This window comes from Castor canadensis, chromosome 12, assembly GCF_047511655.1.
Source record: "Castor canadensis chromosome 12, mCasCan1.hap1v2, whole genome shotgun sequence".
Taxonomy (NCBI): domain Eukaryota; kingdom Metazoa; phylum Chordata; class Mammalia; order Rodentia; family Castoridae; genus Castor; species Castor canadensis.
Window position 1 is genome coordinate 94,211,137 of NC_133397.1, and position 288,358 is coordinate 94,499,494.

At 38.8% G+C, this 288,358-nt stretch overlaps 2 protein-coding genes and 2 long non-coding RNA genes across 31 annotated transcripts; 3 read left to right on the forward strand and 1 right to left on the reverse strand.

Moving 5' to 3' along the window:
* Positions 1 to 20,255: 20,255 nt before the first annotated feature.
* LOC141415071 (uncharacterized) lies at positions 20,256 to 25,659 on the reverse strand. Its single transcript, XR_012440098.1, has 3 exons — positions 25,438 to 25,659; positions 24,398 to 24,468; positions 20,256 to 20,517 (listed from the first exon to the last, which is right to left on the reverse strand). It is a non-coding gene; the product is annotated as an uncharacterized lncRNA (long non-coding RNA).
* A 48,751-nt stretch (positions 25,660 to 74,410) lies between these two features.
* Positions 74,411 to 218,407, forward strand: LOC109683296 (NBPF family member NBPF6-like protein). Of its 28 annotated transcripts, XM_074050506.1 has the most exons (24): positions 76,065 to 76,668; positions 77,646 to 77,673; positions 106,983 to 107,057; positions 131,437 to 131,669; positions 137,813 to 137,933; positions 141,289 to 141,313; positions 143,470 to 143,587; positions 145,438 to 145,491; positions 171,988 to 172,044; positions 175,596 to 175,792; positions 181,869 to 181,990; positions 182,220 to 182,250; positions 193,415 to 193,482; positions 194,633 to 194,785; positions 197,606 to 197,882; positions 200,504 to 200,716; positions 202,268 to 202,367; positions 202,813 to 203,027; positions 205,066 to 205,117; positions 205,836 to 206,005; positions 206,888 to 206,939; positions 214,861 to 215,030; positions 216,004 to 216,055; positions 216,796 to 217,581. In XM_074050506.1, the coding sequence occupies exons 15-24, from the start codon at positions 197,855 to 197,857 to the stop codon at positions 216,908 to 216,910; spliced, it is 1,167 nt and encodes a 388-aa protein (XP_073906607.1). In that variant the 5' UTR covers positions 76,065 to 76,668; positions 77,646 to 77,673; positions 106,983 to 107,057; positions 131,437 to 131,669; positions 137,813 to 137,933; positions 141,289 to 141,313; positions 143,470 to 143,587; positions 145,438 to 145,491; positions 171,988 to 172,044; positions 175,596 to 175,792; positions 181,869 to 181,990; positions 182,220 to 182,250; positions 193,415 to 193,482; positions 194,633 to 194,785; positions 197,606 to 197,854; the 3' UTR covers positions 216,911 to 217,581. The 28 variants fall into 28 exon arrangements, with proteins under 28 accessions (XP_073906587.1, XP_073906593.1, XP_073906606.1 ...); XM_074050486.1 differs by lacking the exons at positions 171,988 to 172,044; positions 175,596 to 175,792; positions 182,220 to 182,250 and adding exons at positions 74,411 to 74,424; positions 75,632 to 75,753 and having other exon boundaries at positions 76,560 to 76,668; XM_074050487.1 differs by lacking the exon at positions 182,220 to 182,250 and having other exon boundaries at positions 175,582 to 175,792.
* Positions 218,408 to 257,372: 38,965 nt separating this feature from the next.
* LOC141415072 (uncharacterized) lies at positions 257,373 to 259,411 on the forward strand. Its single transcript, XR_012440099.1, has 2 exons — positions 257,373 to 257,909; positions 258,887 to 259,411. It is a non-coding gene; the product is annotated as an uncharacterized lncRNA (long non-coding RNA).
* Positions 259,412 to 261,456: 2,045 nt separating this feature from the next.
* LOC141414895 (uncharacterized) lies at positions 261,457 to 276,553 on the forward strand. The gene is made up of 13 exons (XM_074050514.1): positions 261,457 to 261,638; positions 263,056 to 263,107; positions 263,773 to 263,942; positions 265,420 to 265,471; positions 266,157 to 266,323; positions 267,332 to 267,383; positions 267,750 to 267,958; positions 269,742 to 269,793; positions 270,552 to 270,724; positions 271,850 to 271,924; positions 272,268 to 272,474; positions 272,570 to 272,726; positions 275,396 to 276,553. The coding sequence occupies exons 1-12, from the start codon at positions 261,632 to 261,634 to the stop codon at positions 272,689 to 272,691; spliced, it is 1,338 nt and encodes a 445-aa protein (XP_073906615.1). The 5' UTR covers positions 261,457 to 261,631; the 3' UTR covers positions 272,692 to 272,726; positions 275,396 to 276,553.
* The last annotated feature ends 11,805 nt before the right edge of the window (positions 276,554 to 288,358 follow it).

The following is a 288,358-nucleotide window of genomic DNA, read 5'->3' on the forward strand; positions in this document are numbered from 1 at the left end:
CTGTGAGAAATAAAAACTGCTTCTATTTTAAGCAAAATGAAGGAGGGGCAGCAGGATGTGTTTGGAAGGATATAAGGCTCACAGGATTGGCAAGAGACTGAGAGATCTAGCTTTGAAAGTGATTCAGATGCAAGGCAGTGCCAGGAGACAGAGCACACTAAAGCATTAGCCACAGAAAAACCCAGAAGGTGGTGGTGCACTTGCCTTGTTCGTCCAGCTTGCTGACTGCAGAATAGACTATCACTGGGATATAATGGAGCTCACTTTATAGGACTTACTGTTAGACACTAGAGATTACCCAACAAACATAGTTATTTTATGTAAGGGCATTGAGGCTGACCATCCAGTTTTCAGTAACTAACCAAAAGCCAGTGAAATTCTCCATCATACTGAGGATATTTTACTTGACTTGTCTCCTAGATCTCAGATAGGCAAGAAGCAAATTACATCAACTACATCCAATGATTTTATATAGATTTGAATACTGGTTCTTAATCCTGACTGTATTTTAGAATCACCTGGGAAACTTTCAAAACTTATTAATGCACTCTCTTAAAGGTTAAGTCAATATCTCTGGGAATTGGGCCTGACTTTTGGCATATTTTACAGCCCTTCTCCTCCACACAGTCATGACAATAAGCAGACAGGGCTGAGAGATGGTGAGCTAAAAGCAAACAATTGTGCTGCACAAATTATAAGTGAGATTGCCTGCATTCAGTCTGTTCCTTCATCTTTGATTTGCACCATGGTACCATCATGTTGATTCAAAAGAAGTGTTGAAAGATTGGAATCTATTTCAAAATTCCATAGTTTATTATTGGAAGCAAAAGATGGTAGAAATCAACATGTTCTTCAGACACATTTACATATGCTTGATGAAATGTAGAAGGATATAGTAGTGTTTGAGTGAAACTTTGAGTGAAATGATGGCATGTCTTCTCTCTTGGGCATTTGATTGGAAAAAAAGTCCTTCACATACTTGGGGGGTAAAAACACATGTTGAAAAGAGTTCTTATTGGCTCACAGACATGGAACTTAAAGGAGATAAGAAACTCTTTTTTCAGTGATGTAATATACTAGGGTTTATTTTCATCAGGAGAAAACCATGCTGATAGTCTTAATTACAGTAAACAGCTTGGCAATCAAGATTTAGCACTTCAGAACACCATTTGAGTAACTCTAATGGCAAGAAAACTCCTCTTGAGGTGTATTTTTCTTCTTTAAATTTGAGTGAGTTAATTCTTTAAATTGGGAGTTCCTGGCTCCTGGAAGAGGGAATGAATGGAACCTTTCTTGCTGAGGTCTTTGCATGACTTTAGGGTGAATTAGTTTCACCATATGTGAAGATCTGTGCTTCCATGATCTTTTCCCAAAAGCCATAGCTTTCTCAACACCTGGATATGCATATGTGTAAATGAAGGGGTAGTGGAACTCTAGCCCCTCTCCTATCCTTCTTTTTCACTTCCTGGCCATCATGAGGTGAACAGATCTCCTGTGACAACTGCTTTTCCATGATGTACTGTGCTGCCACAGTTCCAAAGTGACAGGGCCAAGTGACCATAAACCAAAACCTCTGGAAAAGAGAGCTAAAATAAAGTTAAATTGTTTATCTTAGGTATTAATCACAGCAACAGAAAACTAACACAGTGGTGGACTGTAGATGTCTTGTAACCAGCTCTCTGTGGGGAGACAACCTGGTTTGTGGTGTTTGCTACTTCCATAGTATCAACACTCTCACTGTGGCCAATGAGATTTCAAGCTACCAAATGGAGGTTACATGACACAGAGTCAGGAAGAGTTGCATAGGGGTGCTTCTGCATTAGCCTTTATCTGAAGAAGGATTTCTTTGAGTGTAAACACTTACAAACCACTGCCATGGAACTCCAATGTTAACAGATAAATTACATTGCACCTCACACCTGTGCTCCCCAAGACATCATTTTGTCAGAAGTATGCTTCCTGCTAACCTTGACAGAAGTTGCTCTGAGGATCTGAAATTAATTAAAAGGAAGATGCTTCTGGATGGTCTAATGTGTCCATCTTGATATGATGATAAGAAATGGAGGGAGTTATTGCATAGACAAAGGTGCTCCCCATTTTGTTACAGCAACGTGTGGAATTATTTTAGATTCATCCGTGCATCTACCAGTTAACCTGTGAAACTGAAAGAAACAGGAATGATCAATTTTTATTTTTCTTCCACTCAGTCAGTTCTTCCTGGACAGAAGACCCACTGAGATACAGCTTTGTAATCAAGACTTCCCATAATCAATTATGATGGAATGCTTGCCAGCCCTGTGGCAAGACACTCCACAAGTTGTCACTAAGTACAGAATTTCTTACTGCCGTATTCAGTGGTTTATCACATTGATTCCAGGCACTCTGTATTTTACTCATATACACTCAGGCATCCCTTAATGACAGGAATATATTCTGAGAAACGCATTGTTAGGTGGTTTTGTCACTGTGAGAACATCACAATGTTCCTACACAAACCCATATGGGTATCACTGCACATGTAGGCTACGAGCCTGCACAGCATGGGGCATTTCTGAACACTGTGGGGCAACTGTAACACAGTGGTATTTGTGTTCTGAAGCATATTTAAACCTAGAAATGGCGCAGTAAAAATACTAGCAACAGGAACGTTTCAGCTTCATAGTGTTACAGGACCACCGTCATATATGTATCTGTCATTGAATGACATGTCATTACAGGCACATGGCTCTATACCTAAGTAATTCGTGCGTGTATCATAAAGTCACCACTGGAAGCTGAGGTAGGATTGAGAGATGTAAGTGCATAAAGCATTGACCTTGATATCCTGCCACTGACTATGATCAAACTACCTATTTTCAACATAAAGAGACAGAGATGTGACAAATGTTTTACATCTCTGCTTGGACAGGGAGTTCCCATTTGTTCAAGTCTGTTTCAGGGGTGAGGTAGAGGAAAGTTCTCTTAGGTACTTTAGCCCTCTTGCAAGTAACCTCCAGACAGGTGTGTAATCTTCTTGCTTTGCTTTTATTCCTTTTTTTTCTTATTGTTCATGGAGGGATTGCAGCTTGGTCTCTCCCTAAATATAGATTAGAATCTGCTATATCTTTGTATTTCATATTGGCCTGAGTAGAAGACTTGTAAAGATTGTAAAAGTTATGTAAATTGTATTACATAATGTCAGGTGTTACTCTATAGACTTTGGGTTTTTTGAATGGAAGGAACATGTTCTAGCTTTTTTCAGTACATTTGGGGACTGATTTTGTTGTTTAGAAATGATCAGTGATCTGAAATCATTGATTCTCAATATCTTGAGATAAAAAATGTCAAAACTTTATGTTAATTAAGATGAGCCAGGCACAGAAAAACAAATACTGCATGATGTCACTCTTGTGGAATCTAAAAGAATTGATATCATAGAAGTTGAGAGTAGAATGGTGGTTACCAGAGGCTGGGGAGACCAAAGGAGAGGAAGGGATGAGAAGTTGATCAATGGGTATGAAATTATAGTTAGATAGAAGGAATAAGTTCTGGTGTTCTAGTATACAGCCAGGAAAGGATTTTGAATGTTCTCAACAAAAAGAGATGGTAAATGCTTGAGGAGATAGATGCTCTTCCTGATTTGAAGATTACCCAATGTATGCAGGTGTCGAAACATCACGTTACTGCATAAATATGCACAATTATTATGCATCAAAAATACATATTGGTTGGCAGAATGGCTGAAGCAGTAAGAGTGCCTAGCAAGAGTGAGGCCCTAAGTTCAAACCCCAGGGCCACTAAAAAAAATAAACAAATAAAAATAAAATGTCAAAAGTTGAGGAAATTTTAGAATGCATCTGGGTGAATTTGTCATTTTAATTTATTTTATTTTGTATTTTATAACTTATTTATTTTTGGTACTTTAAGGTGGCTCCACCTGAGCCTGCCACATTCTCACCTAAGATAGCAAGATCCACCTGCAGATGCCTGGGCTTTGTAAATGCAGCAAGTAACATACAGCCCTTCCCTGGCTTGCTGACAGGTTCACATCTGAAAATGGTAATGCAGGGCTGGCTGTAGGCAAAATTGCAGGTGATTCTGCTCCAGCACATTCACCCCGTGACAGCTGTCCCCAGGTCCTAAGCACCATGTGTCCACTATGCTGGCTACAGATTTAGGCCTTTCCTTTCCTCCTCTCATCAACAGCTTCAGTTCCTGGCACTGCTGCCATACCAGGCGTGGCCCCTCTGATGAACTGACCCAGGACTGCTCATTGGTGGCTGTAGGTGACTTCATCCATCTCTTCTCAGGCAGTGTACTCACATTTTAATACTGGCCAACTAGAGCTGGCTTAGTGAGATTATCAGATGGAAGAAATTTCCAGTGAGGTAGCTTTTATCTCTGAATGGCAGAGTGACTTGTCACTCAATCTGGCTCTTTCTAAGGGCCCCAAGGATGGAAGAGACAACGTGTCACCATGAAGGGGCTTTTCCTTGGTGTGGGTAGTTAATGAAACACTCCCCACAGATCTGCTTTCTTTACATTCCTAAATCACAAAATAAATGCTAACAATGACCAAGTTCAACTACATCCTAAGAGGTTTGTGTACCCCATGACCCTCATAGTTCACAAAGGCCATAAGTAAAGCTCAGGTTAAGCTCTCAGTCTCTCCTAGCTGTGTGATGCTGAATGAGAAGGGATTCTGTGCTGCTCTTAGAACTTTTTCTCTTACATTTCTTTCTCAGTTCCCAATTTTTGGGTGTAGGTGGTACCATTATTGAGAGTCAGAAGTTTATCTTTACTGTTTTGTTTCATTTTTGTTTTCACCAATTCTCACTGTGTTTCTACATTGTGGTTTTCAATGACTATGATACGGGTTAAAGTAATATCCTGGGAGGAGGGGTCAGCTGTTGGTGTTGGTGTCTAGCCTGCCTCTGACATTCTTTAACAACCAGGGAGGCTTCACATCACAACGTTTTGCATACTGGCTTAGCCAAAGCATCCTGGAAATGTTCTTCTCTATATAACTACTCATGTGTGCACACCCACCCTCTCCACCTGCTCACACCTGCATCACTCCTGAAAAGGATGGCTGCCTTTGCACATGACCAGCCTTATATGTGGTCTGAGGTCACAGAGAAGTGCCCTAAATGGGCTGGGCCCTATTAGATCCAGTTGGTGGCACTTGTAAGTGTGCTCCAGAACAACGACCCAGTGCCAAGGTTTGGATGTGCTTTTTCCCCTAGAGGTTCATGTGTTGGAGGGATGGTTCTTAGAGTGGCAGTGAAACCTTTAAAAAGAGGGCCTAGTGGAAGATGGTTAAGTCAATGAGTGCATTGCCATTAGAAAGGATTAATTCAGGCTTCATGGGATCCTAGTTACTTCCTTCAAGAGTTGTTACAAAAGAGTAAACCTACCCCCCTGAATTTCTTTGGTTCCTCTATTGACATGTGGTCTCTCCCTCTGGCTGGCACTCCCACCATGGTGTCATCTGTGTTAATGTGATGCAGCCAAGAGGGCCCTCACCAGCCACTGCACATATGGGGACATCCATTCTTGGACTTGTTGCTTTAGGTATTTTGTTATTATATTAGAAGACAGACGAATACAAGATGATGCTAGCAGCAGCTCAAAGAGCTCAAGTTCAAGAAGCTGCTTCCCAAAGGCCTAAGATGTCTTTGGAGGTATGTCATCTATGTCATTTCCTCTCCAAGGATGGCAACATAAAGTCTGGGCTCCATGGAGGCTGATGTAAGCTGGATGGTAACCCCAGGATTTGCACCTGGTGCACCCAAACAGTCTCTACTCCTTATCCTCAAGTATTCTCTCAGTGCATCAGGAAAGAACATTTTCTTTTCTGCTGAGTTCTGTAATTTTCTCCAGACAAACCAACTCTGCAAGAACAAGACAAACATCCTTGAAGACTACCTACATACATCCCTAAAATAATCACCAGACTTTATTTGAGAAGCAACTAAAATAATAGACTCCAGAACAGTTCAAAGGAGTCTCTGTGGGTGGTAATTAAATGCAGCTACCTCACACACCAAGGACAGCTTTCCTTCACAGTGACAATATCCATTGCAGTGTTGGCTACTATGCAGTCTGTGACTTCTGAAATGCCAACAAGACCTGAGGAATTTTCAGTACTATGCACCAAGATCCTGAAAATTGACTTTCATAGAAGTAGTCAAATTTGCCTCAGCCTGTTCCCCATAAGAGAAAGGGGTTTCCAGACTTCCATGACGAAGTCTTTGGTATGCGTTATCCCTAGGATGCACAGACCCTGTAGAAATAACATTCGGCATTGAAACTGCCACCACCTGGAACCAAAAAGTCTGACCCATTTCTCAAGATTATTTTTATAATAAATCTGTGCTTTTAGGATCTTGAAAGGGAGGTGTTTGAGGATTTTTATTTTGTTCTTTTCAAGTCTTCCCTTTTGTTTGCCTGTGTATGGGACCAGACTTGAGGCAAACATGGAAACTTGGGAGTTCATATCCTGGTTTGATATGGCAGACCATCAAACTTCAAAGGGTGTCCTTAAAGGTCCCAAGCAATTCAGTTGAGGGCCCTCTGTATTTTAGGGATATTCCCAAACCTGAGGAAGGAATATGGAGCAGGAGTACAGCATCAGCTCACACAGCTTTGGGTACTGGCTTGCAAAGCTCACAGCACAAAATGATTTGGGTCAACAAGTTACAAACATTTAATGAGCCCAGTGACAAGCCCAGCTGTGAGCATCAGGAGAGGACTGACCATGGCCACAACACAGACCTAACCCCATGCAGCCCAAACTGCCCATCCTGTCTTTTCATGGACCTAAACTATATTTTTAGCTAATTGTTAAAAATGGAAATTCATTCACATAGTTCAATAATCACTTAGAAAAGGATGTTTGCAAAATGCTTTGTAGATTTTCCTTCCCTGGAGATGATCTTTGTTATTATCTTCATTGGCTCAGAGACTCCGTGAACATGAGGCATATACAATTCATCTGCAAAATGCTTTCTCCACTTAATTCTGCATCTTGGAGGTAGTCTCATATTAGTAAAACTGTGCCATTTTTAACAGCTGCAACCCAATCTTTTGTGTGGACATATCAACACTTATGGTCTCCAGTGGATGACCATTGGGTTATTTCACACATGTTCTAGGATAAATTCCTAGAATTCTAAATTCCTAACTGCTGAGTGTAAGGACATCTGTATTTAATATCTGCATTACCAGCACCTCATCATCTCCATGCTGCCTTATCTGATGGTTATTCTCCCCTTTGCATTACCTGCCTGACTGCAACAGCACTGAGATAAAAAAAATTCCAACGTTTGTGAGCTGGATGACCTGGGGTCAAGTTCCACCTTTGTTCCATGCATTTTCCATCAGAAAGACAGACATCATCAGATGAAACTTGTCCAGGTGTTTCTGACAGAATTAAATAGGACAAGGTACATAAGAGCAGTGTGAAATGGGAGAGGGTCTGTGAGTGCTCGTGATGGGGTTATTGACCTAAAGCTTCAGAAGGGAGAGGGAGAGCTGCAGAGAAGGGCTCTCTGAATTATCCCCATCAGCACTAGGTGTTAAGCCAACAAAGCACAGAGTGGATAAGAAAGCTCCTGATCCCAGGGATCTCTGCTGTTCAATTTGCTCTCATATCCCAATGCTTGGAGCACCTCCAAGGCTCTCCGGAAATATTTGTTGAGTGACTGTGGGAGTTTGGCTTTGCCCTGCCTTTTCCATGCACTTGCTGACTACACAAAAGGCAAGCAGTCTGTTCTGACAGTGAACTCAGATTCTTTCAAGTTCTGAGTTACTCAGACCTCACTACTGAGTTGGACAGTATCCCCTACCCCAGATTCATGTCCCCCAGTGCTATGGTTTGGATGTGGTTTGTTCCCCAAAGAGTCATGTTTTGGCAGTTTGAGCCCCAATGTAACTGTCTTGAAAGGTGGTCAGATCTTTAAGAGGTGGGTCCCAGTAGGGGTGACTGGGTCATGGCTGCCTCATGAAGAGATTAATGCTGATCTCCTGGGGTGGGTTAGGTGTCACAGTGGATTAGCTCAGGACAGAGCAGGTTGTTATAAAAGAACAAGCAAGCTCCCTTGCTACCTTTCTCACCATGTGAGCTCTCTCACACTTGCTCCTGCCATGAGATGCCCTCTGCCATGGTGTGACACAGCCAGGATCCTCTCCAGACATTGACGCCATACTATTTGGACATTCCAATCACTAGAATCACTAGCAAAATAAACCTGTTTTCTTTATATATTACCCAGCTTCAAGTAATCTGTTAGAGCAACACAAAATGGAACCTCAGAATGCTTGGAAATAGGAGTCCTTCAGATATAATTAGTTCAGTTAAGATAAGGTAATACTAGATTAGCTAGGTTCTAGACCCAGCAATTGGTGTTCTTACAAGAGGATGAGACATAGAAAAAGGAGAGGTCATGTGAAGACAGAGACTGAGATTGGAGCAATGCCTCTATAATCAGAGGAACACAAAAGATTGTGGGAAACCCACAAAAGCTGGGAGAGAGGCTGGAACAGGCTCCCAGAGCCCTCAGAAAGAACCGATCTTGCTGATGCCTTGATTTGGGAATTCTGGCCTTCAAAACTGAGAGAGGACAGATTTCTGTTTTTGAGCTACCTGGTTTGATAATTTGTTACAACAGCCCTAGGAAATGAATACAATTGCCCCTTACCCTGTGACTCTGTTTCATAACTTTGATTGAAAGCCACACAGTCATGAACCATCCACTCTCTGTGAGGACAAGGTGGTGGTGATGGTAAAAAATCATGAGTTGGCTGGGCACGGTGGCTCACACCTCTTTTTAAAAAAATTTTATTTTATTCATATGTGCATACAATGGTTGGGTCATTTCTATCCCCTTTCCCTATTCCCTCCCTTATACTCCCTTCTCCTTCCCTCTTCCCCGCTACTCCCTCACTTCCTGGCAGAAACTATTTTGCTCTTATCTCTAATTTTGTTGAAGTGAGAGTATAAGCAATAATAGGAAGGACCAAGGGTTTTTGCTAGTTGTGGCTCACACCTCTAATTCCAAGTATTCATGCAGGAGGCAGAGATTGGGAGGATGGTGGAATGAAGCCAGCCTGGGAAAAACTTAGTTAGACCCCTCATCTCTACTAAGAGGCTGGGCATGGTGGCATGCACCTGCCATCCCAGCTTCATGGGAGGTGAGATAGGGGAATGGCAATTCAGGCTGGATTAGCAAAGACACAAAGACCATACTTGAAAAATAAAGCCAAAAATGCTGGAGACATGGCTCAAGTGATAGAGTGAGGTCTAGCAAGTGTGAGGTCCTGAGTTCAAACCTCAGTACAATGAGGACAATTTTTTTAGTTATGAGTAAATCTGATTTGAAATCTGTACTGAATCACTAATGTGTAAGCTTTCTCAAGCATTGGGACCCTTGCTGTATAAGGACAGCAACACACACACACATGGACATACACATTCACACCATACAGAATAAACATGCCACACACACTACACACACAGCACCACATACACAGCCATACCACAAATACACACACACACACACCACGTATGTACACATTTCATGCACACAGATGCACACACACATACTACAGAGCACATACACTGCATACACCATACAAACACACACTACACACATAACACCACTTTTACAACTCATCTCACACACACACAGCACATGTGCATACACACAACCACACATCACGCAAGGCTCTATGAGAATCCATGTGGTGGTATGCGGGAATGTGTAGAACCAGAGAGATGTTCTACCTCAGATGCAAAGCATTGAGAAATGTTTGTTCTCTCTTATAAAGACAAAAAAAGAATGATTTTCTCTAATTAAAAGAGAAGAATAGTGCCTTACCCAAAATGATATTATACCATAAAATGATATATATAGTGGCTTATAAAATGTTGTTATAAGATTTAATCTGCACACAACTTTTATTGATTAAGCAACATTTTTGGCAAAAGAAGACTTACAGCAGAATTGCTGACAAACATTAACATTTTTGGCATGCCAAAAGTTGCTATTATAAAATGTGGGTAAATTTAATAAACCATGAAAATACAGCTAAGAAGAAGGTGAGAGTAATGTGGAGCACAAAGGTGCATGTGTATTTTTAGTGCTCGTGACAGCTTTCATATGTGCATCTCATAAATATTTGCTTGTGAGCTGCATTTTTCTCTGAGACAGCTGTAGTACCAATATTTTCTTCTTGTAGAAATGATGGCCTGATGTCACCACAGTCTCTGCCCCTGGAGTTTCACATAAATTGATCCACATGAAGAATGGACATAAGCACACCTCACAAGTGTCTTTCTCACTTGAGCACAGGTGCCACCCTCAGGGGCTCTGATATCTTTCTCTTCTTGGTGTTTAGTTTATGTTGCTAGAACTGCTGGTTGTTTATCCACCAGTGTATCATCCATCTCTCCTTCCTCTCTGGTCATCTACATCTGCCTGGGCTGCTGTAAAAAAATAGCATAGATTTAAACAACAAACATTTGTTTCTCACATTTGTAGAGGCTGGAAGTCCAAGATGAAGGTGATGGCAGATTCAGTGTCTGGTGGAGCTCACTTCCTAGTTTATTGTATGGTGAAGACCAGAGAGATAGAGCAAGCTCTTGTGTCTCTTCTTGTAAGGGCACTAATACCATTGACAAGGGTGCTAGCCTCATGACTGAGTTCCTGCCCCTACGCCCCATCTCTTAATGCCATTATCTTAGATGGTGGGACTTCAATATATAAATTTAGGAGAGAAGTACATGAACGTAGAGTCCATGATACAGGTAAGGATTACTTCCCATTGTAGAAGTTGAAAGCACCAGGCATTTTGTTTCCCAGTCTGTCATGTATCTAAGTAAAGACAGAGAGAGAGAGAGAGAGAGAGAGAGAGAGAGAGAGAGAGAGAGAGAGAGAGAGAGAAAGAGACAGAGAGAGACAGAGAGGAAGAGAGAAGCAGAAAGAACCTCCTGTTCTTTTGGTAGACTTGTGTCAATATATTGATATATTGCCTGGAACAGAAGCTGTATCTTGTGGCCTTGCTGGGAATGATGGGGAGGGGTGATTAGAGACAAGGCCTTCTTCAGAGAAGAAAGTCCATGAACATCCAGAATAGTTATATGAGAGAATAATGGTCCTTATTTTTAAACCTATGGAAATGGAATCTACTGTTTTGGCCAGAAGCATCTGGAAATGTTAGATGTGGTGTCTAAACTCATCCCTCATTTCATGCCTCTGAGGTTCCACTTAGACTTTTATGGGACAGTTTCTGAGAATGTTGGTTTAGAGACCTCTCATCTTGACATTTATGTGGGGTGAGAAAAGAGGGCTTGACCTAAACAATTTTTGTCTGCAAACCACAGACTGTACTCAATGTTCCTGTCCTAAATTTTAAAATCTCCACTTATTGGTCTCTTTGTTGGGATGTGTTGACTTCAACTTTTACCTAACCTAACAGGGTGCTTAGGTCACAGGGTGCTGGCTTCAGAAGGGATTCAGACAGTTCTCTTGGGATTCAAATTAGTTCCCACAATAATAGTTGTTTCAAAAGAGTGAGCCTAGCCTGACTCTCTCTGGCTTCCTGTCTTACCATGTGGTCTTTCTCTCTTGCACATGCTCCCACCTTCCTCCATGCCATTCACCATGACGTGATGCATTAAGAGTCCCTCCCAGAACCACTGCCATGAGTTTTGGACTTTCAACCTCCAAAATTGTGATCAAAACAGACTACTTTTCTTTGTATTTTTCCCAGGGGTATTTTGTTATATTTGGAAAGTGGAGCAAAGCATTACCTTTAGTTCTGAGTGAGAAGAGAGAGGGAGCAGTGTTACTGGAGCTCATAGCAATATAAAGTGGCACTGTGACAGAAATGCAGTCACTGCCCACCTTCTTCCTTCCCCAGTGAACACAAACCTCTAGTCAGAACTCAAAGACTCCAGGAGTCCAACTGAAGCAGCCAATGAGGTGTAGATTCCTGGGGACCAAGAGGCAAGAAAACCAGAAGACATGGGGAAGGGGTAAATGGGAAGAAGCAGCAGGGCAGTAAAAATTGGTTTTGTTTTGTAGTGCTTCTCTGTCAATGTTGACTATGATCATTGACTGTTCTGAGTCCTGTAAGTGAGCACTCTTCAGCACTCACATTTTTCAGACTGCTTTCTTTCAGCCTTCTTGGAAAACACCATTGAAACAGGAGCAGAAAAGTAATTTGAATGTTAGAGAATGTGAGTGTGTATACATCATCTGCTCTGGGCTGATTAAAGCTTCACAGCACTCGGGGTGTGCAGCAAGCCCTGGGGAAAGTGTAAGGATTAAAGTATTTCCTTACCCCCATGTGCTTCCTATTTTTTCCCTTTTTTATTAGCTGATATTAATCACACAAAATAATGGGTTTCATTATGACATTTGCATCTTACTTTTTTAAAGCAATAAAGCAGTAGCATGATTGGAGAGTAGTTGTTTTACAACAGGAGCACTGAGGTCTCAAAAGCCTGGCCTCTTCATGTCACTGGAAGGAGAAGGCTGTCATTGAACACTCCCTTCTCCCTGTGGGCACTGCATGTGTGGAATGGCTCATGTCTGATCTCCCTGCCTGATCTCGTGGTCCTGTCACAGCTCTGTGAACTGCTCTCAGGGCTCTATTTTCCCTTGCTTTTCTAATTTAGCTCTTTTTTCCTGCCTAAATAATATATACACATATTTTAAAGTCAAAATGTTCTACAAGACCTTTAATGAAAAACATCAGCATCTCTTAGCACCCCCTAAACAGTCCCACAATTGCAATCATATTATCTATTTATGTGTATGTACATATGCAGATATATTTTAGATCTAGATTGATCTAGATTGTGCACATGAGAGAAAGCATATGACATTTGCCCTTCTGAACCTGGCTGATTTTGCTTAACATGATGATCTCTACTTCCATTCATTTCACTATGTGCTATCTGCTTATTACCTGAAAACTGGTTTTTCCTCCTATATTTCATTCATCTTTCTTTTTACTTGTTTATAGAAACAAGGGAATTCAGACCTGTTACTATCTCTTATCTGGATAATAATTGCTTTAAAGTCCTTGTCTTCTAATTCTGTCATTTCTGTAATTTTTTTTCTTGCATCTGTTTACAATGACTAAGTTTTATTCTGGTCATGGGTCACATTTTTCTACAGCTTAACAGGTCTGGCATCTCTTAAAATTGGATGCTGACATTGTGAATCCTTGTTGAAATCTAGATTTGCTGACTTCTTACTTGCAGATCAACTGCTTCTTTTAAGCTCTGACAGAGCAGGTTTACAGTAGTCTTTTCTGTAGGATCATTTTAGCCCTACAACTAAGGTGTGCCTCTTGGAGCACCTACAAACTGAACACCCAACCCAAGCTGTTCATTAAGGATGCTTCATTCTGGAAGATGAAACTGATGCTTCTCCAACTGTGTATCAGCTCTGGGATTGTTTATTTTAGTGTGCCCTGGTTGTTCTTAGCTCAGTCTTCTGCAGTGTTGCTTTACACATTCATGACTTAGTGTTCAGCAAAGGACTCAAGGCAAATTAGGCAAATTTCTGGAGCTCTTGTTTTGTGTGTGTGTGTAGAGCTCTTTTTTATGAAACTCCTCCAACAAATTTCAAATGCTTATCTCTGTGTCCTCAACTCAGCAAAGCCATTATACTCTGATTGGAATTTCCCTCCCTGAACCACAGTCTGGAAAGTTTTCCCAGAGAGAAAGCTGGGTGCTCACAGGGCTTATTTTGGTTCTTTTCTTTCTCTGGGAGATCACAGCTGCTTGTTGTCCAGTGTCTGAAAGCAACTGTTTCTTTTTTTTTTTTAAAGTTTTACAGTTTTTTTTTCTTTCTCTTTTTCTTTTTTTGTTGTGAGAGGATATGTTCCATCCCAGCTATGCTATTGTAGAAACAGAAGCATGGTTTATCTTTTTTTGGTTTTAAACACTTTCACATTCACATGTTTATTACTAATAAACATCGTATAAATATAACTTGATTTTTAAAAAGAAAACCTCCAAATCTGAGAATATCTATTAATTGATAAGTTTAATCAATTGTATTTATTTGTATAACTGGCACACTTTTGTTACTGCTTGTTTCATGCTTCCTACTTATCATACTTATGTTTCTTTTAACTTTTCTCTCTTATATGTTTGTTGTTCTCATTCTCTGTCTGGAAGTAACTTTGTTTTTCCCTCAGCTTTGAGAATTAGTTTAGCTAAATAGAGAATTCTAGGTTAAGAATATTTCTTCGCTGTAACTTTAAAATAACTTTGTCTTCTTGTTGAAAAGTCTGATTCATTCCTGTTATAATTCTTTATAAACCTGTCTTTTGTCACCAGTTCACACTAAGATCTTACACTTCCTCTTCCTCCTCTTTTTGTGGTACTGGGGATTGAACTCAGGACTTTAAAGCTGAACCTGCAAGGCAAGAGCTCTACCCCTTAAGCTACACTGGAACCACCCCTAGCCCCCTGTCTTTTTGTTTTTAGTTTATTTTTCAGATAGAGTGTTATGCCCAAGTCTTTCTCTATGTTTTAGTTTCACTGGTATATGTCTCGATATGGATATTTTTTCTTAATGTGATTATCTTGCTCTTTCAGTCACTGTTTCTTCAGTACAACAATAATTTAAAAAAATTAAGCTCTCCATCATTCTCCTTTGTTCCCCCAGCCCTTCATTCTTAGACTAGTTTCTACAGGTCCGTTTTCCATTTTCATACATGAGTACAATTTTAAACCTGTTAAAATCACTGTAAGAAGAGGACTAAGGTAGAAAGGAGAAAAATGGAGCAGATGAACCTTTTTGGAATACAACACATGTATGATAAATAGGAAGCATGAAACAGGCAGTAATAATATGAAAATGTCATAATGAAATTCTCTGTATAGATATTGTAAACAAACAAAAATGGAGGATAGGAAGGACAAATGGGTCCTGTCTGGGGGTTGGTTCTAGTGGGACGGGGGAGGATATAAGGAAAGGGTTTAGGTGGATGAATATGGTGGAAATTTTATGTACACAGGTATGAAGATGGAAAATCAGACCTGTTCTCACTGTTGAAACTATTCTGAAAAACTTTCAGATGTTCATTCTTTGAACCTTACTGCTTCCTAAATTTACTATCTCCTTCAACTTTTATAATATGCTTTTTGAATCTTTTCTTTTAGTCTCAATGTTTATCAATTTTTATCATAGTTTCCATAAGTTCATTTGCTATGATCTCTTATTCTTCCCTTTTCATTTGTGTTACTTTGTTCTTTGATGTAGTCATTACCTTTTTTCATTTCAGATACAGCTTTTCTTTTCTTTCTGAAAAGTTTTGTTTGATTCCTTTTCAAATCTTATTCTTTTAAAAAATCCTTCCTTAATATCTTTAGTACTTTTAAGCATGTTTTTCCATGCCTAATAAAATATTTAATAACTCAAAGTTCTGAAAGTGTGATCCTGCTCTATGAGTTTGACTTTCTTTCATGGTATGTTGTGTATTTGATTTAAACTTCTCTGGAGCAGAACTACCCCTGCCAGACCAACTGTGGTATCTTGTGCAGCCTGAGTGTGGTCATGTCCCTTCAGGAGGCTGGGTATGCCTCTACAAAGTGCTCTGGGTTATTGCTGGCATAGGATAAACTTTATTTTAAGTTTAGGATCAGAGATGGTTAGTATAAAGTAAGACATAAGACTCCAAAACTGACTTAAAGTGGCATTAAAATTTCTCTTTCATACAGAAGTTTTTCCTCCCTGAGACAGGGTCATAATAAACTTTGTGTGGTGTTTCTGTGAGGCTGAGTAGATTTTCTTTTTCTTAGAGCTTCCTTTCATTTACAGTACAGTAATTCTGTTCTGTTTTGTCATGTTTTGTGGTGCCAGGGGATCCAACCTAGGGCTTCATGCATTCTAGGTAAGTGCTGTACCACTGAGCTACACCCTCCAGCCCTAGATTCTCAGTTCTAACTCTACCTTAGTCCTAAATCCTTATCTCCTATCCTGTCATGGGAAGTGTAAGCCATTCTCTGTTCTTGGGTCTTCCCATCCTTAAACTTAGCTTCATGCTTGCTCAAAGCTCTCTCTGCCTTTGTTTCCTTTGTTTGGGGCACTGAAAATTTATTTTTCTTCTCTGTAAGCTCAACTGTGAGTTGAAAAACAAAATGTTATTGTTTGAATTTACCCAGAGTTTTCCTTCTTGGCTTGACTAACCATCTTACTAGAACCTAAAACATTCAGAATGATTGTTTCAAAACACATACCTGATTACATCACCTGACTATTTAAGATCAATTTTTGAATGAGACACCAAAGCCTGAATTGCATTTCGTACCCCTTTTCAACTGCATCTGTTATCACTGTTCTCTTTGGACTCTGAGCTGCAGTCACACCAGCTCTCTTCCAACAGAAAGCACATGTAGCCTCCAGAGTGCTGTGGCACTTAGCATTCCTGCAGTTTGAGGAGCTGCCCTCCCCAGTACCTGTTTGCCTACTCACTGCTCAGCTGGAGTCACTTTCTCATGGAAACCTTTCCTGACTTACTGGACTCTCGCAGTCTAGGTCAGTTTCCTTTGTTACAAGCTGTTTCTCCAGAAATATTTTCTTAATATGTATTCACATATTTGTCTGTATCATTTTCCTTCCTGTTGATTATGAATCTAGTCACATAGAACACACTGCATAAAGGTGGAGTGGATGGATGGATGCATGCATGCATGGATGGAAGGAAGGAAGGACGAGTACAAAAAAGAAGAGACATGGAGAGAAGTGGCAATGCATCGTAGCCAAATAACAAGCCAGGAGCAGTTTTTAGAGCATCATATTTGCAAAAGCACATAAATTTCTTCACATCTTAGTTCTGTTACCTTCACATAATAGGAAACAACTGCTCCTCGCAGTGCCCTTATGTAAGGCATTATTCTGAAAAAAAGTTGGGGGAGTGTAATTATTTTGAGCATCTGAAAGCATTTATATAACTTGAATCTCATGTTACATTTTTTTGTTTTTGTTTTGTCTTTTTTTGTAGTACTTGGATTGGAACTCAGTGCCTTGCACTTACTAGGCAGGTACTCTACACCTTCAGCCACACATCCCTAGCCCTTTTTCCTGTAGTTTGTTTTTCAAAATGGGTCTTGCTTTTTGCCTACAGCCAACCTCAGACTTCAATCATCCTATCTACAGCCTCCCAGTTAGCTGGGATTATACATGTGAACCACTATACCCAGCTTGATTGTTGAGAAGGGCTCTCACTAATTTTTTGCCCAGACTGGTTTCCAGCTATGATCTTCCTGATCTCTGCTTCCCAAGTAACTGGGATTATACAAGTGGGTTACCATGCTTGGTTCTATTGTGGAATTAAAAACATGTTCTTATTTCCTATAATTTGATGTATGCTTAGTATATACTTGCCAGAATCTTTTTCCCTCAGAGGTATTATTGACAAGTGCTGGAGAATTATCAGTCCTCATTTCATGATGTTGTGATTGATCTCAATATACCAGTCAAAAACAGCTGCTGTGAATGAAGCAGTGGCTAATATTCTATGTTTAACAATAGCAATATTTATATTACAGACCTACAAACCAAACATATACACTTCTATAAATGGAACTATGGTTTCCTAAGAACATCTTTAATATCCTAAGTGTTCATTCTGCTCATGGATTTGATTTAAGGAAATCTGAGTGTTTTGTACATGTCATCACCACCTATATGGCTAAGCTTGTTAGGATCCAAGTGTGTTAGTATTAAAAGACTTGCCCCACTTTGTTTTCATGTTGTAGTTTTTCTTCCAGTTTTTAAAATAATATAATCATACATGTATAAAATAATATTGTCCTGACAGCACTTAAATGCAGAAAGATCTTACAAGTCCTAGATTTCAACCTTACACAAACCTGTTGTGAAGATGGAAGAGGAGCTTCAGAAGGTTCAGTTTGGAAAAGTATTTGCACTTGCAGATCTCTCTTCCACAAGGGAACTCTGTATTAAACTTCCCTCAAGAAAAGAACTTCTAAATCGGCAGCTGGTTGCTAAAAATCAAGAAATAGAAATGGTATGTAATACATTTTTAAAGGCTTCTTTAATATTGCTATTGCTGTAGCATTCCTGCAATTTCACAAAACAGTTATTTTACTTTTCATAGGACATTATATAAAGACATGTCTTTCAACTTTAGTTTTTTTTGGATTTTTATATTTAAAGGGATTAATATATGTCTACTATTTTCTAAGCAGTTCAAGAACATAACAGAAAATCTTCCTTGAATATGTGCTTTGAATTACTTCTAGGCAGAATTATAAAACACATTGGCATAGTAATCAGCTAAGAACAAAGAAGCTGAGGTTTACTCTGCTAAATTATAACCTTAGAAATATTCTTTTAAGCCCTCTTTATTTACTAATTGGATGGGTTCTATTCAACTGTTATTCAGTTGATTATGCCTGACATTGCACCTGCTGCTGACAATATAATGTTCAAAATATACAGGCTCCTGCCTTCAAAAACTTCCCAGTGTTGGCACATAAGTAATTTGGGATGAATGTTCTATCAAGGCTTTATAGAGGGAAATCTTATTCAGCCTAGGGTTGTCAGGGAGGAGTTCACAGGGAAGACTATTGAACTCAGAGTGAGGAGGCCTCCCACTCAGAGGAAGCAACCATGTAGGCCGTGGTACACACATGTATACTGATCTTACAGAAAAGAGGAGGAGAGAGTAAAGGAGGGTGAATATGGATGAGGAACTTTGTACACATGTATGAAGATGGAACATTGAAACCTGTCAAAGTCATTGCAAGAAGGGGGGTGCGGGAAGAGGGAGAATAACGGAGGGGATGGACCCCCTCCAATAACAGAGGGATGAACCTAGAGCATAATATATGTATATATGGAAATGTCACAATGACACCCCTTGTGTAACTAGCATATCTACTAAAAACATTTTTAAAAAGAAAATGTTATGAACAACTGAAAGCCAAACATTAGGTAACTTAGATGAAATCAATAAATTCCCAGAAAAACAAAAACTACTGAAACCAAGTTGAGGAAAAATGGAAAGACTGAATAAACCTATTATCAATAAAGAGATTGAACAGAAATGTGAGAACTTTGAAGCAAAATTGAGGCCTAGATTACGTTAGCTGTGAATTCTTTCAAATGTTTCCAGACGAATTGGTGCAAAATGTTCACCAATTCTCCTAAAGATAGAAGGGGAGTGATCACTACCCTGTGCATTTCACATGACACCAGTGTCACCACACTACCGGAAGAAACAGAATACATCCCAAGAAAGTAAAACTATGGCCCAACATCTCTCATGACTGTAGATTGTTTAAGTCTCAAGAAAATACTATAAATCTGAATCTAACAAACATAAAATGGATTTTACACCATGATCAAATGGGGTTTATCCCATGAATGTAGGATTGGTTGAACACCTGAGAATCAATTCATGTAATGTGTCCTATCAATATTATCATGAACAAAAACCACACTGTCTTCTCGAGTAGATGCAGGAAAGCATTTCACAAATCCAATCCCCTTGCATGGCAAAAAGCACTCTATAAACTAAGAACAGAAGGAAACTTCCAAACCTTACAAAGAGCGTGTAGGAAAAAGCTACAGCACACTGTACTTAATGGTAAAAGACTTAATACTCTTTCTCTGATGTAAATAACAAGACAAGAATGCCTAGGAGGCCTTTGCAGTTCAGGATTTGATGGAGCTTCTAGCCAGGGAAATTAGGCAAGAAAAAGAAATGAAAAGCATCCAGACTGAAGAAAGAGGTAAAAACTCTCAATGTTTGTGGGCACTATGATCTAGGACATAGACAAACCTAAGGAATCCATGAAAAAACTATGAGAACTAATGAGTTCAGTAAAATTCTAGGACACAAGACCAATAAATACACAACCTGATGTATTCCTTATTTATATACATTAGCAATGATTAGTCAGAAAATGAAAATGATTCTATCAAATCCAATTATATCAAAAAGTTGAACATCAGAGGAGGACAAAATAGCTGTGCACCTGTGGCTCACGCCTGTAATTCTAGCTACTCAGGAGGCAGAGATCAGGAGGATTGTGGTTCAAAGTCAGCCTGGGCAAATAGTTTGTGAGACCCTATCTTGAAAAAAACCCTTCACAAAAAAAGGGCTGGTGGAGTGGTTCAAGGTGTAAGCCCTGAGTTCAAATCCCAGTACCAACAAAAAAAAAAAAAAGGAAAAGGACAAAATAGTTAGGAAAATATTTAGCAAATAAGTGCAAAGCTTGTACTTTACAAAACTACAAAATGTTGTCAAAAGAAAGTCAAGTCCAAGTAAATATATAAAGGCATCTTATGTTCATGGATCAAAGCAGCAGTGTTAAAATGGCAGTAGCCTCTGCATTGATGTACAAATGCAACACAGTGTCTCTCAGAATCCCAGGTGTCCTCTCTGTAGAAATCCACCCATAGGATTACTGGCGAGAAGAGTACTGGTCTTGCTTCTTCTGCTCAACATTGTAGCGAAGGTTCTAGCCAGGGAGTTAAGCTAGAAAAAGAAATAAAAGAAAAACAAGTTGATCTAAAACTCATATGGAAGTGCTAGTGACCCAGAATAGCCCAAAAAATCTTGAAAAAGAACCAAGTTGGGGAATTCATACATCACGATTTCAGAACCATAAAGCTACAGAAATGATGACAGTGCTGTGGTGGCTTAAGGAAAGACTCAGTAGCCAATGGAAAGGAACTGGGACTGCAAAAATAGTCCTTGACAGTTGAGACCAGATGATTTTCAAAAATCTGGTGCCAAGATAATTTGAGGATGAAAAAATAGTATTTTCAACAAATGATGTTAGAGTAACTGAACATATACATATGAAAGAATGAACTTAGATTTCTACCACACACCACAGAAGAGAGTAACTTAAAATGAATCATAGACCTGTATGTAAGAGCTAAAACACACCATAATACTCTAAAGAAGAAAGCTTAGAAGTAAGTCTGTGGCCATTGGTTAGGCAGCTACTTTCTTTGATACATTAATAAAAAACTAGCAAAAAAGAAAGAAAATTGATTAAATAGACTTCATTTGAATAATTTTTTGTTGATATCATAAAATGATATCACAAAATGAGAGAAAACATTTGCAAACCATTTATCTGATAAGAGGTTTGTATCTGAAATGAATAAAGAACACTTACAACTTAATAACCAAACTAAAATTGAGCAAAGGATATCAATGGAAATGTAAGCTCATGAAAAGGTGCTCAGTATCATTGATAATCAGAGAAATGCACATCAGAACCACACATTTCACAATCACTATGGGGGCTGCAGTTAAAAATACCATGAGAAGTGTTGACAAAGATGTGGAGAAAGTGGAACCCCCCATCTGTTGATGGTGGGAATGTAAAATAACAAGGCCACCTCAGAGAACACTCGAGCAGTTACTCAGAATGTGAAAGCTAGAATCACCACACAGCCCAGAAATCCTACTCCTAACTTTCCAAGAGGAATGAAAACATATGTCCATATAAAACTGTGCACAGTGCTCATGGCAGCATTCTGTAAAGTATAACAACAAACATGTCCCCAACTCATGAATGGTTATTCGTGGTGCATTGTGCACTGGAATATCACTAGATAACACAAGTAGCAAAGCACTGGTACCTGGTAAAACATTGATACTCTTGATAATTTATTCTAAGTGAAGAATGGCAGTCACAAAAGACCACACGCACACTGCATGATTCCATTTTATGAAATATCCAGAATACGGTGATCATAGAGACAGAAAGTAAATTAGGGATTGCTTAGGGTTATGGGGGAAGGACAGGGTGACCACTAATTGGCACTGAGTTCCTTTTCTTAAGTGATGAAAAAGTTCTCATGTTAGATTTGGCAATGGTTTCCTGGCTCTATTAATATGTTAAAAGTCATTGAGTTTGATACTTGAAGGGCATGAGTTATATGGTATGTGAATTGTAATCCAGTACAGCCATTGCCAAAAAAGTAATGCTCCATTTTGTATTCCTGCCAGCAAAATATATGAGATTGTCATTGCCACTTTTAATGTTTGTTAACATGAACTAACAAACTTACCAATTTGACAGACTGGAACAATGTGTTTGATAGACTTCTCAATTGAACTGAAAAGTATTTAGCAACATCTAGATACATTTTGATGGTCATGACCAGAGTGGGGAATAATGGTGGCACCTAGTGTCTAAAGGTCAGGGATATTGCTGAATATTTTACAGTTCATAGAGCAGTCCCCCACACCAAATAACTGTTCATCCCAAAAGATTTGTAGTGTCAAGAAACTTTGCACTATAAATAACATTATTTGCATTTATATCTATTTGACTACTAGCAAGTGTACATTCTGACATATCATTAGTTCATGTTCAGTGGCACTTTGTACAAATTCTTTATATTAGTAAATGTATTAACTTTAATTTTCTGAATTTATTTTCTTATGGCTATTTTCAGATTTTAGTTTACATTGAATATCAAAATATTTCTTTTTATGTAGTTAAATTTATTGTGCATTGCATCTAGGAAAATTTTCCACAGATCGATGTCAAGGGACTATACATCTATAACTTATGTTCCTTAATTATGGAGCACAATGATGTTCCATCCAGAAGTTAGGTGTGTGTAACTCACCTAACTCATGATGAGCAGGAGTCACTCAGTTGTATATGAATGACATGTCAGAGAATATAAAGAAATAACCAAAAAAGAAAAAGAGAGAACCAAAACTGAAGATAGAAATTGGTTTCATTTTGGGAATGATAAGATCACTTAACTGGATGAATTTCTGATCAGAGAGATGAGGAAAGCAGCACTATATGCGTATGTATTGTGTATGTACTGTTAAGGAGGACACTATTTTAAATCAAGAAATTAAAAGTGATTCTCTGTATAACATATGGCAAAAATTTCTGAGTCTCTGATATGTCAGCAAAGTGAATGAATGGGAATAAGTGTAACTCTCTTCCTATCATTATACAGATGGAGAATGAGTTAGATTTTGCTCTTTCTGAAATAGAACTCCTCAGAAGTCAGATGACAAATGAGAGAATCTCCATGCAGAATCTGGAAGCTCACTGGTGGTCAATCGAGACAAAGAATATCAGTCTCAGATAGCACTTCAAGAAAAAGAATCTGAAATTCACCTTCTTAAAGAATGCTTATGTTTGGCAGAAAATAAAATGTGAATTTGCTAACAATATAATAACATAAAAATGTATTTCTGAAGTTTTATACTTTATAGATTATTAGAATTTAAAACTGGAATGTAGAAAATATAGTTCCCATAATTTCCATTAATTAAAGTGAGGAGCAGAAGTATTGAGATTTGCCTAAGATTTAATAGCATTATCTATTATGTTTTGCCTTATCTAAGATATTTAATTCTAACCATCCCTGCTGATTGTTTCTGGCAAGGGATAGGGTATGTATGATAGAATGTCTGATCTAAAATGCTGCCATTAAGAAATAAATATGAGCAGAGTAGAAAAATTAATCACCCTGAAATCAGAAGAATTTTTATTTTTATGGATTGTGTGGTATCGCTACCTAGTCTTTACTGTACACATGGAAGAACTCCTGAATTCACGAAATACTGAACACTAACAAGAGTATTCATCCTGGCATTTTTTTTTTGCTCTTTTACTTCTAAGAATCCCTAGCAATACTAGGATTTTATTAGAAGACCCCTAGCAAGCTGGGCACAGTGGCTCACTCCTGTAATCCCAGCTAGGTGGGAGGCAGAGAGCAGGAGGATGGTAGTTTGAGGCAAACTGGGAGAGTGGCTCAAGTGGCAAAGCACTTGCCTAGCAATCATGAGGCCCTGAGTTCAAACTCCGGTACCAAAAGACCCCTGGCTGGAGATCTGTACGGAAATATCTGACTGGATAGTGAATGTTTATTATTTACTAAACTGGTGCCTCTAACACAGCTAATGGCTTTCCTTAGGCTCTGTTCTTATCTGTCCCAACTAGAACACTTTCTCTTTCAGCCTCTACTGTGCCCTCTCCTCTGAGCCTGGACCTGGGGAAGCATAGGAATCATGGTCTCAGCAACCAGCCAATCCTAGGAGCCCCTGGCATGCAAAGGCCATAGAGCCAGGGCCTGTCTCCTTCAGACACACTCCCAGGTCCTGGCAGAGGTCACTGAGTCATAGCTGGGCTATTGTGATACCTTCAACTGGGTCTACAGGATCCTTTCCTCACGCTGGTGGGAGCACATCTCCAACCATAAGTCTAATACACTGTATTACACTAGCTGGTTTGTGCTCACTTAGAACTAGCTAGCATGATAAAATTCCGTGTTCTTACTCTTGCATTTAGATTTCAGCAGTCTGCACTGCCATCCTGAAAGCAAGCAGAAAGGACAGAATGTTCAACGAAAGCCACACTCACCCGTTACTGTCTTCATGATGGTGTGCTCTAGCCACAGGGTTTTGAAGCATGGTTTAGCCTTAAGGAACATCCTGTTAAATTGAAGAATTTTTAGGTGTGTAACACTATGCATATTAAATTTCACTTTAAGTACCTGTACAGTACTTATATTAACATATATAAAACAGACCATATTAACTTGGTGCTTGTAAATTCTGGTGTTAATTTGATCAAAGTACTTTTATAAAAAGTATTTGCAGTAAATGGATAATACAGATTAATATCATGTACATTGTCCCATCTATACATAGCAAGACTAAGAAGAAACTTAATTAATTGAATGAGACTGAGGCTGTTTAGGCTTTTCAAATAAATTTGTTTGTACACTGAATACATCTAAAGTATGCTCATTTTAGACATACTATAAATTTGTCCATAAAAGTCACAGTGTGACTTGGATTCAGCTGAGAACCATTGCCAACATGGTTGAATCCATTCTAGGAGTCACAGTCACATTAAGTTGAATCAACTGCCACTCTTATTCTCACTTACACAGGGCTGTGCAGAGTAGAGATGTAGCCCAGTTCAGAAATGTCCTGACATGACTAGAAGCGGATGTAGACATTAGGAAAAGACAACTAGGGACAGAGCCCTTTGGAAGGTAAGCTTATCTCTATTCAGCCTGGAAGGTTATCTCTTAGGTAAAAATAGATCTTGTTTGGTTTTTTGGTTTGTTTGTTTTGTTTTTTGAGACAGCTCTATAGACCAGGCTGGCCTCAAATCTGCAATTGCCTGTGTCAGCCTTCAGAGTGCTGCTAATACAGGCATGAACACCACATCCCGCTCAACAGTAGGTTTTAGTTATTTCATGATGGTTAGATTTGAAAGCATGAATTGAGCTGCATTGTTGTGACAGTTTTCGTAATGTCACAGAATATAAAATTTAAAGACATCACTATTTTGCTTTAGGGAGAGGGCTGTCCAACAACATTGCCACCAAAATCGCTCAAGTAATGCTTATCATTTGAGCTCAATGAAACCGAGTTCAAAATGTCACTCACCAGAACGTGCTCACCATCGATCTCCTGACCGAGGCCTTGATCGATCCCTAGAAGAGTAAGTCCACTAAGGATCTGTTCTGGGAGTGCCTAGCAATGTTTGCAGTGAATATCTGAGGGAGGAAGGAAATGGATATGTAAGCATGACTACCAGGATATGCTGCCATAAAAATAAAAGGTTTTCATACTTCAATTAGTTTTATGCAAATGTACACTTAAGTACAAGATCTCTAATATTTTACCTAATATGTTATATTTTCAAATCTTGATTTTTACTTCTGTAACATTGTTCATGCACTTTTATTAACAATGTTGGTTAATCATAGCAGCACTGTAAAATACATATACTCTAGGAAATAATAAACTAATTTTTCAGAGGAAAATATTTTTGGTGTATTGCTATAGGTCGTGAACTTTATAAAATAATCTTTTTATTTGGAACTAACTTAAAATGTGCTGAAGTTACAAAAATAAAAATAAGACCCTCCACTCAGACTCACTGTTGCTTTATCATATTCACAGTGCTGGTCCATGCAACCTCTTGGACAACCTCCCCCTGGACACTGCACATAGACACACAAACATCCAAAAGCAGCCAGCACCTCTGATTCCAAAGCATCCTCAAAGGTCTGTTTGCCTTGTTCCATTCCGTGTTTGTTTGTTCTTTCTTCTCCTGCACGAACCCTGGCTCGATCAACATATTTACTCCACATTAGTGTAGATTTTCATTCGCTCAGTCCAAGAACGCATCTAAAATAGTTTCATAATTTCCTTACCAATGTCACTTCATAAACACTCTGACTTAATAGAAATTCAGTATGTATTTGCAGTCCTTCCTTCCTGTCTCCATACACCATCTTGCCAAGTACTGAGGGCATTCAGTCAAATACTGAGTTCATAAATAACCTAGATTAATTCACTTATTTCTCCTTTTCACTGTGGTAATGAATAATTTGAAATAGCATTAGACTCACTTGTTTCAATTCATTTCAATTTTCCTCTTTCTAATTTCTTCCTTCATTTGAGCTTTTTCGAATGTGTATATCATTATGGTTTTAAAGGTCGAAACTCCACAAGAGAAGTGTCACTTTCTCTTGTATCCCTTGCATCCAATGGCCCATCCTTCCACCCTGTTCCTTTGTAGCCACGTTTGCAGTAAATATATGCAAGTATGTTTTTTTCTTATTTGTCCGTTGCTATGAAAAAAGTAGCATACTATATATGATTCTTTTCCTCTTGCTTTTCTCACTTAATAGTATCTGCTGAACGTCCCTCCATGGTGATTCATAGAGATTCCTTTTATTCCTTTTGGGGCTGCTTAATACTTCATTTTGTGGATGTACTGTAGCTCTCCAACCAGTCTCCTGTACTTGGACATCTGGGTAGTTTACAATAATTTGTACTTAGAAACAAAGCTGTAATGAATAATCTTGTGCATATGTATTTTCATAATTGTTGGAGAAGTATCTTCAGAGGACATTTCTAGAAGTGGGATTGCTGGGCCATGGGGTGAATACATATGTGGTTTTGTTACACAGGGTCAACTTCCCCTCCATGAGTGCTGGAGCAGTTTGCCTTCCCTCCCGTGTGTGAGTGCCTATTGCCCACAGCTGCACCAGCAGAGTGTACTGTCAGACCTTGGACAGTGTGAGGGATGTAGGATGGTATTTCACTGTAGTTTTAATTTGTGTTTCTCCTAATATGAGTGAGGTGGAGTTTCTTGCATAGGGTTATGGGCTATGTTGTATATTTTTTCTGAATTCACATTTTTCTAATAGATTTTCTGGTCTTGTTAACATTTAAAAAATTAATTTGGGAGATTAGCCCCTTCTCAGTGATCTATGCTACAAATGCTCTCTCCCATGTTTGCCATTTGTCTTTTAATTATACTTTCACTAGGTATTTTTTCCCATGTAAAGATTTTTAGTTTTATGCAGTGAAATTTTAAAACACTTTCCTTTAAATGTCTGGGTGACTCTTCACAGTTAGAAAATCTTTCTGCATGCCCAGATGATAGAGTTAGGTATTTTCCAATGTTTTCTTCTGGCACTTCCATAGTTTTACCTTTTATGTGCAAATTTCTGATACATTTGGAATTTATTTTGTGTATGGTTTGAGGAATAGCTCTATTTTTATTTTTTCCAAAGGATTATCCAATTATTCCAGGATCATTTATTAAAAAGCCTTTTTGTCCCAGTGATTCAAGTCTCTTTCTGGACTTTCTATTTGCATTCGCTTGTCCTGCTAGATCATGTGCCTGTCCCACACTGTTTTAACTTAAAGACTTTGTGGCATTGTTGTTTTGTAGGAATGGAGTCCGATGATGTGCTGGTAAACTGGCTCTCCAAAACAGACGAGGAAAAAGCCTTGATCTGTAGCACTTGCTAATTTCTGTGCTGTAAATATTTCTGCAATGTCCAGTTGTAAACTAGCAATGGTTAAACCATCAGATCACAAAATTCTTAAATACGTACAAACAATTGCAAGCCAGCTCTAGGACAGCAATGGATCGGTGTCACTTGAGAGCTCTTCCTTTTAAGTGTTTACTTATATTTTCATGATTTTGTTTTTCCATATAAATTTCAGGGTCAACTTATTTAGCACTATGTTTTATAGGCCCTTTGGAATTTTTCTTAGGATCACATTGAGTTTATGAATATTATCAAGGAGAAGTGGTATCTTGATAATGTTGAGACACCCTAATTGAGAAGAGATACCTTTCCAAGTTCACTTTTGTGAATTGCTTGTAGTTTTCTTAATATAGGTTTTGAATATTCTCTGTTAAGGTTATTCCTAAGTAGTTTAGCTTTCTATGTTGCTATTATAAATGTCTGTTTCATTCATTATATCTTCAAGAATACTATTGATTATCCAGGGTTAATTTTCTATCCTGCTTCCTTGCTAAATTCTTCTATTGTGTCATTAAGTTTTGGTTTTGATTTTCTAGGTGTACTGACATGTCATCTGTAAAAGACACTTTTTAATTTCCCTTTTCCCAATTTTTATGTCTTCAGCTATATTTTCTATGCTTTTAAAGCAATTTATGTTACACTACAGGTTTCATTGATTTCCCCTGGGAAATCACATAGCCTTGGTTCTCTTTTGGTGCAGTATTGCCCTGATAACTTTATATCTGTCCTTTGGAAATTTTTCTTTTAAGCTGTCTCTACTCTTATTTCATCCTAGGGTTCAATCCTAAGCCAATGACAAGTGACATCTTAGGGATTTAAAATTTTCTCCCATATCAGTGATCAAAGGTAATTTCTTATTTGGCTATGTATGCTTTCCCATACATGATTTACATGATTTTTATCCTTGATTACATTAGCTGGTGGTTTGTTCACTTGACTGTTCACTGCTTCAAAATTCCAGAATGTACCAGAATGTAGTAGCTTCAATCTATTTTTTCTGCCATTGATTTGTTTTCTTTGTATCATTTTCTTCCAGTTCTATCTTTTCATTTGTTGTGTTTTTTCTCCTAGTTTTTTGAGTTGGGAATTTAATTCATTTATTGCTATTTTTTTTTCATTTTCTTGATATACATGTTTAGGGCTGTAAATTTTCCTCTAATCACTGTTTTATGTCCCATAGATTCTGACATACATTGTTTTTCTCATCATTTTTGTGAGATTCTGTGATTTCTGTTTATATTTTCCCTTTTACTAAAGAGTTAATTGATGGGAAATCATTTAATTTTGATTAATTAATCATTTAATTTTAGTTTTATTTTAAATGTCTGGTATTTCTGCATAGTGCTTCTGTTGTAGGAAACTGATGATATTCTTTACTACATGACAAATTTTTGGAACAGTTCATGTGCACTTGAGAAGGTATGCTCTTCATTATCAGGTTTTTAGTATCATGTATCTAAAATTGCTTTTTGATTTTATGTACATCTTTATATCATCATTTAGTTTTTTACACTTGACCTGTTTTGCACTAAGAATTGTTTCTTAACGTCTTGTGTTGGGAGACTTCTTGCATGTCCTATAAAATTTTTATATGGGATTTTTACTGTTGTGTTTATTGCATAGATATTCTTTCTGAACTGTCATTTTTCATTATGAGATGCATTCTTTTCTCATGCATTTAGACTTTTGTTTGGCCTGATGTCTGATACTATGATATTAGGGTTGCAACTCCTGTTTCCTTATAGTCTTGTTTGCCTGGTAAATGTCTTTGTTTGAGTTTTTTTTTGAATCCCTGCAGTTTAAAATCTCTCTCTTATTAAATAAAAAGAAAGAAAGAGAAAAAACTTTCACATCAGTTTCAGATGTGACTGCTACCTATCATCTAGACAAGTCAGTGCATGTAACTTACTTTCTCCAGCCACTATCCTGTTCCCTGTCTTTCTAGGATTGTCTTTCCCAGATTGTCAAAGAAATGGTATTGCATAATTTGTAGCCTCTCGTGACCAACTTCTACTCAGAAGTATCTATGTGAGATTTACCTGGTTGTTGCATGGTTAGTAATTGTTGCATGTTCCCTTTAACTGCTGAGTTGTATTTAACATCCACTGTATGAATGTAGATAGGTATTCTGTAAATGATTATAATCTTAGGGGTAGTTACAAAAATGCACAGACAGCTGGACACTGGTGACTCAGTAATCTTAGCTACTCAACAGACAGACATCAGGAGGATTGCGGTTTGAGGCCATCCTGGGCAAAAAGTACATGAGATCATGTCTCAAAAATATTCAACATAAAAAAGGGCTTGCAGAGTGGCTCAAGTGGTAGAGAAATGGTAGCGTGCCTGCCTAGGAAGTGTGAGGCCCCTAGTTCAATCCCTAGTACCACAAAAAAAGACCCAAAAAACACTGAGAGTTCCAAATACCCTTCCCCCAGTTTCTACATGGTAATAGCTTATGAATCAGGAAATTTCCATAGGTGTAATATGATTACACCAGTACAGTGCTTATTCAGATTTCACTACTTTCTTTCCACATGCGTTCATTTGTGTGTGTGTGTGTGTGTGTGTAGTCGTTTTACACACTATACATACACCACTAATCAAGATACTGAATTGTTTAATCAGCACCAAAAAACTTATTCCCTTTTATTTTATTTTGCAAGTAAAGAGGGAAAGTTTATTGAGATAGAAAAGTAGCAAAGCCTAGAGCTTCCAGAGCTGGAAGGGGTCACCAAATTTACTGCCTTGTGGATACCCACTACAGTTTCTGCCTTACCCCCTCCATCACTATGACCAGACAAACTAATTTCTTCTCCAATATATAATTCTGACATTTTCAGGGTGTTTTATAAATGGAACCACACACAATCTGAGCCTTTTCAGTTTGGCATTTTTCATTCAACAAATTCTCATTATGTCCATCCAACTTTTTGTACATAACAACTGTCCATTTCTTTTTATGTCAAAAAGGATTCCATGGTTTGAATGTACAGCAATTTGTGAGAAAGAAGTGGAGGAAATATCTTTTTGTTTGTTTGTTTGACATTTTGTTGAGACAATTCTCCCTGTGTAACTCAGGTTGGCCTTGAACTTGCTATGTAACCTAGGCTGACTTCCAATTCACAGTCCAGCTCTCCTGTCTTTACCTGCCAAGTGCCAAGATTTCAGATGTGCACCACAGCACCCAGCTGTAAAACTCAAGTTTTGTTAAAGTAATTCTGGAATACATTTTTTTAGACATGCTGAAATAATCAACTCAAAACTACTAATCTGCATTATTTTTTCTCTTATAAGTATCTTTGTTATAGAGATTTCTGACACAGATTCTTCACATCCTTGGAAAGATCAAATATATAAATGGAATTTGTGCTATCTGATTGCATTTATCTTTTGAATGCTTAATGGTGTTGAGTGTTTTTATTAATTTTGTGCCCCTGAATATGTTCTTGTGTGTATGTAAGTCTGAGATGACTTAAACCAAAATGTATGTGGCTATTTCAATCCGTACAGTAACAGTGAGTGTAAAATCTGCTTACTTCACTATTGAACACTGTTTTGTTAACTATCACAGTAAATAAGAAGCTTAAAAAAGAGGGAAAAGTGTTCATACAAAACTGATTTCTTTTTATTTCTTGGTATCTCAAATAATTGGTTGGTTAAATTTTTTCCTTGATTTGTGTTTCCATGGCTGGAGAAATTGTGCCAAAATAGACACAGTTTATCAGCACTGGCCTGGGACCCAATATTGCATTCTGGAACCAGCCTGACATAAATTCCATGCCACAATCTGACTTCAAAGCAGCAGAAATTAGTAGTCTGTTGGGGTTTTAAATCCATGCTATTGTACCACTCAGAGACTACTTAGCATGCATTTTCTACAATCGTGTTGGCTACACTATTTTTAGAAAAGCAGGTGATGACATATCTGTCAAAAATGTAAGATTTTTAGAAATCTGTATCTTAATAAATTTTATTTAAAACATTAAAGTACTGCAATCAAGTTAATTGCCATTTTATTTTATGTTTTGCTTGTGGGAGCTGTGTGTAATCTAGAGTAGCAGTTGGTTGATGTTTCCTTTTTTTCACCCTTAAAATCTCCTAAATCTCTTTTCTGTCCATAGACTTTGATTTAATGCTGATTGCAGAGCCTGATTACTACTGTATTTCACTGGTGTAAGCTATTTGTATTCTTGCATTTCAGTAAACCAAAACAAGTCCCATCATTAATGGTATTCATATAATGCAGACAATTTGTCATTGTATGTAGTCAGCATTCAATATGACAACAGTGGTGTATGATAGTATCCTGATTTAGATCTTGTTTAATGATGAGCCCTCTGAATTTCACTGTAAATTCATGATATATATTTACCTTCACTCAATTTAAAAGAAAACTCATCTAAAAGACAGTCATTAAGGATGGGTTAGAATAGATAATTAAAAATAAGGTCCCCTTTATAAACATTCTACAGAATGAGATGCAAAAAATAATTGTTCTCTCTAGTATTAAATAATGTACTTAAATTGTACAAAATTAAGCTTTGCTGGGTAACCCAGTGACCTTAGTGGTACATTATCTAAACATCAATTTTATCTATTGACCTAGAAGAACTAACAAAGAACTGAGTGTCACCTATGACATGCATTTAACATGTCTTGTGTAGAAGGCAGTAGTGAGGTGAGGGGCATGAGAGGATCAGGAATGGACTGACATATGTAAGAAAATACTTCAATATTTGATTAAAAGTTTACTTACTTGTGCCATCAATTACAAAATATTTAAATGGAAATTTATATGGTAGGTAAAAAGGGATCAGCACTAGCTAAAGTTAGAAGAAACCTCAAATGTGCTCTTACTAAAACGTAAAATATTTTGTTGTTAAGGTAATATTTAAGAACATTTGTTTTTTTAATGAAATTCTAAATACTTAACATAAATATTTCACAGTCTGTCAATCTTTTCTGGTAGTCCTATTGATATGGTAGATATAGCCTGATGCACATCAAATACCAAAACTATAACAAACATATTCTTTCTTGGATGACCAAAAAATTCTCCTGAAGAAGAGTTCTCAGTTCTCAAGTTACGTTCAATGCACAGCATCTACTCCTGTGAAGTAAGGGTATTGTGAAAGAGAATTATTAACCTCTGAGTAATTTAAGTAAAGGATTTGTTGCATAAAAGCCTATTTTGAAATTTTATGCACCTTTAGAATTTTTACCCCCTTTGATTAATAAAAGTCATTATCCAAGTTCTTTTGGATGTAGAAGCAAGTCATTTGTATGATGATCCATTGTGAAATGCATAAATTATAGTTTGGAAAGGAACAAGTGTTACCTTTTTAATCTTTAGAATATTATTATCGGAGTGCATCCCCTTATTATAATTTTGGAACAATGGGTGTAGTAAATTAATTAACTATGTTTGATAATAACATCAACTACATCAAACTTAGATTGGAATCAACTAAATATATTAATGATGTAAAGAAAACTTCAAGCAGACACTTTTAAGGGCATTGGCCACAGATTCACCCTGGGGAAATAAAACAAGAAGCAAGAATATAAGTAGGAGCTGCTGGATTTATGCTCAATTATGATTCCTAAGCAGTAATTGCTTCAAGAATTACTTGAAATTATGAATCCAAGTATTTATGATATATTTTAAAATGTCACTCTCATAAGAGTCACTGTTTTTCTTTCCTGTCTTCCAACACATTTCCCATAAATCCTTGCTGTGGCCTTTTGCAGTCTCCACAGTGCCCTAAATGCTGTGCTCAAAGTTGCATTTCTTGCATAATGAGAAGTAGTTTACAACTTAGTTTATAGGCCTGTTCACTTTCAGTAAGGTAGAGCAAGAGCTACAAATTGGAAAAAGAACCTTCAAAGCCCATAATGTTGTGGGAAGTTGCTAGCTGAGATATGGGACACTGAGGCAGCTTAGCAGGAAGTGACATTTTATTATGCCAGCACAGATGCAGTGGATTCGTGTCCAAAGGCTGAGCCCCGAGAACAAAGGGGTCTCCCCTTATATACTCTTGCAAGCAGGTTAGAGAGGCAATAAAATTAAAGCACAAGGTTTAACCCATATATGGTTACATGTAATTCTATAGGCTACTTCAGCCTAGTTGTTTAGTATCCTTCTACCTCTAGTTCTATGAGACCTTCTCTACCTTTGAATTCTTTAGGTTTTATCTCTCTGCTATGCCATCCCCTCCCCCCTGCTGCTTTATCAGAACTCAGGTCTAGTTTATTTTCTTCCAATCCTCCTCCCTGCTACATTAATAAATCTGTAATCTTCTTAATAGTACTCATAATCAACCATATGTCATCTGTGGCACAAACTGTTATTCAAAACTGAATCATAAACTATCATAATGTAACTTTTTAAATATTGTGTTAGCTGTGAACTTTACAAATAAAGACTATTTAGCCTCATACTTAATAACAAACTCAGGATAATTGGACCATTTGCTCAAGCCCCTAGACATGTTCGTTCTTTGTCTGTTAATATGCTTCTAGAAAACCAGAGAGCTAGACTACTCATCTTTAAATTGTCTGTAATTGCCCAATTACATTTAAGACTATTTAATGTATTTTATAAAAAGAGACTCATATTCAAAGAAATTCCAAAGCAAATTATCTCAAGATTTTATGATCTCCACAAAGTATTCAACTTCACTGTCATCATCAATTGCATTATAGTTTAGAAAGGATATTTTGTTATCATTCAATTATAGAACCAAAAGATATTTTCGGATATATAAGACCAATTTTCCAATAGTTCATAGAAGTAAACAACATTTATAATCACACACATGCAATTAAACATATAAAAGTATACAAATTATAACTGGCCACCTTCTATTAGGCAAGAACTGTGGAAGATGTTCATAAGCAATAGTTCTTATTGCAAGTACTGCTGTCATTTCATTGGCTGAATTAAGTGGAAATAGCAGTAACAGCAAGAAGATGGTCACAGTAATGTCAGATGTTACAGTTGGATCCTTAAGGTACAGACTGGAATGTGATGCAGACAACAAGAAAATATCATTTGTTCATGTCAGATCACTGCAGTCATTTCTAATCCTAGCTTCCCTTTCTATAGTGACTTGTGAACAATTATTTTAAAATGCAGTGACATTAAATGACCTAGAGGCACCAATGTGCCTAAATCAGACTATAACTTTACAACACAGTTTCAAAGAATTTAAGCAGCTGTTCTTGAGTTTCTCAGACAGGAAATAAGTGATCATTAAGTTTACAATACATATTGTAACTATATCCTACAACATATACTGTACTCCTCTTTCTTAAATTGTATTTTTTTTCTTGTAGAGACAGCACAATGTTACAAAGCTGCTTCCTTTGCATCTGTAGCATCATAGGTGTGTTCTGTAGTAGACAGTACTGGTCTCTTTTCTGGATTTGCATCTTGCCCCTAAGCTTTTTTCATATTACAGTAACTGGCCTTTTCTGTCCTGTGGCTGAAATGAATGATGGAGCTTTGTGTGTTATAGTGGTAACTTCAGAACCAAATTAAGTGAGACTTAATTTGCTTTGTTATAACTATGTTCTTTAATGGACATAGTCTTGTCCTCAGAGAGTACACCTGAAGGGAGTTAGGTCAGTCATACAGCAGACTTGAGCTGTGTGTTGATTGGTGTGCCTTTGTGGAGCTGACAGTATCTGTGACTTCATTTAGAGAAATAGTTATTTATGCAACTTCATATGCACCCAACCCAATTTGAAGTGTATTTTGCTAATTTGCATAACAGATTTATGCAACTGCTTTCAACTTTTGTTTTTAATGTTGAGTATTTAAATTATGTAATGGTATCAAATTTTTAGAATGTTTGTAGCTCCTAAACCCAAGAAAGGTGCCAAGTACATAGTAAATTTTCAACAAACATGTACTGTTGTTATAGTACATAATTCACTTATCCCATAGAGAATTTGGAAAGGACACAGAGAAGATCCATATTGCCTTTCTTTAGTACTCACTGGTGGTAAAACCATCTACAATACTTACAGGATTGAATGTACCAAAGGTTCTAAGCATGGCAGGGCCGTGACTCTCTACTAGGAAAGCTAGTGTATCTTAAATAGCATTTTGTAAGCAATTTTAAGTCTTTATGTATGCTAAAATATGATAAATATTTAGCGGAGAAATAACTACCAGGTAAAACACCTCAAATCACTTGTAATAGAAAAGCCAATGATTTTAAGTAAGAATGTTGTATACTAGTACTCTTTCTTTACCATGCCTTCCCAGATTTCTTGGCTCAATTCCACAGTATTACTCAAATGAAGGAGATTTAGCCAGACTAATACTTGTAAGCACAGCATTTGAAATATTATTTCCTGAAATAGCATTATTAAGTGACACAATGCTGAGTTATGCTGAGTTGTAGTTTAGTTGTAGTGTTTTGATGCAGAGTGTTCAAGGCCAGACCAGCCAAAAACTTCACAAGACCGCATCTCAACCAACAAGCCAGGTGTGGTGATACATGTTTGTCATCCCAGATATAGGGAGGCATCCAAGTCTAGCCCTGACAAAAAAAATTCTTATCTGTAAACTAAATCAAAAAGGGCTAGGGGCATGGCTTAAGTGGTAGAGTGTTTGCCTAACAAGTGCATGACCCTAAATTCAAACTCCAGTACCACCACAAAAAATTACTTGTCAAGGTACTAGTCTGATTAGGTCAGGTTCTCCTGTAAAAGCATGGATAACTCCTCCTTTGAGGTTTTATCACAGGTATTAATCATTCATGTAATTATTTGTCTTTCTATACTCTATGATATGTTTTTCTTTCTATCCCCTAAGACTATCAGGACAAGAAAAATATTCTGTCTTTACAATATTATCTCCTCAGATTTCGTACAATACTTAATATGTAGACTAGGAGTTCTGTAAAGAGGAAATGGTAGAGAAATGACTATGCAAGTCTATCTTTCTAAATATCTTCAAAATAAATTTACTTCTGTATTCCCACTTTCATGTAGTCCATAGGAACATTTTAATCTAAAATGATGCAACAGCCTCCTTTTTCTCTCTCTGCCTTTAGCCATACTGAAACAGATGGTAAGGAGCCACCTCTCCTGAGGCACTGAGGCAGAAAGCTAAGCATTGTTACAAATGCTATGAAGTACTGTGAAAGCACTGTTACTGAGGAGGCTTTGTTGTAAGCACCCTGATGAAAGTTTATTTTTTTCCTTTAAATATACTTAACTGTTGGCCTGGGGAGATTAACTTTACAATCACAACTTTAGGCCCTTCCCCAAACCTGCCTGTCTTGGACAAGGACTTTCGGCCAGGCTGTCAGGCTGGACTCATGTACGCACCAGCTGCTTTGAATCCAAAACATGACTCCAGCTCCTGAAGGCACTGTCCCAGAAAACAGCTTGCACTGGACTTTTTGCCACCACAAACCTTGCTGACCTTCAGATGACCCTGCATTCACTTGTAAGCAGGCCAGAGGAGGAGCACTTCCTGGTGGCCCAACAGAAAACTTGTGACTGGTGCAAAAACAATCTTTCATTTGCCAAAGGGACTACCATGGGCAGCCTCATGCTTCACCCCTCCTACCTTCCAACTACATGTTATTGTTGCAGGAATCTCAAGCTGAGGTAGAAGACACTGAGGCAGTTTAGCAGGAAGCAATGTTTACTATGTCAACTCAGACCCAGTGGACTCGTGTCCAAAGGCTGAGCCCCAAGAACAGAGGTCTCCCTTATGTACCTTCGCAAGCAGGTTACAGAAGCAAAAAACAAAGCACAACCCCCACGTGGCTGCATGTGACTTCATTGGCTATTTCATTTCCCAGGGGTTATGTGACCTTCTTTATGTTTCAATTCTTTAAGTTTTATCTCTCTGCTTTGCCATCCCCTCCCCCTGCCTCATTATCAGAACACAGCCTGTCTGTTTCTCTTCTGGTCCTCCTCCCTGCTACATTATAGTTATTTTGAATTTCTTTCAGTACCCTGGACAGTACATACACTTTTGTCCCTTGATCTTTGCATATTCTTCTTGCTTTCTGGGCCATTAAAAAAGCACCTAAGCTTTCTAAACTTTATTTTCATCATCTGTGTAAGTGTAAGAGTATGTCACTGATCATAGTATCCTGTGGGTTAGCTGAGATAATGTCTAAAGTGCTCAGGCATTTAGTAGGTGGCTAGTGGGTGATAACTTTTATTATTTGCTGAGTGACATGTAGTTGTTTGTAGCTTTGAAATTCAAGAGAAATCTGGCCTGGAGAAAAACATTTGGTAGTTCTTGGCAGGTATGATAGAGAAGACCAAACATGTCAAAAACAAGGTAGGGCAAACAAAAAGCAGTTCCAGGAAGGGAAACATAACCATAGCTTACCGTATGGCTCAATCGTAAATAGTGTTTTACTCTTGTAATAATGTAAACACTGAATATAAATCCAAGCAAAATCATAACTTAGTGAGGGATGGAAGGAATGTGAAGAGAACATGTATATGGAGAGAGCTTGAAAGAAAAGAAAGTTACATTCTTTCAACAGACATTGCCTAAAACTGAAATACCAAGAAATAGCAACTTAAGTATGTCAATTAGAGACAAGACTGCCAAAGTGATTATCTATAAATGCTAAAACTGGTTGGGGGAAATGCAAGAGTGTAAATGATGCAGGCTGAGGACTGTTGCCTTAACCTGTTTGAATCTTTTGTAACTTTGATAAAAGTTCAAACACATAAATATTTTGTTTTCAATTGTTTTAAAAGAAGAGGTGAGAGATGAATAACTAGAATACTTTTGAATTTTTCTCTAATCTATAAGTTCCAAATTATCTTATCCTTCTCTGACCCTCTCACTAGGTTAAAATACATATGAAATATACATGAAAAGAAAGTTTATGTGTTTTTACTTAATCTCATCAGACATAAAATAGGGACCCAGTTTTAAAGTTTCTCTATCTCTCACAACACTAATGTTTTAGGTAAAAGCAAAGTCAATGTTAGGATGATTGACAAGCATAGTGTCAGAGCACTACACTTTAAACAAGATGACCAGTTTTATATGCCATGTGCATGTGTATTACCTTCTCTAGTTCCTGGTCCCCTTTTCCTATTGGCCTCAGTTGCTTTTAAGGTATCTGCGTTAAGGGCAACAAATGCTAGCTAATTTTTTAGGTGTCTTACCTATCCTCACCCCTCCCTTGTGTGCTCTCACTTTTATCATGTGCTCAAAGTCCAATCCCATTGTTGTGTTTGCCCTTGATCTAATGTCCGCATATGAGGGAGAACATATGATTTTTTGGTCTTTTGGGCCAGGCTAACTTCACTCAGAATGATGTTCTCCAATTCCATCCATTTACCAGCGAATGATAACATTTCATTCTGTAGTGGGGCATCTTGGCTGTTTCCATAACTTGGCTATTGTGAATAGTGCCACAATAAACATGGGTGTGCAGGTGCCTCTGTAGTAACCTGTGTCACAGTATTTTGGGTATATCCCCAAGAGTGGTATTGCTGGATCAAATGGTAGATCATTGTTTAGGTTTTTAAGTAGCCTCCAAATTTTTTTCCAGAGTGGTTGTACTAGTTTACATTCCCACCAACAGTGTAAGAGGGTTCCTTTTTCCCCGCATCCTCGCCAACACCTGTTGTTGGTGGTGTTGCTGATGATGGCTATTCTAACAGGGGTGAGGTGGAATCTTAGTGTGGTTTTAATTTGCATTTCCTTTATTGCTAGGGATGGTGAGCATTTTTTCATGTGGTTTTTGGCCATTTGAATGTCTTCTTTTGAGAAAGTTCTGTTTAGTTCACTTGCCCATTTCTTTATTGGTTCATTAGTTTTGGAAGAATTTAGTTTTTTAAGTTCCCTATATATTCTGGTTATCAGTCCTTTGTCTGATGTATAGTTGGCAAATATTTTCTCCCACTCTGTGGGTATTCTCTTCAGTTTAGAGACCATTTCTTTTGATGAACAGAAGCTTTTTAGCTTTATGAGGTCCTATTTATCTATGCTATCTCTTAGTTGCTGTGCTGCTGGGTTTCGTTGAGAAAGTTCTTACCTATACCTACTAACTCCAGAGTATTTCCTACTCTTTCCTGTATCAACTTTAGAGTTTGTGGTCTGATATTAGATCCTTGATCCATTTTGAGTTAATCTTGGTATAGGGTGATATTCATGGATCTAGTTTCAGTTTTTTGCAGACTGCTAACCAGTTTTCCCAGCAGTTTTTGTTGAAGAAGCTGCTATTTCTACATTGTATATTTTTAGCTCCTTCGTCAAAGATGAGTTGGTTATAGTTGTGTGGCTTCATATCTGGGTCCTCTATTCTGTTCCACTGGACTTCATGTCTGTTTTTGTGCCAGTACCATGCTGTTTTTATTGTTATTGCTTTGTAATATAGTTTGAAGTCAGGTATTGTGATACCTCCTGCATTGATCTTTTGACTGAGTATTACCTTGGCTATTTGTGACCTCTTGTGTTTCCATATAAATTTAACAGTAGATTCTTCAATCTCTTTAATGAATGTCATTGGAATTTTGATGGGAATTGCATTAAGCATGTAGATTACTTTTGGGAATGTCCTTTTTTATCTCATTTGATCAATGTAGGTTTGAAGTCTACTTTGTCAGAGATAAGTATTGCTACTCCTGCCTGTTTTCGGGGGCCATTGTCTTGGTGAATCTTCTTCCAGCCTTTCATCCTAAGCCTATGCTTATTTCTGTCAGTGAGATGGGTCTCCTGTAAGCAAAAAATTGTTGGATCTTCCTTTTTAATCCATTTCATCAAGCGGTGCCTTTTGATGGGTGAATTAAGTCTGTTAACATTAAGCATTAGTACTGATAGGTATGTGGTGATTCCTGTCATTTAGTTGTCCTAGTTGTTTGAAGGTTTGATTGTGTGTACCTAAGTTGAGGTTACTCTCTACTGTCTTGCTTTTTCTTTTCCTGTGGTTTGGTGCTGCCTGTCTTTTCATTGTTAAGTTGGGTTTCACTTTCTGTGTGCAGAATCCCTTGCAGAATCTTTTGTAATGGTGGCTTTGTGGTCACATATTGTTTTATTTTCTGCTTATCAGGAAGACTTTTATTGCTCCATCTATTTTGAATGATAGTTTTGCTCGGTAGAGTATCCTGTGGTTGAAGTTATTTTCATTCAGTGCCTGGAAGATCTCACTCCACGCTCTTCTTGCTTTTAATGTTTCTGTTGAGAAGTCTGTTGTGATTTTGATGGGTTTGCCTTTGTATGTTACTTGTTTTTTCTCTCTTACAGCCTTCAATAGTCTTTCCTTAGTTTCTGAACTTGTTGTTTTAATGATGATATGTCGTGGAGTAGTTCTATTTTGATCTGGTCTGTTTGGTGTCCTGGAGGCCTCTTGCATCTGTATGAGAATATCTTTCTCTAGATTTGGGAAATTTTCCGTTATTATTTTGTTGAATAGATTACGCATTCCCTTCGCTTGCACCTCTTCTCCTTCTTCGATGCCCACGATTCTCAGATTTGGTCTTTTGATGGAGTCAGTGAATTCTTGCATTTTCTTTTCACAGGTCTTGAGTTGTTTAATTAATAGTTCTTCAGTTTTTCCTTTAATTACCATTTCATCTTCAAGTTCTGAGATTCTGTCTTCTGTTTGTTCTATTCTGCTGGATTGGCCTTCCGTTTTGTTTTGCAGTTCTGTTTCGTTCTTTTTTCTGAGGTTTTCCATATCCTGGCAGTTTTCCTCTTTAATGTTGTCTATTTTTGTCCTGAGTTCATTTATCCATTTATTCATTGTGTTGTCTGTTTCACTTTGGTGTTTATACAGTGCTTCTATGGTTTCCTTTATTTCTTCTTTTGCTTTTTCAAATTCTCTATTTTTGTTGTCTTGGAATTTCTTGAGTGTCTCCTGTACATTTTGGTTGACCCTATCCAGTATCATCTCTATAAAATTCTCATTGAGTACTTGTAGTATGTCTTCTTTTAAATTATTCTTGTAGGCTTCATTGGGTCCTTTGGCATAGTTTATCTTCATTTTGTTGGAGTCTGGCTCTGAGTTTCTGTTTTCTTCATTCCCCTCTGGTTCCTGTACTAATTTTTTGCTGTGGGGAAACTGGTTTCCCTGTTTTCTCTGTCTTCCCGTCATTGTCTTTCGTGTTGTTACTGTCCCTGTACTGTGTGCAATTAAGTATTTTCTAGCTTGTAATAATAACAATGGTAATATTTAGAATGTAAGGGTGAGCTGAGATGGAAAGCAAGAAGTTAAAGAAAAGGGGAAAGCAAATACACAGACAAGAGGGAGAAAGCAGAACATGGTTTCAGACAAGAAAGTTTCAAAGGTATAAACAGGGAGCATTAGTGTACTAATTGACAGTAAGCTGAACAGACATTAGAGGGACAGAGATAGGATTGAAAATCAAAAATAAAAAAAATTAAGATAGGAATAAAAATAAAAAATAAGTAAATGAAAGAAATATCTATATATTAAAAATGAATTCAAATAAAATGGAAAATAGAAAATTAAAAAAAAAAAAACCAAAAAACCCTCCAAGTTCAAATGCAATGAAATTTCTGTCTTAATAATTTGGGTGTCTGTCTCAGTCTCCAGTCCTGGAGATGGTGCCTCAGATGTTGTTTTGTAGTTGTCTTATCAAAGGGGATGCATAAAGTAGAACAAAACTACACACACACACACACACACACACAAAACAACAACAAAAAACCCACCTAGTGTTCCAAGCTCAAAAGCAATACAGTTTCAGAAAGTTTTTCCAATTGAAGGTGTAATTTGGTTGTTTTCTCATCAAAGGTAGGTAGAAAAAGAAAAAAAAGTGTCCAGAGACAGTTCTGAGAATGGTATCTACAGCTGTGGCTTGCCTGCCCGCTGCTGTCAGCCTGCTGTTGCTGGAGGCGTTGTTTATGCAGATCTCTGGGGTGAGCTTAGCACTCACCTGGCCCCACAGGCTTTGTTTGTTCAGAGTTCTCCTGTGCGGGAGCCTCTGGTACAGGCTTTCCCCTTTCCAAGCACTGGGAAAGGTGACACTGCACCCGTGTTGTCAGGCATGCGTGTTTATTTTCAGTTCATGTGGGAGATGAGTCTTCCCCACTCTCCTGTGAAGTTTTCCTCCCACTGCCACTTTCACAAGCTTTCCTGCTCCTGCTTACTGGGCAGTGCTGCTGCTCCTGCCAGCTGCCATATTTGTTTACAGTTCACGTGGGAAGTGAGTCCTCCCTTCTCTCCTGTGGAGTTTTCCTCCCTCCACCACTCTCACAAGCTTCCCTGCTCCTGGTTGCTGAGTGTGTGCTCCGCCCCCGCTCCTGCCAGAGCCTCTCCAGCCCGCCTGGCTTGTTTATTTATAGTTTATTTACAGTCCCGGGAAGGGTTCCCTTCCCCCAATCTTCAGCGCTCAGGGTGCCCCACCCTCTTTCCAGCATGTCTTTATTGTTCTTATGGCTTATTAGTCAGTTTCTCTTTTTTCCCCTGGTGGAGGTCAGTCTGTCCAGGGGGCTATGCTGCACTGGCCCAGGCTTGTCTGTGGGAGTACCACAGTACTGTGAAGCTCACCTGGTCAGTGTCTTCCCAAGCCGTCTGGGTGCTGGCGACTGGCGGCCCGGGGGCCCTCCTTGTTTCTCCGTTTAACGTGAAGTGGAGATTCTCTGCGCTGGCTGGAGGTGTGGAGGGGTCAAAGTTATGCCTTTTCTCAGTGATTATGCCTGCAAAGTGTGTCTCTGGCGTCTCTCCAAGGTTTCACTATAGGAGGCTCACTTTCTGCTTCCTTCCTCTAGCCGCCATCTTGGAATCCTGGATTTTTTTTCTTACCTGTCTTGAATTCACAAGTCCTTTCTTACATTGAGTCTAATCTTATATTAAGGCCATTCATTTAACTATAGCACATGCATCATAGTTATTTAAACCTCTGATAATTAAATATCTAAATTACTTGTGAGATCTTTTGTTTCTAATTTTTCCCTAAGTTTTTAGTCATTTGGTCTTAATTTTAGTATGGCTTATGATTTATTTGGATTCTGGACATCATGTATGAAAACTAACAGAGGCTCTGGAAGATGTCATCATCATGCAAGCTGGGTTATTTGTTCATCTGGTAGTTAGAGAGCATGCCCACTGGTCCTTAGGACCCTGTTCCTGACAGTTTTACTCCCCTGGAAATTGTCTATATAAGTTTTTCCTTTCATTTGGAGTATGGCTATTATTCCTAAGATACTCTATGAATTCCCTTCTTATACTGCACTTTTACAAAATTGAGTTTCTTGGCCATGCTGTATGGCATTTAGACTTGAAAAAATAGCAGATCTGAAGTTGTATAAAAGTGGGCAGAAAAATAATGGCTGAGGAATTGGGCTCCAGGAGAACACAGGACCTGAACTAGCCTAGAACTAGAACTGGTTGCTTGTACAGAGCATGGGAAGTGTGCTCCTCTACCTCCCCAAAATAATAAAAGGGAGAGAAAGTATGTTCCATTATTCCAGGAGCTTACAATACTTGAGCAAGCTGACAATTAAATGGCTTCATTTAAATAATTCCCAAAGCTAATTAATGACAACAAAGGAAGGGAGAGCTGCTATGGCTTCCCAGACAAGATCTACAGGGAGCAACTTGTCACTGGGCTACTCAACAGGCATGTGGTGTCAATTTGATGCAGTATGACCTGGTCTTGAAGATCTATTTGAAATTAAATAAATGGTGATGACTTTTAAACCCCAAGGACATCATATACACTGATAGTCCTCCAAGTTAGTGGGACAAATGCCCTGTGTGGTGTTGTCTGACTTGAGACCATTGCACTCATGTTCAGGGACAAAATTGGGGCACAGATCTTCCAGATCTAGGGCAGGGAAGGAGTTGGCTTGGTTCCAGGATGGGTCAGGTATATCCGACTTCACTTACTATACAAGGCCAACCCAAGAAAACAAGACTCAGTGCCAGGGTGTGGTCCTGTGCCACCTTCCCAGTTACTTTATCTCTCTGAGCATCAGTGCCTCTTTTGTGTCATAAGATTACTTACCCACCTCATGATCAGTGCTAGAGGTGAGGGTACTCTCCCATGGGTGGCTACTGCTCTTCTTTCTGGGAACTTGGGAGGGGTGAGGGTGAGTTGGGAAGTCATGAACTCTATGCCACGGCCCCATGAATACCTGTCCTTTGGAGACTATCCTGCAGCTCCTGATATAGTTAAGACACTGTTTACCTGCAAATAAGTAGGTTTAATAGAGTGTAAGTGGTATTCCCTGGAGTAGTGCCCCTAAAAGGAGGAGGGCAGACTCCATTTCCAAGGAATGCTGAGAAAGAGGGCACTCACTTCATCTTGGGATGTGAAAACCCAAATATCAGAATCCACCATGAACCTGATGATGGGATTATCTGGGAAGTTTCTTATAGGACCACATGAAGCCAAGTGTACAGATCACTAAGTAACTTATGAGTCAATCAACTTGGGTATTTAATTTTTTCTCTTCCTAACTGTGTTTCTCTCTTCCTTTTTCACCTACTCAGTTTTGTTCCCTTTTGTGTTGTTTATAAAATATGTTTATAAAGCTCTGTGACTTGATCTGGAAAAATGTTTCAGAACTGAGGTAAAACTTTCAGACATGTTTGCTACATATCCTGAGTTGAACTTCTTTTTAAGCCAGAAATGGGGAGAAAATTATTCATAGTCATTAGAATGGGGCTGCTATGGCTTATATGTGCTTTATCCCCCCAGAATTCAGGTACTGGAAGGTTGGTGCCCAGTGTGGTGATGTTGAGATGATGGTACCTCTAAAAGGATGGGCCTAGTGGGAATTGATTTAAGTCCCTGAGGGTGCTGCCCGGAGAAGAGATTAAGGTAGTTCCTGTGGGACCCCAGAAAAAGTTGTTGCAAAAAGAGTAAGAGGGGCCTCTCTCATCACTTATCCTTCCTGTCTTGTCTGTGAGGTAAAAGAAGTTGTCTTATTAAGGTTTTTTATTAAAGTATTTCATTATCACAACTAATTAACTAATACAATGGCAAGTATCAAAGATTAAAAATTACAGGTGTTGGCACAGATGCAGGGAAACTGGAACACTGTGCTGTGCTGGCATGGGTGTTAAATGGTGTTGACAGTGTTGAAAACAATATATCAGTTCCTCAAAAATGTAAACATTGACCCAACCCAATGATTCCACATTGAGTCATAGGCCCAAGAAGAAAGCAGATACTTTCAAACAGATACTTGTCTACATGTTCACAGCACCATTACTCATAAAAGTCAAACATACAGGGGAATATTACTCAGCCTTGAAAAGAAGGAAGTTCCAACACGTCTACAACATGGATGAGCCTCAAGGACATTGTGCTGAGTATAAGCACTCCAATCACAAAAGCACAAGTCTGCTGTGATTGCACTGACACAAGGCTGTGAGAGTAATCAGACACAGAGACAGAAAAAGATGGCTGCTGCCAGGGGCTGGGAGGGACGAGGGGACTTGGTATTCTGCGGGAACATTGCTTCAGTTTGGGAAGATGAAAAGAGTTTTGAAGACAGAGGATGATATAGTGTTGTTAATGCCACTGAATTGTACACTAAAAACAGTTAAAAGAATAAACGTTATGTTGTGTGTATTTTACCACAATTTTTAAAAAGACACAGTGGGAAATGGACTGAAGTTTCCCACTTCCTGAGTCTGTCTGAGCAGAGTCTTGGTGCTAACGTGATGTCAGTGTAAATCTTGCAGGTGGTCAATGGGTGCAGAGGAGAGAGGACAACACAAATGTGTCTAAAGAAAGATATATTTCTCAAAAAATACTCTTTACATCAATCAGGTAATATATAGCCACACCAGGCCATCTATTTTTCTCCCAGTTAATTAAAAATAGTGACGTGAACTCAGGCCAATGTTCAGATAGTTCTGCTTGCTTTCCATATCAAAGAATTCCTTCCTGTTCAGGGAAAACTGAGGAACATTTGTGCATGCATGTCCATGTTTCCTGAGCTGAGGAACAGGACTGATGATGGCCAGAGTTTAAATTGCCAACAAATTATTAGGAAAGGTATGTTTTAAAATTACACACCACAACCTAAAGTCCTTTTGCTCATGTACTACAATGCCCAAGCTTAGCTACAAAGATCTAGGGCATCATGTTTAGCTTTGAGATACTTCTCACCCTACCCCAAGTCATGATTGCTAGATCCACACTCTTCAATGACAGGGTATCGAGAATGACTTGACTAAAGCATGTCTTGACAAAATTAAAATCTCTGAAACACTTCAATGAAACTGAAATCAGATGTTCTACCCCAGGGATTTGGAAAAAGGTTTTGTGACTAAATATTTTACATGATTTTATAGTCCAAATTTAACCCACATATCTTAGAAACTGTTTTCATCTTATTACATTGATTAAGTGTGAGCTTCAGGTGGCCAGTGTGAAGCAAGGACTGAGTGTGAGCTGCTGCAGTTTTTCCCACAGTGAAGGCCAGAGGAAATTTCTGAACATGGGGAATGCCCTTAGCTAGATATCCACATGTAGAAGAGTGAAACTAGTACCCTACTTCTCACCCTACACAAAAGTTAGTTCAAAGTGGATCAAAGATCTTAATGTAAAATCTGAAACTTTGAAAGTGCTAGAGAAAATCCCTTGAATATATAGGCACAAGTAATGCTTTTCTGAATAGAACCTCAGTTGCTTGGGAAATAGGAAAAAGAATTGACAAATGGGATTGCATCAAACTAAAAAGCTTCTACAAAAGAAAGGGAACAATTACCAGAATCAAAAGAAAACCTACAGAATTGAGAAAATCTTTGCCAGTGATTCATTGGATAAAGGACCAATATCCAGAATATATAAAGACCTCAAGAAGTTAAATGACAAAAAAACCCCTCAAAGAATCCAACTAATAAATGGGCAAATGACTTGCATAGTTTTCAAAAGAAGTACACATGGTTAATAAATACAAGAAGAAATGTTCAACACCCTTAGCCATAAAGGAAATGCAAATCAAAATGATAATGAGGTTCTATATCATCCAAGTCACATTGCCTGTCATTGAGAAAACAAACAGGAACAAATGCTGGCAAGGATGCTGGGGAACAGGGGAAAAGGGAGAGGACCCTTATACACTATTGGTGGGAATGTAAATTAGTGCAGCAACTATGGAAATCATGGTGAAGGTTCTTATAAGCACTAAAAATAGAACTACTGTGTGATTCTGCTGTATCATTCCTAGGCATATATCAAAAGGAGTACAAGCCAACATATGATAGGGATACCTGCACACCCATGTTTAAAGCAGCACTTTAAATGGTCAAAATATGGAATCAGTCTAATCAACTGAGAGAGTATAGGAAACATGGCATATATACATTTTAGAGTATAATTCAGCCATAAAGAAGAATAAAATTATGCCATATTCAAGAAAATGGATGGAACTGGAGGTCATCATGTTAGGTGAAATAAGCCAGACTGAGAAAGCCAAATGTCTCATGTTCTGTCCCATACAGAAATCTAGTCCTTAAAAATGAATGATAGGAATGTAAAACAGGGACATTTGGGAAGTGGATCCCAGTGGGAGGGTGGAGAGGATGAAATGCAGCATGAATATGGTCTAAGTGCTTTATATGCATGTATGACAATAAAACAATGAAACCCTTTCTAATTAATTTTATAGTGGGAGAGGAGAATAAAATAGAGGACATGGATTTGATCTAAGTACATTGTGTGCAAGTATGGAAATATCACAATGAAACCTCTTGGTACAACTAATATATGCTAATAAAAATTCTTTTGAAAAGAATGAAAAAGAAAAAAAGAGAAGCAAAAATTAAAAAACAGAGTGGAAATCTTAAAATTGATAATTTTTTTCTTATATTGCTTTCATGATATCCCTTAAAATCTAGTTTAGTAGATTTTCTTTTATTTGACAATAAAACAGTGATTTTTCTTTAAGAAAAAACACAAAAGAACAATAATCAGAGTGAACTTAAGGCAACCATGACACAAACGTGGAAAAGATCGGTAACAATAAGACACAGAAGGAATCAGGATTAGGGAGCAACTCTGAGAACCTGAGTGACTCCAAAACATACACACCACATTCTAGAATCAGCAGAGTTCAGTTAAATTCTTGTTCTGGCACTTACTAAATTTCCTTATCTGTGAAATGGGAATAATCTTTATTTTTTTAATCATCTGTTTAAAAGAATATTTGCCATCTATCAACATGAGTTTCTCTTTCTTCCTTTAGAGACTAAAGCAGTGGACAAGAAGACTTTAATACAAAAACCTAGTATGTAAAACATATACTCATGTATGAAAGGATGTTTGCATTCATACTTAAAATGTACTGTGTTCTATGACATTGTCATACTATATCATATATTTTGTACCACTTTAAAATTCATTCTGTTGTTCACTTTTGTCTTATAATCTATGAGACTCTATGAAGCAAGTAGGGCAGCTATTCTTGTCCCTTGTTAAAGAAACTGGCACACGCCAAGGTTAAGGAACCCATCCTCAGGAGCCCAGCCTTAGGTGCAAAAGGTGCAGCCTGGATTGCATCAGTCCCTGGAGTTCAGTGCTTTTTTAGGAGCCTGTAATATGCAGATAGAAATTCACTGCAGTATCAGTATCATCAAGACCAACAGTAAGTAGGAAATTGTTTTGTTGCTCTTGAATTGTCAGAAACAAATATGGTACATCAGTGTAGGTTTCCTTCAACTGAATTTCATCTCATTATCTCCACAATGACTCATTAACTGGAATTGCATCCTCCTTGCTCTGAGTCTGGCCAGGTACTAGGCTTTACAGTTAAGGAGAGCTGGGAGCAGAGGGGTTTGGTCCTGACCCCAGTGAGTGGGCAAAAAAAACCCAAAATACAAAACAAAACAAACAAACAAACAAAACCCCAAAGAACACATCTAAGTGTGACACAGCAGCAGAGAAAAAAGCTTGGGCACAACGTCCAGGAGAGAGTCTCTGGCAAAATGGAACTGCAAAAGAAGACAGATACGAACTCAAACCAAAATACTTTTATCACTACTCCCAGTAACAACAGTACAATGGAAAATTCAACTACACTATATACCACAAAAAAAGAGGAAATTTGGTAACTAATTTAAATGAAATTTGATAATTAATTAAATTTGTCATAACAAACTACCACAGACTGACTGGCTTAAAATCAGATATTGATTTTCTCACAGTTCTGGAGATGGGAAGTCTCTGTGGAAGAGTGAGCAGATTCTCTTTCTGGTAGGGGGCCTTCCTCTTTGCATGGCCACATTCTTGCCATGTCCTCACATAGCTTTTCCTCTATGCTTGGAGGACAGAGAACTCTCTGTTGTCTCTTCCTCTTCTTATAAGGACACCAGTCTTCTAAGATTATGGCCTCCACTGTCATCTCATTCAAACTTCATTACCATCTCCAAATATCATCACATTTGTAGGCTTCAACATGTGACCACATTGGGCCACAATGCTGTCCATAAGAGGAACTAAAATCTGTGATTTTCACACTTCCATTCCCTCTCCTAAAATAAATAAATACTATCCAAATGAATAACCTGGGAGTTAAAAGGAAGATAGTACTAAAACAAAAAGAAGAAGGAAAAAATTACAAATGACTAGAAATTATGAGAGAAAATATGACACCATGCAGACAGATCCAGAAGACATAATATGAGAATGACAGAAGTTGCAGGGGAGAAAAATTGAAGCTTGAGGAAAGCCAATAATTATGCATATAAAAGAAAAATAACAGGGCAGGGCATAGTAATACAGGCCTGTAATCCCAGCAACCCCTGAGGTAGAGGCAAGAGGATTGATGTTCAAGGTCAGCCCAAGCAAAATGCACAAGAACCACTCTGAAAAACAAACTAAAGCTGGGCATAGTGGCTCACATCTGTAATCCCAGCTACTCATGAACAGAGATCAAGAGGGTTGCAGTTACAGGCCAAGTTGGCAAAAAAAAAAAAAAAAAAAAAGGGAGCACCTATCCCACAAACAACTAAAGCAAAAAAGGGCTGGAGGCATGGCTCAGGTTGTATAGTACTTGCCTAGCAAGCACAAAGCCCTGAGTCCAAGCCCTAGTGCCACCAAAAAATAAAAGCAAAAGACTGGGGATGTTATTGAAGTGGTAGAGCACTTGCCTAGCAATGCCCCTAGCTCAATATACAGTACCACAAAAAAAGAAAGAAAGAAAGAAAGAAAGAAAGAAAGAAAGAAAGAAAACATCCCTGAGTTGATGGAAGAGAATAGATTCAAAGTGCTCACTGAGATTCATGCTGGACATACAGGTAGCACGTCCAGGCAAAATTCTTAAACTCTAAGGAAAACAGAATTAAACTCTTACAATATTCCAAAAAAAAGAACAAATGAAAATAAAAATGGAGCAAAGAAAATATTGAAAATTCCTGGCTTCATTTATATACCAAGAAAACCATAGAATACCAATGACTGACATAGGGAGAAAAGGAAAGCCCTCCAGGAATCCTAAAACATCCAAGATACACATCCAAAGGAAATGAAATCAGCATATCAAAGAAATAGCTGCACACATGTTTTCTGCCCTATTCACAGTAGCTAAGATATGGAATCAACCTAGGTGTCCATCAGCAGATAAATGGATAAAGAAAATGTGCTGTACATATAAAATGGAAGATTATTTGGGCATCACAAAAAAATGAAGTCCCGTCATTTGCAGCAAAATGGATGGTACTGGAAGATAGTATGTTAAGTGAAATATCTAGACACACGAGGAGAAATACCACATTCTCTCTTATATTTGGAAGTTAGGAAAAAGTTAACCTGAACATCAAATAGTGATTACTAGAGGTTGGACAGGTATGGGAGTTAGGGAAGTGTTGGATTAAAAGAGGCTGGAGTTGGTCAGAGTATGCTATTTGCATGTCTTGAAGTGTCACATCGAATCCCATTAATATGCTACCTAAAAATAATTTTTAAAAATCCAATCTGCCATTTACTTGCCAGGTTAAAGATATTTGCCAAAAAGCAGAACTTCAAGAACTTCCATTGAGAAGACTATTGCAAAATAACTACAACCAGAGAGCAAATTAATAAGAACAGGAAAGATAAATCCAAAAGGAAACTATGATGAGTATTTAACTTGCAATGTGCACATTTAAATTTAAATGGATGATAACCAGTAATCTGTAAAGTATGTCTTGAACAAGGATTCTTGCAATGAAGTAGCTATGATGTAAGAAAAAGTTTATCAAAATAAATCAGACTCAGGAAGACAAATATTATGTATTTTCTTTCATATGTGAAATTTAGAAAAAAGATATGAAAGTAGAAGGGGGAATATTAGGCAAGGGGATCAGGGAGGGGGGAGGAGGGATAAAAAAGAATAATAAAGAGGCTAAAATGATCAAAGTACATTATTTGCATGTTTGTCATAATTAACCCATATTTTACACAATTCAAATACACTAATAAAAAACAAAAAATGAATAAAAATTTTTAAAAACTTTAGAGTATTTTGGAAAGTAAAAATTACCTCAATAAAAAGGTAGCTTCTAAAAACTGATGAAAATACAAATTGCCATGGTATCTGGGAAAGCAATTGGCAGGTCAATTAAAATTTAAAATATACATTTCTTAGACCTAGGAACAATACTCTTAGGAAACAAAAATTCTCAGTATATATTAGAATATGACATTTTTGCAGTATTGTTTTAGTGACAAATATGGAAACAAAGAATGAACATCCCTTCATGAATGATTCAGCAAGTTATGGCATATCAACAATGTGAATTGAATCTGTGCAAACTGATTCAGAGAGATTTCCATGACGTATAGCTAAATGAGAAAGGTAAGATGAACTACATATAACAGGATAACATTTCTCAAACATTGTATTGCTTTGTGTGTGTGTGTGTGTGTGTGTGTGTGTGTGTGTGTGTGTGTATTCTTACAGTTTCTCTAGGCTTTTTCATATCATGTACTCTGCCTGGAGATACTCTTCCCTCTAAATCTACTCTTATACCTAGAAAAGTTGTAATTCTTCTTATAACTTCCTACTCCATTCTCAGGAATGCATTCTCCCATCCTTTACCTGAAGTTAGGACCCCTTATTTGCTTCCTTAAAATAGCTTCTCCCTCTATTTCAGTGCTCATGACATGTTATGGTAATGATTTTAATTGAACATCTTTCCCACAAAAGTATGGTTGGTATAAATAGGGACTATCTCATTGGCCTCCTAGTTCTTGCATCGTTCTTATCATTAAGTGGGTGTTCTGAGCTCAAATAATGTTGAGTGAATGATTCCCTTGAAAGGATCTAAATGACCCTGGTACATCACTTATTTCACAGGTATCCTCCTTCACTCCAAAGTAGTATAGTCTAGAGTCTCAGGACTCAGCAGGAACTTACTGAATGCATACACGAGTACATGGCAGGAAGTATCATAGCCATGACACATGAAAGATGTAACCATGTCCTACAATGGGCCTAAATGTCATTAAAGGTCATTTTATACCACCAAGGTTTGGTGGTATTTTAAGGAAATGGGAGGAGTGAATAGGATCTTTAGAGAATGGAACATATATTATTAACATAAATCTGATTTGACACAGATTGAGTCTATCACTTTTCCTGTGTAGATCACTGAGTGGCAAGTAATAAATACATTTATAAGTACAGAACTTACTAAAGAGCTGGGTTTCTACAGCCCAATATAAATTGTGACAGTGCAGGCCTATCTCCATCTGTACTCACATAGATAAGGCTTGGAAACCTGAACCAAAATGTGTCTAATTTTACTGTTTATCAATTTGAAATTGGGGAACGGAGAGGCTGTAGAGCTAAAAAAATATACAAACTCAGAGCTGAGTCCATAGTAGGTCTGGACAAAGCCAAGGACAAGCTGGAGAGAATAGAGATGCCAATGCATAACCGAGAGAAGCAGATGAATGGAGAAGGCCTGCCAGCATGACAGACTGTCTAGTACCATGACAAAGGAAGAGAGCAGCCCCAATTACCTATCCATTCACTCATCCATTCAAACATTTGCTGAGCCTACTTGGATCCCTACATTGCTACAGGTGCTGGGGACTCAACTGTCAATATGGGCAATCAAAGTCAATGCCTTCATAGGGCTTGAAGTCCTATAAAAAGGACTGGCAGCAACCAGTTATGAGGAAGAGTCACAAATATTATGACAGGAAAGTTCAGGATGCTATGAGAACAGGAAACAGGAGAGCTCAACCTGGACAATCCTTCCTGCAGACTACTCAGAGCCAATCCTATATGGCTCCATTGTATCTCATTCCCATCTTTCAATACCTCCTTTATCCCTTCTACAGGCAGCCCTTTTTTCACTGACATTGGCATATTAGATATCTGATACATTTTATCTGCCCAGCACATTTTGGGGAGCTGTCTTGTTAGAAACTGTCCTCTTTCTGGTGGGGCTATTGATCAGGCCATTTCCTGCCCCTTAGTCTGGTTAATCAAACCCCTCCATGTTCCAGCTATAGCAATTGGTTCAGATGTTGGCACACCACCTACTTTAGGTCTCTCAGCATCCTTTTGTGGGGACTGATGGAAATTGAGAGGAGTGTCACTGTCCTTCTGAGATCTCAAGCAAAAAGGTCTTTATAAGATTAGAGCTGTTGGACCATTATTGTTGTGTTAGTTTTGTAAATGTGACAAAATACCTGAGCAAAACCTTAAAGGAGGAGAGATTTATTCTGGCTTGCAGTTTCAATTTTTAATTAATTTATTTTGCTTTTTATTTTTTGCCAGTACTGGTGTTTGAACTTGGGGCATTGCTTTTGCTAAGTAAGTACTCTGCCACTTGAGCCACACCTCCAGCTCTTTGGTTCACGGTCTTAGAGGTTTCAGTCTATCAAGGTGAGGAGGGCATGGTATAGCAGAGTAGCTCACACTATGGCAGCCAGAAGGTGGAGGGAGAGAATGCCTGCATTATCTAGCTCAGTTTCCTCCTTTTATTCCATCCACACCCCAGCTTAAGGAACGGTGCTGCCCACACTGAGGTTACTATATTCAGCCTCCAGCTCCATTTCTACTCCCTTGGTGTGCAAACTGAAAAATGTCCATTGGAACATTATGAACTTACTTAATTATTTCTTGATGAATTAAAATCATAACATAAACTTCATTATCCAGCTATAGTTTAATTTTCATAAGCAAATTTTAATACATTAATATAGTCAGAATTTTCAGGAAACTTAAATCATACCAAGTTATTTTTCTTTAATACAGAAATAAAGTTTTTGAAGTCTGGGAAACATGTCTGGAAATAGTCACAGCAACAATAAGACATAGGTATTCATCAGATGATCAAAAGTTCATTTTTACCCTGATTCCCTCTTCCCTTGAACATACAGCAGCCCTGAGCTAAAAATAAAATACAGAAAAGTGTGACTATTTTTAATGAAAATTCCCTGTACTGCTGAGGTCAGTCCCTAAAGATATAGGATTTGGAGGACAGAAATAATTTTTTTGCTTAGTACCCTAAAAGCATTCCAAACAAATATTACATTTGGATTTAAAACTATTTTTAAATTTCACTAATGACTAAATTAGTATTAAACTAAATCACTGCACTTTATTTTCTTGACAACCTAATAAGACAAAACTCTGTCTTTCAAACTTCACTATACTTTTAGTACTTAAGAATCCCATTTAGACATATCTTGCTACTTGTGTATCAACCTTTGAAGAACAACACTAACAGTTATGCACTAGCAGCCCTATCATTAAGCCATCTGCTAAATAAACCAGAGGTCATCATCACTCAATACATTTTAATTTTTGTTGAACTACTAATTAGAGCTTTATTTAAAATATAAATACTGCTATTTTTACACAAGAACATTGGCTGAGATCATTTATTAAATATTAAATATCCATGTTTGTGTTCATGAATCATAAATTCTTAGTTAAATATTTCCTTATTTAATACAGTAAGCAAAAAGAAAGATGAAGAATTCTTTCCCAAGTCCATTTGAAGACCCTCTCTTGGTTGTGATAATATATTTAAGAATTTGTCTGAACTTACTTCTGTCTCGCCTTCATAAAGATTAAGCATAGGACTGGTGGAGTGGCTCATGTAGCAGAGCGCCTACCTAACAAAATGAAGCATGGAACAGTAGAGATATGCAGTAACTCAATTCTGTGTGCAGGCTAAATAACTTTCTAGGTGATATAACTGTGAAGATTCTCCATCTTTCAAAATTGACATCCTTGAATACTATCCGAGAGCAGGGACCTTTGGAACTTCTGCACTGTTAATGATCAACAAATTAACAAATCACATTTCCTATTAGCATGATATTCTAAAAGAACAGAAAAGAGAGTCAAAGAGTTTTGCAGAAGAGTAGAAAGGAGGCAAAGAAGAAAGGTCCAGAATGATTTCATGGAGCTCTGGGCAGCCGGGGAGCATCAGAAAAGCCTTGGGCCACTAGACTGCTGGGAATGTGAAAGGCACTCTATAAAACGTAGAAGATGTTAAAGAACCCATACATTTCATTGTCGTCTCATTTTTAGATAGCATTAGTTTTACTTAATAACATTTGCAAAATACACTATCAGCATCATGGCAATGAAAACAGACTGAAATGCAGGGAGGAAATTTTTTCCCTTAATTAAATTTACAGGGATAGTTGGCTGACCTTGGTAATAAAATCTAATTTATTCTTTTTTCCATTTCCTGATATGCACACTATGCTACACCTTACTGAATAGGCTGAAAATTCAATAAATAAATGCATTCATTAACTGTTTGGCAGAAACCAAAAGGAAAGGAATGCTTCCTGAGCCAACCCTCAGATCTTCCACTTTGCTAAAATGATTACAGTGATGTCAGGACTGGTGGTGTGACACCAGCCTGGGGGGGGGCAGTGATGCTGGGGATGCTTCTGCTTTTGCAGCTGTTGCTGTTGGAGCAGTGCTGAAGTTGCTGCCCCTCTGGCCTTAGAATCTGAGCACCTACTGTGACTGAGAAAGGGGAAGTTCGAACATGTCATGTAAATGGTTCTTTCTTTTGGTCTGCATCAAAGGGTCTCTGAGTAAAATTCAAGTCATCAGCTGAGAATATGTTAATGATTATAAATTATGTTGCTCACAGAAGATGATCAATTTTTGATGTTTACACTCAAGATGTTCTTTTTAATTAACTCTTAGCTACATTTGTAGTCTCTGTTCAGTGCAGAAAATAATCTGAACTTACAGAGAACTACAGTGAGTTGTAACATATCAAACTGCAATGATTTTCAAAATTGTATCTTTTAACTAAAGAAAAAAAACGTTGATTCAGAGGGTTGACATCATAATAAAGAGACTAAGTTTCTCTAAGGACATAGTAGGAAGTTACTCTGTATACACAGATTTTTTGGAAAGTTATTTATCTTGTTAATATGGAGGTTGAAATTATCCATCCAAAATGTTTGTGATGTACTCTTGAGACATGTGAAATTAAAAATGTTTTCCTAGCATAAGCAAAGTTCATTAATTTAGAATCCATTGTTTTTTAATTCATGTTACTTCTTAATTATGTAGAACTAGAAAAAAACTGGACTGTTTACTAGCTGTTACCTTGAGAAACTGACTTAACTCCTCAAAGTAAAAACCATATAATAGTTTTATGAGTATTAAATAGCATATGTGAAGTGTTTATTAGAGCTTCATGTATATTGGATATTGAATAAATGTTAGTTCTTTCTGGTGCATTTTACCTTGTGGACTTCCATCGTGCTTTTTCGTACTTTCTTTCTAAACAATCGAAATGAGTTTGTCTAAAAAAATGTATATATCTTACTGTGGAGAATGCTGCTTCTGGTATAGCCTAACAATTAGTTTGTTTTTAATCTAGATATTTGTTGAGGAAACACTTATACTTTATAAATAAAAAATTCAGACTCCTATCAGCAAGAATTCTATTGACCTGGAACTTTGAGAGAGCTCATTCAGTCAGAATTAACAGCCACTATTCCTTGAAACTTTTTATTTTCATTTTGTTAGACTTTTTAAAATATTGTGTTTCTATATTGAGTCACTCACTGTAAGTCAAGCTTTGTAGTTGTGCCATCAAACCTCTAGAAGAGAAAGTAACTCAGTGTAAGATAACAGCCCTGCTCAGTGTTTTTATATCCTGATACACACTAGACTTGGCCGAATTGCTTTCAAAAACATACAACACCCAGGTCCCATGCAGGTTGTGCCCCAGTATTAGTAATTTTAAACACTCTACCTGGTTGAATTTAGTGTACAGATAGAGCTAAAAAAACCACTGTTTCTGGTAAAGCTGTTCTCCCCCCCTGCTTCTCCTCTTCCCCCTTCATTTTCTTGTTCTTCTTCTTCAGATAGAAAAGAACCCTTCAAAAGACTCTATCTATCACAACTCCCTGAATATGGAGAATGATCCACAAATATGAGATCCTTTAGCATTCAAATCCATCAGGATTCAATAAGCTTTTTCTGTTATAGGTCATAATGTAAATATAGTAAGTACTGCATGTCATAAGTTCTCTGTTACAACTACTCTACTCCTCTGGTCTCTGTTACAACTACTTGGTCTTATTATCATGCACAAAAGCAGCCATAAACAATGAACTAAACAAATCTGGCTGTATTCCAACAAAACATACATAAGCAGGTAAGGGGTTCAATGTGGCTTGCTGGCCAAGTTTGTCATCCCCTGCAGTACATCACCTCTCATTTGAGACTCCTTCAACCTTTTGCAGTTTTAGCACTACAACTTTATTTTATAGTTTAAAAATATTATTTATTTCAAAATTATTTCCATAGATTAAACAACTAAGTAGTTATTGCACATGGTTATTGAAGACATTTCACAAATAAGAATGATCAAAATAATAAACTATGCATTTTTGAAGAGATTATACTTCTAAAGTGAAAGTGCTGGCTATTAGTGAATTTCATTAAATGTTATCTAGCCTAGCTAATGTAACCTTTACAATTATCTCTACTGAGTATGATGTGATTAAATAGAAGTTCCCTAGTGGTACCACAGCTAAAGGACAGGAGCTGTTTAATTGTTTCACAAGAAGTACCATGTTCAACAGTATGATGCACTGGGTATATGCAAGCCTCCTTTCCACCCCAGGAAAAGCATTGCCAATCAATTATAACTGAGCCTGGATATGAATTCACAGTATTTCTTAATATTGCCTCAGGCAGTCACTACAAATAAGAGTTAGTTGCAAAATGAAATCTAGGTAATCTTAGCACAATAAGGAATGTGTATCCAGTTTGGACAAGCAGAAAATGACTCCTCTCTCCAAGCTTTTGAAAGACCTCTTCCCCACCACACTGATGAGTATGCTGATCTTACACAGACCCACTGAGTCATGTTAGAAATGTCAAGAACTGCAGCAAGCCATGTCTTCTCCAAAATAGGTAGTCAGCATTTTACATATCATATTTAGAAGAAAGCAGACTCCCAAAAAATCAATTGACACAAAAAATCTGTAGCTAAAGTCTCTAATTTAAACTTATGCAAAAGGAATGAGCCAAAACTTCTATCATTTATATGAAACAAACCCTGAAGCAGAGGTTTTAGGGAAGCTGGTCTGGGAATAGAGAGATATGGGATACACAGATGATCCAAATTAAACCAGATCTTTTTCCTTAACAACATTCTTTATGACTGCTGGTTGGCAATGGCCCTCACCTATGCAACCTCCATTTTCCTCTACATAGCTTCTCACACCCCAGTCTACTGAACTTACTCCCTTGAATGGTGGTGGTCTTAGGGAAAGGCCAAAGCCTCTGAGGCCTCAGTTCCAGAACTTATGCATTACTACTTTAACTATATTCTGTAGGTCAAAGCAAGGTTCAAGGTGTAGAAAAAGAGACTACATTTCTTGGTAGGAGGTGCTACAAAATGTTGGAGCTGTGCTTTTCAATTTATAACTCATGGTGGAGGTGGAGCTATAGTCTCATTTAATATATTCTCTCTTTCTACATGAAATCCTGAGCTGAACCCTTCTAATTATTATGGATGGTTAGCAGGGCCAGAAGGCACCTCTGTGACTCTAAAGATTCTGATGCTCTGACTGGCCACAGTGGATAAGCAGTTGATCTAATAAAATTCCATCAGAATGAAGCTTATTTCTCTCTACTCAGGCTATAACTTCCATATTCACCCCCACTTTGTTTTGATTTCATGGAGTTAGAAGAAAGGGACTTAAAAATCATCTCAATCAACAACAAGCAGGAATTAAGAAAAAAATATAATTTTTATTTTTTTATAATAGCAGATGGAGGCCAATGGAGGATTATATTTTTCTATAAATAGGATAACTTCATTATTGAATATTACAATGGAGATTTTTTTAGTCACCAAAGGTCTAATATCTGGCTATAATTATGACTAGATTGGCAGCATGACTACTTTTCTGATTTTCTAGATGGGCAATAGAGATAGAGGAGCTAAGAATCTTGCTCAAGGTCATAGAGCTGCCTAACGACAAAACCGATGCCACAGGATAAACTCCCAGTTGCCAAAACAATGTTTTTCCATTGCTCCATTAAACTAGATTGGATTCAGAGTGGCTTAGAATCCACTAGATTCAGGATACATGAGAGTCTTTATTCTACAGGCATCACTGGACAGTTGTGGTGAGATCAGGGTTCAGCAGACTATGTCCTGTAATGGGCCAGATAATTTTGACTTTGCTGTTACACAGTCTCTTGTTGCCACTATGCAAGTCTGCCATATAGCACAAAAGCAGACATAGAGAGCACAATAAGAAATGACCACATCTGTAGGCTAACAAAACTTTATTAAAACAGGCCAGATTTGGCATAGAGGTCAAAAATTATTAAAAACCAGCCTTATTTTTCATCCTTTCCTGCATCCATATCTTCATTATCCTCACCATATCTTCATTATGGTACAGTTTATAGCCCTTTCATTTGGAGCTTGACCATGAGTGATGGCTTGCATTGTGTCTCCCTGGAAGTAATAAGTCTTAACCTGAGAATATGAAATTATTTGAATATAGGGTCTTCACAGAAATGAAAAATTAAAATAAGGTCACTAGGATAGACCCTAATCCCATATGATGGGTGTCCTTATAAAAAAGAGAAATGTGAAAATTGACACACATGGGAGAATGCCCCATGAACATGCAGAGAGCCAATAAGGGACCCTGGAACAAATCCTGCTCTCATGGCCATCAGCAAGAACCAAATGAATACCTTGATCTTCAGTTTCTAGTGTCCAGGACCATAAAGCAATAAATTTCTTTTATGGCACCCAGTGTGTGGAACTTGGTTATGACAAGCCCAAGATACTTATACACCATGTGACTTGCTTTGTCCGATGACACATGAATGGAAGTGGCAATATGCCAGCCCCCAGTCTGGACTTTAAGAAATCTTGAACTTGTCCACTTGCTCTTTAATAAATCTTCTATCACTATGGGGAAAATATACCCTAGTGCTATCCTGACGGTCTAATAAGCATGAGACGAACCTGAAGCAGATCACTCCACCCAAGCCCAGCCACCAGATGACAGGCATATACACAAGCAATAATAAATTATTTTTGTAAAACTACTGAGTTGTGGAATATATCTTACCTATCAATAGCTAATTGATTCAAAAACTAAGTTTAACAATAAATAAGCAAAATAGAGTTGCTTATATTTAAAACAGAGCTATGCCTTTCTTTTCCGCATATGCTTTGCTTTCTCAACTGCAAATTTAAATCAGCTACTAAAAACATTGTTTGCCTTCCTGACCACAATTCTTTTCTTCTCCCAGTGAAAATAGTAATGAATGAACACATGCATAGATTAAGAGTCAGCTTCTCCGTCTGTTTTTAATCCAAGCCAGCAAAATTGTTACATATTCCACTCCACTTCCAGTTGAAAACATTTCACTGCTTCTAACAGTCTGACTTTATTAGCCAGGCTATTTCTTAAGTGTAGTGCCTAGAGAGACATATTTTGCTCTTAGTGTTGTTAACTAGATAATGCTATCTGTTGGAAATACACTGGATGGTAAAATGCTCTTTAAACAGACACACAGTAGACTCTTAAACTCTTTTTGCTCCTAAACTTTTTTTTTTTTGTCAGTTCTGGGATTTGAACTTCTGGCTTCATGCTTGATAGGTAGGCACTCCAAACTTGAGCCATTTCACCAGTCTTTTTTGTGTTGAATATTTTCGACATAGAGTATCACAAAGTGTTTGCCCAGGCTGGCTTTAACGATGATCCTCCTGATCTCTCCCACCCAAGAAGCTAAGATTACAGACGTGAGCACCAGCACCTGGTGGTCTTAGTTTTTATTTCTTTTATTCATATGTGTATACAATGTTTGGGTTTTTTCTCCTCCCTCCCCCCTGACCCTGCCCTTTCCCCTGCCACTTCCTTCTCCTCGCTACCCCCTTGCTACCAGGCAGAAACTATTTTGCCCTTATCTCTAATCTTGTTGAAGAGAGAGTATATGCAATAATAGGGAAGACAAGGGTTTTTGCTAGTTGAGATAAGGATAGCTATATAGGGAGTTTACTCGCATTGCTTTCCTGTACATATGTGTTACATTCTAAACTAATTCTTCTCCAACTAACCTTTTCTCTAGTTCCTGGTCCCCTTCTCCTATTGGTCTCTGTCACTTTAAAATTTCTGCATTAGTTCCTTTGCATTGAGGACATCAAATGCTATCTTGGTTTTTATTTTGGGTTTCTTGCCTATCCTCATATCTCCCTGTGTGCTCTCGCCTCATCTTGTAATCAAAGTCCAATCCCCTTCTTGTGTTTGCCCTTGATCTAAAGTCTGTATATGAGGCAGAACATATGAATTTTGGTTTTCTGGGCCTGGCTAACCTCACTCAGGATTATGTTCTTCAGTTCCATCCATTTACCTGCAAATGATAAGATTTCATTCTTCTTCGTGGCTGAGTAATATTCCATTGTGTATAAATACCACATTTTCTTAATCCATTCATCGATAGTGGGGCATCTTGGCTGTTTCCATAACTTGGCTATTGTGAATAGTGCTGCAATAAACATGGGTGTGCAAGTGCCTTTGGAGTAACCTGTGTCACATTCCTCTGGGTATATCCCCAAGAGTGGTATTGCTGGATCATATGGCTGATCTATGTTTAGGTTTTTAAGAAGCCTCCAAAATTTTTTCCAGAGTGGTTGTACTAGTTTGCATTCCCACCAGCAGTGTATAAGGGTTCCTTTTTCCCCACATCCTCACCAACACCTGTTGTTGGTGGTGTTTTTGATAATGGCTATTCTAACAGGGGTGAGGTGGAATGTTAGCATGGTTTTGATTTGCATTCCTTTATGGCTAGAGATGGTGAGCATTTTTTCATGTGTTTTTTGGCCATTTGAATTTCTTCTTTTGAGAAAGTTCTGTTTAGTTCACTTGCCCATTTTTTATTGGTTCATTAATTTGGGGCAAGTTTAGTTTTTTAAGTTCCCTATATATTCTGGTTATCAGTCCTTTGTCTGATGTGTAGTTGGCAAATATTTTTCTCCCACTCTGTGGGTGGTTTCTTCAGTTTAGAGACAATTTCTTTTGTTGAGCAGAAGCCTTTTAGTTTTATGAAGTCCCATTTGTCTATGCTGTCTTTTAGTTGCTGAGCTGCTGGGGTTCCATTGAGAAAGTCCTTGCCTATACCTATTAGTTCCAAAGTATTTCCTATTCTTTCTTGTACCAACTTTAGAGTTTGGGGTCTGATATTAAGGTCCTTGATCCATTTGGAGTTGACACTAGTACAGGGTGATAGACATAGATCTAGTTTCAGTTTTTTGCAGGCTGGTATCCAGTGTTCCCAGCAGTTTTTGTTGAAGAGGCTGTCTTTTCTCCATTGTATATTTTTAGTGCCTTTGTCAAAGATAAGTTGGTTATAGTTGTGTGGCTTCACATCCGGGTCCTCTATTCTGTTCCACTGGTCTTCATGTCTGTTTTTGTGCCAGTACCATGCTGTTTTTATTGTTATTGCTTTATAATATAGTTTGAAGTCGGGTATCGTGATACCTCCAGCATTGTTCCTTTTGCTGAATATTGCCTTGGCTATTCGCAGTCTCTTATGTTTCCAAATAAATTTAATGGTAGATTTTTCAATCTCTGTGATGAATGTCATTGGGATTTTGATGGGAATTGCATTAAACATGTAGATTGCTTTTGGGAGTATAGCCTTTTGATGGAGGAGTTAAGTCCATTAACATTAAGTTTTAAGACTGATAGGTATGTGGTGATTCCTGTCCTTTAGTTGTCTTAGTTGTTTGAGGGTTTGATTGTGTGTGGCTAAATCGATGTTACTCTCTACTTTCTTGCTGTTTCTTTTCCTGTGATTTGGAGTTTTGCCTGTTCTTGGTGGTTTTTCCTGCCAGGTGTATCTCCAGCATCTCTCCAAGAGTTTACTTTAGGAAGCATGTTTTCTGCTTCCTCCCTCTGTTGTCTGCCATCTTGGAATCTTGGTCTTAGTTTTTAATTGGCAGAATGAGACTAGGCTAATTGGTAATTGCAGTGAACTATGGTGGAGGCCTTGTGCCATTTGGTATCACTTTGACCTTGAGAAGGACTGAGGACAGGGTAACTAAGGTCTTACATTCATGTATTCCAAACCTATGGTGACCAATCCCCAATAAAACCCTGAACACCAAGGTGTGGGTAAACTTCTGTGATTGGTAATAGGATGTGCATGGTGTCATCCATTGTTGCTGCAAAACTTAAATACTGCTCATGTGCACCATACAGAAAGGACAACCAGAGGTTTGTGCCTGGTCGCTCCTGGACTCTCCCCTATGAGCCTCTTGCCTTTGCTGATTTTAATCTTTATCTTTTTGCTCTAATAAGTCATAGTTGTTAGTACAAGAGTTTTTCTGAGTTTTGTGAGAACACTATTCTCAAATCATTGAAACTGAAGGCAGCTTTGGGAACCCTCAAATATGGAAGTGTTTTTGTATATTTACATGAATGAAAGATATAAAGTTGTGATTAATGACTTCTCACCTGACTGTATGTGTGGTAACTATACCTTCCTCTCCTGTCCATTGCATTAGTCTAAGGATAAAATGTATGAGAAATTCTCCAAAGTCCATGTGTAAATTAGGAAGTTACTGAAATTGGTGAGAACCTGAGTTAGGTCCTACCATTTTGATAAAAGAATATCAGAGTTACCATTTGCTCATCTGATCTTCAGAGGACATGATTTTCCCTTATGCACTCACATAGAAATCTTACCCTCCAGACTGAAAGACCAAGGTTCACAATGTCAGCTGAGCCATTTGCTATCTGTGAGACACTGAACAAATTCCATAAACTGACACAGAAATAACTGAACAAAATATAAAACATTTTTTTCAATAAACACTTAATCAAAATAGGTAGTTAATTTTCTCAGGGTTTAAAATTGTGGGAGACATTGTGCAAGAATTAATTCTCAAAATTTTAGATGGGCTCAGATTTGCATACTTTCATGAGGTGTAGTCAGGGAAGTGAATGGTAATAATGCAGAATGGCTCTTACCCCTTCACTTATTAGCTCCTCTCTGGGAGATTTAACATATGAAGTCATTGCATTTCATTTTGTTTTTCAAGTGTCCTCTCCCCAAATTTGTCACCATTTAAAATTCAGCAAAAGCTATAATTTAGATTATTGCTTTATTCCTTTTGCTACTAACTATGAAATCCCTCAGAAACACATTTCCTGAGACAAGACTAAATTCAGCATTAGGGGAAAGTTTAGTGTGAATTTTCAGCCATGGCAAAAGTTCATCGCAGAGCAATTTAGGGTCATTTGCCTCAAGGAAGCAGGCTCTGAGCCCAGCCCAGCACTGCCACCACCCAAATAATCCCAGAGCTAATTTAGCGCTCTGTGCTATTTTCATCCCTATTCTTTGACCACTTTTTGTACAGCATCACTTTAAGGACTTATGTCATTTTCATGTACATTCACACACTCCCCCCCTCAACATGAACTAGAAACCTGTATGTAACTATACTTTCATGTTGTTTTATGCTTCTGGTTATTTTTGTCCTACATATATGTTTTAAAGTATAAACTATTTTTTTACCAATTTTATTATACATTAATTTGTAATAGCAGTTAGTGATGTATATATTCTGATAAACACTCACTGCTTCTTTTTACTGGTGTCAAAAGCTGCACTCAGTGATTTTCAGACTGTGGGAAATAATATTTTATGGATATTTTGAAAGAGTTCTGCCTTAACCTTTTTCTCTCCTCCTACCTTGGATTTCTGGTAAATTCTTACAGAAAAAGGGAACGTGCCACGTTACCCTGTAGCAAATCAAGATTCTAAAATCTCTCTTCCCTCTTAATCATTCCTCACTTGGGTTCTGGGTTTTCACAGTATCACATGTAAAATTGACAGACATTACTTTATTAAAATAATAAGTTTTTATCAATTATGTTAAAACATAGTCTGTAATGAACATATTTTCAGATACTCTTACTATTCTACTTTTTTTTTGTCTTACTGGGGTTTGAACTCAGGGCTTACACCTTGAGCCACTCCATCAGCCCTTTTTTAATGATGGGCTTTTTTTTTGAGATAGGGTCTCAAGAACTAATTATTCAGACTGGCTTCGAACTGTAATGCTCCTGGTCTCTGCCTCCTGAGTAGCTAGGATTACAGGCTCCAGGTTTCTAGTATTTATTGTATTATATTTCAGTAAATGCTACCAAGTAGTTCTTTGTTGTTCTTAATGCTGTTCCCCCCTGGGCCTGGGGACTGAACCCCAGGCCCTGTGCATGCCAGGCAAGCCCCCTACCACTGAGCTACATCCCCAGCCCTCCTTTGATGTTATTTTTAGTAGATCCAAGCACTCTTGATGAGATGTGCTTAAATTCTTCTGCAAATGAGACTTCCTACATCACTGAATTTAGAAGATTATCTTCTCACTTTCCCATAACATTTGTTAAATACATTTGCTTTATTATTTTCTGGTTCTCATTTGTTTCATGATTTTGTAATTAGCGAATGGTTTTTCCCATGACAAGACATGTTGGGTCTGTTCAGCTTTTGTCAGTTATTTCTTTACTTCACAGCTTATAGAAGCTTATAGGAGCATCTTTAGCTCACCTGCAGTATTAACAGGTTTAGAATTGGGTTTCTTCTCCAGGTTAATGGTTCGGTTTTCCCCTTTACTATTGGCAATACTTGCTCTATGGGCCATGGAGGGTTAAATGGTGTACTCGGTGTGGGAGCTTAATTTATGGGATTCTACTGTTTTCCTTTTCTAGGAGACACTATTTCTCATTGTATATAGAAACAAGGGAGAGCCTGATGCTATGATGTTTATCCACTGTGCCATCTTTCTAGAATGTCAGACTCATAATATCCAATGCAACCATTTCTCTATATAAACATGCTTTTTTTTTCTTGTTAACCTCCTATGATGATTACCACACAGTGCATTAAAAGAGATGAACATATCATTTTTAAATTGTTTTTCAATCCTCCAACAGACTGTCTGCTGCTTAAGGTTTGGAAACTAAATGCTAATGACCTATAAGATACAGTAATTCATGTTCATAGTTCTAAGTAGGATTTCTGAATCAATTATAGACAGTCTTTTTCAATCTAGCAACTTTCCTACCTCGAGTACAGGACAGCTCCATTCTTTGGCTGGATGCTGGGAGCTGCAGTTACTGAAGGAAAATATGGTTCTGAACAAGTTTGAACTCAGCCTTTAACCTACCAGTGGGGACTCTTCAACCCCAGCTACCTGTCTTGTAAGCAGGAAGATTAAGTATCTTTGTTAGTTCTCCTCTCCATTAAGACTACAGAGAAATTATAAAATATAGACCCCATTCCCAAGGCTACAATGGACCCTCCCCATGTTATGATGTGTTTTTGTAATATTTCATTTGTCTTTTACAAAAAAAGGCCTCCTGCTTCTTTTTCCTTCAAGCAGTAAACAGGGCAACTCTGTCTTGGCTTTCCCTTTCTCTTCTTAAAAGCCCTGTTGACTTGGTACTCTATTTTAAGTGGCCTTTTCTTTACATTTGCATAAATTAGAGGTGCTTAGTTCCATAATAAGGAAAACATTTGCCCAGAAGGTACATTGGAGTTTCCACCTTTTGTTTAATAAAACCTTTTTCAGCTTTTAAATAATGAAAAGTGAGGGATGGAGATTGCTCTATCATCTCTGCTCCTACCTTTTTACAAAATTCCTGGGGAATGGAGAGGGTGATCAGTGAAAGGAGACATATCATCTTTTCATCTGTGAGACCTGGTCCTATGTATTCACTGTGTTCAAATAGTTTCCACCCTATTCAAGAAAATGTTTCCTATGTACCTGGTTCTGTATGGGATACATTAAAGAAAACAGAAACTTTCTTTATCCAGCCAATGGAATGTCCAATCTGAAAAATATGAGGAAATTTAATATATATTAAATTAAATTGCTATAAGCACTATGAGGAAAAGAAGATGGGGAGTTAGGGGTAGAGATAGCTCTGAATCCACCCAGGAAAATCCCCAAAGGAAAGGTTTGTCTAGTGCAAACAGAACTGCAAGGAGGGGCTGGAGTTGTGAGTCATGTGATACGGAGCCTGCCAGTACCCCCCTCAAACCCCACAAAACAACAAACCTTTAAATTATTCAATAGCAGGAAGAGAACAGCAAGGAGGACAAAGATAAGAACCCAGCAACTATAGCACTTAGATCTCCCATGACTGATAATCCCTGAAATCAAGGAAACTGTGGTATAAGATTAAAGGATAGTGCTTCTCATTTTTCTAACCTTTCTTGACCCTACTGCACCTGAGATCTCTGAGCTGTCACAAGAGCACCTTTGCACACACAGGGCTTTAGACGTTTTCTCCCATGTTTCCTGAAGCTTATGCTATTTTACTCTAAGCATGATCATTTCCCATGTTACTTCTAAGCCAATAGACCCTAATAAAATACTGGTGATCGATTTTGGAATTTCTTACCCCAGCTGTGTTCTTAATTGCTTAGCAATGGCATGTCATTGACAGATGCTGTGCTGTTGACACCATGCCAGTCTACTGAAATGAAATGGTCTGGCACCTGTAGGGATCCTACCTTCTGGGCTCTCCATTCCTCACTTCATTCTTATCTGTGCCCTACTTTGAGGATGAGCCCTAGGGGAAGACACTAACTTACAAAAATTCCTGCTGTTTTCATTACTTACCTCTGATGCTGTGTTAGTACAACAATTCCAGCCCCCATAATCCCAATCCTCACAATTCTTTAAGGTCAGACAGAGTGAACTTGCCATAGAGATTTCAAGATCAAGGAGTTGTTGTGTGTTCAAATGCCTACATGCCATTCCCGTCATGTAAAGAACACAGTTGAATGAGAGATTCACAGTAAATTCTGGTGCCTTGAAGGGGGAAAATGGCGAAGATATGGAGAGAAGAGGACACTTATAAACTATTGGTGGGAATATAAATTAGTACAGCCATGCCTGATGTCCTGGGTTCAATCCCCAGCACAACACACACAAAACAAGTTAAGGATAGAATTACTGTTTGATCAGCTATACTGTTACTGGGTATATATTCAAAGGAAATGAAATGTGTATAGAAGAAACATCTGAACTCCCATGTTCCTTGCATCACTATTCACAATAGACAAGAGATAGAAACAACTAAGTGTCCATTAACTGATGAATGGGAAAAGAAAATGTGGTTTTAGAACTATTTCATCATAAAAAATTAAAATCTTATCATTTGCTGCATCACACATGGAATTGGAGATTATGTTAAGTGAAATAAGCCAGGCACAGAAAGACAAGTACCAGATGATCTCATTTATATGTGGAGTTTTCTTAAAAAGATGATTTCACAGAAATGAAAGTAAAATACAGGATACCAGAAGCTGAGGAGAGCAGAGGGGAGAAGTGACAGGAAAAGGTTAGTCAACTGGAGCTAAATTAGGTAGATTGTAGTAAGAAGTTCTGGTGTGCTATTGTACAGCAGGATGACTACAGATAGCAATTATGTACTGTATTTCAAAAAGCTAGGAGAAAGGAATTTGAATGTTTGTACCATAAAGAAATGATAAATGTTTGAGGAATAGAACTATTTAACCTGATTTAAACATCACACAATTCATACATGTATTAAAAGATCACATGTATGCCATTAATATACACAACTTTATGTTTCACGTATCAGTTAAAAAGAAATTACATTAATAAAAAAGAAAAAACACAAATCCAAATATTTATTATTTGTTTATTTAATTTTTTATTGTTGTGCTAGGTGGGGGTACATTGTAGCATTTGCAAAAGTTCTTACAATATATCATACCTGAATTCACCCCTTCCAGTATGTTTTAATGATGGCAAATTAGTTTTTTCAAACGGCAACCACACAAAGACACTACTGAATTGATCCTAAAGACCTTGCTGCAGCTGGTGGAGTGGCTCAAGTGGTAGAGTGCCTGCCTAGCAAGTATGAGATCCTGAGTTCAAACCCCAGTACCACCAAAAGAAAACAAACAACAAAGACAGAGCTGCAGCCTAGGTGCTGACTGGTGGCTCCCAATTCTTATCATTCCATTTAGCTGGATATGTCTTTGCTTGTTCCATGGTGTTCACAAAAGACTAAAATTAAAGAACAAGAGGTGGAGCAAGTATGGCCAATTCTTTCTAAATTGCATGACATCTGTGACTTAGTAGTGGCTGCCCTTATGTTTAGGATTCTGAAGCAATTGCTGGGTCAGCAGGAAAAGAAGTGATAAGTCATCAGTGCGGAATAATAGTACACAAAGCATATATTTGCCATTCCTTAGCAAATTATCACTGTGGTAGTTAGCATTGGGAATAAAATAAATGTTCTCAGTTGTTCCTATTGCTTTAGTTTTTTAATTCAAGTGCATTTCTCTCAAGTTCCTGGAGCTTGGAAAATGGAGCATTGCCTTTCAGTGAGCACAGTCCTCTGTTAATCCTCAGCTGCCTTTGCTTCTAAAACTCATGATGCACAACTCCAACAGACACTGAAAGCACTAATGGAGAAGGGCAAACAATCTCACCTATCACCAGGCACCTCAGATATAATTCACTCAATTTCTTGTGATGGTAAATATTAGGGCAAATTTCACCACTCTATCCCAATCAGACTTCAGACTATTAAATATTTTAATCTGGGTTGATTTTCTAGCTGATTTTAATTTACCAAAATGAGTTTTACTTTAGAATAAGAATAATCTTTAATACAAAGTCCATGTATTTTATTTTAAAGAGAAATGATGAAAAACAGAACTGGAAAGCAACGTAAAAGATTTAATTATTTTTAATGTTTTAATTCTTGATAGGGAGACTAAACCCAGAAGATAATTGGAAAATGTTATCCTCAGCAAGAATATCTTATAGATAAGAACATTTGATGTGTACAGATTTCATTAATAGCTTTATTCAGATAGAATTTACATGCCATGAAATTACCACACCTTAAAATGCATCTATTTTAAATGCAATTCAGTGATTTTAGTGTATTTATGGAATTGTACAATGATGAGCATCACAATATAATTTTAGAACATGACCATGATCCCCCAAAAATCTTTCAGCTTACATACAGCCAGTCCATGTTCCCATACTGACCCCTCCACAACCACAAACCACGTTATATATCTATAGATTTGCTTATTCCAATGACTGGAATAACAAATAATATGGTCTTTTGTCTCTGGTTTCTTTCCTTTCGCATAAAGTTTTCAAGGTTCACTTATGTTCTGGCATGAATCAGTGTTTGAGTTTTCTTTATTGCCAAATAATATGCCATTGTAGAGACATGCCACATTTTATGTATCCATTCTCCACTTGATGGACACTTGGGATGCCTCCATGTTTTGGCTACTTTGAATGCTATGAACCTTTATAAGTTTCACTGTATAAAAGTGTTTTAATTTGCAGAGAGGGGGCAGTAAATAGCTAGATCATAGGATGATTTATGCTAAAATGCTGAGGAACTGCTAAACTGTTTTCTAAATTGTCTGTTACCATTTTATTTTACTATCAACAAATATGGAAGGTCCACTATTTTTCTCATTCTCAACAGCACTTTTTATTACCTGTCTTTTTTATTATAACTATTCTAGTGGATGAAAATGTATGCCATTGTGCTTTTAATTTCATAGAAATATTTTTGGACATCTGTTCATGTTGAACTCCAGAAGAAACTTCTTTGTAGAAAAACAGCAGCAAATACGCAGGTTCTTACCCAAAAATTCATCTTGTTTTGTGTCTAATAACTCCTCTGCCAAAACTCTACTCAAAATAAGAAGGTCTACAAATTCCTTGTTTCCAATAAGTGCTAACTTAGTAGTAAAATAATTGACTTGAATGATGCCAATAGGTGATATATGGATTCTAAGTGCCTTACATACAAGATTTGGTAAGAAAAAGTCTCTTCTCACAATCTCAAGTCAACTCCCATCAATACAATGTTTATGCCTGAAACTCACCAGTTAGACTTTTTCTGAACATATTTGAACAATTCAGCATTGCAATACCTGTTCAGCAATGTCAACATTGCAGTGTCTTTAGACTATAAGGAAAACTGTGCTTCAATAGAAAACTATACATGCCTATAGCACACTGTTCCATTTATTTGAGTGTGATTTAGAAATTTCTTCCAATTCTATAACTTGTAAGTAGCTTGCAACACTGCAAAATAAATTTTTTATGCACATGCAACTGAATTCTATCTGATGGAGGGACCATCCTCCCCTATAGAAAAAACAATTTTGTCTGTATTTGTGTATTCATTTCATTAGTCCTGATTTAGAAATGCATCTTGCATTTGTCTTTGGATTCTCTTTGAATCATTTTCAATATCTGCCTGAGTTAATTTTTTAAATTAAAAGACTTTTAAAAATCTGTATCTATGCAGACATCAAGACTCTACTCTTCTAACAGAATAAGGTTGACAGCGAGGATCGCCCCTATTTTCATATAATCTCAAAAATCCTCTGCCCCGTTCACACTTATGAAAAGGGGAGGCATCACTAATTGACATCATACCTGAGGATCGCTAGGGATTTTTAAAAGTGTGTGATTTGTTGCTCCCATCAAACTACTGCACGGTGTCACAGAGGGCCGCCTTTAGACTGGGAGGCGAGTTGGGATCACGGTTTGACAAGTTCTATTTCAGGTCGCGCTGTGTGCAGGTGCCAGCCTCTTTCATGACTGTAGAAAAAGCAAAAAACAAGCAACAAACACACAAAAAACATTGCTGTCCATCTGTTTCCTTCTGGACAATGCAGGATCGTCAGCCCTCCCGGGGCGTCTGTTTCTACTTTGCCAGCCACTTTTCCTTTGCCACAGGCACTTTTCGTGTGTGTGTGTGTGTGTGTGTGTGTGTGTGTGTGTGTGTGTGTGTGTGTGTGTGTGTGTGTGTGTTTGTGGTGAGGGGGAAGGGGGGGGTAACAGGCGGACTGAATGCGAGGAAGGGGAAAGAACAGCAGAGAGAAGTCTTCTGCCATTCCCTTACCTTAAGGGGCACTTGGCAGTAGAGGCAGCTGGCTGCAATAAGGAGGATGGAGGATGAACCTCCTCCCAGTGAGAGGATCTAGAAGACAGGAGGAGGTGGCGGCAGTGAGGAAAAGACACGCACTCAGGGTCCTTCCCCTCAGGGAGAATCCACCCTCAAGGGGGCACCCACAAGGAAGCCACCACCCACAGGGTCTGGCAGCGGTCCCCTTGCACCTGCTCCCTGTCAAACCTTTCTGGGTGGCCTGGGGGAGGGACACAGGTGCGGGGTGGGTGGGGAAGAGAAGGTGGGCAGGGCGAAGAGAAGCGGAGAAGCCAGGACTCCGCCCCGTACGCTCTGCGCAGGCGCAGTGGCCGCTAGCGCAGGAGGGGGCGGTGCCACGGCGGCGTGAGCGGCGTAGTCCGGGCTTCGCAACGGCTGTGGGGCCCAGAGCAGCGTCGACGGCAGCCTGCGTTTCCGCACGGGCCAGCAGCCGTGGCCAGCTGCTCGTCCCTAGGGCTTTTCAGCTCCGGGGCAGCATCTCTGCCGGGCGGACAGACCTGGAGGTGGAGAGCAAGAGAGAGAAGAGACGGAATACAGAGGAGACAGCGGCTCAGCTGAGCGGACACCGCCTCCCGTCAGGAAGAAGGCTGCGAATTCCCCGCCGCCGCCTCTGCCACCAACACCAGCGCCGCCACCGCTGCCGCCGACCTCACCGCCGCCACTGCCGCCGCCGCCTCCACCACCAGCGAGCCTGGGCCGGGCAGGGCGCCGAGCGGGCCGTCTGAGGCGCAGGCCGGAGCGGGCCCGGCACCGCAGCGCTGGTGGAGGCCGGGTCTCCGAGGCGACGGCCGAGGCAGGTACAACGGTACCGGAGGAGGCGGCGCCGCCGCTCGTCCCTTGTCCTCAGGAGGGGGCCCATGGCGAGCGACAAGCCGGTCCGGCCCGGGGCTCGAGCCTCAGCCCGTGGAGCCCATCGCCGTCCGGGCCGGCAGCGGAGGCGGTGGTGAAGGCGGCGGCGGCAGCGGGATGGCGAGGCTGATGGGGCGTCCGGCTCCGACTCCGGCTCCGGTTCCGCTCCCCGCGGGGACGAGTTACCTTTCAGTGCCGATCAGCACCATCCAGATGAAATTCGCAGTTTGGACTCCTGCAGGTCGGACAGGTCAGCAGCAGGGACATCGTGGAAATGGTGCTCAACCTGGTAAGGGAAAAGCCGTCCCCAGTGTCCCCCACCCCATCCTCGGTCCCCAGCGCCCCCTGCACCCGGGGTCACCCGGGGTCAGCCACGCTGCGCGTCCCCGGGAGCACGGCTCGCCCCGAGGGTGCTGCCCAGCGGGTGACCTGCCCGCGCTGCAAAGCCAGGCCACCGTGCGACCTCTGCTCGGTCCTCTCCTGCACCTGAGCAGTGCCCAGCTCCACAGCGCTGCTCATCCCTTCTCCTCCTCCTTGGCTTGTAGAACCTGAAGAAGTTTAATCTTTATACTATACGCAGAGGATTGGGGATTTTTGGCGGTATTGGGATTTGAACTTAGGGCCTGTGCTTGCTAGGCAGGTCCTCTACACTTGAGCTACACCCCAGCACTGCAGAGGATTTCTGTTACGTAAGCTACTTGTTCAATTTTGGAAAGGTAATTATTAACGATAAACGAAGGATGAGTTTGGAGAAAGGTCAATCATACAATCATACTGGGAATCTTATGTGAAGGAGTTTAGATTTGTTCTAGGAAGATAAATAAAGCAAGTCAAGTAATCGATCATTTTTCTCATACCTTAGAATGGCTAGATTTCATTTTACTATTAATACGAGTTAAGTCCTGTATTGTTGCTTTTCTATCTGTAAATGGATCTCAGTACTTTTTTTTAGTCATAAATTTCAATGGTTAAGTTTCTGAAGAACAAATCCCATGCTTTCCCCTCCTTGTTTCAGTGATGTGAGCATAAGGAATGTTATCAATTACGTTTGTATTCCAATACTGATTCCATTAACATTCTCTGGCATAGTTGTTCTGGGCTGCAAAGATTCAACCTCCTTTAATGAAATATTTCTGAAAACTAGCATAAAACATAGAAAACTGAAATTCTGAGGCATATGTGTAAGGGACTGTGTGTTGGTGAAGTTAGAGGGGAATTTTTGTTTTCTTTCTTTTCTGTCTGCCCCTAGAGGGGAAGTTAGAATAGTCTAAAACTCACTGTAATGTAGATATGAAATTTAATTCACTATTTGAAAATATAATCGTGGTATAGACAACAAACAGTATGTATTAGATTATTTAAGTAACATAATTGTTTCTGTTTTTATAGCTGTTCATGATTTTATGATTTTTTTTTAATCTGTAAGGCCAGGTTTCTCCTTTAGTGACTCAATATTTTCTTTAGCTGATACTTTACTTTTTCTCATTGCCTTGTAGGCAATTTCATTGCCTCCTTTTGCAAATTGTCCTTATCACATTGGCTTCACCCTGAACACTTGGCTTCGTGTGGATCCATTAATAACATTAATGTTGAAAAGGATAAAGCCTCATTTTTATTGGTGAGTAATTTGCTTTACTTTAGGATTTTTTTCCTTTAAGTTATTAAAATTTGTACTTATATAATATAGTATAAGTCTATTTTAGAGTATATATATGTTAAAACTAAACATTCAGATAAATAAATTTTATTTACTTATCATTTTACTATTATGTCTAGGTGACTTTTTTTTAACTTACTTTTCTCCACAGTTGAAGACTCAGTGGTTCAGTCCTTCCTGCCCATCAGTTGTGAGGGTGCTTCATGTTGCTGGTGCCTCATCCAGGAGAGGGAAAAAAAAAAGCCAGATTCCGTCTAGATTTTATTTGCTTTGACTTTTTACTTATTTTATTTATGAACATAATTGCTACATGATTAAAAAATAATAACCATGTATGATATCATAATTAGAGTCCCTTTATACTCTTTGTTAATCAGCTCTATTATTAATCAAAATTGGCATTTTTAAAATTTGTAAGCTATTTTCTAATGTATATGTGACTTAGAGAGCAAGTTGTTTTGTTTGCTAATTGCAGATGGTCCTTAAAGGTAGATGAAGTCTACTTGGTAGACTTTGTTGACTGTTAGTTCTTATGTATCCTGATATTTTAAACTGAAATATTAAAAGCTGCAGTAGTCCTTTATTTCCTAGGTTGAATTCCTTGTGTTTTAGTTACTATAACTCTCTTATGTTTTAGTTTTTATTTGATCTATGTTAAACTACTTTTCAAGGAATTAAGTTTTATTTTTATATAAAATCATATTTAATGGGCATTAGGTATATGTTTCCTTTTATCTGATTACTATATCATTGCACATTCATTACAGTTTTGTATGCAAAGAAGTTGGCTATTTTGCTGGCTCAGTAGATACATCAGGAAACTCCAAAGGAAAAGATTTTCAGCACTGTGTGAAATATGATCTGCAACCATGCAAGGTAGGTAAAAAGTAAGTATTTTGTCAGTTGAGTCTTACAAAGTCACCGTTTTCTTTGTCATGAGACTTACCCACTGTGACTTCTATAATAGTCTCTTTCTCTGGTTTTCCTATGATTATTAATGCTGTTCTCATATTCTTGTCTGAATTCCCTTTGTACTTTTATGTTTGACCTTTGTCGTTTATAAGATCAGTCTTTTGAACCCTTGTATTGTATTGACAAGAAAGAACTCTTGTGTCAGATTCTTTCATTCTCTCTCAGTTTGGTTGGTTCTGTGGCATTCTTTGAGGAAATACTGAATATATGTTGAGTACCAGACACTCTTGTAGCACTTGGGATATGACAGTGAACAAAGCAGAAAACATCTCTGCTTTCATAGCATTTACATTTTATTAGGGATTTTTACTCAATTTCATGAAAGTCTTCTCTTCTCATTCTTATATCCTTAGCTGCTAAGAGATAATTGTCATACGGAGGTCTTTTTGTTCCCTGAACCTCAGAATATATAACACTGAATTACTGTCTCCAGTCCCATAGCCTCCAGTGTTCTGAAGTCTTCTGATTAAGAGGGCTACCGTCTTCATAATAATTGGGACTTACATTAGCTGCACTGTTCACTCTGTTTGATCATTTTAATAGTTCAGTTTTTGAGTCCCACATATGGTATTGCAGAAATATGTCTATGTGCTTTAAATATTTCCTTACTTACTGATTTAATTAGTTATATTGCTGTCTCGTCTCAGATGAATTATCTCTTCCTCCATACTGTTTTTGCATACTAATATTGGACTTAGTTTTCTGATCATATTTTACCACTCAAACTAAAGATTTACTTATCACTAGCTACAGAATAAATTGAAAGTTTTAGTCAAGTAGTTTATGACTTGTATGTTCTGTTTTTATTTTTTACCTTTCCCTTTTTCAGTTTGCATAAAGTGCCTACCATGAATGTTTATACTTGTTTCTCTCCTCCACAGCTGTTGGTATTCAAATCCCATCACATTGGTATGTCTCCTTTTTTATAACAGTATTTCCATGGAATCCTTCCTTGATTTATAATGTTATCACATGTAATTAATCCTCACAGAGCATTTATTTTAGTATTTCTAATGTCAGTTATGAATGTGGAAATTACAGTCATGCATGTGGAAATTACTTAGGACTGCTAGACTAAAATCTGTGTTGGATTCATCTTCGTTTCTGTCAAATATGTGGCAGAAAGCATTGAACTTGTTAGACTGTCAAGAGGATATATTAGATAAATAAATAAAATATGACTTTGACAACAAAAATCTCCTTTGCTTCCTAAAGGAATAAGTAACATTTATTTGGAACAGTTATTTCTCAGTAGCATGAGATTAATAGGGTGTTAGATGTTAATAAAGTGAAGGAAGGAGGCCTGGGCTTTACTGTGGTCGGTGCTTTTTTTGCTAGGGAATGATACTAAGAACCTTTTCCACACAGCAAAAAGAAGAAAAGTAGTCAGGGCAATAAAGACCAAATGGTTGAGGTTGTAGCCTTTTTTTTCTTGGTACGATAATGTATATTGCAAAAATAAGTTAATTTTTGGTATTATAATAGAAAATTAGAGTTTTACCTATGAATGTTAAAGGGGATTTTATGCTTTTGTATAGTTTTGATGGTGAATACAGTTACTTAGAATGTCAAGAGATGGTAGATTCTTTATTATCTTCATTCTGATCCTAGTTTTGATTGATAGTGTATATTATTTATTGATAATATAACTGTGTTTAATATTGTATAATTTGTAAGTTTGATATGTATTAGAAATTTTAGTGTCTTTCTTAATTTTTCACCTATTAAAATAATAGAAAAGTGTTTTAGGAATTATATATTCAAAGATCTTCTTTCTTAAAGGTAAACTTTTAATGTGAAATATATGTCTTACTTTGTAGTTCCAAACTTGTAATGTTCTTTGAACAAATGTTATTTGCATTACAATTTTTATTACAGTTCTGCTTTCTTATGCCTTCTCTCTGTCCATTATTTTCTCCTCCTTTCTTTGCCTCTTTCTTCTCCTCCTATCTATTTTTCCATCTCATTTCTTGCTCTTTTCTTCTCCTTCTGCCCCATTCATTTTCTTACACTTCTCCATCATCCTTTACTTAATAAAACTACTTTTTAGACCAGCTTGTCTCTCTCTCTCTCTCTCACACACACACACACACACACACACAGATACCCACACCTACCTACCCCTCCCCATTCCCCTCAGATTTCTACCTCTCTCTGATGTGGAATTATGAATAATTAGCTCTTTTGTAGAAGTTAAAATTAAAATTGGGAGAAATTAATCTAATTCTATTAGTTCTGAATACTGTTTCCTGAGATTGAAGGTTTTGCCAATTTCTGGTTCTTCAGTAATCCTGGCTTTAAAGAGACAAATGTTTACTGTTAATGTTTTGTCCCATGAAATATATCCTTATTTAATAGCCAATTTTGGTAGAGGAGAGGTTGAAACATAGTTGAAAAAGTGCTATAAAGCTGCTGTAAAGCTAAATGATAAAAAGAAAAACACAAAGAAATGTGCAACTGTATTAATTGTATATATATACACACACACGCATATATATATATATATATGATATAATTCATTCACCATCAGCTGGGGTTTCTGGAGAGATGTTTCTGCCTATTCACCATACTGCATCTCAGTGTCAGAGTAACCAACCACTGGAAAGGCCAAACGAGAATAGAAGTATAGGAGTTCATCTTCCCACATGTCTAAGGACTGGTCCCCCTTCTAGGTTCAAGCTTTGTTTTTATATATATGATAGTGTGATTGTCAACCTTTACCAGAGCAGTTTACCCTCTTCCTACGTATTGCCTTACCCTTGTGACAGTAAAACAACCATGATAGAGATGATGATCCAATGTGGTGGGAGGGGTGTCTTTCTTTTACTTTTTTGTTTGATTTCTTTCATGATATCCTTTGTATGCATTGTCACATAGTGAAAAATTATTTTCCTTTGTATTCTAAAATATTTTAGAAAATTTACATGATGGTAGCAAAAACTTTATTTCATATTTAAGAAGTAACATTTTTTCTATTAAGAATATCAATTTAACAATCAGTCATTAATACATGCTCAGAAAATTGTTTAAAAAACATTGATTCTGAACAAATATATTTGTTCATTAGAATAGTGGGTTTTCATGTGGGGGGAAGGACAGTTCAGATCTTAATTATTAGCATGAAAATCTGACTGCCTGTTTGCCAGGAATTTTGATTTGTTACAATTGAGGTGAGATGCAAATAGAGTTTGCTAAATGTGCAAAAATTATTTAGAATTTTAGTGGAGCTCATTATAAATACAGATTCTCGGAATTATTTTCATGTTAGGAATATGCATTCTTTTTTAAAAAATTTTATTATTCATATGTGCATACAAGGCTTGGGTCATTTCTCCCCTCTGCCCCCACCCCCTCCTTTCCCACCCACTGTGCCCCCTCCCTCTTCCCCCTACCCCCTCAATACCCAGCAGAAACTATTTTGCCCTTATCTCTGATTTTGTTGTAGAGAGAGTATAAGCCATAATAGGAAGGAAAAAGGGTTTTTGCTGGTTGAGATAAGGATACCTGTACAGGGCATTGATTCACATTGATTTCCTGTGCGTGTGTATTACCTTCTAGGTTAATTCTTTTTGATCTCACCTTTTCTCTAGTTCCTGGTCCCCTTTTCCTATTGGCCTCAGTTGCTTTTAAGGTATCTGCTTTAGTTTCTCTGCGTTAAGGGCAACAAATGCTAACTAATTTTTTAGGTGTCTTACCTATCCTCACCCCTCCCTTGTGTGCTCTCGCTTTTATCATGTGCTCAAAGTCCAATCCCATTGTTGTGTTTGCCCTTGATCTAAAGTCCACATATGAGGGAGAACATACAATTTATGGTCTTTTGGGCCAGGCTAACCTCACTCAGAATCATGTTCTCCAATTCCACCCATTTACCAGCGAATGATAACATTTTGTTCTTCTTCATGGCTGCATAAAATTCCGTTGTGTATAGATACCACATTTTCTTAATCCATTTGTCAGTGGTGGGGCATCTTGGCTGTTTCCATAACTTGGCTATTGTGAATAGTGCCACAATAAACATGGGTGTGCAGGTGCCTCTGGAGTAACCTGTGTCACAGTCTTTTGGTTATATCCCCAAGAGTGGTATTGCTGGATCAAATGGTAGATCAATGTCTAGCTTTTTAAGTAGCCTCTAAATTTTTTTCCAGAGTGGTTGGTTGACTAGTTTACATTCCCACCAACAGTGTAAGAGGGTTCCCTTTTCCCCACATCCTCGCCAACACCTGTTGTTGGTGTTGTTGCTGATGATGGCTATTCTAACAGGGGTGAGGTGGAATCTTAGTGTGGTTTTAATTTGCATTTCCTTTATTGCTAGAGATGGTGAGCATTTTTTCATGTGTTTTTTGGCCATTTGAATTTCTTCTTTTGAGAAAGTTCTGTTTAGTTCACTTGCCCATTTCTTTATTGATTCATTAGTTTTGGGAGAATTAGGAATATGTATTCTTAACCAATATTATGGATAAATAGATCTCATTTGTAAAGTTTAAGAAAGTTGCCTAAAGTACATAAAAAATTAGAATTTAAAAACCAAATGAAATTGTTGTTAACCAAGAAGAACAGTTTAAACCAGATATTCTCATTCATTTTGTCCTTTTACTCTTTTCTTATGAAAAACACATTCCCATTGGTAAGAGCTCTCTTTAAATACAACAATTTGAAGAAGTCTTGGTAGGGACAGGATGTAGGGTATGATTCATGTTCAAAAAAAGCTTTCAGAAAAGATTCTCATAAACTTTGAAAATCATAGTTATTTGCTTTTACTGTTTTTCGCTAATCAAGATAAAATTCACATAATTAAAAATTCATTCATTCCTTTAATTTTCTAGGACATGCCCAAGTTACATTGGTACTGTCTTCCAAGTAGGGATAATTAACCACAATAAAGGAGTTAGACATTTTGATAACAAATGAATCTGTAAAGTAAAACTTTTGCTTTCCCAGCTGCACCCGCTTTCTGTCTCAAATGAATGTACACAATGAATACATAACCTAGTTTGTAGAAAGTGTTCAATACATGTTTGCTACTATTGATATTTGTGTATCATGTTGTATTTTTATTGTCTTCAATGTACTTACTTTAAAGTTGCAATCTGTACCTCATGAATTCATAATTCAATATTTTTTTCTAATATCTGGCTGGTTGTGTATAACATCAAGTTTTGGATCAACTAAATGTATGTAGACTTTAGGACATCTATTTATTGTTAGTATGCCTGCTTAGTCTCCAGATTTATTCTTATTTTTTTAATCAAAATATCTTATCAAAAGTTGGAGTCTTTTGAAACTTTGAAAAACTTATTGTAACTCTTCTCTGTAGCATATATTTTGGTGTTACAGGATAAGAGAACAGAAAAATAAATTTTCATATAAATAAACACTGTGACCTTCACTGAGATTAATTCCTTCATCAATCTATGCATTCATTTATTCACACTTTTATCTTAAAAGTAGTTATACCTAAATGACAATTTTGTGTTTTTTGGTCATCTTTTATTAACTCTCATAGGTTAATCCTAGCAGCTCATTTAAGTGAAAAATTGCAGACCATCAGAGACTCCCCTTTTCTATAGGAAGGTTTCCAATCAGTTCCATTAGGTTCTCCTCCCACCCTCCCTTAACTTACCAAGGTCTTTGTGCTGGCTGTTATGGCTTCTTTCTTGAAGCTTTGCAGTACATTTTGTTTTTCCTTATCTATATTTGACTAATATAGCACTTCAACCTTGCCACCAATTCTGTACTATGATGATGATCATTTCACTTTTCTGCTCAAAATTCTTTAGTGATATCACATTATGCAAAAGACACAGGTCAGATTCCTAAATGTGTCCTAAAAGCCTGTTTGCAATCTGATATTTACCTTTGTTTCCTGGAACCGAGATGAATTTCATCAAGTCTTTGCTGAACCTCAAGATTCCTCTGCCTGGAATGTTTGTTTCACCTTTATTCACTTAACAGTTCCCTTTCATCCTGCAAGATTAATGTCAAGTTTCACTTTATTCATAGTGAATTCTTCTGTAATAGTCTTCCTATGCTATTTGACTTTCCCTGTTACCATATTTTAGTCATTATGTCTTTTGTTCCATGTTGTATCCAAAGATAATCTCCATTGCTTCCATGTTTGTTTCTCCACTGAAACCTTCTTGAGGATGTACATGTTGTCTTTCTTTTTGTACCTATACATAAACCATGTATGTGAGAGGGGAGTAGGGGGTAGAAATTTGACATGAAATAAGCTCTCAGTAAATATTTTGAATGAAGTAATGAATGAAGGTCAATGTTAATTTTAGCAGAGACAAATCTCATGAAGACATAGTTGATAAAAAGTAATTGGAAGTTTATTTCATGATGATTTATTTATAGGTGCTTAATATGTTTTAGAAACTGTTCTCCATCGTTTTTATACAGTAGGCATTATTCCCCCATTTGCAGAGATGGTAATAGATTTAAAGATGCTATATAATTTGCCAAAAGTCATAGAAGTAGTTAACCTGGGAATCCAAGTGTCTGTGTGAATTTAAAATTCATCATGCTTAGTACAATAAACTTTCTGTAGTAGTAAGAACCTAGTAAATATGTTTGAATGAGTACTTTTTTTGTACTAGGTACATCAGCTAATATAAGAATATGTCTGGTATTGTATCATAACACTGCCTTTGGGTAGGAAATTTTTGCCTATATATAGGCATTTTTTATGCATCTTCTACTTAGAAATGAAAAGGTTTTTACTCTAAAATATAAAGATTGTGTGTTCTGTATTACCTCGATAGCATTCTGCTCAAATTTTTTAAACTCAATGAAGATGATATAGGTAAATGTTGATTCTTACATATGTAGAAGTCTATAAGAATGCTGTCAATTTATTTGAAGCTAAGTTTTTATGGTTTCTTCTTGATAACTTTGTCATATTTACACAGTTGTGAAGTTACACCTTTAGATATTTTTCTTCTGATTTTAATTAGAATCAGCATATCATTTTCTGATCAGTAAATGAAAGAATGATAACTTTACAAAGGAGATGTGTTTCAGGCTTTTTAATAGTTAAATGTGACTTTTTAATGCTTGAGGACCACGGTTGTTTTCTATTGCTGTCTTCTCTGAGCTGTATGATGCATTATTATTATTTTCTAAATAGAAATGAATGTGATACTTTTAAAAAAAATTTCAGATACCTTGAAATAACTAATATTTTAGAAATATGCCCATGATTTGTAGGGTTTGGTTTTTAATAATACCCCAGATTTCTTAGATGTTCCATGCATAGTTTTTCCCTTTTTCTTTGTATGACCGTTACCAGACATGTAACTTGTCACTGAGCCCTGATTTTTGATCCACTCCATTGATTTTTATTGTAGTTTATTTATTGTGCTTTTCTTTTCCTTAGTTTCAGTTTGAGTCTTTTTCAGGATTTCTACATCTTTCCTCTTTCATATCCTGTACTATTTTCTTAATTTCTTTGGTCAATTTGGTAGTATATTCTTTGAGTTCTTTCAAGCTGTTTATTTGTATTTCCTTTAAATTTATTCAGCATTTTTTTTACATGTCCTCTTTCACTTTGCTGATTATTCTTGTAATCATGCTTTTACATTCTTTGTCTGGACTTTTCTTCCTTTTCACTGTCCTTCATGTCTGTTACTGTAGGGTTGTTGGCCTATGGAGATGTTGTATTGCCTTGGTCTTTTCATATCTCTTGTGTTTCTGCATTGAGGTTTACATGTGTAAGGTCGAATTCTTTCTTTGGAAGTTTTAATTATAAGTGGCCTTTCAGTTGAAGCATTCTTAGTGTTCAGGCAGGACAATGTAGTGGTAGTGTTGCAGTATAGTTTCTCACCACCAGACTGTGGAATAGCTCTGTAAGAAAACTTTTGTCCACATGACCAATGCACCTGTCCTGGTCCCAGCACCACTCCCATAGAGTCTCTTGTGTATAGGTTGGTGTTATATGTGGGTTGAGGGCAGGGCTTGTAAAGGGTTAGTTGTCCACTTCCATGCTGTTTCCACCTTAGAAGCTTCTCTTCTTTCTATATTGGCAGCCACTTCTGGCCACATGGTGCTTTTCATTCTATGGGCCAGGAAAGTTCCCACTTGCTACTCTAGTCATTCCCAGTTGTGTCCTATGGGTAAACACATGTGTAAACCCTAGTGTTCCTGTATTGAGGGGAACAAATAGCACACTGAACACTGCACTGGTGGTGGAGAACTGAGGGACTCAGGTGCTCTGTCTGTAGGTCTTAGTTTTTTCAGAGGCTACCCACCAGTTCGCCACTCTTGTGGAGGGCTTAGCTTCCCCTCCTTCCAGGAGTTTTGGGACTGGAGCTGCAAATTATTTCTTAATTTGCCCTATTACCTTTCTGTTTCATGATATTTTTCACCATCCTGATCCTCTTTATATTTCTTGGTACTCTTTGTTTCTTTTGCTCTTCTGAATGTTGTCTCTCCTTTGCTACCAAGGACTCTTCTCATTCATGGAATCTGATAGTGAAAGCATCTACTCCTCTGCCATCTTTCAGAGCTCTATGAGTTAGTTTTTAATACGCAGCACACTCAACTAGGGAAATATGTATGGATTTTATTTAAATCACATTGGGAATTGTGGCATTCTGAAATATTTGGAGGTGTAAGAGAATTATAAATTATAAGTTATTAAAGTGTTTGTAAATTTTAAGAAGTACATGTCATGGGTTGCAATGCTGTTGTTACTTTTTAAAGTTAGTGCCTTAAATTGGGAAGATTTATACTAAACATTAAAATATTCTTTCTTTTGCCTTTATGTTTTCACATTAGTGTTTCCGCTTTTAGTGTTATGTTTTATGTTAGCTGTAAGCAACAATTTGAAATTACCCTCCTTAAAAGATCTTTTTATTCCCAGTCATTTTTAATAACCAAAGTAATAATAGTAATAGTCCTATCATTTTTATGTCAGAGTGATATTGCTTACAACTGTCTTTTAGCCATTTAGTTTTTATTTCACTAGCCCTAGAAATGAAATTGCAATAGTGTAGCCATTTTTTCCCTACATGGGTCCATTGGTTAGGTTTGAGTTCTGATTCTGCCATATGTTGACACTGGATGGAAATCATTTTATACTTCATATGTCATTTTAATGTGCAGGCAGCTTTCCTTTTTAAGATATTTACTTTGTCCATATAAAATATTTGAAGTAGTTTTTTTCCCAAGCACTAAAAGAACATACTAAGTGAAAAACAGATAGTAGTATGAGAAATAACAATATAAATAAAGGTAAAAAGTCAAGAAATAGAGATATGGGAAGTAAACATCCAATGTTATTACTCTCCTTAAATTTCAGATGTGATCCCATCCTTTGTTTCAAATCATAGGTAACACATATTCAGTTGCAAGGAGGAACAAAATAAATACAGTTAATTAGTTGGGATAAGGTAAAGTAAAAATGAATGTGAAGCTTGTACTGCTTCATCCAATCACTCTTTTAGTAGTATTACTGTTTATTATTTAAGTTGGATACTTGTCATACGTGTAGGTATGCAACACTAAACAAAATGGACAAACATTCTTGTATTTATTAGGGGTGACTGTAAATCAGAGTCTGTACTACCATGGGAGAAGATGTATAATAAACAAAAGGATAAAGAAAAGCATAGGAGGTAAAGTTGATGCTAGTCAAGTTGGGTATCTGGGGAAGAGTTTTCCAGGTAAGTGGGAGAGGAAAGGTACAGGGTGTTATCTCCAGCTTGCTTGGTAGATTGAATAACACAGAGACTGTGTTTTCCTGTGATTTAGATAAAGGAAGCAATGTGGAGAGTATTATGAGATGAATTCAGAGAGTAACTGATGACTGGTAGTGACTTTGATTTTTATTCCTGAATTAGAGGGAAAGTCATTGCATAGTCTGGAGTGCCCTGGCCTGATATCGAAAGGATCACTCTGGCTGCTGTGTTAAATAGGTGACAAAGTTGGCAAGTTAGAGGTTATTGCAACTGTTTTGATGAAACATGATTATAGCCTAGCCATGGATGATAATAGTGGAAAGTGTTGCGACTTAATTATAGTTTTGATAAATTATGTCTATATAAACCAAGACCTGCTCCTGGGAACATTTTGCAGGTAGGATATTATATCACTGGCAATATGGGATAAGGGCTCAGAGGCTATTTAGAGGACTAAGACTTGTATCTTCTGTATTATAAAGCACTTATTCTTTTGAGATGTTCAAATAATTTGTTTTCATATCCCTTAAATCCAGAGTCTTTCTAGATATGACTTGGTGTTGGTCATTCTGACTTAATTTCTCAGATATGTGGTGTGCAATTTTGTAACTTTTTAGATTTCAGGAAAGTGGGTTTTTTACACTATTTAGAATTTTATTTTTTTGCTTTGCTTTTCTTTAGAGACTTGACTATACATTTCTGATCTACTTGTCTTCTTTTTCCTACTTGTTACTTTTTCTTAAATCTTTATCTCCATTTCTCTCTTAAACCTTACTCTAGATCCAGGTCCGTCATCTGCCACTCCCTTGGGAAGATGGCCTCCTCATCCTGATGGGGCTTTGAGTCTCAGTATACAGAAGGTCTCTATTGTGGGAACCCTCCTTAACTTTCATGTATTTAGAAACTTTATAGATAACAACCCACATCCCTAGTTCTTGCCCTTTCAGATGGATGTATTATCACTTAGAATTCTGATTTTTCTGAACTGGTTAGGTTTCCCTTAGAAGGATGCCAGATTCTTCTTATTGTGCTCATGCTGTGACATATTGTAGGAAGCTGCCTTGTTCTCTGTCCCTTTTCCTAATGCTGGTGTGATTATCTTCAACTTCCTATTCATCTTTGGCATGTCAGGCAAAGGAGCTGTCTTACGTGGATACCTTTTGCTTGGGCTGCCTCTTCTTTGCAGAGATCTGATTTTCCTGGCTTTTAGACCTTGTTGGGGGTCCCTGTGTGGATATAGTTCTCAGTTAGCTCAGGGATTTGCCATTCCTACTGGCCTCCCACACCCTTAGTGTGGGCTTCTACCTTGCTTAGTCCTGTCAGGTAGCTTTGTGAATTGTTATAAAGGGACTAGGAATAGAAAGAGAAAGAAGGCTTCATTTACTTGTTTACAAATTAATAGCTTTATTGAGATGTAACCTACTTACATACAATTGATGTGTTTAAAGTGTATGAAAATAAAAATATCTGGATTTTTATAGATCGTGCTGAATCTATAGATCACTGAACAATGTGAAGTCTTCCAGTTCATGTGTATTGAATGCCGTCACTGGGGTTTTGTAATTTTGTAGTTTTTTTTATTATAATTCCTAGGCTTTTGTTAAATTGATTTCTTAGTACTTTATTACTTTTGTTGCTGATGTAAATGTAATTTTTATTATCATATACTAAAATATTATGCGAGGGGTTTCACTGTGATATTTCCATTCATGCAAGTATTGTCCTTAGATCATATTCACCCCCTCTATTACTCTTTCATATCTTACTTTTGAAATTTCCTAAAAATTTTTATGTGGTTTTATATATGTCCTTTTTGGGGGGTATATTACTGGTGTTTGAACTCAGTACATTGCATTCGAAGACAGAAATCCTTCTGCTTGAGCCATACCTCCAGCTCTGCTTTTTTGGACTTATGGTCTTGCTTTTTGCTCAAGCCAGCATGGGCCATGATCCTTCTGTTTTACCTTTCCCACAACCAGGTGGAAAATACCACCTGATGTGACAGGTGCGTACCACCACGTCCAGCTTTTTCTTTTGAGATGAGATCTTGCAAACATTTTTGCCTGGGCTGATCTGGAACCAGGATCCTCCTAACGTGAGCCTCCCATGTAATTAGGATTACAGGTATGAGCCACTGTTTTCTGGCTTCATTATGATCATTTCATTCCTATATACATACACAGGATGTATTTTGATCATATTCTTTCTCCCCACCCTCTCTTTTCACCCTCCTAACTCTTGCTGGTTCCTCACTCCAAATATTCTACTGTATATGTTTATATCCTTCATTTATTTATTTATTTATTTACATTTAGATTCTGCAAGAGAGAAATCAGGTAATTGTCCTTAAGAGTCTGGCTTGTTTTGCTTAACATGATATTATCTAGTTCCTGCAAATGATGTAATTTCATTCTTTTTGACTGGATAATCCTCAAGTGTGTATATATACCACATTTTCTTTATGTAGTTATCTGTTGATGGGTACCTAGGCTGATGCCTTAACTTGGCTATTGTGAATAATTTTGTAATAAACATGAGTGTGAAGGTATATGCATTGTATGCTGACTTATTTTCTTTTGTGTAATATGCCCAAGAGTGGTATAAAGAATCATATGGTTGTTTTATTTGTAGTTTTTTGAGGAACTTCCATGTTACTTTCCATAGTGGATGCTTTAATACACATTCTCACCAACAGTATGTAAGGGTTCATTTTCTCCAACATCCTGCACAATGTTTGTTCTTTTCTTAATGATTGCCCCTCTTGACTCAGGGGAGATAGACTCTCAATGTTGTTGCTTTAAAAAAAATAATTAGCATATATTAATTGTACATAGGGTTTTCCTTGTGATATTTCCAGACATGTATATGCAGTACTTTGGTCAGATTCACCCCCTCTACTACTCTTTCTTATCTCCCCCACCCCCATTTTAATACAATTTTAACAGTTTTCATTATTCTGCTTTCATACATGTGTATGAAGCATTTCAATCATAGTCACCTCTTCCCATCCTGTCTCTTCACCTTCTTCCTCCCCCTACTGGTACCCACTTCAAAATGGTCCCCATTTTTTAAAAAAGTTCTAGATTCCACACTTGAAAGAAAACATGTGACAGTGGTATTTTTCAGTCTCACTTATTTCACTTAACATCATGACCTCTAGTTCAATTCATGTTCCTGCATATGATATAATTTTATTCTTCTTTATGACTGAATAATAATACTCCATTATGTACCCATAATACATTTTCTTTTTTTTTTTGATGGTTCAAGTTTTATTTCTTACAGTATATAGAACAGTGTTCATTTCTCAGTAAATCAATTTTAATGGGTACCTAGACTGATTCTGTAATTTGGCTATTTTGAATTGTGACATACACATGCATATATGCAGCTTTTTGTATGCTGCCTTACATTTCTTTGGATATATGCCCAGGAGTGGTACAGCAGAATTATATATAGTTCTGTTTTTAGTATTTTGAGGAACCTGCATACTGATTGACATAGTGTCCTCACTAATTCACATTTCCATCAGCAGCATATAAGTGCCTTCCCCCCCATTCTTATCTGCATTTGATGTTGTTTGTCTTCTTGATGATGGCCATTCTGACTGGGGTGAAATGGAATCCTACTGTCCTCAGGATTTACATTTCCTTTATGGCTGGGGTTGCTGACAGTTCTTCATGTTATTTATTGGCCATTTGTGCCTCTTCTTTTGAGAACTGTCTCTCAAATTCATTTCCACACTTACTAATTGTACTGTTTGTTCTTTTGATGTTTAATTTTTATGTATTTTTGCTGTTAATCCTGGTCAGCTGAATTGAAAAGATTTTCTCTCTTTCTGTTGTCTGTGTCTTTACTCTGATCATTATCTCCTTTGATGTGCAGAAGTCTTTAATCTGATGCAATCCCATTTGTCAGTTCTTGTTCTTATTTCTTCACTGTCTACGCCTGTATCTTGAAATGTTTCCCTTAGGTGTTTCACAGTTTTAGATCTTATATTAAATTAAAGTGTTTGATCCATTTTCACATGATTGCTGCACAGGGGAGAGATAAGGGTGTAGTTTCAGCCTTCTACATGTGTGAATATCCAGTTTTTCCAAAACCATTTGTTAAAAAGGCTGTCTTTTTTCTCCAGTGGTATCTTATCCTTTTCCAAAATTAGATGGCCACAGCTGTGTGGGTTTATTACCAGATTTACTATTCTGTTCCATTCATCTTCATGTCTGTTTTTGTACCAGTACCATGCTGTTTTTGTTATTGTGGCTCTGTAGTATAATTTGACGTCTGCCATTTCATCCTTGAGCATTGTAAGTTCAGAATTCCTTTGGCTATTTGGAGATCTTTTATGTTTCCAAATGAATTTTAGGATTGTTTGTTTTCCATTTCTGTGAGGAATGACATAATTTTGATGGGAATTACCTTGAATCTGTAGAATGCTTTTTGTAATATAACCATTTTCATAGTATTAGTTTTGCTTGTCATGATCAATGGAAGGGCCTTCCATCTTTAGGTCTCGTTTCTTTTTAGTGTGTTCATTGTTAGTATACAGAAATGCTACTGATTTTTGTACAGTGAATTTGCATCCTATTTTCTGAAAATACTTACCAGGTCTGAGTTTTCTGAATATATGTGTGTATATATATAAATTTTTTTTAAGTATTGGTGATTGAACCCAGGGCCTTACAGTTGCTAGGCAAGTGCTCTGTCACTTGAGCTATGCCACCAGTACATATTGAATATGTGTGGAGAAAGTGGACACCCTTGTCCTGTTCCTGATTTTAGAGGAAATGCTTTCAGTTTTATGTAAATGAAGTTCGATGTTCAGAGTTTTCTTTGCTAGTGAATAGAAATACAGGTGATTTTTAAAAAGTTATTGTTTGCTCATTTTTACCTTTTGCAAATATATTTGAACAAATACCTAAAACCATAAAAAGTATGCACATACTAATGGGGTGATGTGTAGACTTTGATGTATGTATGCATTGCTTAATGCTTATATCAGTTTAAACATTTATCTCCTCGAACATTTATCATTTCTTTATGTTGAAAACTTTCAAAATTCTTCCTTGTAGATTTTTGAAATGTACAGTATCTTATTTTCATCTATAGTCTCTGTACTATGCAATAGCACACCTGAGAATCTTGTTCCTGTGTTACTGTGACTTAGTACCCAAATTTTATATAGAGTTTTAAAAAATTGCTTTGAAATCAATCAAGAGACTAAAAAATGTTTTAATTCCATCTTTACAGTTGCATAATTCACTTTAAGCATGCTCTTTGGCTTTCATGTGGATTTACATTATTTTCTGAAGTGACTTGCTCTTGTCATGAAGGAATTCTTTTTTTTCCCTTTAAAGTGGGTGAGGCACTAAGATTCCACCTCACCTCTGTTAGAATAGCCATCATCAAAAACACCACTAACAACAGGTATTGGCAAGGATGTGGGGAAAAAGGAACCGTCGTACACTGGTGGTGGAAATGAATGCTAGTGCAACCACTGTGGAAAAAATTTGGAGGCTTCTTAAAAATCTAAACTTAGATCTGCCATATCATGTGGCAGTCCCATTCCTGGGGATATATCCAAAGGAATGCGACACTTGCTACTCCAGAGGCACCTGCACACCCATGTTTATTGCAGTGCTATTCACAATAGCCAAGTTATGGAAACAACAAAGATGCCCCACTACTGACAAATGGGTCAAGAAAATGTGTGTTTATACACAATGAAATTTTACTCAGTCATGGAGAAGAATGAAATGTTATCATTTGCAAGTAAATGGATGAAACTGGAGAACATCATTCTGAGCGAGGTTAGCCAGATGGAGAAGACAAAAAATTGTATGTTCTCCCTCATATGTGGACTTTAGATATAGGGCAAATACAGCAATGTTGTTGGACTTGGGTCACATGACCAGGGGAGAGCACATATGGGAGGTATGGGGATGAGTAGAAAACCCAAAACATGAAAGCATTTGATGTTCCCACTGCAGAGGAACTAATACAGAAACCTTAAAGCGACAGAGGTCAGCACGAAAAGGGGATCAGGAACCAGTGCAAAGATCAGTTAGAGATGAATCAACTTGAGATGTAACACATTTGTACATGGAAGCAATGTTAGGAATCTCTCTGTATAGCTACCCTTAACTCAGCAAAATTGCTTCGTCTTTCTTATTTTCCTTATGTTTTCTCTTCAACAAAATTAAGAGATAAGGGCAGAACAGATTCTGCCTGGAAGCGATGGGGGAGTGGGGGGGAAAATGACCCAAATAGTGCATGCACATGTGAATAAATAAATTTAAAAAAATGTTGCAAAAAAAGTGGGTGAGGTACCATCTGATTATTTCATAATCAGTTTATTTACGAAGGAGTTTTATAATCCTTTTGGATTTGAAGCATAACTTTTATGAATAGAAGCTTTTGGTTGAATTGTTTTTTTTTTTTTTTAGCAATACTGGGGATTGAGCTCAGTTTGTACTTGCTAGGTAAGTGGTATTGATTGAATTTTTCAGCACTTTCTTTTTTAAAAACATTTTTATTAGTATATGATGGGTATACAAGGGATTTCATTGTGACTTTTCCACATATCCATGTTTTATACCCCAATTTGGTTCATCCAAATGAATAATGGAGGATTAATCTCCCTGCTACCACATTCCCCTTCTTAAAGTGACTTGATAGTTTTCAGTGTCCATTATTCATACCTGTGTAGAAAGCACATCAAAAATATTCACCTGCCTTTACCTTCTTCATTTATCCTTCCCTTCTCACTCTCCTTTCCTCTTAACGTGACCTATTTTATATTCCTGTCCTTCATTGTTTGCTTGTTCCTTATTCAGTGGGGGTTTTCCCTTAGTGTTTTGACTGTAAGTATATGGTGTTTAAGGCAGTCTAACCCCCTCCACTACTGTTATTGCCTATGCCAATATGTTCCAGTGTATTTACTACTCTTTCTTGCAATTGTTTCAAAGTTTCAGGCCTTATATTAAGGTGTTTGATCCATTTTGGACTGATATTTTTATGGGGTGAAAGACATGAAACCAGTTTCAGTCTTCTACTTACATATATCCAGTTTCCTCAGCAACATTCACTGACGAGATTGTGTTTTCTCCATTGTATTTGGTCACCTTTGTCAAAAATCAAGTGGTAATAGCTGCTTGGATTTATATCTGGGTGTTCTATATGGTTCCACTGGTCTTCATGTCTGTTTTTGTGCTGGTATTATGCTGTTTTTAATGCTGTTCTTCTGTAGTATAGTTTAAAGTTGGGTATTGTGATACCCCCAGAATTTGTTCTTTTTGCTCAGTATTGCCTTCCTATTTACAGTCTTTTGTGTTTCTTTATGAACTTTAGGGTTGATTTTTCAATCCCTGTGATTAATGTCATTGGAATTTTGATGTGGATTGCATTGAATATGTAGATTTTGTTTGGTAGTGTAGCCATTTTCACAGTATTAATTTTGCTGGTCCATGAACATGGGAGATCTTTCCATCTTCTGATGTCTTCAATTTCTTTCTAAAATGGTTTAAAGTTTCCATTGAAGAGGTCTTTCACATCCTTTGTTAAGTTTATTCGTAGGTTTTTTTTATTTTCTGAGGCTATTGTAAGTTGAGTTGTCTTCATAAATTGTTTTTCAGTCTGTTCATTGATGATATATAGAAAAGGGTCTGATGTTTGTTTATTGACTTTTTTATCCTGCTACTTTGCTGAAGTTTTCTGCATATTTTTTGGTGCAGTTTTTTGGATCTTTTAGGTATAAGATCATGTCATTTGCAAATAGGGATAAATTGACTTCTTTTCTAATTTGAATGCCTTTTATTTGTTCTTCCTATCTTATTGCTCTAGCTGGGAATTTGAAAACTGTGTTAAATGGTGAGAGTGTTCAAAGAACACACACTTGTCTCAGTGCTCATTTTAGAGGAAATGGTTTCAGTTTTTCCTTACCTAATATGCTGTTGGCTATTGGTGTCCTAATTAGCCCTTATTATGTTGAAGTAAATTCCTCCTATACCTAGTTTTGTCACAGCTTTTATCAAGAAAGGATATTGAATTTTGTCAAAGACTTTTTCTGTATCTATTGAGATACAGATTTTTGTCATTGCTTCTGTTTATATGCTGTATTACATTTGTTGACTTGGATATGTTGAGCCATTCCTGCATCTCTGGAATGAATCTGACTTGATCATGGTATATGACCTTTCTGATTTGCTGTTCAATTCTGTTTGCCAATATTTTATGAAGAATTTTTGCATCTACGTTCATTAAAGAGATTGGTCTATAATTCTCTTTTCTTTTTTTTGATGGTTCTTTTTCTGGTTTTGGGATGAGTGTAATACTGTCTTCACAGATTGAGTGTGATAGTGTTCTTTCCCTTTCTGTTTCATGGAAATATTTGAGAAATGTTGGTAGTCATTCTTCTTTAAAGGTCTGGTAGAATTCTGGAGTGAATCCAAGAGGTCCTGTGATTCTCATTTTTAGGGGACTCTTAGTTGCTGTTTCAATTTTATTACTTGCAATTTATAAACCTCTTGGTTCAATTAAGTTGATTGTGTGTGTCTAGAAATATATCTACTTCTAGATTTTCAAATTTGAATCTAGATTTTTGAAGTATTCTAATTGATGCTCTAGTTTTCATTGGTGTTGGTTGTGATATCCCCCTTTTCATTTCTAATTTTATTAATTTGGATTTTTTTCTTTCTCATTGTAGTCAGGTTTGCTAAGGATTTATCAATCTGGCTTATCTTTTCAAAGAACCAACCTTTTGTTTCATTGATTCTTTGATTTTTTTTTTTGGTCTTTATTTCATTGATTTCAGTCCTTACTTGTATTTTTTCTCTTTTTTCTTCTGCTTTTGGATTTAGTTTGATGTTTTTATTCTAGGAGTTTGAGATGCAGTAGTAGGTCATTTTTACATAGGCATTCATAGCTATAAACTTTCCCCCTAGCACTGCCTTTGCTGTATCCCATAGTTTCTGTTAGGTTGCATTTTCAGTTTTAGATTCCAGGAATGTTTTGATTTAATTCCTTGTTCTTCAGTAACCCACTGGTCATTCAACCCTGTGTTGTTAAGTCTCCAGGTGTTTGTGTATTTCTGCTGTTTCTTTTATTGTTGTGTTCTATTTTTATTCTATTGTGGTCAGACAGTATTCCAGGGTTTCATTTCAATTTTCTTGTATTTGTCTGGTTTTACTTTGTGTCCAAAAATGTGATCTATTTTGGAGAAGGTTCCATGGGCTGCTGAGAGAAATGTGTGTTATACTGTTACTGGGTAAAATACTACATAGATATGTGTTATCATATGCTCTATGATGTCATTTAATTCTGAAGTTGATTTTTTGTCTGGATGACCTGTCTATTGGTGACAGTGGAGTATTGTTGTCCCCACTATCACTGTGTTGGGGGTCTATCTGTGCTATTAAGTCCAGTAGTGTTTGATTAATGAAGATGGGTGTAACTCCATTGAGTGCATAGAAGTTAATAATTGTCATTTCCTCTTGATATTATTCCTTTCATACTATGAAATGACCTTCTTTGTCTCTTCTAATGAAGAGATGGTTTGAAGTCTACTTTCTCTGATATATGTACAGTTACTTCTGCCTGTTTTCTGAGGCCATTTACTTGGAAAATATTTTTGAACCCTTTCACCCTAAGCCAATGTTTGTTTCTGTCTGTGAGATGAGTTTCTTTTGAACAATGACTCCTTAGGTCTTCCTTTGTAATGCAGCTTGCTGATCTATGTTTATTGATGGGGGAGTTCAGACCATTAACATTCAGTCTTTATTGAGAGGTATGTGGTAATTCCTGCCACTTTGTTTTCTTTGGTGTGTTTCTGTGTGGGTGCACAATTACTTATGTACTCATCTCCAAGATTTAATTATTGCCATCATTCATGTCTGTGTTTATTTTTATCTTCCTTGTCTAAGATTCCTTTGAGTGATTATCTTCTGGATGCTGGTTTAGAAGTTATGTATTACTTTAGTTTCTATTTAACATGAAAGGTTATTGATTTCCATTTCAATTATGAGTGAAAGCTTTGCTGGGTATTCTCATTTTGAAATTGTTTTCTTTCAGTGACTGAAATACCTGATTTCATGCCCTTCTTTCTTTTAAGTTTCAAGAAACCTGCTGTTATTTTGATGGATTTCCCTTTATAGGTTATTGGCAGTTCTCCCTTATAGCCATCAGTATTCTTTTTTTTGTTCTCTGTGCTTGTTGTTTTAACTATAATACTCCATGGTGGTTCTGTTTTTGTTATGTCCGTTTGGTGTCCTATACCTGAATGGGTGTCTCTTTCTTAAGATTTGAGATCTGTTTTTTGGCTGTTATTTTGTTGAATACAGTTCTTATTTATCTTGTACTTCTTTTACTTCTTTAATGCTCATGATTTGTAGGCTTGATCTTTTAATGGAGTTGCAGAGTTCTTGCATATTTCTTTCATAATTCTTCATGTTTTCTTTATGTATATGTCTCTATTTACTGTTGTATCTTTTTTGTCTTCAACTTCAGAAATTTTGTCACTGACCCGGGGGTGTAACTTAGCAATAACAAATCCATGGATTAAATGCCCAACCAGTTATTTACATGAATATAAAGCCCTTGGCAGTATTACGTATATATAGAGGGTTATTGTGGGAATAAAAGCTGCTTGCATAGATTAATACTTAGGTAGTTAAAATAATGGCTGTAAAAGAGGTTAGGAATAACAGGAATAGGGAAGAGTGAGAAGAAGTGTAAGGTATGGAGGCTACAGGTTAATAACACTAGTGTGTGTAAAGGTATAGTTCAGTTGTTTTGGTGGGGTTTCTATTGTCAGGGCTTGTAGCAGAATAGAAAGCACTGCAGTAATATATAAAGATGATAGAATAAGTACTTGTTGAGTGATTTGTAAGGAGGAGATAGGGAAAGTGGGGGAAACGGGAGAAGGACAAGGAAAAGAAAAAAAAGTTAGAATAAAAAGTTAGCCAAAATGAAAACTCAAGAAAATGAAAAAGAAAAAAATTTGTCAGAATTTCTTCCTCCTTGTGGAGAGTAGATTTCCTCTGTATTCAGTGAGTACACTGGAAGCTTCCCTCTAATTTCTGTGCTTTTAGGTATTCCCTCTGGGTGCTTTTCCTGTGCTACTGTATAAGCCTGCATCCCTTTAGAAAGGGGCTTTTTCTGGTGTCCTGCCCCTCTTGAGGATAATTATGCAGGACTGGGTAGCAATTCATGGTGCTCTCCCTACCAGGCTGGTTTGAGGTTGCTCCACTCAGGCTATTTAGCCACAGGTTCCTCTTTGGTGAGGCAGTCAGGTTCAGCTTGCTTGGGTAGTCGGGTTCTCCAAGGTGGTTGTAGTAGCTGAGTATCAAGCAGTGGCCAGGATGTCTCACTGGATAAACCTGGGAGTCATAAATCGGTTTGTTCAGGTGAAAGCTCTTCTCTGGAAAGGCCTTCAGTTTCAGTTGACTACTAGGCTTCCCGGAGGTGGTTTACTGAGGTATTATTTCCCAAAAGCTGGACTTAGGCTTGGCTAACATGTATCCATGCTGTCTTTTCTTTGTATAGAGAAGTACAGGGACTGAGCCACTAGTCACAATACCTGTCCCCTACCATGTAGGGTAGGAGATTTCACTCTGTTTATTAGGTCATAAAACTTTCTCCTGGAGGGGTGCAATCAGATGCCCACAAGCTGATCTGGATTATGCAGTATCCTCCAGGACTGAAAGTAGCAAACTCACCTGAATGGATTGGAGGCACCTCTCTCTGGTATCTATGGGACTTAGGTTGGCAAACAGCCAGGGATTCAGTGCCAGGGTGGCGAACATTCTCTTTCTGGGTAGTCCTGGACTTCCCAGACTCTTGCAGTCCTTGTGTTGATTTTTAGAACTACAGATGGTCTTGGACTGATGGCTACTTTAGTTCAAAAACAAACAAACAAAACAAAACAAAAAGGAGAAGCCATGCAGTGGCTTAGAGTGTTGCTGGCTGTGTCTGTGTGTCTGGAGCAGGTGTTCCTTTTAAAAGGTTTATTTAAAGTTTGGTTGTTATAGATATGGTTTGCCTAAATCTCTATACACCTATGTATTAAATTTAGCAAAGTAGCCAGACTACCTACCCTTGCCGCCATGATGCTAAAGTTAGCTTCCAGAATTGAGGGACATCAGTGTTCTGGGATCTATCAGAAATCTGCTTTCTTGGTCTCTGTTTAGAAGTCTTAAGCTATCAAGAATTCCCAGGTCAAACTGACCAGAAATACAGCCACAGTTGTGCCAGACTTCCTCACTGTAACAGTCTAAGGGCACAGCTAGTGCCAATCAACAAACCATTTGAGTCTGTGGATTAATCTGAAAGTAATGTCTTATCAAATGTATTCTGTATGCTTATTATAGATAATGTTCTAGATGATAATGGAGTAGTCTATGTTAAAAAAATCTGTGTTCTACTACTCTTCTAAGTATAATTATGACAGAATATATCTTTACCTTGTTTTGTCTTTCAAAATAATTGGAATAACTTTATTGAAGTATAATTTCCATACCATAGGATTAGTTTTTTTCAATGTACCATTTATTTTTGGTGAATTTACAAGTTATTCAAAGATAGCTATAATCCAGTGTTAGAACACTTCTGTCACCACAGAAAGATCTTTCATGCTTAATTGTAATTCCTCATGATTCTCATCCCATTCCTGTTTATCTATTTTATGTAGCAATTTGTCTTCTGAAAAATCCAAGAGATACAATCAAATGAATATGGAAATTTATGTACAGACATGCTTATTTTTATCTTTATTATAATTTTAAAGTCTTAGAAATACCTAAGTACCACAAGCAGGAAAGTGATAAGAAATTATTACATTTATTCAATGGATTATATGGTTATGGTCCTCTAATTACATTGTAAATTTTTTTAACCTAGAAGTGCTAGAATACGTCTGCAAACCAAAGAAAGGCATTATAGCTTTTGAATCATCAACTCAAAATTAATACCAGTTTTTCTCTGCAAAATGTTTTATTATATTATATTCCCATAAAATGAGAATATTAAATTTCATCATTCCAATGTAAGCATTCTGAAGAAAGTGAAAACAGAGGTTTTGCTCCAGACAGTGGAATGCACAAGCATGTCAGGAGTGATAAAATGAATATATAGAAAAGCTACGTTTGTTGTGGTTTTTAGCCCATTTTGTAGTATTTCATTTTAGTGCCTATTTTTAGAAATGAGGTACCCAGAGTTCTTAAACATAAGAGTACTAACACTGTCTTCCCCATTCAAAGGAAAGAATGAAAGAAAGGATGAGAGAGGAGAGAGAGAGGAAGGGAGGAAGGAAATTAATTAATTTAGACATTTAGACTAATTGGGGCAAAGGATAGTAACCAGCTGCCAAAGTGGAGAGACACATGCAGTGTTTTACAGAGTACTGTCTATGTATAGAAAGCAATAATTTTCTTTTTTCATTTTTATTAGCATATATTCATTGCACAGTGGGGATTCATTGTGGCAGTTTCCAATAGCATTACATTGTACATTGATTAGATTGCCCCATACACCCCACTGAATGCAAAGGCAAGAGGTTTCATTGTTCTATTTCATGTATGTATATGAAGCTCATTAACTACATTCCTTCACCTGCATCTCGTTTATCCCCCTTCCCTCTCCCACAAGTACCTCCCATTACTGTACCTATTTTACAGTCCTCTTTTATTTTTAGTTCAAAGTCAGTGGCCAAAGAGGTTTCTCAGTGTATCCCAGCTGTGAATATATTTAACTTGTCAGCTCAGTCCCCTCTGTTGGTTTCCCTTACCACTTCCCTCTCACACCCTATTGTTCAGCAGATTTCAGTACATGTTGTTATGTCCTGTACCCGCAAAGATGTAATGCATTTCAATATTTTTTACTGTTTTTCTTTTTTCAATTCCCTCCTCGCCAAAGTGCTATAGAGTACTTCTTCTGTTACAAATATGTTCTACATATAAGTATGTATATGATCATGTTTATTTTTGTGTATACGTGAATCTTTTGGATCTGTCTTCCACATATGAGAGAAAACACAGCCTTTTTCTTTCTGAACCTCTCTTATGTCACTTAACATGATGTTCTCAAATTCCATCCATTTACCTTCAAACCACATAGTTTCATTCTTTCTTCTGGCTGAATAATACTCCATTATGTCTATCTATATCTATATCTATATCACATTTTCTTCATCCATTTTGAGTTGAAGAGCATTTGGGTTTTTTCCATAGCTTAGCAATAAACATCTGTGTTCAAGTGTCTCCATTGTATCCTCACTTATATTCCTTTGGATGTATGCCTAAGAGTGGTATCACTGAATCAGATGGCATTTCTATTTTTAGTTTTTTGAAGAATCTCCATACTGATTTCCATACTGGTTGTGCTAATTTACATTCCCAGTAACAGTATATAAGGGTTCCTGTTTTGCCACATCCTGGACAATATTTGTTGGGTGTGCTTGATGATAATCATTCTAACTGGAGTGAGATGAAATGTTAGTGTAGTTTTGATTTGTATTTCTTTTATTCTCAGGGTAATTGAGCACTTCTTCATGTATTTATTAGCCATCTGTACCTGTTCCTTTGAAAAGTACCTATTCAATTCATGTGCCCATTTCTTTACTGGGTTGTTCATTGTTAGGGAGTTGAGGTTTTTGAGCTCTCTTTAGATTCTGGATTGTCCCTTGTCAGAAGAGTAGTTGGCAAACCCATCCTGTGGGCAGTCCCTTGAGTCTAGTGACTGTTTCTTTTGCAGAAGCATTTTAGTTTGTTGCAGTCCCATTTGTTCATCTTTTCTCTTATTTGCTAAGCCATTGGAGTTCTATTTAGGAAGTTATTGCCTGTGTCTGTATGTTCCCGTGTATTTCCTACTACTTTCAGTAGTTGTTTCAAAGTTTCAGACCTTATATTAAGGTCCTTAATCCACTTTGAATTGATATTTGAATAGGGTGAGAGACATGGATCTAGTTTCAGTTCTCTGCTTGTAGATATGCAGTTTTCGTAGCAACATTTGTTGATGAAGTATCTTTTCCCCATCATGTGCTTTGGGTGCCTTTGTCAAAAATCAGGTGGGCCTAGCTTCATGGATTCATATCTGGTTCTTCTGTTCCATTGCTCCTCATGTCTGTTTTTGTGCCAGAACCATGCTATTTTTATTGCTATAGCTCTGTAGTAAAATTTGAAGTCAGCATTGCTCCTTTTTACTTATTATTGCCTTGGCTATTTGAGGTCTTTTGTTCTTCCATATGAATTTTAGGACTTATTTTTCAATCTCTGTAATTAATGCCATTGGAATTTTGATGGGGATTGCATTGAACATGTAGATTGCTTTTGGTGACATAGCCATTTTCACAATATTGGTTCTTTTAATTTAAGACCACTGGAGATCTTTCCATCTTCTGCAATCTTCCTCAATTTCTTTCTTCAGTGGTTTATAGTTTTCATTGTAGAGGTCTTTCGCTTCCTTTGTAAAGTTTATCCTCAGGGTTTCTTTTTTGGTGGGGGCGTCATCATAAATGGAATTGCTTTCCTATACTCTTTCTCAGTCTGTTCATTGTTCATGCATAGAAAAGCTACTGATTTTTGTATATTGTCTTTGTATCCTGCTACTTTAATGAAGATATTTATATCTGTGGGTTTTTGGTGCAGGTTATTGGGTATTTTAGTTTTACTATCATGTCATGTGCAAATAGATATAATTCAACTTGTTCTTTTCTTGTTTGAATTCCTTGTATTTCTTCTTCCTGTCTTACTGCTCTGGGTTGGAATCTCAAAACCATGTTGAATAAGAGTGGTGAGAGTGGACACCCTTGTGTCATTGCTGACTTACAAGGAAATAGTTTCAATTTTTCCCCATTTACAGTCCACTCAAAATAATAAAAGTATTTTGGTAATCATTAGTACAAGACTTTCAGTTCCAAATTGATTCTGTTGTTAGTTCAGTATGAGGCAAAGTCTATTTTTATTTACATGTTCATACTTAATGGTTGCTGAGTTTCTCAAGACAGCCTTATATTTGCAATGAATAAAGAGCTCAGCCTCGCTGAACAAATACAAAGAAAAATATTTCAGGAGGCAAAGACTGTAAAGCAGGAGATTTTACCAGTAGTAGAAAAAAAGAGTTTTATCATTATACTGAGTCCACAGGGAGACAAAAATCAAGGAAAGTGAGACAGAGTAGTATATTTTAATCTTAGGATTGATTAGGATTATATTGTTATGAATTCTGAATTTTCCTTCAGTAAGGAGAAGTAGTTTAAAATGACTAGAGGAAAAACCAAAGTGATTCTGTTAGGATTAATTTTCTCATACAGTTTTATAATTCTGAGAACACTTATTGGATCATTTCTGTGCTTAGAAGGCTGTTGTAAACATTATGAAAGATGCAAGACTGTAAATTACCTGTAATGAATTTATACCCATGAAAAGACAAAACCTATATGAAACCTGAACAAAGTGAAATTAACTGATCTTTTAATACTGATATAATCCATAATTACTAAATTTGGTGGGATCATGGTGGGGGTGGGAGTGGGGTGGGGTAAGTATTGTCATTGTAGTAATGCACCAGGAAATGCTTCATAGAGAAGATAGTGTTACAGCAAGGCTCATTTAGTTTTTAATTTTATTTTGGAAGTCTTTATATGATATTTTTCCCTTCATTGGATAAGAATCTGGTTTCCTCAGTTACCTCTCATGAATTCATATAAGTGATAGTAATGTGCTTTTTAAAATTGATTCATTGGTGCCCTTTAATTGATTTCTTTTTCCTTAGGGGATGGTAACTAGAATTTGCAAAAAAACCCTCTTTTAAAATCCACTATTCACTCACAGACTTTCTGCTTGGTTCAGTTTAGAAGCACTTTCTATGACTTCTGAATTTGGCAATTGATGGAGTAACTGATATCGGCTATATGCCTACCCTTATAAATAATTATAAACCTGGGGAAAATGTGTAAAACAGCATTGATCAGTGCAGTTAGTACAGGTCTGAGATTCTTGAGAGCAAGAAAACATTTAAGATGAGCCCATGTTTATCTGGCTCTCTGACTGGAACCAGTATTTTTACTGAGGTACCAGGAGTTGACCTGACACAGCAGGGTAATCTTGCTGAGTTCAGGAGCTTGAGGTCAGAATTCAGTATTACTGAAACAGCAAGAACTTGTGGACATGGTATTTTGGAGGAGCGAGCTATTGGGGAAGGAGAGGTCTTTGTGAGGGTTCGCTGTGTGTCCTTGTCAAGGAACTGTAGATGTACAGGGTGAAAATCTATGAGTCCTAGGAGAGAACATCTACTGTCAACATCAATTGTGAACTTTCAGCCCAGTGAGAATAGTTTTATGGCCACATTCACAAGCATTGTGTAGTTATTGTAAAAATGAATGACAGTAGTGGGGCAGAATTTGCAGGATATTCCTTTACAGCTAAGTCACTTTGTCTAATCAAATTCTTTCAATAAATTACATCTTTTATCTCTATAATATTGGTTGATCTTATAATTTAATTTTTATGAGCTCCAAACTTCTAATTTTGTAGATATGGTGATTTAGAATTGGCATGTGTGTTAACTCAAGTGTGGAAATCAGCAACAAGTCAGAGAAACTTGAAGGGTTTAAGACAATTTCTCTTTGGGTGGTTATTGGACTTGATTTCCCCTACAGAATTTAAATCTCCAGGAGTAATGCTGTTTATTGCTTTAAAAAACAAAAACAAAAACCATAGTTAGCCTTTATCATGACACAAAATTAGTAAGCAACAAATTATTAAGTAAATACTGCTGAGGTGAGTGAAATACCTGTGGCAACACATACAGTATTTTTTAAGTGATCTGTTTTTCAATAAGTAAAGGCCAAAGTGTAGTATGGTTGGAATCCCATCCTATTTATAATTACTCTCGGTCATCTTTAGTAATTCTCTGAAATGATTCAGTGTATTTAGATGCTCTATTGTTCTTTGGGATCCAATATTATTTTATATTACATTGATTCATCCTACTCAGTCCCGTGAATATTGATAGCAAACATAAACTAGACATTTGATAGTTAATGACTAAAAATGAAGTAATTAATTAACTTATTCGAGAAGCTTAAATTCAATCCTAAAGTGACAATTTCTTTTATATTTTTATCTGGGAATGACACCATAAGTTAAATAGAAACTTCATTTTCCATTGAATTGGACAAACATATATATTGTTTGCAAGTAACATAACCTTTTTACCTTGAACTTTTTTTTTTAAAGAACATATGCAGTTAAATTTGGTAGGCAATATCAAAAAAAACAAGCGTTCCTCATTGTGTGTCTTAGGAAAACAAATTCTCTGGAGTAGTATAGAAATTGTTTTCTGTATATCAAGCAAAAGTATACTGAGAGATGTTATCAGAAACAGTGTGGTGCAGTAGGTAAGTGGTCTTTTAATTCAAACACTGTCCCATTGTGAAATACCTGATCTTAGATGTTGGGGATGTAGAAGTAGTACATGAATGCCCAGTGCCATGGCTCATGCCTGTAATAGTAGCTACTTGGGAGAGTAGCAGAGATTAGGATTAGGATTGCAGTTTGAGCCCAGCCCAGGTAGAGTTCATGGCAACACCTTCACAGCCCAATGGCTGGGTATGGTGGCACACCTTCCCATCAATGCCGGGAAGCACAGATAGGTGGATTGTGATCGAGGCCAGCCCAGTAAAGCCAAACCTTATATCAAAAGTAATAACCAACACAAAAAGGGCTGGTAGAGTGGCTCTAGTGTTGGAGCACCTGCCTAGCCAGTGTGAGGCCCTGATTTCAAACTCTAGTGCCTCCCAAGAAGAAAAAAACAGTAGTACATATTAACTGAGTACTTATTATTATGTCTAGGTTCCACTTTTAAAAAGAAACTTTCATTACCAACTTAGTCATTTTTTCAAAAGCCCCATAACCTTATGTGGCTGTTCAGTGTCAGCACTTCATTCTCCCTGAAAAATATAAAGGAAATATCAGTGATAAATTATATTCTAATAAAAATATTTAAATTATGCTAGCTCATATAATTATATTCTGCTGCTGATGAGGATGAAAGAAATTGATTACCTTTCTCAAGATCATAGTGTTAATAAGGAGATGAAAAGAGTTCTAATCCTAAAAACCTGACTGCAGAGTTCTCACTCTGAACTATAATGGAATGCTTTAGAATCACTTTATTGTTGGTGTCATCCTGAGTTATGATAAATTTCATAAACTAAAAATGAATTTCAAGTGATCACTTAAAAGAATTTTTGTAAGTATCTAAATATTTTTCTAGGGAAGTGATCTTTTAATTTTTTTGTGACCCTAATGCAATTTGAACATTCATTTTTAATTGTGATTGATAAGGTTGTTTGGTAGACTGATGGAATATAAGTTATAAAAATTTAGGGAATTTGATAAATCACGTATGCCAACAATCCTATCATGCTTTAAGACTCCTCATGTCATCAATTGTGTCCTGTTTTAAGGTTCATCTTATACTATGAAAGTTTATGACTCTTTATTTACTAAACATAGAAATTCATGTTTTTTTTCTTAACACTTAGCCAAACTATTGACTAACTGCAAATATTTCAGCAATTAACTTGAATTTTATAGCCCCTTGATAATTGATCAGTTCCCTTATGGTTAAATGGTACATGGTGGAGTCTTACTTAATACTATTATCATAAAGCAACAAAATTACCTAGAAAATTTGAATATTTCATTGTTCATATTTCCCCACATAGTTGTCCAAATATTGTCCATACTTCCCCACACAATTACAAGTGGAGTAAAGTCCTTTGACTAACATGTATTTTCTGCTTTTTCTTCTTTTGGTGGTACTGGGATTTGAACTCAGGGCTTTGCACTTGCTAGGCAGGTATCTACCACTGCAGTCATGCCTTCAGCCCTTTTTATTTTGTTATTTTTGAGATATGTTCTCACTCTGCCTAGGCCAGCCTGGGCTGTGATCCTCCAGTATGCTTCCTCCAGTAGCTGTCATGGCAGGTGTTTGCTACTGTACCCAGCTTTTTCTGTTGAGTCAGGGACTTGTGAATTTTCTGGGCTGATCTGGAACAGTGACCCTTCTGATTTCAGCCTCTCACATATCTAGACACTCCCATGTCCAGTTGTTGGTTGAGATGGAGTCTCTCAACCTTTTTGTCCATGTTGGTCTTAAGCAGTGATCCTTTTCAGTGATTGCCTTATGTAGAGGTGGAATCTTCAAATTATTCTCTCAATTATTTAGGGGTAAAATACTATATAAAGTTTAAAAAATTGCTTAGTTCCATACCCAAAACATACACGTATTTTTGTTCCTTATGGTTCAAGTGTCGTATGTATTATTTCAGGTGACACCATTGTGGATTGTATCCTTGGTGACTCAGCATTTAGAATCAGGGAAGGCCTTTGCAGGATCACTTTATATTACTTTGTTGGGAATACGAATTAGGGGCTTAAGTGGGATCTCATTGATCTGATGGATAAAGGAGGTTAGCAGCTTCTTGTACAGGTAATCAGCAACATCTCTATTTATACCCGAATTTCTTCTTATTACTAGGTAACTCAAGCCGAAATTGGAGGACAAGTCACAGTAAGACCATGTTGGAAGACAAAATGCTTGCCAGGATGGGAGGTAGATAATATCTTTTTAGAGGGTTGAGTTAACCCAAAGCTGTTGGGGTATATGGCATGTGCCCCTTGGAACTCTGAAAGCAAATGCACTAGTTTCATTTTCATTTTTTTATTTTATTGTTTTTATGTTTACTTGCATGTGTATACATTGTTTAGCCACCGCCCTCCCACCCTGCTTCCAGCCAGAACCTGTTCTGCCTCTTGTCCTCTGATTTTCTTGAAGAGATAACATAAGTGGTAATAAGAAAGACATAGCGTTTTTGCTAGTTATAGATAAAGATAAGTATACAGAGGGATTCCTAGCTTTGCTTCCATGCACATGTGTGTTACAACATGCATTGATTCATCTCTACTAGACCTCTTCAGTGCTTCCTAGTCCCCTTCCCATAGTGGCCTCTGCCAATTTAAGATTACTCTATTTGCTCCTCTGCAGTGAGCATACGCCACATTCAAGTTTTAGGTTTCCTTTCCTTTCCTCCATCGTGTGTTTTTGGCACCTTTGGCATAGCTGTGTGGATTCATATCTGGATCCTCTATTCTGTTCCACTGGTCTTCATGTCTGTTTTTCTGCCAGTACCACACTGTTTTTATTGCTATGGCTCTGTAATATAGTTTGAAGTCTGGTATTGTGATACCTCTAGACTTGCTCTTTTTGCTCGGTATTGCCTTGGCCATTTGCAGTCTTTTCTGTTTCCAAATGAACTTTAGGGTACATTTTTTCCATCTCTATGATCAGTGTCATTGGGATTTTGATGGGAATTATGTTCAATGTGTAGCTCGCTTTTGGTAGTATAGTCATTATTACTATGTTGATTCTGCCAATGCAAGAGCACGGGAGATCTTCCCACCTTCTATAATCTTCAGTCTCTGTCTCCAGTGGTTTGTAGTTCTCCTTGTAGAGGTCATTTACATCCTTTGTGTTGTTTATTCCTAGGTATTTGATTTTTTTTGAGGCTATTGTAAATGGAATAGTTTTCCTCTATCCTTTCTCAGTTCATTGTTGGTGTATAGAAAGGCTACTGATTTTTGTAAGTTGATTTTGTATCCTGCCACTTTGCTGTAGCTGTTTATGGTGTCTAAGAGTTTTTGGGTAGAGTTTTTTGGGTCTTTGAGGTATAGGATCATGTCATCTGCAAATAGGGATCCTTTGACTATTTTTTTACCTATTTGTATTCCTTTTATTTCTTTTTCTTGCCTTACTGCTTTAGCTAGGATTTCCAGGACTGTGTTGAATAGGAGTTTGGAGAGTGAGCACCCTTGTCTCATTCCTGATTTTAGGGGAATGGTTTCAGTTTCTTTCCATTAAGTATGATGTTGGCTATAGGTTTGTCATATATAGCCTTTATAATGTTGAGGTACATTCCTTCTTTTCCTAGTTTTCTTAGAGCTTTTATCATGAAATGGTGTTGGATCTTATCCAAGTCTTTTTCTACAGCTATTGAGATGATCAAGTGATTGTTGTCTTTGCTTCTATTAATGTGCTGTATTACATTTATTGGTTTGCATATATTGAACCATCCCTGCATCCCTGGGATGAAGCTGACTTGGTCATGGTAAGCAATCTTTCTGATATGTTGTTAAATTCAGTTTCCCATTATTGTATTGAGGATTTTAAATCATCGTTCATTAAATTCTCCTTTTTGGATGTGCCCTTGTCCAGTTTTGGGATGAGTGTAATGCTGGCTTCATAGAATGAGTTAGTCAGTGTTCCTTCCCCTTGTATTTTGTGGAAATGTTTAAGGAGTGTGGGTATTAGTTCTTCTTTAAAGGTCTGATAGAATTCAGCACAGTCTGTCAGGTCCTAGACTTTTTTTTGGCAGGGACTCTTTATTGCTGCTTCAATTTCATTCCGTGTTATAGATCTGTTTAGGTAGTTAACATCATCTTGGTTCAGTTTTGGGTGGTCATACATATCAGAAATTTGTTCATTTCTTCAAGATTTTCCTATTTACTGGAATATAACTTCTCAAAGTAGTCTCTGATCATGCCATGGATTACCTTGGTGTTTGTTATTATTTCCCCATTTCTGTTTCTGATTTTACTAATTTGGGTCTTTTCCCTCCTCATTTTAGTCAGATTTGCCAGGAGCTTGTCAATCTTGTTTATTTTTTCAATGAATGAGACTTTTGTTTTGTTGGTTCTCTGTATTTTTTTTTGTCTCTATTTCATTAATTTTGGACCTTATTATTTTTCTCTTTCTGCTTGTTTGGGGATGTGCTTGTTCTTTTTTCTCTAGGAATTTGTGATATAGCATTAGGTCGTTTATTTGAAATCTTTCTGTCCTTTTAATGTATGTACTCATGGGTATAAACAGGACTGCTTTTGCTGTGTTCTATAGGTTCTGGTAGGTGGTGTTTTCATTTTCATTAACTCCTGGGAACCTTTTGACTTCTTCTTTTATTTCTCTGTGACACACTGATCCTTGAGCAATGTGCTATTCAGCCTCCAGTTATTTGTGTATTTTCTCCTATTGTTTTTGTTGTTGAGTTCTAGTTTTATTTCATTGTGATCTGATATAGCCCAAGGGGTTATTTTTATTTTCTTATATTTGTTAAAGTTTCCTTTGTGCCCTAAGATATGATGTATTTTGGAAAAAGGTTCATGGACTGCTGAGAGGAATGTATGTTGTGATGTTTTTGTATGAAATATTTTGTAGACATCAGTTAGTTCCATTTAATCTGTGGTGTCATTTAGTTCTAGTATTTCTTTGTTGATTTTTTGTTTTGGTGACCTACCTGTTGGTGATTGAGAGGTATTAAAGTGTACCACTCCCACTGTGTTGGAGTGTATGTGTGCTTTTAAGTCCTTAAGTGTATGTGTGATGGAATTGGGTGCATTGACATTGAGTGCATATAGGTTGATAATTGTTACTTCCTTTTTATGTACTGCCCCTTTTAGTAATATGAAGTGTTTGTCTTGTCTTGTTTGACCAATGTAAGTTTGAAGTCTGCTTTGTCTGGTACAAATATTGGTACTTCTGTCTGTTTTCAGGAACATTGGCTTGGTAAATCTTCTGCCAGCCTTTCACCCCTAAGCCCGTTTTCTATTCTGTCAATAAGATGTGTCCCTTGTAAATAACAGATGATCGGTTCTACCCTTTTAATCCAGTTTGCCAAGTGATGTCTTTTGATGGGGGAGTTGAGTCCATTGACATACAGTGTTAATATTCATAAGTATTGTGGTGATTCCTGCCATTTAGGTTTTGTTGTTTAAGGATTTGATTGTGTGAAGCCAAATCAGTGCTACTGTCTGATTACTTGTCTTTTCTTCTCCTGTGGTTTGGCACTTCCTGTCCTCCTGTGGTTTTGTTTGCTTTCATCTTCTGTGTGCAGAATTCCTTGTAGAATGTGCTGTTGTGGTGACTTGGTGGTCATGTTTTGTTTTACTTTCTGTTTTTCATGGAAGATTGTTATTGCTCTTGTGATTTCGAACAATAGTTTTGTTGGGTAGAGTGTCCTCGGGCTGAAATTATCTTCATTCCATACCTAAAATACAATTAATGTAGTGGAAGACCAGACTGCTAAATAGGTTTAAGAATACAAGGAGTTCTAGAAGAGTAATATCCATAGCCAGGAAACCAAGATTAAAAGTTTAGCATTGATTAGTTCCTATGAAATGAATGTGTAAGAGACTTATCAGATGTATATATGTATTTGGTGCCAAGTATTTTTGTATTTGTCTTGTAGTGATTAGGACCAGATGGAGTCTCTCTTAGCAAGTCTCAGTAGAACTTTGATGAGAATGTAATATCTGAGTGCAGATCCTAGCACTGATCAACTGTGTTTATAAATTGAGTTCCTTTTCAAAGGAGGCCTTATAAAAGAATTCCTTGACACAATTAATTTATGAATTAAAACATTAAATGAAACCTATGCACATAGCTGTCTAGCAGATAGATATTTCATGGGGACCTAGAAAAAGTCTTTTGTGCCTAGTCCTCAGTAATTCATTGGGTAATAGCAGAAGTTCTATTTTTCTGCTGAGTTTATATCTCATTGTAAACATTTGTCAGTTAGAATCCAATTTTATAATGTTATGAACATTTGCTTGTTCCAGTGTAATTTTTATATAAACTCAACATATTTTTAATTTTGGGTTCCATTTTTGGGATTTTCTGTGATATTTGGGATGAATGTAGAATTGAATTTGTTGCACTTTAGCTGCTTCCTTTGTAGTTTTTTGTTGTTGTTGTTAATGAGTAAGGTTACTCTAAATCTGGGTATTAAAGATTTTTTATTTATATCATTTGCAGATGGATAGACTTAAGTATCTTGAGAACATACATACATAATTTTTTGAATATTTGTGGAAATAAATTTAAACTTGATATTTATTGGTTTTTCAAGAAGAGGAGCCAGCTTCCTTAGTGCGATACTTGCCTTCATTGTGCATCTGGCAAATATGGCAGAAATGACAACATACTTGAGGGATTAAAGAAAAAATTTGAAGTATACCAAGAGCTTGTATTAAATTTTCTTTTTCTTAAGCCAGCTCATATGCATAATAAGGCAGAAGGTTTTAAATCTCATTTAGTAGCAGTTTACGAAGTATCAAACATGAACCTTTAAAGAGTACTTTTTAATGTCCAGGCACGTAGAACACATACTGTAAGCAGCGAATGTTAGTGGTTTTAATCTTTTTATATAAAGGCAGGATGAAGATTTTGGAACAGGATAATTGTACAGTAATTTCAATTTTAATAAGTGGTCAGGTTCTTCTGTAGCTGCAGTAAAGTTGTTGATAATGGGCACTGAATAAGGGTCATGTAACCCTGAGAAGAATAAGAATTTATATTGCCAGGCATTAGAAAGGTACAGTATTTTGACCTGTAGGATGAGTGCTCTGGTTACAACTCATTATTACAGGCATCGTTAGTGAAGGAAGTTCTAGAGGTAAACAAGCTATTAGGAAATAGTGGGGGAAAACAATAATAAGCATTTGGACATTGTTTATTCTCATGCATTATTACACATTAGTTAGTTGCTTTGCTCTCAACTTGCAGGAAGGTAACAGGAACTTAATATGATCAGGTAACCTCAATACAGGAACACCAGACAGACCTCATTTAGGAGAGGCCCTCTTAGTTTCCTAGGTCTGTGGGGACAGCCTACCATTTGTGTTGGGTGTTGAGATTTGTAATATGCCAAGTTTCCACTGTCAGTCATAGCTGTTCCTAAGTAAGTATGTACATTTGTCAAATTACTTAGTCCCTGGGGCATTCCATGTAGATTCTCCTTAGTAATATGCAAAGGAGTATTCAATGTGAAATCTTAGAATAATTTGTTGTTTCTAGTGTCTCATGGGCAGATGTACTTGAATATCTACTATGAAAGATCAGTAGGAATTAGAAATTAGGTAAAGATGGTCCAGTGAAACAAAACTCTGAAATACATAGTAGTGTGTATGCTTGTTTTTCTTAAGTCTGGTTGTGTTGTTAGGAAAGGCTATGAAATAATAAATTAATTCTTAAGTTTGGTATCTTTCCACAATAAAAACTTACATATTGCTCACATGGCCAAATACAGTTCACTTAGGGATTTCAGGTTTTTGGTTTCACTCACATATTTCAAAGTAGCTAGTATCTATCTATTATAGGAGGGTAAAAGAAAGACTAGAGAATTATGCATGGTCTTTTCACTGTTGCAGCCCGTAAGGATTATGTGTCAGGAAGAACAATGGGATCTTGGTGTCTGCTTCATGTGGTGGAGCGAGCTTTCTCTCGCTTCTGGTTATTACTAAACCTGATGAGGTGATGGGAAATGCAGAAGCAGAAACACATATAGAATAAGCTTGTAAAGGACACAGGATAGACAGAGAGACAGAAAGTTGGGGCCAGGTGGTTGGGGGTTGGGTGGAGAGGCACAACAACTTCATTGCTTCTTTTCTCTATCTTTATTCTTTAAAGCCTTACTCCTTTACATTTCTTTAAAACCTTGCTTCTAAAGACTTCTTTAAAACCTTGCTTCACTATTCTTTAAAACCTCTTTCCTTGGACTCACTGTGTCCCGTGTTTTCTCTTAGCTCTTCTTTAACATAATCACTCTTAAAGTCTTTGCCCTCAGACTTGCACTGTCCATCAGACTTGCACTGTCCCATGTTCTCTTTAGCTTTTCTTTAGCTTAGCTTTCTGAAAGCCTATGTGTAAAGTTCTCGGTGCAGACTTGCACTGTCCCATACTAGCTTTAGCAATTCCCCTTCAGCAATTCTTTTCCCTTCAGCATTTCTCCCTTTCCTATTCTTTTCCCTTCAGCAATCCTCCATACAGCCATTCATTTCCCCCTCCAGCAATTTCTCTTTAGCCAAAAGACCCCCACTTCAAAAAGCCTCCCTTCATCCAAAAAAGCCTTCCTTCATCAAAAAACCTCCTTTCATCCAAAAGCCCCTCTTCATCCAAAAAGCCTTGCGTCCTCCTTCAGGGGGTCTTTTATACCCAGTGGTAAACCAGGAGGTGAAGCAGCAGCTCTTGGGGATGTGACATTGTAACAAGAGGAACCTGAGTTCCTGCTTCTAAACAACTTAGGAAAAGTAGATGAGTTGCATCTCACCTTCTTGCTCTCTTTTGCTGCTGGGTCTGTGCCAGATCTCAGCCTACAGATTATTTGACATAAACATCTTAGGAAAAGTAGCTGCTCTGCATCTTATGTCCTCATAAGCTTCCCCTATTCTGCTCCCCACAAGGTGGGACTGTTGATAATGTTGGGTTAAAAGGAAAATGAGAAACAAAAGTCCACTCCTTGGTCCTGGTGTAGACTGCCCTTCCCCAAGGCATCAGCAGGATGCCCAAGCTGAAAAGGGTGTGGCAGTCAGCTTCACCTCCTTGGCACAACCTTTGTCTTTGATCACTGATGAGGTCATGTAGGAATTTGGCTGCACCACAGGAAATTTATAGAGACAAAAATAGTTTGAATATTAATCAGGAAATGAGAGGACTCTGCAGAAAGGTGCATTAGCCATCCTATTCACCACCACCAAGCCAAAAGCAAGACACAGCAGTGCAAAGCAGATTTGTGTCTGGACAGGGGACACTTGAAGGCAAAGGCAGCCCCAGGCATCAGTTTTTCTTAGGTATTTTTGTGATTATACACTTTTAAAGGGCACGGTCCTTTGAGAAATCAGAATTTGAAGTGAACATAGGTACCAAACATTATCCTTACTTTAGTCAGAATGGGTAGACACAAACAACAACAAATGCTGAGTTACTTCAACCTTATAGTTTTGCACATTAATAATGGTTAAAATAAAAACCATAAATTGTGACTATTTGTGCCTACAGTTTCCACACTGTTGGTGGCAATGTAAATTAGTGCAATTGCTATGGAAATCAGTATGAGGTTCCTCCAGAACATAAAAATGGAGCTACCATACCTGAAAGAATGTGCACCAGGATATAATAGAGCACTGTTCACAGTAGCCAAGCTTTGGAAACAGTACAGATGCCCAACAACTGGTGAATGGGTTAAGAAAATATACTATATATGCACAGTGGAGTACTATTCAGCTGTAAAGAAAGATGACATTATGTTTTGCAGGTAAATGGATGGAACTGGAGAACATCATGTTAAGTGAAGTAAACCAGGCTCAAAAGGTCAAAGGTTGCATGTTTCTCCTCATGTGTAGAAGCCAGACCTATAAGATAAATGTGTATATTCTATACATATAAATACATACACACGCACACCACACATGTATATAGAGAGACAGAGACAGAGAAAGACAGACGAAAGAGAACAAATGAACATAATTATAGTAGTGGGTCTGACTGAGGGAACTAGGAGGCGAATGAATCTTAAGAGAGTGATAAATTTTGAAGCATTGCATCTATGTATGACATTAATATAACACAATTGTAAGCTATTGGAAAATATGGGAGAGGACAATAGAGTAAGTATTGGGAGAGTTATTCTGATCAGAGCTTGATATATACATGTCTGAAATGCCAAGGTGAAACCCCCTTGGACTACCTATATACACTTCAAAAATGAAGGTTGGAAGGTCAAACATGTCCTTTCCAGGGATGGATACCAATGGCAGGAGGAAGGGTATAAGAAAAGGGTGAAGGAGGGTGAATATGGTAGATGTATTTTGTACCCATGTATGAAAAGGGAATAATAAAATCTGTTGAAATTGTTCTAAGAACTCCCAGAAGGAGGATGAGAGAGAACAGTGCAAGGGGTGCATCTAACTAACATATATTCTGAGTACATATGTAAAATTTACAATGTAGCTGGGCACCTGTGGCTCACTGCTGTAATCCTAGGTAGTCAGAAGCAGAGATCAGGAGTTTCATGGTTCAAAGTCAGCCCAGGAAAATAGTATATGAGACCCTGTCTCCAAAAAACCCATCACAAAAAAGGGCTGGTGGACTGGTTCAAAGTGTAGCCCTAAGTTCAAACCCTAGTACTGCCCCAAAAAAGTTTGTGTATCATTTCTCTGTAACTATTATATGCTAATAAAAATGTAATGAGAAATTACCAAGAGGGTGGTCCATAGAGAATCTGGTAGAGATGGAGTGTTTTTGCAAGACCCTGTAAGCCAAGCTGAGGCTGAGGTGGTTCCAGCACACTGTGGGAACCAGCAGGAAGGCCCAAGAGACTCAGCTGCATGCTTTACAGCACCAACAAGGGCAGCACCATTTGCTCCCAAGCCTACCAAGTGACCCTGTTCCACGTTAGCACTCAGAATGCAGCCAGAAGCTGGTCCTCACTTGGTTCAACCATTGGGCTTAAGCAGTGATTATTGCAGCTAGACTCTCCCATTGGTTCCTTTTGGTTTCATATTCCACTAGCCTTTTTTTGTTTATTAATTGCTGCAGTGTTACACATAGAGTTGGACATTATAAACTCATGGAAAGCTGTGCACTTGCTGTGCTCCAAGAAGGAACTAAGAATAAATGCAGCCTTAATTCTTTTTTTCTTCCTGCTTCATCTCCTAATGCAAACTATGTTTCATTGAAATGATCCTTGGACAATGGAGGTCATAGGGCTGCTGACAGAGAGATGGGATCCTTTTAACTGGCAAAATGCTAATTGTTTTTGGATACTGAATTCTAATCTTCCCGTCTTAAAAAATTAATCATGTGCTGTATTATGTGAATAATTTATGGGTTAAATACTTGATAACCTTCAAATTTATCATGTTTTTCTCTTTTTTTGCCTGAACATTTTTTAGGAGAAACTAAACAAAGTTATTCTCTGTACTTTTACAAAACTTCTCCCAACCAAAGATTATTGAAGCTGTTTTCCAAAAATCTTTTTACCTTTTAGCATTTTCAGGTTTGTGGCAGAATGTTATAAAGCCAGTGTATTCAAATATGCAACAATTATGGTAATTTCTGACAGCATATTCATCTGCAAGAATCTTGTTTAGTCATGCACTGCAGAATGACCAAAATGGTCAATGATAGTTCATGTATATGACAGTGGTCCCATAAGATCATAATGGAGCTGAAAAGTAGCACAACACATTATCCACTTGTTTTTGTCAATAGTGTTGTAACAAACAAGTTTTATAAATACATAGTGATGTACTTACGTACAGTACATACTTGATAGTAAATGACTGTTGGTGGTTTATGTATTTACTGTGTTTTCATTTTTACTATAGAGTATGCTCCTACTCTTTATTTTAGATAAAGAGTATGCCGTTTCTTAAAAAAATTATTAGCATATAATAATTGTACAAAGTGAGGTGTTTCATTTTGATATTTCCACATATGCAGATAATGTACTTTGATCCTATTTACCCCTCTATTACTCTTTATTAGGCCCCAACCCTTCCTTGTTTTTAAAGTTTCTTACAAATCTTTGCTGTGTTATGCCTGGAACAGCTCCATACATTCCATATTTACTCTTGTCTCTTTATTACATCAAGAAGCAATATGGAATGTTTGACCTACACTATTGAGGTTTGTATTTGCACAATGATTACATTGCCTAAGAACGACATTACCTAATGATGTTCTCAGAGTGTTTCCCCATCATTAAGCGATGTATGACTGTATTTAGTAAACTTACTAGAAATATTTTGTAGCATCCCATAAATTTTTATATTTTTCTTTCACTGATTATCAATTTTTAAGTGACCTTTTTATACTGAAACAATGAGATGCATCATGGTACCTTTTTCATAGTGTCAGCTGTTACTCATGGCATCATGCTATTGACATATTTTTGATTGGAGACCTGATAAAGTCATGTAATTATCATCTTGCTTGTCTCCTGTCCTACTTATAAGCATGGTTATTATCTGATCATAGAAACAAAAAACATTACAAATGCTTATCTCACAAAAAATGACAGTAAGAATTAATCTTTCATTTTTTCCTCAATAAATCTTTTATAAGAATAATGTTTAAAATATTTCATGATCAGTAAGTTATTTAATCCTTCATATGATTTCTTTTCTCACTGACTCAGTGGCAAACATTGTATAGATTAGGTATTGATACTGCTTTGATATTTTAGTAATTTTAGATTTGATGCTTTAATAGTAAAATGATGAATATTTTAATTGGCTGAGTTTTTAAAAAGAAGCTCAATATCATAAAATATGTGTATAACTTTGAAAGTTAAAATACAATAAATAATATGTGTTGTGTTGAATGTCTTTGAAATGCTGTTTTGCTCATACCTTAAGGTTAGTTGTAAGCCATGTTTTCACCTTGGTATCAATTCTATGTCATTCATAAGCATCTCCCAAGCTACAAACATCTGTACTAATTTCCGTAATAAACTTGGTATAAACCAGTGATTCAGCATTGTCACATTTATTTGTTGCTTGATTAGGTTTTGAGTACTATGGTGGATTAAACAATACATTGTTCTTAACTCTAATCACAGCCTAGTTGGAGACAGATAGTGAAACAGTAAAAATTGTAAGTGATAACTGCTTTTATGAAGATATGTGTAATGTATACATGCTTAGGGAAATTGAGGATGTGGTTTAAAGAATGTTTTCATGGTGGAAATAACTCCTGAGCTGAACCCTGAAAGATGAGGATCTTCGAGCTAGATCAAGGCGATTGAAAAGGACATTTTCAAGTGTGTGCAGAGGCATTAGAAAACTTGGCTAGTCTTTCTCTGCCTTGTTTCTCCATCTTTGCATCCTTTTCAATAAAAAGAAGTTCCTTTGTATCATTTCTGTTTTTCTCCAGTACTCTCTTTACTCGCTTACCTTGAATATAAGGGCTTTTCATTCTTTCAGTTCCTCTGTACCTCACTATCAGCATCTTGACATTCTACAGGTACTTTACTTTCAGACCACTTTTTAAAAATGACTGTCTTTGAACAGTGTCTTATTTTCAAATCTGTTCTGTACCTGCTTTACCATGCTTGCTCCCATATTTATTGACTCTGTCCATCAACCTATGAAATATCTCTCAAAGCCTTTTGATGCCTTACTTACAATATTCCTTTGTAGCTTATCTGTCCTCTGATGAGCTGTCTTTCATCTCACAGGTAAATGTCCCCTCCAGAGTAGGTCTGCTAGTTCTTCTTATTCCAACTAGTTGTATGTTCATGCCACTTTAGCAGCCAGTATATTCAGGTAGACATTGAACCTTGGAATCACCAGATCATTTTCATAACTTGTGATGCTATAAATGCCCATAATGCTTTTGTGATGTCAGCATATGCTTCCATGGCCAATTCCAGTAGTCTGACTTTTGCCCTCATTTAAACATTTGGTTTCTTAAATATCTTCAGCTCTGATTTCTTACAAATATAAACACTATTCTATGTTATTTCAGTTATGCACATATGTGAAATTCCTTAACTTGTTTGACCATGACTCTCTTTTTTTCATAATTCCATATAAACACACACGTTGTATATAAGTTTACCTCGAAATTATGGGGTCATAAAGTTATATAATCATCTTGATTGATTCATTGTAGATTCCTGTTCTCCAGTGTGGATTCTTATTGTCTCTCAGTAATTTTTTTTGTGGTACTGGGGTTTGAATCTAGGGCTTTGTACTTGCTAGGCAGGTACATATGATGTCTACCATCCACAGATACATATATATCTGTCCTCTTTTTGTTGATACACATTTATTTGTTTAAAAAATACCACCATGTTATCTGCAGCAACATGGGAGTTCAGAAAACAGTGCAGTAATATCTTTAAAGGGGTGGGGTAACATAACTTTGGATCTAGTAATATCCTCTTCAGACAAATTAGCTGTTTGGACTAAAGTAGGAATAAAAACAAATCAGGTTTACAGGAACTCAGAAAGTATCCTATCCGTAGGTCGTTGCTGAACAAATTACTAATGGATGTACTCTACTAGAGCGAGCTTTCTCTCTCACTCCCTTGTTACTACTGAACCTAACTAGGGCTAATTGCATGGCAAGGGGAGATGGAGAAAGGACACAGGATAGACAGACAGACAGAAAGTGAGATTAGGTGTACTGGGTTCTCAGGTGGAGATGAACTGCATCATCATTGCATCTTATTGCTATTCTCTTCATTTACTCTGCTCATTTTCTGTATCTTTATTCTTTAAGGCCTTACTCCTTTACAGTTCTTTAAAATCTTGCTTCTAAATTCTTTCTTCTTTCTATTCTTTAAAACCTCATTTCTAAAGTCTTCTGTTCATTAAAGTCTCTTTCCTTAGACTCGCTCTGTCCCATGTTTTCTCTTAGCTGTTCTTTAGCATATTCTCTCTTAAAATCTGTTCCCCCAGATTTGTACTGTCCCATGTTCTTGCTTCTTATAGCTTTGGTGCTCAGACTTGCAAACAACACTGCCACTGCACCTAAAAACTGCATATGCGTAACTCTTAAAATCCTGGTGCTTAGACTTGCACTGTCCCATGTTCTCTTTAGCTTTTCTTTAGCTTAGCTTTTCTAAAGCCTATGTATAAAGTTCTCAGTGCAAACTTGCACTGTCCCATGTTCTCTCTTTAGCTTAAATTCTCATCCCTCAGACTTGTTAGTAATTCCCTTTTAGCAATTCTCCTTCAGCAGTTCTTTTCCCTTCAGCAATCCTCCCTTCAGCAATTTTCCTTCAGCCATTCACTTTCCCCCTTCAGCAATCCTTTTCCCTTCAGCAATCCTCCCTTCCCATAGCCTCCCACATCCAAAAAGCCAAAGCCAAATATCCTCCCATCAAAACCCTTTGACTTACACTGTGGAATCCTTGATGCAGGAAACTGGGAGACCCACAAAGGCCATCAGTAGCATCAGCATTCCCCTCTGCGTCCTCCTTCAGTGACTCTTTTATACCCAGTGGTAAACAGGGTGGAGGAGCAATTCTCAGGAAGGGGTGTAACATTATAACAAGACGAACGTGTGTTCCTGCTTTTCTGAATGTAAACAACTTAAGAAAAGCAGCTGTTTTGTATTTTCCTCTTCTGTGCCTGTAGCTGTGACAATCTCAACCTGCAGAAACATCTTAGGAAAAGCAGCTGCTCTGCATCTTATTCTCACCTTATTCTGTGGCTTGGGCTGTGCTAAACTCAGCCTACAGAACATTGGGTACACCTTTGCTAATGTCCTCCTAGGCTTCTCATAATTGGCTCGCCACACTCTACCAAGATCAGTGAACTGAGATAAAATAATTTGCTTCAGAATGTAATAATGCACAAAGAAAGCAATAAAACATATCTCCCTCTATAAATACGTACATATGTTTATATATATATATGTACATACACATACATACAATACATACATATAATGTATGTTAACATACTCACCTCCCATCACCTTCTTTTCTTCTCATTAGGATGAATCTCAGTGTTGTTCTTTTTTGAGGTACTGTGTTTTAAACTCAGGGCCTCATGTTTGGTAGCGAGTAGCCCAGTGCTGTATCACTTGAGTTGTTCTACTGGACATTTTTTCATGTTGTATATTTTCAAGATAGGATCTTGTGCTTCAAACTATGATTTTTTTTGCAATGAGCATTTTCCTTAAGGGAAAAATAGCCCCAGTTCTGGGCTTACCTCTCTGGGATTCCTTCCTCTTTGCATCTGTCCTGGCAAATCTTCATTGTCTTGGTAGCTCTCTAATGTTCTCAAATATTGTTTATATGTTTTCTCCATTTTTTCTAATCTCCAGTGAACTCAGATTAGATTTGGACTCTATAAATATTTGGTGAATGAACTTATCTATTTACACATTACTTATTGAAGGGCCAAGAGGTGGGAGGTGCTAGAGATAAAACATATAAAGCAGACAAAAATCTCTGCTGTCATTGAGGCTACATTTTAGGGACAGGTGGTATGAAATAAACATACACCTAAAATACATATGTCAAAGGTGAAAAACTCCATAGGGTGTATAATAATGCAAGAATCAATAGTGTATGGTTGGTATTAAAAGTCAGAAGATTGAATTCGGTATTCTAAGAGTGAATGTAGATAAAGAAGAGATGCAAGTACTAGAAACAGGGACAATTGAAGTTTCCTATGTCCAGCAGTGAGAGAGATTGAATTAAGAAAGTGGAGAAATGGATTAGTAGCTGATTGGGAGTAGAGTTAGTAATTTTTTTTTGATTGGACCAGAAAACAAAAATAATATTCATAGCTGGGAATCAGCATATTCTAAGAATTCCTAAAATTACTTACAGCATCTGAGCTGTCTGTGTGTGTATATTATACATACATATGTAAAGATATGTTTTCAGGTATGCTTATTGTCTGATCATTGCTCCCTTTGTTTTCTCTCTCCCTTAGAGTCTTTATAGACTACTTGTAGTGGCATGTGTTACTCACTTGGTATAGTTATTTCTATACTATAGAAAGAGTGTAAAGAAAAGAGAAGTAATTTTCAGTTTTACTTGCCTTTGTTTCTGATGATCATTAGGTTTTATTATGTTTATGCTAAAATTATAAAGTATTTTCTTTCTATTAAATAATGATCAGGAAGTCATTGATGATGCATGCAGATGGTTAATGGCAGATCTTGAGGGTTAGATGACAAATTCATGTATTTGTCTTGGGGTGTGGTTTCTCTGCTACTAATTCTTTTTGATGTTGAGACTACATCGATTTAAATTGTGATGCTGACTCTAGCTTTGGGATCTTTGGCAGGTTATAGAAGTTATATAATCCTCAATTTCCTGATATGCAATACTTATCACTCATAGTTACGAGAATTAAGGGTTATATGCATAAATTAGCCTATGATATCTTCACCAAATGGTAATTCTTAAATATCCTATGTTTCCACTTACATTTTTTCTTTGTAAAATTGCATAAGTATAGTTTATTTTGAAGATCCTGTCATCAGAAATAAATAATGGAAGAGCTTTTTAACTTATATTGTACTTCTAAAAGTAATTTGAATTTTCTTACAGTAAAGATATCTGTAGACTAGAAGAAAGAAAGCAAAACACATTGTAGGAAAATAGAATAGAAACTGGAGATTAAAAAATAGTTACCGAAGTTTGATCATTAAATTAGTTTTAATTTCCTCACAGCCAAAGGCAAAAGTGATAATGTAATGGTTTATACCATTCTGAGTGTCTAGTAAAAGAAAGCATACTAGTGTGTTGGCATATATTTCTTTTCAAATTTCATAATAAGAGAGATTATTTCTTTACAAAGGGACACTGTCAATGTAATAGATGATGTAAGTCATTCATAATTTAGATGTCTAAAGAGATAAATGGTACTGCTGTCTGGTACCATATTCTTAAATTGCTTCTATTTTAAAGAGTTTTTTCTATGTTTTATTTCATCTTTTGTCTGGCATAAAAAGTTACATTAATGTAATATGTAGTAGAGAAATTATAGTTTACAGAAAAGTTTTGGATAGCAGAGAAATAGATATTCTTAATTTTGTAAAGAAATATTGCAGAAGGCCTTACTTAGGAGGTAAAATTTGAGTTGAACGTTGGAGAATTACTCTGGTTTTGAGAGAGAGTCAAAAGTATGTGGGCCTGTGTTTTTGAGTGCATCTCTAAATACATTTGCCAAGTCAGAAAGAAAAGCAGCCCAATGTGAGACAGATAGTGGTCACAGCAAGGAACATGGCAGAGGGTGAGTTTAGGTAGAACCATGAATGCTATTACGGAATTTGCTCTTTCTTTAGAAAAGTCAGAATTTTTGTTGGTGAATCTAGGACATCTGTGTTTTGGTAAGAGAAATTGATGACTTGGATAAAATATTTGGTCTGGCAGAATGGCTCAAGTGGTAGAGCACCTGACTAGCAAGAGTGAGATCCTGAGTTGAAACCGCAGTATTGCCAAAATCAAGTATTTATCTAATTCTCAAGTGAAATTTTCTATGGTTAATTAAATATTTTAATATGGCTTTTATTTTCTTCCCATCCCTGTTTTTTATAGGCTTATGTTTCATTATGATGAGTTAGGTTACTGTAATAACTCACTAGTACTTCTTTTCTGTTCTAATCTGTTTCACTGTGGATTTAAATTTTTTTTAAATTGACTTTCTAATTTTTTTTTTTGGTGATACTGAGCTTTGAACTCAGGTCCTCATACTAGGCAGGAATTCTATCACTTAAGTCACTTTGCTAGCCACAATCCTGCTTCTTAAGTGAACACATTGTTTTGCATTTTCATTTTTTTGGCAGCCCTTTTGTAGTCTCACCTTGTCCCTCTGCTTTCTGTTTTCCACCTGTTCTCTGCTTTGTATGTTCAGCCTTTATACTGTCCTTCATGCTGTATATCTCTTTTACTCTACTAAAGGGCACTTCGTATTTACAAGTGAATGACAACATCTTCTCCAGCCTTCCAATTTCAGTGAAGATCTCACCTTCTTTACGAAGATGTATTAAATAAGACTGTCCCTTTTTTCTTTTCTATTTCTGAACTGTTGGATAATGCCATCTGTTTACCAAGGGCTTCTACTATAATAGTTTTATATATTGTTTCCTTTGTCCAGCTAGATAATTAGCTTCTAAAACAGCATAATAATAGAAATACAAGGTGAGCCAGAAATGATTTTAAGTATTCTAGTAGCCACTTTAAAAAAGTAAAAAGGAGAGATGAAAATAATTTTAGTATATTTTATTAACTTTGATATGTCAGTTATTTTGGGGCAGCTGATTCTTTGACAGTTATCTTATTTAAGATAGGTAACAAGAGAAGTATTCTGTAATTACAACCATAATTACACTCATTCTCTTATCCTTACCATCACTCTTTTTAAAAATTTGAACATTTTTTTATTGTACATTCGTTGTACCAGTAGGGTTTCATTGTGACATTTCCATTTAAGCTTACTATGTACCTTAATTAGACTCACCCCTGTATCATTCTCCCTCATTCCCTTCCCCCCTTCTTAAAAAATTACAACCTGAATTGTTGTATTTTGTATACAAGTATATGAAGTACATTGACTATATTCACTCTTAACCCTCTGTGTTCACCTGCCCATTAGTATCCACCACGAACAGGACCTGTTTTGCATTTCTGGCCTTCATTTAAAAAAATGTATGTTAATGTTCAAAAGGGGCTTCATTGTGGTATTTTACACATACATATATTGTATTTCGATCAGATTAACCCCCTTTCTCTTTCTGTCTCCCTACCCCCTATTATTCAAGAGTCTTCAGTGAGTTCAGTTGTATCATCTTCTTACATGCAATGTGTTCTGATATTATTTACTCTATTATTCTCTGTTCTTCTCTCCCCTCCCCCATCCACCGAAACAGTCCATTACATATATATATATATAAATATATATATACATATATGCATATATACATATATATAAATATATATATATACATATATGCATACATACATATTTATGCAATAATGTATGTATTTATGTGTATTGTATGTTTATCTTTTTGTGTTTAGCTTTCACATATGAGTGAAACATGCAACCTTTGTCCTTCTGAACCTGGCTTACTTGACTTTAAACATTGGTCTCCAGTTCCATCTATTTACCTGTACACAGCGTAATTTCCTCCTTCTTTAAGGGTAAATAATACTCCCTTGTCTATATATTCAAGAAATTCTCAATCCATCTATGATAGCCTTTCATCTGTTTGATCTTGTCTGCTGATAATGCTATCAACAGTGATTTTGATTTAATTTGTTGAGGCTTTCATTTCTAAGAATCCTATGTGTTTTTTCCACCATAATTTCTATTTCCTTGCTGAATTTCTCATCAGTGTTGCTGACTTTCTTGTCTAGTTCTTGAATTGATTTCCTGACTTCATTTACCTATTTGAATCCTATTTGAGGTCACTGATTATTTTTAACATTAGGCTTTTGCATTCTCTGACATTTGAGTCAATTCATTATCCTTTGAATTTAGTTGTTGAGCTGTGAAGTATTTAAATTTCTTTTTTTCATATTTAAATTTCTATGCTGTGATTTCTTTTTTGTTTAATTCTTTTTTTATTTTACCATTTTACATTTGCTCACATGTGTAGACATTGTTTCAGCCACCTCCCCTCACCCCCCCGTTGTAGATCCTGTTCAGCCCTCTTGTATCCGATTTTGTTGAAGAAAAACTTGAGAGATAATAAGAAAGTCATAGCCTTTTTGCTTGTTTGAGATTAAGGTAGCTATACAGAGAGATTCCTAGCATTGCTATGTACATGTATATTGCAACCAACATTGGTTCATCTGTACCAGACCTCTTCACTACTACTTAATCCCCTTCCAATATTGGCCTCATGCTGTGATTTTTGCATCTGTTGGGATCTGTTCCTTTGTTACTTTCTAACATATGTGGGAGAACCTACTGAGTATTTAGGTCAACAGTTCAACAATGAACGAAATATTTGAATAAATGAGAAACAATTGGATCCCTTATGTGCCACCCCAATAAGGCTGTATAGGAACAAACTCTGGTTCCTAAAGGATGACCTGTGAACTTAGTACTGCTTGATCAAATAAGAATCAGAAATTGAGTAATATAAGAAATGGGGGTGGGGAAAAGATCAAAAGTAGGAAATAAGGAGACAGAATATCATTGAAATTTTGATGGTAGTATGGGTATTTTCACTGTTACTTCTGCTAATGTATGAACAAGAGTGGTCTCTCCAGCTCCTAGAGTATTCGATAATTTCTTTCTTCAGTGTTTTATAGTTTTTGTTGTAGAAGTGTTTAACATCTTTGGTTAAGTTTATGTGTAGGAGGCTTTTATTTTTGGCTACTGTTATGAATAAAATTGTCTCTTGACTCACTGTTCGGTATATTTGTTATTGGTGCATAGAAAAGCTACTGATGTTTATCTGTTGATTTTTGTGTCATGGAACTTTGCTTATACTACTTTTCAGATCTGAGTCCTATGGATGAGGTTTGTAGGGTCTTTTCAGTATAAAAATAGGGATATTTTGACTTATTCCTATCCTGTTTGCATCCATTTTACTTATTTCTCTTGTCTTATTTTGTTATATTGCTCTGGCTAGTATTTCAAGCACTGTACTTTGTAAGAGTGGTGAGAGTGGACACTCTTGTCTCATTCCTGATTTTACAGGAAGTGCTTTTAGTTTTTCTCCAGTGTGATGTTAGTTTATTGCATGTAGCTTTTGTTATGTTGAGTAATCCTTCCATTCCCACTTTCTTGCAAGTGTTTATCATAAAGGGATATTGAATTTGTTAAAGGCTTTTTTTCTGCATCTGTTGAAATGATTATCTGGCTTTTGTCATTGATTTTATTTATGTGCTCTATTATGTTTATTGATTTAAATATATTGAACCATCTTTGCATTCATGAAATGAGACCAAATTTATCACTGTGTATATGTTTTTAACATGTAGAATTTCTTTGCATGTATTTTATTAGGTATGTCTGCATCTGTTCATTAAGCAAATTTTTTCTCTCTTCTCCTCTCCTCTGCCCTTCTCTCCTCTCTCCTCCCCTCTCCTCTCTTCTCTTCTTCTCTCCTCTCCTCCTCTCTCCTCTTCCCTCCCCTGCCCTCCCCTCCCCTTCCCTCCCCTCCTTTTCCTTCTCCCCTCCTCTCCTCGTCCTTGTCCTTGATACCAGTTTTGGTGTTGGGGTAATACTTACTTCAGAGAAAAACTGATATTAGTTTCTTTAAAGGCCTGATAGAATTTAGCAATGAATTTTTTAAGTCCTGGACTTTTCTATTTTAGGAGATTCTTTATTACCATTTTACTGTCATTGCTTCCTGCAGATTTATATGTAATATGTAATTTTATATATCTTGGCCCAATTTTGGTAGGTCTTATGTGTCTAGAAATTTATCCATTTTCTAGGTTTTCCAATTCATTGGAGAATAATTTTTTTTAAATATTCCTAATGATCCTCTGAATTTCAGTGGTATGTGTTGTGATTTCGACCTTTTTATCACTACTCTTTCTTATTTCGTTGTTCTCATTTTTTCTTTTGGTTATTTGGCTAAGTATTTGTTAATCTTGTTTTTGTCTTCAAAGAACCAAGTGCTGGTTTGATTTGTCCTTTGTATTACTCCCTCAGTTTCAATTTTATTAATCTTAGGTCTAATATTTAATATTTCTTTTCTTCTATGAAGTTTGGGTTTGGCTTGTTTAAGTTTTTGTGTTTTTCTAATGCCTTGAGTTACATCATTAGGTTATTTATTTGAAAACTCCCTAATTTTTTAAAATATAAGCACTCAAATGTATAAATTTCCCTCTTAGAATTGCATTTGACTTTTCTGTAGCCCATAGATTCTGGTAAGTATGTTTTCATTTTCATTTGATATTAAGAAGTTTTTTATTTCCCTCCTGATTTGTTCAATTCTTGATTTACTGTAAATTTTTCTCTCTGGTTTCTAGTTTTAATCCATTATCATCTGATAAAATACAGGAATTATGTTTGTTTTTTTATATTTGTGTAGCTTTATAGCTTAATATGTGATCTAGTTTGGAGAATGTAGGGCTCTTGAGAGGAATGTGTAGTCTTATAGTTGGTGGATTGATTATTCTTTATATGTCTGTCACATTAATTTGATCTATGGTACAGTTCACCTCTGGAGTTTCTTTGTTAATTTTCTGTCTGGATGATTTATCTGTTCATGAGAGTGGGGTATTAAAATTTTCTACTATTATTGCAGGTGGAACCTATCTATCTCTTCATGTCCATTAGTGCTTATTTTATGAAATTGGGTGCACCAACATCCATTCATATATATTTACAATCACTGTATCTTCTTGATGGACTATTCCCTTGAGTAGTATGTACTTTCTTTCTTTTCTCTCTTCTGACTAATTTCGGCCTAGCATCTATTTTATCACATAGGAGTATAGCTACTCCTGTTGGCTTCTGGATTCCATTTGCTTGGCATATTATTTGACTTTCAGTCTGGGTGTTTCTTGTCAGTGAGTTGCCTTTCTTGCAGCCATAAAGAGTTGGATTTTGTTTTTTAATCACATCACCTAGTCTACATCTTTTAATTGGTGATTTAAAAGTTTACATTTAGGGTTGTCATTGAAAGATATGTGCTAATTCCTCTAATTTTGCTGTGTGTTCCCACAGTTTAGTCAAGTTCTCTTTCTTCTTTTTTTTCTCCCTTACTCATTTAGGAGTGTGGCAGTTTACTAAATTGAACATGTTTGATTGCTCTTATTCATCTATTGTAATGAAATTCATTCTTTCTCAATCTCTTTGTTTGTTACTGTCTTTCTTCTTCATCTTGCATTATATTGCTTTAAGTGTGTTTACATTTCTGGCTTGGTGGTCACATATTGCTTTAGTTTGTGCTTATCTTGGAAGGTATTTATTTCTCCATCACTTTTAAAGGAAAATTTTGCTAGATATAGTTACTAGTTTGGCAGTTATTTACTCTCAGTGCTTGACACTTCTCTCTTACAGCTTTCAATATTCTTTCTTTGTTCTGTAGTCTTGCATTGCTGTCAACTGGAGAGGTTCTTTTTTTGGTCATATCTATTTGGGATTATGAATGTGTCCTGTAATGGTATGTCTATATCTTTCCCTAGATTTGGGAATTTTTCTGCATAATTTCATTGACTAGATTTTTTTAATTGCTGTCTCATCCCCTTCTTCTACCTCATGGGCTAATCTTTGATCATGTTCCAGAGTTTTTGACAGTTGTAGTTATGATTGATTATTATTGTTTTATTTATTGCTATCTGAATTAATTCCTCATCCTTGCATTTAATCCCTAATATGCTTTCCTCTTCATGACCTAGAATATTGGTGATGCTTTTTACTGTTTTAAATTTTTATTTATTGAGCTTTTTATTTTCAAGATTTCCCTCCAGTTTTTTTAAAGCTCTTCATCTTTTCTAACTCCCCATCCATCTTAGTGAATTCTCATCCAAGTCTTGAATTGACATCTTTATTCCATTTATGTGTTTATTTCAATCCTCTTTGAGGTTATTGATCATTTTTAAAACTAGACTTTTGGGGATGGTTGAGTGGCTCAAATGTTAGAGCATCTGCCTAGCAAGCATAAAGCCCTGACTTCAAAACCTCGTACCACCAAACAACAATAACAATAACAATAACAATAATAACAATAATAAAACTATACTTTTGAATTGTTTTCTAGTGTATCAGTTATTTTCAGTAATTTAGAATAGTTTTTTTTGCTGTGTTATGGAATGTAGAGGAATCATACTTCCTTTCTTTGTCATGTGTTTGGTGCTATTATGTTTTGGCTTGTACAGGTGTTGGGATGTGTTCCTCCTTCACTTTTATTTGTGAGTCTTCTTAGTGCTTAGTATTCTTTTGAGGCCTCTATTTGAGAAGAGAAAGCAGACTACAGTAATAACAACTAAAAGACAAACTAGATATTTAAGTGTAGTAAAAGTCAATTGGAAACACCACGAACATGCCCAATAAAGACAGAAAATAAAGGAGCTCAGATACTTATATGATTAAGTAGGAATATATAAAAAAGTATTAGTGATTATATAATACAAAGGAGGGGATTATGAAAGAAAAAAAGAAGCAAGATGGGAGAGGATAAATAAAGAAAATGAATAAAAGCAAAAAAGTAAAAACACCAAAGAATGTACAAAACACATTTTTGGTACTATTAGGTTAATTTAGCAAGATCATGGTACAAGAAGACCATATAAAAATTAATTATATTTCTCTATTTTAAGAATGAACACATGAAAACCAATATTTAAAAATATATTCAGTAAAAAATGAATTATTTGTATAAATTTGACAAATGTTGTACAAGACCTGCGTGTAACACCCTAAAATGTTATTTAAAGAAATTACAGATGTAAATGAATATAGAAAGGCATGTAATACTCATGGATTGGAAGATTCAAAACAGATAACATATTGAATCTCTCACAAACTGATAAATTAGTTCAATACAACTCTTAAAAATCTCAACATTTTTATAGATGTAAATAATTCTAAAACTTATATAAAAGGCAAAGAAACAATAACTTAAAAATGTTTGAATAACAAAAAAAAGAAGAGCTGTTAGGAATCATCCTACTATTTCATTATATATGTGAGTATAAATATATATATATATATATATATATATATATGTATATATATATATGTATGTATGTATACACACACACACACACATATCTATATACACATACAGTATTTCTATAGTTACTCCTAGGGAAAGAAAAATAACTTTTGATACATTTGCTATAGTGCCACATCAAATGTTAGTTATACCATTTTTCTTTAATTAATTCACATTTTAAATATAGTACTGTAAGGCTTTACATATTTTTCTCTTTAACTTATTTTTTAACATTCATTCCATCATTTCAATACTTACAATGATTTGTGCTAGTATCAGTTTCATATTTCTGTATCTTCAATATGTGGCGATTAGACATAGCTTATTTTTGTGGTAATCTCTTTTTTTTTTTCATTTTTCTTTTATTATTCATATGTGCATACAAGGCTTGGTTCATTTCTCCCCCCTGCCCCCACCCCCTCCCTTACCACCCGCTACGCCCCCTCCCGCTCCCCCCCCTCAATACCCAGCAGAAACTATTTTGCCCTTATCTCTAATTTTGTTGTAGAGAGAGTATAAGCAATAATAGGAAGGGACAAGGGGTTTTGCTGGTTGAGATAAGGATAGCTATACAGGGCATTGACTCTTTTTCTGGATGTCTAGTAATACCAAAGAAGAAAATTAACCTCATCTTAAAATTGATACTTAGTGAACTCTGTATTTTCTACTGATTATCACTTTTAAAGGACAACCCTGTTTTTAAGGTATTTTCTCTGAATTACACCCAGTAATCATATACCATAGTTTGCTCTGTTCTTCTGGATTTGAAATCACTCTTTTCCATGTTTGTGGAAAATGTATTCCTGTTTGTTAGTTTTAGTTATTTCATTTATTGCTCTTAAATTTTGGGTCAAAATGAGTTTTTCACCACATGACTTGAAATTTTTATACTAGCTATGTGTTTTTGCTAGTTGAATTTTTTATTCTTTTGTTTTATTGCTGTATTTAACCATCTGAATTGTCACTAATTACTGTCTTTTTTTTTTCTGTTTGCTTTCAGCTGGTTGGTGGAGCATTTGATTTGGAGACAAACTTTATTATCCAGGATGCTGAGAGTATAACATGCATAACAGAGTTTTTTGGGGCACTGTGGTGTAACATGCCAAGCAGAAATATGGAGCAAGTTTGCAGCCATTGTATGAATAAGTGCTTGGAATTTACAGACTAGCACAGAATTTGGGTTGACTGAACAAGTATTGCTGAAAATGCATGCTGTAGAAGACATGGTAGCAGGTATGCGACTATCTGGTAGGAAAGTATCATTATATTTATAAAGTTTCTTGTACTTTGTTTTATATTTTTACATAATATAGATTTATTGAGACTGCCTTGAGTTAAAATAGATAAGTAGAAATGCATGGAAAATTGGTCCTTTATATTAGTGGAAAAACTGCAGAATGAAAGAGGAGGAACAGAATTACTGTATTAACCAAACATAATACTCTTCTGATTTTCTAGGTTTTAGAAAATTCAGTACTGTGGAGTGGGTACTATGAAATCCATCAGAGAAATAAACAGTAACTTTTATGTAGTACATAGTTAAATGTTTACATGCTTAAAATGTCACAACACATGTTTCAGTTCTGTGTAATAGTGAGCCTTTTACCAAATTATCCCAGCTTTCTGGTACTCAGTCTCCCATACGTGATACTATGACAGATGACAGGAGGATCTAAAAGCAGGCTATGTTTTTTGAAAGTGTCTATTTTACTCTGCTATGTTTTTGGAAACTTCTGTATTAAAATGAGCATATATTGTGGAATAGAACATAAAATTTACACATTCTAGACAAAAATATTAATTTTTCCTTATGGCTTATTTCAAACAATAACTTTGAACTCGTCACCAACTTCCCGTTACCTCCCAATAAGTTTTGCATTCCAGTAGAAGTTTTTTGACTGTTGGTCCCAGAGCAGTAGTTATTTCCAGAAAATAAGTTTATTATCTTTAGGATATTGTATGTGATTCTTAAAAAAAAAAAGTCAGATTAGCATATTTGGAAGTATGAGACATTTAATTCCAGAAGATTCTTAGACTAAAGATCCATGGTTTACAAAAATCAATCTTTCATACTCTAAACTTTTTTCTGATAAACCACAGATTTTTTTCCTTTCTTAATCGCATATAGCCTTACAGAGAATGCTTTCTTATTCTCTATGTTGGATAGTAATGGTAACTTTTTCAAGAAAAAGATGCCGACTTAGATTTCTAAAATGTCTTTTTAACGAATATGGTACTAGTACTGCTTCTGTAAATTCTAGAGTTACTTACCAGGAATTTGTGTGCATAAAAGTGTATGTAAACATGTGTATAGAACACCATATGAGCTTTCAGTCCTTATAGCTGGTCCTAATGTCTTTAAGTTTTATTTTTCCCCACTAAATAAAATAGTTGCCACTTGATTAGAGAAGGGTTCAGAACTACATAAATTGTCATTAGCTAGAATGGAATTCATGAGCATTGGGATGCAAAGACAGTGATGAGGATAGTTCTACAGTAGTTCACATTTTGACATTTTCTGTTAAATAAAGCCCCTTAATTCTCTTACGATTTCTTTTCAGTAATGGTATTGATAACAAACATTTCACTTTTTATTATGTTAAGCATTTCATTCACAAAGAACCTGATAGTGAGAGGATAGGATAAAAGGGAATTAGAATCAAAAAAAAATCTGTACCTTACTTACTTTAAGGAGATAATTAAAAATTTGTATATCATACTGAGGAAATTTTAATAGATATCAAAACAATACTAGGTTTTCATCTCTGAATGTATTGTAGTTTGTTAAGTTCAAAGAGGTTCTTTTTGGTTAATAATGTAAACTTATCACTAAAAGGTGATTACACACTTATAGTTATTTGATAATAGAATTTCATCTTGTGGTATAAAAAATGGTGCAACTAAAATCTTGTCCAGATAAGATTTGCTGTACTAAAATTAAATTGAACTCTCTGGTTATGTCTTTGTGAACAATAAATGTGTAACAAATTAAAGATTACATCTACATATGAATTTAATAGATCACTTTTTTGAGTCATACATCCTGTATGTTGCAAATATAAACTTGTTTTTCTAAAGTTTTTGCATGTAAACATTCAAAGAATCTTTGATGATGGCTGCCATTTCAACCAGTTCCTAAAAAATGGAACATTTTGGCCTAGTGTTTTTAAGGTTCTGGATTTTTGTCCAGAATTCTTTCTTAGAAACTGATATTTTGATTTGTACATACTAACATTTTCATACAATTTGGTCCTGAAATGATGATAGAGGAGATATTTTACATATTACTGGTGAACTTGTACAATGACATTTTTTTCATTTATTGCTTCCTCAGCCAAGACAAGCAGAGAAATTATTGTCAGTTCTTGATCAGATGCTGTGAAGACTTGGTCCTGATACTTTTTTCAATTTCTCTGGTCATTGCACTGTAATAAGTTTTAATTACGAGTGTTTAATTTTTATATATTTTTAAGTCATGTAGCTCCTATCCCTTGCCACCTCTGATTTATTTTGTGTTTCTGAAGTTTTGCCTTTTCTAGATAATCATATAAATAAAATCATGAAATATACAGGGTTGTTTCTTTGACACAAGGTCTCACTATGTAGCCTAGCCTGGCCATCTTTTTGCCTCCTCAGTGCTAGGAATACTGATGTGTACTATCACATCAAGCTTCGTCTTTTATGTTTGGCTTCCTTTACTTTCAATAATACTTTTGAGGTCCACATTATAGCTTTTATCTGTACTTTTTTTCTGTACCTCTTTTTTCTGAATAATATGTAATATAATATATATATTATATTATATCTATATTGATATATCAATATAGATACATCACATTTTAATCATTCATCCTCTAGTTGGAAAACATTCAGATTTCTAGTTTCAAGCTATTGTAAATAAAACTGCAATGAATATATAATGCAGTCTTCCTGTAGGCATATGTTTTGTTACCTTTTGATAAATACCTAGGTTTTATGGTAAGTATATGTTTAGCCTCGTGAGAAACTGTCAGATCATTCTCCAGAGTATAATTTTACCTTTCTGACAGCAGTGTGAGTCTCTCAGTTGATTTGTATCCTAGCCATTATTAATTTGAGGCATTTTAATGGTTATGCAATGGTATAAAACTTTAGTTTTATATTTGTATTTTCTATTGACTTTTGTATTAATTTTTCATATGATGTGAGGCAAAGTTGGAATTACATTTTATTTGTTTGCATATCCATTCATTGCATCATTTGGTGAAGAGACAATCCCTTTCATTTGGGATTACTTGACAGCTTTCTTGAAAATTAATTGTCCATAGTTTGGTGGATCTATCTCTGAATTCTCTAGTTTGTACCCTTGGCCCTACATTTCAGTACTTATGTTAATGTCAAATTTTCTTTATTATCATGGCTGTGTAGTTAGTACTTCTTAAAGTCAGGTGGTATAAATCCTTCACCTTTGTTTTTCATATTTAAAATAGTTTTGGCTTTTCTAGAATATTTGCATTTGTGTATACATTTTTGAATAAATTACTGGGGTGCTGTGGCTCACCCCAGTAATCTTAGCTACTTGAGAGGCAGTAAGTATGAAGATCACAATTCAAGACCTGACCAGGAGAAAAGATTGCTAAACCACATTTCAACCAATAAATACTGCCATGGTGGCATGTGTCTGTCGTTCTAGGTATGCATTCCTGTCCAAACCAGAAGAAATATGGTCCAGGCTCTCCCAGGTGTAAACTTGAGACCCTATCTCAAAAATAACCAAAGGAAAATCACTGGGGTGAGGCTTAAGCAGTAGAGTGCCTTTTTAGCAAGTGCAAGGCTCTTGAGTCCAAACCCTAGCACCATCAGTTAGAAAAATAATACTGTTGTTGTTTTGATTGTTATTGTATTAAGTGACCAGACCATTTTGTAGAGAACAGACCATCGTAATGTTATTGAATGCTATCTTTCCCTTTATTTAGTTTTCTATATTTGCTTAGTTTTCAACATAAAACTTGAAGGGTAGACTATCTCATTTGTTTTCTCTATTTCTTTGTTTAATGTACTATTTTATGTGTAATTTTGGCCTACCCTCATACAATGTAACTGATAATGCACTTTCAAGGCAAGTGGATGTTTTTGATGAATTAAATGGGAATTTAGATCCATGGGGGAAAGGGAAATCTTTTGAACAGCCCAGTGATAGTGCTGTAACCAGTCACTTTTGTGACACAAAAGGGCCATTGGTTATGCTGTTCCTGGCAACAAGATTGAAATCCACAAAATTTTTTTTTTGGTTGGCTAGGGGAACAACAGTACTGAGATTTAAACTTATGCATACTAGGCAGGTAGCTTTGCTACCAGAGCCTACCAGAGCGACATCTTCATCCATCTTTGCTCTGATTATTTTGGAGATGGGGTTTTGCTTCTTGCCAGGCCAATTTGGAACACAATCCTATTTCATGCTTCTCCATGTAGCTGGGATGACAGGTGTACCACATCGAGTTTTTTTCTGTTGAGATGGGATATCATACACCTTTTTTGCTCAGGCTGACCTGGAACCACAATCCCCCCAATGTCAGACTCCAAAGTAGTTAGGATTACAGTATCTCGCATGTGAAGAAGTTAGCATGTATGTTAGGTGATGTATATGATTCCATACACTCATTTTATTACTCCATGTTCCCAGTGTGTCTCCTGTTCATCTTAATGCTCAGGTGTAGCTAAAATCAAGTACATTCTGCTTTAGACAAACTATGGAGGTGTTAACTATTGGGAAACTTGGCAACTCCCCCCAATCTGACTAGTTAACAAAATAATAAAATATTTTTCCTTTGTAAAAAGTCAAGAAAGGCTGTATTCTTGGCAATAAAGCTGCCTGAATCACTGAAACATTAATATCTGAAAGGATACTGTATGGACAATATTCATTTGTAGAATTTGCTTATTTGAAATACCATATATCTGTATATTTTTAAAAATAGCAAATACTTATAAGTCTTTGGCCACTTTGAGAATATTTATTGACCAGATTTCTTTTCTGTACTTTTAAATTATGAGGCTGATCATATAGATCATACTCATTTCTTTTGAAAAACTGTAATGGATAGATAAAAAAAAATCCCCCTGCTGTAATAAGGAGGTATAAGTGATATTATAGATATAGGTACTAAGACTTACGGGAAAATAATGAAAAAGAAACCACACTAGGTTGATGTTCAGGAAAACTTGACAGATGAGGGCATTTTAGCTTGGTATTGAAGAATGATTGGGATTTTCCTGGAAGGCAGGGTGTTTTGAGCAGAAGCAACATTATGTCCTAAAAGGGGAGCTGAAAACATCAAGTGGAACAGGTGGTATATTTCACTGGTTTTTGGAGTATGGGATAAGATAGTAGAAGAGATTAAAACTGAAATTGTTTCTTGGAGTTGTAGTGTGTATAAAGCAGCTTGTAGAATCTGAAGAAATTTCGACTTTATACTGTATGCAGAGGATTTGGGGATTTGGGACAGTATTGGGATTTGAACTTAGGGTTTTTGGTTCCTAGGTATGTCCTCTACACTTGAGCTACACCTCAGCCCTGGAGAGAATTTTTATTATGTAACCTACTTGTTATATTTTAGAAAGGTCATTACTAATGACATTAAGTATGTATTTGGAGAAAAGGCCATTTATCAAATCATACTGGGATCTTTTATTGAAAGAATTTAAATATTTTCTAGGAAAATAAATCAAGCAAGTCAAGTAATCAGTCATTTTTCTCACTCCTTAGAATGGCTAGATTTCATTTTACTATTATTATAAGTCCTATATTATTGCTTTTCTTCCTGTAAATGGATCTCAATACTTTTTTAGCCATAGATTTCAATGGTAAAGTTTCTGAAGAACAAATCCCATCCTTTCCCCTCCTTGTTTCAGTGTCGTAAGCATTACAAATATTGTGAATAACACTTGTATTCCAATACTGATTCCATTAATATTCTCTCACATGATTGTTTTGGGCTGCAAAGATTCATCCTCATTAATAAAATTTAATATTTCTGAAAACAAGCATAAAGCATTGAAAATTGAAAATTCTGAGGCATATGTATGAGGGACTTTGTGTTGTTGAAGTTAGAGGAGAAGGATGTTTTTTTTTCTTTTCTGTGTGCCCATAGAGGGGAAGTTTGAAAGAACAGTCTACAACCCACTGTAATGTAGAAGTGAAATTTAACTTCCTGTTTGAAAATGTAGTAATAGTATAGTCAACAAACTGTATCTAATGGACTATGTAAATAAGATAATTTTTTCTGTTTTCTATAGTTGTTTATAATTATCTGATTTAATCTGTGAAAACCAGGTTTTTCCTTAGTGCCTTCATATTTTCTTTAGCTGAGACCTTACCTTTTCTCATTGCCTTGTAGACAATTGCATTGCCTCCTATTGTAAAGTGGCCTTATAGAATGGCTTCACCCTGCACACTTGGTTTCGCATGGATCCATTAAATAACATTAATGTTGATGAGGATAAACTTTATCTTTATTGGTGAGTAATATGATTTATTCTCAGACTTTTTCCTTTACATAACTAAATCTTGTACTTATAAGATAATAAGTCTATAGAATATGTATATGTTAAAACTGTAAACATTCAGATAAATAAATATTACTCATTTTCCTATTATGTGTAGGTGACTTTTCTTAACTTATTTTTTCCTACATACTGTTTAAGACTCAAGAGTTTCAGACCTTCCTGTCCATCAGTTGTGGGGGTGCTTTATGTTGCTGGTGCCTCATCCAGGAAGGAAAAAAAATAGATTCCCACTAGATTTCATTCTCATTGTCTCTTTGCTTATTTTGTTTTATGAACATAATTGATATATGATTTAAAATTAATAACCACATATTATAAAATATGTCACTTTTCTTCTTTTGATTAAAATATACTCCTTGTTAATTAGCTGTTTTATTTATCAAAATTGGCTTTTTTAAATTTGTAAGCTGTTTTGTAAGGTACTTCATAATTAGAGAGCAAATTGTTTTGTTTGCTAATTGAAGATGGTCCTTAAAGGTAGATGATGTCAATTTGGTAGACTTTGTTGACAATTAGTTTTTATTATTGTGATATTTCAAATTGAAATATTAAGAGCATCAATAGTCCTTTATTTCCTAGATTTAATTCCATGTGTTTTAGTTACGATAGTTCTGTTATGTTTTGGTTTTTATTTGATCCATGTTAAACTTCTGCTCTACGGGGAATTAAGTTTTATTTTTATATAAAACAATATTTAATGAACATTATATGTCTCTTTTTATCTGGTTACTATATCAATCTCATATTTATTACAGTTTTCATATTAGCAAAGGCGTTGACTATTTTGCACGTTTTGTTGGCTCAATAGTTACATCATTGTTAGTATGCACACATAGTCTCCAAACTTATTCTTACTTTCTTTAATCAAAGTATCTTGTCAAAACTTGCTCTCTTAAAACATTGAAAAACTCACTTTTGCCTCTTCTCTGTAGTGTACATTTTGATGTTCCAAGATAAGAGAACAGAAAAATAAAATCTCATATAAATGGCCTTCACTGAGATTAATTCCTTCATTAATCTGTGTATTGATTTATTCGCTCCTTTTATCTTATATATAGTTATAACCTAAATGAATATTTTGTGTTTGTTGTGTAATTACATACCTGATCATTTTTTATTAAGTATCATAACTTAGTGGGAACAGCTCATTTAAGTCAAAAATTGCAAACCATTGTAGACTCCCCTTTTTTATATGAAGGTTTCCAATCAGTTCCAATAAGTTCTCCCTTCCTTCCCTCAACTAACCAATGCCATTGTGCTGGCTCCTATGACTTCATTCTTACCTGAATCTTTGCAGTAGTTTTCATGTTTTTCCTTATCCATACTTGCCTATATCTTACTTCAATATTGCCACTAATTATTTTTCTAAAGTATGAGGATGATCATTTAACTTTGCTGCCCAAAATTCTTTAGTGATACCACATTATCAAAAAACACAGGTCACATTCCTAAATGTGTGTGTCCTATAATCCTGTTTCCAATTGGATCCTTACCTTTGTTTCCTGCTACATCTAAATACTGGGAAGAATTTGATCAAGTCTTTGCTGAACCTTAAGATTCCTCTATCTGGAATGTTTCTTTCACCTTTATTCACTCAACAATTCCCTTTCATCCTGCAAGCTTAATATCAAGTTTCCTTTTGCTCAAAGTGAATTGTTCTGTGATAGTCTTCCTATGCTATTTGACTTTCCCTGTTACCATATTTTAGTCAGTACATCTTCTGCTTCCATGTTGTATCCAAAGATAGTCTCCATTGCTTCTGTGTTTGTTTCTCCACTGAAACTCTCTTGAGGATATACATGTTGTGTTTCTTCTTGTGCCCACGCATGTAGCATATATGTGGGAGGAGAGTGAGGTTAGTGACTTGGCATAAAATAAGCTGTCAGTAAATATTTTGAATGAATTAATGAATGACAGGTACACATCACTTTTAGCAGAGACAAACCTCATCATGAGGACATAGTAGATAAAAAGTAATTAGAAATTAAGTGGTGACTTATTTATAGGTGTTTAATATGCTTCCAATTTGTTCTCCATAGTTTTATAAAGTAGGTGTTATTCCCCCATTTGTAGAGATGGTAATAGATTTAAAGATGTTAAATAATTTTCCAAAAGTCATAGAAGTAGTTAACGTGGGATTCCAATTGTCTGTGTGAATTTAAAATCCATCATACCTAGTACAATAACCTTTCTGTAGTAGTAAGAACTCAGTAAATAAATTTAAATTAGTACTTTTCTGTATTAGTTACATCAATTAATATAAGAACATGTCTAATAGTTTATCATAATACTGCCTTTGCGAAGGAAAATTTTTGCCTATACATAGGTATTTTTTGTGTATTCTATTTAGAAATTGCAACATTTTACTCTAAAATATAAAGATTATGTGTTCTGTATTAGCTTGATAACATTCTGGTTGAATTTTTTTAAAGTCAGGTAAGATGATACAATGTTGATACTTACATATGTAGAAGTCTATAAGAATGTTCTTAATTTATTTGAAGCTAAGTTGTTATGGGTTTTTCCTGATAACTCATATTTAGAAAAAACAGTTGTTAAGTTACTGTTGTAGATATTTTCCTCTTCTGATTTTCTTCACAACCAACATTTCTTTCATTTTCTGAACAATAAGTGAAAGAATGAGACAACTTTCAAAAGGACATGTGTTTTAGACATTTCAATACTTAAATCTGACTTTTTGATAATTGAAGAGCACTGTTGTTTTCTATTGCTGTCTTCTATTGAGTTGTTCAGCACATTATTTTTATTTTCTAAATAAAACTGAATGAAATCAAGTTTTAAAAAAATATTTCAGATAACTTGAAATAACTAATATTTTAGAATTGGAGACTATTGCAGCTCAATATTTCTCAAATATATAAAATAATTGGGATAGTATATTTAAATAATCTATAGAAGAAAGTTTATGTTTCATTTTAATATCTGGGCAGGGATAACTGGGTAGTTAACCTCCTTAACTCTTGAAGGCATAAGTATTCAAATATCTGCAAGTTATCTTTATTTTTGATACTTTGGAAAACATAATTCTAAATAGCCTTATGCTGTTATCTCTGTAGACTAAGGGGTGGGTCCACAAATTGTTACAAAACTTAAACTATCTCAAATCAAAATCAACAAATTATTTTTGTTGACACTAGGAACTATAAAACAGGAACCGAAGTTGAACACATTCATTGAATCTTGATGAATATTCACATAAACTTAAAATATTTAATATTAGTGCATTTAATAAATCTAAGTTGTGGAATTGGAACTCCTAAAATCTAAAATATTATTCTTTTGACAGGTCTTTCCTGACCATGCAATCTAAGGTAAAATCCTTGGTTATTTTTTTCTCAGTTTATGCTGATCTTTTTTTCTTATTGTAATCATATTGAGTTTTAATTCTGAATTTATATCATGTATTCCATTGTCAGCCTTGAGCATCTGAATTGCCTGACAAAATGTAAATGTTACTAAATGAACACAGATACAGTTTTATTTTCATGATAAATCATGGTATGGTGGGAGAGTAATATCGATCTGGGGTGCAAAGGGATCTAGCTCTATGTCTGACAGAGATCTGTTCTGTATGAACTGCTTTATAAATCTGTAACATGAAAAATGGGAGGAGGGAACCTGACAAAATTGTAGTCAATGATCACTAATAGTCTTTCCAGCATTTTCTTAGAGGGTGCTGTAAAGATTATGGTTGCCTCTTAGGCCATAATAACTAAGTATTACATATTGATACTTTAATATTTTTTATCTAAGTGACACATGATCACTATGGTCCTCAATTACAATCAATGGAGGAGCAGTGGAATTTGGTGTTATGCTAATGAGCAGCTGGTATCCTATAGTGATATGGCTTGGAATGTTAACACAAATGGTTTAAGTTTAAAATAATTTTTAAATCTGTGTTCTAATGAATTTGAAATTATGGTCTATCCCTATAAACTGAATTGAATAATGAAATAGTCTGATGGACCATGTGAGTTTTACTTTGACAGTTTATTGTCTTTGATGAGTCAATCTTTTTAAGTTTCAAATTTTATATAATAAAATGACCTCAAAGATGGTTAATGATATTTTAAAACGATAATAGTGCTGAGATGAGATTAGCAGGTACTGAGGTCAAATTTTGTAGGACCTCATAAGTCAACATGAGGCTTGTGGTTTCCCATCTTACCCAGTGTAAAAGTACTTGGAAGGTTTTGAGCAGACTGATGATGACTGCTTGTATTTTTAAAATGTCAGCCTGGTGCAATATTTAGAATACTTTGAAGGAAAGGAAGGAGATGACTTCAGTGACATGGCAATAACGAAGGGATATTCTTTTCAAAAGTATGTTAGTGCTGAAGAAGGTACTAGTTGGATTCTGGTTAGAAGAGATCTAGAGGTGAAGACCTTCAAAATGCTGCTGTTTCTCTAGTTTTGGCTCTTCTTTGATTCATCCTGTCTGTAGAACCAAAGTGTAAAAGATGTGTTTTAATGCCAAAAACATCTCCAAAGCCAATGGTACATAACCCTTCCAGCATTCCTAATTTTAAATGTCTTGTGTGATTTAAATCTCTCTCTCTCTCTCTGTCTCTCTCCAGGTGTAGATCTACCTATCTATATATCCATCCATTCATCCATCCATCCATCTGTCTATCGATGTATCTGTCTATCCATATATCTAACTATCTATCATCTGTCTAATCTATCATCATCTGTCATCTTTCTATTAGAAACTGGCATGCTTATTACAGTATCCTGTCATGGTGCAGCAAACTGGGCACTGACTGCTTTTGTTAGTTTGTGTGGGTGGGGTTTAAAAGGTATAGGAAGGGTCTTCCAAAGCATAGCTTCTTAGATGCTTAATCCTCCAGTGGAGAGCATCGTGTGGTTGGCTTCAGGCACCAGATTTAAGTGATCATTGTTTATTTGATAATGCCTACTTACATAAGAGGAGGAACTTACTCCTTTAAAATCCTTGATTTAGCGTAGAAAAATACAGGAATGTATGCAAGATGGTAAACCAAAGTTGAATTTAAAAATTGGGCATTATCAGTTGACAGTTAAACTTTAGACTTGTCATTGGTTGATTTGCATGATTCTTTCTCTAAATATGAGCAATTATGAATTATTGGTGTTTTAAAATTAGTTTTGCTTTTGTAAATAATTTTAAACCCTTTCACTTTAATGGTAAAATTTGGAAAGTGATCAAGTCTGAAGATAGACTTGGAGGTTATTTGCTTGCTAACGCTACATGTAAGTGATTAAGTTGATTTTATTTTCTCAAAAATATTTTATTGGTTTTTATTATTTAAGCATTCCATGGAATCTTAATCAATTGCTTTCTTCTATTATTGTGCTGTTTAAACTATGTATAATAGTAATAAATGGTATATATAATAATAAAACAGGTATTCTTAAATAGTCTGTCATTGTAAAATGATATATTACAAGAAAGTAATTTATTTTTGTGAATTTAAAAAAATAGATCCTTGACAAGTGCAAATGGGGTATTTTGTGGACAGCTTGGTGCCATGTATGTTTTCAGGGAAGCCCTCAACCCAGCACGGATAGTTGCAACTTATCAATTAGGACCTGGATGTAAGGTGAGAGTGACTATTTGCTATAAATTCCTTGTAAACTTTGAATTGTTATTGTGATGTAACATGGTATTCAGTGAAAAGTCTTCAGTGTGGTTTGAAAGTGTTTTCTGTTTTTGAAACTCAGTTATTGTGATGTTCCTGTTTTGTTTAAAAGGTGTTTTTCTCTTTTTAGCTGTTTTTTTCCTTCATGAATTGTTTTACTCCTCACTGTTTTCTAATGTTGAAGACCTTCCTTTTATGTCTCCATTCTCAGAAAATAAATGCAAGCTCCTAAACCCAGAACTGGGGAGGAGATGTAGGAGCATCATGAGTTCAAGGTTAGCCTGAGCTACATTGTGAGTTCAAGGCCAGCCTGAGCTACATACAGTAACCCTGTCTCAAAAACAAACAAAGAAACTACATGGCTAAATCTCTACATTATATTATAAAAGTATAACTTGTCAAATTAGAGGTGGCTTGCCAAAAATCGTGGAAAACTTAGAAATAAAATAGTATAAAATGCTATGTATAACTGAAATTCTTTATGTTTAGCAACTGGTTTTATCTTTTGCAGAAAGTTAGGAAAGTATCCTCATTTCACAAAACCCATTAGTGTCAGGCTTCTGCATGTTACATAGCTAGTTTTCCCAGCATCACTTGTTGGAGAGGCTGTTTTGTCCATTGTATGTTTTGGGCTCCTTTGTCAAAGATCACAAGCCACTAGTTTTTGGGTTGTATTTCTGGGTCTTCTGTTCTCTTTCATTGGTCTTTGTGTCTGTTTTTGTGCCACTACCATGCTGTTTGTTTTGCTTTTGTTTATTTTCTGTGGCTCTGTAGTTTAAATTGAAGTCTGGTATTCTGATACCTCCATTGTTAACCTTTCTGCTTGTGATCACTTTTGTTCTTTGGGATCTTTTAGGGATCCACATGAATTTTTGCATTGATATTTCTATATCTACAAAGAATGACTTGGGATGTTGATGGGCATTTAATTGAATGTGAATATTTCTTTCAGTAATATAGCCATTGTTCTGGTATTAATTCTGCCAATCCATGAAAGTCTTTTCATCTTTTGGTACCTTCTTTAGTTTCTTAGTTTTCATCATAGAGGTCTTTCATCTCTTTGCTTAGGTTTATACCTAGGTATTTTATTATGTTGGTATTTTATTATTATTGTGAGTGGTATTTGCCTGATTTTTTTCTCAGCCTGTTTATTTTGGTATATAAAAAAATCTGCTGATTTTTGTACGTTGATTTGGTATCCTGCTACATTGCCAAAATTGTTTGTTAGATCTAGAAGGCTTTTTTGGTGGAATCTTTGGGGTCTTTTAAGTATAGAATCATATCATCTGAAAATAGAGATAATTTGACTTCTTCCTTATCTGTTTAAATCCCCTTTCTTTCTTTCTTTGGTCTTAATGCTTTTGCTAAAAATTCTAATATTATGTTGAATAAGGCTGGTGAGAGTGGACACCCTTATCTTACTCCTGAATTTAGAGGAAATGATTTTAGTTTTTCCTCATTTAGTATGATGTTGGCCCTAGGTTTGTCATATACAGCCTTTTTATTTTGAGATATATTCTTTGATGCTTAGTTGCTTCAGGGCTGTTGTCATGAAATGATGTTGAATTTTGTCAGTCTTTTTCTGCATCCATTAAGATTACTGTGTGATTTTTGTTTTTCTGCTTATGTGTTCTATTACATTATTTATTTGTGTATATTGAATAACCTTGCCTTACATTCCTGGAATGAATCAACTTGATCATGGTATATGACCTTTTTAATGTGCTGTTGGATTCAATTTAGAAGTGTTTTATGAAGATTTTTGTATTTATGTTCATTAAAGAGATGGATTTTAATTCTCTTTTTTTCAGTGTGTCCTTGTCCAATTTTGGAATGAATAATACCCACTTCGTAAAATGAGTTTGGTAAGTTCCTTCCCTTTCTATTTGATGGAATGTTTGAGGAGTATTGCTGTTAGTTCTCTAAAGGTCTAGTAGAATTTTTTGGCATGTCAGGCAAAGGAACTCTCTTATGTGGATATCTTTTGTTTGGGCTTTGTCTCTCCTTCACAGAGATCCCATTCTTACCTTTCTCAGACTCTGAGTAGACACCCTCTCCATTTTCCCAGGCTTTGAGACCATGTTGGAGTCCCTGTGTGATATAATTGTCAACTAGCTCAGGGATTTGCCATTCCTATGGGCCTCTGCAACTTCTCCCCAGTACCTTTAGTGTGGGCTTCTACCTTGCTTAGTCCTATCAGGTAGCTTTGTGAATTGTTATAAAAGGACGAGGAAGATGAAGAGAAAGAAGGCTCCAAATCCTTGTTGCCAAATTAATAGCTTTATTGAGATGTAATCTACATATATACAATTCATCTGTTTAAAGTGTGAAAATAAAAACAGCTGGATTTTTATAGAATTGGTGCTGAATCTACAGATCCATCAACAATATGAGGTCTTCCAGTCCACATGTATTGAATGCCATCAATGGGATTTTTAAATTTTGTCTCACAGTTTTTTATTATAAAGTCTTAAGCTTTTGTTAATTAATTCCTTAGTACTTTATTACTTTTGTTGCTCATGTGAATATAATTTTTATTAGCATATATTAAAATGTTATGTGAGGGGCTTCATTGTGATATTTCCATTCATGCAGATCATGTACTTAGATCATATTCAAACCTTTGATTGCTCTTGAGATGAGATCTTACAAACATTTTGGCCTGGGGTGACATGGTACCAGGATCCTCCTAATCAGAGCCACCTATGTAGCTAGGGTGGCTCATACATTCATGCATACCTATGTACATACATGGCATACATAAGCACAATGTACTTTGATCAGATTCTTTCTCCCTACTCTCTCTTTTTACCCTCTTACCTTCTCCTGGTTTCCCCCTCCAACTAGTCTACCATGTATGTTCATGTACTTCATTTATTTATTTATTTACATTTAGATTCTATGGGAGAGAAAAATCAGGTAATTGTCCTTCTGAGTTTGGTTTGTTTTTCTTAGCATAATGATATCTGGTTCCCACAAATGACATAATTTCAGTCTTTATGACTGGATAATACTCCACTGTGTATATATACCACATTTTCTTTATCCAGTTACCTGTTGGTGGGCACCTAGGCTGATGCCTTAACTTGGCCATTGTGAATAAGTTTGCAATGAACATGGGTGTGACAGTATCTCCATTGTATGCCTTATTTTCATTAGGTTATATGCCCAAGAGTAGTATAAAAATCATATGGTAGTTTTATTTTTAGTTTTTTGAGCAACTTCCATGTTAACTTCCAAAGTTAATTAATTCACATTCTCACCAACAGTGTATAAGAGTTCCTTTTCTCCCACGTGCTGAACAATGTTTGTTGTTTTCTTCATGGTTGCCATTCTTGACTCAAGAGAGAATCTCAATGTTGTTGCTTTTTAAAAAATTAACATATGTGGATCGTACAAAGGGTTTTCATTGAGATATTTACATACATGCATATGATCAAATTCACCTCCTCTGTTACTTTTCTTATCTCTCCCTACAGTCCATTTTAAAACAATGGTTTTCATTATTCTGTTTTCATTCATGTGTATGAAGTACTTCAATCATACTCACCTCTTCCTACCTCCCCACTCACTGGTTCCCACTCCCAAATAATCTCCATTATTTTATAAGTTCTAGATTCCACACAAGAAAGAGAATATGTGACACTGGTCTTTTTCAATGGGACTTATTTCACTTAACATCATGATCTCTAATTCAATCCATGTACCTGCATAATTTCATTCTTCTTTATGGCTGAATAATACTCAACTGTGTGTACACACTCCACATTTTCTTTATCCTGTCATCGTTTGATGAGCACCTAGATGGATTCCATAATTTGGCTGTTTTGAATAATGATCTACACATGGGTGTATGCAGGTAACCCTTTTATATACTGGCTTATATTCCTTTGGAAATAAGCCCTAGAGTGGTATAGCAGAACTACATGTAGTTCTATTTTTAGTATTTTGAGGAACTGCATACTGATTGACATAGAGGGTACACTAATTTACATTTCCATCAACAGCATATAAGTGTCCTCTCCCCCCGTTGTCATCAGCCTTTGTTGTTGTTTGTTTTCTTGTGGATGGCCACTCAGACTGGGCTAGAATGCAATCCCAGTGTCCTCATGATTTACATTTCCTTTTTGGCTAGGGATGTTGACCAGTTCTTCATGTATTTATGGGTCATGTGTGCCTCTTTGAGAACTGTCTCTAAAACTCTTTTCCCCAATTTTTACTTGTATTGTTTGTTATTTTGATGTTTAATTTTTATGTATAATTTGGATATTAATCCTTTGTCAGATGGGTTGAAGAGATTTTCTCCCTTTCTGTTGCTGTTTACTCTGATTATTATCTTCTTTTTTTGTGGGAAATGGGGAGGGAAACAGAGTCACCAAGACCACTTTGAAGGAAGCAGGAATTTTATTATTCTAGCATACTCAGGGGAGATAAATTCTCAAAGCCCTGAGCCCAGATCAGAGTCAGGAAAGGAGTTGTATACCCCCCAGGTGGTTTATGTAACCTGGGGTTTTTGTAGTATGTGGTTCACAGGTGGTCAAAAAGACAAGTCAGTTACAGAGAAACAAGTTGGTTACACAGTTACCCCTCTAACTTCCCTACAGAATGTGGTCACTGTTATAGGAAACTTTGCAGAACCTAGCTGGAGGTCTCATGTCACTTTTGAACTTGCAGAAAGCTGCTTGTAGTCCCCAGAGCAGGGAATTCAAGGTAAATTCTGAACACACAGTAAATCCCATAAAAAAGAGCCACATTGGCTCCAACATTCCCCCCCTTTTTTTAAAATTTTTTTTTAGTTGTGAATATTATTTTTTATTTCTTTTTTAAAAACTTTTTATTGTTTTATTATCCATATGTGTTGAGCCACCCCTGCATTCCTAGGATGAAGCCTACTTGGTTGTGTTGAATAATCTTTTTGATGTGTTGTTGAATTTGCTTTGCCATTATTTTGTTGAGGATTTTTGCATCAGTGTTCATTAAGGAGATTGGCCTATAATTCTCCTTTTTGGAGGTGTCTTTGCCTGGTTTTGGGATAAGTGTAATACTGCCTTCATAAAATGTGTTAGGCAGTTTTCCTTCCCTTTCTATTTTGTGGAACAGTTTAAGGAGGGTTGGTATCAGTTCTTCTTTAAAGGTCTGATAGAATTCAGCAGAGAATCCATCAGGTCCTGGACTTTTCATTTTGTGGAGACTCTTGATTGCTGCTTCAATTTCATTTTGTGTTATAGATCTATTCAGGTGATTAATTTCCTCTTGGTTCAGTTTTGGGTGATCATATGTGTCTAGAAATCTGTCCATTTCTTTAAGATTTTTGAATTTATTTGAAAATAGGTTCTCGAAGTAGTCTCTGATGCTTTCCTGGACTTCCATGGTGTTTGTTGTTATCTGCCCTTTAGCATTCTTAGTTCTACAAACTTGGATTTTTTTCTCTCCTCATTTTAGTCAGGTTTGCCAGGGGTCTGTCGATCTTGTTTATGTTTTCAAAGAACCAACTTTTTGTTTCTTTAATTCTTTGTATGGTTTTTTTTGGTTTCTATTTCATTGATTTCAGGTCTTATTTTTATTATTTCTCTCCTGTTTGTTTTGGGATTTGCTTCTTGTTTTTGTAGGAGTTTGAGGTGTATCATTAGGTCATTGATTTGGGATCTTTCAGACTTTTTAATATATGCACTCATGGCTATAAACTTTCCTCTCAGGACTGCCTTTTCTGTGTCCCATAGGTTCCAGTAGGTTGTGTTTTCATTTTCATTGACTTCCAGGACCTTTTTAATTTCTTCTTTTATTTCATCAAGGACCCATTGTTCATTAAGGAATGAGTTATTTAGTTTGCAGCTGTTTGCAAGTTTTTGTCTTTACTTTTTTTGTTGAATTCTAGTTTTATTGCATTGTGATCAGATAGTATGCACGATATAATTTGTATTTTCTTATATTTGCTGAGGCTTTTTTGTGCCCTAAGATATAATCTATTTTGGAGAATGTTGCATGGGCTGCTGAGAAGAATGTATATTGCGTTGAAGTTGGATGAAATGTTCTGTAGACATCAAGTAAGACCATTTTATCTCTTATATATTTTAGATCTTGGATTTCGTATTATTTTTTTGTTTGGTTGACCTATCTATTAATGATCATGGGGTGTTAAAGTCTCCCACAACCACTGTTTTGGAGTGAATATATGCTTTTAGGTCTTTTAGGGTATGTTTGATGAAATTGGGGGCGTTGACATTGGGTGTATATAGGTTGATAATTATCATTTCCTTTTGGTCTATTTCCCCTTTTATTAGGATGGAATGTCCTTCTTTATCTCGTTTGATCAATGTAGGTTTGAAGTCTACTTCGTCAGAGATGAGTATTGCTACTCCTGCCTGTTTTGGAGAGCCATTGGCTTGGTAAATCTTCCAGCCTTTCATCCTAAGCCTATGCTTATTTCTGTCGGTGAGATGGGTCTACGTAAGCAACAAATTGTTGGATCTTCCTTTTTTATCCATTTCATCAAGCAATGCCTTTTGATGAATGAATTAAATCCATTAACATTAAGTGTTAGTAGTGATAGGTATGTGCTGATTCCTCTCATTTACTTGTCCTAGTTGTTTGAAGGTTTGATTGTGTGTACCTAAGTTGAGGTTACTCTCTGCTTTCTTGCTTTTTCTTTTCCTGTAGTTTGGTGCTGCCTGTCCTTTCATGGTTATGTTGGGTTTCACTTTCTGTGTGCAGTATCTCTTGAAGAATCTTTTGTAGTTGTTGCTTTGTGGTCACATATTGTTTTAGTTTCCGCTTATCATAGAAGACTTTTATTGCTCCATCTATTTTGAGTGATAGTTTTGCTGGGTAGAGTATCCTGCAGTTGAAGTTATTTTCATTCAGTGCCCGGAAGATCTCATCCTTCTTGCTTTTAATGTTTCTGTTGAGAAGTCTGCTGTGATTTTGATGGTTTTACCTTTGTATGTTATTTGTTTTTTCTCTCTTACAGCCTTCAATATTCTTTCCCTAGTTTCTGAACTTGTTGTTTTAATGATGATATGTATGTCATGGGATAGTTCTATTTTGATCTGGTCTGTTTGGTGTTCTGGAGGCCTCTTGCATCTGTATGGGAATATCTTTCTCTAGATTTTTGGAATTTTCTGTTACTATTTTGTTGAATATATTGCGCATTCCCTTTGTTTGCACTGCTTCTCCTTCTCCGATGCCCATGATTCTCAAGTTTGGTCCTTGATGGAGTTGGTGAGTTCTTGCATTTTCTTTTCACAGGTCTTGAGTTGTTTAAGTAATAGTTCTTCAGTTTTTCCTTTAATTATCACTTCATCTTCGAGTTCTGAGATTCTGTCTTCTGTTTGTTCTATTCTGCTGGATTGGGCTTCTGTTTTGTTTTCCAATTCTCTTTCATTCTTTTTTCTGAGGTTTTCCATATCCTGGGTTGTTTCCTCTTTAATTTTGTCTGTTTTTGTTCTGAGTTCATTTTTCTGTTTATTAATCATATTTTCTGTTTCACTTTGGTGTTTATACAGTGCTTCTATGGTTTCCTTTATTTTTTCTTTTGCTTTTTCAAGTTCTCTATTTTTGTTGTCTTGGAATGTCTTGAGTGTCTCCTGTACATTTTGGTTGATCATATCCAGTTTCATCTCTATATAATTCTCATGGAGTTCTTTCTCTAGTTTATCTTCATTTTGTTGGAGTCTGGATCTGAGTATCTGTTTTCTTCATTTCCCTATGGTTCTGTTCTGATACTTTGCTGTGGGGAAACTGGTTTCCCTGTTTTTTTCTGTCTTCCCATCATTGTCTTTAATATTGTTATTGCCCCTGTACTGTGTGCAATTAAGTATTTTCTGGCTTGTAATAATAGTAGTGATATTTAGAATGGAAAGGTGAGTTGGGATGGAAAGCAAAGAAGTTAAAGGAAAAGGGAAAAACAAATAATCAAGTAGAAAAAAAACAAAACAAAGAAAGAAACAAAAAAATGTTTCAAAGATATAAACAGGGAGAGACAGTGTACTAATCAACCGCAAGCTGAAAAGGCATTAGAGTGACAGAGAGAGGATTGAAAATAAAAAACAAAAAGAGTAAAGATAAGAATAAAAATAAGAAAATAAGTAAATGAAAGAAAAAAATACATAAAATAAAGTAAAGCAAAATAAAAAATAAAAGATAAAAACCTCCAAGTTCACATACAATGAAATTTCAGTCTTAATAAATTTGGTGTTCGTCCCTCAGCCTGCAGTCCTGGAGATGGTGCCTCAGATGTTGTTCTGTAGTTATCTCATCAATGGGGAGACATCAAGTAGAACAAAACTGCCCCCCTAAAAAAAAGCCCACCAAGTGTCCCAAGTTCAAATGCAATACAGTTTCGGTAAGTTTTCAGCATGCAGGTGTAGTTCGGTTGTTTTCTCATCAAAGGTAGGGAGAGAGGAAAAAAAAGAGTCTGGAAACAGGTCTGTGAATGGCTATCTACGGCTGTGGCTTGCCTGTTTGCGGCTGTCAGCCTGCTGTTGCTGGTGGCTTTATTTATGCTGATCTCAGGAGTGAGCTTAGCACTCACCTGGCACTGCAGGCTTTGTTTACTCAGAGTCCTGTGCGTGAACCACTGCTGCCAGCTTTTCCCTTCCCAAGCACACTGGGGGAGGTGACACTGTACCTGCTTTCTCAGGCCTGCATGTTTATTTACAGTTCACGTGGGCACTGGCTCTTCCCCCCTCTCCTGTGGAGTTTTCCTCCCACTGCCACTTTTACAAGCTTTCCTGCTCCTGATTGCTGGGCGGTTCTGCTGCTCCTGCCGGCCAGTGTGTTTGTTTACAGCTCACATGGGAGGTGGGTCTTTCCCCCTCTCCTGTGGGGTTTTCCTTCCTCTGCCACTCTCACAAGCTTTCCCACTCCTGGTTGCTGGGTGCACGCCCCCGCTCCCACCCTCTCCAGCCAGGCCCGGCTTGTTTATTTACAGTTCCGGGACGGATTTTCTTCCCCCCCTCTTCAGAGCTCAGGGTGCCCCACCCTCTTTGCTACGTGTCTTTATTCTTATTGCTTATTCCTTACTTTCTCTTTTTTCCCTGGGTGGGGGTGGTCTGTCCAAGGGGTTATGCTGATCTGGCCCAGGGTTGTCTGTGGAAGTACCACGTACCGCTTAGCTCACCTTGTCCGCATCTTCCCAAGCTGTCTGGGCACCCACGACCCGCGGCCCGGGGGCCCTCCTGGTTTCTCCCTTTAACGTGAAGTGGAGATTCTCTCCGCAGCCTGGAGGTGTGGAGGGGTCAAAGTTTTGCCTCTTCTCAGTGGCCTTGCATGCAAGGTGTGTCTCCAGCGTTTCTCCAAGATTTCACTGTAGCTTCTGCTTCCTCCCTCTAGCCGCCATCTTGGAATTGAAACCAACATTCCCCCTTTGATGCTTTGATATTTTATTTGTCAAAATGCATCATCTTTTTAATCCTCGGGGATGGGATTCACTCTTTGGTAACCTTATAACGGATATAATTGTACAGCCATTTGTCATTCCACAATGGCTTCCAACAGGGTCAATATGGACCATATGACCAGTGGCAGCACGTATGGGAGTATAAGACAGCTCAACAGTATAATTACCACAGCCCCAAAAGTTGTTTTAAATCCTCCTGTTGTAGAGAACTATCATGGAGGGGGTTGGTTTGTAGGAGGAACCCAGAATAGAAACAACCAAAAACAATTCCACATCCTGTTAGCAGGAGAAAAAACTGCCAGGGAAACCTTTTGGTCCTGCTTTATCCCGCTGGGGCAGTTGCTGCTATGACTACTGACCAAAACAAGGTTACAATACCAAAAAGAGAGATGGGTGAGGGATGGCAGCACTTAAACATCACCACAGAACACTGCCCATGAGAAACAACAGTCCATTAACTGTCTGTCTAGTTGACTCTTCAAGCTTCTGCCATGCACAGACTAGTTTACTTCTGGTTTGTGACTAGGGCAAGGTTGAAGGTCCCCTCCTCAGGGTCAGTTTGAGCAGATCACTGGAGTCCAGTTGTCTCTTCTACTCAGGAGTTGCCTTCTTCACTTGGATGTGGTGGATCCATGGGGTGGTCTCTGCCACCTTGATTGCTGTGGAAGTGGTAGGATGACCAAATAGGGCCCTCTCCACTGAGGCTAGAGATGCTGAAGATTCCACTCCTTTATCCAAACCTGGTTATGTGGCTTAAAGGAATGTACATCAGTGGTTAAGCTAATAGGGAGTCTTTCTCGAGCTTGGCGGTGTAGGTCATTGAACACTGTTCTCAAATTGCACATCTGTTGGAGCAAAGTTAGATTTCCTATCTCTTTTAGATCTCCCTTAATGTCCTTTATTAGTGGGGATGGTCTTCCATAGAGAATCTCATAGGGCAAGAACCCAGTCTGTTTGGTGGGGCTGATCTTATGTAAAACTAACAGCAAGACCTGTTCCCATGTCAGGTGTGTTTTCTGAAAGAGTTTACTTCTTTGCATTTTTAGTGTCTGATATTCTTTCAGCTTTCTGAGGCCAGTACACTGTATGAAGGTTCCAGGTTATTTTAGTTCCTTTGCCAGTTGTTTAACAATTTCTGCCCCAAAAGCTGGTCCATTGTCTGACCCATGGAGATGGGGATCCCATACCTGGAATTATTTCCTTTAGTAAAGCATAGACCACTTCTTGGACCTTCTCCGTTCAAGTGGGGGAAGCCTCTACTCATCCAGAGAATGTACACAATCACCAGAAGATATTTGTAACCTGTGGTTCGAGGCAACTCAGTGAAGTCTACTTCCACATCTTCAAAAGGGGAACTACCCACATGTTGGACTCCCAGTTTAGGGAGGGGCCACTGTTTGGGGTAATTTTTGGCACAATTTTCACATTGCTTACAAATATTGCTGACTAGGCTGGTGATGCAGGGGTCCTAGAAATGTTGGCTCAGCAATTGCTCAAGGGCAACCTTTCTCATATGAGAGTTCCAATGAGCATTCTTTTCAAAAGTGCAGGCCAGTGTCTCTGAAATCACTATCCACCCATCTGCAAGCTTATCTCATTCCCTTCTGCAATATTTTCCTTTTTCTTGAGTAAAGCACTCACATTCATGACTGGAGTAATGTGGAACACATTCTGCCAGTGGAGTAGGAAGAAGTGCAGCAGTTACAGTCACAGGCACAGTGAGTGATGCCCAGAGAGCTGCTTCCTGATCTGCTCTCCAGTTTTCCAATGCCCCACAGACTTCCCCTTTTGATGCCATGGACAATGGATAATGGCGACCTTTTTGCAGGCCCACACTGCCTCCAGGAGCTCAAGAATCTCCGACCCATACTTTATGTCTTTTTCTCCTGAGGTAATTAATTCCCTTTCTTTGTATATAGCCCCATGAACATGAAGAGTGGTAAAAGCATATTTAGAGTCTGTGTATATGTTAACAGTCTTTTTAGCTGCCAGGCGGAGGGCTCACATCAGTGCAACAAGTTCAGCTTTTTGAGCTGATGTGTCTTGAGCTAGAGCCTGAGTTTACAGGACTGAATTCAGAGACAGCACTGCATAACCAGGATGTCTTGTTCCTTTTTTAAGGAAGCTGCTCCCGTCTGTGAATAGCTGGAGGTCAGGCTGAGCTAGGGGCTGGTCACCAAGATCAGGGCAGCTTGAGAAGACCTCATTAATCACCTCAACACAGTCATGGTCTGGGGGCCCTGCAGCTGATGGGTCACCAGGTTTAATGTCCAGACAACTTCTAGTTTCACTTGTGGATTTTCACAGAGCATACTCAGGTATCTGACCATCCTGGCATTTGTCAGCCAGTACTGTCCCTGGTATTCCATTAGAATCACTACAGAATGTGGGACCCTAACAGTTATTTCCCCTCCCAGTGTTAACTTTTCTGTCTCTGATACCAGAATACCAGCAAGGCTATGGCTGAGAGAGCTCACAAGCAGAGAGGCCATCCCTTTGCCACTGAATCCCACTGCTTGGAGCCACTGGCGGATGCCATGAGCCCAGGAATTGAGTGAGGACTCCAATTGCCATGCCACTTCTCTCATGCACATAGAGGAAGAAAGGCTTTCTCACATCTGGGAGTCCCAGAGCAGGGGCACTAACTAATGACTCCTGGATAGCACAAAAGCCTGTTGTTGTTCAGATTCCCAGATTAGAGAATCCTTTTCACCCCCCTTTGTGGCTTCATACAGAGACTTTGCTAGCAATAAGAAATTAGGTACTTAAATTCAGAATATAGCCACTCCCAAGAACTCACAGATTTGTCTTCTTGTAGACTGAGTTGTTACTGAACAGGCAGCTTGTTTTCTTTCTGTGCTGAGATTCTGCTGGCCTTGGAAGATGTGAAACCCCAAATATTTGACGTGGTCTTGACAGATCTGAAACTTCTTTTGAGATGCGTTGTATCCAGCTTCGCATAAGAGATGGAGTAGGAGCTCTGTCCTTTTAAGACAGTCTTGGTGGTTAGCTGCTGCAAGGAGGAGGTCGTCCACATATTATAAGAGTGTTCAGCCAGCTGCCTTTGTTGGGTATGCTCACAAATCTGATGCCAGAGTAGTTCCAAAGATGGTTGGGGAGTTCTTGAAACCCTGTGGAAGATGATGAGTCCAGGTTAACTGTTATTGCACCCCTGACTGGTGTTCCTCCCATTGGAAAGCAAAGATGGGTTGGCTCACAGATACCAACTGGATGCAGAAGAATGCATCTTTTAAGTCCAAGCATGAGAAGCAGGTTGCCTTTGCTGATATCAGGGCCAACAAAGTGTATGGGTTAGGGACCAACAGGTGCAGAGTCTCTGCTGCTTGATTGACTCCCTGGAGATCCTGCACTGGGCAGTAATCATTGGTGCCTGGCTTCTGAACTGGCAGCAGGGGAGTGTTCCAGGCAGATTGACAAGGTCTCAGAATTTCTAGTTGTAAAGTCCCTGGAGGTGATGAGATATTCCTTCTCATGCCTTCATCTGGATTGGGTATTGCATCACTCTTACTTTATCTCTATTACCACTGGTGGAATATTGACAGCTATCCCCAGAGGATTGTCTTCAGCCCACACTCCTGGAGCCTTAAAGGGCATCTCTGGCCCCTTTAAGGCAGTCTCTACTGAATGTAATCTCCATTCTTCTGCCCAGTGAGTGATGAGGGCTAAGACCCTAGTGGTCCCTGAGGCAAAGCTCAAAGCTGCTTGTCCATCCTCCTGAAAACTGATTTGGGCCCACAGCTTAATGAGCACATCTCAGCCCATCAATGCCACTGGACGTTCTGGTATAATAAGAAACTCAAGAGTCACTAGATGTCCTTCCAGAATACATTTTTGGGGCTAGAGTAAAGGGTGGCGGGCTTGGATCCCTGCAGTCCCCACAATTGTCTGGTGTCTTTTTGAAATTGGTGCCACCCATTGGGTCACCACGGAATGCTCAGTGCCAGTGTCCACCATGAAATCTACAGGTTGGCCCCCAACATACAGACCATGGGCTCTTGGGAGCCGAAGAGGAAAGAGCCTGGTCGGTCCTAATCCTCAGCCTCCTCAATGCTTGCAAGCCCCACAAAGTCCTCTTTCTCTTTTGTTGCTCTTCATCCAGCCTAGACCTGTGGACACTCATTTCTCCGGTGTCCCTTTTGGCAACAGAAGGTGCATTGATTTTTCTTTAGGGGCTCTGATCCCTGGGACCATACTTGTGGGGAGTTTCCTAGGAGCCCCTAGGCCCCTAGCCTCTACCCTGACTGGAACGGTGCCCTCCCTGTCCATTTAATGCTGCTTCCAGGAGATCTACGTTCCTTTTCATCTTTCATTCTGCCTCCTTTTGAGCTTCCTGGTCTTGGTTAACAAACACCTTGGTTGCCACTTCCAGAAGCTGTGATGCAGTCATGCCTTCAGAGCCTTCTAATTTTGGTAACTTTGTTCTAATGTGCCCCTGGGCTTTCCCCAAAAAGGCGGCATTGATCATTCACTGATTTTCAGGAGCCTTAGGATTGAAGGGAGAATATAGATGGTTTGCTTTGTATAGTCTGTCATAGAAGTGTGCTGGGCTTTCATCAGACTTCTTTAAGATGTCTGTGACTTTGTTCATGTTTATGGCCTTTCTTCCCCCTTCTTTTAGACTTGTCATCAAAGTCTCTCTTAGCTCTCTCAGAGCCTCTGTATGTCTATGTAAGTTGTCTGGGCCTTCTGCTTGATTAGGGTCCATGCAGGTTTGGCTTCTGGAAAAGCTGTCTAGGCATAGGCTCACACACATTTGTCCCATTGGGGACATGAGCTTCAAGCCAGTGAAGGGCTTCCTGAACAACTTGTCTCCATTCCTCTGTGCTGAGGGGCATCTGGAGCATTTGGGGAGGAGCCTTTTTCTTTTTTCCTTTCTTTTAAGAGTCCCAGTATTTGTTTCCCTTGTCATCACAATCTTACAGTTGCCTTCAAAGCATTTGTTAAGCCAAGGAGGAGGATGAACTACCAATGTCTGCCATATGTCTATGTAGGGGAACTGGTCAGGATGACCTGGTGTTCCTGTCAGTACCTGATAGACCCTACCAATGGTTTCCTGACCTGGAGATCCCCTGGAAGGCCATCAACCCTAAAGGACACCCAATCTATTTGACAGAATCTCCAAAGTTTCTGGGATGTGAGTTCCACACTGTAATCTCCTGTGTACCCTCTCTTGTAGTTGTCAAGCATACATTGCAAAGGAGTCTTTTTACTTTGGCTCACATGCCTATTGAGACAAGGTACAAGAGAATCAGGGAGTTTGGAAATGAGGTATGGTGTCCTCAGTTTCCAACACAAAGGGAAGACAGACAACTTTTGCTTCAGCCATCCCTAGCCACTCTCCTTGTGGAGATATTTCAGACATCTCACAGCCATAATGAGCCTGTATAAACCCTGGACTGCTGCCCCAAGGGTGTTGCCCTAGGCCATATGGGAATGCCTCTGGCTTCTGGAAATGGACTCCACACACCATGTGGTGACCAAGTCACACTCCTTTTATGCTCTCAGTTGCACTTCACACATTCATCCAAACTACTGATTTTTGTATCTTAATTTTATATTCTATTTCTTTTCTGTCAGTGTTCATCAGATCTGAGAGTTTTCTGAATATGTGTATTTATTTATTTTTATAGTATTTGTAACTTAATCCAGGTCCTCACACTTGCTAGGCAAGTTCTCTGTCACTTGAGCTATGCCCCCAGTACATATTGGATACATGTGGAGAGAGTGGGTACCCTTGAGTTGTTCCTGATCTTACAGGAAATGCCTTCAGTTTTATGTAAATGAAGTTTCATGTTGAACGTTTCCTTTGCTAGTGAATAGAAATACAGTTGGTTTTTTGAAAATTAATTTTTGTACTTATTTTTAACTCTTAAAAGTGTACTTTAAACTGATACATGAAGCCATAAAAAGTATACATATTAATGGGCCAATGTGTAACATTTGATACATGTTTGAATTGCATAATGTTTATATCAGATTAAGCATTTATTTCCTTGAATATTTATCATTTCTTTATGTTGAAAACTTTCAAAATTCTTTCTTGTAGATTTTTGAAATGTACAGTACCTTATTTTTATTTGTTGTCTCTGTACTGTGCAGTAGCACACCTGAGATTCATGTTCCTCTGTTACTGTATCTTAGTCACCCAGATTTTTTATAGTTAAAATCAAGAGACTAAAATCAAGAGACTAAAAATAAAAATGTTTTAATTCCATCTTTATAACTGAATAATTAAATTTAAGGGTACTTTTTATTTTCCATGTGGATTTACATGGGTTCACTTGCTATCAGCATGAAGGAATTCTCTTTTTTTTCCCCTCTTAAAGTGTGTGAGGTAGCAACAGAGTATTTCAGAATTGTTTTATTTAGGATGAGTTTTATAATGCTTTTGGATTTGGAAGATAGCTTTTCTGAATATGTACCCTTGTTTGAAATTTTTTGGCAGTACTGAGGTTCGCATTCAGGGCTTTGTGCTTGCTAGGTAGATGCTATGGATTGAATTTTTCAGCACTTTCTTTTTTCAAAAAACATTTTTATTAGTATACGATAGTTTTACAGGGTTTTTTTGTGACATTTCGATATATACATGTATTATACCCCGATTTGGTTCATCCAAATGGACAATGGAAGATTATTCTCCCAGATACCACAATACTCTTCTTAAAGTGACTTCAACAGATTTCAGTGTTCTATATTTATACCTGTGTAGAAAGTACATCAAACATATTCACCCTCCTTTACACTCTTCATTTACCCATCCCCTCCCACTCTCCCTTCGCCTTAACATAACTTGTTTCATATTCCTATCCTTCATTATTTGTGTGTTCCTCATTCAGTGAGGATTTTAACTTGGTATTTTACCTGTAAACATATTGTGCTTAAGTCAGTCTAACCTCTTTCACTATTATTATTGCCTATGCCAATATGTTCCAGTGTATTGCCTGCTCTTTCTTGCACTTGTTTCAAGGATCAGGGTTTATACTAATGTCTTTGATCCACTCTGGATCAATAATTTATATGGGGTGAAAAATGAATCCAGTTTCAATCTTCTATATACAACTATCCAGTTTCCCCAGCAAATGGTATATAGTTTTCATTGAAGAGGTCTTTCATTTCCTTTGTTAAGTTTATTCATAGGTATTTAATTTTTTAGCGTATTGTAAGTTGAATCATTTTCCTAAAGTGTTTCTCAGTCTGTTCATTGATGATATGTAGAAAAGATACTGATGTTTGTTTATTGATTCTGTATCTGCTACTTTTCTGAAAGTGTTTACATTTATGAGTTTTTGGTGCAGTTTTTCAGGTCTTTTAGGTGTAAGATCATGTCATTTGCAAATAGGGATAATTCAACTTCTTCCTTTCCTATTTGAATTCCTTTCATTTCTTCTTCTTGTCTTCCTGTTCTGTCTGGGAATTCCAGATTAGGAGTGGTGAGAGTGGACATACTTGTCTCATTGTTGACTTTGGAGGAAATGGTTTCAGTTTTTCCTCACCTAATACGATGTTGGCTATAGGCTTGTCCTAAATAGCCTTTATTATGTTGAAGTACATTCCTCCTATGCCTAGTTTCATCAGAGCTTTTATCAAGATAGGATGTCAAATTTTGTCAAAGACTTTTTCTGTATTTATTGAGATGATCATGTGATTTTTGTCCTTGTTTCTGTTCATATGCTCTATTACATTTGTTGGTTTGGGTATGTTGAACCATCCCTGCATTTCTGGAATGAATGTGACTTGATCATGGTGTATGTTCTTTTTGATATGCTGTTGAATTCTGTTTGTCAGTATTTTATTGAGAATTTTTATATTTGTGTTCATTAAAGCAATTGATCTATGATTCTCTTTTTTGGTCCAGTTTTAGAATGAGTGTAATGCTGGCTTCATAGAATGAGTGTGGTAGTGTTCCTTCCCTTTGTATTTCATGGAAAAATTTGAGGAGTATTGGTATTTGTTCTTCTTTCAAGGTCTGGTAGAATTCAGGAGTGAATCCTACAGGTTCTGGGATTCTCATTTTTAGAAGACTCTTTGTTGCTGCTTCATTTTCATTACTTGTTATAGATCTATTTAGCTGATTTATAAACCTCTTGGTTCAATTTTAGTTGAACTAGAAATTTACCCATGTATTCAAGATTTTCCAATTTGTTTGAAGATAGGTTTTTAAAGTATTCTAATTATGCTCCAGTTTTCATTGGTATGTGTTGTGATGTTCACTGTTTCATTTCTAATTTTATTAATTTGGGTTTTTTCCATTCTCACTTTAGGCAGGTTTGCTAAGGGTTTATCAGTCTTACTTATCTTTCAAAGAACCAACTTATGGTTCTTCCTTTCATTGATTTTGGTCCCTATTTTATTAATTATCTTGTTCGCTTTTTAGATTTAGTTAGTTCTTGTTTGTCTAGGAGTTTAAGATGCAGTATTGAGCCTTTTCATTATAGGCATTCATAGCTATAAATTTTCCCCCTAGCACTGCCTTTGCTGTATCCCATACCTTCTGGTAGGTTGTGTTTTCATTTTCATTAAATACCGGGAATGTTTTAGTTACTGGTTTCTTAGATGACCCACTGGTCATTCACCCCTGTGTTGTTCAGTCACCAGGTGTTTGTGTATTTCTGTATTTATTTTGTTGAGTTCTAGTTTTGTTACATTGTGGTTACACAGACTTGTTGGCAGGTTATTTGAACTTTTTTGTTTGTTGGAGCTTGCTTTGTGTCCTAAAATGTGATCTGTTTTGGAGAACTTTCCAAGAACTGTTGGGAAAAGAGTGTATTGCACTGCTGCTGGATAAAATACTCTGTAGATGTGTGTTATGTCCATTTGGTCTATGATGTCCTTTAATTTTGAAGTTGATTTTTTGGTGGATAACCTATCTATTGGTGATAGTAGAGGATTGTTGTCTCCCACTGTCATTGTTTTTGGGTTTATCTGTGCTACTCAGTCCAGTAGTGTTTGTGTAATGAAGTTAGATGCACCGACATTGGGTACATGTAAGTTAACAATTGTCACTTCCTCTTGATATATTGTTCCTTTCATTAGTATGAATTGACCTTCTTTGTCTCTTCTGATGAAGGGAAGGCTTGAAGTCTACTTTCTCTGATATATGTATAGTTACTTCTGCCTGTTTTCAGAGACCGTTTGCTTGGAAAATCTTTTTGAATCCTTTCACCCTAAGCAAATGTTTGTTTCTGTCTGTGAGTTGGGTTTCTTGTAAACAACAAACCCTTAGGTCTTCCTTTTTAATCCAGCTTGCTGATCTATGTCTTTTGATGGGAGAGTTCAGATTATTAACATTCAGTGTTACTGTTGAGAGGTATGTGGTAATTCCTGCCACTTTGTGGTTTTGTGTGTGTATGTGTGTGTGTGTGTGTATACAATTGATTTGTTGCTACTCTAGAATTGTATGTCTGCTCATCTCCTAAGATTTATTTATTGCCATCTTTTATGACTATGTTTATTTTTGTCTTCCTTGTCTAAGATTCCTTTGACTGAATATCTTTTGTGGTGCTGATTTAGTATACATGTATTGTTTTAGTTTCTATTTGTCATGAAAGGTTATTTCCCTTCAATTATGAATGAAGGCTTTGTGGGGTATCCTTAGTTTGCAATTGTTTTCTTTCAGTGATTGAAATACGTCATTCCATGCCCTTCTTATTTTTATGTTTTCTGTTGAGAAATCTGCTGTTATTTTTGGGGGGTTACCTTTATAGGTTATTTGACATTTCTCCCTTATAGACATCAGTATTCTTTCCTTGTTCTCTGTGCTTACTGTTTTAACTATTATGCTTCTCACAGGTTCTATTTTGGTCATGACTGTTTGGTGTCGTAGTGGGCACCTATACCTGAATGGGTGTCTCTTTCTTGAGATGTAGGAGGTTTTCTGCTACTCTTTTGTGGAATATGATTCCTATGCCTTTTGTTTATACTTCTTTTTCTTCTTTAATGTCCATGATTTGGAGATTTGGTCTTTCAATAGAGTTGCAGAGTTCTTGCATATTTCTTTCATAATTCTTCAATTTTTTCTTTATTAAGCCAGAACTTCTTCCTTGTTGTGGAGAGGAGTGGATTTCCTGTGTGTTCAATGAGTATACTGGAAGTTCTCCTCTAATTTCTGGTCCTCAGGTTTTTGTCTACTGCTCTCAGGTTTTCCCTCTGTATGCGTTCTCTTCCCTACTGCATGGGCCTGTATCCCTTTAGACAAGGTTTCTTTTTGGGACCCTGCCCCTCTGTAGGATAAATATGCAGGGCTAGGTAGCAATTCTTGATGCTCTCCCTACCAGACTTTTTGGGGCTGCTCCACTCAGGCTGTTTAGCCACCAGGTCCTCTTTCATGGGGCAGTCAGGTTCAGCTTGCTTGGGTAGGCGGGTTCTCTAAGGTGGTCACAAGAGCTGAGCATAGAGCAGTGACCAGGCTCTCTCACTGGGCAAGCCTGGGAGTTGTAGATCGGTTTATTTGGGCAAAAGCTCTTCTCTGGAAAGGCAGTTACTTTCAGTTCACTGCTAGGCCTCCCAGAGGTGGTTTACTGAGGTATTGTATTATATTATTTCCCAAAAGCTGAACTCAGGCTCAGCCAGCCTGTACCCTGCTGTCTTTCTTTATATTGAGAAGTGCAGGGACTGAGCCACCAGTCACAACACCTGTCCCCTAATAAGGCAGAGCAGAATTCACTCAGTTTATTAGTTCATAAAGCTTTCTCCTGGTGGGATGCAATCATATGCCTGCACGCTGAGCTGGGCTATGCAGTGTCCTCCATGACTGAAAGCAAACTCACCTGAATGGATTGGAGGCACCTCTCTCTGGTATCTGAGGGACTTAGGTTGGCAAGCAGGGTAGAGTTGATAGGTAGGGATTAAGTACTAGTGAGGCAAATGTTCCCTTTCTGGATAGTCCAGGACTTCCCAGACTCTTGCAGGACTCACAGACCTTTTGTTGAATTTTAGAACTACAGATGATCTTTTGTGCAGTGAAGACTGCTTTAGTTCACAAACACAACAGAAAACAAAAAAAAACAAAATGGAGAAGCTGCCCATTGCCTCAGCGTTTTGATGGCTGTGCCAGTACTACTGGGGCAGGTTTTCATTTTAAAAGTCTTATTTAAAATTTGGATGTTATACATACGGTGTGCCTATATGTTAGTGACCTTATTTACCAAACTAGTCAGACCAGCTACCCTTGCTCCCATGGTTCAGGATTTGGAACCCAGTTTTCTGAGGTCTATCAGAAATCTGGTCTCTGGTTCTAAGTTTTAAGCTATCAAGAGTTCCCAGGTCAGATTGGCCAAAAGTATAGCTATGGGCCTTTCAGACTTCCTCACTGTCAGTGTAAGGGGTAGAAGGCACAGCCAGTGCCAGTCAACAAACCATTTGAGTCTGTGAGTTAATCTGAAAGTGAGATCTTGTCAAGTCAATCAGTGAGCATTGTCATCATGTTAGTTCCACATGTGCTGAGGCAGTGGGGCCAATTTATAAGTAGTCTCTTCTCAGCACTGTCAATGTTGTGTTCCACCATGCTCTGTCCTCCATGGTTTTAGATGAGAAGTTTGCTATTGACCTTACTGGTATTCTCTTGTAAGGGGAGAGTCTTTTTTTCTCAAACTGCTTTCAAGGCTGCCTCTTCTATTACTTAAGGGTTTGTGTAGTAAATTCTTTTCTTCTTTGGAGTTTGAAAGAAATATCAGTGAGGCTACAGAGTAGAATGTGTTCTGCATGAAAATTTTAATTTATAGTTAAAAGACTTTAGTAAGTATCAAAGCATTTATTATATTTTCATTTCATTCATAAGATTTTTAATCTTGTTGAAATTTGTTTTATGAACTCAAATATGTATCATTTTTTGATAGTTCCACACATTCTTGAGAAGAGTGTATTTTGTATACTTATCACATATAATGTTATACAACATACTTGATTGGTCTATGTTAAACAATTTGTATTACAATACTACTCTTTGGTGTATATTTAAGACAAAATATATCTGTCCTATATCTTGTCTTTAACATAATTGGAATAGCTTTAATAAAGTATAATTCCATGCCATAGGATTCATTTATTTTCAATGTACCAGTCATTTATTTTTGGTGAACTTACAAATTCTGCCATGATAGGTACAAATCCAATTTTAGAAAACATCTGTCACCATAGAAAGATCCTTCATGCCCACTCATGAGTCTTATCCCATTCCTGTTCATATCACTTTATGTAACAATTTGTCTTCTGAAAATCCAAGAGAAACAATCAAATGAACATGGAGATTTAGGTACAAACATGCTTATTTTTTACCTTTATTATAATTTTAAAGGGTTAGAAATAACCTAAGTACCACAAATAGGAAAGAGATAGTAAAATTATTACATTTTTTCAATGGATTACATATTTGTGGTCTTCTAATTACATTATAAATTTTTGTAACTTAGAAGTACTAGAATACTTTCTCCTAAAAACTGAAGAAGGGCATTATAGCCTTTGATTGGACTCAAAATTAATACCATTTTTTTCTCCATATAAGGATGTTTTATTATCTTTCCATTAAAAACTTCAGGAGAATGTATTAAAATTCATTATTCTAGTGTACGCAGTCTGAAGAAAATGAAAACAAATGTTTTTCTCCACGCAATGGAATGCACAAACATTGCAGCAGTGATTCAGTGACTATGTGGAAAAGTTAAATTTGCAGTGTTTTTCAGCACATTTTGCAGTATTTTATTTTAGTGCCTATTTTTAGAAATCAGCTGGAGTTCTTAAACACTATCTTCCCATTCAGAGAAGGAAAAGAAGGAAAGAAGGGGGAGAGGGAGCTAGGGAAGGTAATTTGGAGTAACTGTGGTCAAAAGATAGTAATCAGCCACCAAAGTGGAGAGACACATGCATTGTTTTATAGAGTACTAGCAAATAATTTTCTTTTTTCATTTTTTTTGCGTATATTCATTGTACAGTGGGGATTTGTTGTGGCAAATTCAAATAGCCTTACATTTTACATTGATTAGATTGCCCAACCATCTTCACTTGCAGCCTCTTCTCCACCCAACTTAATGCAATTGCAAGAAGATTCATCATTCTTTTTTCTGTATTTATATAAAGCCCATCAACCATATTCCGTCACCTTCATCTCCTTCATACTCCCTCCCCCTCCCACAAATACCCCCTACACCTATTTTAGTCTTCTGTTTTAATATTAACTCCTGAGTCAGTGTTCAGAGGGGTTTCATGATGTATCCCAACTGTGAATATATTTAACTTTGGTCAGTTCGACCCTCTGTTACTCTCTCTTACCCCTTCCCTCTCATTCCCCTGTTGTTGAACAACAGCTTTCAGTACATATTTTTATGTCCTCTGCCTGCAAACATGTAATGCATTTCAGTATATTTAACTCTATCATTCTCTTTTTCTTTCCCTCTTCCCTTGAATGCTATAGAGTAGTTCTACTATTACAATGATGTTCTACATAAAATATGTATATGATTATGTTTCCTTTTGTTTATCTGTGAATGTTTTGGATCTGTCTTCCACATATGAGAGAAAACTTGCCTTTGTCTTTCTGAACCTGGCTTATTTCATTTTTATGTGCTGTTCTCCAGTTACATCCATTTACCTTTCAAACCACATAGTTTTGTTCTCCCTTATGGCTGAACAATACTCCATTATATAAATATTTATATACCCCCCATTTCCTTAATCCATTATCAGTTGTAGGGCATCTGGGTTGTTTCCATAGCTTGGCTTTTGTGCACAGTGCTGCAGTAAACATTGGTGTGCAGGAGTCTTTATTGTAACCCAACTTAACATTCCTTCAGATATATGCCTAAGAGTGGTATCACTGAATCATATGGCATTTTTATTTTTAGTTTTTTAAGGAATCTCCATACTACTTTCCATAATGGTTGTACTAATTTACATTCCCACCAAAAGTATATAAGTGTTCCTGTTTTGCCACATCCTGGTCAGCATTTGTTGTTTGTGTTCTTAATGATAGCCATTTTTACTGCAGTGAGATGAAATTTTAGTGTAGTTTTGATTTGTATTTCTTTTATGGTCAGGGAAGTTGTGCAATTATTAGCCATTTGTACCTTTTCCTTTGAAAATTCTCTACTCAATTCATGTACCCATTTCTTCATTGGGTTGTTCATTCTTTGGAAGTTAAGTGTTTTGAGCTCCTTGTATATTCTGGATATTAGTCCCTTATCAGAAAAATAGGTGGCAAAGATTTTCTCCCATCCTGTGGGCAATCCCTTGAGTCTAGTGACTGTTTCTTTTGCTGTACAGAAGCATTTTAGTTTGTTGCAGTCCTATTTGTTCATCCTTTCTCTTACTAGATAAGCCATTAGAATTCTATTTATTAAGTCATTACCTATGTCTCTATGTGCCAGTGTATCTCCTACTACTTTCTGTAGTTGTTTCAAAGTTTCAGGCTTATATTAAGTCCTTAATTCACTTTGAATTGATATTTGTATAGGTTGAGTGACGTGGACTTAGTTTCAGTTCTCTGCATGTAGATATCTAGTTTTCGAAGCAAAATTTGTTGAAGAGGCTGTCTTTTCCCCATTGTATGTTTTGGGTGCCTTTGGCAAAAGTCTGGTTCGAGGCTGGCACCAGTGGTTCACACCTGTAATTGTAGTTTCTCAGGAGGCAGAGATCAGGAGGATCGTGGTTTGAAGCCAGCCTGGGCAATTAGTATGCAAGACCTTATCTTGAAAAACCCTGTACAAAAATAGGCCTGGTTTCGTGGCTCAGTGTGAAAGCCTTCAGTTCAAACCCCAGTACTGCAAAAAAAATGTGGGCATAGCTGCATGGATTCATATCTGGGTCTTCTGTTCTCTTCTCTTGCTCTTCATGTCCATTTTTGTGCCAGAACCATACTATTTTTACTGCTGTCACTCTGTAGTAAAGTTTGAAGTCAGCACTGGTCTTTTTGCTCAGTATTGCCTTGTCTGTTCGAGGTCTTTTGTCCTTCCATATGAATTTTAGTACTCATTTTTCAATCTGTGGATAATGTCATTGGAATTTTGATGGGAATTGCATTGAATATGTTGATTGCTTTTGGTGACATAGCCATTTTCATAATACTGGTTCTTCTAAGCTAAGACCATTGGAGATCTTTCCATCTTCTGAGGTCTTCCTCAGTTTCTTTTTCAGTGGTATAAAGTTTTGATTGTAGAGATCTTTCACTTCCTTTCTTGAGTTTATTCTTACTTTTTTTGAGGCCATCGTAAAATAGAATTGCTTTCCTATATTCTTTCTCAGTTTGTTCATTCATGTATAGAATAGCTACTGAGTTTTGTATGTTGACTTTCTAATCTGCTACTTTGCTGAAGTTATTTATATCTATGCAGGGTTTTTTTTGTATCTTTTAGGTGTAATATGTCGTCTACAAATAGGGATAGTTTGACTTCATCCTTTCCTATTTATTGATTATATTGTTATGAACTCTGAATTTTCCTTCAGTAAGGAGAAGTAGTTTAAAATGACCAGAGGAAACACCAAAATGATTTTTGTTAGCATTAATTTTCTCATACAGTTTTATAATTCTGAGAACACTTATTGGATGATTCCTGTGCTTCAAAGGCTATTGTAAACTTTATGAAAGATGCAAGACTGTAAATTACCTGTAATTTATTTATACCCAAGAAAAGAAGAGACCCATAAGAAAAACCTAGACAAAGTGAAGTTAAATGATCTTCTAATACTGATATAATCCATAATCACTATATCCAGTGGGATCATGGAGAAGTATTGTCATTGTAGTAATGAACCAGGAAATGATTCATAAAGAGGCTAGTGTTAAAGCCAGGCTCATTTAGCTTTTAAGATTATTTTGGAAGTCTTGATGTGATTTTCGTTGCCTTCATTGGATAAGAATCTGCTTTCCACAATTACCTCTCATGAATTCATGTAACTGGTAGTACTGTGCTTTTTAAAATTGATTCATTGGTGCTCTTCAATTATTTTCTTTTCCCTAAGGGGATGGCAATTATAATTTGAAAAGAAAATCTCTTAAAACCCACTATTCACTCACAAACTTTCTGCTTAGTTCAGCTTAGAAGAACTTCTGACTTCTGACTTTGGCAATTGATGGAGTAGCTGATATGGGCTGTATTCCTACCCTCATAAATAATTATATAATTGGCAAAAATGTGTAAAACATCTTTTTGTGGACAGTTTTCAATGTACATAGTGCTGGTCTGACATTCTTGAGAGCAAGAAAACATTTAAGATGAGCCCATGTTTATGTGGCTTTCTGCCTGGAATCAGTAGTTTTATTGAGGCATTGGGAGTTGACACCTAACACAGCAGGGTGATCTTGCTGAGCTTAGGAGCTTGAGGTCAGAATTCACGGTTATTGAAACAACTATAACTTCTTGTGGACATGGTACAAAGGAGGAGGGAGCTGTTGGGGAAAGAGAGGTCTTTGTGAGGGTTCGTTTTGTGTCCTTGATCAAGGACCTGTAGATGTACAGGGTGCAAATGTATGAGTCCTCTAAGAGAGCCATTATTGTCAGTATCAGTTTTGAACTTTCCGCCCAGTGAGAATATTTTTATGGTCACATCCACAAGTGTTCTGTAGTTTATTGTAGAAATGATTGGCGGTAATGGGACAGCATTTCCAGGATATTCCTTTATAGTTAAGTCACTTTGTTTAATCAAGTTCTTTCCTTAAATCTTTTACCTTTGTATAATATTGGTTGACTGTATAATTTAAGTTTTATAAGTTCCAAACTTCTTATATAACCATTCTTTATAGAACTACATGTGTGCTTAAAAAATCTTTGCTTATATTAAAGAATCAGCTTCATAAAATTTCTTGATATTAGCAAGTGAGACTTAAACTTGATGTCTTTCCTTAGTAGTCGTGTCATTATTTGAAATGATGTTTCCCTTGGATATTAGTTTATTTTAGTGGTGTTTCTTTTTCTTTAATAATTGAAGTATTGCAGTGATAATTGAGCCAGTATTTGACATTTTACTTAATCTAATATATTACATCATCTTAACTTTTGATTTTATTGGTTTAGTCATTATCCTACTATGTTGAAGATCTGACTTCATTTCATACATAGAAATTTCCTATGCTAATTTATTGTCAAGCTTGTGATGATAATCTTTGTTGCCCTCTACATTCTTGCTTGTTAAAGGTGTGATAACAATGATTGCAGGGCATGCAGTTGAATAAAATTCAACAATATGTTGAATATTTATTATATTCAAGGAATTAAACTAAGCTTTGGGGATTAATAATGATTAAGGTTGTACTCTCTTTTTGAAAATATAATTATATCCCTATATTTTTATAATTAAAAGTTGATAGGTGTTTCAGAAAGGAAATACAATGCAAATAGTATTAAAGTTTTGAGCTAGGTTTATTAATTCCAGCTACAGAGGATTCAGGAACTGTTCATAGAGCAGTAAGTTTTTTAGTCTGTTTAGAAATACATAGATTTCACAAGTTAAGCAAAAGGTGATGACTGTATTTGAGACAGAAAGCGTGATTGAAAGGATAGAGGCAAGGGAGATTAGGATAGATTTATGAATTGACTGATATTTAGGCATGGCTTCATAGAATACACAGTAAGGGTATTGGTCTATAATGAAATGTGAGAATGATTATGATAAGTTTAAATGATGTCATTATAGGCTTTAAGTAGCAAAGAACTGAATTTGTATCTTATTTTCTATTGATGTGGAATGATCAAAAAATAGAAGAATGGATTATGTTTTTCTGGGTGGATTTAGAAATGTAGACCCTAGAATATCAATGATTTTTTTCAATAAATCATGATAGATTAGTATTATTATTTTGAGGTGAAGATTATTCCACAATGCACAAATATCACTATTCTCTTAGTTGTACATCAAGAAACAGGATTCATTGAGTATTGCAATGTCATTAGCATGTTATCAGCAATACATGTAATATAATGTTATAGTGAGAATAACAGACATTGTCATATATAATTTTTACATAAGTTCAATGTAAATTTGGTATATTCTTGATTTTAATGAAGTATTTAGTATATTCTTGATTTTAATGAAGTTTTCTTGATTTTAATGAAGTTTTCTGTAGATTATTATTGCAAAGTAAGATGCTTTTCTGGGAATTAGATGGACTTAGTTTGTGAAGTTAAGAAATATTTTGGTTTATTTTCTCATTTACATTAAATAATTCTAATTTATGTGATTAGGGTTCTAATCAAATAATGCTTTGTCTCATTAGTGGAAGTGTTATGAGGAAACATTAATTCTCACTGTTTGGAGTAGTAAGATTTTCTTGTCTTATTTTTGGTGTTAAGTAGAGGTAGGAAAAATAACCAACCCTGAGAATTTCTCATCATAACCAAACCCTCACATGCATGGTGAATCATAAATTGTTTGTGTCTTGAAAAGTCCAAACTAAGAACAGTGTATATTTGTAGATTAATATTGCCTCATTTGGAGTGGCAGAAGTTATGCATTTAGCACATCACACCTAAAACCTAGAGAAATCTCACATAAGCCTGGGCATACTAAATAAAAAACAGAAAAGAGGCATCATATTGTCAACCAAGCTGAAAAACAAAAGCAAAAGCAAACATCCCCCATATAAAATAAGAGTGCTTAAAGAAGCATAGGGGTTTATTGAAAGCTTGAGACTATGAAATGTGACTTGGCAAATTTGAAAATAATTAAACTCTTAGAAATAAATTACATAATTAATTGGAAACTTCTTAAAAAAATCTAAGCATAGATCTGCCATATGATCCGGCATTCCCGCTCCTGGGGATATACCCAAAGGAATGCAACACAGGTTATTCCAGAGGCCCCTATACATCCATGTTTATTGTAGCGCTATTCACAATAGCCAATAGCCAAATTATGGAAACAACCAAGATGCCCCACTACTGATGAATGAAAATGTGGTACTTGTACACAATGGAATTTTACTCAGCCATGAAGAAAAATGAAATCTTATCATTTGCAGGTAAATGGATGGAACTGGAGAACATCATTCTGAGCGAGGTTCAGAAGACCAAAAATCGTATGTTCTCCCTCATATGCGTACTTTAGATCTAGGGCAAATGCAGCAATGTGACTGGACTTGTATCACAACAAAGGGAGAGCACATACAGGAGATACAGGAATAGGTAGAAAACCCAAAACATGAAAGCATTTGATGTCCCCACTTCAGAGGAACTAATACAGAAACCTTAAAGCGACAGAGGTTAACATGAGAAGGGGATCAGTAACCAGTGTAAAGATTAGAGATGAATCAACATGGGTTGGAACACATGTGTACACAAAAGCAGTGCTAGAAATATCTCTGTACAGCTATCCTTAACTCAACTAGCAAAAACGCTTTTTCTTCCTTATTATGCTTATATTTTTTCTACAACAAAATTAGAGATAAGGGCAGAACAGGTTCTGCCTGGAAGTGAGTGGGGGAGGGGGTAGGGGGGAAGGGGAGAAATGACCCAAACAGTGTATCCACATGTGAGTAAATGAATAATTAAAAGATAAATAAAAAATGAAAAAAAGAAAAGAAAAAGAAATTACATAATTCAAACTAAATGAGAGAAAAGTTCAGTCTATTGATCCAATACAGCTTGAAATTAACTAGAAAGTAAATCAGAAAAATTGAATAATATTTCTAGAAACAAATGAAAAGAAAAATAATTATGTGACTGAATTTAAGCAGCTTGAATGATAGAATAAAAAGCTAGGGGCTGTGGATCATGCCTGTAATGCTAGATATTTGGGAGGCAGAAAATGGTAGGATCACAGTTCCAGGTCTGCTTAGGCAGAAAAGTTCCCAAGACCCCATTTCAACAAATAAAAGCTGGGCATGATGAATTTCTGGTAAATCTTTTGAGTATTTCCCACTGGTACTGCCTGCAGCAAAAGCATGGGAAAAGCAGCAGTTGTGAAACTACCTAGGAGCTCTGGAATGAGTATTCAGGCCTACTTCAAACCCTTTTATGTATAATCTTTTTTTTCTTGTTTTACATTTTTATTAGCATATATTAAATGTATTGGGTGTTCCAATTAGATTGCCCCCACCATTCCCCCGCCCCATCTGGCAGTTCCCTTCCTGCCCCACTTTAGGCAACTGCAAGAAGTTTCATCATTCTGTTTCATGTATGTATCTGAAACCCATCAACCATATTCCCTTACCTTTATTTCTTCCATTCACTCTCTTTCCCCCCAAAAGTACTTCTCACACACTGTATTCATTGTACAGTCCTGTCTTTCATTTGTAATTTCAAAGTCAATATTTAAAGGGGTTTCTCAATATATCCCAGTTGTGAATATACTTAACTTTGTTCAGTTCAGCCCTTTTATGTAGAAACATAATCCTACCATTCATGATCACCTTGCAGTCTGTTGTTTAAATTTCTATACAAAACTTCCTTTATTTGACTTGCAGAGTATATTTTACTTTGCCTTCTCAGCATTTACATGTAGCTTTGTTCCACTTGCTTAAATTCTGGTTTGCCCTCGTCTCATTGAACACTTGTAGTCTTTTTAAAAATATATGTTTTGAATTCTCAATGTTTTATTTTTGAATTAGTACACATTGAATTATCACAAAGGTTTCATCGTGATAATTCCATACTTGTGTACAGTGTACTTGAACAAATTCTGGAAAGATGATCTTGTAGTATTTCTTCTTCCTTATTTGGTTGGCTTTCATGGTTTCTTAACTTCTTGTCTTCCCTAAGTTAATCTTTGTTTATACAAATTAACTCAGGTTTTACTCTTCTAAAATAGGGAATTATTCTCTGAGCAGTGTTCTACAACATAAATCAATAATTTGACTTGTTAAATTTTATTTTTAAATGATTGTTTAGAAACACAAGTATTAAATTTTTGAGCATTTATGGTCTTACCAAAATACATGTTAAATATTCTTTTGTAATTCAAAGGCAACTAGTGAAGAAAGCAGTCAGATGGGTTTATATTTAGCAGTGTTACTGCTTAATGCATAATTTCACACAAAAATTAATTGTAGAAATTTTCAGTTTCAACTTTTGATTGTATTATACACTATGGAGAAAATAGAATCTTTATTTGAAATCAGGACATTTTTTAAACTTAACTGTTACCACTGGCTTGGGAAATGTGAATCTATGTGTTTTTACAAAAGCAATTAAAACTTGAAACTTTGAGGTGAGAGGTAATGTTCTCCATTCCATTTAATTGAGTAGAATGTAAAAGGTCTAAAATAGAGCAATTTTATTAACTTTCAGTAATGAAATTGCTAACTACATTTACATGTACAAGATAAAAAGTAGCATCTCTGTAAACATACGTACAATTTTTATTTATGCTTTAGTTTTGACACACGCCTGATAATTAATGGTTTGCATCCAGTTCTGTGTTAGACTCTGGAGACTAGGGAAGAAGTGAAAAACTGCTGGAACCTGGCCTAACCTATTTGATCTGCAGTATTTTTTAAAGTGTTTGAATTAAACTGAAAAGCTAGGGTGATTTTTATATAAAAACCCATACTTCATATTTTCTCTTGAAAAATATAGGAGAACTGACAGTATTGTATAATAACTGACTTGTTCAGAGCACTGAGGGCTACCTTCAGACAGACCATGCTCTCTAGTTTGAGAAGGTCCCTATCTGAGCTACTTGACTTCTATGCATATCTGTTTGCTTTGCATAAGAACTTGGATTGAAACATCTTGGTTATTCTTGTTATAACTTTAGCGTTAGAAAGTTGGTGCCATATTAGTGAAATGATTTCCTAGGGAGCAAGAAGTTAATTAGTGGCAGAGTCAGGATTGTAATGAGTTCCTTATTAATACATTGACTATTGACTCTGTGTCAGAAGATTGGGGATTATGTACTGGTTCTCTCCCTCCTAGATCTTCATTTCCATAATGTTTTGTTTCCATAGTATATAGTTGAAAGCAGCTAGTACTGATTTCATAGTATTATTTCAAAGATTAAATATTATTCATCATTATCATTGATATCTGCAGAGCAGTTTTAACTACTTCCAGTAATACTTTTCTGTTTAGGTTCTGTCTTTTATATAAGTTATTTACATGTCTTAATAAACTTCTGATTTTAACACAGATGTTGGGCTATTGTTACATTGCACTGGTGTTCAGTATTTTGATTTTTTTTTAGTAAAGGTAAAAATATTTTTATGTATTAATCTTTTCTGGTATCAACTAATAGTTGTTTTTCTGTATTAAATAAGTCATTTGTCAGGAAATAAGTCATATGAATACTTTTGAAAGTGCTAACAAGAAAATTAAATTTACGTTATAAAAGTATTGATGTAAAATTCTATTTATAATTAAAACCATCTCGCTTTAGTTTTCTAATGAAATTATTTTACAAATAAAAAATGAAAATGAGAATATGAAGATCTAACTATCATTATTAGCATAATAAAAGTAACTCTTTGGAACTATTGTGAAAATAACTAAATATGTGATGCCACTGATAAGTGCCATACAGTATGAAAGGTACATAGCAAATTGTTTACTTTTGTAATTATTTCCTTTGTTAAAAATTCAATTTTCTTCTTTTCTTTTAAAAAGATTGTTTATGTTAGTTTTATTTTTTCAGAGTACCTTCAAGTTTAAATCTAAGAGTGATATTCATGTGGCAGAACAGCATAAGCAGGTTCTGTGTGATGGGATCTTACAATTCCTATTGCCTTTACATACAATTCCAAGGCCAGTGTTGCTCAACTAGGCTTGGAGTCATCACGAAAGGAAAATGCATTGATTTTTGTGCATTCGCCCCATGTGCTAGTGCTCCAGGTGGGTGAATAGTAGCTTAGTTTTCACGTTCTTATCTGCATTTATCTTTATTTGATAATTAAATGCTGCTTCTCTATGAAAATTTCTTTACACTTTTTGTTTTCAATTCTTTTTTTTTTCTTGGTGTACTGAGGTTTTAACTTGGAACCTTGCCTTGCTAGGCACGGCTATTTGAGCCATGATTCCAACTCTTCCTTTAGGTATTTTTAGATAGAGTCTGCAGCCTTCTTCCCTGGGTGAGCCTCAGACTGTAACTTTTTTTGTCTGTCTCTCAAATAGCAGGATCCTCCACATGCTGAGTACTTAGGATTACAGATGTGAGCCACTATGCTTGGCCTGTTTTTGAATTCTTTATATCTAGATTTTGTCTCCAACTTGTTTTTTTCTGGTATAATACATTACCTTCACTTTGTCTCTCTTCTAAGAAATCTATCCTGTTATCTTTCATTTCCAGCTCTTTGAAATAAATTTTTTGCTTAGCTAAACACGTAGTTGTTAGATATGAAAAATATTTACTATGCTTTAAAGACTCTCTGATATAAAAGTTACCTAAATGTCTTTAAATCCACAAGTAACTTGCTTGTAGTGTCATATTTTCAGTATAAAGGTCTTTGAACCTTAGATTTCAAATTTAATACTGATTAACAAAGATACCTAAATTTTTTACTTTGTATGTATATGTATCAAAATTATATAACTGTGAGCTCTTAAAATATAAATTATGGTTTAAATTTTCTTATAAAGTTTTTTGGAACAAGGAAGTAGTGATGAAAATCATGCCATAGAAGTTTAATAAAGATTTTTGTTTTAGAATGTAGGATGTGAAATGTATGGTAACACATTCAATTCATAGTGCTAGTCATTCAATTACAGGGATTCATGTGCTTTTTTTCACTTTTTTCCCAACTGGGCAATCAGCAGCTCAGTGTCAGTCAAGTGGAAACAATTGTCCTGTAAGTTTTTTTTTAATATACAATATCTAGTAATTTTTGCACACTTAGATTAAGTATGGTATGTATCAAAAGTGCTAATAAAATGTTTTTAGAACTAAGGCAGGTATTTACACAATATAAAAGCACCCTAATACATAGATTGTTGTTCCCATAAAGCAATCCCTTTTTGTATACTGAGTGAAATAATTCTAGATGTAGCATAGACATTCTAATATGCAGTTGAGGCAAATTCTTAGTCATGATGTTATTTTTGTAAATGCTCATGGTTTGCCCTGTGAGGCTGTAGGAAATTACGATGGCAAAGATAATTCACAAGAATACTGATTTTAGCAGTTTATAATTTATGTCTCACAGGTTGTATTGTTTTATAATGCTATTGCCATCATGTAAAATTACCATGTAATTTTATCATGTAAAAGTACCATATTAATAGAGATCATCTTTTAAAATACACACACATATATGTGTGTGTGTGTGTGTATATATATACACACAGAGAGAGAGAGAGAGGGAGAGTTCATTTTTGAAGACCCAAGTAAAGCCAGTGGCATATGCATGTTTATGTAAAAATGGAACATGTTTTAATAAGGTTGAATTCATGTATACTTTTTATTAACTTATGTGTCAAACTGAACCATATATAAAAAGTTAAATATCAATTTTAGCAATGACATCACTTATATACACTTATGCTTTTGGACTGTAAAGGACAAGTTCTATAGATAAACATTAATTTTAGTTCAAAAGTAACAGAGTTATACCTTATTAGTATGCATACATATGTGTAATATCTTTTATGGGTCATCCAAGTTTGAACTGATGGATAAAGTAGTAAGTGAAGCTGTGGGAAAAATTTAAGGTCCAATGAAATGTAATGCATTGTTTTCTCATATTAACTATGTCAGATATTAGTGACATTCTATTTTAGTATTGCTGATAGTATTGCTGTATTGGGACTATCTTTCTGTAAAGTATATACTTAAATAGAAGTGTGATCTGTGCCATCACAGCATTCAGCTCCCATCTATGGGTAATGCTTTGTTTTCAGCAATGTGGTGTAAAAACTGAAGCTTAAAGTAAAATGCTTTGAAGTGAAAAGGATTCCCAATGTTATGACCTGCTGTGCTATTACTTTACTATGAGATCTTCAGCAATTTCACTCAGAGTTAGATCAGCTTAGTAGGAAACTCTTAGTTTAAATTCTCTTCCTGTAGTAAATTAGAAATGCTTTTTACTTATATAAGTGAAACAGGAGACATTATGAACAGAAACTTAAAACCTACTAACTACTGTGAAAAGAGGTTGAAGATAACACCTTGTGTAATTTTACCATTCTTTATGAGTTAGTATGAAATGTGTAACTTTTCACCTGAGATGGATTTTGTTGCTTAGTGAAGAGATGAGTTGGAAAGATTCTAGTTTGAAATGTTTTAACTGAAATTATCACGATGATTTAGTCCTTTATGGACAGCTATTATAACATCTTAGTGTTAAAATCATATTTGACACATTACCTGGTCCATTCATCTAGGACACAGATTTTTCTTAGCTGTCTGATTTCAGAGGTCATTTTAGTGCTTATACGTTAATAATTAAATTGTTTTTCTTTCATCAAGAAGATAAAGGACTGTGAGAAATACACATGTCAATTTTTACTTTGTTATGCTTTTAGTTCTTTAAGATCATTCACCAAAATTTTTCCTGTACTTATCAATTCCAACTTTGTCAGCAATGTTTATTGTGTTCTTAGTTGGTAGCTAATGGTGGAGATATTTGGTAAATTTCTGCTCTTTACTAACAATAAGTATCTCAGCTACCCTATGATTATGATTGTTTCTCTTGTGAAGGTTTCTGTGTAGATAGAATTTTATTAATAATTTGGTTTTAAATGTCATTTAAAATATCATATTATAGCTTATCCAGTTATATTTCCTTCATTTAATAATTTTTCCTGAAAGAATGTACCACTGGCACTTAGCAGCCATACTTGCTTTTTTGCCTTTTTTTAATGCTAAATTGATAATGAAACTGTCTTTGAAGTGAAATCATTGAGGTAAACCACAGAGAAATAATAGAAAGTAGCCTGTCATTATTGTTATATTTTATCTAGAAAGAAGGTTGGGTCATCATTAACCTGTTCAAAAATATTCCCTAAGTATTCTTTTTTATCACATTTTCACCTAGTTCTTTTCCACCAGAAAGACTCAGTACCTGCTGCATGATTAGAATAATTAAATTTTCTGTAGCATCACTTTTACAGTCTCTGTTTGTAAGGTTATTAGTCTGTAATAATGATTCTTGAGTATACTTTAAACTGTGGGTTCAGATACTGTTTCTGTCTTTCCTGTGCCATTTCAGAGCAGTAAAATGCTCAGTCTTTGATGAGGATGGACTATCTGAGTGCAGATCCTGGCATTGGTCATCTGAGTTTATAAATAAAGTTTCTTATCAATGGAGGCCTTGTAAAAGGATTGCCTTGACACAAATAATTTATGAATTATAACATTAAATGAAACATTTTCACATAGATTTTTTGCACATAGATAGTTCATGGGGACATAGAAAAAGTCTTATTTGCCTAGTCCTCAGTAATTCACTGGGTAATAGCAGAAATCCTATATTTCTGGTGACTGTGTATCTCATTATAAACATTTGCCTGTTAGAATATAGTTTTATAATGCTATTAACATTTGCCTGTTGGCAAATCTGATTTTTATATGAACTCTCCACATTTATTATTTTTGAGTGCCATTTTGGCATTTTCTGTGATATTTGCGATGAAAGTATTATTGAATTTAGTGCACTCTAGATGTGTTCTTTGTAGTTTGTTTTTGTTAATGAGTAAGGTTACTCCAAATCTGGGTATTAAAGATTTTTTATTTACATCTTTTTTGTGGCTGGATACACTTAAGTATCTGGAGTACATGCCTACATTATTTTGGGAATATTTCTTCATGAAAATAAATTCAAACTCAGTATTCATTGATTTTTCAAGAAGATGGGCAAGCTTCCTTTGTAACATACTTGCCCCCATTGTGCTTCTGGCAATACAGCAGAAATGACAACATATTTCAGGGATTAAAGAAAAAAATTGGAGTATACCAACAGTTTGTATTAAATTTTCTTTTCTTCTTAAGCCAATTTATATGCAGAATAAGGCAAAAGATCTTAAATAGCGTTTGGTAGCAGTTTGTGAAGTATCAAACATGAACCTTGATTTTAATAATATTTTTTGAACTTCAGACACAGAGAATAGATGTCATAACCAGTGAATTGTACAGGTTTTAATCTAGTTACATAAAGACAAGATGAAGATTTTGGAACAGGAAGTTTGTACAATAATTTTAACTTTTATCAAGTGGTCAGGTTCTTCTGTAGCTGCAGTAAAGTTTTTGATAATGGGCACTGAATAAAGGTCATGTAACCTGAGAAGAATAAGAGTTTATATTGCCAGATGTTAGAAAGCTGCAGTATTTTGATCTATAGGATGAGTACAATGGTTGCACCTCATTATTGCAGCCATAGTTGGTGAATGAAGTTATAGAGGTAAAGAAGCTATTAGGAACTAGTGGGGAGAAACTATAATAAGCATTTGAACATTGTTTATTCTCATGCCTTAGTATACTTTCATTAATTGCTTTGCTCTCAATTCGAGGGAAGGTAACAAGAGCTTATTATAATCAGATGAACTCAATACATAATCCTAGACAGACCTCATTTAGGAGACACCCTCTCAGTTTCCTAGTTTTGTGGGGACAGCCTTAAGCTTTTGTAATATACCCAGTTTTCACTGTTGGTCATAGCTCTTCCTAAGTAAGTATGTATATTTGTCAAACTACTTAGTCACTGGGGCTTCTCCTTAGGAATATGCAAAGGGTATTCTGTGTAAAAATTTAGGATAATTTATTGTTTCCAGTGTATTCTGGGCAAATGTACTTGAATATCTAATATGAAAGATCAGTAGGAATTAGAAATTAGGTAAGGATGTCCCAATGAAACAAAATTCTGAAATACAATACGTAGTAGTATATATGCTTTTTTTTTTCTAAGTCTGGTTGTGTAGTCAGGATAGGCTATGAAATAACAAGTTAGTTCTGAAACTCAGTAGTTTTAGGGGTGAGAAATGGTCCAAACAATGTATGCACATGTGAATAAATAAAGTTTTTAAAAAGACTTATATATTGCTCACATGGCCAAATATACTTCACTTAGCGATTTAGGATTTTAGGTTTCACTCACGTATTTCAGAGTAGCCAGTGTTTATTCTAAGAGGGGAAAAGAAAAACTAGAGAATTATGCATGATCTTCTCACTGTTGCATCCCATAAGAGACTTCTAAGTTTTGTTGATTTACTTACACAAGTAAGTGTAAAGAAACTAGGAATTGTAGTCTTCTGTATATACAAGAAGAAAATGTGACACAGAAATTGTTATTTATTAACATTGTCTGTGGCATACTTGGTTCCTTAGCTAGTAGATTTAGTGAGTTGCAATGGTTCTTTTTAGTGATGAGAATTACAGGTCTTTGTTGTAAAAGTATATGAGGAACATCAGGGATGTAGTAGAGCAGTAGTCTTAAGCCTGGCTCTTAATAACTGGTGATGTACCATCTTCTATCTGCCCATAACTGACCATATTGCATAAGTGTACCCCATTAGGAAGCTACAAACAAAGTATGGGAACTCAGAGTTGGTTATTGTTGTTGGGGCAGTTGGGTCATCTTAGTTTTGAACTTTTTTAAGTCATTAAGAATGACTTGATGTGGTTCCAGTTATTAGTGAGATTGAGTGGACATATTCTGTTTCCCTTACTCAGTAAAAGAACAAAACAATGTAAAATGCTTACATGCACAGAAACCATGAAGCAGGTATTTGTGAACTCTGAAAAGTACATAGTAGTAGGTTGATGCTGTAAGAAAAGCAGAATTAATAGTATCTTTGAGCTGGTGGTGAACTCACTATATATTTTTCCCCTTTACTCTCCCCAGAGTGAACTAAATGCTCGGGAATCATGGAATTGAGCACTGGGATGCAGTGCATGTAAGAGAGCCCCAAGAGAAGCCCTGTAGGTGTAATGTAGACTTGCCTTGTTAATTATTTTTTTGTTGTCCTATCTTCCATGCAGTCTCATCATCATGGAGGCAGAAGCACAAATGGAGCGAAAACTGTAGGAGCCAAAACTGAAGGAGGGATAATCTTCCCTTGGATCAGTGAGGATAGTGCTGCAAGTGGTTGAAACAAACACTTGTGAGTTTTTTGATCTCTCTGTCTTCCTGCTGGTAGCTGTAATATAGGTAGAATTATAGAAGTACCTGTATAGTGGGGAAACAAATGCCATAGCTTTTTGATAGAAAAAGTGATAAGAGCCCCAGGACCAGAAAGTATAAGGGAGAATCTGTGAAGGCAAGAATTGAGAAAGTAATCCTGTACATTTTTTTGTACCTTGTTTTCTGTGCTGTACATACATGGACTCTAGCTACATCTGGAGTACTAGCTAGTGATAGAAGGTAAGAAAACACACAATACAAGTTCTAGAGATTGCCAAGAAAAAATATAACTGTCAAGTTTTTTAAAACATGTTTTTTTATGTACAGATTCTTAAAGAATTGACATGCATGTGTAATTCTAGTTTTTGTAAGTATGGTTTGCAAGGTTATAAGAGTTACAAGGTTCTCAGACAAAAATATGTTTGTCTATATGACACCAAATTTAAAAATGCTTTGAAAGTGGTTTGAAAATGCTATCTGTTTATTAATTTAATAGAACATGGATATGATGTATATTTTGATAACTACAAAATGCTGATGAAAGACATAAAAAAATCTGTGTAAATGGGGAGCTTTATCAAGTTCTTGGATAGGAAGACTTGGTATATTAAAGATGATATATTGACAGAAAAATTTAATATCGTTTCAGTCAAAGTCCTTGAATATGTTCAGTGGTATGAAAAAGATGATTCTAAAATTAATATAGAAAGACAAAATATCCAGGATAGCTGCAACTATTTTGAGAAAAAATAAAGTTGTAGTAATTACTCTTCCTAGCTTTAAGACTTACTGGAAGGCCATAGTAATGAAGACATTGTGGTACTAGCATGTGTATTAATGGGTCAAATCGAGTCCAGATATAGTCCAACACATTTATGGATAAAAGGTACTTCAATGGAAAAAGAATTGTCATATGCCAGTGAATGAGGCTGTTCCTGAAACCACATACCTCACATAAAAATTAACTTGAAAATTAAACCTAAATATTAAAAAATGCAACTGTAAAACTTTTAGAGGAAACATAGGAAAAGACTTTTGTAACGTTTGCTAGGCAAAACTTTCTTGGACATGACACCAAAAGTGTGATTCATAAAAAAAAATTGCTAAGTTGGTAAAACAGTATTACAGCTTGAAAAACATGTAACAAAAAGATATGATACAGATGAGAAAAAGACAATAGCAAACATTTTATTGACAAAGGGTTTAAATCAAGAGTATGTAAAGGTGTCTCAACCTTCAACAGTAACAGAACAAACTATGCTTTATTAAAACAAAAATTTTAAATGGATAACTTAACAAAGAAAGTGTCAGAATGGCTCAAGGAAAGATGTTAAACATACATAAATATATATTTATATTTTAAATACATATTTTAAAATATATATTAAAAACATTGTCAGATAACACAGTAAACCTAGTTGAAGGACTAAAATAAAAATTATTTATGGTGGCACTTCCTAGCTTGCTTACTGGTGCCATGCAGGGAAATATCTCAGTAGAGGTCTTATAGTCAAATCTCTTGGTGAAAGAACAGAAAACCCTTCATTTTATGTCTCCGATCCCCAAACATTTCCCCTCCACTAGCTAACTCCAAAAATTAATTTGAAACTGGTTGTAACTGGTACTGAGATTCATGAACACAAATACACTTGAGTGGGAAGTTCAAGCTGGTGGAAGAAGGAAGATGTGGGTGAACACATCTGTGGATCTGCAGCCAAATTCTGGGAAGAGGAGAGAGAATAGCAGGGGTGCCAGGACACAAAGGATTAATCAGAACCCTGTCCTTTGCCCAGCCAGGGCAAACTGCTTTGGCCTGTTTGCTTTGTATCTCTCTGAGGATCGGAGAGATTGGTAGAAAGAAGCTACTGCTTAGGAATTTTCTACACCAAACCTGTACAGGCAGAGCACCTTTAGTGCTCCCACTCCTTCAACTGGGTGTTTCTCTGATCAAGGAAGGGCAGCTCCTGGGCTCACTGCATTAGTAAGTCTGCAAATGGTAAAACACTTATAGAAATTCAAGCCAGCAAGTAAGACATAATTACTCAGCTTGCAGACAACCCTTTCTGGTCTAATCTGTTTGGACTTTAGTGACAAAAATTGCAAAAGAAAAGCCTGAGGTAAGCCTAGAAGAAATCCATCATCTTCTCCTCTGTAAAGAAGAAGTATAGACTGGTGCAGGTTTTGTTTTCTTGTTTTTTTTTTCTTTCTCTATACATATTTTATTGTATTCTTTATCACTGTTAGTTTCTTTTTTACTGTGATTTTTATTAGCATATATTAACAGTGTTATGAGGTTTCATTGTGCTAATTCCATGGATGTGTATAGTGTTCTTCAAAAAAGTTCACCCCTCCATTATATTTGGTTAGAGCCCCTCCCTCCTATATCAAACAGCGTTTGTTAGTTTTCATTATTCTATCTATCTCTGTATCTCTCTATATATATTCTTTGCACCCCCATATCCTTTCCATCCATACCAGACAGTCCTTGCTTTACACTCATGTGTCATCATTATCGTCATGATCATTTTGGTTGTAGATTCCATATATGAGCAAGAACATGCACTATTGGCCATTTGAGCTGGGCTTACCTCATTCAACAGGATGATCTCCATCCATTTTCCTGTAAATGACAATTTCATTCTTCTTTTACTGGAGGCCAGGCAGTCCCAGAGTGTGAACCTAGGGCTTCTTGCTTGTTGGACAGGCACTCTACTGCCATGCCTCTGGTTCTCGTGTCCTGCACGAGCTTCTCCTATAAACTTTAACTGGGGGCAATGGGAGATGCTGAAAAGACAACAGACAGAAGACCAAATATGGATAAAGCTGGGACCAGGTAGGCTGGGCACTCAGATGGAGACACACCAGCCCCCTCCACCTCTAGTGAGTTTATTATATACAGTCACAACACGAGGTGGAGAAGCATTTCTTGAGGGAGGGGATGTGACATTGTAATCCTTGGGAACAGAAGGAACCTGTGACAGCTTCTCTCTGAATGTAAACATCTTAGGAAAAAGCAGTTGTACTGCATCTTGTCCACTTCTACAGCTGAAGCTGTGCCAACTCAAGCATGAAATTTGTTGGGCATAGCTATGCTTGTTCCCTCTGCAGTTTGGGGCTGTGCCAAACTCAAACATGCACTTATTTGATACACCTGTCAGCTCTCTACATATGGTTATTTTGGAGATAGGATTTCACTTTTTTCCCAGGTTGACCTGGACTTCAATCCTATTTTGCAGTTCCCACCATATCTGGTATGATCAACACATGCCACCATACTCATCTTTTTTTCTGTTAAGTTGAGGTCTTGCAAACTCTTTTGCCCAGGATGACCTCAAACCATGATGCTCCTAATTTCATCTTCCCAATTACCTAGGATTACAGGTGTGAACCACCAGTACCTGGCTGACTTCTTTATGGTTGAATAATACTCCATTGTGTATATATACCACACTTTTTTGTCTGTTGGTTTCTTGGTATGCACCTGAGCTTATTCCACAGTTTGCTTGTTGTGACTAGTGCTGCTATAAACATAGTTGTGCATGCATCTCTCTTGTATGTTGATGTACATTCCTGTGGATATATGCCCAAGAGTGACATATAGGGTCAAAGGTAGGTCTGTGTTTAGTTTTTCTGATGAACCTCCATACTGATTTCCATTGTGGTTCACTAGTTTCCATTACCATTAATAGTGTATAAAGGTTACTTTTTTCCTGTATCCTCACCATTATTTGTTGTTTTTTGTTTTCTTGGTGATTGCTATTCTGACTGAGGTAAGATGGGATTTCAATATATTTTTGATTTGCATTTCCTTTCTGTCTAAGAATTTTTAACATTCCTTCATGTATTTATTATCTATTTTTACTTCTGAGAACTATTCAATAGATTTGATTTGAGCTCTTTGTTCTTGATATTAATCCTTTATATGTTCATAACTGGTAAAGATTCTCTTCCATTCTGTGGCTTTTCTGTTATTCTGGTATTAGAGACCAAGTCAGAAAATAATTACCTATGCCTATATCTTCCATTGTTTTTTTCTGTCATGGTTTCAATGTTTGTCTGTGCGAGAATAATATAGAAATCTTAAATTGACTGAAACTACCATAAGAAAGGGACAAAGGTAGAATGAAGAAAATTAGAGGAGATAAGCCAGTTGGGGTTATAATACATATATACATGGAAATATCACAAGGAAACTCCCTATGAAACTACCTTTATCTCAAACAAACTAAAATGTCATGGTTTTTGTTTTACCTTTTCTCTTTTTTCTTCTATAAAATCAGAGAACAGGAAATAAGGTGCAAAAACCTGTGCATACATGTATGAAAATACAAAAATGATACCCATTGAAACTACACCAGGAATCAAGGAAGGGAGGGATGGAGGAGTATGGTAAAGGAGGTCAATTCATGGGTGATATATTTGATACATTGTAAGAACCTGTATAAATACCACAGTGTAGCCCCACCCATCCCAATAATAAAGGAAGAAAAGAAGATCTTTGATTCATTTTTAAAATATTTTTTACAGGGTGAGAGATTGTCATGTAGTTTCAGGCTTCTATGTAGATAACTAGTTTTCTCACCATCATTTGTTGAAAAGGTGATATTTTTGTGAACGTATGTTTTTGGCTCCTTTGTCAAAGCATCAGATGGCTGTAGCTATGTGGGCTTATTTTGGATCTGTTCTATTGGTCTTTATGTCTGTTTTTTTTCCAGGATTATGCTGTTTTTGTTACTATGGGTCTGTTGTATAATAAAATCGAATATTGTGAAACTTCCAACATTACTCTTTTTATTCCAGATTACATTTGCTATTCAGGGTCTTTCATGTTTCCATTTAAAGTTTAGGATTGATTTTTCTATTTCTGTGAAGAATGACATTGGAATTTGGATAAGAATTGCACTGAACCTGTAAATTGCTTTAAATCATATAGCCATTTTCTAGTATTAATTCTTCCAATCCATGAACATGGCCGTCTTTCCATCTTCTGTTTTGTATAATGTCTTTCTTCAAGGTTTTATAGTTTTGAATATAACAGTTCACCATCTCTAATTTGACTTCTTCCTTTCCTATTTAAATCCCTTTCATTTCATGCTGTTGCCTGATTACTCTAGCTAGCAATTCCATCACTATATTAAAGAAAAGTGGGGAGAATGAACACACCCCTCATCTTGTTCCTGACTTTAGAGGAAATTGTTTCAGTTTTTCCCCAGTTAATATGATATTGGATATGTTTGTCCCATGTTGCCTTAAATTCATGTGAGGTACATCATTTGATTTCTAGTTGCTTTAGGACGTTTATCATGAAAGGATGTTGAATTTCCTTAAGGCCTTTTTCTGCATCTATTGAGATGATTGTGTGATTTTTTGGGGGGGGCTTGATTCTATCTGTGTGCTATATTACATTTATTGATTTGCTGTCTTGAACCATTCTTGCATTCCTGGAATGAAACCAACTTGATGATCTTTCTAATGTATTGTTGAATTGGGTTTGGAATATTTTGTAGGGAAATTCTGCATCTATGTTCACCAAGGAAATTGGTATATTTCTTTTCTTGTTTCCTTACTGGGTTTTAGTATCATGGCAATACTTGCTTCATAGAATAAGTTTGATAGTGTTGCTATCTTTTCTGTTTTATGGAATAGATCGATAGGTGTTCTTTTTTAAAGGCTTGAATCATCAGGTTATTTATTTGAGATCTGTCTTTTTATTTCTTTATTTTTTTTATGTCGACACCCATAGCTATATTCTTTCCTCTTAGCACCATCTTTGCTGTATCCCAGAGGTTCTGGTAAATTGTGTTTTTATTTTCATGTTCTTCTAGGCTTTTTTTTTCAACCCTTATATCTTCAATGACACACTGGTCATTCAACCATGTACTATTCAGTCTCCATGTGTTTGAATATTTTCTGTAGAATATTTTGCTGTTGATACCTAGTATTACTCTGTTGTGTCCTAGTAGAATATGGGGAGTTATTTCAGTTTTCTTATATTTGTTAAGATTTGGTTTATATCCTAAAATATCTGTTTTAGAGAAAATTCTATAGGCTACTGAGAGGAATGTGTACTGTGCAGCTGCTGGAAAAATATTCTGTACTTGTCTGTTAAGTACATTTGGTCTATATATGAGTTTATTGATTATTTTGTCTTGATGACCTGTATATTGGTGAGAGTGCCTATATATTGGTATTGATGTATATATTGCAATACCTATATTTTAGTATTGACTTCTCCATTATTATTGTGTTGGAATCTATCTGTGCTTGTATGTCTGGTAGTGTTTATTTAATGAACTTGGATGTGACAACATGATGTATTATGTTAATGATTATCTCCTCTATATAGATAATTATCTCCTCTAGACTCAGTTTGAATTAAAGTCTGTTTTATCAGATATGAATATTGATACTTCTGTCTTTTTTTGAACATTTGCTTTGAAAATCTTTTTCTATCCTATCTCCCTAAGTGTATGTTTGACTTTGTCAGTGAGATGCATTTCTTGTAGGCAACATATGGGTGGTCTTGCATTTTCAATGCAACCCATGATTGTATGTATTTTGATTGGAGAATTGAGACCATTACCATTCAATGTTAATATTGAAAATTATATATTGTTTCCTCTTATTTTATTGTTTTTAAGATATTTGCTTCTTTCCTAGTCCTCATTTTCTAGTCTATGTGTCTAGTGGTGTTGATTCTTTTCTGGTTGTGTGTATTTTCCTCTTTTGTGTATATGACTTCTGTAATTGTCTTCTGTAATGCTGGTTTAGTGGCCATGAGTACTTATTAATTTAGTTTTGGCTTACTGGGCTTTGAGAAATAAAGACTTTACATATACTAAAAAAATTCATGACCACTAAGACAGTATTGCAGAAGATACTTAAAAGGAACCCTACACACAAATGAGGAAGAAACATAGTCACAATCTTGAGAGCTCAGGAATGAGTAAATTTCATGAGAGGCATGTATGAACAAATGAGAATTAGGACAGTATAAAACATGTTTAACTCAGAAAACCAACAAACTGCTAACACGAGTAAGAGAGAAAGAAAATAACAAATATTACTTAAGTTAACCGGAAAAAAAACCACTTTGTAAATGGTACAGTATACCCACACCTAGCCACAACATTAAAAAAATTGAGAGAAAAACCAAAAAACAATAAAAATCGTAGGCATCAGCAAATACCACTCAATAATAACCGTAAGTATAAATGATTGTAACCCTAATTAAAGACACAGACTAGTTGAGTGAATTAAAAATCATTTGTTTTTTTTTTCTTTTCATTTCTGAAAAACACATAACTTGCTAGCAAGGATACACACAGAGTGAAATTTAAAGAAACCAAATTAATCAAAAGAGATAAAGAAGGAAACTACATATTAATAAAGGGAACAATCTGGCAAGAGAGTATAAGAAATATCAATGTATATGCACTGAACTTTGGTTGATCAATTTCATAAAACAAACACTACTAGATATAAAGGGACAGACAGTTCCTGGTATGGTAACAGTGGGTGACTTTAGTTGCCCCACTCTCATTAGCAGATTTTCCAGACAAAAATCAAGAAACTTTGATGGTAAACTGCCTTATATTTGAAATGAACTTAATAGATGGAATATTCTGCTGCAGAGTACACATTCTTCTCAGCATGTCATGATTCTCATCTTTTTGTCCAAAATAGATTACATTTTCAGTCATGAAGTAAGTCTTCAAAGATGAAACACAACAGTGAAATAATTTTATGTATTCATAATGGAATAAAATTAGAAATGAGTAGAATATAAACTGTGTAAACACAATGAGATTTGAACAATACACTTTTGAATGTTTAGCAGGTTATTGAAAAAATCTGGGAGGAAGTTTAATAAAATTCCTCAAATCTAATGAAACTGAAAACACAAGTTACAAGGTCCTTTGGGACACGTGACAGACAGTTCCAAAAGGGATGTTTTAGCTAACGAAATCAAAGGGATCTCAAATAAATGATCTATTGATGCTCATTAAGGTCTTACAAAAGTAAGAACAAACCAAACCCCAAATTACTACACAGAAAGAAATAACAAAGGACTGGGTAGAAATTAATGAAATGAGACCAAAAGAATAATACAAAGAATCAACAGAACAAAGAGTTAGTTCTTTGAGAAGATATACAAGATTGACAAGCTATACCTATACCTAAGGAAAGAAAGAGAAGGCAAGATTAATGAGATTACAGATGGAAAAGTGGATATTACAACAGTAATACTGAAATCCAAAGCATTATTTGGGAACATTTTGAAATTTTACATTCCAATAAATTGAAAATCAAGAAGAAATGGATAATTTTTAGACATGTCTGACCTACCAGTATTGAACCAAAAAGATATAAGTAAATAAATTGCAATAAGATCAAACCATTAATAGTTTCCCCAAAAGAAAAGCCAGACAATGAATGGATTCACTGCTGAATTCTATCATCTCCTAAAAGAACTAACACCAATGCTTTTCAAACTATTCTATAAAACAGAAAGGGATGAAACACTTGCAAACTCATCCTGTAGACAGTTATTAATTACCCTGTTACTAAAACTGCATAAGAACACAACAAACATCTATAAACCATTTTCCTCAATGATCATAAATGCAGAAATCCTCCATGAAATACTTGCAAGCCAAATTCAACAACACTAAAAGAACACATTAATAAGAACATATACCACAAAACAAGTTGGTGTTACTTCAGGGATGCAAGTATAGCTCAACATGTGCAAACCAATAAACAAAATACAGCATATAAATAGCAACAAGGGTAAAAATCACAAGATTATCTCGATAGATGTAGAAAAAGCCTTTGACAAAATTCAATATCCCTTCATGATAAAAGCCCCACCAAAATTAGGAATGGAAGGATCAAATGTCAATATAATAACAATGATATGCCACACTCTATGGCTAACATTACATGGAATGGTGAAAAACTTAAAATTTTTTCCATGGGCATTCATTTACACCACTATCATTCAATACAGTGTTTGAAATCTTACATCAATAAAGCAGGAGAATGAACTAAAAGGGATACAAAACGACAGGAAGAAGTCAGTTTATCCCTACTTTCAGACTGTATAATCCTATACTTAAAATGCAGTAAGGACTGCACCATTTCTTAGATATGATAAATGCTCTCAACAGTGTAGCAGCATACAAAGTCAGTAGCTTTTCTATATACCAGTAACAAACAAGCTGAGAAGAGAATCAGAACAATGGTATTCACTATAATTTTCAGTAAAAACAAGAAACCTTAGGAATAAACCTAACCAAGAAAGTGAAAGAACTGTATACTAAAGAGTATAAAACTATGGGATAATTTACAAGTTTTCATTTCAATTGTACATGAGTGATTTCTTTTCTCTCATGAGCTTTCTGAGGGCATCTGTGGACATAAGTGACATGTCACATATTTCTCTGGGTATTTGTTAAGAAAATGTTTACCCAAAAACAGGTCTAACTAATAAGCTTATTTAAGAATAGGTATGTTCTCAAACAGTATTGCATATGTATTTAATATTCTCTTTAAAAGCTTGTTATTCAAAGGAATATTGTGATAAAGTCTTTACTATAGAAAAGTAATGGGTGTTTCTTATGTTAGATTTACTTTAAGTAGGAAATATCTGTTTTATAAAGTTCGGTGTTTAACTGTAGTATATTAAAAGTACACAGTTGTTTCTAGTTTATTGTATTAATTCAAAAAGAACACAATTTTGCTCATGCTCGCAGGTATAAGAACATCTGTCAGCAAAGTAGATACTAAAGTTAAGTATATTTATTGTTATCTTTTAGCATAACAGATTGCTAAAATGGAATATTATGTTTATAACAAACATCTAATTATTACAAAACAAACTATTTCTACTTTACATGCAGTGTTAAACTTGGCATTCTTGCTTGAACTACTTGAAAGTTCTATAGCCATGTACCAACAAATGCTGGGTGGAAAAGTCTTTTTATCACTGCCTACTGGTCATATTTTTCTGTAATTGAAGAACATTTTTGTCTTATGACTTAAACACAAGTGTAGACATGGAATTATAATAGGTGTTACAGATGTAAATAATGAAGAAATTGATAATGAAAGTAGGCGCTAAAGGAAAATGCTCATGTACCTTCATCAAGTTACCATATCACTTCTCTTATTTTTTTGCTAGTTATTCCTTTGCTGTATTTACATTAATCTTGTTTCCTAGATATCTTCTCATTTTGTTTTGCTTAAATGGATTTAGTTTTTTGCATGATTTTTCACTGACAAAATCAAAATCTTTGTTGTAACAAATATTCTTTTGTGCTCTTACATTTTAATATAGAAGCCTTTTCTTATCAATATGTAGTATCAACAGCATAAATTAAATGGGCTTAGTTCCTTTCAGTTTTGTGTCATTAAAATCCCTGTTTTTTTTGTTTGTTTTTGTTGGTACTGGGATTTGAAATCAGTTTCTTGTGGTTGCTAGGCAGGCACTCTACCACTTGAGCCATGCTCCCAGCCTGTTTATACCCTTTTTTAAATGATCTCCTTTATATTAGTTACAATTGAACATTGTTACAATGAATGCTAATTTCTTATGGTTTCAACAAGAGATTGGTGGTTTCATATGAATTCTTTTACCTATTCAAGTGAGATTTTTCGAGTAAATGATTAATTTTAGAAGAAATATTTCTTTTCCTCATTAACGCATTCTTATCAGGTCACTCTTAAATAATCTGAATATGAAATTGTTTGAGAAATGATAGAAGTAAGATATCAATTAAGAAGAATAAAAATTTTTTAACCGCAGGAAAGAAAATTGAGAAGACTTTTGGAGATACTGTTTAGTTCACATCCAGTTGTGTTATATTTGAAATAATTATAACTGTCCTTTCCTTTGAAACAAGTGCTATTCTTTCACTAAGGATTGGTGTTTGAAGAATGGTAGATGGATCATGGGTAGCATTTCTTTAGTAAGGCTTTTTGTTTCTGTAGCATCACTTAGAATTTCATTACTGTTCTTTTATTTTTTACATGAAGACATACAATTTTCCTTGTATCTAAAGTATTAGAAATGTTTTTTTTCTATTTTATTTTATTTTTATTATTGTTTTGCTGGGGGTACATTATGATAGTTACAAAAGTTCTCACAATATGAATTCACCCCCCCATCGTTCTCCTTTCTCCCCCTCCCCCATTCTTTGGATAGTTTCTAAAAGTCTCATTTATCCATTTACAAACATTTAGAAGATACATGATAAGCCATATTTTATATGAATTAGGCATCATGAAAGGCCTTTGTAGATTGCTGTGTATGGCAGGATCACTGGGCCAACAAAATTACAATATTTTCAATTTAACAATGGGCTTATTGGATGTAATCCTGTTTTGTATTTATATTCAGATGACCTAGGACCTTGTTGAGAAGATGATTTACCGCTGCACTGAAGTCTAATCTTTGCTGTGAATCAGGTGACCCTATGAGAGTGGGATGGTTTTTCTATCTTTAAGACACTACAATAATATCTTAATTTATATCACTTTTTGGTATATCTTGATATCTGGCCATAGTCATCTACCTTTATTGTTACTCTTTAAGATTGCTTTCACTATTCCTCACCTTTTGCATTTCTGTATATATCAGCTTGTCAGTTTTTACAACAAAATGTTAGCATTTTCATTTGATTGTATTGACATCTTTACTATATTAAATTTTTAAATTCATATACTTGGTATATCTATTTAGGATTACTTTTGTAATTTTCTGCATAGAAAATTAGCTATCTTTTTATTTATTCTCAAACTGTTATTTGATGTTCTTATATTTTCTATTTTCATGTAGATAGAAATATAATCAGTGTTTATATTGAACTTTTAAATATTAATCTTGCTACTTGTCTATTAATTCTATTAGTTTATAGATTTTTAAACAAATTTTCTTTTAGTTAGTAATATCTTCTGAGACTGACAGTTGTAGTTAATATTTCCTTGCTTTATTGTTTTGTTTTGGTGGTTCTGGAGTTTGAACTTCGGGGTTATACTTTGAGCCACTCTGCCAACCCTTTTCTGGGTGCTTTTTTGAAATAAGGAATCACAAACTATTTGCCCTGGCTACTTTGTAAATTTTTTTAAATCAAATTAAAGAGCTACTTCTGGTTTGCTAAGAGTTTTTTTTTGTCATAAACTTATGCTGAATTTTGCATCCTTTTTGACAGTATGATGTTTTTATTTGTTTCCTAATTTACAGGATTACATTAATTAATATCTGAATGTTAAACTCCCATTCACTCTTCAATCTACTCCTATTCCCTTCTTGCTTTCATTTTTTTTTACTTCCCTCACTATGGCTCATGTGATTGTCACCAGTGGATTTTTTAATTTTAACCTTGATTATTTCTTCATGTCCTAGTTGGCCATTTAACATTCCACTTGAACATTCTCTCCTTGAAATGATCCACTGAGTTTATGTTGGTGTTCTTTCTTTGTTCTCTTTCTACTTCCTTATTCTCTCTGTTAGTAGTTCTTCTTCCCCTTCTAACTTTTAAAGACTCTTTCTGATGCTCAAAGACAAAGATGAATGCAAAATCAAGGCCAAGATGCCAAACTTTTCTCTTCCTTTTAGGTAATCATGTACCCAATTAAGGAGTTGATGCTTTTCATCAAAAGCAGTTTAAGCACCTGTCACAGGATGACCCTGAAGACCCTCGGGTTCTGCAAGGCTTCCCAGTACCTGCCAAGGAGAGAGATATGGAACCCCTTCCCGATTGAGAAAAATGTAATGGTTCCCTGCCTAACCCTCTTGTGACTATGTGGGCGTGGTGTCCAGTACCCCCCATGGGCTGCCAAGAGCATCAAAACAATTTAAGAAAATGTCACAGCCAAGAGGAGCTCAAGTAGGACCATGATGACCAAATGTAATGTGCTAGGGAAAAGCCATTCGGAACAACTAAGTAAATCTGAATAAAGTATGAACTTATCTTTAAGTTCACTGATTAAGAAAAATGCAGCACATCAATTTAAGATGTTAATAAAGAGAAAGTAGACATAGGATCTTTGGGAGGTCTGCACAGTCTTCCTGATAATTTGCATGAATCCAACTGTTCTAAAACTGAAAGTTTATTTAAACACGAGTTTTGTGCATGAGGATTTTTAAATCAAATTGATAATGGCAGAGTTGTTCTGGAATTAATATGTTTGAGTGGCACATTCCTAACTTCTAAATTTTATTTCATTCATTCAACAGAAATTTCCAAAGTCCTTCTGTAATAAAACAGTATATTAGGTGCTGGAAAATACAATTCTGCCACTTTATTCTGAAGGTGCATTGCTTAGTATGAGGAATGGAGACATGCGTTTGGCAGCAGGTCTGGGGTCACTGACTGAACTGAACTACACATCTCTCCTCTATGACAATAAGCACACGTTTCAGTTCTTTTTCAAGTCATTGAAGTGTCAACCAAAACCTTCCATTCCTTCCAACCACTTGATTGGGTTTATCACTGTATCAATGCATTGCTTTACCAAAGAGTGTGAGGGTCGGGGGGGCATGACTCGAGTGTAGAGCTCCTTTCTAGAAAACAGATGCAGTCAGAATTGCTTCATAATCCATGGACAAGATGGAAGAAATTAGGATGTGGGAGGGAAAAGGTAAGACTCATCAAATGACATACCTAGAAAGTCAAGAAATTGCATGGGTGAGCCAGAATTCGCCATTAAATTATTTTTTCTGTAAACTGGGTTTGTCATCCATATGCCTACTGGCATGTCTTGTTAGAAAGCTAACATCACTCAAAAATGTTCATTAAAAGCATGATCAGAGCAGGAATTAAATCTGGATCTTCTCTGTACTAGCTGTCATAGCAGACCTTCTCATAGATTAATGTAACCTTGTTAAAATGCAGATTTTAATTCTGTACAGAAAGGATGGGTTGGGGTGCTCAGATTCTGGATTCCTGACAAGCTCCCAGGTGACATGAATGATGCCCTCTGTAACACATGCTGGGTGACAAAGGTTTCTAGTGGGGACCTAGGCATACATATAATACAAAGTATAAACTTGTAAATATTAGTTCCATGAATTATCACGAAATCCTGGATCCTTCCTAACCCTAGAATTGCCTTGTCCATTTTATAAATCTTTACTGTTCTTTCAAATGCTTTTGTTGTTGCCTTGTTTCTTGAATTTAATGTTGAGTTGCTCATTGCAAGTGCTATTTCTTAGCCTAGAAGAGCATTATCCTCCTTTTGTGAGACTAACATTTAGTCAATTTGTGGAGGTTCATCTAATTAAGCCATCTCCATTGTTCCCTGGGACCCACTCTGCCTGCTCCTTCCCTTGTCCCCAAGGCAAAGTTTTAACCTATAGCAAGGACAGTATTCGTCCCTTTGTCCTGCAGCAGGCAGTCCATTTATTCCCTTCATTTATTAACCTACCTCTCTGGGTCTCCTGTCACAGTCTTGGCTGAGAAAACATTTTGGCATTCCTGAGGTGGCCCAGGAAACCAGGAGACAGGAGCAGGTGCTCTGGGGACCTCACATGGGACCATGTAGCCAAGATACACAAATGGCACCTAAAATGCAAAGTGGCAGTGCCTAGAGAGGCAGGCCACAGTGGCGTGCATCCATCAGGGGCTGGCCAAAAATGGGACATCTGGGGCTCAATGGGGTGGGTTCAGTGTTGTGGACCTTGTGACCTTGTTGGTTGAATAGCCATCGTGCCAGTGTCCCAGGGAGCTTGGAGTACAAGGGCTGAGGTGAGAAGGGTACAGGGATCCCTGGAGCTGGCTCCCTGAGCAGGACAGTGGGGTGGTCTGGTGCTCTGAGCACCTCTGCAGGCCAAGAGGAAGGGAAGGATGGTGGGAGGGGACCCAGGCAGCTGTCTGCAGTGGGGACTCCCTTCCTGATGTAGCATAGCCTCCTGCTAGTGTCGTTCCTGTGAAGGTGACCAGAGCCGCTGGTGGGGGAGACCACCAGTGAGCACTTCCATGGAGCACCATGGTGACAAGGCTGCTAACTCAGGGGGCGATGTGGCCATGCCAAGGGCAAGGAGCAAAGACCATGGTGGGGACCAGGGATGACCCCAGCATCTTCATCCTGCCAAATGTCAGGGTAATATCCCTGCTCCCACGTCTAGGTCCCTCCACTCACGACTTGGTCCCCGACCCAGGTACTATGTCCTCGTGCCATGACGTGGTCCTGGCACCCATGATGCTCTTCACCCTGAATGTTCCTAAAGTGGTTTCTGGGATGGATGTATCAGGTGGCATGTGCCCTCCTCTTGCCACCTCAAAATAGGACCTAGGGAGGCAGAGTTCTTGCTTTTCTGGGCTCTGACTCCTCCAGGGCCACAGTTGAGAACATGTGCACTGGACACATCCTGGCCACCAGCCCAGCCTGGGTTCTGATCTTGTGCAGAGTGCTCTCTGTTACCCTGGATCATTTCTTCACCTCTGCCTCTGGTGGCTTGGTGCATGTCTTTGCTGACAACGTCTTACCTGTACATCATCTTTGATCTTCCAAAAGGGCCTCACATGGATCCTCATTTTGCATGAAAGCAAAATGAAGGGCAAGATGCCAAACTTTTCTCCTGTTTTAGGTAATTCATGTGCCCAAGTAAATCAATGCTTTTCAGCAAAAGCAGTTCAAGCACCTGTTACAGTATGACTCTGAAGACCCTCGGTTTCCACAAGGCTTTGTACTATCTGACAAGGAGGAAGATATTGAAACACTGCCCAATTGAGAAAACTATTACTACATGGGCATGGTGTCCAATACACCCTAGGCTGCTGGTGCCAGAGGTACCAAGCAGAGAGCATGGAAAGAACACAAGGCAATACTCACCACCATGAAATTAAGTCTGCAGGAAGAAACAGGTATGCTCCTCTTTGCTGCCTACAAGTGGTTGAGGAAGCAGCGTAGGATTCAGAATGTGGATACTGTAGTCTCAAATATGGGTGCAGAGATAATTGAAAAGTGGAAGAAAGCCTGGGTCATAGACCCTCGTCCTTCAGCAGCTACTCATTTGTTCTGGAAATTTCTGGGCACCACAGAGCCTCCCAAACCCACCTACACACATCTCAGTATCAGAGTAATCAGACACTTGTAACTCCTGAGTGGAGAGTTGACACGGTTTCCCCTTAGACATTAGATTGTTACACTATGCAAGTTCACTGGATGTTGTAGTTGGATATGAGGTACAACTCTGTCAAAGGTTATGTGCTGAAGGCTTGACCCCCAGCTGGTGGCACTATTCAGAGATGATTGATAGGATCGTAAGGACAACTGAGAAAATGAGGTGGCTCAGGGCATCACTCCCTCTCTGCCTACCCCTCTCACCCCAATCTCAGCTTCTCTGTCACCAGACCCTATTGTACCCTACACTCATACCCTTGATCATCTGTTACTGGAATTCAACCACAAGTCAACAGCATTAAGTTAATTCACTCACATAATCTATTGAGCAATGATGGGCCCTGTTTGGTTCAATATGTGGGACCAATGAAATAGCATATTTATAAGTCTTTCCAAAATAGATTCTCACAGCATGTACTCAAGGTTATATAGATAACCATTTTAATCATGCTATAAGCTTGGGAAGCACTCTTGTGGAGCTAGGATGTAATTCATAAGTAACACACATATTAACTGGTGTTCAGTGACATTAAAAAACAAAAATATGTGGTGTGTGGTTGCATATGGAAGAAGGTGGAGACAGTAGGATCATGAGTTTGAGGTCAGCCTGGACTACAGAAGGAGATCCTGTGTCAAAAATCTAAAAAACAGCTGGGTGCTGGTGGCTCACACCTTGCTATCTTAGCTACTTGATAGTCTGAGATCAGGAAGCTCATGGTTTGAGGCTATCCTAAACAAATACTTCCAGAAACTCCATCTCCAAATAAGCAGACAAAATGAGCTGCAGGTGTGGCCCAAGCATTTGAGCGCTCCTACTTTGCAACAATCAATCAATCAATAAAACAAAAACAAAGCAAAAAAAAAAAAACCAAGAAAACAAAATATAAATGAAGCCAAAACAGCCCAACATAGAGGAGTAGATTAAGAAGTAGAAATGGCACACTTGGCTTGGGTTTGAGGAAAAACCAAGATCTGCCCCAATGACAGAAAAGAAACCAACATAGAAATGTAATGTATAGAGATGTGACTCAAGCAGTAGAGCTAAACCCAAGCCCAGTGTTCAAATCTCTATTCATATATATATAATATAAATATGAAATATATATATATGTACATGTATATTTTCCAAAAGCAGACTATGGAGAAAAAAATAGGGTGGTTGATACATGAATGAATATAGATATCTTAAACTGGCCAGGGCCACCATGGGAAGGGGACAAGGGAGGAGTGAAGAAGACAGGTATAAATGAACCAATTGGGGATGTAATACATATATGCATGGAAATAATAAAAGGAAACTCCCCATGTAGCTATCCTTATCTCAAACTAGCAGAAATGTCATGTTTCTCTTTTCATCTATTATGGATTTTCTTCTACAAAAACTGAGAATAGGAGGGTGGACTGGAGGTGGGGGTTGGCACCAGTAAGAAGGGGTGAGGTGGCATGGAATGGATACAATGTAAATACTGTATACACATATGTGTAAATGCAAAAACAATACCTGTTGAAATTGTTTCAGGAATCAGAAACAGAGCAGTGAGGGGGTGAATTCAAGTATGAATGATAAGAACCTTTATAAATGCTACAATGTTCCCCCACCCCTCACAATATAAAAATAATAAATAAATAAGTGAAACCTGGAGTGATAAAGCACAGAAAAAATTTTAATCACTAGTAATTTATTCTCTTAGCATCATACATATCTCTCTGTTCTACATGTTTTAGCCCAGTTAGGTATAAGGGGAGAATATTCACACAACACATGACACTTGTACATCAGCAAAGTTTTACAGTTTTCATTTGACAAAAAGCCTTTTAATACATGCTCTAATGTTAAAGAAATGGGCTTCTGGGTAGCTGTGAAGAAAGTTTAACTCCTTGTAAGCCATTTCTTCTTTGATTTGATTTTGGCCATACACAAGAATAAGCAATGAGGCTTAGTTTCTTAGGAAAGAGAGGTGGCACAAGAGCACACAGCTATTGAAACTAGCAGATGACCAGAAAGCACTCAACAGTAACTTCCACTGAGATCAGATACCTGTTATGTTTCAAACTAGGCTGACAGTTGGGAGACAGAAGACATTCTATGACACCCTCCACATTCTAATTCTGTTACTGTTGCTCCAGGACATTACCTGGCAGTCTGGGCCCTACCTCCCTCTCTCCTTGTGGAGTTTGAGCTACAGGTAGTGCCTTTGGATGTGAATTCTGGCATCCTGACCCTTCTTTACAGGGTTAAGGACTCTCAAGTGGGGTGTTGATCAACTTTCTTTCAACAGTAAGTTAATAGTTACAGTTACTGTCATCCTTCAGAACTGATGACACCTGTTTGAGTTCATGTGTTTGGGTTTCTTCTCCACAGTCCCTGGCTTGGATTCTTCTGCCACAAACACCATCATGGCAGGATCTTCCAGCCCTTTTTCTGCTTCAAGGGCAGATATGAACATCCTAGAAATGAACAAGAAATTGTGCTTTCAGCTTGAGGAGACAAAACAGCAGCTCCGAGACTTCAAAGAGAAGTTTCTTATATCTGAAGCCACTGTGTATTCCCTGGCCAACCAGCTGTGGAAATACAGTAAGTTTTGTAGGTTGATAGTCACTCAAGTGGTGAATGAGCACGTGTTTTCTCTATGAGAAATGAAATGTCTCCCCAACTTGATTCTTCACTTCCCTTTATCAAATAAATGTCATCCTTCCCATATTCCTAGAAACATAAAGATGAAATTTCTCCCTGAATTTGCTGAGGGTAGACAAATGGTGACACAAAGGATCACAAAGTGTACAGGGTGGGACTAGGGTTAAAATCCTAGTTACTGATATCTGATTAAGGGAGAGAATTGCCTGCTTTTCTCAAGAACTGGTTAAAACATATTTCTTGGGCCATGTCAGATCCTGCAAACATAACATCAGTGTTGAGACCAACACAGAGGCCTGGCCCTCACCAGCTGAGTTTAAGCTTTGATTGGATTCTAATTGGCCAAGCTCTCTACTGGTCATGCTAAAGACATGGCAGTGGAGCACAGTACTTGCTTCAAATTAGGTACAGGGAAGTCTCCCAGTAACTGAAACTGTGGCATCATAAGTGACCCCACTGAGACCAAAGAAACCCTGGTGAGGGGAAGCACTAGGACATCCTGGGGGACAGGTTCTTCTTATATTCCAGAAGGGTCATTTGATACTCTGTGGAGCAGAGGAAGGTACTTCTGAGATATCAGACAATCCGTAATTCGCCCTCTCTCTGAGCTGGTAAATCTTTATAGTTACTGAACAGCCAGCAGTTCCAGGTGGACTTCAAGTATCTCAGCTATGCAACATGAGGCCAAAGTGAGAATGGGGGTGTGCAAAGGAGACCACCAGCCAGAGAAATATGCAAGCCAGGGTGACAGCAGGATCTCCCCTCCCACAGTCAGCTGGGAATAGGAGCCCATCAGCCTGTTTGTAAGAGGATCTGTAGTGACTCAAGGAATCATGTGAACAGGGGCCATGCACAATAGCTAGCAAGTTTAGAAGGAATCATTCCAACTCTCAGCTGCATTTATCCTCATTTATATGCAATGTCTTTTTCAAAACTTTTTGAAGATTTTTTAAAATTGAAAATAACTCTTAAAAAGTAGAAAATTAGAAGTCTTTTAAGGAAGTTCAGAGGTAAGTTTTGAAAGAAAATATCATCTTTTTAGAGTTAGAATATAATTGTAAGAAACAATTTTGAACTTGAAGAAGGAAGATATCCCCAAGACAGTGTTGAGGTAACAATGGGCCTTGGGGCAGACTCAGGAAATGGTTAACCCTAGTGTTTGAGCAGAAAGGAACTCACTGCTTCAGACCCAGCTCAGTGTTTTGACTTAGAAGTGCAAGGCTTGGTAATTACAGTGGTCCTAGATCAGAATCAGACCTCAGTGATGTGAATTCTGACTCTGCCATTTCCCAAGTGAGTCATTGATGAATTTGCTTACGTTTGAGCATGATTTCTCCAATGGAACCATTAAATGTAATCTAGTAAAGACACTGGGAAATTAAAAAGTGAAATCTTTAGACAAAACCTGGCCCTGGGGCAATGTTTGTCTTAGGGAGGACACTGCAGTGTGTTCAGCTATCCACTGGGATGGGTGCGTCTGTCTTTTCTTAGAGTGTGGAGACTTCAAAGTCATTGAGTCAGTGCTGGGGGAGAAGCTGCAGCCCAAGGAGGGGGAGCTGACAGAGACGCTGGTGCTCACTGAGAAGCTGAGGTAAGGGGGCTCTGTGCAGGGCAGGTGGTTGGCTGGTGTGTGACTCTCTGAGGTAAATGTCAGCTGGGGGAACTAAGAACTATCCTGGGACAGGAGACAGTAGAAAGCCACACCCCCCAAAAAAGTCCATATCCAAAAAAATGTCCATTGCCAAGTGAGGAGGTGAAAGGATGTGTTTATTATGCAGATTTAGGAACGTATCTGGTTTTGACCACAGAGTGGACCTGGACACTGTGGAGGAATCTTACACCAGGAGCATTTTCTGACATAAGGGAAGACTTGGTTCTACCTGCCTTTTCCTTTTGCTTCAGACAGGTCACCAAACACATGCTGGAATTCTCCCAAGGGCTCATGAGGGATATTCTCACAGACATCTCTGTCAAAGCCCATACAATCTATGGTGTAACTCTTTGCAAGGCTTCATTTTCTCTCTGTTCTACCTCAGGGAATCTAACATCCTCATCAAAGACCAGGCCCGGAAGCTGTCCCAGTTAGAGCAGAAGTTACAACAGGGTAGAGATGTGTCATTTCTCCTCAGTCAACATCTCAAGGACCTCCTCACCCAGGATGACAGCAGTGATGAGCAGGCACCACGCTTCCAAGAGCAACTGGCTGAGGGGTGCTGGCTAGCTGAGTGCCTTGTCCTCAAGCTCAGTCCAGGTGAGATGATCACAGGTCTTTATTTCACCCAGCTATGCGAGATCCCCAGCTCACAGACACTCCACTTACAATTTGACTGTTACCAGCTGTTTTGGTTTCCAAGTTAATTTTTGGGTGAGGGGAAGAGCAGGACTGTCTGCATGGAAACACAAAAGATAAATGCACAGTGTGGAGGTCATTGTGTCTGCCTCCTCTATCATCCTCTCTCTGATGGATCATGGCCTTTGATGAGGAGGGCAGTAGCTCTCCAGTGTTAAAGCAGAAGAGGGACATGACAGGAGATAGCTTGTTAGAGTTAAAGTTGTTCCAGACTAAAAACAAAAGCTTCCCAGTCTCAGCTTATTTGTTTTCTTTCTAATTCTGGACAATTGATCATTTTATCTTTCCTGAAATTCAATCTTCTGATCTACAGAAAATGGATCACATAGTAGCTGTAGTCATCATAGGTAGGAATGGAATTTTCCTGAATGCATTTATAAAAGTAAAGACCCACATTCTTTGGGGCTTCTTAGGTACTTTTGGAAGACACAGATTTATATATACACTCCATAGCAGTGACATGGAAGAGTTCTATGCTCCTAAAAGTCCACTTTACTCCACCTATTCATTCCTACCTCCCTTACCTAGAACTCCAAAGACTCATATCTTTTTTCTTTTTTTTTTTTTTGTTGGAATGAGGGTTTGAACTTAGGGCCTGCACCTTGAGCCATTCCACCAGCCCTTTTTTCTGATGGGTTTTTTAAAGATAGGGTCCCATGAACTGTTTGCCCAGGCTGGCCTAGAACTGCGATCCTCCTGATGTCTGCTTCCTGAGTAGCTAAGACTACAGTTGTGAGCCAGCAATGCCAGGCAAAAATCATCTCTTTATTTATTACCAGCCATGTTTATAAAGATTTTTTCTCCCAGTGTGTCCTTTCTCTTTTAGTTACCTTAACCGTGTTTTTCACAGAACAGAGGTCAATTTTAACAAAATCTGACTTACCCATTCTTTCTTTTGTGAATTGTGCTTTTGGCTAAACACAAACCCACAATCACCTAGATTTTGTTCATCATCTTTGGGCATTGTATAAAAAGATTGTAGGCTGGGGGTATAGTCCAGTGATAGAGGGTTTGCCAAGGATGTACAAGGCCCTAGGTTTCATTCCCAGTACTGGGGCAAAAGACAGTTTATGGTTTACGCTTGAGGTCTGTGATCCATTCTGATTTAATATTTGTGAAATTTATAAGGACTATATTCTGTGGCTTCTGAATGTCCATTTGTTCCAGCTTCACTTGTTCAAAGATTCCTTTTCCATTTCATAGTCTTTTCTTTGATAAGTGTCTTTGTGAGGATCTCTTTCTGAGTGTATGATTAATGGATTCTCTCAGGAGTACCACCCTTTCTAGGTTACTGAAGCTATGTGGGAACTCTTGAATTTGGGCAGTCCGTTTGTTGACTTTGCTCTCTTTCAACATTGTCTTTTCTGGGTCTTTTGACATTCCCTGGAAACTTGAGATTTGTGTTTGATATCTTCAGACTAATCTCTGGGTGTTTTCCTTGGATGTGCACTGCATCAATAGGTTGAGTTAGGAAGAAGTGACATCTTGACAGCATTGAGACTTCTCCATATACATGGAATATCAGTTTATATAGATAATCACTGAGGCATTTGGTCTATTTTTCCTTATCCTTACCCTTTCCCATTTGCATTCTCTACTCCTTTTTTCCATGAATGTTGCAGGTATAGAATCCACAAGCAGCTAGATAATGTGACGAACTGGGTAACACAAGATACTTTTAATAATCTTTCCATTTTCAGCACTGTTTGCAATGTGGGTGGTCCATCAATCTGAGAAGTGTTAGCTGATGAGTAATAAAACCAAGGCATGACATTCATGGGAATACAATGTATGAGATAAATACTACCATTTTCTCTTTGGATCTTGACATCCTCCATGGATATTTATGTCTCTCTGCCCAGAGAGGCCACTGTGTTTTTATAATGAGTAATGTGAGAGTACTCAATGCTTAACTAGTCATTTCTGACTTTGATTGCAGGAAATCATGAAGAGGAGGGAAATGATAATGATTACAAATGGCTTTCCCCCAGGTAACAATAAATATTCAGAGTTTGGGGTAGGATGGGTAAATACAAAAAGAGTCTGCAAATGAACAGTCCCAAGTCAAGAGCAGCCACATATTTCACAAAATGTCCATTGTCTTGGTGGTATTCATCTGTATAATAGGTGGAACTGTTAAGCCTGTGAAGTCTTTGAACTCACAGAATCTACCTGTTTTCTTTTGTTTGGATAAATTGCGGATGAGATGCTTATCTGGTTTCTGTATAGTTGGTCTCACCTTCTTGGCAGAGATTTCATAGCAAAAAACCTAACCAGACCAAAAAGAAAAACTGTATCTTGTCTCTCTATACATAAAGAGTCCTAAAATGCCCAAGACTCTTGAACTCTGCAGTGTCTCCACAGCATTGACTGTTCTGCTTGATGTAAAATCAGCATGACTTGTAGGAAAGGTTAAGCCACTCTTACAGCTCTCAGTGTGTGCTGTACATCATACAGCATACAGTGGTGGGGGGCATGGAGTGGGGGAGTTGAAAATCCTTCATCAGCTCACTTTCCAGTCAGCACACTGAGCTTCCTGTCTGGTGCCATCAAAGCAGCTATGCCTCATCCTCACCCTGGGGTTTTGTTTTTTATTCTCTTTGAAGGGAGTGTCACTACCATATGTTACCATGCCCTCATGCCCCTATCAGGAGAATGAGGGAAACTTGTATCTCATCCTCTTGATTTAATCACATTCTGTCCCACCAGGCTGAGCAGAGAGGGACAGGAGGAGAGAGTTAAAGAAACTCTTGAGGACTCATTGGATGAAGGTCTTAGGTCTTCCTCAAGTTACATTGACTTTTCCAAAGCCCACCATCATCCCAGCATCACTGATGCTCTGTTGGATGACTGTGAAGAATCTTCTCTGGATGCAGCTGGTAAGTACTCCCTTTTAAAGAGAACTGCACTCATAGCAACCATTTTTCTGGAAGTCCAAAGGAAATTTCCTAGTGGTGAACACCAATGAAGAGAGGTAAGGTTGAAATGACTTTAAATAGACACAACCACCACTGATGCCTGAGCTTATTCTGTAAGCTGGACAGTTAATCTCTCCTGTACTGTTCTTGCTAATTGTTGATACTGAACAACATTAGTGACCATCCAAGCATGTTGGTACTCTTGACCACATTATTGGAGATACTGTGGTCATGGCTCCTCAACTCCCAGCCTCAGTCTCTCTCTCCTGTAAGTTGTCTTCTCAATGACAAGGTGCCATATATGTACTGACATACACACACTTCTTGGATGTGTTTGGAATAATTCTGGGAGGCATGGCATGTGTTGTCCTCTCTCCATCCTCTTGAATGTAAAGTATCTTGTTCTTTGTCACGTAAGTCTTTTCTCCTAAGGCTCTATAGATTATATCCATCATTTTAGTCTCATATATAATCGCAACTTGACCAAGAACAACCAGAGTGTCTGATAGAGTAATGGCTGAATGTTGCAGAAACATTTCTAGAAAGTCAGTATTAAAGATTTCCTGTTGACTAGGACAAAGCATTGTTTTAAGTGATCACCAGATTCAGGACAGAGGCCATTGTCATTAATTGAGCAAGTCAGGAACAACTTGCTCTGTAGTTGAGGAAAAGAAACCTTTCTGTTTCTCAAAGGACTAAATCTGCAGGCTTTTGAGTATTTCTCTCAAGGTATCCTGTTCTCACACCAAGAATATTTACATCCATGTGCCTAAATTAGCACTATGTAATGAGTCATAACAAAAGTCTTCATTGTGATTGTTTCTGTCTGAATGTGTTTTGCAGGCACCCAAGATAATAAGAAGCAAGAAGAAGAGGAAGAGCCTATGATCTTCAGGTGATGTGAAATCATGGGTTAATTAAGCAGTGGTGTTACTTGGAGACCTCAGTTTCAAGGAAAACCAGAACAGGCTGAATATATCTTGTTTCATCTTTTCTGCCAAACTGGAATGGGGTCTCATTCTTTTTTTTTCCCCCCTACCCCCACCCCCTCCCTTACCACCCACTTTGCCCCCTCCCTCTCACCCCCACCCCCTCAATACCCAGCAGAAACTATTTGGCCCTTATTTCTAATTTTGTTGCACAGAGAGTATAAGCAATAATAGGAAGGAACAAGGGGTTTTGCTGGTTGAGATAAGGATAGCTATACAGGGAGTTGACTCACATTAATTTCCTGTGCGTGTGTGTTACCGTCTAAGTTAATTCTTTTTGATCTAACCTTTTCTCTAGTTGCTGGTCCCCTTTTCCTATTGGCCTCAGTTGCTTTTAAGGTATCTGCTTTAGCTTCTCTGTGTTAAGGGCAACAAATGCTAGCTAATTTTTTAGGTGTCTTACCTATCCTCACCCCTCCCTTGTGTGCTCTCGCTTTTATCATGTGCTCAAAGTCCAATCCCCTTGTTGTGTTTGCCCTTGATCTGATGTCCACATATGAAGGATAACATACGATTTTTGGTCTTCTGGGCCAGGCTAACTTCACTCAGAATGATGTTCTCCAATTCCATCCATTTACCAGCAAATGATAACATTTCGTTCTTCTTCATGGCTGCATAAAATTCCATTGTGTATAGATACCACATTTTCTTAATCCATTCGTCAGTGGTGGGGCATCTTGGCTGTTTCCATAACTTGGCTATTGTGAATAGTGCCGCAATAAACATGGGTGTGCAGGTGCCTCTGGAGTAACCTGTGTCACAGTCTTTTGGTTATATCCCCAAGAGTGGTATTGCTGGATCGAATGGTAGATCAATGTTTAGCTTTTTAAGTAGCCTCCAAATTTTTTTCCAGAGTGGTTGTACTAGTTTACATTCCCACCAACAGTGTAAGAGCGTTCTTTTTTCCCGCATCCTCGCCAACACCTGTTGTTGGTGTCGTTGCTAATGATGGCTATTCTAACGGGTGAGGTGGGATCTTAGTGTGGTTTTAATTTGCATTTCCTTTATTGCTAGAGACGGTGAGCATTTTTTCGTGTGTTTTTTGGCCACTTGAATTTCTTCTTTTGAGAAAGTTCTGTTTAGTTCACTTTCCCACTTCTTTATTGGTTCATTAGTTTGGGGAGAATTTAGTTTTTTAAGTTCCCTATATATTCCGGTTATCAGTCCTTTGTCTGATGTGTAGCTGGCAGATATTTTCTCCCACTCTGTGGGTGTTCTCTTCAGTTTAGAGACCATTTCTTTTGATGAACAGAAGCTTTTTAGTTTTATGAGGTCCCATTTATCTATGCTATCTCTTTGTTGCTGTGCTGCTGGGGTTTCGTTGAGAAAGTTCTTACCTATACCTACTAACTCCAGAGTATTTCCTACTCCTTCCTGTATCAACTTTAGAACTTGTGGTCTGATATTAAGATCCTTGATCCATTTTGAGTTAATCTTGGTATAGGGTGATATACATGGATCTAGTTTCAGTTTTTTGCCGACTGATAACCAGTTTTCCCAGCAGTTTTTGTTGAAGAGGCTGCTATTTCTCCATCGTATATTTTTAGCACCTTTGTCAAAGACAAGTTTGTTATAGTTGTATGGCTTCATAAGTGGGTCCTCTATTCTGTTCCACTGGTCTTCATGTCTGTTTTTGTGCCAGTACCATGCTCTTTTTATTGTTACTGCTTTGTAATATAGTTTGAAGTCAGGTATCATGATACCTCCAGCATTGTTCTTTTGACTGAGTATTGCCTTAGCTATTTGTGGCCTCTTGTATTTCCATATAAATTTAATGGTAGATTTTTCAATCTCTTTAATGAATGTCATTGGAATTTTGATGGGAATTGCATTAAACATGTAGATTACTTTTGGGCGTATAGCCATTTTTACTATGTTGATTCTACCAATCCATGAGCATGGGAGATCTCTCCACTTTCTATAGTCTTCCTCAATCTCTTTCTTCAAAAGTTTATAGTTTTCATTGTAGTGGTCATTCACATCTTTTGTTAGGTTTACACCTAGGTATTTGATTTTTTTGAAGCTATTGTAAATGGAATTGTTTTCATACATTCTTTTTCAGTTTGCTCATTGTTGGTGTATAAAAATGCTAATGATTTTTCTATGTTGATTTTGTATCCTGCTACCTTGCTATAGCTATTGATGATGTCTAGAAGCTTCTGAGTAGAATTTTTTAGGTCTTTAAGGTATAGGATCTTGTCATCTGCAAATAGGGATATTTTTGACAGTTTTGTTACCTATTTGTATTCCTTTTATTATTCTTCTTGCCTAATTGCTCTGGCTAGGAATTCCAGTACTATGTTGAATAGGAGTGGAGATAGTGGGCATCCTTGTCTGGTCCCTGATTTTAGAGGGATTGGTTTCAGTTTTTCTACATTAAGTATAATGCTGGCTGTAGGTTTGTCACATATAGCTTTTATAATGTTGAGGTACTTTCCTTCTATTCCTAGTTTTCTTAGAGCTTTTATCATGAAATGGTGTTGGATCTTATCAAAGGCTTTTTCTGCATCTATTGAGATGATCAAGTGGTTTTTGTCTTTGCTTCTGTTAATGTGGTTTATTACGTTTATTGATTTTTGTATGTTGAACCACCCCTGCATCCCCGGGATGAAGCCTACTTGGTCGTGGTAAATAATCTTTTTGATGTGTTGTTGAATTCGGTTTGCCATTATTTTGTTGAGGATTTTTGCGTCAGTGCTCATTGAGGAGATTGGCCTATAGTTCTCCTTTTTGGAGGTGTCTTTGCCTGGTTTTGGGATAAGTGTAATACTGCCTTCATAAAATGTGTTTGGCAGTTTTCCTTCCCTTTCTATTTTGTGGAATAGTTTAAGGAGGGTTGGTATCAGTTCTTCTTTAAAGGTCTGATAGAATTCAGCAGAGAATCCATCCGGTCCTGGACTTTTCATTTTGTGGAGACTCTTGATTACTGCTTCAATTTCATTTTGTGTTATAGATCTATTCAGGTGATTAATTTCCTCTTCATTCAGTTTTGGATGATCATATGTATCTAGAAATCTGTCCATTTCTTTAAGATTTTCAAATTTATTTGAATATAGGTTCTCAAAGTAGTCTCTGATGATTTCCTGGACTTCCATGCTATCACCCTGTTAGCATTCCTGATTGTACTGATTTGGGTTTTTTCTCTCCTCATTTTAGTCAGGTTTGCCAGGGGTCTATCGATCTTGTTTATTTTTTCAAAGAACCAACTTTTTGTTTCATTAATTCTTTGTATGGTTTTTTTGCTTTCTATTTTGTTGATTTCAACTCTTATTTTTATTATTTCTCTCCAATTTATTTTGGGATTTGCTTCTTCTTGTTTTTCTAGGAGTTTGAGATGTATCATTAGGTCATTGATTTGGGATCTTTCAGTCTTTTTAATATATGCACTCATGGCTATAAACTTTCCTCTCAGGACTGCCTTACCTGTGTCCCATAGGTTCTGGTAGGTTGTGTTTTCATTTTCATTGACTTCCAGGAACTCTTTAATTTCGTCTGTTACTTCATCGATGATCCATTGTTCATTAAGAAATGAGTTATTTAGTTTCCAGCTGTTTGCATGTTTTTTGTCTGTACTTTTGTTGTTGAGTTCTACTTTTACTGCATTGTGATCAGATAGTATGCACAGTATAATTTCTATGTTCTTATATTTGCTGAGGCTTGCTTTGTGCCCTAGGATATGATCTCTTTTGGAGAAGGTTCCATGAGCTGCTGAGAAGAATGTATATTGTGTAGAAGTTGAATGAAATGTTCTGTAGACATCAACTAGGTCCATTTGATCTATTGCATATTTTAGATCTTGGATTTCTTTATTGATTTTTTGTTTGGATGACCTATCTATTGATGATACTGGGTGTTAAAGTTTCTTGCAACCAATGTGTTGGCACTCATATATGCTTTTAGGTCTTTCAGGGTATGTTTGATGAAATTGGGTGCATTGACATTGGGTGCATACAGATTGATGATTATTATTTTCTTTTGGTATATTTCCCCTTTTATTTGTATGGAATTTCCTTCTTTATCTTGTTTGATCAATGTAGGTTTGAAGTCTACTTTGTCAGAGATAAGTATTGCTACTCCTGCCTGTTTTCAGGTGCCTTTGGCTTGGTAAATCTTTTTCCAGCCTTTCATCCTAAGCCTATGCTTATTTCTGTTGGTGAGATGGGTCTCCTGTAAGCAACAAATTGTTGGATCTTCCTTTTTAATCCATTTCGTCAAGTGGTGCCTTTTGATGGGTGAATTAAGTCTGTTAACATTAAGTGTTAGTACTGATAGGTATGTGCTGATTCCTCTCATTTACTTGTCTTAGTTGTTTGAAGGTTTGATTGTGTGTACCTAAGTTGAGATTACTCTCTACTGTCTTGCTTTTACTTTTCCTGTGGTTTGGTGCTGCCTGTCTTTTCATGGTTAAGTTGGGTGTCACTTTCTGGGTGTAGAATCCCTTGCAGAATCTTTTGTAGTGGTGGCTTTGTGGTCACCTATTGTATTAGTTTCTGTTTATCATGGAAGACTTTTATTGCTCCATCTATTTTGAATGATAGTTTTGCTGGGTAGAGTATCCTGGGGTTGAAGTTATTTTCATTCAGTGCCCGGAGGATCTCACCCAATGCTCTTCTTGCTTTTAATGTTTCTGTTGAGAAATCTGTTGTGATTTTGATAGGTTTACCTTTGTATGTTACTTGTTTTTTCTCTCTCACAGCCTTCAATATTCTTTCCCTAGTTTCTGAACTTGTTTTAATGATGATATGTCGTGGGGTAGTTCTATTTTGATCTGGTCTGTTTGGTGTCCTGGAGGCCTCTTGCATCTGTATGGGAATGTCTTTCTCTAGATTTGGGAAATTTTCCATTATTATTTTGTTGAATATATTACGCATTACCTTTGCTTGCACCTCTTCTCCTTCTTCGATGCCCATGATCCTCAAGTTTGGTCTTTTGATGGAGTCAGTGAGTTCTTGCATTTTCTTTTCACAGGTCTTGAGTTGTTTAATTAATAGTTCTTCGGTTTAATTTAATTACCATTTCATCTTCAAGTTCTGAGATTCTGTCTTCTGTTTGTTCTATTCTGCTGGATTGGCCTTCTGTTATGTTTTGCAGTTCTGTTTCGTACTTTTTTCTGAGGTTTTCCATATCCTGGGTGGTTTCCTCTTTAATGTTGTCTATTTTTGTCCTGTGTTCATTTATCTGTTCATTCATCATGTTCTCTGTTTCACTTTGGTGTTTATACAGTGCTTCTATGGTTTCCTTTATTTCTTCTTTTGCTTTTTCAAATTCTCTATTTTTGTTGTCTTGGAATTTCTTGAGTGTCTCCTGTACATTTTGGTTGACCCTATCCAGTATCATCTCTGTAAAATTCTCATTGAGTACCTGTAGTATGTCTTCTTTTAAATTATTCTTGTGGGCCTCATTGGGTCCTTTGGCACAGTTTATCTTCATTTTGTTGGAGTCTGGATCTGTGTTTCTGTTTTCTTCATTCCCCTCTGGTTCCTGTACTTATTTTTTGCTGTGGGGAAACTGGTTTCCCTGTTTTTTCTGTCTTCCCGTCATTGTCTTTGTTGTTGTTACTGTCCCTGTACTGTGTGCAATTAAGTATTTTCTAGCTGGTAATAATAACAATGGTAATATTTAGAATGGAAGGGTGAGAGGAGATGGAAAGCAAGAAGGTAAAGAAGAGGGAAAAACAAATAAACAGACAAGAAGGAGAAAACAGAACAAGGAATCAGACAAGAAAGTTTTAAAGGTATAAACAGGGAGCATTAGTGTACTAATCGACAGTAAGCTGAACAGGCATTAGAGAGACAGAGAGATAATTGAAAATAAAAAATAGAAAAAATAAAGATAAGAATAAAAATAAAATATAAGTAAATGAAAGATATATATATATATATATATATATATATATATATATAATGAAAAATAGAAACTATAAAAAAAAACAAAAAAACCAAAAAACCTTCCAGTTCAAATGAAATGAAATTTCAGTCTTAATTATTTGGGTGTCCGTCTCAGTCTCCAGTCCTGGAGATGGTGCCTCAGATGTTCTGTAGTTGTCTTATCAAAGGGGACACATAAAATAGAACAAAACTACAGACACACACACACAGAAAAACCCCACCAAGTGTCCCAAGTTCAAATGCAATACAGTTTCAGTAAGTTTTTCAGCATGCAGGTGTAATTCGGTTGTTCTCTCATCAAACATAGGGAGAAAAAGAAAAAAAAAGTCTGGAGACAGTGTTGTGAATAGTATCTGCAACTGTGGCTTGCCTGCCCGCTGCTGTCAGCCTGCTGTTACTGGAGGCCTTATTTATGCAGATCTCTGGGGTGAGCTTAGCACTCACCTGGCCCTGCAGGCTTTGTTTAGTCAGAGTTTTCCTGTGTGCCTCTGGTACAAGATTTTCGCTTTCCAAGCACACTGGGGAAGGTGACACTGCACCTGCTTTCTCAGGCCTTCATGTTTATTTACAGTTCATGGGCGAAGTGGATCTTCCCCACTCTCCTGTGCAGATTTCCTCCCACCACCACTTTTACAAGCATCCCTGCTCCAGATTACTGGGCGGTGCTGCTGCTCCTGCCAGCCGCCATGTTTGTTTACAGCTCATGTGGGAAGTGGGTCTTCCCTCCTCTCCTGTGGAGTTTTCTTCCCTCCGCCACTCTCACAAGCTTTCCCGCACCTAGTTGCTAGGCATGTGCCCCAGCTCCCACCACAGCCTCTCCAGCCTGCCCAGCTTGTTAATTTACAGTTCCAGGAAGGATTCCCTTCCCCCAATCTTCAGTGCTCAGTGCACCCCACCCCCTTTTTCTGCATGTCTTTATTATTCTTATTGCTTATTAGTCAGTTTCTCTTTTTTCCCCGGGTGGAGGTCAGTCTGTCCAGGGGGCTTTGCTGCTCTGGCCCAGGGTTGTCTGTGGGAGTACCACGGTACCAGGAAGCTCACCTTGTCCGCGTCTTCCCAAGTCATCTGGGCACAGGAGACTGGTGGCCCTGGAGCCCTCCCTGCTTCTCTGTTTAACGTGAAGTGGAGATACACTGCGCCAGCTGGAGGTGTGGAGGGGTCAAAGTTTTGCCTCTTCTTGGTGGTTTTGTCTGCAAAGTGTGTCTAAAGCATCTCTCCAAGATTTCACTATAGGAGGCTCGCTTTCTGCTTCCTCCTTCTAGCTGCCATCTTGGAATCCCCCTGGGGTCTCATTCTTGATGGCTCTTCTGTTAGTTTCCTTCTATTATTTTGTCACATTTATTAACCTAGACTCAGGGAAACCCCATTTCAATGATATTCAGGTTTTCTGGAAATCAGTGTGAACTTCTGCACTGACTTTTGTGAGGAAATTGGGAGGAGAGGCACATGCTCTTTCACAGCATTTCGTTGTCTGGGATTCCAACCAAGAAAAGGCAACTGGAATCAAAATATGAACTATATGCAATAATGAAAAAACAAAGTCTGGAATGCCCATATCAGCAAGGCTTCTTCACTGAAACCCTGCAAGTAAAGTGGAGCAAACTGCAACTTCTGTGGTCTCATGGTGTGTATGCCATGCCTGAACCACACAGGGAGGTTCAATCTCCTTGCTCATCAGCATGTTATCTGATCAGTGCATTGGGGAATGGCTGCTCTTCAACCCACCTCCCACTGAAAACACAAATGTACTGTTCTCTACCTCGACAACATCAGTTTCTAACATAGTCAGAGAGGGATTGCTTGGTTCCTCTGCTCCAAATGGAAAACCATTCTGCCTTGTCTGACCCCTAATTTATCCTCCCTTCAGAAAGAGTGAGAAGTTGTCAAGTATAAACTTTCACTGTTTAACCTTTTCTTTTCCTCCCACACTTCCGTTCAGCAGGGATCTGCAAGAGGCTGCGGACATTAGTGCAGTGCTGCAGCACACAGTGGATGAGATATATGTGGCTCCTTCCAGTTGCCAGGACTTGTGTGATGTCCACCAGACTCCCGATACTCCAGCATCCACACCTGAGGAGCAGGTTGGGAGCGGGATTCTGGATACAGATGGTGAGTACACCAATAGAAAAAAGGGTAAAGCTCCCCATGGACTCCCTCAGAGCCTGCCTGTTCTATATCTCAGCTGTCTGTGTGGTAGAAATCTGTCTCTGCTGCAAGCCCTGCAGATACACCTCAGTTGAGTCAACTCTTGGACTGTTTACATGTGCAGACATAAGGGCAATCAGTTTTCAACCTAGTGTGGGGGCACACCTGTCTGACTTGATGCACATTAGACCATGAAGGCTGTGGAAACAATGCATGCCATGGTGAGGAAAGTCAATGCATCCTACAGTCTGTTTTGTTTTACTGGGTATTTTCATGTCCCTGTTACATGTCATTTCTGAACAGTGTTCCTTCAGCATCACCCATTGTCTAAGGGCGATGTTAAGCTTGCCCCTACTTTTGGAGTTGGTACTGCGATTGCGCAGCTCTGATCTCCAGTCTCTCTCCTCCTAGCTTCTCCTGAAAATGCATTCCTCTGAGCATCACTGTCATTGCCTATGTGAGGAATTTTCCTGAAGGAAAGGTCACACCCTGGCACCCCCACATTACATGAGTGGCAAAGATCCTGTACCCTAGATTCCTGAAAGTACTTCATCCATTGTGGGGGTTTATAGTTCACATAAGTCTAATCTCAGTGTCTCCTGTCATCTGAACCATGACAAGGAAGCTTTACAAGGCAAAGGGACCAAAGGCCCTGAAGGGAGCTAAGCAAGTCCCCCAGGACATCTGGGAGAACATGTTTGCTTCGCTGTGTTCGGGTGTTCAGGCTGTGAATGTGTTAATGATTTAATCGAACAGGACTGTGTACACACGTCTTCAGAAATGTAGAGCCAGCTACTCCTAGAACACATCCCAAGGCCATCCGCAGTGGTCCTCTCAGTATATCTGAGTTCAAGAAAGAATATTTAGGTCCCTTTCTTGGGAGCTGCTTAAGTCGTAGCAATGTAAGTTGACTTGTTCCATCCGATTATATTTACAGAAAATCAAAGTGGTTGCCAAGCCCAAGAAGGACAAGAGGCAAACTATCCAGTGTAAGTGATTACCACGGACTGTTAATGAGATCGATGGTGATATGGACATGTCCCCCATGGAACCCAGGAGAAAACAGCTCTGCAACTAGACAACCCCAAAGTAGATCCTTGAACTTGCTTGCCTGCATTTATTTCAGGGGTTGGAAAGCAAGTTGATTTATTTCTTACTTTAAAATAGAGTTCAGGTGAGCAGATAATGTTCTACACTCTCTTATGGTAGGAGAAAAGCTTCATATTGGACACAGTAGTGAAAGAACAGGGCCTGGAATCCCCACATCAGGAAGCTTTCTTCACTGGGACTCTGCAAGTAAATTGCAGCAAAATGCAGGTTCCATGTTTCTCATGGTGTGCATGCCGTATCTGCACCATGCAGGGAGGTTGAGTCTCCTTGCTCAGCAGCATGTTATCTGACCAGTGCATTGAGGACCTGCTGCTCTGCAACCCCCCCCACCTCCACCCAACACCCACACTGTTCTTCAATTCCATCCACAGTCAGTCTCTGCGCTAGTCCGAGAAGGATTGTATGGTTCCTCTTCTCCAAAGGGAAAACCACTCTGCTGTCTCTGGCCCCTCATTTAGCCTCCCTTCAGGACCAACTGAGAAGTTGCCAAATCTAAACTTGCAGTTTTTAACATTCTATCTCCTCACACGCTTGGGTTCAACAGGGAACTACAAGAGGTGGAGGACATTACTGCAGTGTTGCAGGACTCTTTGAATGAGAAGTATTTGATTCATTCCAGGTGCTATGACTTGTGTGACTTCCACCAGACTCTTAACGCTCCAGAGTTCCAACCTGAGGAACAGCTTGTGTGGTGTTTTCTGGACATGGATGGTGAGGACACCCCTGAAAATTAGATTGGGGCCGCAGAGGTCTTCCATGGAGCATTCCCAGTCTTTAGCTCAACTCTCTGTGTGATTGAAAGCTGTGTCTGCTGCAAGCCCTGCAGATACTCCTTGGTTTGAGTGAAACTCTAGGACTGCATTCATGCACACACATAAGGACAGTCAGTTTTCACCCCTCCTAGACTCAGGGCACACCAGTCTGACTTGATGCACATTAGACCATGAAGGCTGTGGAAACAATGCATGCCATGGTGAGGAAAGTCAGTGCATCCTACAGTCTGTTTTCGTTTACTGGGTCATTTCATGTCCCTGTTACATGTCATTTCTGAACAGTGTTCCTTCAGCATCACCCATTGTCTAAGGGCGATGTTAGGCTTGCCCCTACTTTTGGAGTTGGTACTGCGATTGCGCAGCTCTGATCTCCAGTCTCTCTCCTCCTAGCTTCTCCTGAAAATGCATTCCTCTGAGCATCACTGTCTTTGCCTATGTGAGGAATTTTCCTGAAGGAAAGGTCACACCCTGGCACCCCCACATTACATGAGTGGCAAAGATCCTGTACCCTAGATTCCTGAAAGTACTTCATCCATTGTGGGGGTTTATAGTTCACATAAGTCTAATCTCAGTGTCTCCTGTCATCTGAACCATGACAAGGAAGCTTTACAAGGCAAAGGGACCAAAGGCCCTGAAGGGAGCTAAGCAAGTCCCCCAGGACATCTGGGAGAACATGTTTGCTTCGCTGTGTTCGGGTGTTCAGGCTGTGAATGTGTTGATGATTTAATCGAACAGGACTGTGTACACACGTCTTCAGAAATGTAGAGCCAGCTACTCCTAGAACACATCCCAAGGCCATCCGCAGTGGTCCTCTCAGTATATCTGAGTTCAAGAAAGAATATTTAGGTCCCTTTCTTGGCAGCTGCTTAAGTCGTAGCAATGTAAGTTGACTTGTTCCATCCGATTATATTTACAGAAAATCAAAGTGGTTGCCAAGCCCAAGAAGGACAAGAGGCAAACTACCCAGTGTAAGTGATTACCATGGACTGTTAATGAGATCGATGGTGATATGGACATGTCCCCCATGGAACCCAGGAGAAAACAGCTCTGCAACTAGACAACCCCAAAGTAGATCCTTGAACTAATTTGCTTGCCTGCATTTATTTCAGGGGTTGGAAAGCAAGTTGATTTATTTCTTACTTTAAAATAGAGTTCAGGTGAGCAGATAATGTTCTACGCTCTCTTATGGTAGGAAAAAAGCTTCATATTGGACACAGTAGTGAAAGAACAGGGCCTGGAATCCCCACATCAGGAAGCATTCTTCACTGGGACTCTGCAAGTAAATTGCAGCAAAATGCAGGTTCCATGTTTCTCATGGTGTGCATGCCGTATCTGCACCATGCAGGGAGGTTGAGTCTCCTTGCTCAGCAGCATGTTATCTGACCAGTGCATTGAGGACCTGCTGCTCTGCAACCCCCCCACCCCCACTCAACACCCACACTGTTCTTCAATTCCATCCACAGTCAGTCTCTGCACTAGTCCGAGAAGGATTGTATGGTTCCTCTTCTCCAAAGGGAAAACCACTCTGCTGTCTCTGGCCCCTCATTTAGCCTCCCTTCAGGACCAACTGAGAAGTTGCCAAATCTAAACTTGCAGTTTTTAACATTCTATCTCCTCACACGCTTGGGTTCAACAGGGAACTACAAGAGGTGGAGGACATTACTGCAGTGTTGCAGGACTCTTTGAATGAGAAGTATTGGATTCATTCCAGGTGCTATGACTTGTGTGACTTCCACCAGACTCTTAACGCTCCAGAGTTCCAACCTGAGGAACAGCTTGTGTGGTGTTTTCTGGACATGGATGGTGAGGACACCCCTGAAAATTAGATTGGGGCCCCAGAGGTCTTCCATGGAGCATTCCCAGTCTTTAGCTCAACTCTCTGTGTGATTGAAAGCTGTGTCTGCTGCAAGCCCTGCAGATACTCCTTGGTTTGAGTGAAACTCTAGGACTGCATTCATGCACACACATAAGGACAGTCAGTTTTCACCCCTCCTAGACTCAGGGCACACCAGTCTGACTTGATGCACATTAGACCATGAAGGCTGTGGAAACAATGCATGCCATGGTGAGGAAAGTCAGTGCATCCTACAGTCTGTTTTCGTTTACTGGGTCATTTCATGTCCCTGTTACATGTCATTTCTGAACAGTGTTCCTTCAGCATCACCCATTGTCTAAGGGCGATGTTAGGCTTGCCCCTACTTTTGGAGTTGGTACTGCGATTGCGCAGCTCTGATCTCCAGTCTCTCTCCTCCTAGCTTCTCCTGAAAATGCATTCCTCTGAGCATCACTGTCTTTGCCTATGTGAGGAATTTTCCTGAAGGAAAGGTCACACCCTGGCACCCCCACATTACATGAGTGGCAAAGATCCTGTACCCTAGATTCCTGAAAGTACTTCATCCATTGTGGGGGTTTATAGTTCACATAAGTCTAATCTCAGTGTCTCCTGTCATCTGAACCATGACAAGGAAGCTTTACAAGGCAAAGGGACCAAAGGCCCTGAAGCGAGCTAAGCAAGTCCCCAGGACATCTGGGAGAACATGTTTGCTTCGCTGTGTTCGGGTGTTCAGGCTGTGAATGTGTTGATGATTTAATCGAACAGGACTGTGTACACACGTCTTCAGAAATGTAGAGCCAGCTACTCCTACAACACATCCCAAGGCCATCCGCAGTGGTCCTCTCAGTATACCTGAGTTCAAGAAAGAATATTTAGGTCCCTTTCTTGGCATCTGCTTAAGTCGTAGCAATGTAAGTTGACTTGTTCCATCCGATTATATTTACAGAAAATCAAAGTGGTTGCCAAGCCCAAGAAGGACAAGAGGCAAACTACCCAGTGTAAGTGATTACCACGGACTGTTAATGAGATCGATGGTGATATGGACATGTCCCCCATGGAACCCAGGAGAAAACAGCTCTGCAACTAGACAACCCCAAAGTAGATCCTTGAACTAATTTGCTTGCCTGCATTTATTTCAGGGGTTGGAAAGCAAGTTGATTTATTTCTTACTTTAAAATAGAGTTCAGGTGAGCAGATAATGTTCTACACTCTCTTATGGTAGGAGAAAAGCTTCATATTGGACACAGTAGTGAAAGAACAGGGCCTGGAATCCCCACATCAGGAAGCTTTCTTCACTGGGACTCTGCAAGTAAATTGCAGCAAAATGCAGGTTCCATGTTTCTCATGGTGTGCATGCCGTATCTGCACCATGCAGGGAGGTTGAGTCTCCTTGCTCAGCAGCATGTTATCTGACCAGTGCATTGAGGACCTGCTGCTCTGCAACCTCCCACCCCCAGCCAACACCCACACTGTTCTTCAATTCCATCCACAGTCAGTCTCTGCGCTAGTCCGAGAAGGATTGTATGGTTCCTCTTCTCCAAAGGGAAAACCACTCTGCTGTCTCTGGCCCCTCATTTAGCCTCCCTTCAGGACCAACTGAGAAGTTGCCAAATCTAAACTTGCAGTTTTTAACATTCTATCTCCTCACACGCTTGGGTTCAACAGGGAACTACAAGAGGTGGAGGACATTACTGCAGTGTTGCAGGACTCTTTGAATGAGAAGTATTTGATTCATTCCAGGTGCTATGACTTCTGTGACTTCCACCAGACTCTTAACGCTCCAGAGTTCCAACCTGAGGAACAGCTTGTGTGGTGTTTTCTGGACATGGATGGTGAGGACACCCCTGAAAATTAGATTGGGGCCCCAGAGGTCTTCCATGGAGCATTCCCAGTCTTTAGCTCAACTCTCTGTGTGATTGAAAGCTGTGTCTGCTGCAAGCCCTGCAGATACTCCTTGGTTTGAGTGAAACTCTAGGACTACATTCATGCACACACATAAGGACAGTCAGTTTTCACCCCTCCTAGACTCAGGGCACACCAGTCTGACTTGATGCACATTAGACCATGAAGGCTGTGGAAACAATGCATGCCATGGTGAGGAAAGTCAGTGCATCCTACAGTCTGTTTTCGTTTACTGGGTCATTTCATGTCCCTGTTACATGTCATTTCTGAACAGTGTTCCTTCAGCATCACCCATTGTCTAAGGGCGATGTTAGGCTTGCCCCTACTTTTGGAGTTGGTACTGCGATTGCGCAGCTCTGATCTCCAGTCTCTCTCCTCCTAGCTTCTCCTGAAAATGCATTCCTCTGAGCATCACTGTCTTTGCCTATGTGAGGAATTTTCCTGAAGGAAAGGTCACACCCTGGCACCCCCACATTACATGAGTGGCAAAGATCCTGTACCCTAGATTCCTGAAAGTACTTCATCCATTGTGGGGGTTTATAGTTCACATAAGTCTAATCTCAGTGTCTCCTGTCATCTGAACCATGACAAGGAAGCTTTACAAGGCAAAGGGACCAAAGGCCCTGAAGGGAGCTAAGCAAGTCCCCCAGGACATCTGGGAGAACATGTTTGCTTCGCTGTGTTCGGGTGTTCAGGCTGTGAATGTGTTGATGATTTAATCGAACAGGACTGTGTACACACGTCTTCAGAAATGTAGAGCCAGCTACTCCTAGAACACATCCCAAGGCCATCCGCAGTGGTCCTCTCAGTATATCTGAGTTCAAGAAAGAATATTTAGGTCCCTTTCTTGGCAGCTGCTTAAGTCGTAGCAATGTAAGTTGACTTGTTCCATCCGATTATATTTACAGAAAATCAAAGTGGTTGCCAAGCCCAAGAAGGACAAGAGGCAAACTACCCAGTGTAAGTGATTACCATGGACTGTTAATGAGATCGATGGTGATATGGACATGTCCCCCATGGAACCCAGGAGAAAACAGCTCTGCAACTAGACAACCCCAAAGTAGATCCTTGAACTAATTTGCTTGCCTGCATTTATTTCAGGGGTTGGAAAGCAAGTTGATTTATTTCTTACTTTAAAATAGAGTTCAGGTGAGCAGATAATGTTCTACACTCTCTTATGGTAGGAGAAAAGCTTCATATTGGACACAGTAGTGAAAGAACAGGGCCTGGAATCCCCACATCAGGAAGCTTTCTTCACTGGGACTCTGCAAGTAAATTGCAGCAAAATGCAGGTTCCATGTTTCTCATGGTGTGCATGCCGTATCTGCACCATGCAGGGAGGTTGAGTCTCCTTGCTCAGCAGCATGTTATCTGACCAGTGCATTGAGGACCTGCTGCTCTGCAACCCCCCCACCCCCACCCAACACCCACACTGTTCTTCAATTCCATCCACAGTCAGTCTCTGCGCTAGTCCGAGAAGGATTGTATGGTTCCTCTTCTCCAAAGGGAAAACCACTCTGCTGTCTCTGGCCCCTCATTTAGCCTCCCTTCAGGACCAACTGAGAAGTTGCCAAATCTAAACTTGCAGTTTTTAACATTCTATCTCCTCACACGCTTGGGTTCAACAGGGAACTACAAGAGGTGGAGGACATTACTGCAGTGTTGCAGGACTCTTTGAATGAGAAGTATTTGATTCATTCCAGGTGCTATGACTTGTGTGACTTCCACCAGACTCTTAACGCTCCAGAGTTCCAACCTGAAGAACAGCTTGTGTGGTGTTTTCTGGACATGGATGGTGAGGACACCCCTGAAAATTAGATTGGGGCCGCAGAGGTCTTCCATGGAGCATTCCCAGTCTTTAGCTCAACTCTCTGTGTGATTGAAAGCTGTGTCTGCTGCAAGCCCTGCAGATACTCCTTGGTTTGAGTGAAACTCTAGGACTGCATTCATGCACACACATAAGGACAGTCAGTTTTCACCCCTCCTAGACTCAGGGCACACCAGTCTGACTTGATGCACATTAGACCATGAAGGCTGTGGAAACAATGCATGCCATGGTGAGGAAAGTCAGTGCATCCTACAGTCTGTTTTCGTTTACTGGGTCATTTCATGTCCCTGTTACATGTCATTTCTGAACAGTGTTCCTTCAGCATCACCCATTGTCTAAGGGCGATGTTAGGCTTGCCCCTACTTTTGGAGTTGGTACTGCGATTGCGCAGCTCTGATCTCCAGTCTCTCTCCTCCTAGCTTCTCCTGAAAATGCATTCCTCTGAGCATCACTGTCATTGCCTATGTGAGGAATTTTCCTGAAGGAAAGGTCACACCCTGGCACCCCCACATTACATGAGTGGCAAAGATCCTGTACCCTAGATTCCTGAAAGTACTTCATCCATTGTGGGGGTTTATAGTTCACATAAGTCTAATCTCAGTGTCTCCTGTCATCTGAACCATGACAAGGAAGCTTTACAAGGCAAAGGGACCAAAGGCCCTGAAGGGAGCTAAGCAAGTCCCCCAGGACATCTGGGAGAACATGTTTGCTTCGCTGTGTTCGGGTGTTCAGGCTGTGAATGTGTTGATGATTTAATCGAACAGGACTGTGTACACACGTCTTCAGAAATGTAGAGCCAGCTACTCCTAGAACACATCCCAAGGCCATCCGCAGTGGTCCTCTCAGTATATCTGAGTTCAAGAAAGAATATTTAGGTCCCTTTCTTGGCAGCTGCTTAAGTCGTAGCAATGTAAGTTGACTTGTTCCATCCGATTATATTTACAGAAAATCAAAGTGGTTGCCAAGCCCAAGAAGGACAAGAGGCAAACTACCCAGTGTAAGTGATTACCATGGACTGTTAATGAGATCGATGGTGATATGGACATGTCCCCCATGGAACCCAGGAGAAAACAGCTCTGCAACTAGACAACCCCAAAGTAGATCCTTGAACTAATTTGCTTGCCTGCATTTATTTCAGGGGTTGGAAAGCAAGTTGATTTATTTCTTACTTTAAAATAGAGTTCAGGTGAGCAGATAATGTTCTACACTCTCTTATGGTAGGAGAAAAGCTTCATATTGGACACAGTAGTGAAAGAACAGGGCCTGGAATCCCCACATCAGGAAGCTTTCTTCACTGGGACTCTGCAAGTAAATTGCAGCAAAATGCAGGTTCCATGTTTCTCATGGTGTGCATGCCGTATCTGCACCATGCAGGGAGGTTGAGTCTCCTTGCTCAGCAGCATGTTATCTGACCAGTGCATTGAGGACCTGCTGCTCTGCAACCCCCCCACCCCCACCCAACACCCACACTGTTCTTCAATTCCATCCACAGTCAGTCTCTGCGCTAGTCCGAGAAGGATTGTATGGTTCCTCTTCTCCAAAGGGAAAACCACTCTGCTGTCTCTGGCCCCTCATTTAGCCTCCCTTCAGGACCAACTGAGAAGTTGCCAAATCTAAACTTGCAGTTTTTAACATTCTATCTCCTCACACGCTTGGGTTCAACAGGGAACTACAAGAGGTGGAGGACATTACTGCAGTGTTGCAGGACTCTTTGAATGAGAAGTATTTGATTCATTCCAGGTGCTATGACTTGTGTGACTTCCACCAGACTCTTAACGCTCCAGAGTTCCAACCTGAGGAACAGCTTGTGTGGTGTTTTCTGGACATGGATGGTGAGGACACCCCTGAAAATTAGATTGGGGCCGCAGAGGTCTTCCATGGAGCATTCCCAGTCTTTAGCTCAACTCTCTGTGTGATTGAAAGCTGTGTCTGCTGCAAGCCCTGCAGATACTCCTTGGTTTGAGTGAAACTCTAGGACTGCATTCATGCACACACATAAGGACAGTCAGTTTTCACCCCTCCTAGACTCAGGGCACACCAGTCTGACTTGATGCACATTAGACCATGAAGGCTGTGGAAACAATGCATGCCATGGTGAGGAAAGTCAGTGCATCCTACAGTCTGTTTTCGTTTACTGGGTCATTTCATGTCCCTGTTACATGTCATTTCTGAACAGTGTTCCTTCAGCATCACCCATTGTCTAAGGGCGATGTTAGGCTTGCCCCTACTTTTGGAGTTGGTACTGCGATTGCGCAGCTCTGATCTCCAGTCTCTCTCCTCCTAGCTTCTCCTGAAAATGCATTCCTCTGAGCATCACTGTCATTGCCTATGTGAGGAATTTTCCTGAAGGAAAGGTCACACCCTGGCACCCCCACATTACATGAGTGGCAAAGATCCTGTACCCTAGATTCCTGAAAGTACTTCATCCATTGTGGGGGTTTATAGTTCACATAAGTCTAATCTCAGTGTCTCCTGTCATCTGAACCATGACAAGGAAGCTTTACAAGGCAAAGGGACCAAAGGCCCTGAAGGGAGCTAAGCAAGTCCCCCAGGACATCTGGGAGAACATGTTTGCTTCGCTGTGTTCGGGTGTTCAGGCTGTGAATGTGTTGATGATTTAATCGAACAGGACTGTGTACACACGTCTTCAGAAATGTAGAGCCAGCTACTCCTAGAACACATCCCAAGGCCATCCGCAGTGGTCCTCTCAGTATATCTGAGTTCAAGAAAGAATATTTAGGTCCCTTTCTTGGCAGCTGCTTAAGTCGTAGCAATGTAAGTTGACTTGTTCCATCCGATTATATTTACAGAAAATCAAAGTGGTTGCCAAGCCCAAGAAGGACAAGAGGCAAACTACCCAGTGTAAGTGATTACCATGGACTGTTAATGAGATCGATGGTGATATGGACATGTCCCCCATGGAACCCAGGAGAAAACAGCTCTGCAACTAGACAACCCCAAAGTAGATCCTTGAACTAATTTGCTTGCCTGCATTTATTTCAGGGGTTGGAAAGCAAGTTGATTTATTTCTTACTTTAAAATAGAGTTCAGGTGAGCAGATAATGTTCTACACTCTCTTATGGTAGGAGAAAAGCTTCATATTGGACACAGTAGTGAAAGAACAGGGCCTGGAATCCCCACATCAGGAAGCTTTCTTCACTGGGACTCTGCAAGTAAATTGCAGCAAAATGCAGGTTCCATGTTTCTCATGGTGTGCATGCCGTATCTGCACCATGCAGGGAGGTTGAGTCTCCTTGCTCAGCAGCATGTTATCTGACCAGTGCATTGAGGACCTGCTGCTCTGCAACCCCCCCACCCCCACCCAACACCCACACTGTTCTTCAATTCCATCCACAGTCAGTCTCTGCGCTAGTCCGAGAAGGATTGTATGGTTCCTCTTCTCCAAAGGGAAAACCACTCTGCTGTCTCTGGCCCCTCATTTAGCCTCCCTTCAGGACCAACTGAGAAGTTGCCAAATCTAAACTTGCAGTTTTTAACATTCTATCTCCTCACACGCTTGGGTTCAACAGGGAACTACAAGAGGTGGAGGACATTACTGCAGTGTTGCAGGACTCTTTGAATGAGAAGTATTGGATTCATTCCAGGTGCTATGACTTGTGTGACTTCCACCAGACTCTTAACGCTCCAGAGCTCCAACCTAAGGAACAGCTTGTGTGGTGTTTTCTGGACATGGATGGTGAGGACACACCTGAAAAATAGATTGGGGCCCCAGAGGTCTTCCATGGAGCATTCCCAGTCTTTAGCTCAACTCTCTGTGTGATTGAAAGCTGTGTCTGCTGCAAGCCCTGCAGATACTCCTTGGTTTGAGTGAAACTCTAGGACTGCATTCATGCACACACATAAGGACAGTCAGTTTTCACCCCTCCTAGTCTCAGGGCACACCAGTCTGACTTGATGCACATTAGACCATGAAGGCTGTGGAAAGAATGCATGCCATGGTGAGGAAAGTCAGTGCATCCTACAGTCTGTTTTCGTTTACTGGGTCATTTCATGTCCCTGTTACATGTCATTTCTGAACAGTGTTCCTTCAGCATCACCCATTGTCTAAGGGCGATGTTAGGCTTGCCCCTACTTTTGGAGTTGGTACTGCGATTGCGCAGCTCTGATCTCCAGTCTCTCTCCTCCTAGCTTCTCCTGAAAATGCATTCCTCTGAGCATCACTGTCATTGCCTATGTGAGGAATTTTCCTGAAGGAAAGGTCACACCCTGGCACCCCCACATTACATGAGTGGCAAAGATCCTGTACCCTAGATTCCTGAAAGTACTTCATCCATTGTGGGGGTTTATAGTTCACATAAGTCTAATCTCAGTGTCTCCTGTCATCTGAACCATGACAAGGAAGCTTTACAAGGCAAAGGGACCAAAGGCCCTGAAGGGAGCTAAGCAAGTCCCCCAGGACATCTGGGAGAACATGTTTGCTTCGCTGTGTTCGGGTGTTCAGGCTGTGAATGTGTTGATGATTTAATCGAACAGGACTGTGTACACACGTCTTCAGAAATGTAGAGCCAGCTACTCCTAGAACACATCCCAAGGCCATCCGCAGTGGTCCTCTCAGTATATCTGAGTTCAAGAAAGAATATTCAGGTCCCTTTCTTGGCAGCTGCTTAAGTCGTAGCAATGTAAGTTGACTTGTTCCATCCGATTATATTTACAGAAAATCAAAGTGGTTGCCAAGCCCAAGAAGGACAAGAGGCAAACTACCCAGTGTAAGTGATTACCATGGACTGTTAATGAGATCGATGGTGATATGGACATGTCCCCCATGGAACCCAGGAGAAAACAGCTCTGCAACTAGACAACCCCAAAGTAGATCCTTGAACTAATTTGCTTGCCTGCATTTATTTCAGGGGTTGGAAAGCAAGTTGATTTATTTCTTACTTTAAAATAGAGTTCAGGTGAGCAGATAATGTTCTACACTCTCTTATGGTAGGAGAAAAGCTTCATATTGGACACAGTAGTGAAAGAACAGGGCCTGGAATCCCCACATCAGGAAGCTTTCTTCACTGGGACTCTGCAAGTAAATTGCAGCAAAATGCAGGTTCCATGTTTCTCATGGTGTGCATGCCGTATCTGCACCATGCAGGGAGGTTGAGTCTCCTTGCTCAGCAGCATGTTATCTGACCAGTGCATTGAGGACCTGCTGCTCTGCAACCCCCCCACCCCCACCCAACACCCACACTGTTCTTCAATTCCATCCACAGTCAGTCTCTGCGCTAGTCCGAGAAGGATTGTATGGTTCCTCTTCTCCAAAGGGAAAACCACTCTGCTGTCTCTGGCCCCTCATTTAGCCTCCCTTCAGGACCAACTGAGAAGTTGCCAAATCTAAACTTGCAGTTTTTAACATTCTATCTCCTCACACGCTTGGGTTCAACAGGGATCTACAAGAGGTGGAGGACATTACTGCAGTTTTGCAGGACTCTTTGAATGAGAAGTATTGGATTCATTCCAGGTGCTATGACTTGTGTGACTTCCACCAGACTCTTAACGCTCCAGAGCTCCAACCTGAGGAACAGCTTGTGTGGTGTTTTCTGGACATGGATGGTGAGGACACCCCTGAAAAATAGATTGGGGCCCCAGAGGTCTTCCATGGAGCATTCCCAGTCTTAACGCAACTCTCTGTGTGATTGAAAGCTGTGTCTGCTGCAAGCCCTGCAGATACTCCTTGGTTTGAGTGAAACTCTAGGACTGCATTCATGCACACACATAAGGACAGTCATTTTTCACCCCTCCTAGTCTCAGGGCACACCAGTCTGACTTGATGCACATTAGACCATGAAGGCTGTGGAAACAATGCATGCCATGGTGAGGAAAGTCAGTGCATCCTACAGTCTGTTTTCGTTTACTGGGTCATTCATGTCCCTGTTACATGTCATTTCTGAACAGTGTTCCTTCAGCATCACCCATTGTCTAAGGGCGATGTTAGGCTTGCCCCTACTTTTGGAGTTGGTACTGCGATTGCGCAGCTCTGATCTCCAGTCTCTCTCCTCCTAGCTTCTCCTGAAAATGCATTCCTCTGAGCATCACTGTCATTGCCTATGTGAGGAATTTTCCTGAAGGAAAGGTCACACCCTGGCACCCCCACATTACATGAGTGGCAAAGATCCTGTACCCTAGATTCCTGAAAGTACTTCATCCATTGTGGGGGTTTATAGTTCACATAAGTCTAATCTCAGTGTCTCCTGTCATCTGAACCATGACAAGGAAGCTTTACAAGGCAAAGGGACCAAAGGCCCTGAAGGGAGCTAAGCAAGTCCCCCAGGACATCTGGGAGAACATGTTTGCTTCGCTGTGTTCGGGTGTTCAGGCTGTGAATGTGTTGATGATTTAATCGAACAGGACTGTGTACACACGTCTTCAGAAATGTAGAGCCAGCTACTCCTAGAACACATCCCAAGGCCATCCGCAGTGGTCCTCTCAGTATATCTGAGTTCAAGAAAGAATATTTAGGTCCCTTTCTTGGCAGCTGCTTAAGTCGTAGCAATGTAAGTTGACTTGTTCCATCCGATTATATTTACAGAAAATCAAAGTGGTTGCCAAGCCCAAGAAGGACAAGAGGCAAACTACCCAGTGTAAGTGATTACCATGGACTGTTAATGAGATCGATGGTGATATGGACATGTCCCCCATGGAACCCAGGAGAAAACAGCTCTGCAACTAGACAACCCCAAAGTAGATCCTTGAACTAATTTGCTTGCCTGCATTTATTTCAGGGGTTGGAAAGCAAGTTGATTTATTTCTTACTTTAAAATAGAGTTCAGGTGAGCAGATAATGTTCTACACTCTCTTATGGTAGGAGAAAAGCTTCATATTGGACACAGTAGTGAAAGAACAGGGCCTGGAATCCCCACATCAGGAAGCTTTCTTCACTGGGACTCTGCAAGTAAATTGCAGCAAAATGCAGGTTCCATGTTTCTCATGGTGTGCATGCCGTATCTGCACCATGCAGGGAGGTTGAGTCTCCTTGCTCAGCAGCATGTTATCTGACCAGTGCATTGAGGACCTGCTGCTCTGCAACCCCCCCACCCCCACCCAACACCCACACTGTTCTTCAATTCCATCCACAGTCAGTCTCTGCGCTAGTCCGAGAAGGATTGTATGGTTCCTCTTCTCCAAAGGGAAAACCACTCTGCTGTCTCTGGCCCCTCATTTAGCCTCCCTTCAGGACCAACTGAGAAGTTGCCAAATCTAAACTTGCAGTTTTTAACATTCTATCTCCTCACACGCTTGGGTTCAACAGGGAACTACAAGAGGTGGAGGACATTACTGCAGTGTTGCAGGACTCTTTGAATGAGAAGTATTGGATTCATTCCAGGTGCTATGACTTGTGTGACTTCCACCAGACTCTTAACGCTCCAGAGCTCCAACCTGAGGAACAGCTTGTGTGGTGTTTTCTGGACATGGATGGTGAGGACACCCCTGAAAAATAGATTGGGGCCCCAGAGGTCTTCCATGGAGCATTCCCAGTCTTTAGCTCAACTCTCTGTGTGATTGAAAGCTGTGTCTGCTGCAAGCCCTGCAGATACTCCTTGGTTTGAGTGAAACTCTAGGACTGCATTCATGCACACACATAAGGACAGTCAGTTTTCACCCCTCCTAGTCTCAGGGCACACCAGTCTGACTTGATGCACATTAGACCATGAAGGCTGTGGAAACAATGCATGCCATGGTGAGGAAAGTCAGTGCATCCTACAGTCTGTTTTCGTTTACTGGGTCATTTCATGTCCCTGTTACATGTCATTTCTGAACAGTGTTCCTTCAGCATCACCCATTGTCTAAGGGCGATGTTAGGCTTGCCCCTACTTTTGGAGTTGGTACTGCGATTGCGCAGCTCTGATCTCCAGTCTCTCTCCTCCTAGCTTCTCCTGAAAATGCATTCCTCTGAGCATCACTGTCATTGCCTATGTGAGGAATTTTCCTGAAGGAAAGGTCACACCCTGGCACCCCCACATTACATGAGTGGCAAAGATCCTGTACCCTAGATTCCTGAAAGTACTTCATCCATTGTGGGGGTTTATAGTTCACATAAGTCTAATCTCAGTGTCTCCTGTCATCTGAACCATGACAAGGAAGCTTTACAAGGCAAAGGGACCAAAGGCCCTGAAGGGAGCTAAGCAAGTCCCCCAGGACATCTGGGAGAACATGTTTGCTTCGCTGTGTTCGGGTGTTCAGGCTGTGAATGTGTTGATGATTTAATCGAACAGGACTGTGTACACACGTCTTCAGAAATGTAGAGCCAGCTACTCCTAGAACACATCCCAAGGCCATCCGCAGTGGTCCTCTCAGTATATCTGAGTTCAAGAAAGAATATTTAGGTCCCTTTCTTGGCAGCTGCTTAAGTCGTAGCAATGTAAGTTGACTTGTTCCATCCGATTATATTTACAGAAAATCAAAGTGGTTGCCAAGCCCAAGAAGGACAAGAGGCAAACTACCCAGTGTAAGTGATTACCATGGACTGTTAATGAGATCGATGGTGATATGGACATGTCCCCCATGGAACCCAGGAGAAAACAGCTCTGCAACTAGACAACCCCAAAGTAGATCCTTGAACTAATTTGCTTGCCTGCATTTATTTCAGGGGTTGGAAAGCAAGTTGATTTATTTCTTACTTTAAAATAGAGTTCAGGTGAGCAGATAATGTTCTACACTCTCTTATGGTAGGAGAAAAGCTTCATATTGGACACAGTAGTGAAAGAACAGGGCCTGGAATCCCCACATCAGGAAGCTTTCTTCACTGGGACTCTGCAAGTAAATTGCAGCAAAATGCAGGTTCCATGTTTCTCATGGTGTGCATGCCGTATCTGCACCATGCAGGGAGGTTGAGTCTCCTTGCTCAGCAGCATGTTATCTGACCAGTGCATTGAGGACCTGCTGCTCTGCAACCCCCCCACCCCCACCCAACACCCACACTGTTCTTCAATTCCATCCACAGTCAGTCTCTGCGCTAGTCCGAGAAGGATTGTATGGTTCCTCTTCTCCAAAGGGAAAACCACTCTGCTGTCTCTGGCCCCTCATTTAGCCTCCCTTCAGGACCAACTGAGAAGTTGCCAAATCTAAACTTGCAGTTTTTAACATTCTATCTCCTCACACGCTTGGGTTCAACAGGGAACTACAAGAGGTGGAGGACATTACTGCAGTGTTGCAGGACTCTTTGAATGAGAAGTATTGGATTCATTCCAGGTGCTATGACTTGTGTGACTTCCACCAGACTCTTAACGCTCCAGAGCTCCAACCTGAGGAACAGCTTGTGTGGTGTTTTCTGGACATGGATGGTGAGGACACCCCTGAAAAATAGATTGGGGCCCCAGAGGTCTTCCATGGAGCATTCCCAGTCTTTAGCTCAACTCTCTGTGTGATTGAAAGCTGTGTCTGCTGCAAGCCCTGCAGATACTCCTTGGTTTGAGTGAAACTCTAGGACTGCATTCATGCACACACATAAGGACAGTCAGTTTTCACCCCTCCTAGTCTCAGGGCACACCAGTCTGACTTGATGCACATTAGACCATGAAGGCTGTGGAAACAATGCATGCCATGGTGAGGAAAGTCAGTGCATCCTACAGTCTGTTTTCGTTTACTGGGTCATTTCATGTCCCTGTTACATGTCATTTCTGAACAGTGTTCCTTCAGCATCACCCATTGTCTAAGGGCGATGTTAGGCTTGCCCCTACTTTTGGAGTTGGTACTGCGATTGCGCAGCTCTGATCTCCAGTCTCTCTCCTCCTAGCTTCTCCTGAAAATGCATTCCTCTGAGCATCACTGTCATTGCCTATGTGAGGAATTTTCCTGAAGGAAAGGTCACACCCTGGCACCCCCACATTACATGAGTGGCAAAGATCCTGTACCCTAGATTCCTGAAAGTACTTCATCCATTGTGGGGGTTTATAGTTCACATAAGTCTAATCTCAGTGTCTCCTGTCATCTGAACCATGACAAGGAAGCTTTACAAGGCAAAGGGACCAAAGGCCCTGAAGGGAGCTAAGCAAGTCCCCCAGGACATCTGGGAGAACATGTTTGCTTCGCTGTGTTCGGGTGTTCAGGCTGTGAATGTGTTGATGATTTAATCGAACAGGACTGTGTACACACGTCTTCAGAAATGTAGAGCCAGCTACTCCTAGAACACATCCCAAGGCCATCCGCAGTGGTCCTCTCAGTATATCTGAGTTCAAGAAAGAATATTTAGGTCCCTTTCTTGGCAGCTGCTTAAGTCGTAGCAATGTAAGTTGACTTGTTCCATCCGATTATATTTACAGAAAATCAAAGTGGTTGCCAAGCCCAAGAAGGACAAGAGGCAAACTACCCAGTGTAAGTGATTACCATGGACTGTTAATGAGATCGATGGTGATATGGACATGTCCCCCATGGAACCCAGGAGAAAACAGCTCTGCAACTAGACAACCCCAAAGTAGATCCTTGAACTAATTTGCTTGCCTGCATTTATTTCAGGGGTTGGAAAGCAAGTTGATTTATTTCTTACTTTAAAATAGAGTTCAGGTGAGCAGATAATGTTCTACACTCTCTTATGGTAGGAGAAAAGCTTCATATTGGACACAGTAGTGAAAGAACAGGGCCTGGAATCCCCACATCAGGAAGCTTTCTTCACTGGGACTCTGCAAGTAAATTGCAGCAAAATGCAGGTTCCATGTTTCTCATGGTGTGCATGCCGTATCTGCACCATGCAGGGAGGTTGAGTCTCCTTGCTCAGCAGCATGTTATCTGACCAGTGCATTGAGGACCTGCTGCTCTGCAACCCCCCCACCCCCACCCAACACCCACACTGTTCTTCAATTCCATCCACAGTCAGTCTCTGCGCTAGTCCGAGAAGGATTGTATGGTTCCTCTTCTCCAAAGGGAAAACCACTCTGCTGTCTCTGGCCCCTCATTTAGCCTCCCTTCAGGACCAACTGAGAAGTTGCCAAATCTAAACTTGCAGTTTTTAACATTCTATCTCCTCACACGCTTGGGTTCAACAGGGAACTACAAGAGGTGGAGGACATTACTGCAGTTTTGCAGGACTCTTTGAATGAGAAGTATTTGATTCATTCCAGGTGCTATGACTTGTGTGACTTCCACCAGACTCTTAACGCTCCAGAGTTCCAACCTGAGGAACAGCTTGTGTGGTGTTTTCTGGACATGGATGGTGAGGACACACCTGAAAAATAGATTGAGGCCCCAGAGGTCTTCCATGGAGCATTCCCAGTCTTTAGCTCAACTCTCTGTGTGATTGAAAGCTGTGTCTGCTGCAAGCCCTGCAGATACTCCTTGGTTTGAGTGAAACTCTAGGACTGCATTCATGCACACACATAAGGACAGTCAGTTTTCACCCCTCCTAGTCTCAGGGCACACCAGTCTGACTTGATGCACATTAGACCATGAAGGCTGTGGAAACAATGCATGCCATGGTGAGGAAAGTCAGTGCATCCTACAGTCTGTTTTCGTTTACTGGGTCATTTCATGTCCCTGTTACATGTCATTTCTGAACAGTGTTCCTTCAGCATCACCCATTGTCTAAGGGCGATGTTAGGCTTGCCCCTACTTTTGGAGTTGGTACTGCGATTGCGCAGCTCTGATCTCCAGTCTCTCTCCTCCTAGCTTCTCCTGAAAATGCATTCCTCTGAGCATCACTGTCATTGCCTATGTGAGGAATTTTCCTGAAGGAAAGGTCACACCCTGGCACCCCCACATTACATGAGTGGCAAAGATCCTGTACCCTAGATTCCTGAAAGTACTTCATCCATTGTGGGGTTTTATAGTTCACATAAGTCTAATCTCAGTGTCTCCTGTCATCTGAACCATGACAAGGAAGCTTTACAAGGCAAAGGGACCAAAGGCCCTGAAGGGAGCTAAGCAAGTCCCCCAGGACATCTGGGAGAACATGTTTGCTTTGCTGTGTTCGGGTGTTCAGGCTGTGAATGTGTTGATGATTTAATCGAACAGGACTGTGTACACACGTCTTCAGAAATGTAGAGCCAGCTACTCCTAGAACACATCCCAAGGCCATCCGCAGTGGTCCTCTCAGTATATCTGAGTTCAAGAAAGAATATTTAGGTCCCTTTCTTGGCAGCTGCTTAAGTCGTAGCAATGTAAGTTGACTTGTTCCATCCGATTATATTTACAGAAAATCAAAGTGGTTGCCAAGCCCAAGAAGGACAAGAGGCAAACTACCCAGTGTAAGTGATTACCATGGACTGTTAATGAGATCGATGGTGATATGGACATGTCCCCCATGGAACCCAGGAGAAAACAGCTCTGCAACTAGACAACCCCAAAGTAGATCCTTGAACTAATTTGCTTGCCTGCATTTATTTCAGGGGTTGGAAAGCAAGTTGATTTATTTCTTACTTTAAAATAGAGTTCAGGTGAGCAGATAATGTTCTACACTCTCTTATGGTAGGAGAAAAGCTTCATATTGGACACAGTAGTGAAAGAACAGGGCCTGGAATCCCCACATCAGGAAGCTTTCTTCACTGGGACTCTGCAAGTAAATTGCAGCAAAATGCAGGTTCCATGTTTCTCATGGTGTGCATGCCGTATCTGCACCATGCAGGGAGGTTGAGTCTCCTTGCTCAGCAGCATGTTATCTGACCAGTGCATTGAGGACCTGCTGCTCTGCAACCCCCCCACCCCCACCCAACACCCACACTGTTCTTCAATTCCATCCACAGTCAGTCTCTGCGCTAGTCCGAGAAGGATTGTATGGTTCCTCTTCTCCAAAGGGAAAACCACTCTGCTGTCTCTGGCCCCTCATTTAGCCTCCCTTCAGGACCAACTGAGAAGTTGCCAAATCTAAACTTGCAGTTTTTAACATTCTATCTCCTCACACGCTTGGGTTCAACAGGGATCTACAAGAGGTGGAGGACATTACTGCAGTGTTGCAGGACTCTTTGAATGAGAAGTATTGGATTCATTCCAGGTGCTATGACTTGTGTGACTTCCACCAGACTCTTAACGCTCCAGAGCTCCAACCTGAGGAACAGCTTGTGTGGTGTTTTCTGGACATGGATGGTGAGGACACCCCTGAAAAATAGATTGAGGCCCCAGAGGTCTTCCATGGAGCATTCCCAGTCTTTAGCTCAACTCTCTGTGTGATTGAAAGCTGTGTCTGCTGCAAGCCCTGCAGATACTCCTTGGTTTGAGTGAAACTCTAGGACTGCATTCATGCACACACATAAGGACAGTCAGTTTTCACCCCTCCTAGTCTCAGGGCACACCAGTCTGACTTGATGCACATTAGACCATGAAGGCTGTGGAAAGAATGCATGCCATGGTGAGGAAAGTCAGTGCATCCTACAGTCTGTTTTCGTTTACTGGGTCATTTCATGTCCCTGTTACATGTCATTTCTGAACAGTGTTCCTTCAGCATCACCCATTGTCTAAGGGCGATGTTAGGCTTGCCCCTACTTTTGGAGTTGGTACTGCGATTGCGCAGCTCTGATCTCCAGTCTCTCTCCTCCTAGCTTCTCCTGAAAATGCATTCCTCTGAGCATCACTGTCATTGCCTATGTGAGGAATTTTCCTGAAGGAAAGGTCACACCCTGGCACCCCCACATTACATGAGTGGCAAAGATCCTGTACCCTAGATTCCTGAAAGTACTTCATCCATTGTGGGGGTTTATAGTTCACATAAGTCTAATCTCAGTGTCTCCTGTCATCTGAACCATGACAAGGAAGCTTTACAAGGCAAAGGGACCAAAGGCCCTGAAGGGAGCTAAGCAAGTCCCCCAGGACATCTGGGAGAACATGTTTGCTTCGCTGTGTTCGGGTGTTCAGGCTGTGAATGTGTTGATGATTTAATCGAACAGGACTGTGTACACACGTCTTCAGAAATGTAGAGCCAGCTACTCCTAGAACACATCCCAAGGCCATCCGCAGTGGTCCTCTCAGTATATCTGAGTTCAAGAAAGAATATTTAGGTCCCTTTCTTGGCAGCTGCTTAAGTCGTAGCAATGTAAGTTGACTTGTTCCATCCGATTATATTTACAGAAAATCAAAGTGGTTGCCAAGCCCAAGAAGGACAAGAGGCAAACTACCCAGTGTAAGTGATTACCATGGACTGTTAATGAGATCGATGGTGATATGGACATGTCCCCCATGGAACCCAGGAGAAAACAGCTCTGCAACTAGACAACCCCAAAGTAGATCCTTGAACTAATTTGCTTGCCTGCATTTATTTCAGGGGTTGGAAAGCAAGTTGATTTATTTCTTACTTTAAAATAGAGTTCAGGTGAGCAGATAATGTTCTACACTCTCTTATGGTAGGAGAAAAGCTTCATATTGGACACAGTAGTGAAAGAACAGGGCCTGGAATCCCCACATCAGGAAGCTTTCTTCACTGGGACTCTTCAAGTAAATTGCAGCAAAATGCAGGTTCCATGTTTCTCATGGTGTGCATGCCGTATCTGCACCATGCAGGGAGGTTGAGTCTCCTTGCTCAGCAGCATGTTATCTGACCAGTGCATTGAGGACCTGCTGCTCTGCAACCCCCCCCACCCCCGCCCAACACCCACACTGTTCTTCAATTCCATCCACAGTCAGTCTCTGCGCTAGTCCGAGAAGGATTGTATGGTTCCTCTTCTCCAAAGGGAAAACCACTCTGCTGTCTCTGGCCCCTCATTTAGCCTCCCTTCAGGACCAACTGAGAAGTTGCCAAATCTAAACTTGCAGTTTTTAACATTCTATCTCCTCACACGCTTGGGTTCAACAGGGAACTACAAGAGGTGGAGGACATTACTGCAGTGTTGCAGGACTCCTTGAATGAGAAGTATTTGATTCATTCCAGGTGCTATGACTTGTGTGACTTCCACCAGACTCTTAAAGCTCCAGAGCTCCAACCTGAGGAACAGCTTGTGTGGTGTTTTCTGGACATGGATGGTGAGGACACCCCTGAAAAATAGATTGGGGCCCCAGAGGTCTTCCATGGAGCATTCCCAGTCTTTAGCTCAACTCTCTGTGTGATTGAAAGCTGTGTCTGCTGCAAGCCCTGCAGATACTCCTTGGTTTGAGTGAAACTCTAGGACTGCATTCATGCACACACATAAGGACAGTCAGTTTTCACCCCTCCTAGTCTCAGGGCACACCAGTCTGACTTGATGCACATTAGACCATGAAGGCTGTGGAAACAATGCATGCCATGGTGAGGAAAGTCAGTGCATCCTACAGTCTGTTTTCGTTTACTGGGTCATTTCATGTCCCTGTTACATGTCATTTCTGAACAGTGTTCCTTCAGCATCACCCATTGTCTAAGGGCGATGTTAGGCTTGCCCCTACTTTTGGAGTTGGTACTGCGATTGCGCAGCTCTGATCTCCAGTCTCTCTCCTCCTAGCTTCTCCTGAAAATGCATTCCTCTGAGCATCACTGTCATTGCCTATGTGAGGAATTTTCCTGAAGGAAAGGTCACACCCTGGCACCCCCACATTACATGAGTGGCAAAGATCCTGTACCCTAGATTCCTGAAAGTACTTCATCCATTGTGGGGGTTTATAGTTCACATAAGTCTAATCTCAGTGTCTCCTGTCATCTGAACCATGACAAGGAAGCTTTACAAGGCAAAGGGACCAAAGGCCCTGAAGGGAGCTAAGCAAGTCCCCCAGGACATCTGGGAGAACATGTTTGCTTCGCTGTGTTCGGGTGTTCAGGCTGTGAATGTGTTGATGATTTAATCGAACAGGACTGTGTACACACGTCTTCAGAAATGTAGAGCCAGCTACTCCTAGAACACATCCCAAGGCCATCCGCAGTGGTCCTCTCAGTATATCTGAGTTCAAGAAAGAATATTTAGGTCCCTCTCTTGGCAGCTGCTTAAGTCGTAGCAATGTAAGTTGACTTGTTCCATCCGATTATATTTACAGAAAATCAAAGTGGTTGCCAAGCCCAAGAAGGACAAGAGGCAAACTACCCAGTGTAAGTGATTACCATGGACTGTTAATGAGATCGATGGTGATATGGACATGTCCCCCATGGAACCCAGGAGAAAACAGCTCTGCAACTAGACAACCCCAACGTAGATCCTTGAACTAATTTGCTTGCCTGCATTTATTTCAGGGGTTGGAAAGCAAGTTGATTTATTTCTTACTTTAAAATAGAGTTCAGGTGAGCAGATAATGTTCTACACTCTCTTATGGTAGGAGAAAAGCTTCATATTGGACACAGTAGTGAAAGAACAGGGCCTGGAATCCCCACATCAGGAAGCTTTCTTCACTGGGACTCTGCAAGTAAATTGCAGCAAAATGCAGGTTCCATGTTTCTCATGGTGTGCATGCCGTATCTGCACCATGCAGGGAGGTTGAGTCTCCTTGCTCAGCAGCATGTTATCTGACCAGTGCATTGAGGACCTGCTGCTCTGCAACCCCCCCACCCCCGCCCAACACCCACACTGTTCTTCAATTCCATCCACAGTCAGTCTCTGCGCTAGTCCGAGAAGGATTGTATGGTTCCTTTTCTCCAAAGGGAAAACCACTCTGCTGTCTCTGGCCCCTCATTTAGCCTCCCTTCAGGACCAACTGAGAAGTTGCCAAATCTAAACTTGCAGTTTTTAACATTCTATCTCCTCACACGCTTGGGTTCAACAGGGAACTACAAGAGGTGGAGGACATTACTGCAGTGTTGCAGGACTCTTTGAATGAGAAGTATTGGATTCATTCCAGGTGCTATGACTTGTGTGACTTCCACCAGACTCTTAACGCTCCAGAGCTCCAACCTGAGGAACAGCTTGTGTGGTGTTTTCTGGACATGGATGGTGAGGACACCCCTGAAAAATAGATTGGGGCCCCAGAGGTCTTCCATGGAGCATTCCCAGTCTTTAGCTCAACTCTCTGTGTGATTGAAAGCTGTGTCTGCTGCAAGCCCTGCAGATACTCCTTGGTTTGAGTGAAACTCTAGGACTGCATTCATGCACACACATAAGGACAGTCAGTTTTCACCCCTCCTAGTCTCAGGGCACACCAGTCTGACTTGATGCACATTAGACCATGAAGGCTGTGGAAACAATGCATGCCATGGTGAGGAAAGTCAGTGCATCCTACAGTCTGTTTTCGTTTACTGGGTCATTTCATGTCCCTGTTACATGTCATTTCTGAACAGTGTTCCTTCAGCATCACCCATTGTCTAAGGGCGATGTTAGGCTTGCCCCTACTTTTGGAGTTGGTACTGCGATTGCGCAGCTCTGATCTCCAGTCTCTCTCCTCCTAGCTTCTCCTGAAAATGCATTCCTCTGAGCATCACTGTCATTGCCTATGTGAGGAATTTTCCTGAAGGAAAGGTCACACCCTGGCACCCCCACATTACATGAGTGGCAAAGATCCTGTACCCTAGATTCCTGAAAGTACTTCATCCATTGTGGGGGTTTATAGTTCACATAAGTCTAATCTCAGTGTCTCCTGTCATCTGAACCATGACAAGGAAGCTTTACAAGGCAAAGGGACCAAAGGCCCTGAAGGGAGCTAAGCAAGTCCCCCAGGACATCTGGGAGAACATGTTTGCTTCGCTGTGTTCGGGTGTTCAGGCTGTGAATGTGTTGATGATTTAATCGAACAGGACTGTGTACACACGTCTTCAGAAATGTAGAGCCAGCTACTCCTAGAACACATCCCAAGGCCATCCGCAGTGGTCCTCTCAGTATATCTGAGTTCAAGAAAGAATATTTAGGTCCCTTTCTTGGCAGCTGCTTAAGTCGTAGCAATGTAAGTTGACTTGTTCCATCCGATTATATTTACAGAAAATCAAAGTGGTTGCCAAGCCCAAGAAGGACAAGAGGCAAACTACCCAGTGTAAGTGATTACCATGGACTGTTAATGAGATCGATGGTGATATGGACATGTCCCCCATGGAACCCAGGAGAAAACAGCTCTGCAACTAGACAACCCCAAAGTAGATCCTTGAACTAATTTGCTTGCCTGCATTTATTTCAGGGGTTGGAAAGCAAGTTGATTTATTTCTTACTTTAAAATAGAGTTCAGGTGAGCAGATAATGTTCTACACTCTCTTATGGTAGGAGAAAAGCTTCATATTGGACACAGTAGTGAAAGAACAGGGCCTGGAATCCCCACATCAGGAAGCTTTCTTCACTGGGACTCTGCAAGTAAATTGCAGCAAAATGCAGGTTCCATGTTTCTCATGGTGTGCATGCCGTATCTGCACCATGCAGGGAGGTTGAGTCTCCTTGCTCAGCAGCATGTTATCTGACCAGTGCATTGAGGACCTGCTGCTCTGCAACCCCCCCACCCCCGCCCAACACCCACACTGTTCTTCAATTCCATCCACAGTCAGTCTCTGCGCTAGTCCGAGAAGGATTGTATGGTTCCTCTTCTCCAAAGGGAAAACCACTCTGCTGTCTCTGGCCCCTCATTTAGCCTCCCTTCAGGACCAACTGAGAAGTTGCCAAATCTAAACTTGCAGTTTTTAACATTCTATCTCCTCACACGCTTGGGTTCAACAGGGAACTACAAGAGGTGGAGGACATTACTGCAGTTTTGCAGGACTCTTTGAATGAGAAGTATTTGATTCATTCCAGGTGCTATGAATTGTGTGACTTCCACCAGACTCTTAACGCTCCAGAGCTCCAACCTGAGGAACAGCTTGTGTGGTGTTTTCTGGACATGGATGGTGAGGACACACCTGAAAAATAGATTGAGGCCCCAGAGGTCTTCCATGGAGCATTCCCAGTCTTTAGCTCAACTCTCTGTGTGATTGAAAGCTGTGTCTGCTGCAAGCCCTGCAGATACTCCTTGGTTTGAGTGAAACTCTAGGACTGCATTCATGCACACACATAAGGACAGTCATTTTTCACCCCTCCTAGTCTCAGGGCACACCAGTCTGACTTGATGCACATTAGACCATGAAGGCTGTGGAAACAATGCATGCCATGGTGAGGAAAGTCAGTGCATCCTACAGTCTGTTTTCGTTTACTGGGTCATTTCATGTCCCTGTTACATGTCATTTCTGAACAGTGTTCCTTCAGCATCACCCATTGTCTAAGGGCGATGTTAGGCTTGCCCCTACTTTTGGAGTTGGTACTGCGATTGCGCAGCTCTGATCTCCAGTCTCTCTCCTCCTAGCTTCTCCTGAAAATGCATTCCTCTGAGCATCACTGTCATTGCCTATGTGAGGAATTTTCCTGAAGGAAAGGTCACACCCTGGCACCCCCACATTACATGAGTGGCAAAGATCCTGTACCCTAGATTCCTGAAAGTACTTCATCCATTGTGGGGGTTTATAGTTCACATAAGTCTAATCTCAGTGTCTCCTGTCATCTGAACCATGAAAAGGAAGCTTTACAAGGCAAAGGGACCAAAGGCCCTGAAGGGAGCTAAGCAAGTCCCCCAGGACATCTGGGAGAACATGTTTGCTTCGCTGTGTTCGGGTGTTCAGGCTGTGAATGTGTTGATGATTTAATCGAACAGGACTGTGTACACACGTCTTCAGAAATGTAGAGCCAGCTACTCCTAGAACACATCCCAAGGCCATCCGCAGTGGTCCTCTCAGTATATCTGAGTTCAAGAAAGAATATTTAGGTCCCTTTCTTGGCAGCTGCTTAAGTCGTAGCAATGTAAGTTGACTTGTTCCATCCGATTATATTTACAGAAAATCAAAGTGGTTGCCAAGCCCAAGAAGGACAAGAGGCAAACTACCCAGTGTAAGTGATTACCATGGACTGTTAATGAGATCGATGGTGATATGGACATGTCCCCCATGGAACCCAGAAGAAAACAGCTCTGCAACTAGACAACCCCAAAGTAGATCCTTGAACTAATTTGCTTGCCTGCATTTATTTCAGGGGTTGGAAAGCAAGTTGATTTATTTCTTACTTTAAAATAGAGTTCAGGTGAGCAGATAATGTTCTACACTCTCTTATGGTAGGAGAAAAGCTTCATATTGGACACAGTAGTGAAAGAACAGGGCCTGGAATCCCCACATCAGGAAGCTTTCTTCACTGGGACTCTGCAAGTAAATTGCAGCAAAATGCAGGTTCCATGTTTCTCATGGTGTGCATGCCGTATCTGCACCATGCAGGGAGGTTGAGTCTCCTTGCTCAGCAGCATGTTATCTGACCAGTGCATTGAGGACCTGCTGCTCTGCAACCCCCCCACCCCCGCCCAACACCCACACTGTTCTTCAATTCCATCCACAGTCAGTCTCTGCGCTAGTCCGAGAAGGATTGTATGGTTCCTCTTCTCCAAAGGGAAAACCACTCTGCTGTCTCTGGCCCCTCATTTAGCCTCCCTTCAGGACCAACTGAGAAGTTGCCAAATCTAAACTTGCAGTTTTTAACATTCTATCTCCTCACACGCTTGGGTTCAACAGGGAACTACAAGAGGTGGAGGACATTACTGCAGTTTTGCAGGACTCTTTGAATGAGAAGTATTTGATTCATTCCAGGTGCTATGACTTCTGTGACTTCCACCAGACTCTTAACGCTCCAGAGTTCCAACCTGAGGAACAGCTTGTGTGGTGTTTTCTGGACATGGATGGTGAGGACACACCTGAAAAATAGATTGAGGCCCCAGAGGTCTTCCATGGAGCATTCCCAGTCTTTAGCTCAACTCTCTGTGTGATTGAAAGCTGTGTCTGCTGCAAGCCCTGCAGATACTCCTTGGTTTGAGTGAAACTCTAGGACTGCATTCATGCACACACATAAGGACAGTCATTTTTCACCCCTCCTAGTCTCAGGGCACACCAGTCTGACTTGATGCACATTAGACCATGAAGGCTGTGGAAACAATGCATGCCATGGTGAGGAAAGTCAGTGCATCCTACAGTCTGTTTTCGTTTACTGGGTCATTTCATGTCCCTGTTACATGTCATTTCTGAACAGTGTTCCTTCAGCATCACCCATTGTCTAAGGGCGATGTTAGGCTTGCCCCTACTTTTGGAGTTGGTACTGCGATTGCGCAGCTCTGATCTCCAGTCTCTCTCCTCCTAGCTTCTCCTGAAAATGCATTCCTCTGAGCATCACTGTCATTGCCTATGTGAGGAATTTTCCTGAAGGAAAGGTCACACCCTGGCACCCCCACATTACATGAGTGGCAAAGATCCTGTACCCTAGATTCCTGAAAGTACTTCATCCATTGTGGGGGTTTATAGTTCACATAAGTCTAATCTCAGTGTCTCCTGTCATCTGAACCATGACAAGGAAGCTTTACAAGGCAAAGGGACCAAAGGCCCTGAAGGGAGCTAAGCAAGTCCCCCAGGACATCTGGGAGAACATGTTTGCTTCGCTGTGTTCGGGTGTTCAGGCTGTGAATGTGTTGATGATTTAATCGAACAGGACTGTGTACACACGTCTTCAGAAATGTAGAGCCAGCTACTCCTAGAACACATCCCAAGGCCATCCGCAGTGGTCCTCTCTGTATATCTGAGTTCAAGAAAGAATATTTAGGTCCCTTTCTTGGCAGCTGCTTAAGTCGTAGCAATGTAAGTTGACTTGTTCCATCCGATTATATTTACAGAAAATCAAAGTGGTTGCCAAGCCCAAGAAGGACAAGAGGCAAACTACCCAGTGTAAGTGATTACCATGGACTGTTAATGAGATCGATGGTGATATGGACATGTCCCCCATGGAACCCAGGAGAAAACAGCTCTGCAACTAGACAACCCCAAAGTAGATCCTTGAACTAATTTGCTTGCCTGCATTTATTTCAGGGGTTGGAAAGCAAGTTGATTTATTTCTTACTTTAAAATAGAGTTCGGGTGAGCAGATAATGTTCTACACTCTCTTATGGTAGGAGAAAAGCTTCATATTGGACACAGTAGTGAAAGAACAGGGCCTGGAATCCCCACATCAGGAAGCTTTCTTCACTGGGACTCTGCAAGTAAATTGCAGCAAAATGCAGGTTCCATGTTTCTCATGGTGTGCATGCCGTATCTGCACCATGCAGGGAGGTTGAGTCTCCTTGCTCAGCAGCATGTTATCTGACCAGTGCATTGAGGACCTGCTGCTCTGCAACCCCCCCACCCCCACCCAACACCCACACTGTTCTTCAATTCCATCCACAGTCAGTCTCTGCGCTAGTCCGAGAAGGATTGTATGGTTCCTCTTCTCCAAAGGGAAAACCACTCTGCTGTCTCTGGCCCCTCATTTAGCCTCCCTTCAGGACCAACTGAGAAGTTGCCAAATCTAAACTTGCAGTTTTTAACATTCTATCTCCTCACACGCTTGGGTTCAACAGGGAACTACAAGAGGTGGAGGACATTACTGCAGTGTTGCAGGACTCTTTGAATGAGAAGTATTGGATTCATTCCAGGTGCTATGACTTGTGTGACTTCCACCAGACTCTTAACGCTCCAGAGCTTCAACCTGAGGAACAGCTTGTGTGGTGTTTTCTGGACATGGATGGTGAGGACACCCCTGAAAAATAGATTGGGGCCCCAGAGGTCTTCCATGGAGCATTCCCAGTCTTTAGCTCAACTCTCTGTGTGATTGAAAGCTGTGTCTGCTGCAAGCCCTGCAGATACTCCTTGGTTTGAGTGAAACTCTAGGACTGCATTCATGCACACACATAAGGACAGTCAGTTTTCACCCCTCCTAGACTCAGGGCACACCAGTCTGACTTGATGCACATTAGACCATGAAGGCTGTGGAAACAATGCATGCCATGGTGAGGAAAGTCAGTGCATCCTACAGTCTGTTTTCGTTTACTGGGTCATTTCATGTCCCTGTTACATGTCATTTCTGAACAGTGTTCCTTCAGCATCACCCATTGTCTAAGGGCGATGTTAGGCTTGCCCCTACTTTTGGAGTTGGTACTGCGATTGCGCAGCTCTGATCTCCAGTCTCTCTCCTCCTAGCTTCTCCTGAAAATGCATTCCTCTGAGCATCACTGTCATTGCCTATGTGAGGAATTTTCCTGAAGGAAAGGTCACACCCTGGCACCCCCACATTACATGAGTGGCAAAGATCCTGTACCCTAGATTCCTGAAAGTACTTCATCCATTGTGGGGGTTTATAGTTCACATAAGTCTAATCTCAGTGTCTCCTGTCATCTGAACCATGACAAGGAAGCTTTACAAGGCAAAGGGACCAAAGGCCCTGAAGGGAGCTAAGCAAGTCCCCCAGGACATCTGGGAGAACATGTTTGCTTCGCTGTGTTCGGGTGTTCAGGCTGTGAATGTGTTGATGATTTAATCGAACAGGACTGTGTACACACGTCTTCAGAAATGTAGAGCCAGCTACTCCTAGAACACATCCCAAGGCCATCCGCAGTGGTCCTCTCAGTATATCTGAGTTCAAGAAAGAATATTTAGGTCCCTTTCTTGGCAGCTGCTTAAGTCGTAGCAATGTAAGTTGACTTGTTCCATCCGATTATATTTACAGAAAATCAAAGTGGTTGCCAAGCCCAAGAAGGACAAGAGGCAAACTACCCAGTGTAAGTGATTACCATGGACTGTTAATGAGATCGATGGTGATATGGACATGTCCCCCATGGAACCCAGGAGAAAACAGCTCTGCAACTAGACAACCCCAAAGTAGATCCTTGAACTAATTTGCTTGCCTGCATTTATTTCAGGGGTTGGAAAGCAAGTTGATTTATTTCTTACTTTAAAATAGAGTTCAGGTGAGCAGATAATGTTCTACACTCTCTTATGGTAGGAGAAAAGCTTCATATTGGACACAGTAGTGAAAGAACAGGGCCTGGAATCCCCACATCAGGAAGCTTTCTTCACTGGGACTCTGCAAGTAAATTGCAGCAAAATGCAGGTTCCATGTTTCTCATGGTGTGCATGCCGTATCTGCACCATGCAGGGAGGTTGAGTCTCCTTGCTCAGCAGCATGTTATCTGACCAGTGCATTGAGGACCTGCTGCTCTGCAACCCCCCCACCCCCACCCAACACCCACACTGTTCTTCAATTCCATCCACAGTCAGTCTCTGCGCTAGTCCGAGAAGGATTGTATGGTTCCTCTTCTCCAAAGGGAAAACCACTCTGCTGTCTCTGGCCCCTCATTTAGCCTCCCTTCAGGACCAACTGAGAAGTTGCCAAATCTAAACTTGCAGTTTTTAACATTCTATCTCCTCACACGCTTGGGTTCAACAGGGAACTACAAGAGGTGGAGGACATTACTGCAGTTTTGCAGGACTCTTTGAATGAGAAGTATTTGATTCATTCCAGGTGCTATGACTTCTGTGACTTCCACCAGACTCTTAACGCTCCAGAGTTCCAACCTGAGGAACAGCTTGTGTGGTGTTTTCTGGACATGGATGGTGAGGACACACCTGAAAAATAGATTGAGGCCCCAGAGGTCTTCCATGGAGCATTCCCAGTCTTTAGCTCAACTCTCTGTGTGATTGAAAGCTGTGTCTGCTGCAAGCCCTGCAGATACTCCTTGGTTTGAGTGAAACTCTAGGACTGCATTCATGCACACACATAAGGACAGTCATTTTTCACCCCTCCTAGTCTCAGGGCACACCAGTCTGACTTGATGCACATTAGACCATGAAGGCTGTGGAAACAATGCATGCCATGGTGAGGAAAGTCAGTGCATCCTACAGTCTGTTTTCGTTTACTGGGTCATTTCATGTCCCTGTTACATGTCATTTCTGAACAGTGTTCCTTCAGCATCACCCATTGTCTAAGGGCGATGTTAGGCTTGCCCCTACTTTTGGAGTTGGTACTGCGATTGCGCAGCTCTGATCTCCAGTCTCTCTCCTCCTAGCTTCTCCTGAAAATGCATTCCTCTGAGCATCACTGTCATTGCCTATGTGAGGAATTTTCCTGAAGGAAAGGTCACACCCTGGCACCCCCACATTACATGAGTGGCAAAGATCCTGTACCCTAGATTCCTGAAAGTACTTCATCCATTGTGGGGGTTTATAGTTCACATAAGTCTAATCTCAGTGTCTCCTGTCATCTGAACCATGACAAGGAAGCTTTACAAGGCAAAGGGACCAAAGGCCCTGAAGGGAGCTAAGCAAGTCCCCCAGGACATCTGGGAGAACATGTTTGCTTCGCTGTGTTCGGGTGTTCAGGCTGTGAATGTGTTGATGATTTAATCGAACAGGACTGTGTACACACGTCTTCAGAAATGTAGAGCCAGCTACTCCTAGAACACATCCCAAGGCCATCCGCAGTGGTCCTCTCTGTATATCTGAGTTCAAGAAAGAATATTTAGGTCCCTTTCTTGGCAGCTGCTTAAGTCGTAGCAATGTAAGTTGACTTGTTCCATCCGATTATATTTACAGAAAATCAAAGTGGTTGCCAAGCCCAAGAAGGACAAGAGGCAAACTACCCAGTGTAAGTGATTACCATGGACTGTTAATGAGATCGATGGTGATATGGACATGTCCCCCATGGAACCCAGGAGAAAACAGCTCTGCAACTAGACAACCCCAAAGTAGATCCTTGAACTAATTTGCTTGCCTGCATTTATTTCAGGGGTTGGAAAGCAAGTTGATTTATTTCTTACTTTAAAATAGAGTTCAGGTGAGCAGATAATGTTCTACACTCTCTTATGGTAGGAGAAAAGCTTCATATTGGACACAGTAGTGAAAGAACAGGGCCTGGAATCCCCACATCAGGAAGCTTTCTTCACTGGGACTCTGCAAGTAAATTGCAGCAAAATGCAGGTTCCATGTTTCTCATGGTGTGCATGCCGTATCTGCACCATGCAGGGAGGTTGAGTCTCCTTGCTCAGCAGCATGTTATCTGACCAGTGCATTGAGGACCTGCTGCTCTGCAACCCCCCCACCCCCACCCAACACCCACACTGTTCTTCAATTCCATCCACAGTCAGTCTCTGCGCTAGTCCGAGAAGGATTGTATGGTTCCTCTTCTCCAAAGGGAAAACCACTCTGCTGTCTCTGGCCCCTCATTTAGCCTCCCTTCAGGACCAACTGAGAAGTTGCCAAATCTAAACTTGCAGTTTTTAACATTCTATCTCCTCACACGCTTGGGTTCAACAGGGAACTACAAGAGGTGGAGGACATTACTGCAGTTTTGCAGGACTCTTTGAATGAGAAGTATTTGATTCATTCCAGGTGCTATGACTTCTGTGACTTCCACCAGACTCTTAACGCTCCAGAGTTCCAACCTGAGGAACAGCTTGTGTGGTGTTTTCTGGACATGGATGGTGAGGACACACCTGAAAAATAAATTGAGGCCCCAGAGGTCTTCCATGGAGCATTCCCAGTCTTTAGCTCAACTCTCTGTGTGATTGAAAGCTGTGTCTGCTGCAAGCCCTGCAGATACTCCTTGGTTTGAGTGAAACTCTAGGACTGCATTCATGCACACACATAAGGACAGTCATTTTTCACCCCTCCTAGTCTCAGGGCACACCAGTCTGACTTGATGCACATTAGACCATGAAGGCTGTGGAAACAATGCATGCCATGGTGAGGAAAGTCAGTGCATCCTACAGTCTGTTTTCGTTTACTGGGTCATTTCATGTCCCTGTTACATGTCATTTCTGAACAGTGTTCCTTCAGCATCACCCATTGTCTAAGGGCGATGTTAGGCTTGCCCCTACTTTTGGAGTTGGTACTGCGATTGCGCAGCTCTGATCTCCAGTCTCTCTCCTCCTAGCTTCTCCTGAAAATGCATTCCTCTGAGCATCACTGTCATTGCCTATGTGAGGAATTTTCCTGAAGGAAAGGTCACACCCTGGCACCCCCACATTACATGAGTGGCAAAGATCCTGTACCCTAGATTCCTGAAAGTACTTCATCCATTGTGGGGGTTTATAGTTCACATAAGTCTAATCTCAGTGTCTCCTGTCATCTGAACCATGACAAGGAAGCTTTACAAGGCAAAGGGACCAAAGGCCCTGAAGGGAGCTAAGCAAGTCCCCCAGGACATCTGGGAGAACATGTTTGCTTCGCTGTGTTCGGGTGTTCAGGCTGTGAATGTGTTGATGATTTAATCGAACAGGACTGTGTACACACGTCTTCAGAAATGTAGAGCCAGCTACTCCTAGAACACATCCCAAGGCCATCCGCAGTGGTCCTCTCTGTATATCTGAGTTCAAGAAAGAATATTTAGGTCCCTTTCTTGGCAGCTGCTTAAGTCGTAGCAATGTAAGTTGACTTGTTCCATCCGATTATATTTACAGAAAATCAAAGTGGTTGCCAAGCCCAAGAAGGACAAGAGGCAAACTACCCAGTGTAAGTGATTACCATGGACTGTTAATGAGATCGATGGTGATATGGACATGTCCCCCATGGAACCCAGGAGAAAACAGCTCTGCAACTAGACAACCCCAAAGTAGATCCTTGAACTAATTTGCTTGCCTGCATTTATTTCAGGGGTTGGAAAGCAAGTTGATTTATTTCTTACTTTAAAATAGAGTTCAGGTGAGCAGATAATGTTCTACACTCTCTTATGGTAGGAGAAAAGCTTCATATTGGACACAGTAGTGAAAGAACAGGGCCTGGAATCCCCACATCAGGAAGCTTTCTTCACTGGGACTCTGCAAGTAAATTGCAGCAAAATGCAGGTTCCATGTTTCTCATGGTGTGCATGCCGTATCTGCACCATGCAGGGAGGTTGAGTCTCCTTGCTCAGCAGCATGTTATCTGACCAGTGCATTGAGGACCTGCTGCTCTGCAACCCCCCCACCCCCGCCCAACACCCACACTGTTCTTCAATTCCATCCACAGTCAGTCTCTGCGCTAGTCCGAGAAGGATTGTATGGTTCCTCTTCTCCAAAGGGAAAACCACTCTGCTGTCTCTGGCCCCTCATTTAGCCTCCCTTCAGGACCAACTGAGAAGTTGCCAAATCTAAACTTGCAGTTTTTAACATTCTATCTCCTCACACGCTTGGGTTCAACAGGGAACTACAAGAGGTGGAGGACATTACTGCAGTTTTGCAGGACTCTTTGAATGAGAAGTATTTGATTCATTCCAGGTGCTATGACTTCTGTGACTTCCACCAGACTCTTAACGCTCCAGAGTTCCAACCTGAGGAACAGCTTGTGTGGTGTTTTCTGGACATGGATGGTGAGGACACACCTGAAAAATAGATTGAGGCCCCAGAGGTCTTCCATGGAGCATTCCCAGTCTTTAGCTCAACTCTCTGTGTGATTGAAAGCTGTGTCTGCTGCAAGCCCTGCAGATACTCCTTGGTTTGAGTGAAACTCTAGGACTTCATTCATGCACACACATAAGGACAGTCATTTTTCACCCCTCCTAGTCTCAGGGCACACCAGTCTGACTTGATGCACATTAGACCATGAAGGCTGTGGAAACAATGCATGCCATGGTGAGGAAAGTCAGTGCATCCTACAGTCTGTTTTCGTTTACTGGGTCATTTCATGTCCCTGTTACATGTCATTTCTGAACAGTGTTCCTTCAGCATCACCCATTGTCTAAGGGCGATGTTAGGCTTGCCCCTACTTTTGGAGTTGGTACTGCGATTGCGCAGCTCTGATCTCCAGTCTCTCTCCTCCTAGCTTCTCCTGAAAATGCATTCCTCTGAGCATCACTGTCATTGCCTATGTGAGGAATTTTCCTGAAGGAAAGGTCACACCCTGGCACCCCCACATTACATGAGTGGCAAAGATCCTGTACCCTAGATTCCTGAAAGTACTTCATCCATTGTGGGGGTTTATAGTTCACATAAGTCTAATCTCAGTGTCTCCTGTCATCTGAACCATGACAAGGAAGCTTTACAAGGCAAAGGGACCAAAGGCCCTGAAGGGAGCTAAGCAAGTCCCCCAGGACATCTGGGAGAACATGTTTGCTTCGCTGTGTTCGGGTGTTCAGGCTGTGAATGTGTTGATGATTTAATCGAACAGGACTGTGTACACACGTCTTCAGAAATGTAGAGCCAGCTACTCCTAGAACACATCCCAAGGCCATCCGCAGTGGTCCTCTCAGTATATCTGAGTTCAAGAAAGAATATTTAGGTTCCTTTCTTGGCAGCTGCTTAAGTCGTAGCAATGTAAGTTGACTTGTTCCATCCGATTATATTTACAGAAAATCAAAGTGGTTGCCAAGCCCAAGAAGGACAAGAGGCAAACTACCCAGTGTAAGTGATTACCATGGACTGTTAATGAGATCGATGGTGATATGGACATGTCCCCCATGGAACCCAGGAGAAAACAGCTCTGCAACTAGACAACCCCAAAGTAGATCCTTGAACTAATTTGCTTGCCTGCATTTATTTCAGGGGTTGGAAAGCAAGTTGATTTATTTCTTACTTTAAAATAGAGTTCAGGTGAGCAGATAATGTTCTACACTCTCTTATGGTAGGAGAAAAGCTTCATATTGGACACAGTAGTGAAAGAACAGGGCCTGGAATCCCCACATCAGGAAGCTTTCTTCACTGGGACTCTGCAAGTAAATTGCAGCAAAATGCAGGTTCCATGTTTCTCATGGTGTGCATGCCGTATCTGCACCATGCAGGGAGGTTGAGTCTCCTTGCTCAGCAGCATGTTATCTGACCAGTGCATTGAGGACCTGCTGCTCTGCAACCCCCCCACCCCCCCCAACACCCACACTGTTCTTCAATTCCATCCAGTCAGTCTCTGCGCTAGTCCGAGAAGGATTGTATGGTTCCTCTTCTCCAAAGGGAAAACCACTCTGCTGTCTCTGGCCCCTCATTTAGCCTCCCTTCAGGACCAACTGAGAAGTTGCCAAATCTAAACTTGCAGTTTTTAACATTCTATCTCCTCACACGCTTGGGTTCAACAGGGAACTACAAGAGGTGGAGGACATTACTGCAGTGTTGCAGGACTCTTTGAATGAGAAGTATTGGATTCATTCCAGGTGCTATGACTTGTGTGACTTCCACCAGACTCTTAACGCTCCAGAGTTCCAACCTGAGGAACAGCTTGTGTGGTGTTTTCTGGACATGGATGGTGAGGACACCCCTGAAAATTAGATTGGGGCCGCAGAGGTCTTCCATGGAGCATTCCCAGTCTTTAGCTCAACTCTCTGTGTGATTGAAAGCTGTGTCTGCTGCAAGCCCTGCAGATACTCCTTGGTTTGAGTGAAACTCTAGGACTGCATTCATGCACACACATAAGGACAGTCAGTTTTCACCCCTCCTAGACTCAGGGCACACCAGTCTGACTTGATGCACATTAGACCATGAAGGCTGTGGAAACAATGCATGCCATGGTGAGGAAAGTCAGTGCATCCTACAGTCTGTTTTCGTTTACTGGGTCATTTCATGTCCCTGTTACATGTCATTTCTGAACAGTGTTCCTTCAGCATCACCCATTGTCTAAGGGCGATGTTAGGCTTGCCCCTACTTTTGGAGTTGGTACTGCGATTGCGCAGCTCTGATCTCCAGTCTCTCTCCTCCTAGCTTCTCCTGAAAATGCATTCCTCTGAGCATCACTGTCTTTGCCTATGTGAGGAACTTTCCTGAAGGAAAGGTCACACCCTGGCACCCCCACATTACATGAGTGGCAAAGATCCTGTACCCTAGATTCCTGAAAGTACTTCATCCATTGTGGGGGTTTATAGTTCACATAAGTCTAATCTCAGTGTCTCCTGTCATCTGAACCATGACAAGGAAGCTTTACAAGGCAAAGGGACCAAAGGCCCTGAAGGGAGCTAAGCAAGTCCCCCAGGATATCTGGGAGAACATGTTTGCTTCGCTGTGTTCGGGTGTTCAGGCTGTGAATGTGTTGATGATTTAATCGAACAGGACTGTGTACACACGTCTTCAGAAATGTAGAGCCAGCTACTCCTAGAACACATCCCAAGGCCATCCGCAGTGGTCCTCTCAGTATATCTGAGTTCAAGAAAGAATATTTAGGTCCCTTTCTTGGCAGCTGCTTAAGTCGTAGCAATGTAAGTTGACTTGTTCCATCCGATTATATTTACAGAAAATCAAAGTGGTTGCCAAGCCCAAGAAGGACAAGAGGCAAACTATCCAGTGTAAGTGATTACCACGGACTGTTAATGAGATCGATGGTGATATGGACATGTCCCCCGTGGAACCCAGGAGAAAACAGCTCTGCAACTAGACAACCCCAAAGTAGATCCTTGAACTAATTTGCTTGCCTGCATTTATTTCAGGGGTTGGAAAGCAAGTTGATTTATTTCTTACTTTAAAATAGAGTTCAGGTGAGCAGATAATGTTCTACACTCTCTTATGGTAGGAGAAAAGCTTCATATTGGACACAGTAGTAAAAGAACAGGGCCTGGAATCCCCACATCAGGAAGCTTTCTTCACTGGGACTCTGCAAGTAAATTGCAGAAAAATGCAGGTTCCATGTTTCTCATGGTGTGCATGCCGTATCTGCACCATGCAGGGAGGTTGAGTCTCCTTGCTCAGCAGCATGTTATCTGACCAGTGCATTGAGGACCTGCTGCTCTGCAACCCCCCCACCCCCACCCAACACCCACACTGTTCTTCAATTCCATCCACAGTCAGTCTCTTCGCTAGTCCGAGAAGGATTGTATGGTTCCTCTTCTCCAAAGGGAAAACCACTCTGCTGTCTCTGGCCCCTCATTTAGCCTCCCTTCAGGACCAACTGAGAAGTTGCCAAATCTAAACTTGCAGTTTTTAACATTCTATCTCCTCACACGCTTGGGTTCAACAGGGAACTACAAGAGGTGGAGGACATTACTGCAGTGTTGCAGGACTCTTTGAATGAGAAGTATTGGATTCATTCCAGGTGCTATGACTTGTGTGACTTCCACCAGACTCTTAACGCTCCAGAGCTCCAACCTGAGGAACAGCTTGTGTGGTGTTTTCTGGACATGGATGGTGAGGACACCCCTGAAAAATAGATTGGGGCCCCAGAGGTCTTCCATGGAGCATTCCCAGTCTTTAGCTCAACTCTCTGTGTGATTGAAAGCTGTGTCTGCTGCAAGCCCTGCAGATACTCCTTGGTTTGAGTGAAACTCTAGGACTGCATTCATGCACACACATAAGGACAGTCAGTTTTCACCCCTCCTAGTCTCAGGGCACACCAGTCTGACTTGATGCACATTAGACCATGAAGGCTGTGGAAAGAATGCATGCCATGGTGAGGAAAGTCAGTGCATCCTACAGTCTGTTTTCGTTTACTGGGTCATTTCATGTCCCTGTTACATGTCATTTCTGAACAGTGTTCCTTCAGCATCACCCATTGTCTAAGGGCGATGTTAGGCTTGCCCCTACTTTTGGAGTTGGTACTGCGATTGCGCAGCTCTGATCTCCAGTCTCTCTCCTCCTAGCTTCTCCTGAAAATGCATTCCTCTGAGCATCACTGTCATTGCCTATGTGAGGAATTTTCCTGAAGGAAAGGTCACACCCTGGCACCCCCACATTACATGAGTGGCAAAGATCCTGTACCCTAGATTCCTGAAAGTACTTCATCCATTGTGGGGGTTTATAGTTCACATAAGTCTAATCTCAGTGTCTCCTGTCATCTGAACCATGACAAGGAAGCTTTACAAGGCAAAGGGACCAAAGGCCCTGAAGGGAGCTAAGCAAGTCCCCCAGGACATCTGGGAGAACATGTTTGCTTCGCTGTGTTCGGGTGTTCAGGCTGTGAATGTGTTGATGATTTAATCGAACAGGACTGTGTACACACGTCTTCAGAAATGTAGAGCCAGCTACTCCTAGAACACATCCCAAGGCCATCCGCAGTGGTCCTCTCAGTATATCTGAGTTCAAGAAAGAATATTCAGGTCCCTTTCTTGGCAGCTGCTTAAGTCGTAGCAATGTAAGTTGACTTGTTCCATCCGATTATATTTACAGAAAATCAAAGTGGTTGCCAAGCCCAAGAAGGACAAGAGGCAAACTACCCAGTGTAAGTGATTACCATGGACTGTTAATGAGATCGATGGTGATATGGACATGTCCCCCATGGAACCCAGGAGAAAACAGCTCTGCAACTAGACAACCCCAAAGTAGATCCTTGAACTAATTTGCTTGCCTGCATTTATTTCAGGGGTTGGAAAGCAAGTTGATTTATTTCTTACTTTAAAATAGAGTTCAGGTGAGCAGATAATGTTCTACACTCTCTTATGGTAGGAGAAAAGCTTCATATTGGACACAGTAGTGAAAGAACAGGGCCTGGAATCCCCACATCAGGAAGCTTTCTTCACTGGGACTCTGCAAGTAAATTGCAGCAAAATGCAGGTTCCATGTTTCTCATGGTGTGCATGCCGTATCTGCACCATGCAGGGAGGTTGAGTCTCCTTGCTCAGCAGCATGTTATCTGACCAGTGCATTGAGGACCTGCTGCTCTGCAACCCCCCCACCCCCACCCAACACCCACACTGTTCTTCAATTCCATCCACAGTCAGTCTCTGCGCTAGTCCGAGAAGGATTGTATGGTTCCTCTTCTCCAAAGGGAAAACCACTCTGCTGTCTCTGGCCCCTCATTTAGCCTCCCTTCAGGACCAACTGAGAAGTTGCCAAATCTAAACTTGCAGTTTTTAACATTCTATCTCCTCACACGCTTGGGTTCAACAGGGATCTACAAGAGGTGGAGGACATTACTGCAGTTTTGCAGGACTCTTTGAATGAGAAGTATTGGATTCATTCCAGGTGCTATGACTTGTGTGACTTCCACCAGACTCTTAACGCTCCAGAGCTCCAACCTGAGGAACAGCTTGTGTGGTGTTTTCTGGACATGGATGGTGAGGACACCCCTGAAAAATAGATTGGGGCCCCAGAGGTCTTCCATGGAGCATTCCCAGTCTTAACTCAACTCTCTGTGTGATTGAAAGCTGTGTCTGCTGCAAGCCCTGCAGATACTCCTTGGTTTGAGTGAAACTCTAGGACTGCATTCATGCACACACATAAGGACAGTCATTTTTCACCCCTCCTAGTCTCAGGGCACACCAGTCTGACTTGATGCACATTAGACCATGAAGGCTGTGGAAACAATGCATGCCATGGTGAGGAAAGTCAGTGCATCCTACAGTCTGTTTTCGTTTACTGGGTCATTCATGTCCCTGTTACATGTCATTTCTGAACAGTGTTCCTTCAGCATCACCCATTGTCTAAGGGCGATGTTAGGCTTGCCCCTACTTTTGGAGTTGGTACTGCGATTGCGCAGCTCTGATCTCCAGTCTCTCTCCTCCTAGCTTCTCCTGAAAATGCATTCCTCTGAGCATCACTGTCATTGCCTATGTGAGGAATTTTCCTGAAGGAAAGGTCACACCCTGGCACCCCCACATTACATGAGTGGCAAAGATCCTGTACCCTAGATTCCTGAAAGTACTTCATCCATTGTGGGGGTTTATAGTTCACATAAGTCTAATCTCAGTGTCTCCTGTCATCTGAACCATGACAAGGAAGCTTTACAAGGCAAAGGGACCAAAGGCCCTGAAGGGAGCTAAGCAAGTCCCCCAGGACATCTGGGAGAACATGTTTGCTTCGCTGTGTTCGGGTGTTCAGGCTGTGAATGTGTTGATGATTTAATCGAACAGGACTGTGTACACACGTCTTCAGAAATGTAGAGCCAGCTACTCCTAGAACACATCCCAAGGCCATCCGCAGTGGTCCTCTCAGTATATCTGAGTTCAAGAAAGAATATTTAGGTCCCTTTCTTGGCAGCTGCTTAAGTCGTAGCAATGTAAGTTGACTTGTTCCATCCGATTATATTTACAGAAAATCAAAGTGGTTGCCAAGCCCAAGAAGGACAAGAGGCAAACTACCCAGTGTAAGTGATTACCATGGACTGTTAATGAGATCGATGGTGATATGGACATGTCCCCCATGGAACCCAGGAGAAAACAGCTCTGCAACTAGACAACCCCAAAGTAGATCCTTGAACTAATTTGCTTGCCTGCATTTATTTCAGGGGTTGGAAAGCAAGTTGATTTATTTCTTACTTTAAAATAGAGTTCGGGTGAGCAGATAATGTTCTACACTCTCTTATGGTAGGAGAAAAGCTTCATATTGGACACAGTAGTGAAAGAACAGGGCCTGGAATCCCCACATCAGGAAGCTTTCTTCACTGGGACTCTGCAAGTAAATTGCAGCAAAATGCAGGTTCCATGTTTCTCATGGTGTGCATGCCGTATCTGCACCATGCAGGGAGGTTGAGTCTCCTTGCTCAGCAGCATGTTATCTGACCAGTGCATTGAGGACCTGCTGCTCTGCAACCCCCCCACCCCCACCCAACACCCACACTGTTCTTCAATTCCATCCACAGTCAGTCTCTGCGCTAGTCCGAGAAGGATTGTATGGTTCCTCTTCTCCAAAGGGAAAACCACTCTGCTGTCTCTGGCCCCTCATTTAGCCTCCCTTCAGGACCAACTGAGAAGTTGCCAAATCTAAACTTGCAGTTTTTAACATTCTATCTCCTCACACGCTTGGGTTCAACAGGGAACTACAAGAGGTGGAGGACATTACTGCAGTGTTGCAGGACTCTTTGAATGAGAAGTATTGGATTCATTCCAGGTGCTATGACTTGTGTGACTTCCACCAGACTCTTAACGCTCCAGAGCTTCAACCTGAGGAACAGCTTGTGTGGTGTTTTCTGGACATGGATGGTGAGGACACCCCTGAAAAATAGATTGGGGCCCCAGAGGTCTTCCATGGAGCATTCCCAGTCTTTAGCTCAACTCTCTGTGTGATTGAAAGCTGTGTCTGCTGCAAGCCCTGCAGATACTCCTTGGTTTGAGTGAAACTCTAGGACTGCATTCATGCACACACATAAGGACAGTCATTTTTCACCCCTCCTAGTCTCAGGGCACACCAGTCTGACTTGATGCACATTAGACCATGAAGGCTGTGGAAACAATGCATGCCATGGTGAGGAAAGTCAGTGCATCCTACAGTCTGTTTTCGTTTACTGGGTCATTTCATGTCCCTGTTACATGTCATTTCTGAACAGTGTTCCTTCAGCATCACCCATTGTCTAAGGGCGATGTTAGGCTTGCCCCTACTTTTGGAGTTGGTACTGCGATTGCGCAGCTCTGATCTCCAGTCTCTCTCCTCCTAGCTTCTCCTGAAAATGCATTCCTCTGAGCATCACTGTCATTGCCTATGTGAGGAATTTTCCTGAAGGAAAGGTCACACCCTGGCACCCCCACATTACATGAGTGGCAAAGATCCTGTACCCTAGATTCCTGAAAGTACTTCATCCATTGTGGGGGTTTATAGTTCACATAAGTCTAATCTCAGTGTCTCCTGTCATCTGAACCATGACAAGGAAGCTTTACAAGGCAAAGGGACCAAAGGCCCTGAAGGGAGCTAAGCAAGTCCCCAGGACATCTGGGAGAACATGTTTGCTTCGCTGTGTTCGGGTGTTCAGGCTGTGAATGTGTTGATGATTTAATCGAACAGGACTGTGTACACACGTCTTCAGAAATGTAGAGCCAGCTACTCCTAGAACACATCCCAAGGCCATCCGCAGTGGTCCTCTCAGTATATCTGAGTTCAAGAAAGAATATTTAGGTCCCTTTCTTGGCAGCTGCTTAAGTCGTAGCAATGTAAGTTGACTTGTTCCATCCGATTATATTTACAGAAAATCAAAGTGGTTGCCAAGCCCAAGAAGGACAAGAGGCAAACTACCCAGTGTAAGTGATTACCATGGACTGTTAATGAGATCGATGGTGATATGGACATGTCCCCCATGGAACCCAGGAGAAAACAGCTCTGCAACTAGACAACCCCAAAGTAGATCCTTGTACTAATTTGCTTGCCTGCATTTATTTCAGGGGTTGGAAAGCAAGTTGATTTATTTCTTACTTTAAAATAGAGTTCAGGTGAGCAAATAATGTTCTACACTCTCTTAAGGTAGGAGAAAAGCTTCATATTGGACACAGTAGTGAAAGAACAGGGCCTGGAATCCCCACATCAGGAAGCTTTCTTCACTGGGACTCTGCAAGTAAATTGCAGCAAAATGCAGGTTCCATGTTTCTCATGGTGTGCATGCCGTATCTGCACCATGCAGGGAGGTTGAGTCTCCTTGCTCAGCAGCATGTTATCTGACCAGTGCATTGAGGACCTGCTGCTCTGCAACCCCCCCACCCCCACCCAACACCCACACTGTTCTTCAATTCCATCCACAGTCAGTCTCTTCGCTAGTCCGAGAAGGATTGTATGGTTCCTCTTCTCCAAAGGGAAAACCACTCTGCTGTCTCTGGCCCCTCATTTAGCCTCCCTTCAGGACCAACTGAGAAGTTGCCAAATCTAAACTTTCAGTTTTTAACATTCTATCTCCTCACACGCTTGGGTTCAACAGGGAACTACAAGAGGTGGAGGACATTACTGCAGTGTTGCAGGACTCTTTGAATGAGAAGTATTGGATTCATTCCAGGTGCTATGACTTGTGTGACTTCCACCAGACTCTTGACGCTCCAGAGCTCCAACCTGAGGAACAGCTTGTGTGGTGTTTTCTGGACATGGATGGTGAGGACACCCCTGAAAAATAGATTGGGGCCCCAGAGGTCTTCCATGGAGCATTCCCAGTCTTTAGCTCAACTCTCTGTGTGATTGAAAGCTGTGTCTGCTGCAAGCCCTGCAGATACTCCTTGGTTTGAGTGAAACTCTAGGACTGCATTCATGCACACACATAAGGACAGTCAGTTTTCACCCCTCCTAGTCTCAGGGCACACCAGTCTGACTTGATGCACATTAGACCATGAAGGCTGTGGAAACAATGCATGCCATGGTGAGGAAAGTCAGTGCATCCTACAGTCTGTTTTCGTTTACTGGGTCATTTCATGTCCCTGTTACATGTCATTTCTGAACAGTGTTCCTTCAGCATCACCCATTGTCTAAGGGCGATGTTAGGCTTGCCCCTACTTTTGGAGTTGGTACTGCGATTGCGCAGCTCTGATCTCCAGTCTCTCTCCTCCTAGCTTCTCCTGAAAATGCATTCCTCTGAGCATCACTGTCATTGCCTATGTGAGGAATTTTCCTGAAGGAAAGGTCACACCCTGGCACCCCCACATTACATGAGTGGCAAAGATCCTGTACCCTAGATTCCTGAAAGTACTTCATCCATTGTGGGGGTTTATAGTTCACATAAGTCTAATCTCAGTGTCTCCTGTCATCTGAACCATGACAAGGAAGCTTTACAAGGCAAAGGGACCAAAGGCCCTGAAGGGAGCTAAGCAAGTCCCCCAGGACATCTGGGAGAACATGTTTGCTTCGCTGTGTTCGGGTGTTCAGGCTGTGAATGTGTTGATGATTTAATCGAACAGGACTGTGTACACACGTCTTCAGAAATGTAGAGCCAGCTACTCCTAGAACACATCCCAAGGCCATCCGCAGTGGTCCTCTCAGTATATCTGAGTTCAAGAAAGAATATTTAGGTCCCTTTCTTGGCAGCTGCTTAAGTCGTAGCAATGTAAGTTGACTTGTTCCATCCGATTATATTTACAGAAAATCAAAGTGGTTGCCAAGCCCAAGAAGGACAAGAGGCAAACTACCCAGTGTAAGTGATTACCATGGACTGTTAATGAGATCGATGGTGATATGGACATGTCCCCCATGGAACCCAGGAGAAAACAGCTCTGCAACTAGACAACCCCAAAGTAGATCCTTGAACTAATTTGCTTGCCTGCATTTATTTCAGGGGTTGGAAAGCAAGTTGATTTATTTCTTACTTTAAAATAGAGTTCAGGTGAGCAGATAATGTTCTACACTCTCTTATGGTAGGAGAAAAGCTTCATATTGGACACAGTAGTGAAAGAACAGGGCCTGGAATCCCCACATCAGGAAGCTTTCTTCACTGGGACTCTGCAAGTAAATTGCAGCAAAATGCAGGTTCCATGTTTCTCATGGTGTGCATGCCGTATCTGCACCATGCAGGGAGGTTGAGTCTCCTTGCTCAGCAGCATGTTATCTGACCAGTGCATTGAGGACCTGCTGCTCTGCAACCCCCCCACCCCCACCCAACACCCACACTGTTCTTCAATTCCATCCACAGTCAGTCTCTGCGCTAGTCCGAGAAGGATTGTATGGTTCCTCTTCTCCAAAGGGAAAACCACTCTGCTGTCTCTGGCCCCTCATTTAGCCTCCCTTCAGGACCAACTGAGAAGTTGCCAAATCTAAACTTGCAGTTTTTAACATTCTATCTCCTCACACGCTTGGGTTCAACAGGGAACTACAAGAGGTGGAGGACATTACTGCAGTGTTGCAGGACTCTTTGAATGAGAAGTATTGGATTCATTCCAGGTGCTATGACTTGTGTGACTTCCACCAGACTCCTAACGCTCCAGAGTTCCAACCTGAGGAACAGCTTGTGTGGTGTTTTCTGGACATGGATGGTGAGGACACCCCTGAAAAATAGATTGGGGCCCCAGAGGTCTTCCATGGAGCATTCCCAGTCTTTAGCTCAACTCTCTGTGTGATTGAAAGCTGTGTCTGCTGCAAGCCCTGCAGATACTCCTTGGTTTGAGTGAAACTCTAGGACTGCATTCATGCACACACATAAGGACAGTCAGTTTTCGCCCCTCCTAGACTCAGGGCACACCAGTCTGACTTGATGCACATTAGACCATGAAGGCTGTGGAAACAATGCATGCCATGGTGAGGAAAGTCAGTGCATCCTACAGTCTGTTTTCGTTTACTGGGTCATTTCATGTCCCTGTTACATGTCATTTCTGAACAGTGTTCCTTCAGCATCACCCATTGTCTAAGGGCGATGTTAGGCTTGCCCCTACTTTTGGAGTTGGTACTGCGATTGCGCAGCTCTGATCTCCAGTCTCTCTCCTCCTAGCTTCTCCTGAAAATGCATTCCTCTGAGCATCACTGTCATTGCCTATGTGAGGAATTTTCCTGAAGGAAAGGTCACAGATACTCCTTGGTTTGAGTGAAACTCTAGGACTGCATTCATGCATACACATAAGGACAGTCAGTTTTCACCCCTCCTAGTCTTAGGGTACACCAGTCTGACTTGATGTACATTAGCAAGTGCACGATGTGCTATCAATGGACACCAGGGTGAGGAGAGTGAGTCAATAATACGGTCTGTTTATTATTGGATCATCTCCACTCCTTGATAAACATTATTTCTGAACAGTGCTCCTTCAGAGTCAGCCATTCTCCAAGGAGGACGGTAGTCTTGCCCATAATTTTGGAATTGCTGGTATGATTGCTCAGCTATGATCTCCAGCTCCTCATTTCCTGGCCTGTCCTCAGTAAACATTCCTCTGAGTACCTAAACCTCCAACCACTATCATGGCCTTTGTGCAAAACTTCCCTGAAGGGAAAGTCACACCCTGGCATCCCCTAACTTACATCCATTGCAAGACTCCTGTACCAAAGATGGCTGATAGTCATTCAAACCTGTGGGAGTTTCTATTTCATACAAATCTAATCTCAGTATGTGTTGTCATCTGAAGCGAGACAAACAAACTGTACCACCTCAAAGGTGAGCAGAGGTCCAGAAGGCTGCTAAGCAAGGACCCCATGATGTCTGCAGTAGGAGAGGGAAATGCATGCTCGACTGCATTCCAGTGTTCAGACTCTGAAGGAGTGTTGAGGATTTAAAGAACAGGACTGTCTACATGACTGTTCTGGAGAAGAGAGCCAGCTAGTCCTAGAACACATCCCAAGGCCACCTGCAGTGGTCTCCTGAGAACACCCGAGTTCAAGAGAGAATATTAATTCATGTCCTGTGTTTGCAGGTGTTAGAAAAAGTAGCAATGTAAGGTGACTTGATCCATCTGATTATATTTTCAGAAAATGAAATTGCTTACAAAGCTGGAGAAAGACAGGAGGCAAAGGCTGCCAGGTAGGTGATTGGCAAGGAGTGTTACTGAGACCTAAGGTGATGTAAACTTGTCCCCTGAGAATCCCAGAAGAATATAGCTCAGGAATTTTACCATTGCACACTTGATCCTTAAGCTGTTTTGCATTCCTTCTTTTATTTTCGTGGCTTGTCAACTTTTTACAATTAATTTCTAACATGAAAATAGAGTTCAGGTGACAAAAGTGCTCTACTGTCTCTTATGTTACACGAAAAGATTCATCTTACACACAATAGTGAAAGAACAAGGCCTGGAGTGGCCATATTAGGAAGTTTTCTTCTCTGGAATCCTGGAAGTAAAGTGGAGAAAAATACAGCTTCTGTGGTTCTCATGGTGTGCCTGCCATTCCTTCACCATCCAGGGAAGTTGAGTCTCCTGGCTCAGCAGCATGTTATCTGACTAGTACATTGAGGACCTTGTGCTTTCCACACCTCCGCCCCCCCTTCCATTTACTCACACTGTTCTTCAACTCCATCAACACTCACTCTCGGACCTACTCAGAGTATTGCATGCTTCCTCTTTTCCAAAGGGAAAGCCATTCTTCCTTCTCTAGCCCCTCAGTTAGCCTTCTTGCAGGACCAAGTGAGAAGTTGTCAAGTCTAAACTTTCACCGTTTAACCCTTTCTTTTCCTCCCACACTTCCGTTCAGCAGGGATCTGCAAGAGGCGGCGGACATTAGTGCAGTGCTGCAGCACTCAGTGGATGAGATATATGTGGCTCCTTCCAGTTGCCAGGACTGGTGTGATGTCCACCAGACTCCCGATACTCCAGCATCCACACCTGAGGAGCAGGTTGGGAGCTGGATTCTGGATACAGATGGTGAGTACACCAATAGAAAAAAGGGTAAAGCTCCCCATGGACTCCCTCAGAGCCTGCTTGTTCTATATCTCAGCTGTCTGTGTGGTAGAAATCTGTCTCTGCTGCAAGCCCTGCAGATACACCTCAGTTGAGTCAACTCTTGGACTGTTTTCATGTGCAGACATAAGGGCAATCAGTTTTCAACCTAGTGTGGGGGCACACCTGTCTGACTTGATGCACATTAGACCATGAAGGCTGTGGAAACAATGCATGCCAGTGATTCCTACAGTCTGTTTTTTTTTCCTGGGTCATTTCATGAACCTGTTAAATGTCATTTCTGAACAGTGTTCCTTCAGCATCACCCATTGTCTAAGGGTGATGTTAGGCTTGCCCAGACTTTTGGAGTTGGTGCTCTGATTGCTCACCTCTGATCTCCAGTCTCTCTCCTCATAGCTTCTGAGCATCACTATCATTGCCTATGTGAGGAATTTTCCTGAAGGAAAGGTCACACCCTGGCACCCCCAAATTACATGAGTGGCAAAGATCCTGTACCCTAGATCCTGAAAGTATTTCATGCATTGTGGGAGTTTATATTTCACATGAGTCTAATCTCAGTGTCTCAAGCCCTGCAGATACATTTCAGTTTGTGTCCAACTCTAGTACTGCCTTCATGTACAGAGTGAGGAAAGTTAGTTTTCACACTTTCTAGTCTCAGGGCACACCTGTCTGACTTCATGCACATTAGCAAGTGCACGTGTGGAATCAGTCACGCTTTGGTAACTGCAGTGCCTGAATCCTACATTGTTTTTTAATTTGTCATGGTATCTCACTGTTAACTGTCATTTCTGAACAATGTTCCTTCAGCATCAACTGTTTCTAAAGAGGGTGTTAGTGTTGCCCAATTTTTTGTATTTGTTTTCATCATTGCTCAGCTCTGACCTCCAGTCTTTCTCCTCCTGGCTTGTCCTGAGTAAGCATTCCTCTGAGTATCTAAACAATCCCCACTTTTTTTGCCTACATATATTATTTTCTTTGAAGGTAATGTCATACCCTGGCACCCTTCAATTTACATGAATGGCAAAGATTCTGTACCAGAAAATGCTGAAAATATTCCTTCCCTCGTGAGAGTTTATATTTCACATAAATCTAATCTCAGATGAGAATCTCTGTTGTCATCTGAACCAAGATGAGCATGCTTTCCTATGAGGCAAGTTGAGCAAAGGTCCAGAAAGCAGCTAAGCATGTCCCCCAGGATATCTGTCAGAAAGCTTAACTGTTTTCCAGTGTTTGGGCTGTGAATATGATGATTTAACAGAACAGGACTGTCTACTCAATGGTTATGGAAAACAGAGCCAGCTACTCCAAGAATATACCCCAAAGCCACCTGCATGTTACTCTCAGAATGCTCAAGTTCAAGAGAGAATATTTATGTCCCTCTTTACAGTTGGTAAAGAAATGTCAATTGAAGATGATATATTCCATCTGGTTATATTTTCAGAAAATAAAATTAGTCTCAACGCTGGAGAAGGACAAGATGCAAAGGTTTCCAGGTGAGCGATTACTAAGCACTATCAATGTGACTTAAGGTGATGTGGTCACATCCCTTGCAGATCCCAGGAGAAAACAGCTCTGTATTTAGACAACCACAAAGTAGATCTTTAAATGGTTTTGCTTCCCTTCTTTTATTTTCTTCAGATCATAACCATTTCTAATTAATTTATTAAATTAATACAGAGTTCAGCTGAGTAAAAATGCTCTACAGTCTCTTATATTTGGAGAAAAGATTAATCTTAAACACAATAGTGAAAGAATAAAGCCTGGAATGCAAATGTCAGAAAGGTTTTTCACTGGAATCCTGCAAGTAATGTGGAGCAAAATGCAATTTCTGTGGTTCTCATGGTGTGCATGTCATCCCTGCCCATACAGGGAGGTTGGACTCCTTATTCACCAGCATGTTATCTGACCTCCTTGAGCACCATTGATCTCCACTGAATACCCCCTTCTCTCAAATTCTACCTCCACTGCCACAACCCCCCTGACACACACACATACACGCTGTTCTCAAATTCCCTTTATAGTCTTACTTTGTCTTAGTCACAGAGGATTTTTTGGAATGTCCTATTTGCATTTTGTCACCTCCCATTTAGGCTATCCATCAGGTGCAAGTGAAATATACTTAAGTCCACAGTTTCATTGTTTAACATTCTCTTTTCCTTACACACTTGGGCTCATCAGGGAGCTAAACAGGGATGCAAGCCTTAGCGCAGTGCACCAGGACTCATTGCATGAGCAGATTTTGGCACCATCCTCTTGCTATGACCTGTCTGAGTTCCACCAGCCTCCCAACACTCCTGCCTTCCTATCTGAGGAGCACATGGTGTGCAGTCCTCCAGCTGTGTCAGGTGAGTACCCCAACTGCAGAGAGAATAAGGCTCCCAATGGTCTCCCATGTAGCCTCCCTATCCTTTACCTTAGCCTTCTGTCTGTTAGACAGCTCTCTCTGTCCCAGGCCCTACTGCTACACCTGGGTTTCAGTCAAACTCCAGGAGTGGGTTTTAAGCACAGATGTAAGGTGGGTCAGGCAGCTTGTACTTTTCCCGGTTTCATGCCACACTTCTCACCTTGGTATACACTGGCAAATGCAGTGTATGGAAACAGTACAGACCAGGGTAAGGAGACTGAGTGAATCTCACAGTCTGTATTGTAATGGATCATCTCAACTCTTCATCAATTGTCTTGTTAAATGTCATTTCTGAACAGTGTTCCTTCAGCATCTGCAGTTTGGATAGTGATCTTATCTGTGCTTTTGGAGATGTTACTAAGGTTGCTGAACACTAGGCTCCAGTCCATCTCCTCCCAACTTGTCCTTCTTTAGCATTCTTCTGAGTACCTGAACATTCTTGCACTATCATCCTTGCTTGTGTATTCAATTTTCCCTGAAGGCAAGGCTGAATCCTGGTACCCCAAACCTCAGTGAAGAGCAAGGATGCTGTGCCCAGGACAGCAAAAAGAATTCCTTATCTTGAGGCAGTTTGTATGTTTCACCTAAATCTAATCTCAGTGTCTATTACCACGTAAACCAGAAAAAGGAAGGTATGTGATGGGAGAAGTTGGGCAAATGCTCCCAAAGGCAGCTAGACAATTTCCCCAGGATCTCTGTGGAGAAATTGGATGCTTAACTGTTTTGCAGTGTTCAAACAGTGGACATGTGTTGATGATTTATCAGAACAAGACTATCATCTATGCAGTGGTTCAGGAAAACAGAACCAGCTACTCCTAGAACACATCCCACATCCAAGTGGTCCTTTCTGGGGACCCCAGTTCAACAGATAATATTTAAGTCCCTGTGTTTGCAGTGCATAAAGTGGTAGCAATATAAGGTGACTTGTTCCATCTGATTATATTTTCAGAAAACAAAATTAGTTACAAAGCTGGAGAAGAACAAGAGACAAAAGCTCCAAGGTAAATAATTACCAAGGACTATAAATGGCACCTAAGATGATGTGGACATGTCCCCTGCACATCCCAGGAGAAAATAGCTCTGCAATCAGACAACCACAAAGTAGATCCTTAAATTAATTTGCTTCTCTTCTTGTATACTCTTGAGTTCAAAACCATTTCTAATTAACTTCTTAAATAAAAATAGAGTTTAGATGAGTGATAAGTGCTCCTGGCTTTCAATAGTCACATATATATGACCACTGAATGATCAAAATAAGAGAGGGATACACACCCACTCTCTGCATTTTGCACCTTAGCTCTTTGACAGGTTTTCCATAGCAGGGAAAATTACTTGATACAAGGAAAAAATTCTCTATCCCACATTAGGAAAGATGATGGCCTGATTCAAGTTCAGGTGGGAGAGGTGAGTGAATTGCTCCAGCAGTTACAGGAAAAAAGAGAGGCCTCCTTTTCCCTCAGTCAACATCTCAAGGTCCTCCACACTGAGGAAAACCCTGACAACCAGCAGGACTATGCAGAGCAACTGGCTGAGGCATGCAGGGTGGTGGAGCCCTTTGTCTACATGATGAGTGCAGGTAAGTTGACCACAACCCTGATTATACCAAGGTTCCCAGTTTATGGGACATTCAACACCTTCAGTAGTAACACTTACCAGATGTCCTGGTTTCCAATCACAAGTGAGGTCACAGCAGAATGCACACAGCCTCAGTGGGAACAGAGTGGAGAAATGCACAGGATTAGTGGTCAAAGTATTCCAAATTTCTCTCTCATACATGATGGATGGCACGTGGTCTTTGGGGCAGGAGGTGTATCCATCCAGTGCTTAAGAAAAGGAGGCAGATTCTTAGAGTGCTGAGAGCCTGGAATAAGAATGAAAGTTTCCTGTATTTTCCTGAACACTGACTTCCTGACTGTAGGCAAGTAGCTGATTTATCCTTTCTAGATTTCAGGTTTCTCATCTGTAAAGTGGTGAAAATTATGTTTTGCTTCCAAGCTGTAAAAATCGAATGAGGGAGTGCCCATCAATGCACATTAGTGAGAATAAAACCCCTTAGTGTCCCTAAATCCTGGAAATCATCATTTGAGAAGGAGGAAAGACATAGCTAGACAAATCCAGAAGAAATTGGAGAAGTATCCAGTGATCAGGAGAACAAAATACAGTTTAACTTTGCCCTTTAAACACCAGATACCATAATAGTAGTCCACAAAATCAGGGTATTCTGGAAAAAGGGTCTCCATATTGTCATACACCATTTGTTTCTTTTACTTTTGATGCTACATGTATTTTTATTAGTATATATTAATTTTACAAAACTGTTTTTTTCTCATTTATTCATATGTGCATACATTGTTTGGGCCATTTCTCTCCCCTATCCCCCACCCCCTCTCTATTCACCCCTACCCCTTCCCTCACTTTCAGGCAGAATCTGTTCTGCCCTTATCTTCAATTTTGTAGAAGAGAGAACATAAACAATACAACTAGCATTTTTGCTAGTCGAGATAAGGATAGCTATACAGGGAGATTCCTAGCATTTCTTCCATGTATAAATGTGTTACATTCTAAGTTTATTCATCTCTAACTGACCTTTTCTCTAGTTCCTGATCCCCTTTCTCATGTTGACCTCTGTCACTTTAAAGGTTCTGTATTAGTTCCTCTGCAGTGAGGACCTCAAATACTATCATGTTTTTTGGGTTTCTTACCTATCCCCATACCTCCCACACCTTATCATGTGACCCAAGTCCAATCACATTGCTGTATTTGCCCCAGATCTAAAGTCTGTATATGAGGGAAAACATATGATTTTTGGTCTTCTGAGCCTGGCTAACCTCACTTAGAATGATGTTCTTCAGTTCCATCCATTTAACTGTGAATGCTAAGATTTCATTCTTCTTCATGGCTGAGTAGAATCCCATTGTGTATAAATACCACATTTTCTTGATCCATTCATCAGTAGTGGGGCATCTTGGCTGTTTGCATAACTTGGCTATTGTGAATAGTGCTGCAATAAACATGAGTGTGCAAGTGCCTCTGCAGTAACCTGTGTCACATTCCTTTGGGTAGATCCCCAGGAGTGGGATTGCTGGATCATATGGCAGATCTATGTTTAGATTTTTAAGAAGCCAAAGAGTGTGCTTTGTTATGACTTTTTTCTGCTTGTCTGTAAGGTGCTTTGGATTTATTAGTCCCTTGCCCCACTACCAAAGTCAACATAGAAGATCATTGAGTTTCGTTCTTCCAGTGCATCCTGAACTCATACATACATGATTTATATCTGCATGCTCACATAGGGCACTCTGTTGAAAGGGGTGAGGTGGAATTACTTAATAACTCTCTGACTTTCCTGAATTTATTTGCAGAAAACCATGATGATGATGATGATGATGATGATGAAAACTCACTGAATTCCAGGTAATGATGAAAGATTAAGGACTGGAAAGCAAGGTTAACCTTTGAAGGAGGGACTCTGAAAGTATGAATCGTGAGGTGAAAATAGCTACCAATTTTCTCATTGAGTGTAAAGAAAGACTGCTGCATGTAGCAAAGTCACTCACTCAACCAATGATGACATAAGCCATTTAGCAAAGTTACCTACTTGTAGATTGAGTGACAGGTGAATGAAGAAATCTCAGGATTTCTCCCCATTAAAGAAATCACTGTTCCCTTTGTGCACATCTCTTTCTGCACTCTTGGCTCCAGGTTTTGGACAGATAATGCCATAAAATGTAAATAGGCCCCAAAAATCCTATTATGTCCCACTATTAATAGAAAAGAGTCTAAATGTGACAAGTTCACTGGTAGTCTACAATGATGATCCATTAGTCACTGCATAGCTGTATGTAAAATCAATGTCATTTATGAAGAAGTTCTACCTACCACTATTCTCCATACGTGTCCTCTCTATTGACTGCACTTTACTGGTGGCACTGAGTCTCCTTCCCCCTATCAACTTGTTAGCTAGCCAGTGAACTGATCTGGAGCACACTCAATCCCTCTGTCTCTCTGCCTCTCTATCAGCTCCTTGGCAATCAAGCTGTGCCCATGTCAGAGAATGGTTTTTTTTTTGCCTTTTTGAAAGGATATGGTATTGGACCTCATCAGGATCAGATGGGTTGCTGTAGCATGTAATCCATCTTGACATCATCTTTTGTTCCTCCTGATCTCACTAGACTCAACAGTCAGCCTCAAGAGGAGAAAGTGAAAGAACTCTTCACAGGTTCATCAGGCAAAGAGTATTTTCACACTTTTCCTCATCCTGATCAATTAGACTCAGAAGAATGTCTCAGAGGCTCTTCTCTCCCCTTGGATGGGCCTAAAGTCAGCCCTACACTGAGTCAAAACAGTGAGTACTCTCCACACAATGCAGTCAACCCAGCTGGTCTCCCAAAGGAACCCCCAATCACGTACTCCCATTCTGAGGGGCTGAAGTTTGTCTGTAGACCACCTATGAGGCCCATTTTTGTTCAGTGAAGATTAGAGGTCAGGTGGCTCTAGAGCTTTGCTGACTTCCTAGTGCTAGGCCAGGCACTTGTCAGCCAGGACCTCTGTGGAGGCCACAGATCCATAGGCAGCAGGTTGAAGAGGGGATAATGAGCCATGTCAAGCCACCATGAGCCTGTGAGCAATAAGGGTGTGTTGGACCTCTGTCTTCAGGAGCCATGTTATCCTTGGACCGTAATTACATCCTGGTCTACTCTGTTACCTTGATGACCCTCTTACATCCTAGTAAGGGCAAAGATTACAGTGGCTGTGCTTGAAATCTATAACAAACATTTTTTTGGCATTACTGGCATTTGAACTGAGGGCCTCTTTTGACCTAATGCAATAGGCCCTTTTAACTGGGATGATAGGTACACTCCAAGCCCTGCTTATTTGTTGAGATAGGTTCTCACTACCATTTTGTTCCAGCTCACCTCAGACCAACATCCTCCCAGTCTCAGTCTCCCAAGTAGCTCATATAACAGGATTAGGCCACCACACCTGGCTTGCTCTAGATGTTCTTAGGACTATAAATTCAACCCTTCACATCCACACATAGCTTGGGTCATGCTAGTCTTTACCCTGTGTCACTCTCAATGTCAACTCCTGGAGCCTCTGATGTTGCATGGTGGTAATGCAGGAAGTAAAAGTCAGGTGGGCTAAGGGCCCACAGTCTCCCACTGCAGGAGTCCCTTGAGAAGTGCTCCTGAGCCTTCGAGGATATGACATCCCTGATCCATGTGAATAACATGTATATAATTGTCTCCCTGTCCATCTGGCCTCTCTTTTCCTTTACATGGGCTTCCCACAAGCCCAGTCATTAATCAGCACCTGAGATCAGTCACTCTGTCTCTTGCTTATCTTCACAGATGCCTGAGCAAAACCCAGCTCAGGAGAGGTTTGGGGAACAGGGAGTGGGTGAATCATCAATTTTTACTCCATGCTCTGATTTCATCCTGATGTCTAACAGGTTACTTGCTTTTCACAGCATCTTCACATCCAGAGTGCCTGCTGCAGCCTCCATTGATGCCTTCCTCGCTTTTCCTCAATGTTGATGGAACAGGTATGCTCTAGATTTTAGGAGGTCATGTGCTTCATTTAAAGTTCAGCCCCAAGTTATCACTGTTACCTCTTTAGTAAAAAGTGGGGCTGGACTTGGGTCTTGTGCTCCTTTCAGTCCTTCTCACACTGCTTGACAATTTCTTTGACAATAAATTGGAAGTACCATTGCTTTTTGGCAGTCTTATTATTACTGAATATTGTCAGAAACATCAACAAAAATGCAAATATCAGCATACATAGGATTCATCTCCCTGCTTGCGTTTATTTGTCTCACCCTACTTCTTGGTGGCTGTGTTATATCCCAATAAGGGCATGGATAACAATGGTTCTGGGTTTATTTTCAGAGTCGAATTTGGATGCGTCCATTGAAGTGAAGAAGCCTGAAATGCTGGAGTGTGATACTGCCGAAGGCTCAGTTGACAATATACATGAATTTCAACATGGCTTCACTGGTGCCACAAATTTCTTCAAACAGAAGATTATTCAAAGAATACTATCGTTCAGCAATAGTATTAGAAATGAGTGCAGATTCCCTGCATCAACATGCAGAGGTAATCACACACGTGACTCTTGGATGCACTTATTCTTTATGATGGAGTCTCTATGTAAGATTGAGCTCATTTCCCTACTGTGCTTTGTCTTCAAGGTTGGTTCTATCCAACAACTGATGTAACTTCTGCGTTTTCTTACCTTGAATTTCCATGGGCTGTGACCATGTCAGTTCCTGTATCCATCATCACCTATTTGTATTCTGAACTCTGCTCCTAAGCATCCCTGCTCTCCTAAGACTTTAACTGTCACAGGTAAGACCAGCTATTTGTTATCTACATTGTACTAAGTGCATCTCTTTTTTTTTCTGAGTACATACAATTTCTAAGAAACCACCTTTCTTGACTTTTGCTTGTCTTTCTAGCATCCCCAGCTGCATTGCCTCTTTCTTCTGGGACCATGCCCTTTATGAATCATTTGTTCAGTTTCTCTTGTGCTTGTGTAAGGGAACCCAGACAAAGTCAATTGCTAAGTCTCAAATTGGACATGCACGTGAAAATGTTTAAAATTAATGAGAAGGCACCCTGATTATAAAAAACTAAATTGCAGACTAGGCTATTGGTGGGAGAAATACCAGACCAGGAGTTGGTGTTTATTCATCCCCAAGTCTTCAGCCCTTTCCAGTGTGCATGGTTTGATCAGAACTCAGTATCTGTACCTCATGGACACTAACATTACCTGGAGGATATTAAATGGTACTGTAAAGGGATGTCATTCCAAAAGTAGACGCCAACATTACTTCAAAGTTGCATAAGTCATGAGATTCTTAGGCAGTCTGTGTTCTCTCCTTATTTCCTTTTCCACTTGACATGTCTAGCCAAGAGGCTAAAATTCAACTACATTGAATCTGGAGGTCTGAGAATATGAGAGGTTTTTATTTGACTAACTTAATGGAAAGTGACTCCAAGGCCAGGTATTTCAACAGGCAATATGATTGATTGAGAATACAAGGCAAGTTTGACATCAATAGCAATTGACAAAAGAGTGATTTTCTTCAATTGTCAAAATGAAGAGGAAAATCCATAGAGTCAGTAGGTCAGAAACCAGCCATGAAGAGATGCAGAAATGAATTAAGAATGGTGGATATTGGTGCTCCATTCACTGTCTGCAGATCATACCGCACTGATACAAGCACCTGGGTTGATGAATACCTTGAACACACACAGGAGAGTCTCACTTTAATAGTCTGGGATGACATTTGGTCATCAGTGTTTTTAGAAGCCCCCAGGTGATTTGAATATGTGGCAAAAACAATTAAGATCCCTGGTTCATGATGATCTCAAGTTTTCAACACAGAATTTTCCCATATGTGTGGCTTACTCTATACAAAGAGCTGAACACCATTAACTGTTAATTGAATTTGTTTTTCCCTCTCAACCAAACCTTTCTCTGTCATAAAAAACCTGGTGATGAATGGATTTGACCTTTAGCCTCCATTCTTGAAGCACATGTGCACAAACTGGTGGCAGATGAAATAAGAATTAGTACCTACACTAAAACTCAGTGTACTAAAAGATACTTCCTCCAATTGCACATAATGGAATTTAGTATTTTCCTGTTCATTTTTATGGTAAATCTGGCAGTTTTCATTGTACCATGTTAACTTTCCAGTCCTCCAAAGAGATCAGTACTCCAATTTGAAAAATGTACTGTAGGTCAGAGAGTTTCAGGAAATAAAATACCCACATAAAACTTCAGACTCCCTTCCTTGAAGAAAATATAATTATGCATCACAACTGAAACTTAGGAAAAGTTTTTATATTTACACTTATTTGCCACATTTTTTTTCTTCTTTTTATCTTTTTTTTTTTGGTGTAATTGAGTTTGCATTCAGGGTCTCACAATTGCTACACAGGCACTCTACCATTTGAGCCACTATGAAATCCTTTTTGTTGTTTAGTATTTTCAAGATAGGGTTTTGAGAAGTATTTACCCTTGCTGGATTAGAATCAGATCCTTCTGTTATCTGCCTCCTAAGGATCTAGGATTACAGGTGTGGGACACTGGCACCAGGATTCTATGCCATTCTTGATCACCACGAAATACTAAAAGGAACCTCTTCTAAATGAGCACTTTGGGAAAAGAGAAATACAAAGAGTGGAGAGTATAGTAAAACACAGTGTAGTCCTTTTTACTTCAGAGATTTATTTTTCTACATATTGAGAATATTCCCACAAATGCTTTATGGTGTAACCTAGTGTGGAATTGCCTTCATGAAATTAGAGTAAAAATGTTGGGCTGTGGTTGTTCTCACTGCTCTCCCTTTACTCTTACAATTTTAAGTGAATCTTTTTAAGGTCTTTAAAATGCTCTGAACTTTCCAATTATTTTCCCTGTCTAGGCAAAGTGACTCAACATCCCTCGTGCCTGTTATGTCCTCCATTTTCTGCTCTTTCTCAACATTTATGGAGATGGTCAGCTTCAGGGTTGTCAGAGGGTCATGTGGCTTTAGTTAAACCTGAGCCCTAAGGCATTGTCTCCTCTTTAGTAAAAGGTGGGACTGGACTTGGGTGCTGTCTGAAGCCACTGGCTGTCTTTCCTATGCTCTGCCAATTGCAACCCTACTATTCCCTTTTAAGAGTCATAACAGTTGTGTTTCTCCCTCCCACGTTAGTGTGTTTATGAATGTACATCCTGGGTGCTAAGAACACACAGCACCAAGAATTGGGAAAAGCCCTCGATTTGGTCAGGAAGTGGCTGATATCACTAGGTGGTGGGTGGGACTCAGAAGGGGTCCTGAATGCTGCACCACAAAGTGGACTGAAAGTTCAGGAGGGTTTTCTCTAAATCACTATGAATGCCACCTTCCACTTCATGCAGGCTGAGTCCCAGCAATTGGCTCCTCCTCCCATAGTAGCTCAGGTGGTCTCTGTCCCCAGGACTTGAGAAAGACTCTCATTTTATTTCTTTCTCCCTCTCTCAGATACCAAGTGTTGCTGGAACTAAGAAGAGATATTGCTAATTTGAACAAGATTTCATCATAGAAATTACCTTTTCCATTTGAAGAAATAGGAAACAAACTATGTGGATGGCCAAATAGAACACTGAAGAGATCCTCATGATCATGGGATTTCAGAATCATAAATGGATGTGGACAGTTTTCACTCTAAAAGACCAGTTTTTCTGGAGAAATCACTGTTCCTAAGCCTCTAATTGTCATTAATACCCAAGACCAAGGCCAAGGTCCATAGAACTATTGAGAGACCTTAATCTCAGCCATTGCAATCCCCACCCTGCAAAAACCCAAGGGTAGAAACAGTGGGAGAAGACAGCAGATCAAACTGCACCCTGTTTCAATATTAGCATTGCAGTGTTTTTGCTAAAGATGTTTAGCTTGTATTCAAGCACAGGAAATTAGCAGACACATGAAGAATGTAGACTAGTAAACAAGACAAGTAATCTTTTTCACTCAAGGTCACCATAAATATTGTAACAAAAAGGAGAGGAGATATTTTGGTGGAAAAAGACTAAAAAGATAAATTTTTTAGTCTTTTTCAATTTAAAATCTCTTCTCACTTTTTTGTTGTTAGAGTCTGTGATGACTTTGACCTGTTTGTAGGGGACACATCAGATGGCTGGCAGCATGACCCACATTCTTCAGTTTCTGATAATTTTCTCAGGATTAAATTCAGGCTAAACTTTTAGCCAAACCCTTGCACAGCTAATGCTGTATGCTTCCTGTCTCATCCCACCTGAACGCCAAGACCTTCCAGTTTGTCCATCACTCATGTCTCTATCTAGGACTGTCACTTGGGGAAGGAGGCATCCACTCTGTGAATCCATTTAAAAGGCATATTGTAAGCAATTTGGAGAGAGAAACTTTGAGAATGTATATATTTTTCTCCAATGATCTTCCTCTAGAAAAATTACTATTCATTATTCCACCTTGTGCACATCCTGGTTTTTTTTAACATCAAAATTTATCATCTATATTTGTATTCCTTAAATTCTAAAATTCAGTTCTTCACATATACTTCTTTGGCTGGCATTTTGTTTTAAAAAGGACATTTTCTCTGTGAATTTTAATTTTAACTCAAAGTTAATATTAATCACAGTGATTAAAACATTTGTGTTAATGAGTGGAGTCATGTTTTTAATAAAATTCTTTGTTATAATCTTTTATTACTGTAATTGATTTTTTGGGGAAAGGATTTAAATTAGCACAAGCATTCTTGTTTTCCTGTTTGTATTATAAATTCTCCAATATAATTTAGGCTATATTTACCACATGTAGTAGATGGGATTTTTTATGGTTCTTTTTCCATGGTGTGTGTGTGTGTGTGTGTGTGTGTGTGTGTGTGTGTGTTTGTATATATTGTGTGGCATTTAGGAAGCATTATATAGCTTTGTGTTTAGCTTTACCCTAACAATGTTTTTGACATCTTTAGCATCCTTTAATGAACAAACATATAATATTTGGTTTCTAAGTTTTCCATGAAACCACCCCACTTCAATTGGGGCAGTCAATGACATTATTTACTTTTTTCAATTCTACCTACAGTGTCTTCCATTTACAGAGTTATTTCAATCCAAACAATTTCTCCCTCCTTTTTTCAACCTTTGGATTTTGAATTAGATAAAAATTGAATCTGTTAATACTCACCAAAACTTGAGTGTAATCATTTACCAATTGGGTGGGATTCATGCTTGACAGATCTCATGGTGGAGTTGGAAGGCTATGAGTTTTGCATGCTTAACACTCCTTTTCTACTGCCTTGATAAGCAGGTAGCCTAGAGTTTAGAAGGTGCTTGAGTATTTAGATATATTGCCTTGATTTTTGAGATATGCATATTATATATTTGGATTCTAGTTTTCAGTTTGTTGTCCTACCAGCTGCTTCATTCCTTCTTTTTACCACACTCTGCAGTGGATGCTTCCTAAACTTGAGTCTCCCCCTTTCCTCAACAATTTTGAATTCCCAAGGTTGGGCCCTCTGCCCCTTCCTTTCAATTTCCCAGTGGCTAGTATTCTAATGAAAAGGTCCCCTAAGTGTTCTGAGTGTCCACACTCTCCCTCTCGTAGTGAGTCTTCCTGTTATCTGCCATGAAGAGGCCTTTCCTGCCTCCCTCTGTTTCCATAGTCTACACTGCTCCTTCTCTGTTACATGGCTCCTAGGCCTTGCTAAACAGAATAATTTGAGGCCATGCTATTGTCTGGTTGCTGGTTGTTTGGGGGCAGAGTTAACAGTTAAAAGTGGTATTTTTGCATGTGTATTATTCCCTAGGCCTTTGAGCTGCATTTTGAGAGATTCAGCTGCTTTATCCTAGGGGGACAAGTATTCACCCGTCATGTGCTTCTTGAAATGCAAAATTTCAGTGGTACTCAAAAGTAGACAGAATCCCATAGTACAACATTTGTTGGTCAGGTTCAAGGTTTATCACTTGTGGTTGATAATTACCTGTGGTAATTTTTTACAAAATTACCTTTGTAAAAATTATTTAAAGAAAGCCCAGACATCATTTTAAGTTACAGGAGTATATTTCTGTAAGTGGTGATGTCTTGGTAAGTATTATTACAGATATATTACAACTCTAAAAAAATTTAGCAGTAGTGTGAAGTGAACTCAGGGCTTTGTACTTGCTAGACAGGCAGTTTACCCCTTGACCCAGGCTCCTAGCACAAAGTGAGCTTTTTCTTGCTCCTGGTTATTACTACTGAACATAACTGGGGCTAACTTGGAGTGAGGAGAGATGAAGAAAGGACGTAGGATAGACACACAGACAGAAAGTTGGGGCCAGTTGTGTTGGGCACTTGGGTGGAGATGCAAAACAGTCTCATTGCTTATCTCTATTAATCTCTTCTCTTTACTCTGCTTCTTTTCTCTATCTTTTCTTTATGGCCTTCCTCCTTTATAATTCTTTAAAATTTTGCTTCTAAAAGTCTTCTTTTCTATTCTTTAAAGTCTCTTTCCTTAGACTCACTCTGTCCCATGTTTTCTCTTAGCTTTTCTTTAGCATAGTCTTTCTTAAAGTCTTTGCCCCAAGACTTGCACTGTGCCATTTTCTCTCTTTAGGTTTCTTAAAGCCTTGGTATTCAGACTTGCACTATCCCATGTTCTCTTCTCTTTAGCTTTTTAAAAATCTCAGCCCTCAGACTTGCTAGCAATTCCCCTTATGCAATTCTCCTTCAGCAATTCTTTTTCCTTAACAATCCTCCCTTCAGCCAGCAATTCATTTTCCCCCTTCAGCAATCTCCATCCAGCAATTTCTCTTCAGCCAACCCCCCCCCCCGATCCCAAAGCCTCCCTACATCCAAAAATCCTCCTTTCATCCAAAAGCCTTGAGTCCTCCTTCAGCAAGTCTTTTATACCCATTGGTAAACAAGGAGATGGAGCATCAGTTCTCAGGGTGGGATGTGACATTGTAACAAGAGGAACCTGCATTCCTGCTTCTCTGGACTTAACAACTTAAGAAAATCAGCTGAGCTGCATCTTACCTGATGTCCTCATAGGCTTCTTCTACTCTGCTCTCCACACCAGCCCTACACAACTTTAAATTATAGTGTAAGGGGTTTCATTATAACATTTCCACACATGAATATCATCTTCTTTGATTATACTCACCCTTTCTCTTCCCTCATACCTTTCCCCCTTCAACATCTGTAATAGTCCCTCTTGAACCTTAGATTGCACAAATGAGAGAATATATGCAATTTTTGTCTTTCTGAAACTGGTTTATGTCATTTAACATGATAGTTTCTAGTTCCATCCATTTTCTTGCAAAGGACATAAACTCCTTATTCATTGTGGCTGAATAAAACTCTATTGTGTAAATACACCACATTTTCTTTTTTGCTTTTTTCTGGAGAAACTGTGGATTGAAATCATGGCTTGGAGCTTGCTAGCCAGGGGCTCTACACCTTGAGACACAACTCCTCACATTTTTGCTTTAGACTATTTTCCAGATAGGTCCTCAGGACTTGGCCATGTCCTGTCTTGGACCAACTATCCTCTTGTCATCCCCCAAATCCTGGATTACCCTTGGCTAGTTTTGTTGAGATGGTGTCACTTTTTGCCTGGGCTGGTCTCAAACTGGGATCCTCCTTCTGTGTGTCTCTTGTGTGAACCAAACTTTATTTTATCCATTGGCCAGCTGCCTTCCTGTCCCCATCAACCTTCCTTGCCCCTGTGTTAGAGCTGTGTGTTGGAGAACCCTTCATACTCAGCCCAACCTAAGACTGGTTTCCCTTTGAAGTAGAAGAAAGACTTTCTTTTGTCCTTTTCATCTCTAAAATCCCTTATTATCATTTACCCATACCTTACTTTGTAAGGTTGAGGGTAAAGAGTGGCTGACATTAGATTTAGGTCTTGCTTGACTTCAATGCATCAGAAACCTGTGTTATGTGCATTCCCCTCTCCTCCTCAATGAAAACCTACATTGAAACTATAACATGAACATTTTTCAAGCAACCTAAATTTTCTGTCAGGACTGGCTACATCTCAACAAATCATGGTCTCTGAACATGCAGACAATTCCTCTGGGAATCCTGGAATGGAACAGGCTCTGTAGAAACCACAAAGGTCCCCCAAAATGATCAGAACCTTGGTCCCTCTTTCTTGGGTATGTTGGCACGAAAAAGAACATCTCCATGACATTTGCTTTGAGACACGGTCTCCATGGTCCCTCTCTTTTGCCAGTAACTGGGTAACATCCACTTTGCCTGGGTTAACTGTATCAGGCTTTAGCATTGACCAGACTTATGAGACACTGTTAATTTCAGTCCAATTCAGACTTGAGACATGGCACTGTGCTCTTCCTCCCTGTAATTTTCCCTCAAGTGTGACTGAGCAAATTGTGAGAGAGGTTTTTCTCCCTGCCATTCCTGTCTGCATCCTTTTCCCTCCCCTGTCCCTGGCACTTCTTCTGTTTGCCTCCTTGGCCCTGTGTCTTCTTCTGTGTCCCAGGAACTGCTCATCTTGTGGCAAATGCTTTGCGCTCATGCTGGAGACTCTCATGTTGCATTCTTAGAACTTCCCAGGAATAAGAAGCCATTCAATTTAACCCCTTATTTAGCAAATGGGGAAATTAAGTTGTAGAGACCTTAAGGGAAACTGTGATCATGAAGCTGGTCAGGACTGAGGATGGAGCTTAGCCCAGCCTTGAAGCAAGTGTTCTTTGACAATACTTGGTTCATTCATGGACTCTGGGGAATTCCACTTTCCTTGTTGCATCATCCTACCTGGTGTCTGATTTTCTGCTCTCCCAGTCTCACTAACCACTGAGATGCTGGTGTTGCTTCCTTCTCATTCAGTCCTCAATCGCAATGTTCTGGAGCAGTCGATGAACTCCACCATGACCATAAAAGTTGTTAAGTTGCCCAATTTTCTATTTGTTGGAATGGTAAGCAGATCCATAAAAGATGAGTTCTGAATACCTTCCAGGTGCTGTGCTTGACTCCAAAATTCTCACTTAATTCTCACAACCATCCTATGTGGCAGGTGAATAATTATCCTTCTTTTACAGAAGAGGAAGTTGAGCCTTGGAGAGAATAAGGAATTTGGCCAAGACACACCCACAGGAAGAATTGCTGGGATTTCATATAGTGATGAACAAGCTCTAGTGTCACTAAACCCACTAGACTGGGGGCACTTACTGCTTGCTTTTGTTTTTTGTTGCTGATGTGTTCTGTTTTGTTTTTGCAGTGTCAGAAATGGAATTCATGGCCTCATGCATGCTTAACAAGTGCAGTACCAGTGAGCTATTTCATTGTCCTATGCTTGGTTGACTTATGGCATCATCCCACACCAGTAATTTCAAAATTACCAAGTGAAGTTGCTAGAAATGCAAATTGAGCCCTGCCCCAAGCCTTCTGAACCAGAAACCCAAAAACATAGGGTGCTGGCATTCTGTTTCTACAAGCCACCTCCCCATGTGCTTCACATGTATGCTAAAGCCAAGAACCACTGTAGGAGAGTACATGGCTGCCCCTGCAGGAGGATAACTACCCCCAGAATCGTGCACTTTATCAGTTGAACAAAGCTGCATGATATGAAAGGCACTTTCCCCTTCCTAGTTTATGATTATAAACTCTTGTGAGACTTTCCAACATGTGGAGAGGCTGAGTCTCAGCCAGTCGCAGAAGTCTTCAGTGCAAGTAGTTCTTTCTACTCAGTAGGTACCAGAGGCTCTTAGGCTCTGGGCCAGTCCTAAAGATAAATAAACAAGGTCCTAAAATAAATGAAAGCCACCCTCTCTCCACACAGGTCAATAATGTCCTCTACTCAGGCTTGGCCCTTCTCAGTAGCCTGAGCACAGGTCCCTCTCTCTACTTTCTTGCTTTTTCTTTGCCTGTAGTTTGGTACTGCCTGCCCTTTCATGGTTATGTTGGGTTTCACTTTCTGTGTGCAGAATCCCTTGAAGAATCTTTTGTAGTGGTGGCTTTGTGGTCACATATTGTTTTATTTTCTGCTTATGATGGAAGACTTTTATTGCTCCATTTATTTTGAATGATAGTTTTGCTGAGTAGAGTATCCTAGGGTTGAAGTTATTTTCATTCAGTACCCAGAAGACCTCACCCCAAGGTCTTCTTTCTTTTAATGTTTCTGTTGAGAAGTCTGCTGTGATTTTGATGGGTTTACCTTTGTATATTATTTGTTTTTTCTCTCTTACAGCCTTCCATATTCTTTCTCGAGTCTCTGTATTGTTGTTTTAATATTAATATGCTGTGTGGTAGTTCTATTTTGGTCAGGTCTGTTTGGTGTTCTGGAGACTTCGTGCACTTGTATGGGCATAGATTTCTCTAGATTTGGGAAATTTTCTGTAATTATTTTGTTGAATATATTACGCATTCCCTTTGCGTGCACCTCTTCGCCTTCTTCAATGCCCATGATTCTCAGGTTTCATCTTTTGATGAGTGAGTGAGTTCTTGCATTTTCTTTTCACAGTTTTTGAGTTGTTTAACTAATAGTTCTTCAGTTTTTCCTTTAATTACCATTTCATCTTCGAGTTCCAAAGTCTGTCTTCTGCTTCTTGTGTTCTGCTGGATTGGCCTTCCATTCTGTTTTGCATTTCTGTTTTGTTCTTTTTTCTGAGGTTTTCCATATCATGAGTTTCTTCCTCTTTAATGTTGTCTATTTTTGTCCTGAGTTCATTAATCTCTTTATTAATCGTGTTCTTTGTTACTTATACAGTGCTTTTATTGTTTCTTTTATTTGTTCTTGTGCTTTCTCAAATTCTCCATTTTAGTTGTCTTGGAATTTCTTGAGTGTCTCCTGTGCATTTTGGTTGACCATATCTACTATAATCTCTATAAAATTCTCATTGATTTTTCCCGTCTTCCTTTACCTTCCCTGCTCACTAGTACCCTCCTCCTAACAGGACCTGTTTTACATTCCTGTCCTTCATTGTTTAATGCATGCTCAGTAGTCAAAGGGTTTCTGCCACGGAATTTCACCTGTAAATATATTGTCCTTTAATCAGTGTCACCCCCTCTATTACTCTTCCTTACCCTTTCCTACTTCCCCATATAATTCAACAGATGTGTTTCAACTTGCCTTCTTACCCTACTGCAATATATTTTAGTATTATTCACTCCCTATCATTCTCTTTTCCTCTTTCTTCTGCCGCTTGTCCCCTTAAACAGTCCCACTGCTGGAAACATGTCTGGTATATATAGATGTATACATGATAATGCTCAGCACAATTTTTTCCAAATATTTTTCATCTGTAAGTTGCTTGAATCCACAGACATGGGACAAATGAATAAGAGGGCATGGTTTATTATATGCATCTATGATGGGCTCTGGGATATTTTGTGGATCTTGCTTTATTGTCCTTTTTTCCTTGCTCCTGCAGAAATGTTTCCTGAAAGGCCTTTTTTGATTCTCCTATCCTTCTTCTTTTTTGGGAGGTACAGGGCTCACACTTGCCAGGCAGGTGCTCTACCACTCAAGCCACTCCACCAGCCCTCCCATCCTTCTTGATCAGCCTGTCTCACACCTTCTTCCCAACTGTGTTCATGTCTTTTATTCCTAATCTTTCATACTCACCTTGCTTCTTGTGACTTGGTGACCCTTGTTAGCACCAGGGATTTGCAAAGAACATCCTAAATTCATGCAGTGTCCTTCATTGAGGACTTGGGAACCTGCACTGTCTAGATGAAGGGTGACATGAAAGCTAGGGGTAGAATAACTGCTGAGCTATGTGATTTGTTTTCTCTTGAAGGGTTAAACACTTTCCAAGCTGATCGTCTTTATTATGGGCTGGTTTATACTGTGACTTTTCTTTGAGAATATTAATGCATAAGTCATTTATCTGTGAAGGTAGCTTTGAAAGAAACAAATGAAAAGGTGGGATTTCAGTTCAGTCCAGCTAATGAATCCAATCTTTTTTTAATGGTCATGCAGGGAGTACATTGTAGTATTTACAAAAGTTCTTACAATTTATCAAATATATCATAGTTGAATTCACCCCTCCATCATGCTAGTATCTCCCATTCTTCCCCAGTCCTGGGACAGTTTCAACAGGTCTCATTTTTCCGTTTACATACGTGTGTACACAGTTTTTGCACTATATTCACCCTCCTACACCCTATCCCTACATCCTCCCCACTTCCACTGGTGCTATTCCCCCAGACAGGTTCTGTTCTGCCCTCCTGTTCTCCGATTTTGTTTAAAAAAAGACATTTTTGTTTGTTTAAGATAGCTACACAGGAGTTTCCTTGTGACATTTCCATGTATATATGTATTATAATTTGAACTGAGTCATCTCCTCTATTTTTTTCCTTTCTACCTTAGTCCCTTCTTATAGTGATTTCAACAGGTTTAAAAATTCTATATTCATTCCTGTATAGGGTATATATTCACCTTCTTAACTTCCTTCTTTTACCTTTCCTCTCTCATATGTGACCTCCCCTTAGCGTGACCTGTTTTTCGTAACATTGCTGTGTTTGTATTAAGTCTATATTTCTCATATGAGAGAAGACATATGGCTTTTGGTCTTCTAAACCTGGCTAACTTAAGGTGATGTTCTCCAGCTCCATCCATCTACCTTCAAATGCAAATTTTCATTTTTCTTTGCAGCTGAGTAAAATTTCATTGTGTATAAATACCACATTTTCTTAATCCTAACAAATCCAGTCTGATGCTGAAATAACAAGTGGGAAGCTATGGAATAGACATGCACTGCACAGATGCATAAGTCATCCAAGAGTGTGCCACTGGCCCAGACCACAGCAGCAGCAAGAACAAATCGAGTTGCATTGTTAGGTGCAAGACTAAATCATATTTCTCTCAGTGGTCTGTTTGAAAGGCAGCAAGACTCATGCACCATTTTTTCTTCTTTCCTGGCCTTCGTTTCTATATCCAATTCAGTGTATACCTTTACAATGAGAATCTGAGCTGTCAACAGGTTGGTACAATTACTCAATTGCCATTTTCCTAATAGTTTCTAGAACATAATAGATACCCAATTTGATGCAAATAGATGCATATTCTTCCTTCTCTGGTGTTCTTGCCTACTGGAAGCTAGAAAAATTCCTGAATGTTGTAATGGAGGTCACATCTGGACCAGAGCCCTGAGGACACAGATTTTGGGCTGTCTCTGAATTTCACAGGATGAGTAAAAAGCACCTTTCCACTTTTCCATGTAAAAGTAGGGTCTGTGAAAATCAGTGTTTCTCAAACAGAATAGAGAGTTAGTTTTGTCTTCTAGGGAAAATATTGGGAGACAGTTTTGGTTGGTATGAGGAAGAATGTCCTACTGACACCTAATGGGTAGAGACCAGGGATGATACTTAATAATCTATCATGTGTAGGACATTCTGCACCACAGAGCACTCTCCAGTACAAAATGCTAATAGTGCTGAGGCACTCTGGTGTAAAGATAAATGATTATTAGTAACATAATTTAGTATGCAAGGGTTTTTGTCCATTTCTGTTGCTAATAACACAATGCTACAGCCTGGGTAAATTATAGAGAAGGGGGTTTGTTTGGGCTCACAGTTCTGGTTTAAGGTTGAGGAGTTGGATCTGGTGATGTCCTTCTTGGTGGCAGTTCCAAGGCAGTGCAGGACATCTGTGTCACTCAACTTCATTATATTACAGCCAAATACCTGATGAGGCTCCTTATGAAGTTAAGACAATTTTTTTTGGTTTATGGTTCTGGAGTCCAAGTCCATGACCAGGGAGCCCATTGGTTTGTCCTCTGCTGAGGGCTGCATGCCATGGCAGAAGTGTGTATTAGAGTAGTTACTCACATCGTGAGCCAGTAATCAGACAGAGTCTGGGACAATATCCCACTGTCCTGTTCATCCTCAGTAATGACTCTGGCTTGCAAAACAGACCAAGAGAACTAGTAATTAGAAAGGATTTCTTGGAGCTACATACAAAAGGTGAGTTTTAAGAGGCTGGATTCTTACAGCACTCAGCTGCAGATAATGGACAGTGAATGTGACTTTGATGATGGGATGGCACTGCCTTCCCTTAGACCTGAGGGAAGTTTAGAGAAGAGACACACAAATGCCTGAGAGGCGGATCCCCCCACGGATCAGAGAGTGTGCAGAGCATGGCCTTTGCAGTTCATGCCCAGATTTAAAACTTAATGTTTTGCTTTTCATTTATGAATCTACATTCTTTTTCTCTCCTATCTCCCTCTATTTTTTTCCCTTTTTTGGGTGAAGGCAGCATTTGAATTCAGGGCTTCATGGTTGCTAGGCAGGCACTCTACCACTTGAACCATACCTCTAGCCCATTTTGCTCTGGTTATTTTGGAGCTAGGGTCTTGCTTTTTGCCCAGGCCAGCCTGGACTATAATCCTCCTATTTTATGCTTCCTTCTGTATCTGGGATGGCAGGTGTGTGCCACCATCATCAGCTATTGGTTGAGATGGAGATCTCGTGAACTTTTTGCCTTGAACCGTGATTTGCCAATCTCAGCCTCCCAAATTGCTAGGATTATAGGCATGAGCCACAGACACTCAGCTTTCCTCCATTTTGTACCAAGTTGTGAGAAGATAAAAACTTCATTTTTTGATGGGTTACTTTTTGCTTTCTCTAGAATTAAATATATATCTATTATCAAACTTGGAAACAGATTTATGGCAATCTGGCAGAGTTTGCTTCAAGTTTTCTTTACCAATGACAATGCAGAATCAGGATGTCACTTATTTTCTACTTTGATCAGCTGTTCATATAATATACAGACAACATAGCAAGGTGAGCTTCAGAGACAAGTGCCACCAAATACTGCACGAGAGGGAGAGAGGATACACTTGTTTTAGCATGCTTTGTTTTCTTTAATTTAAGAAATAATGCCTGCCCACATGGTACTGTGTATCAGGCACTCAGTAGAAGCTCAATAAGTATTTTCTTAGTTAAATTGAATGAAGTAAGGCAAAATAGAAAAATACAAAGTTTACCAGCCCTACCAAGTAGTCAGTATAAACATTTTGGTGGATCATGTTTTACTCTTGTCCTCATACCTGTACTCTTGTGTGTGTGTGTGTGTGTGTGTGTGTCTAACCCTATGTCTCAACTGTACCATGTCTACACACACACACACACACACACACACACACACACACACTCGAATAAGGTCAGCAAATTTAGTATCATGGTTTAAAAATGTGTAGTATTACAAGGTGTTATAGCATAATTAGTCTATCCTTGTTATTAAAAATATGATCTTGGAGTTAGACCAATCTGGATATACTGTTGAATTAGTTATTTAATTTCTTTGTAGCTCAATTTCTTTTTCTTTTTTTTGTGGAACTTGGAGTTTGAATTCAGGACCTCACACTTGCTTGCCAGGTGTTCTACCACTTGAACCACTCTGCCATCCCTGTTTTATGTTGGGTATTTTTGAGATAGGGTCTCATCAACTATTTGCCTAAGCTGGCTTTGAACCATGATCCTCCTATCTCTGCCTCCAGAGTAGCAAGGATTACAGGCATATTGAAATAGGGTGAGCACACTTCTGTGAGGATTAAAAGAGGTAAAAGCACCTCAAGGGAAGTGGTAGACTCTGCCAGGTGGCACACAAGCATTGATTTCTTTGTTTAAGCCCAATTTCTAGGTTGTAAGGTGGGGAAAATCTAAGCAGGCCTTAGGGAGGAGCTAGGGAGGCTGGCAGGTTTATGTAACACAGCCTTATCACTTAAAAAGGGGTATCCTGTGCATAAGCTTATACTAATTTTTAGGTCTTTAATTATATGTATGAGATATGATCACTATTCATGAGGTCCTAAGTGAGAGGATGTGGCCTAGGAGGTCAAATTTGGGTCAGGCCTTTTTTTTTTTTACAGATAAAGAAGACCCAATAATGCCTCTTCTGGTCATTACCTTGCAATGATGTTTACATTTACAGGGTATTTACAACTTAGAGGGGATTTATTGTTCTAGAGGTGGTTCAGGGCTGTGTTGGGGTACCTGTTAACTTTGTTTGTTTAAGAGAAGAGAGCTCCTAGTAAGTTATTTTCCCCACCTGCTAACCTGCCTCACACTCTTAGGAAGAGATGGGTCCACAGTCAGTGTCCTACAGTCACCTCCAGGCCCCATGCCCTCCCTCAGGTATATTCTGAGGGACATCACTCATCCTTAAATCCATAGGAAGAGGAAGCACATTGGAAAAGCCATAGTGTGAAAGTGGGGGTGGGGGAGGAGAGAAGCTGCCACTTTCAGAGATGAGGATGAGATGATGTTAAACCCAAGGCTTTTAAAAGGAAATCTAATTAGATATATTTTTGGATGAGGTGGGATGAGGATGAAATCTGTGATTTTGGTGTATTAGGGTTCTCTAGAGAGTTAGAACCAATAGGAAAGATCAAGGGATATTTGGATAGATAGATACATGATAGATTGACACATGAGCGGAGATTTTTAGAGAAATTGGCTCCTGTGATTATGGAGGCTGAGAAGTCCTATGACAGGCCATCTATAAGCTGGAGAGAC

Bases quoted from the DNA above. Each gene is read 5' to 3' on its own strand.
- LOC109683296 (XM_074050505.1), top strand. From the start codon at position 197,855: ATGAAATTAAGTCTGCAGGAAGAAACAG. The intron at 206,940-214,860 runs GTGATGTGAAAT...ACTTCCGTTCAG, and splicing joins GAAGAGCCTATGATCTTCAG to CAGGGATCTGCAAGAGGCTG. The intron at 215,031-216,003 runs GTGAGTACACCA...TTATATTTACAG, and splicing joins CGGGATTCTGGATACAGATG to AAAATCAAAGTGGTTGCCAA.
- LOC141414895 (XM_074050514.1), top strand. The intron at 263,108-263,772 runs GTAGGTGATTGG...ACTTCCGTTCAG, and splicing joins CAGGAGGCAAAGGCTGCCAG to CAGGGATCTGCAAGAGGCGG. The intron at 267,384-267,749 runs GTAAATAATTAC...ATCCCACATTAG, and splicing joins CAAGAGACAAAAGCTCCAAG to GAAAGATGATGGCCTGATTC.